Below are 259,224 nucleotides of genomic sequence, written 5' to 3' on the forward strand. Positions count from 1 at the left end.
ATATTGCAACAATTTTCTATATAAGGTATTCTATGATCTCAACAAATGAACTTTAACATCATTTTGTTTTGTCCTTTTTTGTGAGAGCGGGTTTCTTGAAGAGTCTGGAGGGGCACAGGGGTGGGTTGTGTCTGTGGGTACTGGAGTAAAAACCTCAGCAGGTAGTTATCACTATTTACACACCTGCATAAGGAAGCTGAAGCTGTCCAACCACATTCTTTCCCACTTGCCATTAGATGTTCTATCAGACTACTTGATATTCCAAGCATGAAATATTCTCAGTTTTATGCCTTTTTGTTTGTCAAGAGTGGCTTCCTACTATAGTAGCAATCTATAGTCTTTCAAAAGAATAAACCAGCTCTCTGTATACTTCATCAATATTTTAAGTACCATCCCCAGTTTGAAACTTTTCTGGCTCCTCTGGGTAGATTTGAAATCACAAATATTTGTTTATGTATCTGCTAAATATTTTAGTCTGAAAGTGTTTCAGTGACAACCATGGTGATGTGACTTTAATTGTGGAGGATCCAGGGAAAGCATGCTGTGGTATGAAAGAATGGGGGATGCTCTGGTAGCATGAAGACAAGATGTCAACAGCTGTGGAGTAATAAACAGTTGGGACCACATTAGCAAGTTATGCTGCCCAAAATGCTCACCATATCAATTCTCATGGTACATAAAATTTTAAACAAGTGCAAAGTTGTTCAACCTTGTCGATAATAAAGACATTATTTTCATCTATAATGTTGGTAATAGTCAAAAAATTTCCCAAGACAATATATGGGTAATGTTATTGAGAGACATACATTCGCTGATAAATTTGTAGAAGGATAAATTTGTAGAAGGATAAATTTGTAGAACTATTTTGGATGGCAACTTGGAAGCAACTGAAAATTTTAAATCTACTTTTTTTTGTTTTTGTACTAGGAATTAAACCCAGGGGAACTTAACCATGGAGACAACTCTAGTCCTTTTTTTAAAATGTTTTATTAGAGACCTCACTAAGTTGCTGAGGCTGGCTTTGAACTTGCAATCCTCCTGCCTCAGCCTACAAATCTGATGGGATTACAGGTATATGCCACCATGCCTAGCCCTCCATTTGGTTTTTGGTGAAGCAGTCATACTATAAGAGCCATACTAAATAAATCATACTCATGTACATACATGTGTGTGAAAGCACATGTATGCAAGATTACTCATGGTGGCATTTTTTGAAATAGTGAAAAATTGAAAAAAAAATATACTAATCAAGAAAGGATTAAATAAATTTCAAACATCTGTGCAATGGAATAATCTGTAGTCTTTCAAAAGAATAAACCAGCTCCCTGTATACTGACGTGGAATAATCTCTAAGATGCAGCTTTAAATTAAAAAAGTGAAGTACATAATAATATTTATAATCTATTAAATTTGTGAATGAAAAGGGACATAAACTCTCTCTGTCTTTCTCTGTGTCTATGTACATGTTTATGGTTTACATAAATGTAATTATTTGTTGCCAGGGCTGCCAAAGTACTTAGAAACAAAGTATTACAGGTTGCTTACCCCAACAAAAATTTGTCTCTCACAGTTGTGGAGGATAGAAGTTCAAGATCAAAGTGTTATCAGGGTTATTCTTCTGAAGCCTCTTTCTTCGCTTGTGGATGGCTGTCTTCACATGGAGTTCCCTCAATGTGTCTGTGTCCTAATGTCCTCTTCTTATATGGACACCAGAAATATTGAATTAGGGCTCACTCTAGTTATAGCATTTAACCCTAATCACTTTTTAAAGATCCTCTTTCAAAATGTACCTTGTTCACATACTGGGGATTGGGGCTTCAATATATGAATTCAGGAGGAGAAAAGGGACCACAATAAGCTCATAACAAGAAGGTACACATTTTTTTTTTTTTTTGCGGGGGCACTGTGGTACAGTATGTGCCTCTGGGAGACTACACACCAGCTAGGATAGGGAACAGGGCGGGGGGAAGCTGTTGAGCCAATGAGGGTATGAGGGGGACACACACACTTTCTACCTGTTAGTATCTTTTGAAGTTTGTATCCTAAACATGCAACACATACTTTAAAAAAATGTAAAATTAGGTAAAAACAAACACACAAAAAAATAGAATATTTCCTTTTTGTTTAGAATTTTAAACACTTCTCTTTGTCCTTTGCTTTAGATTAACCTTGTAGGCATTAACATCAGCCTGAAAGTTCTGGATCCACATCTTGAGAGTTTTTTGTTTTATTTTGTTTTGACCTGGGAAGAATTTGTCTTCTATAACCACCGGTAACAACCTGCTGAGACTAGTCCCCTGTATAAATGCATAATCTATCCTGGAACAGATTCCTTTACACCAGCCATAGAGAACGGTGGTGGAAATTCCTCTTCGGAATTTCCCCCTTGCTGTTCAGGGTGACTGGTCTGTGTTCCTGGGCCCTGTGCTCACTTACCCAACCAGCTGGGCTTCTGGGTTTCCTGAGAAATGGCAACTCACCAGACTCTGTCTGAGGCTTGCTCTGGGGCTGGGACTGCCCTCTCCCAGATGACCAGTGGCCTTCACTCCTGTAGGATTTTGCTCCATGTTTCTTTTTCAAGGACACTCACCTTGGTGGTTGTAGTTTTGCAGCAAACCTACCCACCTCTCTCTATTCCACTTTACTCTTTCAGTCCTGATAGCATTCAATGCCCTAGTTTTTTGTATTTTTCTATAGCACTTAACTTATTTTATAACATACTATACATTCTTCTAGTCTATCTCCTTTACTAGAATGTAAGCTTCCTGCAGTCAAAAATCTTTACCTATGTTGTTCACAGAAGAATTCCAAGTACCTAAAAATGATGCCTGGCCTATAGTAGGCACTTAATAAATACCAGTTGAATGACTGATGGAAAAATGAATGCCTGGTAACATGTGTGTTTCTTTTCTGCCAAAGGAAGGATCTATAGTCTCAGACTTCTTTGCCTTTTCTTTTCTGCCATCTCCCCTTGACAGTGAAACTCAAAGCTCCATTTATTATGGTGACAATACCAATGGTGGCCATCTCACATCAAGTGTCAGGCCTCCTCCTAGACACCTGCTGCCTTGTTCATCCTCGTGACACCTCATGATCAAGGTACCAAGAATGTGCTTATTTTCCAAATGAGGGATTGTAAATGGTAAGTAACTATGTCAGGGTTATCAACAATTATGCAAGAGTCCCAAGCTCTTTTTCATACAACTTTTATACAATTTATGACATTCTGTGATAAATTGAGATCAGAAACTGTCCTTCTAGAAGTGCCTTAGCCCCATCTTCATCTCTGAGTCTCTAAATGCCTACTTGTCCTCCTTCCCAAAGCTAAAATCTGCTTTCCCATTTTTAGAGAAACGAAATGAGTGAGAACGGTGTTCATGTCAGATAAATTTCACAATAGAATCAGATTTGTACAGAAGTTTCATTCAACAAACATTGATGGAGATCTTGCCAGGCACTTGATGATGGGCGGGATTCTGGATTTTAAAGATCACCCCTAAGGATAGTCACAGATAATCATATAAATTATTCCTCAGTCCCCATTTCTACTTTAATTCAACTTTTCCTAGGCAAAGGCAGGCCTGGTCAGTGTTAGCTCCAAATCTGGGTGAACAGTGAGATGACCAAGGCTCAAGATGCCCCTATTTTCTTGAAGGTTAGCACTCTTCATTTTAGATGGTTCAGTGTTGGGGAGGGAGACAGATACAATCTAGCACAGCAGAAAAATCTCCAAAATGTCTTTTTAGCAGGGAAAGCATTATGCAATTTCTTTAGAAGTAAATTCACCTTCCTAATTATGGATGCCTGGGGCTACAATTACAGATAAATAGCATTTTCAAAGTTTAAATTTCTTCCTGCTTCCTTCTCTAAAGTCCTGATGGCAAACCTCCCAGGCTGTCCCATTCTGCCGGTGGGTGGGTGAGGTGAGGCGAGCACAGGGTGGGTGGATGTTGTGGCCTTGGAGATGCATCATCTAGATCTCCCTCCAAGGGAGGGCTTGCTGCTGCCTGCACTGACTTTAGTGTTAAGCTCTTTTAGACTCTGCCTCAACTATAGAGCGGCTTCTGGGGAGACCACACCTCTCCTGGGGCAGTCTGTACCCAGTGACTGAGTGAAATGGGATGTGCAAATCCTGGACCCCCTACCCTTGCTCTGAGACATGGATAGGCATGTCTTCCTGCCAGGCTCCATATAGGTTTTTGAGCTTTTTTCATGCCTACATCACAGCTCATCATGTTCCTGGGCTAATCTGCTTTCTTCCTCTTGCTTTCAGAAGTCTTGATCCTTAATAAACATATTGTATCTCCAAACTCCCTTTTAATATCTGATTCTGAAAAAAAAAAAAAACTACTTGTGAGCATGAATCTGGGGATGGGGAGTAGGCCCAGCTACAGGTGCAAACTGCAGAAGGCCCCTCTGCCAAGTTTAGCTCACAGTCAGCTCTGGGTCTTTGTTCTAGGGAGAGGTGTTCTAATGGATGGGGGAAACACTGCAGTGGTACAGAGGCACCAGCAGTGATATCAGTGATCTGAGCTCCTGGTCAAAAGGCAAACATACATCTTCAGTATGCAAAGATGGTTCACTTACTCCTTGCATCTGGGGCAGCACCCTCCCTCTCTCTTCTGAGACATTCAGTTGTCCCCTAACTTTTCTTGCCTCCCCAGAGTGATCCTTTTGAAACCCATATGTGATCATGTCATTTCCTTGCAAAAAACGCTCCAAAGACTTCCCGTAAAACTCAGGGTCAGGTCAACCTACTTGAGATCTGTCTTTGGTTTGCTTCCCTAAGCTCATTTCCTACAGCTCCAGTGTTACCCAGCATCTCTCTGACTTCCCCCCATGGCTACATAACAGGCCAAGGGGATTTTCCTGTTGCTCTGGACAACGAGGCCAACTGCTGAAAACAATAGACATTTGTACTCCTGACTTCTTTTACTTATTTATTTATGTTTATTTATTCTTTTTAGTTATATGACAGTAGAGGATATTTTGACATTTATATGAACATGGAGTACATCTTCACTTCTTTTACAAAGAGCTGCCTGTGGGAGGGAAAGAGAGGAGGCATGGGATTAGCAAGGATGGTGAAATGTGATGGTCATCATTATCCAAAGTACATGTATGAAGACACGAATTGGTGTCAACCTACTTTAGAGTAGGTTGACCCACGGAGGCAGTCTGATTGGCTACACACAACCTGATTGGCTACACAAACAGAGATATGAAAAATTGTGGTATATATGTGTAATAAGAATTGTAATGCAGGGCTGGGGATGTGGCTCAAGTGGTAACGTGCTCGCCTGGCATGCGCGGTGCGCTGGGTTCGATCCTCAACACCACATAAAAATAAAATAAAGATATTGTGTCCACCTAAAACTAAAAAAAATAAATATTAAAAAAAGAATTGTAATGCAAAAAACCCACAAAGTACACGTATAAAGACATGAATTGGTGTGAACATACTTTATATACAAAGACATGAAAAATTATGTTCTATATGTGTAATAAGAATTGTAATACATTCTGCTGTCGTGTATCTAAAAAAATAAAATCAATTAAAAAAATAAAAGAGCTGCCAACTTGGGTTTGTCCACCTTCCTAGGGGTTATTGAGAGGTGGCAGAATCAGCTCTGCTGCCCCCAGAAACCACCACAAATGCCCCCCCCCTCTTCCCCACTAGGTCTGGGGAGAAGGAAGTGAAGTAGAGAGATAGGGACTGTGAAGGTGAAGAGCGAAGTGTCCTGCCCATGTTGGTGAGGGTCAAGTGGCCATTCCTGTTCCACCCCAATTCCCACCATTCAGAAATAAAATTATTTGTGAGCATGACTGTAGACATTGCCAAGTTGATCTGTATGTTAGAATGATACTCAATTAAACAAAAATTATAATATAGGATTATATTCTATTGTTTGTTAGTAAGTGATAAGAAAAAACTGAAATCTTAGGGATTGCTGAATATCAGGTAAATATTTACTGACCATGAAGGATATTGGGATACAGGCCGGACCAGCAGGCTGCCTATTGACCTACAGAGGCAGTCTGATTGGCTACACGCAGCTTATTTAAGGAAATAGAAACCAAATGCCTTGGCAGCTGGCAGGAGTATACACACTTCAATTTGCTGGGTTTCTGCCCACCCAGTAGTATCACATGCTCACTGAGAAATAGGAAAAAGTGGGGGGAGAAGGATGTGGGCTGTGGAGCCAAACTGTCTGGGTTTGAATCCTGACCCTATGACTTGCTAATTTGGGGACTTTGGGTGAGATAGTTAATGGTTCTGTGTTTCATTCCTTCTGTTATAAATCGGGGCTAGTAAGAAACTCTGCTTTTCAGGGTTATTGACAGGATTGGGTAAGTTAATATATGTGAAGAAGTGAGAGCAATACATATATGATGAAATGCTTGTTATTTTTCCTAGTTGTCTGACTCCTATGCTAAAGATTAAGGGATAAAAAGATTATTAAAAATGGTTAAGAGTTAGAGTTGCAGTACTCCCCCATTCTCCATGGGAGACATGTACCAAGACCCCCAGTGGGAATCTGAAACCTATATATACTACAGGAGTCTCCTCCTTATCCATCATCTCACTCTCTGTGGTTTCATCAACTTGTGTTCAATCACTTTCCGAAAACATTACAGGGAAAATTCCAGATATAAAACATTTATCAGTTTTAAATTGTATGTAGTTCTGGGTATTGTGAAGAAATCTTGTGCTGTCTGCTCCATCCTACTCAGAATGTGAATCATCCTTTTCCAGTGTATTCATGCTGTATATACTTCCCTCCCATTAGTCATCTTCGTACCTGGTTTTCAGATCAGCTGCTATGGTATCTCAGTACTTGCGTTCAAGTAACTCTTATTTTGCTCTTATTTGCTTAATAAATGTGCTCCGGCACAAGCATAATGATGTTGGCAATTCAGATGTTCCAAAGAGCAGCTGTGAAGTGCTTCCTTCAAGTGAAAAGATGAAAGTACATAATGAGAGAGACCACATTCACATAGCATGTATTGCTGTATATAGTTAGAGTTGTTCTGTTTTATTATCAGTTATTGTGTGACTGTCTTATTATACCTAATTTACAAATTAAACTTTATCATAATCATATATCCATATATCCATATATAGGGTTTCACGTTATTTATGATTTCAGGCATCTGTCCACTGGGAGTCTTGGAGCCTGTAACTTGTAGATATTATGCCTTAAAAATGTTTTCATTTTAGACACCTGTAACAGAGATTATTATTATTATTTTTTTTAATATGCATGGACACACTATCTTTATTTCATTTATTTATTTTTATGTGGTGCTAAGGCTCGAACCTAGTGCCTCACATGTGTGAGACAGGCGCTCTGCCACTGAGCCACAACCCCAGCCCCCTGTAACAGAGATTATATTAGAAAATATAAGACCAACATTATTTCACTTCTTTCTACCTCCTTCTCCTCCCCCTATTTTTTTTGGGGGGGGGGTTGAGTAAACATTATTTCTTTGTAAATTTATAACATTTATAATCCATTCTGCTTCATAACTCCCCTGTTATTTAAATTTGGTTTTATATTTAAGTGGATTTGATGCTTCCACTAGGATTTTTGTCCTAGAATTTCTATTTTTTATTAAATTATTTATTTATTCTAATTTGTTATGCATGACGGCAGAATGCAATTCATTTCATATTACACATGTACATAATTCATTTCATGTTACAAGTCACTGATTGTATACAAAGTATCTTCACACCATTCATGTCTTCATACATGTATTAACCCATTCTACCATCATTCCTACCCCCTCGCCCCCTCCTTTCCCCTCCCTCCCTTTTGACCCATCTAAAGTTCCTCCATTCCTCCCAAGCACCTCCACCACTCATGCCATAATGAGTCAGCATCTTCATATTAAAGAAAACATTGGCCTTTGGTTTTTGGGGATTGGCTTGCTTCACTTAGCATTATATTCTCCAACTCGATCCATTTACCTGCAAATTCCATGATTTCATTCTTTTTTAATGCTGAGTAATGTTCCATTGTGTATATATACCAAAGTTTCCCTATTCATTCACCTACTAAAGGGCATTTGGTTGGTTCCACAATTTAGCTATTGTAAATTGTGCTGCTATAAACATTGATATGGCTGTGTTCCAGTAATAGGCTGTTTTTAAGTCCTTTGGGTATAAACCAAGGAGTGGGATAGCTGAGTCAAATGGTGGTTCCATTCCCAGTTTTGCAAGGAATCTCCATACTGCTTTCCATATTGGCTGCACCAATTTGCAGTCCTACCAGCAATGTATGAGTGTGCCTTTTCCCCCACATCCTTTCCAACACTCATTGTTGTTTGTACTCTTGATAGCTGCCATTCTGACTGGAGTGAGATGAAATCTTAGAGTAGTTTTGATTTGCATTTTTCTAATTGCTAGAGATGTTGAACATTTTTTCATATATTTATTGATTGATTGTATATCCTCTTCTGAGAAGTGTCTGTTCAGTTCCTGGGCCCATTTATTGATTGGCTATTTGTTTTTTTGGTGTTAAGGTTTATATATATCCTAGAGATCCTAGAGATTAGTGCTCTCTCTGATGTGCTTGTGGTAAAGATTTGCTCCCAAGCTGTAGGCTCTTTATTTACCTCATTGATTGTTTCTCTTGTTGAGAAGAAGCTTTTTAGTTTGAATCTATCCCATTTATTGATTCTTGGTTTTAATTCTTGCACTATAGGAGTATTATTAAGAAAGTTGGGGCCTAATCCGACATGATGGAGATTTGGGCCTATTTTTCTTCTATTAGTTTGCCCTAGCATTTCTGTTTCTGAGTTTTAATATTCTCATTCATCTCTTGATCAGCTAGAGTTCATGTTTCAAGGTTTTACGCCTGTGTGCTACATTCTTGAGTCCTTGCATTGTTAGATAGGAAGGAGGATTTTGCTACACAGTTTGTCTCTGTAGGGATTTTAATCACTCTTTTTTTCTTTTCTTTTTTTTGGGGGGGTGGTTGATTGCAGGAATTTTAATTTTTTGATAGAAAATCCAGTTACAATTATCCGCCATATATTAATTGATATAAGTTATATGGTCATTTTGTAGATCCTGATAGTACATATATTATGACTTAACATCTTTTCACAAAAAGTACTGAATGAAGCATACTATAATATATTCTTGTTCAATGTGGCTTCTCTCTCTTATTTCTCTACCCCAATCTGGTATCCAGTCAACTTAATGGAATTATACTAGATGCAAGTTTTTATTTTATTTTATCTTTTAAATTTTTTTTATTTCTTTATTTTTGTATTACAATACTTAATACACCATTATACCATAATTTATCATATTTCTGATTGTATATAAGGAATCGCTCCTTTTTTCATGCTGTATTTTTACCCTTTTGTTTTGGTATTCTTGTTTTATTAAAGTCATTAGTCCATATTAGAATATACATGCCTGAAGAGTGATATATTCATAATGAATATTTTGTTCCTTGAATTGAGCTATTTTCTTCCAGACTGCATTATGTTTTTCCTCTATATTAAGTGCTTTCATAGCTTCTGCCCCGTTTCTTCCTTTCTTTTTTATAATCTAACCCATGCTTAACACAAAATATTTGGTATATTATTATATTATTTTGTTTTGTAAAGGTGACCTTGTCCCAAAATTCTTATGTAAAATTTAGTACCTGTGCCCTCCCGCTAAGAGTGTAGACCTCTCCTGTGTGTTTGCCCCCATCCCAGCAAGGCTTCCTGGATACTGCTACGCCCTGGCTGTCCTTCCTTACTCTGTTACGGTCCTATTGTGATATGCTGTATTTGTGCTCCCAAGCCTTTTCTACAGTCTTTGACCTAAGCTGCCTTTCCTCCATCTCAGTCAGATTCTCTCCAGCTTGGAACAGGGAGGTGGAAACTTTCCTGAAAATTATTAAGATTTTGCCATTTCATCTCTTTCCTTCCATACCACTTCTAGGGAAGGTAATAACAGAATACAATTTCTGTGACATCCTACTAGAATTTACTGTTTCTTTGACAGTTAAGGCATTTGGTTGAACTTCTTTCCTTGTTACTGTTGGTAGATTTTTAAAAATGACAATTTGAAAAGAAATAACATTCTAAGTGGGTGTTCTCCCCACCTGTTATACCAAAGCACTTTAAACATGGGCACTATCTTCTGGTCTCTACAGTTTCTAATGAGAATTCATCAGTACTTCAAATGACTTTTCCTTGTGATACACCATTTGTTTCCTCTCTGCCTACTTTCAAAATTTTTTTTCCTTAGTTCACTTTCAAGCAGTTTGACTAAGAGATGTGTGTCTTTATTTACATTTACCCTATTGAGTATTCACTGAACTTCTTGAATCTATAGATTTATGTCTTTCAACATATTGAGGAATACTTAAACCAGTATTTCTTCAAATATTTTTCTCTCTTTCACTTCTGGAATTCAAATTACACATATGTAGACTCTATATTGTTATTAGAGTTTCCTGAGACTGTTTATCTTTTTTATTTTTAAAAAAGTTTCTGTCTTCAGATTTGACAAATTGTCAATGTATAGGTTCATTGAATTTTTTTTTAATCAAGTCTGTCCAGTAAATTTTTAATTTCAAATATCATATTTTCAGTTTCAGGGTTCTTTTTTTTTTCCCATAGAAATTCTATTTCTTCTTTGATATTCTCTTTCATATGTTTGAAGGTATAGTTTCCTTTACCTCATCAAGACAAGTTATGATAGCTGTTTAACAATTCCTTATCTACTAATTCCAACATCTAAGTCATATTGAGTTGGAGTCAGTTGATTGTGCTCTCTCCCAATCTTGTCCTAGATTTTCTTGTTCTTTGTGCATTAAATATACACGTAGGCATTATGAATTCAATACTGTGGATGTTCTGTCCTATTATATTCCTCTGTTGAGTATTGATGTTTTGTTTTAGAAAACAATTAACTCAAAACTCCAAAACTCTGTCCCTGAGGCTCCAACTCAACTCTAGTTCATTTTCCCTATTTCTAATGAAGCTGCTTTGAGTCTGTACGTGTGCATGGGTTAGGGATCTGAACAAGCCTTGGTCTGAGTTTATACACAGAATCTGCATTTCTCTCACTCCATCTCATTCCTTTCCAGTAGCTCTGTAGTCTTTCTTTTTAGCATATTCTTTCAGAGTTTTAACTGTATCACATAATGCCCATCTCAGCCTGTAGTCAGGTTAAAATCTATAAAAACAAGTAATCCATCTCTTGACATTCTGTTTTTCCAAAATTTGACTCTCCTTCAGATTCTAAGTGCTTCTATTTACTCTCCTACCTTAAGGTTGTTTTTTAAAAATAAATTAATTATTAATTATTTTATTTTGGCTAGAGTTTATAACTGTTATCTATAGAAGAACAGAGTCTGGCAGGACCTTATTTGTTCACCCAAAAGTGGAAATTGCTGATAACTTTTTTTTCCTGTTGTTTTTACTCTTGCTATTCATTATGTTAAATGTTGGGAGAGAGAAAGTCTGTAATACAGAATCAATTTACCATCTTTATCCAGAAGTTTTCTTGTGTAAATGTCTTATCCTTCCTAAGTCTCAGCTTTATAGTCTATAAAATGAGGGAAATAATCCCTTCCTTGTGGCATTGTGTTAAGTGTTAATTGAGACTGTAGGTGAAGTTTTTTAGCATAGAACTTGACAGTTAAAAGATGATTACCTGCTGAGGGCCATTGCCAAGTAGGAATGACGCATCGAAATTTCCTTGCCAGTGCACCCCATGTTAATTGTGGTAATGCTGGCATATCTTTGCTGATGGTGTCACCAGTGATGCAATTTTTCCAAAGGAGCCGTCAATTGGCTTGGTGTCGTGACATTTCTGTATCCTCCTCCCTTCTACTAGTGATGGTCTAAAATTTGGGGGCCAACAGAGGTGAGGCAAAGAACCTCACCCCCCCCCACTGGCACCAAGGCTAAATTTGGGGGCCAACAGAGGTGAGGCAAGAACCTCACCCCCCCCACTGGTGCATAGGCCTATCCACAAGCATGGCTGAATGCTGGATCGGTAGTCAGTGACGGATTGATCTGATTGCAGTGGTATCAACCTAAGACAGGAAGCTGATGCCTAAAGGTCAGTTTTCCCATGACGGGTAAGAACCATATGTTGAATTGGACAACCTACCAGGCACGGTCCTTAAGCCACATTGCTTGTTGTTTAATTAATCAGAAGTGGGGAGATGCTGAGGGCCATTGCCAAGTAGGAATGACGCATCGAAATTTCCTTGCCAGCGTACCCCATGTTAATTGGACTTGCCTTGGAATTTCGCTGTTGACATTGCATGTAAGGTGACCTTGCTCAAGGACCAGGGCGGATCCGGGTTTAGAGCTGATCAGGTTTGAGGAAGTATCCCGCTCCTTGAGTTTAAGGCGTTCCCGGTTTAAGACAATATGGGTTTTAGGGAAGTTGGAGGTTGAAGATTATTGCTGTTGGGAATAGGGTGTTCCTGCTGCTAGTTCCCGCTGAGTTCTCGTGGAATTGAGAAAGTATTTTGGGACGTGAATTGGCGGGCAGAACTTGAATTTCCCGAGAACATGTGTGGAGGCCGGTGTGAGTTTGGGAATAAAGAATTGCTATTTGAATCTACAAAGCTGTGAGTGCCTCCTGATCTTGTGCCCAGCCAAGACTGCGGCAGTTACCATTATCTGTGGTGTCAGTATCTCATCCCTAACATAGTACCTGGCATATAGTAAGAGATAAATAGTAATTGTTGAATAAATTAGTTGGATAACTGAAAATAAAGGAGGAAGAGAATGAGTACAAGAAATGGCAGAACTAACTGCCAGAAACTAAGAAGAGGTTTCTAGACTGGCATCTCCTCATCAGACCTCTGCATGCAGCAGACACACAGGCCTGTGGCCAGGTAGTTCTTCCCTCTGACCAGCTTCAGTTACACAAGGTGTTCTCTCTAATCTGTGGGGTGATTCATTATGAAAGCTGCAGCTCAAGGCCTGTCTGTGGAGCTAGATGAAGTGTACATCTTGCTTTGTACACTTTCCAGGAAGCACAAAGGAATTTCCTGAGGCTTGGGAGGATTCTGGAGCCCAAGGACTCTCCTCTGATTCATGAGTATTGGAGAAAGTGTCTGAGAATTGCATTTGTATGGAGCAGATTAGAGAAAGACTGGAAAGTTTGGGTCATGGAGAAGGCCCTCATTCTATTACAGGAGTGATGAGCTTGTAACATTCTGACCTTAGAGAGGAACCACAGGGGCCAAAGTACCAACACTCAGCAGATAAGTTATGTGCTCCAAAACCATAATCGTACTTACTAGGGTAAAGGTGTTGTGTGTGGGCACCAGCAGTGGCTGTGTCTCTGCACATGGCATCTGCCAGGGCCACACTAAGGGCAGTTGTGTAAGCAAGGTCCTCAGACTAAGCATCTTCTTCACTTGTAGAAAATGCAAGAAGACTTTAGAAAGCATTACTAATTAAACTGGACATTCAAAAATAGTTGAACTGGTAAAAAAAAAAAAATATATATATATATATATATATATATATATATATATATATCCACAATAAACAAATTATTGAAATAGTACATGCTCATTGTAAATAATTTGAAAAATTAAGAAAGACTTAAAGAAGATGCAAACTTATCTTGCTTTCTGCATTAGTGAACTCAGGTGTTAGTGACCAAAATACCTGACATAAACAACTTAAAAGAGGAGAAATTTATTTTGGTTCACTGTTTCTGGGTTTCAGTCCATGGCTGGCTCCATTGCTCTGGGCCTGGGGTGAGACAGAACAGAAGGGCGCGGTGGAGAAAAGTTGCTTATCTCATAGTGGGTAAGAAGCAGAGAGAGAAGAGAAAGAAAGAGGAAGGGGCCATTAAATGATGGACTTCAGTACATAAGCTTTTAGAGGATATTCCAGATCCAAATTGTAACATTTCCTGTCTTCCATTTTGTGTGTGAATAGATTTTTTTTTTATTTAATTGAGATTATACTGTCTATATTTTTTTTGGGTAACTTATCATTATACTCTGAGCATTTTTGTCATCATGTATTATTTGAAAACATTTTAATGAATGCAAAGTAATTTGTTTTATGGATTCACAAATTATATTTAATTATCTCAGTGGCTATTTAGGAAATTTTCATTTTTTTCTGATAAAATGACATTTCAATAAACATCTTTAAACATAAGTCTTCTCTGAAGAGATGTTCTGAAACTGGAAATGTTTTACTTCTCTTTTTCCATCCTGCTCAGATTCTACACTTCCTTAAATACCTGCCTCAGGCCTGGCCTCTGGCCTTAGGAAAATTTCCCTGAGCACTTTGACTTGCAAGCATCCCTTCTTTCTGTGACTCCAATTACATTCATTTGTTTAACAAATATTAAATCAGTGACATATCAAGTATGCTTATGTAAATGTACATGTTTATCAAATGTCAATTCCTGTTCCAATGTGATCACTTAGTATACCACCTATGACTAAGTCTAATCAGTACTTACTTTGTGTTGTCATTTTTTAAAGCACTTTACATGGATTAATACATTTTATCTCTATTGTACTGTCTGTGACTTACCTATGAAAAACTTGAAGCATAGTACTAGCCACCGTGGCTCTGAGTTCATTAGCTCCATTGACAATTATACCCATTGCCTGAGCCAGATTGTCCTAGTAGACAAAGCAAATATAGTCATGTACTGCAAAATGGCATTTTGGTCAATAAGGGACTTCATATACTATGGTGGTCCCATTAAATTATAAGGTAGGTGAAAAACTCCTATCTCCTAGCAAAGTTATAGCCAGTATAGCATTTTAGCTTAACACAGTTAAATTAAAGTACAACAGATGCAATTAAGTTCAGTATATAATATTTGATAATAAAAAATGACTTACTGGTTTATATTTATTATACTATACTTTTATTGTTATTTTAGAGTGTACTACTACATATTTCTTAAAGTAGGTGGCCATAGTTATAGTGTTCTACCTTGAATGGGATTAAAAGACAAAAAGAAGGAAGGGGAGGAAGAGGCAGCCTGTGGAAAGCCATTTGTGTCACATCAACAGCAGCCTCATATAGCTCAGGTTTACCTAGTCTCTTGATTATATCAAGAGGCCACTTCCAGTGACTGATCTATACTACCCAGGTTTGTGTATGTATATACTACGATGTTTGCACAATGATAAAATTACCTAATGATGCATTTCTCAGACTGTAACTCCCCAATTAAGCACCACATGACTGAATGCTCTGCCCCATGGAACTTACTTACATCCTGGATTGCCTTCTTTAGCTCTGGATCATAAGGGATCTTGAACTAGTCCATCAGGCTGTCTGTAGGTAACTCTTACTTTTCCATTCTGTGTCCTCCTGTAGGGCTGGTGCCTTGTATTTTGCCTTATACCACCAAGAAGTGCACAGCTAGTGCATAGGTGTTACTCAATAATGTCTGGGAGGTGGCAGAAAGAGATGTGAAATACTAGAGACCAAGTGCATTCTGGTCAGTGTGAAATACCACTCTGGGGTGTTTCCTCATGAGGGAAATGAAATCATCTTTGACATCTGAGAGTGTGGTCAGATCTCTCAGGACTACCTTAGTTTTTTTCTCACATGGTGATGAACAGCCACTAGTGTATACCCTCCTGTAATCCTCTGATCTGGGCCAAAAGACATGATTTCAGCATTTAGCATCTGAAAGCTATACCCACGATACTTGTTTTCCAATTTGCCCAGTTGTGAACAATGGTCTTTTACAGGATAAAACTCAATATAAATTTTTTTCATTGACACATGTTTGTTTCATAAAGTAGGTGGCCATAGTTATAGTGTTCTACCTTGAATGGGATTAAAAGAGAAAAAGAAGGAAGGGGAGGAGGAGGCAGTCTGTGGAAAGCCACAAGCATTTGCTTTTTTTTTTTTTTTTTAATCTGACTTGGTCCAAGGGTAGAAAAAGTTGTTCACTTCATTTTGATTAGGTTCACATGCAATAATTATAATAGTAATTTTGAGCATCTATTTGATACCTAGAACTCTACATAATAACATTATTGCTGATTCTTACTACGATGTTTCAAAAAATATCCATTTTACAGGTCAAGAGAGGTTAAGGGCCTTTCTCAAAGTTACCTGGCAAGAATGAAGGTAGGAATCAAACTGCATTCTGCTTGCCCCGAAGTCTGTTAAAGGGCCACTACAACACAGAGTTAGCAGCTGTGCCACCAGCCTGGTGCAGCGACATGGCCTTTTAGAATTTTATTAAAGCTGTTGGAGTGTATTGGAGAGGAAAACGTTAATTAAGAGGAAAAAGTCTGCTAACCAGCCATGTATAGAGCTATGGATAGAGTCTGCTCACTATCCACTCCTATATCTTTGTGATCCTGGGCCAAATTTTGGGGAATGGTTAAATGCAGAGAGAAGGTTCTGATCTGTACCAATTCACATCTCTAAATCTAATAAAATTTTATCCTGATTTGAATACTTATTAATGTAAAATAAAATGTGTTTCTATGAGACATCCAATGTGTACTTATTTGGAAGGGTAGAAAAACCAAATTCTATATAGTCATACATTGAATTAAGGATGAAAAAAGATACTTTTCAGGAAGTGCTCCGTGAGTCTATGACTTTAAAATAAAGGAAGAGATCATTGTGGACTCCAGGTTTCCTGGGGTAGGTTAGGGTTGATCTAGACCTAAGGCACAGGTTGTATTCATGAGAGCCGAGAGAGACAAAGGAGGCATTTTGGAGGGCTAAAAGAGTTTAAGCAAGTCCTAGTGGCAGTGACAATGGGTGGATAACCCCATCATTCTTCTGTCACTTCTCCTCCAATGGATGATCATGGTGTTTAAAGAGTGGCTTTGAAGTCCAACACATCTTAGTTGGGGCTGTAGCTCAGTGGTAGAGCACTCGCCTTGCAAGTATGAGACCCTGGGTTTGATCCCCAGCACCATATAAAAATAAACAAAGATATTGAGTTTTCTCTCAAGCTCTGGGAATTACCAGCCTTTAGCCAATTATTCAAACTCCTTAAACCCTAGTTATTTTATTTCTAAATGCAGTTAATGACACACATCTCACAGGATCTTTACAAGGATTAAATCTCACATAGCTCAGTTCCTGGTTTAGTAACTTGAGGAAATCATTATTAGCTCTCAGACCATTCTGGGATATCCAGATCCTAAGTATTCCCATGTTCTCTTTCTCTTCAGTAACCCATGACTGAAAATGATGATTTCTTCTGGCTCATGAGATCTGTGAACCAGTAAAACTACCTCACCCTCTAAGTCAAAAACAATGGGGTAAGGGAAATGAAACAGATTGGCGCAGCTTCACAAAAATCTGTCTTAGATGAGTGACTTTCTGCTTCTCTCCAGCAATGACAATTATGTGCCCCCAGGCTCCTGATCATTCTTCAGAATCTCCATTTATCACTTTATATGTTTTTTTCAGCACTTTGAAGAAACAGGCTGAAAATCTAGCTCAATGATCCCTGAGAACTGTGAAAGTCAGAAAATAAGTAGGTTTCTGTTTGTCTCAGGGTTTCATTATGAAAGTTATACAGCAGTTTCTCTCTCTCTCTCTCTCTCTCTCTCTCTCTCTCTCTCTGTTTTGTTTTCTGGGCTGTTCTCTGGCCCTGTATTAGGACTTATGACAGAGTCAGAAGTTGTGGGCTCTGTCTAATGTCTGCCACCTAGTACTGGGCAATCTTTGACAGGACATTGTAGTTTCTAGTCCACAACTGACTTATCACCCAAATAGGGATCAATTGGCAGATGTATAGGAAAGTGCCCTGGAAGCCCTCTGAATGCATAATGCATATTAAAATGGTAGATGACAAGCTGGTGCCCTGTATCTCTTTCTCCTTAATCCACCATGGGATGAATCTCAGTTTCCATAATCAAATATCTCTTCAATACCTCAATCTGAATGTGTGATGATGACCTTTGCATCTATTCTGGACAAGGAAATGAGTTTCTTTAGTATCTAGCCTTCGTGTCAGTTTGAAAAAGGCCTCAAAGAGGAACTGGCCAAAGGAATGTGATAGATGGTATCCCTTGCTCTTGCAATGATAGCACACTCGGTATCTCAAGCAGATTTTATTTTTTAGTGTAAATGTGCATTTTTTTTTTAATACAAGTGCCTGAATTTCCATTCCCTAAACTCTCACAAACGCACACACAAATCTTCCTCCTCAATGGGCCTAACATGGAGTTCTCTTCCCCCTGGACAGAGTCATTCTGAGTCTGAGGCCTTTGGGTCAGAGCCTGTGATGCTCTGAGCCTGTGAGGTTGGAGAACTGCAGGCAATTATCATTTTAGACTGCCTTCTTGGTAATTGAACTGGACAGTTGAGTGCTTCATGACATCACCATGTAAGTCTGTAATGCACAGATCTGTGCTGTACAGGGGCCATTTCTTGTACTGACCCTTTCTAGTGTTCCCCAAGTGCCTATCTGATTATATACACATTTGGACCTTAATAGAGCTGGTTATAGGTTAGTTCAAATCCCTCTGTCAGCTCCTGTCACGGGGATACTATGCTTAATTTTTGAAACTGACAAAGGTTTTACATTGTGTCCTATACAAAGAGGAGCTGGAAAACTGATAACCGTTTTCTAGGTAACACTTAAGCCTTAGGAAAAGACCCCAGTGATGTAAAATGAGGCTTTTTAAAAAAATTCATTGCTCAGATATTTGTGTCAATTAACTATTGGTGATGTTACCAATGAGATTGTGACTAAAGTTGCAGCCATGCCTCCTCTGTCCAAAACTCCTAGTCTTGTGGCAAAGCATCCCTCTCTCAAGGAAGTACCAGGAGACAGGACTCCCAGTGTCATGGAGGACTGCTGTGCTCAGGCATTTTTTAGTGGCTTTTTACTGTGTGGACAAACATGGGAGAAATTAGAAAGAGCCTGTGAGTTAACCTACTTGACCTGTTTGCAAACTCTGCAGATCAACACTGTGTGTTGATTGTTAACAATCGATAGATACCCAGAGTCTGTCCCCAGACCACTGCATCTTGCTCGGAAGAGAAATGAGAACAAAATTTTCTTTGGCAGTCAGGTTTGGAAACAACTTATTCACTCCAGCTGCCCTCATTTCATAAAGCAGCACAGTGAAAACTAAAAGGGGAAGTGACTTGGCTGAAGTCTTCAGGCTGGGCCAGGAAAGTTGGCTGTAGAATGCAGGCTGCTTTCTCCTAGGTGGCATGCTGTTTTCTTTTAATTTTTTTTTTTAGACTGGGGATTGAACCAAGGGGTGCTTAACCACTAAGCCACATCTCCAGCCCTATTTTGTATTTTATTTAGAGACAGGGACTCACTGATTTGTTTAGCATCTCGCTTTTGCTGAGGCTGGCTTTGAACTAGCGATCCTCCTGTCTCAGCCTCCCGAGCTACTGGGATTACAGGTAGGCACCACTGTGCCTGCTTGAAGTAAGCATTATTAATCAAACCTTACTGATGTTGGGATGAGGAAGGATCGATTGGATTTATATCTTTTTTTTTTTTGTATTGGTTGGTTGTAATCAGGTATTTTATAATCTCTGTCCACAAGGTGAAATGTAGAAATATGTCATGCTGGAAATATCCTCCCAGGCAACTTACTGAGATCCTAAGCAATTTAATGAGATCCCATCTCATTTTTGTAAATTTAACGAAAGCTCCTGAGGAGGAGAGCTAGCCTAGACACTCTCTTTGTCTAATGAGGTCAATAAATGTTTGTCAATTGGAATTAAAGACTACCTTGTCAAGAAACGGGGATTCTCTCCTGGTACACTTACTCTAAAATGTCTCAATTCTGAATGTCTTGACATTCTAGTTCTTTCAGAAGATTTCAATCTTTCTTTCTTTCCTGCATGCATGTAGTAAATGATTTATTGCAAGATTATTTGTAATAGCTAAAAAATTGAAAACATCCTCGATGTCCAGCAGTAGGGGAATGGCTGAATAATTTATGATTCACTCATACATTGCTAATAAGTATCACTTACTCTGTGTTTACCGTGGCAGGCATTTCTCTAAGCACTGCTCTTGTAATTAACTCATTTACTCTTCAGAACCACTTTATGAGGTAGATACTGGTATCCTCATTTTACAGGTAAAGACACAGAATCAGAGAGGTGAAGTAATTTCTCCAATGTTACACGGCTTAGAGAAAGCAAAATCAGGATTCAAATCCAGGCAGCCTCACTGGAGATTTAGTACATGCAGCCACTAAACTGAAATGTCTTTCCTACAGCCTAAGATCAGTACAATAAACCACTAATGATTTGCCCAAGATCATTTGTCCCACATCCAGTGAGGCTAATATGAATGAATAAATCCATTGTTAAATACAAACAGGAAATGCTTATGACATACTCTAAGTGGGGGGAAAAGCCAGATATCATTGTCTTTACACTGTCATCTAAACTATATAGAAAGTTGAGGAAAAAATGCCCAGGAAATAACTGGAAGAAAATAGGCCAAAAGGTTACTTGGCTTGTGACTGATGAACTGAAAAATTTTCCCCTTTATTTTTAATTTTTATTCTTTTGTAGTTGTAGATAGACAAAATGCCTTTATTTTTTATTCGATGCTGGGGATTGAACCCAGTGCCTTACACAAACTAGGCAAGCTCTCTGCCACTAAGCTATTGCCCCAGCCCTCCCCTTTATTTTTATACTTGTCTAACCTTTCCAAATTTTCTAAAGCAAATGTTATCTGGAAAATCAGGAGGAAGTGGAGCACGGTAGCTCACACCTGTAATCCTGGCACCTTGGGAGGCTGAGGCGGGAGAATCACAAGTTTGAGGCCAGTCTTAACAAGTTAGTGAGATCCTAAGGAATTTAGTGAAACTCCATCTCAAAATAAAATATAAAAAAAGCTGGGGATGTGACTCAGTGGTTAAGTGCCCCTGGGTTCAATCCCCTGTACCAAAAAAAAAAAAAAAAAAAGTCAAGGAGAAAAAAAATATTAAAATTGATTTTTTAAAACATGAGACTAATCATGGCAGTGAATAGCTGAGGCCCAGGTTTGCTTCCCTTTAACCATCTCCAGACATGACCCTAGAGCCCACAGAGGCTCTGTCATCTTCAGATCAAGGAGGACTGAGCCTGCAATTCTAGCAGGGCTAAAACTGGCAGGGCCATGCAATTGAAGGGTGCCACCTCATCTTGTCACCTCCCCTTGGGTCCTCATGTGAACAAGCTCAGAGCAGCTTCCTGGAGGGCTCAGAGGCATGGTGGTGGGCTGCAGGAGGCAACATCAGGTGTAAAGGGGAACCCTGCATGGAAACTCTGAATCCCCTATGTCTTCTTCAACATCTTACCAGGGAACCAACTGAGCCAACCAGCCTGGGTGTTGGAGAGCTCACAGGCCAGACTCTTGGGTCTTCCAGAACCACACTGTCACAACCTCTGGTGTTAGGAAAAAAGAGAAGATTTCTGTTCACTGCACAATCTTTGAGGCCTGGGCAGAAGAAATCCTGGGGAAAGTTCTACAGGTGCAGAGTATGAGTTAAAAAATAAAGCAAAACAAAAACAAACAAACAAACAAAAAATCCCCAAACTTCTCGATACAGGAAACTCTGATTTGGGAATATAGGAGCTTATTGATTTGGGGATCAAATATGATGCAGCCTGGACTTCCTGCTGGGCAGGCCAGGTTTCAGCATCACAGACAAGAGGCCCGGGACAGGCTGCCCTGGGGTCAAACACAGAGGAGGCCAGGCACTGATTTTGAAGAATATAATGGGATCACCCTTCCTGGCAAATAAATTTCTGTTTTTATCCAAAAGACCAATAAAAATTTTTAGTGAAAGATAAAGAAAAACAATAAAGTAAACAAAAATAAAAACATGAGACCTTACAGAAGCAAATTTGAGACAAATCTCTAACAGGTATTAAATACTGACACCCCCACCAACATTTGTTAAATTGCAAAGAAATTTCATCCAGCCACCCATTCTCTTTCACAAAGCCATGACCATTACTTCAGGTTATTTTGATGGTCAACCTCAGACCATAAATACACAGGAGATTGTTTTCATTTTGATGCTGACTGAAGTCCCCTGAGGGAAGCAAATTTCCTGAATCTTTTTGAGAGAATTTATTACAAGCATTTCTGTTTCCTTGGAGTCCTGGGAGCACCTGTATTTCCTGAAAATTTCAGGTACATTTGGTCTCCTGGGAACAGCTGACTAGTACTGCCCCAGGTAGGAGTTTTGGTGGCTGTAGCCTTGTCCAGCCTTTGACAGCCCAGAGGCCAGGTGAAGCATGGAGGACAAGGACCTCAGTGTCAAGACCCAGCTGAATACTTAATTAATAGACTCAAAGCAACTGATTTTCTCTTTGAGCCTATTTCTCATCTGTCAGTGAGGATGATAAAGAACTATAGCCACCCTACTGGTGACTGAGTTGGGTTCAAGGGGGATGATATACACTCGAGCCCCTTGTAAATGCTTATGATAAATACTTACGTAAATCCTCTTCCATTTTTTTTCTTTTGGTAGCTTTCTTATACTCTTTAGAGATATGATAAAGGCATTTTTTTCTACAATAGTAAAATTAAAAGAGATATCTAGACAGAAGAATCTGTGAGAGGGGGAGGATGAAGGATGCTCAGGAGGGAGGGGTGGGAGTATGGGAGGCTGCTGGTACAGGATGCCTAAGGAGAATTTAAGGAAAGGGATGTTATCAACATATATCTAGAAGTCTTGCCTCATAATGTTTAATGTGACACTGTTTTGCTTCCTTAAGAAAACTTCAGCAAAGATCTCTCTTAGATTTTAATATTTTTAAAGTCAGATTTGTAGTCATCTCCCTGAACCCCTCTACCCATGCATGAACCTTAGGTTGGCCATAGGGCAAAAACAGGACCTGTTGCTCAGGACAACTGAGGCACACTAAGGTTCTAAGATGTAGACCCCTACTCCAAGGGAGGAATGAGAGCATCCATGTGAACCGACTTGCACACAGATGTTCAGTAGATGGCAGTTATTATGAACCAAGAGATTTGGGCTGAAATGTCTTATAGTGGAGCCTGGTTTTCCTCCTATCCCTTTGGACCTAGGATGGAGCTAGACCCTGAAGGTGACTGGGTGAAGTGCAGCTCATGTGCCCACAGGACATGCCTAGTCTCTGACCCATGGTCACACCATGCCTAAACTTTGCTCTGAGGTTCTGGAGTCAGGAGGCGACTGCTTGCTGTGGTAGGAGCTGTGCAGTCAGCCATTTCCCTGTCTTGTGGGTGGGTTCCTCCCAAGAGACCTGTTTCTGTTCCAGCTTCCTTTTCTGATGTTCTTCTCCCCAATATCCACTCTGGGATCCACTGGTCCATCTGGCTCCAAGAGGAGTCAACTCTAGGTGTTTAAATTAGAGACATGGTTATTCCATTCTTATTTCTCACTTGGTCTCTAAAGACTGTGTTGTGGGTATGTAGCTCATAAGGCTGGCAGCACTGAGGGCCAAGATCAGGGGTGTAGGGAGACTACATTTCATCTCTTTAGGCCCCTGAGCCTAACCTCATACTGAACAAGGTGTTCAGAGAAGGAGAACTGTGAGGTCTGTTTAAAGGCCTTTAGGAGTATTTGCCATGAGGTTGGGAACAAGAATTTGGGAGGATATTTTCAACTGCTTGCTGCCTTCCTTCTCTCCCACAAGACTTTAATACTACCTCCCATTCAAGAGGGCAATGAAAACATTATTTTACCAGTGAATCATTGTAACTGAACATTAGAAGGTAGGGCCTCATTTGTATTAGTCAGTAAACTGCCTGAAGTGATGACCTAGAACATGCGTGGGCCAAGGTGGGAGGGGTTGGGGTGGGGGTGGGAGGATGCCTTCATCTCTCCTGGCTCCTACAATAAAAATACCATAAATTGGGTGGCTTAGAAGCAAAACAAATTTATTGCTTACGGTTCTAGAGTCTGGTAAGCCCAAGACCAAGGTCATTACAGATTTGATATTTGGTAAAGGCTTGTTTTCTGGTTCCTAGCTGGTAAATCCTAGTGGCATACTTGTGTGGTGGAAGGGCTAGTTAGCTCTCTGGAGTCTCTTTTACAAGGGCACTGTTCCATTTATGAAGGTTTTGACCTCATAATCTACTCCTCCAGAGTCCCTACCTCCTTATACTACTAACCTGGGGGGGTTAGGATTTCAACATATGAAATTTTGGGGGGACACACTCGGATGGTGGGGATGGAGGCTGAAGAATTGTGTCTGGAGAGAAACTACTTTTTTTGGGGGGGATACTGGGGATTGAATTCAGGGGTATTTTACCACTGAGCTACATCTCTAACACTTTTTTAAAAATTTTGAGACAGGTTCTCTCTAAGTTGCTTAGGGCCTTGCTAAATTGCTGAGGCTGGCTTTGAACTTGTGATCCTCCTGCCCCACTCAGTCTCCTAGTAGCTGGGATTACAAGATATATGTGTATTTTTAAGAAAACAACCAATCAAGGTAGGGACCTTGGTTCTGCCAATCAATCAAGGCAGAGTGAACAGTCAGGGAAGCGTCACAAAGAGGCTAGGGAGAGTAAACAGGTCCCCAACTTATGGTCCAGCCTCCTTGTCTCTAATTTGTAGGTCAGAAGTCCTTGACTGAGGTGAGAGTAACCTTGGCAGAAGCTGTTTCATGGGATTGCACCCCGGAATTTTGCCAGGAGAACCCCTTCTTGCCTGCTAATCTGCTCTCTGCCCCAGAACTTCTTAGGTTTATCATAGCATCTGTTATCTAAGTTTCACAAGCCAAGAATCTAGAGCAAGCCCTTTTCTTTGTTTTCTCTATAATTTGGTTGAATTTTTAGAAAACAGAACTGAGAACTGGGGAATGTGCAATATTTTACAAGAGCTTTCTCTTCTGTATTTGTTTGTAAGTAGAGTTGACACAAAAAGGATGTTGAAGGAAAGAAAATGATGAGGAGAGACAATACAATAAACAAAGTGCCTTTTCTCCCAAGTGGCAGCTATTACTTAACTGTCCTGTCTTTATTCTCTCTGCCATTGTCCTGGCTCACTCTTATCATATCTCCACTGATGGCAGAATCCAAGCCCATCTTCTGACTTGCTCCTGCCAGCCATTTTCCAGTGTGATTCCAGAGGAATTGATGCAAAACAAATAGATGCATTGTATGGCACTGAACAAAATCTTTAAGAGCGTCTTCTTTTTTTAAAAAAATTAAGTCTCAATCTTCAATGTAGCATCCTCTCAGAAACAGATGTCAGTGTTGCCTGATTCTGCACATTCTCTCACATCCACATTTTACTGTTAAGAGCACCATCTAAGTGAAGCGCTTCTACACAGATCACCATTTCACATAAACCTGAAAACAATACTATTGTTAATATCTCTATTTTATACAAGAGCAAAAGGCGTCCTGAACATACTCAAGAATGTATCACTTGTTGATCATCGTTTTAAATTCACTGTCTGGTGCTCTCTTTAATTGGACCACTTTGTACAGAGCAATACTGCTTTTAGAGCAGCAGGGGAAGGGTTAGGAGCAGAAACTGCCTAGATCAAGAGAGGGAGGAAGCAGTGTTTGGAGGAAGGGTGTTGGGGATGAGGATGCAATCTTCCCTTTTCCAGGTTAGTGGTGGGGAGTGGCCTCCTTGACTTGGGGAGAAAACTTTGTAGGCCCAGACTTCAAGCACTCTAAGTTCCACGTTGCCTCTCCTCCCCTCTTCTTCTCTATAGTGGGCACTCAGTTAGACATTTGGGATATGGTTTTTGCCTCTGCTACTCCCATTTCTTTTCTGGGCTGTAGGGAACTGGAGTGTGGCCTAATGGGGGTACCTCTTATAGGGCTGTTTTCTGTATTGGGGAAGTGGCCTTGGGGCAGTCAGGGATAGTCAGGATGCCTTGTTCAACAATGATTTCTTGTCTTTCTTCCCCAGCAGCACCATCCTAGTCCGAGTGAGTGGAAGGAACCTGGCTCCTTTCATCACCCTACCAGAAGCCTTCTCTGCCAGCCCACCTGCAGACAGCCAAGGTGGATTTTTCTGTGTGTAGGGGTTCCACCACGCCCCTTCTCTTATTTTGTTTGTTATTTGAGCGCACCTATACATGCTATGCATGATATTAACAGATTCTTATCAATCCTTTTGAAATACATTTCGTTCTTTCCTATCCTCCGGAATGCTAGTTTACAAGAGGTTTAAGTGACTTGCTCAGGGGGTCAGTTGGTAGCAGATGGACAGTGGCTGCTTGTTAGGACAAAAAACTGGACAATACCGAATTCAACTCTCCAGGGCAGGGGTAGGTGGGTATACAGGCAGCATTTGGGGGTTCTTGCTTGCCGCACTGGCTCTCTCCTTCAGTTCCCCCTCCCTGGGGGAAGGCAGTGTCCCTGTTTACGCGGAGTCCTAACAAGGCACCCTTAACCCTTAGCCCGCTCGATAGCGACCTCCGGAGGGCCAGGATGGTTTGGGGCGCCGTGTGGCCCGGGGCCTTGCCTGGTCTCCGTGACTCTATTTGCATAACGGAGACGGCTTGCTTCCTCTCCGCCCCTTCGCTGCGCTCGTCTTCCCTCCTTTCCTCGATCCCACCACCACACACCGCCCGTCCCTCGTTCCTCCTCGTCAAACCCCACCTCCTGGGACTCCCTCTAAAGCTCCAGTCACGAGCTCCGCTATCCCAGCCGAGAGCTGAGTCCGGAGGCACCTGGGGGAGGGGAGTCCTGGGCAGGGCTGGCTGGGGAAGACGCCTGGGGCACTGCCCAGCGCTAACAAAGGGAACGGGCTACCGACCAGCGTCAGCGCAGAGCGGGCGGAGCAGCCGCAGCCTTCTCTACTAAGAACGCAGAGAGTGAGTAAGGGGTGCGATGGGTGGCGGCGTCCTCAGGGCCCCCGGGAGGAGTGATGCAAAGGGGTACAAGAGCAAAGCACAGCCGTGGGGCCCGCGGCGCGCCTAGGGCGCAGGGGATCTGTCTCCAGCGCCTTCTCAACTGCCTTTGCGAAACCAGCCGCCTTTTGGCTGGGCGGGGGAGAGGGGGTTGGTGTATTTGTCCGTGCTGTGGGGCCGCCCTGGCTGCTCCCCGGCTCCACGAACCTACGGACCCACAACAAACCCACGTGCGCGCGGCCCTCCGGAGCCCCGCTTTCTCCACCGCGCCATCTGTATTGTGTGAAGCGGACGTCTTGCAGAGTTCGGGTTCCTGCAGATCCTGCCTAGTGGGTTTGCAGATAGGGAAACAGAGGCCCGCGGTTGGAGAGGGAGCACGGACACCACAACAAACGCACGTGCACCCTGCCCCGGGAACCGGGCGCACCGCAAACCTGGTGAGCCGCCCGGTGTAGCCGGCTATTGTCTCTGCGGCGCGGGAGGGAGCGGCGCTGCAGGCGCCACTTGGTGGAGGCAAGCGAGAGACATTTAAAAGGTACCGCTTGTGCATCAGACTAAACTGCTAGATTTTAAAGGAAAAACGAAACGAGAAAGCAGCTACAAAAAAATTACCCCAGCCCAAGAGTCTGTCCCAGCCGTGGAGCATTCCTTCGGGTGAAGTGGATAGGCTCTCACAGAGGTGTGCTAGGCATATAGTTCTAAACAAGGGTCTATGGGTGTCTTTCCAAAAAGGACCATGACCGGCGCAGCATTGTCCACGCGCTCTAGTGACCGCCTCCTGGGAAATCTGCGAGCGCCTCTCCAGCCTGTAGAAAGAACAGTCCAATTTAAACACTGGCCAGTAAGGGCTTAGGTTTCCCTGCGCTTTGCTTCAGAGGTCGTGAGTTTAGACACCCCAGGTGTCACTGGCTCCTTTTCGGTTTATTAAATGTTTTCACAGGAACGCCGTTCTGTGAAACGTACTGTTTCACTTATGGGATTATTTGAAAGAAATTCCAAGGTCCGGAAAGAGAGGCCTCTTGTTTGTTTTGTTTTTCGTTGCTCACATGCTCAACTCAACATTGCAGGTTTTACTTAATCAGTTCTGGACTGGCAGCAGGAGGATGGTTTGGGGAATAAATTGGTCTCTTAGGCAATGGTGTCAATGAGGAAGTAAGACCATATGGTTGGGGAGTAAGAGGTGTGCGCCGCAGGAAGGGAAGGAGCACTGCCCCACTGTGTGCTTGGTGAGTATTGGGGGTGCAGCTTTACCTTGTCTAGTACGGTTGGAGATTAACCTTTCTCAGGAGAGCTGGAGAAATCTCTAGCCCCATGTCACTGTTATTGAAAAGGTCAAGAGAACATCCAGCGAACCTTATTATACTTTCCAGGAGGGAAACTGAGGTCTGAGAGTTCAGCCGCTTATCCAAGTTTAAGCTGGGTGAAACTGGGGCCCGGATTTGAGTGTGGGTCTCCCAGCTCCCACACTGCACAGCCCTGCTGGCAACTCAAGGCAGAACCAGGCTTCTGCGGTTGGCTTAAAAGACAGTGGCCTTAGGCAGAGTAGACTTAAACAAAGAAAGTAATTCAGATTGAAAGCTGCACCCTCCTATTATCCCTTTCAAGAGTTCTTTATTCTTTTGAGAAAAGATACATTTAATAATTCCTTACTCTTCTAGCCTTTCATAAGCCTAGTTATGATTAGGCTGATTGCCCCTTCCCCTCAAATTGGACTATGGCCAATTATAGAGACTTAGATGTTTTGCCTCTCATCCAGGTGCCAGGAGGCCTTTGTTTGGGTGAAAGCATGGGCTGTTGACATCAGGGAGGAAAGTGTCTCTTAGAGGGCTGCTCCTGATCCCCTCATGGGAGAACAAAGCATTGTTTTCATTGGTTTTATTTTATTTATTTTTTTATAGAGTCCCACGGAAGTAACTGCTTATTTTTGTATTTGGCAGAGGAGAAGTTGGAAAACCCAAAAACAGCCAGGCCGGTTTCGATAGTTAGGGGTAGTTTGTGGTTTTCCCCTGTCCCTGTAATCTCCTAGCTACACTTGTTTTTCCTTGGAGTTTGTTTCAGGTTCACAGTAATTGCACTTGAGAAGGGAGTTTGTTTTTCTCATTAGGATGCTAACCCTGTAAGGTACTTGAGAAATCTTCAGGCTGCATCCTGGACCTTCTTATTTCCAAAGAGAAATTACTTGCCCAAGGGTACATGGAAATGCACATTCTACTTTTAGAGCTTCTCAAAAGGGAAATGGTTGCATCAAACAAGTTGTTGTGGGTACCCTAGAGGAGAGTCAAAGTTATGTGGTTGCTATAACAATACCCTTGAAGTCAGAGAATGAATTCCTTAAGGATTTAAATGTGTTTGGTTATTAAACAAAGGCATGGATCCCAATGGTGGATATGGTAAAGTGTTACAGTTGTTGGGAATCAGTTCTCTTTAGTGCTTACTTTGCTTTTACACAGGGTTCCTTTATTGCTTTCTGCCTTATGCAGTCAGAAGCCTGTTTAGCATATAATTATAAAGCAGAGGGCAGTGAGAAGTCAGAAGACTTCAGTTAGCTGTTCACACTACCTCAACTCTTGGGCTCCAGTTTTCTTTGTTCAGTGAGATCCCTACCTGCCCAGTCTCTGTACCTGCTGCTCTAGTAGAGTGAAAGATGCTCAGGCCTTCCAGATAGAGAAGCAGAAGGGCCAGTGTATGATGTGAGGGGAATCATGTGTATAAATCTCCTGGAGTTTCTGGCAATATTAGTCATATGACACAGGCATATGTTCAGATCTCTTGGCAGGCTCCTGTGCTCACCAGATTTTAAGGTGATAAATGGGGAAACCTGTGTGCTTGGGTAAGGGGTCCCCACTGGTCATAAAGAGGTGTGAATGCCTGCTAAACTATAAAGGGAGGTTTGGATAGTTATGAAGTCTGTGACTCTAAGACAAAGTAAAAAACAGATGAAAAACTAGAACTTTCATAACTTTGGTTGTGCAATCTTAAGTCATTTCACTTATTCATTCTCCTTATTGACAAATAGATAGTGGAAGCAGAGAAGGTCTTGTGCTCAGCCTGGGGTTACCAAGAAAGAATGAGTAGATCCATTCTTTGCCCTAAGGGATTTACAATTTTTCTGGAAGCCCCAGTCCAGCCCTACCAACCTTGCTGGGAATACATTTGGATCTTCCATCTTCTTGGAAGTTGTCCTTAACAGCCGAACAAAATCTAATTCACCTCAATTTTGACCTCTGGAGGGCCCCTCTTTTTATTGGTAAAAGTAAGAACTGGTAGTAAATGAGAATTGGTAGTAAAGTGGAAGATGTATGGCTTCAAAGAAAATGTAGTGCTCCATAAGGGTGAGGATGTGGTTACATTAAAAAATGCCAGTAATAATTCATTAATGAAAACACAGTGATTGTCTAGCATGTTAGAGTCCTGTAAATCTGGAAAGGGAGTTTGTTGCTCAGACCTGGTATCAGTGATTTGTTTGATAATAGCTGAATTAAGGAAATTTTTCTTGTTTGCATATATTCTTAAACTACATCATTGCAACCTGACTCCTAGGGATATACTTTTTATAGGCTTTTCTATGATAGTAACATTAAGCAATGAAGTTTCATCATATTAAAATGCTGGGGTGGGCTGGGGATGTGGCTCAAGCGGTATCGCGCTCGCCTAGCATGCGTGCGACCCGGGTTCGACCCTCAGCACCACATACCAACAAAGATGTTGTGTCCGCCGAGAACTAAAAAATAAATATTAAAAATTCTCTCTCTCTCTCTCTCTCTCTCTCTCTCTCTCTCTCTCCCTCTCTCTCCCTCTCTCCTCTCTCACTCTCTCTTTAAAAAAAAATGCTGAGGTAATTTTCTAAGTCATTACTAGTCAGGTTAGTCTTCAGAATCAATGTGGTAATTGAAGTTTTAATCATTGTTCCGATTATAAAAACAAACATGTCCACTGAAGACAAATTGGAAATTACAAGAAAGTATTGAGAAACAGAAAAGTGTTCCACTATTCTCAGACAACCACTGTTAGCACTTGATAATTTTCCTTCTGCTATTTTCTTTTTGTGGATTGTTTTCCCTATATGGTTGATAACATACTGTCTTTGCAGTGATGTCTCTTATCTTTTTGTGCTTAATCTTCTCATATATGCATTTTGTAGTCCCCATCTGCGTTAAAGTGGTGCCCTTGGATTTGTCATCCGTATCAGCTGCTCAGCATTTTGAAGGTCAGGTGGTTTAGGATCACTTTAGTGAGGGCCTGTCTAGGACTCTCTCCCTGCCTTTGCTCAAGGCTTCAAACATCAACCATAGGGGGCTGTAGCTGTAGCTCAGTGGCAAAGCGCTTGTCTAGCATGTGGATTCGATCCTCAGCATCACATAAAAATTATCAAATCAAATAAAAGGTATTCTGTCCATCTACAACAACAACAAAAAATTTAAAAAAATCAGCCATAGGTTTTTTTTTTTTTTTTAAGTTTTAAGAGTGCTGGGAGTACAGTGGAAGAGAAGAGCTCTGTGCGTGGCGGCCTTGAGTTCTAGTCCTGCCCTTTTGATCTCTAAAAGGTTTTTTATTGCCCTAGTTTTCAGGTTTCGTGTTAGATAAGCAACTCCAGGCTCCTTTATTAATTCATCCATCAGTACTCAAGCCCCAAGTCTAAACCAAAGACAAATAAGAAGAGATCAGCTTTTAAGAAACTCAGAGTCCAAAGGAGGAATCAGAGGGGACAAGAGACTTATGCAGAATGCTGTGCAGTCACAGAGGAGAGTCAGCCTCCCAAGACCACAGCCGAGCAGCCAGGACAGCTTTCCAGACAAGGGCCACTATTGGGTAGTCAAGCTATTCTTCATCCCCCGCTCCTCCCCCCCCATTGATCCTGTGATTAATATTGTCTGCCAATAAATCTCTGCTCATTTTCCAGATAATTTCCATAGGAGAGGGTCTTAAAGTTGGAATTTTGGGTCATATATTTATTTAGTTATACATAAAGCCTTAAAGTAGAGAAATATTGTGTGTTGTGGGAACTGTAGAAATTAAGGGCATAAGCGATTCAGGGTTTAGATTCTTGTTTACCATTTACCACCTGGTGTACATGGGGATAAACTAAAGGTACTAAACTTCAAAATCTTCCTCTGTAAAATGGGAATAAATGATCTTATCCCACGTGGCAATTGTAAGGATTATTTTGTATCACAGGTAAAAGGTCCAGTACAGTGCCAGGTATACAGGGGACACTCAGAAAGTGATGGATATCCTTGTTGTAATTTGTTTTTTGGTCCTAGTACTTTTTCCTGCCATGACAACAGGCCCTTATATGGCTTAGTGCTGAGGGAAGTGGAATGTTAATTAGCACAGAACCTCCTCTCCGGTGATAAATTGAGACAGAAATGATCATTTGCATCATGCACTTAAAAAAAGTCCTTCTATTATAGAAAAATCCAAACATCCAAAAGTAGAAAGGAGGGTGCAATGAACTCCATATCATATTATCTAGCTTCAACTGTTGTCAAAACTCATGGCCAATATATAACCCCAACCTCAATCCCATGTTACTTTGAATCCTGTCCCAGACAGCTTATCTGCCTCTTCATAAATACTTTACTGAGTCCCATGACACATAGTTGAGACATTGAGTTGTTCTGGCTTGGTGGTGGTGGTGGTAGGGTTGCAGTTATAGGGCTGTGTGTGTGAGTGTGTGTGTGTGTGTGTGTGTGTGTGTGTGTGTGTATGTGTAGCAGGGCTGAGGAGGGGGGGGGACCATCCTGGGAATGCCTTAAGCTTTATTGCTCAAGTAGGGAGGCCCTGCAGTGTCCCAAAGAGATACAGTAGAAGGAAGACTCAATTTAGAGTTAGGAAACTTAATTTCAAATAAAGGCCCCAACCCTTAGCAGCGGTATGCTTTTGGCAAGTGACTTTTGGATCTCTTTGAGCAGGTTTATAAAAATTTGGTGACTACTGAATGATGTAATCCATGTGGCAGCCTAAGTGCCTCACTGTTAGTTGCACCTAAATCAGACTTGACCCCACCTTCCTTTGTGACAGGCAGTTTCCATGAGGAATGAAGGTCCCAGACTAAGGCCTGGTCTCACCAGAATGCACTCTGGAGCATTACTGCCAGCCTCTCACACCTGACACACGGTCATTTCTCAGGGTGACACCTGACACACAGAGCACCTATCCTTGCAATTCTGCTTTCTATTCCTTCTCTCTCTTAGCCCTTCCCTCTGTTTCATTGATGAGGGCAAGGAGCCCCAGAGAAGGCCCTGGTCCTGCCAGCCATACTTTGAATAACAGGCCCCTCTGGGGTCCTTTTCTTCTATGGGAAGGGATGGACTCCCCTTTCCACTTCTGAAATGAAGTCCTTGCTGAGTCTTCATCTCTTCCAAGTCACAGTTACACCCAAGTAGGATTGTTTGCCTCAAATAAAGGAGGAGAAGATCTGATTTCATAGTCAAAACAAAGCCTCTTCTTCATCCACTGGAACTCTCATTATTTCAGGATCTGGACTGTGATTTGTGGTCTCTGGCTGTTCTTAGCTATCTGTGTGGCCTTGGGAGGGACACACGCTACCTGGGCAGCCAGACTCAACTCCCCATCCTCTCCAGTTCCTTCCAGCTCTAGTATCATCAAATGAAAGATTTGTGTTAGTTTTGGAGGCTTCTTCACACAGATGATACATGAGATCATTTTAGAATATTCAGAGAGAGTGAAAAGTTACCCCCTTCACCACGTATGCCCTTCTTGCCCCATTCCACCTGTCTCTGAAGTGACTCCTGTTTACAGCTTAAGCGGGGCCCTAATAGCCCCTTTCTTCTGCATTTATGTATGTATTCATGATTATATGCAAATGTATTTTACAAAGTCAGTAAATGGATTACATTATACCTGCCACTTGACAAATTGGTCTTTTGCACTTTATTATGGGTTTTGGTGTACCATTCATTATCAGTGAATGCTTATTTTTTTTTTCATACTACATTGTTTTCTGTAGTTTGAATGTGTTTACTTAACCAATCTTCTATTGGTGGACATTTGACTGTATTCATAGAAATATATTTCTAAGTGTATTTAGACCTTGGATGCATGGAAAATTGTTGGAAAGTGTCAGTGAACTAAGTGAACCTGTCTATCAAGCTCTGGAAAAGGTGGCAAGGGAGAGAGACCAGGGACGTTGAGACCAGACCCTGTTATACTGGAGGGTTCCCGGGAAGCCACCAAGAGACTGACTGTTTGGATGAAGGGTTATTTTTGGAGAAGCCTGCCTGGTTGTGTGCCCTCAGCCTTGCGTGCAAAAATTGAGCCGCATCATCATCTCCTGTTCCCTGGGCCTCCTAAGTTTGCTTCTTTTCTGAGGGTCAGGATTGGTGACCCTGTGGCTGAATTGGCACTTAAGGGATAGGGAGGAGAGAAAAGGAAAAAAAAAATCAAAATTGCATTTGCTCTCAGGCTCTGGAGGAGGAAATGTTCCACTCTGTGTAGTTGTTCAGACCCATCTGGAGTGCGAAATGATCCTGGATCCCACCCAGACAGGGACAGAATGAAGCCCATCCAGAAATGGGCTACATGAAAGACAGGGGGTTAGGATGGCCTGTGGAAGGTGTTAGAATGCATGTGGAAACTGGGGCTTTCTGTATTGCAGAAGATCCAAATAAGAGGCATCTTCTTCATGAAGAAGAATGATTAGAGCCATGCTGAATGGCTACTGAGGAAAGGACAACCACTTTGGAGACAGGGTGGGGTGGAGACACTTGCAGAAGGCAGATAAAGAACTTAACAGACCAGGCCATGCTACCAGGCAGCGGACCCTTGTGGTGGAGAAGTTCAAACAAAGGCTGAAAGTGAACTTGTTCACCATCAGAGGACTCCTGCTTCACAAGGGAGCTTCCTTAACTGCCCACAAAGGCCCTTTCCAACTTCGAGAGTCCGAGACTATGGGTGAAGAACCAGAAAGATGCAAAGTAGAATCTGAGGGGAGTGAAACAAATTATGGACAATGTAACCTGAGCAGTTTCTACCTGCTTTGAAAACATGGCATAAAATGGAAACCTTCAAAAGAGGCTTAAATATTGTTTCCCTTGGATCTTGGCAATCCTCCCCTGTTCTGTCCTTGGCTTCAGCTCTGCTTGACCTTATATTCATAAATTATTTCCACAGGAATAAATATATCCACATACACTTTAGATGACCAGGAAATCTGGCAACTGGAAAAGAACTACATGTCCCAGGAGGAGGGTTGTAAATTTTTTTTCATTACAAGTCTTTCTAAATTGGTATCCTACTCCTGATTGGTGGAGTTCTCTCTCACACAGTGCCAAGACGTCATCCAGCTTTAAATTTTGGAACACTGTCCCCTTTGTAACCTCTTGGAGGTCCTCTGAGTTAGACTTGAGAGGACCCGCCATGTCCCTTTCTGTGTTACTCAGCTTTTTGTCATTGTGATCAAAATAAACAACTTAAAAGAGGGAAAGTTTAGTTTGGCTCATGGTATTAGAGTTTTCAGTCCACAGATCCATTGCTCCAGGCCTGAGATGAAGCAGAACAATAGGGCAGAAGGGCATGTGCTGGAGGAAAGCTCATGGCACAGTAGAGAGGGAAGGAGCTGGTGGTGTGGGGCTGGGGAGGACAAGATAAGTCACCCTTCTAGGGCATGGTTCCAGTGACCTACATCTTCAGTCATTAGGTCCCGCCTCCAAGTAGTCCATTCAACCATCAATGGATTAATCCACTGATGAGGTTAGAGTCCTCATGACCCAATTATTTCCTAAAATCTCACCTTTAAATACCAGATCCAAACCCTAACACTTTCCTTAAGTCTTAGGCTAGTTTGATGAGGGAAATGTGGCCAATATTATCTTCTGGGCTTTTGCTTGTGCCTGGCCCTGATTAAGCACTATTGGTGTTGCGATTTTCATAGCAGGGCTGGTGTTTTGGCATCATATTGCAGATGAGAAAACTGAACTCCAGAAAGGGATAGAACTCATCCACAGCTCCTCTGCTGCTGAGGGGTGAAGCTGGGAGTAGAGGGAGTATTGTCAGTCTTTCCCTACATCATACTATAGGTCTGCCCACTGCTAATAACTCCCAGTTCTTTAGGCTTAAGAAATGTTTAGTTCTATTGTTTATTGGGGACTTAGTTGAACAATTTCTCCTTACTGGAGCTCAGGAATTTTTTTTTTGTGTGTGTGTGTGTGTGGATGGGTGGGTGGGTGGTGGTGGTGGTGGTGGTATTGGGGATTGAATCCAGGGTGCTTTTACCCCTGAGCTACATCCCCAGGTCTTTTAGTTTTTCATTTTGAGAAAGAGTCTCACTAGTTGCTGAGGCTGGCCTTGAACTTGCAATCCTCCTTCCTCAGTTTCCTGATTCTCTGGGATTACACATATGGGTGGTGCCAGCTCCAGGAAGCTTTTTTTTTTTTTTTTTTTTTTTTAATCATTCCTCTAAAATATCTGAAAGAACTAATGGAACAGTTAGTTACGTGTGTATAATGTGGCTTTTCGTCCCTCCCTTCTCCCCTTCCCTTCTCTTCCCTTCCCTCTCTCCCTTCCTTTCTCCCTCTCTTCCTTTCTCCCTTTAAAGCTGTGGTATCCACTTGTGCTTATTATTTAGTTATGACTGGGATTAAACACACTGTTAGTAAGCATGACCACAGATTGGTGGTTACCACTGCTCTGCTACCTTAAATGCCTTTAAACTTGCAAATGGAACTCAATAGCATCATTGTTAAGGGCTTATCTTGCAGTGTGCCTCTAGGCTGTTAAACAATTTCTTCTCTTATTGAGTATATTCAACATTAGTTTGCTCATCAAATATTTATTGAATGCCTATTATATTCTAGGCATTGGGAATACCTACAGAAAGAACTCACATTGTAAGCATGTATGTGTGAGTGTACACAAACTCACATTTTCAGTGAAACTATCAGGGTCTTGGAAGTTAGTGGCAAATAAACTCCCCCTACTATGCCCTTCCTCTCTTCTTAGAGTCTTTGCTTTCTTCATTCATTCAACAATCCTTGAGTGCCAGCTGCAGGTCATACACATGCTTACTTATAGAATATAGACACGGATAAGGAAGTTTTCTTTTTTCCAGAGCTTAGTTGTATGCAGACATTCACCAATTTATTACAATCTAGTGTGATACCTATTATGATTTGGGTGTGCACAGAAATGAGAAGAAGGAACAGTGTTTGGGAAAGCTTTCTGGGAGAGGTGATACCTAATCTGGGTCTTAGGAGATAGAAGCTGTTAGCCTCTGGGGAAAAGGTAATTTTGGGGAGAAAGGACTGAAGGACCAGAGATTTCAGTGTGAGGAGTGGCTCGCTGCATATGTTGGGGAAAACTAGCAGGTTGGTATGGGAGAGGAACATGAGAGGCAGGAAGTGGGGGGGAGAAGAAGTTGGAACTATTACATGTATTATGTAATGTAATTTTTATAACTTCCCTATGAAGCATGTACTATTATTATTTCAATTTAATAGATGAGAAAAGAAAGGCTGAAGGAGGTTTGGTGACTGGTTCAAAGGCAGACCACTAAGTGAGCTGAGGTGCTCAGACTTGAATGCAGGCTGCCGGCCTTTGGAACCTGTCCTCCCGGCCTCCACTTCAGGGCCTACAAAGCTTGGTTTTCTGGCCAACATGTTTTTTCTTTCTTAATATTTAAAAGGTAACACCCCGGGGCTGGGGATGTGGCTCAAGCGGTAGTGCGCTCGCCTGGCATGCGTGCGGCCCGGGTTCGATCCTCAGCACCACATACCAACAAAAGATGTTGTGTCCGCCGAGAACTAAAAAATAAATATTAAAAATTCTCTCTCTCTCTCTCTCCTCTCTCACTCTCTCTTTAAAAAAAAAAATAAAATAAAAGGCAACACCCCTTGCTGGATTCTCTTCCTTCTACCTGCTTCATGATGTGACCCATGTTTTGCTATGTTGGGACCAGAGGGTCTGATTTTTATGGCCTCTTCTGAGTCTGGTTTCTAGTTTTTCCCCCCCTCCTTTTTACAGATCAGAAATCTTGAAAGAAAACCTTTATGGGCCCAATCATGTATGATAGGGGAGAAGAAAAAGATTTATCTCCTTTCTAAAAAGTTCCAGGTTCATTTGGGAGCCCACATATTACCTGTGAAGACTCTAGTTCAGAGAGGCCCTTTAGGGACTGGAATGGGAACAAGCCGCCTGGGCTGGAGGAATCGGATAAGTGGGCCACGACTTGTCCTTTAAGGATGAGGAGGATCGGGGAAGGTGGAGGGCATCCCATATGATGAAAATTATCCTGACTCATCTAATGATGAATGGGACATCTTTTGCCTTTGTCCTTGTCTGAGGCCATATAAGGTATTCACTGAAAATAAGTTTAAGAGCTCAAAGATAGATGATGAAGCTATAGAATTAAATAAAACAGTCTATGTCTATGATGGCTTGGATATGAGGTAACCCCCAAAGGCTTCTGCAGGAATATTCAGAGGTGAAATGATTAAGTTATTAAAACTGTAACCTGATTAGTCCATCCTAGTTTGAATGAACTGACTAGGTGGCTGGAGGAGGTGGGTCATTGGGGGCGCATCCTGGAAGGGTTCATCTCCTCTGCAGCCCCTTCCCGTTCTCTGCTTCCTGGCTGCCAAGAATGGAGCAGCTTTCCTCCACCAGCTCGGGCCCAGAGCAATGGAGTTCAGTCCACCACGGACTAAACCTCTGAAACTGTGGGCCCAGATAAACTTCTCTCTCTCTTTTTTTTTTTTATTGGTTATTCAAAACATTACAAAGATTGCAGAATCACATCGGGTACACATCCACATTTTTCATAATGCCCTAACAGTAACTGTTGTATTCTGCTACCTTTCCTATCCTCTACTATCCCCCCTCCCTTCCCCTCCCCTCCCATCTTCTCTCTCTACCCCATCTAGGTTGCTCTCGTTGGGTGTGTTGGTCACAGCGATGAACAGTTGATTAACACATTTGATTAACACATTGATTACTGAGGTAAGGGAAACAATTGAGGACACAAACAGTATCCTGACAGAGAAAGTTAATAAAGGGGTTTGGGGAATACCGTGGTGAAACACTAGCATGTGCGAGGTTCTGTCCTCAGCAACACACACACACACACACACATACACACACACACACACACACACAAACCAGTTAATAAAGGAACAGACTAAAATCCATTGAAAACTAAGTTACTCACAGAGAAGGGAAGCTTGAGGAAAATCAGTCTATGATGAGAAGAAAAGATAAATCAGAGATCTAAAGTTGCTCAAAGGTGACTCTCTAGGATGGCAGTTGGAGAATCCTTAGAGCACATACCACTTTTGCTTGGTCACATGAACACACCTGGCTTCAAGGTAGTGGAGAAAAAATTCTTCATCTAGGTGTTGGACGATTCTTAAATCTCAGGATTTTCCTTTTCTATCTCTGAAAGGTAAATCTTGATATTGGGTACAATTAGTTGCTGCCATGGAGAAAAGTCATGTTGGCCCGAACCCTAACCCTAACCCTTAACCTGCAGCAGAAGAAAGACACTTAGTGGAGATGTTCACAGAATTCTGGGGGAGAGGCAGTGGGACCCGAGACTTCCACACTCTGTTAATTCCTCAGCAGATGTAAGGTGGGGAGATGTTCTCATACTCACAAGAACCTGGGAGATATTAATTAACAAACATACTTAAGGAAAGGGTTTAAAGGTGATTTGATAAGTCCTTGCTCCATTCAACTAGAGAAGCAAAGCTAAGCCGAGGTGGGCAGTTAAGGCTCAGAGAGAGGATGTGATGAAGTAAAAAGAATTACCAGAAGCAGAAATTGGGGGAGAAGTGGAGGAGGTGTAAGTGGCAACTTTCCCTCTCACACTATTTAAATGAGGTGTTAAAGTGACAGCTTTAAAATACAGCTATTTCATAAAGCAATCAGTATCCAACCTTTCACACATCCTTCCTCTCGTTCTCCACATTTCTATACATATATAAATAAAGAGATGTGATAAATGATATCAATCTGTTTATTTTTTCTGGACAGAGGAATCTTGGGTGATTTTTAGCTGTATTTTCATGTGTTGATTGACATTTGAAAAATCATGAGCAGGTCCTATTTAAGTAAAACCCCTAAGGCTATTCTAAAGGGCATTTTTGAATACATAGGAAGTGGAGAGTGGGCTGGGAGATACAAACAGATGTATTGTCCTTTCATGGGAGTTTGGGAGTCAATTATGTAAGTCCCTAACTCCAAGCAGAACAAAACATGTTGTAAATCAGATGAACAGTTTGGTCATGGGGCCAGAAGATGACAGAGAAGGCTTCACAGAGGTTATAGTTTGGCCTGGATGTTGAAGGAGGAGATTTCTGATAGGTGGATGAGAGAAAGGACATTCCTGGCCTAGGGGGACAGCAGGAATACCAGTGAGGAGGAGTGAAGGTATGTGGCTTGTCTGGGAAACTTGGTGATTTGTTGTGGTTGGCGAGCAGAGGGCAGATGAGAGAATAGCCTGCTTGGTCCCTACCCACAGTTTACCAGGTGCCACACACAGACAAACCCAGCTGCCTGGTGATCCCACAGAATGGGCAAGTTATCCCTGAGGTGCAGAGGAGGATGCTGAAGCCCAGTAAGAAGTTAATTTTCCCCCAAATAATACAGGGAGGAAACTTTGAAGCCCTTGGGCTGCCTGCACTCCAAAGCTCAGGGTTTCTCTACTGTTCTATGGTTCGTAGTGTAGAGACCCAAATTAGCTATCTCTTTGAAAGGAAATGTCTAAAAAAGTAAATAAATATAAAAATGTACCAAGTGTGGTAGTGCACATCTGTAATCCCAGCCGCTAGGGAGGCTGAAGCAGGGGGATCGCAAGTTCAAAGCCAGCATCAGCAACTTAGCCAGGTCCTAAGCAACTAAGGAAGACCCTGTCTCAAAATATAAAAAGGGGTTGGCTCAGTGGTTAAGCATTCCTGGGTTCAATCCCCAATATCAAAAAAACATATGTGTGTGTGTGTGTATGTATGTGTGTATATATATATATATATATGTGTGTGTGTGTGTGTGTGTGTGTGATTTCTTTGTAAATATTTTATCAATAAATATATCTATCTTATATTTTACACATAGATATATTTATATAAACATATAAAGTATTTATGTAAACATGAAAATATTTGCTTATAAAATATACTTTTTAAGCATTTTTTACTTTTTTATTAAATATTTTTAGCTGTAGATGGACACAACACCTTTATTTTATTTATTTATTTTTATGTGGTGCCAAGGATTGAAGCCAGTGTCTCACATGTTCCAGGCAAGCCAGAGCCCCAGCCCTAAAATACATTTTAGATATGAATTTTATAGGTAAAATTTTAGATGATTGTAAGAATTTAAAACATGATCCAGACTTGGCATCTAGCAGTTGTATGGCCTCATGCCTTAATCATAGCCTGAATTTTCTTATCCATAAAAAAAGGATAAGGACTGTGCCACTGTCTAGCCTCAGATGAGTTTTTATATTCTAATTAGACTACAGATGTGACATGTTGAGAAAGGATAGGCTATAAAGAAGGCTTGTTATTGCTGACACACCCTTTGGTCTTCCAAGAGCAGTGCATCTGTTAAAGCATGCACAGATGTCCGTAAAAGCTCTCACTGTCTGGGACAGTGGTCCCTACAGTGTTGAAAACAAACAACTTGGTCAACAGGCAAGAACCTGTGCTCTCCTTGATGTGAATAATCCACTGGGGGCTGTAGCGGGATGCAGCGGAGGAGGCCAGCTCTGCCTCTGCCAGGATGAGTGAATGCTGCTCCTACCTTCCTGGTTGCTGGGGAATGTCTGGGTTAGGGAGTTAGCCAGGATGGCTGTCAACAGCTTGGCGAGGGTGGAGGAGGGTGTCCAGACGTGCCAGGCTATGGGAAGGAATGCCAGAGCTGCCCGGCAAGCAGGCCCCTGCCATGTCTGGGAGAGGCTGGAGGTCTGGAAAGGGACAAGAGAGACATGTTTGCGGAGGAGTCTGGTCACCATCCTTATTTTGCAGAAGTACCAAGGAGAGCAAAGGTGGTCTAGATAGAGTGGGCTGCTGACTGCACATCACGTGGGCGGGCAGCCAGGCCTCAGCATTGAGCTAATGGGACCTGGGACACTTGGGACACCTTGTATTAGTTCCAGAAAGATAGGGATATAGGGTCTGGGATGGGGCCTGATATGCTCTAAAGGTCCAAAGGAAGGGAGAGAGAGAGAGAGAGAGAGAGAGAGACAGAGAGAGAGAGAATGTGTGTGTGTGTGTGTGTGTGTGTGTGTGTGTGTGTGTGTGTGTGTGTGTGGTGGGGGAGGGTATAGGGGCAGTAGTGCTACTGCAGAAAGACTCAAGCTATTCCACTCTGCTGAAGAGGTCTGTGCTTCCTTCCACCATTACTGACTCTTCTGTGAATCTAGTGGTGTTAGACCATAATCTCCTGGAAGGTGGGGACAATGCCTGGACTCTGCATGGCTGCAGGCCAGCATACTTCTCAGGCTGGAAGGCTTTAGCAGTGAGCTCAGCCTTCCTGATGCCCCTGTTTGCCCTCTGAGATCAGGCGGCACCCAACCAGTGACATGAATGACTCCTCTGTAGGTAAGGCCAAGGTGTGGGAGCCGGTGGTGGGAGATGTAGCAGCCCATGGTAGATATCACCTTGGGCTGCTGTGGGCCTTCTGCCGCACTAAACAGTCTCTCGCTCTCTCTCTCTCTTTCCCCCCCCTACTGACCAATTCTGGCCTTCTGTGGCTGGGGGAGTCAAGGGGCAAGTTGAACCAGGGAACATTATCTGGGATGGCCCTTGGATCTGAGCCCTAGGATGGGGCCTGACGTGCTCTGAAGGTTGCGACCTTGTTCTTTTTGTCTTATCCTTCAGGGAATCAGGGTGGTCATAGCAGTTTGTTCCAGGTGCGAGCAGGAGGAAGGCAGCCAGGGATCTCTGACAAAAGCAGCCAGGCTGAGTCATCGTTTATCTGCTGCGAGACGGCAAGGATTACCTTTGTCAATTGTACGGTGCCAGCGCTGGGAAGATGCTGGCCCAGGGCCCGAGCTGGAGGTGGTTAATGACAGTGTTAGGACTAAATCCCTGAAGATGCTTCCTGCCAGAGGGCTTGTGGCGGCTCCTTTTTTGCTGTACACAATGAACATCTTATTCTGAGTTGTAAATTTGGAGGAGGAGAAAGAACAGGCAAAGAGGAGATGACACCAGATGGACCAAGGGAAATGCTTCTGCATTGAAGAGTCCTGTCCTTGTCCCCAGAGCCATTCCTGTGACTCAGTGGGAGATGGGAGTAAACTTGTGGACTTCACCATTACCATGTGCAAAGTCACCTTTCTCAGAAAGTCCTTATCATTTGAAAGAAATCACAGACTTTTCAGCCAGACAGACGGGTTTAAATTCCAGATGTGCCCTCTCAACTGAGCAAACTTGGAAACAGCTTTGATGCTCCGCATTTCTCATCTTAATCTACATTAATTGTTCCTACCTGATGGCATTGGTGTGAGTACTATATGCAGGGCTTAGTCTAGTGCTGGGCACAGGACTGCCATCAACAAATGATGGTTATTTAAAATCACAGCATTTACTGATGGTTAGTCTCGATTGTTGGTCATTGAATGGACCAGACACACTGCAAGACACTGAAAATATGAAGGCAGATGAGCTCCATCCTCTTCCTGTCTGTCTAGGAGGAGTCACTGGCATGAGTGTAATGTGTGTAAAGGGATTTGCACAAGTTGCTAAGGGAGTAAGAAGCAGGGGGCAGGGTGGGATCCACTCTAACTGTAGAGCAGGGTTAGAGAAGAACAGAGGAGACCTTCAAAGGGCTCTGAAGCAGGAGTTTTGATGAAGACGAGTTTTCCAGGCATTAGGGTGAGGGAATTGCAGGACCAGACAGAAGGAAGGTTAAAACTGGGATTAGGCTGTAGATTCACTCATAAGGGAAAGCAGGAGCTTGGTTGTATAGGGACTCCCCTGACAAGGAGCCCATGGGGTTTCTACCCCTGCTGGCATTTGGGCCCACTTAATTTGGGTCAGGATAGAATCTGCCATCTTTCTAGCAAGTGGATGGAAATGGGTGGGGATCCAATCTGGCTTGAGTGGGGCAGAGAGTGTTAAGGTGGTACTTGTCATCGAGGAGATCTCTCTAGGGTTAGGATCAGTATCAGACAAGAATTGCAAATGCAGAGCCCATTAAGAACAGGCTCCAGGTAGTGTGGACTGGAGGGGCTCCACACAAGGGGGGCATAGAATGTTGTCAACTTGCGACAGAGGGTAGGTGGGAAGGGTGAATTTTGCAGTTGTTGGGAAGTCCAGGGACCTCATGTATAGTATCCCATGTTAAATAAAAAGAACCAGAGGAGATCTCCTTGGAATTCAAGGGCGTATACGTGTGATTTTTAGTTATCCACAAATAACATCAAACCCCATGATACACAAAAACTGGGCAGATTATTTTAATGAGCTAAAAACAGAATCATATTTGCTACAACAGTGGTGTGCCACTTAGCTGAACATAAAAATAAACACAGGAGCTTTCATTTACTGAAGTCTTACCATGTTATAAACTTTATAAGTAATCCTGCTTAATCCTGATTAAATCCAGCTTTCTCTACAGCATACCTGCTCCAGAAATCTGAAAATGTGACTGTAGGAAAAGTATGCCAGCGTCTGGACTGCTCCCACTTTTAATGCATGCCCATGACTCGGGGGTGGGTGTTGGTGTTGTCAGGCCATCTGGTGCCATTTACTTGGTTCAGTTGGTCTCAACTTCAGCTACTGTTAGTGTACTGCTGCCCGAATTCTGCTCCAAACTAATGAAATCAAAGTCTTTATGGGGTGAACCTGGGTATCAGCATCTTCTTTTAAAACTCTACAGTTGGCTGGGCATGGTAGTGCCTGCCCGTAATCCCAGCAGCAGGAATTGCAAGTTCAAGGTCAGCCTCGGCAATATAGCGAGACACTTCAGCAACTTAGTGAGATCCTATCTGGAAATAAAAAATAAAAAGGGCTCAGTGTAGCTCAGTGGTAAAGTGCCCCTGGGTTCAATCCTCAGTACAAAATAAATAAAAAAGCAAACAAACAGAGAAACAAAAATCAAACCTCCTCAGTTGATTCCAGTGGGCAGAGATGGTTGTGAACCATCCGTCTTTCTCTCTAATCTAAAAGTGTGACAGTTTTACACTTTTTTTCTCTCTTCAAGTCTCTAACACCTCTTTCCTCATTCTTTCTTTCAGATGATAACTTGTTCCATACTCACTTGAGAAAATAATGGCAATCAGAAGAGAATTTTCACCCCTTTTGGCTTAGTCCATTCAGGCTACTGTTACACAGTACCATAAACAGAGTGATGTAAAAATAACAGAAATTTGCTGCTCATAGTTTTAGAGGTTGAGAAGTCTAAGATAAGTCAAGGTGCTGGCAGATTTGGTGTTCGAAGACACTTTTTAGTTCACGATGATGCCTTCTTACTGTGTCCTCATGTAAGAGAGGACTAGCTCACTTTCTGGGGTCTCTTTTCACAAGGACATTGTTCCTGTTAAAGATGGCAGAGACTTCAAGACTTCCCAATGAGCTCATGTTGAGGGTTAGGGTTTCAACATATGAATTTGGGGAGTGGGGGAGAAACAAACGTTCAGCCCATAGCACCTTTCCACTACCAAGTCTGCCCATGTTTTACCTTCTGCCTGTTCCTGTGGATAGTTATTTGCTTCTGTGCCTATTTGAGACCAACTTCTCCACTTGTGTATGCGTGTTATTTCCAGTTAATGAGGATATGACTTCAGCAATTCTCCCTTTTATTTACAGTATTCTTTCTCTACTGGATCATTCTGTCTGTCTGTCTGTCTGCCATCTATCCCTTATGTTTCTCACTTCCGCCCACCCTCATACATATCTTCACATGATACACATCTTCTGCTTTCACCTACCCCTCTAGTTATTGCCTCCTTTTTCAGCTCCTGAGAAGTGTGGCCTACACTTGCTCCCTGTAGTTCCTCCTTTCATTCTCACTTAAACCTGGTCTAGTTAGTCTTTTGCTCTTGTCACTGCATCAAAACTCGAGCTGTTAAGCTCCCTAAGAACCTACTATCGTCAAATCCAATGGCCAAATCTCAGTCCTTTTTTTTTTTTAAATTTATTTGCTCTTTTTTGTTACACATGACAGTAGAATGTATTTTGACATATTCCACATACATGGAGTATAACTTCTCATTTTTTTTATAACTTTGTTTATTTATTTTCATGTAGTGCTGAGGATCAAACCCAGGGCCCTGCACATGCTAGGCAAGCTCTCTACTGCTAAACCACAACCTCAGACAACTTCCCATTTTTGAGGTTGTGCATGATGTGGAGTTTCATTGCTTATGTGGTCATATATCCACATAGGAAAGTTATGTCTGATTCATTCTACTGTCTTTTCTATTCCCATCCCCACCCCTTCCCTTCATTCTTCTTTGTCTAATCCACTGAAATTCTATTCTTCCACCCTCCTTCTTATTGTGAATTTGCATCTGTATATCAAGAGAGAGCATTCAGCTCTTGTTTTTTTGGGATTGGTTTATTTCACTTAGCATGATAGTCTTTAATTCCATCCAGTTACTGGCAGATGCCATAATTTCATTCTTTATGGAAAAGTAATATTCTCTTGTGTATATGTACCACATTTTCTTTATCCATTTATCTGTTGAAGGATAAAGCTGACTGCTTATTTGACTCACCAAATGCATGCTGATTGGAGACAGGTCAATCTCTATTTTAATTTGAAAGATCATTCTCTATCTGAGCCTCCTGCTCATATTCTTGTTTCTATGGTCTATTTTCAAAACAGGAAACCAGAGTGATCATTTAAAAATATGCATTTAAAAAGAACCAATATAGGTTGGTTCTATAGCTGAGCTATTGGGAATTGAGCTGGTATAAACAATGATGTGACTTCGTCACTGTAGCAAGATGATTAAGTCCTTTGGATATATATAGAGAAGTGGGATAACTGGGTCATGGTTGTACCAATTTTCAGTCCTACCAGCAATGTATGAGTGTTTCTTCTCAGTCCTCACCTTTTTTTTTTTTTTTTTTTTTTGATTGATCAGTCTCTTTTGTTAGCTCATCTTTACTAATTCACTCTGGAGTTCCCCAAAGAGTGACCCTTGGACTTGACCTCTTATTTATCTTCTCACTCCCTAGTAATCTCAGTCCATCCCCACCTGAAGGCCCTTAGTTTATCTCCACCCCAGATCTTTCCCCTGTACTCACATATTCAGCCATCTACTGCATGTTTCCTTAGATGTCTAGTAGACATCTCAAATATGACAAGACTGAAACTGAACTGCTGCTTTTCTTTTCAAAACAGCTGCCCTGTGCCTTCAGTAGATGGCAACTTCATTTTTCCAGTTTTAGGACTTAGAACTATAGAATCCTTCAAAATTCCCCTTTTCCTGTGCTATGTTCAGTCTGTCAGCAGATCCTGTCAGCTGTGCTTTCAAAATAAATTAAGAAGCTGACTGTTTATTTGACTCACCAAATTCATGCTGATCCGTGACAGGTCAATCTCTATTTTTAATTTGAAAGATTGTTCTCTCTCTGGGCCTCCTGCTCATATTCTTGCTTCTATGGTCTATTTTCAAAACAGAAACTAGGGTGATCATTTAAAAAGATGCAATGTCATGTAATTTTTCTGTTCAAAAGCCAACAAAGGATACCTGTTTCACTCAGAGCTAAAGTTCTTAGAAGGACCTGTGAGGCTGTGCATGACCTGAGCTTCGGACCCTCCCAAGCTTCACCTCCAACTCTTTCCGCCTCTTCATGTTGCTTATCTCACTGATCTTACATCTCAAACATAAAGCACTTTTCCCTTCCAGAGTCTCTGCTCTCACTTTTCCCTTTATTTGGAATACCCTTCCTTCATCCATGGTTTGCATCATCCCTTCCTTCTGGTTTAAATGTCACCTTAACAGAGAGGTCATGTGACCACCTTAAATAAGACAATGATCTTGTACCTGTCTCCTTCCACTATCAAACCTTGCTCCATCTTTCTGTTTTATCTGTCTTGTTGTTCTTCAGGAGGTTAGAAAGACATCTAACTTATTTACTCTGTGTCTGTTTTCATTAGGGAGTCATTTCCAAGAGGGCAGGGACTTTACCTCTTTTGTTTGAAGCTATTTCTTTAGGACCCAGAGCATCGCGACTCAGGCACAGTACATACCTGTTGATTGGGTTTATCTACATCTTTTCAACATTTCAGAATTAACTGGCATGTCACAGTTTATAGATGAGGAAACCGAGGCTCAAAGAAGTTAAGTAACTTTCTCAGAGTAACACAGCTTGCTAGCATAGAGCTGGAACGCAAACCTTCCAGGTGTCCATATACCATCTCCCTGTTCAGTCTGGTTTCCCCAAGCACCCATATTTCAAGCTGCCTCCCCCGACCCCCACATCTAGTTGCAAATAAGCAGCTCCAAGAGTGATAAAATCCCTGTGAAAATGTCCCCAATGTGACTGAAGGTGTAAGAAATGCCTACCGAGTGCCTATCAGCAATTTCCAAGTTCAAAAACCTGCGAATATCTAATTTTATTCTTAACCCATTTGGTGATGAAACCTGATTTGGACTGATGCCTGTAAAATGTTTTCCTTTGTCTTGGTAAATAGTACTTCTTTTAAAGGTCTTTCCACAAACACTAAAAATTTAAGAGCTCAGATCAGGCACAGCAGAAGCCAAGAAGAGGGTGTGTGCTGTATGATCTTACACTAGGGGAAGTAAGACCTCCCTCCACCCCGAACCCTCTTCTATGCTTTGTTCACACAATACTGGCAAGCCAGGATTGTGCCCATTTCCTCTAGGCACAGGATTAGAGGCATCTCTGCATAAACTTACAAGCCCAAGAGAAAAAGCCTATAGATACTGATGTTTAGAGTTCTCTAAATAAAGGTACAGATTAGTCAACCACAGAGAGCATCCTGTCAACTTATCAGTGTTTCACCTTTAAATTGAAAAAGATAGCTAAGAAGCACCAGATGTTTGAGAGAGAGGTGAAAAACAAAAGACAGAAACCCAAAGGGACAGACAACAGCAATATAAAAAGAAATGCACAAGAAATAGAGGTAATATAGGGACTAGAAGAAAACTTCACACAAACTCTGATTATTAATCCCAGAGAAACAAGAGAGTATTGCATCAATAGAGAAATGAGGGACCAAAAGGAGCTCTCAGAGAGTATGAATGAACTCTTGCGAATTAAAGTACAAGAGCATAAGCAAATAAACCAGTACAGTATTGGAGTAAAGTTGAAGAAATCATGCAGCAAGTCAAACAAACAAACAAACAAATAAAGGCAATGAAATAAAAAACAAGAAAAGGTTATTGTAAGAAATCCAACATCAGAATAATAAGACTTCTAGCTAGAAAAAGAGAATACAGACAACGAAGGGGAAAATTTCATAAAAATAATACAAAAAAAATTTGAGACCTGAAGGACTTATCCTTATAGATTGAAAAGCCCAGTGGGTACCTAGGGCTATAAATGAAAAAAGGACACATCAGATGCAAAAGTTCTAGACAGAAAAATAAATAAATAAAAACAAAACCTCCAAAGGGAGCGTAGGGTAAAAATAGAAGTCTGATTGACATGAGCTATCTCTACAGCAACATGAGTACTGGAAGACAATGAAGATATACCTTTAAAATTGTGAGAGGATATTATTTTACACTGAGAAATTTTATACAAATTATTAGTCAAGTGTGTGGGTGAATACTGGCATTCTTAAATATGAAAAATTTCAATTATTTTACCTCCTGTTACAGCCTTTCTGAAGAAGCGACTATGCATGTATTCCTCCAAAACTAAGAGTAAACAAGATAGAATAAATGGGATCTCAAATCCAGAAAGCAGCCAGTTTGAGTTGGATAAGAGGAAAGAAGTTTCCAGATAGGAAAGTTTTTAAGAAATTAAAAACAAATAACAAAATAATGATATGAGACTGTTCTGTGATGAGTTTTATAGTTTTTTTTTTGTTAGAAAATTGAGGGCTGAATTAGTGATAGGTACATAGAAAATTAAACACACAAACAAGAAGCAAGCATGGATCCTAGAAATGACCACAAAGGAATGCACATGAAAGGAATTATCGTAATACCCAGTGAGGCTCAGCTGTGAATAGCAATTTAGTTGATCCTGATAATAAAGTTCTGGTGTTGGCTAAATAAAAAAATGGTAAAACTGAATTGGGAGGAAATGGAAAGAAAGAGTGTCTGGGATGGTGGAATAGGAAGCCAATGAATAATATCTAACATGGAAAAAAAAGCCATATGAATATGCTGTTTGTATATATGGAGCTAGCTCTAGAAGTAGATAAAAGAGTTGAAATTGTTGAGTTTTTGCAGTAGAAATCAAGGACAAGGAGGTCCTGGGGGCAGGGTCTGCTGTTTCTGCCTTTAAGCCTGGCAGCCCCCCAGGTTTTAACAAACATGGATGTGTGTGGCTCTCATTTAGAGGCGCTCAGTGGTTCACATGTATCCAGATTGGACCTAAAATAGGCATAACCACAACTGAGCAGGTGCTGTACAGAAGTCATTAACAAAGCAGTCAAATAAGTGGCAGGGACATTCTCCTTTGGATATTTTACATATGGCATTGTCAGACAAGCTTCCCTTTCCAAGTTCCCTGAAAATAAATTCATACCCTGTTCCTCATTGTATCAGAAACCACTCCCGTATCCCATATTCAACTCAAGTTTAATTTCAGCTCTTGACTGAGATCTCCTGACCTGGCTTTATCCTAACACTGGAGGGTACAGAGGCGTCTGTGCTGCGATGGGCAAAAGGTGTGACTTACGCAGTTGAGGGGGAGAAACAAAGAATGTCCACGCGCTTCTGCCTTTGTCAATGCTTTATTCACTTAAATGACTCCATACAATTTCACTCTATAGGTTCTTAATCAAGAAAACTGCAACAGACATAATCAATTCATAGCAAATAATAATTCTAGATTAATTCACAGCAAACAATTCTAGGTTAATTCTAAGCACTGCAAACACGCTTAATCATGACAGGTTCATGACAGACATTCCCTCTGCATGCTAAGTTCAAGTTGTCAGATCAAAAGTCTCAAGCCTTAGGCTTTAAGTCCAGCAGATGCAGACTGAAGTGATAAGGTCAGGAACCAAAGCAGGCTTCTCCTCCGGTGGAGTTGACAGCCGGTTGAGAAGGGGGTGGTAGGGAGAAGTTGCGGCTCTCATCAGGGTTAAGATGTGGCTGTAGAGTCTGAGAGCGTGAGGAAAATGTAGAGGATCAGCAAACGGTGAAAAGTGTTGGGATGTCAGTCCAGGTCCTCATCAGGCTCTCAACGTGAGGGCATGAGTGTCAGCTGGCTGAATGTCTGTTCATTTGCTCCATTATTTATACCAAATTTGGGGGCTTTTGACCCCCCATTCAATCTTTATTAGCTGCCCCCTGGTCTCTCAGTGACATCATTTACCCTGGGGTTAAAACTTCTGGTCTGGTGGTCCCCACCCTGATCTTTTTGTCTTTCTCTCTTATCCCGCGAGCATAGCCTGCCAGAGACTTCACTCTGAGTTTATCAGGGTGAGGAGAAGTGATTTGTTGGTTTCTGAGGTCCACACTATAGTGCTTCCTTAGGCATGTCTGGTGAGACCTCAGGTTTCAACCTGGAGTTTATAAAATGGAGTTGCTTAGGCTCAGGCCTAAGGTCATCCTCACGCTCTGGGAGCCAGGTTGTGTGAGCAGTTCTGGTTCAGTGACTCACCAACTTTGTACCTGGGTTACTTCTGAAAGCTTTTGTCACCTCTGAATTTGTCTGAAATGGAGAAAACACTCTTTGTTAATAGGATCGGGTAAGGAATAAGTAAATAATTTTTAAAAAGTGCCTGGCACACACTAATTTCTAAAACAAATAAAAATAAAACGACTTAAGGGAAAACATAGTTAACACTTGTTCTAAGATAAGAGCCTTGTAATGTTGCCCCTGGGCCCCACAGATGAACCTTCAAGAAGGAACATGAGCCCTTGGAGGAGAAAGGAGGGTGAATATAAACTGGGAAGTCTCCAGATTTTAGCAGAAGTTCTTGTGTATTTTGGGTGCTTTTGATTTGACTGTAGTGCTCAGCAAATTTGTCATGACCCAGGTCCTGGAATGTTTTACAAGGATCTATAAAAGCTCTTAGCTAATTTACTTCCATATTGAAACACAATTAGAACAATTGCTCAGGTCCCAAATAATGTGGGATAATGGATCCAGGGTTAACAGGGTTATTCTTTACCCTAAGGCCCCTGTGTGCCTGGTGGCAATTGCTCATTGAAGCCAGAGACTTGGGCCAGTGACTCAATCCTGTGACATTCTGAACTACTCTCTGACTCAAAACAGAGCCTGTTAGCTAGTCCAGCTCTAAGGGCTGGGACCATGAAGTTCTCAGGGTGTAAGTTCTTGGCTCAGTTTATGGATCTTCTTTGGTCCCACCCTCCTTCTTTTTCTTTTGGTACCAGAGTTTGAACCCAGGGGTACTTAGCCACTGAGCTACATTCCTAGCCCTTTTATATATTTTATCTAGAGACAAGGTCTTGCTGAGTTGCTAGGGCCATGCTAAATTGCCGAGGCAGGCTTTGAATTTGCAATCCTCCTGCTTCAGCTTCCTGAGCTGCTAGGATTACAAGCAGGAGTGGATTATTTCACTGCACTGGGCAAGTTCTTTGGTTCTTGATGTGCTCTGTAACTCCTGGCTCTGGGTTTGTGTTTAGTGTCTCACACGCTGGGCACCTGAAGGAGAAACACTCACTGGAGGTAGAAGGGAGTTAAAGAGGACCTGGGAGTCTCATTTAGCTGCTTTCTTTCGTAGAGTCATCTTCTGGATGCTTCTGGGTCTGAGGGTGGTGGTGACCAAGTCACTGCCAGAGCTGTAAGTGCAGTTAGGTGAGGAGGGTGTCAAGCAGGGAGCAGCCCTGGGCACACAGAAAGAGGTGAAGATCACCCCTGCTGGCTGGGCCTGGGCTTCAGGATGAAGACAGGAAACCTAATCAAGATGTGGAGCCCAGTGTGGGATCCGGAGGGAGGTCAGGAAAGAGTTGGCAGTGGAGTCAGATTGCCGTGGGGTGGAGATTCAATGGGAGCTATGTGAAAACTTTAAGGAAACCCAAGAGGATATATTGGTGGCTTGGAGGGACCTGGGTGATCTACTGAACATGCAACATGAAGCAGCATGATTCGAACAGTTTGTATAATCTACTTAATAGAAAAATCTTTTGAATTTAGAATGAAAAATCACCCAGCTACACTTTAGCAATGGTGGATGGTCCTAACTGGTAGCCTTATCTATCAGAAACCCAGTCACAGACTTGAAAAGGAAGTTTGTTTTTTTTAATTTTTTTTTAATTTTTTTTATTTTAAAGCTTTTGGGTAGCCTCAGTGCTGGGCCTGAACCTTATCTGAAAGCCGTGCATAAGAGCCCTCCAGTCCCACTGTGCCCTTGTGCTTCAGTAGACAAAGCTCTGTGAGCTGAGCCCTGGGTTAGCTCTTTTCTTAGCAGGCCCACACAGTCTGTGGCTCCTGCTCTCCACACCGGGCCTCTTAGTGGTGGCCTCTGGCTGCATTTGCTGTATTTGACAGAGCTGAAAGGAAGTCCTGCTCCTACTTATCTGATTTTCCAGCTCAGGTTTGCTGCAGTCTCTGGGCCTGGGAAAGATTATTTTAGGCAGGAAAATTGGTAGCAAGGTAACAGAGACTCACACAAAAATAAGGTTTTACTTGAAGGGATTCAGGGAATGCAAAGAGGAATAAAAAGTTAAGAGCAGATGAACTTCACAGCAAAGCCACTAGGCTGAGCCATGTCTGGGGCTGCATAGTTTCCGGTCTACCTCTGCTCGGCCTCTGCCCAGGCCTCTTTCTAGGTCAGTATTCTTCCTTCCACAAGTCCCCTGCAATCCCATCGCCTGATCCTATGCATGACATTTCTTGTCATGGTGCTACCAGCTTCTTTCTCTTGACAAACAGGATTCACGTCTAGTCTTCTTTTCATAGCTGCAGTTTTGGATGAGTATTGGCTCAGTTCCTTATTTATGGATGAATTGACCTAAAATCGACCTCTAATTTCCACTCTTCATTCCTCAGGAGAGGCCCAGGTATGTACAGAGTGGGTGAGATGGGTGGATAGACCGACAAGTCTATTTCAGTAATATTGGATGGAGGTCTGCCATTTTCCTAAGAGCTTGGAAATACTAAGGGAGCCCCACATTCCCTTGTGAATCTGTCAATTTTTGTAACCAGAGGTCACAGGGCCTAGGGATGGCAGGGCAAGAGGGCTACTTAACTAGAAACGGGCATGAGATTTGAATCTGTAAGGTCTTTGCCTGGGCCACAGGACCACAGAAACCCAGTCACCTGCTGCATTATCCATCTCTCACTGAAGATTGGACCTGGGGTGAAAGGAGGGGTACAAGGGGCTGGCTAGAGTGGTGGAATGTGGGGTCCTCCTCCCGGGAAGGAGGAAATGAATCAGTAGCCAGGAGCATGGCCCCTCTTATTCTGGGAACTGTCCTCATTGGCAGGCTCTCTGCTGGCCACTAGCTCACTGTCTATGCATACAGAGCTGTCCTCCCTTACTGCTCTTTTGTCCCCATAATGACTCTGGCTCCTGGTACTTTGCTGGCATTAATCACAGGCAGCAGCAAAGTGCCCAAGGCCTCAAGTAACTGTTTCCTTTTCCATCTCACCTGATGCCTTCGCTCTGTTCTGCCCTGGGTTTTCATGAGGCCTTGATATTTCTACCCCCTCAAATGGCTCAGTTGGCTTCAGCAGGACCTCAGTTCCCATCAGCTATGTCATCTCCCAGGGTGCCTTTTAATTCTTTTTGTCTCTAAGGCTCTCTTTCACCTGAATACCCTGTTTGTGTGTCCCCCACTCTTTCTTTGCCCCTTGGTGGGTTCCTCCTTGCTAATTCTTGCTCATGCACCTGCTCCCCAAGCCTTGGTGAAGGGCATCCACTTGAGATCCTAGATCTTACCTTAGACTGGGACTAAGGTAAGCGCGTACAGGGAGTGTGAAAAAGGACGCTGAACTCTGGGTCCTCCACACTCATTTCCCCAAGGAGCGTCACATTTGGTGTGTCAGGATGTGGGTGTGGGAGAGAGTGGGGGAGGAGAGAAACATTGGAGGGAGTTGTACATCTCCCCATTGCTGGGGACTTTCTATGGTGCCATGGCCTTGGAGGTAGCATGTCAAGATTGTTCAAAAATCTGAGCAGTGCAAACTTTTTGACCCAGTAATTTGATTTCTAAGTCTGTATCTTAAGGAAATATTGATGAGTTTCCCCCAAAGATAAAGTTTCAAACACTATTTGTAATTAGCACAACAAGAGTTGGAGATGACTTAAGTGTCCAGGTTTTGGTTGGGTAGCATTTAGCTATGTAGGGGGCCACAGATCACAGGGGATCCAGGGGTACATTCATGTCATGTAGCCATTAATATGACGCTAAGAAGACTTTGTAATGACATGCACTAAACCATGGCTAGCTTTTCCACAATATTTAAAAAAAAAAAATCTAGATAACAAAAAACAAGCAAAAAACAAAGAAACAAAAAACCCCCCAACAAATCAGGAAAGGTATGTTATCTGTAACTATCTTTTTTTTTCTTTTTTAGTATTTTAAAGACTACTTATTTTAATTTTCTTATTTGTTCTAATTAGTTATACATAGCAGTAGAATGCATTTTGAAACATCATACAGAAATGGAGTATATATTCTCGTTCTTCTGGTTGCACATGATGTAGAATCACACCAATCGTGTAGTCATATATGCACATAAGGTACCGATGTTTGATTCATTCTACTTTCTTTCCTACCCACCTTCCTCCTCTCCTCCCTTCACTCCTCTCTGCCTAGTTCAAAGTGCCTCTGTTCTTCCCTAGCCCCTCTTTCCTTATTGTGAATTAGCATCCACATATCAGAGAAAACATTCAGCCTTTGTTTTTCTGGGGGGAATGGCTTATTTTGCTTAGCGTGATATTCTCCAGCTCCATCCATTTAGCGGCAAATGACATAATTTCATTCTTCTTTAAGGCTGAATAAAACATTTTCTTTATACATTCATCTGTTGAAGGGCACCTAGGCAGATTCCATAGTTAGCTATTGTGAGTTTAGCTGCTATAAACATTGATGTGGCTAATTTAAGAGCCTGCTGATTTTAAGTCCTTTGGGTATAAACCAAGGAGTGGGCTAGCTGGGTCAAATTATGGTTCCATTTTAAGTTTTCTGAAGAATCTCCACACTGCTTTCCATAATGGTTGTACCAATTTGTAGTTCCACCAACAATGTATGACTATACCATTTGTTGAATAGGCTATCTTTTTTCCCCCATATCCTCACTAACAATTTATTGTTGCTTGTATTCTTTTTTTTTTCTTTTTCTTTTTGGGTACTTGGGACTGAACTCAGGAGCACTCGATCACTGAGCCACAGCCTCAGCCCTATTTTGTATTTTATTTAGAGACAGGGTCTCACTGAGTTGCTTAGTGCCTCACCATTGCTGAGACTGGCTTTGAACTTGTGATCCTCCTGCCTCAGTCACTGGGATTACAGGCATATGGCACCAGGCTGGCTTTTTGCTTGTATCTTGATACCTGCCATTCTGACTGGAGTGAGATGAAATCCTAGAGTAGTTTTGATTTGTATTTCTCTAATTGCTAGAGATGTTGAACATTTTTTCATATATTTGTTGATTGATTATATTTTTTTTTCAGTGAAGTGTCTGTTCAGTTCCTTAGCTCATTTATTGATTGGGTTTTTTATTTTTTTGGTGTTAAATGTTTGAGTTCTTTATATATCTTGGATATTAATGCTGTATCTGAATTACATGTGATAAAGATTTTCTCCCATTCTGTAGGCTCTCTCTTCACATTACTGATTGCTTCCTTTGCCAGGAAGAAGCTTTTTAGTTTGAATCCACTGCATTTATTGATTCTTGATTTTACTTCTTGTGCTTTAGGAGTCTTGTTGAGGAAGTCAGATCCTAAGCCAACATGGGCCTACTTTTTCTTCTAATAGGTAGAGGGTTTCTGGTCTGGTGCCTATATCTTTGATCCACTTTGAGTTGAATTTTATGCAGGGTGAGAGATAGGGGTCTAATTCCATTTTGTTACATGCAGATTTCCAGTTTTCCCAGCACCGTTTGTTGAGTAGGCTGTCTTTTCTCCAGTGAATATTTTTGGCATCATTGTCTGGTATGAGATAACCATATTTACATGGGTTTGTCTCTGTGTCTTTTATTCTGTACCATTGATCTATGTGTCTGTTTTGGTGCCAATACTATGCTGTTTTTGTTACCATGGCTCTGTAGTATACTTTAAGGTCTGTTATTGTGATGTCTCTTGCTTCTCTATTCTTGCTAAGGATTGCTTTGACTATTCTGCATTTCTTATTTTTCTGAATGAATTTCATGATTGCTTTTTCTAGTTCTGTGAAGAATGTCTTTGGTATTTCAATAGGAATTGCATTAAATCTATATAACGCTTTTGGCAGTATAACCATTCTGACAATATTAGTTCTGCCTATCCAGGAGCATGGGAGATCTTCCCATCTTTTAAGATCTTCTTCAGTTTCTTTCTTTAGTGTTCTGTAGGTTTTCATTGTAGAGGTCTTTCACTTCTTTTGTTAGATTGATTCCCAAGAACTTTTTTTTTTTTTTGAGGTTATTGTGAATGGGGTCATTTTTCTAATTTCTCTTTCAGGGGATTCATCATTGATGTATAAGAATGTGTTTGATTTATGGGTGTTGATTTTATATTCTGCTACTTTGCTGCATTCATTTATTTCAGAAGATTTTTTGGTGGAATTTTTTATATCTTCTAAATATAACATTATGTCATTGGCAAATAGTGATAGTTTGAATTCTTTCTTTTCTATTTGTATCTCTTTAATTTCTTTCTTGTGTCTAATTGCACTGGCTACAGTTTCAACTACGTTGAATAGAAGTGGTGAAAGAGGGCATCCTTGCCTTGTTCCAGTTTTTGGAGGGAATGCTTTCAAGTTTTCTGTTTAGACTGATGTTGGCCTTAGGTTTAGTATATATAGCTTTTACAGCATTAAGGTATATTCTTACTGTCCCTAGTTTTTCGAGTGTTTTGGAACATGAAGGAAGGCTGTATTTTTGTCAAATGTTTTTTTCTGCATCTATTGAGATGATCATATGATTCTTGTCTTTAAGTCTATTGATGTGATGAATTATGTTTATTGATTTCCATGTGTTGAACCAACCTTGCATCCTTGGGAGTTAATCCCATTTGATCGTTGTATACTCTCTTTTAAATATATTTTTGTATGTGATTTGCTAGAATTTTATTGGATTTTTTTTTGTATCTATGTTCATCAGGGATATTGGTCTGAATTTTTCTTTCTGGTTTTGGTGTCAGGGTGATACTAGAATCATAGAATGAGTTTGGAAGGGTTCCTTCCTTTTCTATTTCATGGGATAATTTGAAGAATTTTGGTGTTGTCATTGAAGGTCTTGTAATATTTGGCTGAGAATCCATCTGGTCCTGGGCTTTTCTGGATTGGTAGGCTTTTGAAGGAGTCTTCTATTTCATTGCTTGAGATTGACCTGTTTAAATCGTGTATGTCCTCCTGATTCAGTTTGGGTAGATCATATGTCTCTAGAAATATCTTTGAGAATTTCTATTTTATTAGAATTTCTATTTTATTGGAGTATAAATTTTCAAAATAGTTTCTAATTGTCTTCTGTATTCAGTAGTGTCTGTCAAGATATTTCAGTTTTCATCACAAATTTTAGTAATTTAAATTTTCTCTCTCCTTTTCATCATTAATATGGCTAAGAGTTTACAATTTTAAATTTGTCAAAGAACCAACTTTTTGTTTTGTCATTTTTTTTTGAGTTTTTATTACTCAAAGGAGCTTTATTTTTTTTAAACTTAGCTTTCTGACTCTGTGCTTGTGCCTTCAACACTTTCACAATGATTTTCTGTTCCTCAATAAGGAAAGCACACTTGATCCTGTCATGGACACATTTAGCACACATGGAACATTCATAGGCCATGCTGACATGTAAAAATATGGAACACTTCACAAATTTGTGTGTCATCTTTGTGCAGGGGCCATGCTGAGCTTCTCTGTATTGTTCCAATTTTAGTATATGTGCTGCCAAAGTGAGCACTGTCAATTTTTTAAATTGTTTCTTTTGTTTTAGTTTCATTGATTTCATTTCTGATTTAATTATTTCCTGTCTTCTACTGCTTTCAGTGTTGATTTGTTCCTCTTTTTTCTAGAGCTTTGAGAAGTAATGTTAGGTCATTCATTGGCTTGCTATTCTTTCAATCAGTGAACTCAATGCAATGAACTTTCCTCTTAGCACTGCCTTCATAATGTCCCTGAGATTTTGATATGCTATATTGGTGTTCTCATTTACCTCTAAGTATTTTTAAATTTCATCCCTGATTTCTTCTACTATCCATTTGTCACTCAATAGCATATTATTTAGTCTTCAGGTGTTAAAGTAGCTCCTATTTTTTATTTTATCATTGATTTCTAATTTCATTCCATTATGATCTGATAGAATACAGGGTATTATCTCTACTTTTTTTGCTAAGATTTTCTTTGTGGCATAAGATATGGCCTATTTTAGAGAAGGATCCGTGTGCTGCTGAGAAGAAAGTGTATTCACTTGTTGATGGATTAAATATTCTATATATGTCTGGTAAGTCTAAATTATTGATTATATTATTTAGTTCTATGGTTTCTTTGTTTAGTTTTTGTTTGGAAGATCTTACTACTGGATAGATAGGTGTGTTAAAGTCAACCAGTATTATTGTGTTAGGGTCTATTAGATTGAGAAGGGTTTGTTTGACTCGGATAGATGCTTCATTGTTTGGGGTATAAATACTTAACGATTGTTATGTCTTGCTGACATATAATTCCTTTAAACAGTATGAAATGTCCTTCTTTGTCTCTTATGATTAACTTTGGCTTGAAGTCTACTTTATCTGCTATGAGGGTGGAAACCCCTGCTTGTTTACATGATACATATGAGTGATGTGTTTTTCCCATCCTTTCACCTCCAGTCTGTGGGCGTCTTTGCCGATAGGCAAGTCTCTTGGAGAAAGCATGTTGTTGGGTCTTGTTTTTTAATCCAATCTGCCAGTCTATGTCTTTTGATTGATGAGTCTGGGCCATTAACATTTAAGGTTATTATTGAGAAATGATTTGTATTCCCAATCACTTTGGTTTATTTCTGTTTTTTAAATTTGACTTAGTTTCTCCTTTGATTGAATATTCCTTTAGTGTAGTTCCTCTCTTTGCTGTTTTTCACTGTTTTCCCCCATTTCATCCTCATGGAATATTTTGTTGAGAATGTTCTGTAGTGCAGGCTTTCTAATTATGAATGCTTTTAACTTTTATTTATCGTGGAAGGTTTTTATTTCATCTTCAAATCTGAAGCTTAATTTTGCTGGATATAAAATTCTTGGTTTGCATCCATTTTCTTTCAGAGCTTGAAATATATTATTCAAGGACCTCCTAACTTTGAGGGTCTGGGTTGAGAAATCAGCTGAGATCTGAATAGGTTTCCCTTATATGTAATTTGATTTTTTTTCTCTCTCAGCCTTTACAATTCTATCCTTTTTCTGTATGATAGTTATTTTCATTAGAATATATCTTAGTGTGGGTCTGCTGTAATTTTGTACATTTGGGGTCCTGTAAGACTAAGACTCTTGTATTTGAATTTTCATTTCATTCTTTAGGTTTGGGAAAATTTCTGATATTATGTCATTGAAAATATTATGCATTTCTTTTGATTTGTATCTCTGCACCTTCATCAAGCCCAATAAATCTTAAATTTGGTCTTTTCATGTTATCCCATAATTATTGGAAGTTCTGTTTATGGTTTCTTACAATTTTCTCTGCATGGTAAACTTTATTTTCAAGATGATATATTTTATCTTCATTGCCTGAGGTTCTGTCTTCCAAGTGGTCTAGTCTGTGGGTGATACTTTCCATTGAATTTTTAATTTGATTTATTGATTCCTTCAATTTGTGTATTTCTGCTTGATTTCTTTTAGGAATCTCTATCTCTTTATTGAAGTGATCTTTTACCTCCTGAAGTTTACCTCTGATTTCACTCCTTACATTGTCCTTTTTTTTTTTTTTTTTTTTTTTGATTTTTTTTTTTTTTTTTTACTTTTTTTTTTTTATTGTTGGTCGTTCAAAACATTACACAGTTCTTAATACATCATCTTTCACAGTTTGATTCAAGTGGGTTATGAACTCCCAACTTTACCCCGTATACAGATTGCTGTTTCTTACATTGTCCTTTACTTCAGGTTTAACTTTGTAAATTCTGAGCTCCTTCTCTCACATTTTTTTTCTACTGTGTTGTCAGTAGATTCTATTGTTGGAGCATCTAGATTTATTTGGGGTGCTTTGTTCCCTTGTTTTTTTCATGTTGTTTGTGTGTCTTCCCATCTAGAGGTATGGATCTGAGGCAGTACAGTTTCTACCCTGTGGACTTAATAGTGTCCCTGAAGGTTTCCAGAACCTCACCTTTAAGGGGGAGAGCAATATTAACAGCACCCAATGCAAACCTATATAGCCTTAATCCAACTAGCTCCTGTAAAGACGTCTATAGTTTTGCTCATAATAAACAGACACAATGTGTTCAATTATTGTCTACAACATAAACAGTAAGTCTGCTGAAAGGCTTTACAGTTTCAAATGGTGTACAAAGAGAGAACATATGTGGTGTAGGATGTGATGTTTATGAGGGAGGAGAAGAGAAGGTAGAATTAAAAATTTATGGTAGGCGTGAAGGAGGAATCAATAGAGGTTGGCTGTTAGCAGGAGAAAAGAGAAATAATTCAGGGAAATAGATAAGTGAGAGGGAAAATATATACAAAGTAAAAAAAAAAAGGTAACAATATAAGAATACACAACAAAACTGTAATATACTATTCAAACATCCCAGTCCTCAATAAACTGATACATAAATATTTCTTGGTTTCAAAATGGTAAATACGTGAGAGAGGGGAGAAAAATATCTTGATGGAAAATTGAACAATTGTTTCTGTTGGCTTTCAAAAGTTTCACAGCTTCTCTTCTCTGTGGATAGGTGGGGTTGTCTGGAGTTTGATGACAAGGCCAGTCCAGTGGGTGCTGGACTGGCTGGTTGGATGAGCTTGTACCTTCTTCCAAACTTTCGACCTGTTGTAGCCAACCCAGTCTGTCTCTACACACTCAAGGATTCTCTGAGCTGGGGAGAACTTGGCTGTCTTCAGCCTCTCCAATGTGTGCTCCTCCAGGGTGAAATGCCCCCAGTCTCCAGCTTTCCACAGGATTGCCAGACCCTGACTGGCCCATGCAGACCCAGCCACAATATGAGGTATATGGGCTTTGGATTCCCCAGTCTCTGTTACATTGCTGTCCCAAGATTTCAATGATGATCCAACTTGCAATCAGAGAGGCCACCAGGGATGTACTCACGGAAAGAAACACATGTGAAAAAGCAGTAAGATGGCAGCCAGTAGCACACCCTGCAGAAAGACCCAGGTGCAGCCAAACCCACAGGCACCCCAACACTGGACCTCCAGATCCTGGCCAGTGTCCCCAGACAGAGGCAGCTGAGCCCCGAGTTGGCAGCAGTGACAAACCTGCAGGCACCGTGGCCTTGGACCCCCAGGCCATGGCTGGTGTCCCAAGATGGAGGCAGCTACATGCAACTAAACCTGTAGGCATCCTGACAGTGGACCTCCAGGCCCTGGTCAGGTGGCTGCATTCTAAAGACATTTTAATTGAAATCATTTAAATGTTTCTTTAAATTCTTGAAAGCAACTGACATTTAATTTTATGATGATATTTAACAAGTTTTAAAACATACTTGTCTCAGTCCATCTGTCCTACTATAACAAAATGCCATAACCTGAGGAGATATTTACCATCCTCAGCACCAAAACAAAACCCCAAAACCCCCAAATTGATTTCTCAAAGTTCTGGAGGCTGTGAGGTTCAAGATCAAAACACCAGCAGATCTGATGTCCAGGTAGAGGGACTGGTCCATTGAAGGCACCTTTTCATGTGTTGTCACATGGTGGAAGAGGTGAGGGGGTGACTGAGGACTCTTTTATGGTGACAGCAGTGCTGTTTATTAGGGCTCTATGATTATGACCTGAGGACTTCCCTGTAGTTATCTTGGGTGTTGAGAATGGGTAACTTTTCCCCTTCTTTTCACTTAATTATGTTCTCCAAAATGTATAAATGAAACTAATTTATTTGGCACAAGAAAAAACAAGTACTTTAAAAACAAATGCTATCTATTCAGGTAGCTAATAATAATCTATGGACTGAAAATTTCGACTCAGTTGAAAATGCTTCCGAAACAAATTAGAAATTGCATTCACATTTGCAATAAGATAGACAAAATACTAGAGGTGGATGGAAGTCTGTGAGCAAACTATTTGATGCATCTCTTGATTGAAACCCACAAATCTGCAATGGTTAACCTAAATATAAGACTTGGGCTGGATCTGTAGTTTTCTTCCCACTAATGGTAGCATCAGGATTCAGTGCCTGGAGTCGAGTCTGCTTTGCTTAATTTGCAACTCACAATGAAATCACAGAAGGGATGGCTGTGGGTGAAGAGATGGCTAGTTTGGGCCTTGGTAAGGAGACTGGCTCTTTCGGGTGAGGGATGTGGTTCTGTAAGGTGCTCTGAAGTGACCAGAATGCCCAGGGCTGGAAGAACTAGGGTGAGAGGAGCAAGAGTGCTCTCTGTCTTGCAAGTATTGACATATATTCTTCTGGTACTCAGCTTGCAACTTTGCTCTGTTTTTGTCCCCTGCAGGCACGGGTAGAGCCAGTTGTGCAGAGCTCTGCAGCAAGCAGCCCAGAAAGAAGCAATGGGTACCATGGAACTCAGCTGAAATGAACTGCTCCTTCGAGTCTGTCCCAAGCCTTGGTGCCAAGTTTTCATCCCAGTGCTGAGGTAAGAACCTTTGAATCCTTGCTTGGGGAAAGAGACAGCAGAATGCCTCTTTGCAGAAGGGGAGAAGGAAATGTCTTCTTCTAAGGCTCAGAAACAAGGAGCAGTTGCTTGTGGTTCAAACCATGTGCTTCCACCTGAGCTCATCTGGGAGGCAAGGTCATTTGGAGGCAGAATGACATCTTGATAAGGAGTTGTATTTTCTTGGTTGCTGATGAAATTTGAACTCCAAAGAGAATGAATTTATCTTCCAGGTAAGACTGCACCAGATTCAGGTGCATGCTTAGGTGCACCTGTACTTCCCTGCAAGGGAAGTAAGCTCTTAGGAAACTCACACACACACACACACACACACACACACACACACACACACACACACACACACACCAGCCTGAGGGAGAAAGAGTGACATAAATTATGCATTTCATTCCAGTAAACCCATAAAAAAATTAACTATTAACCTGGTTATGTTCTGAGTATAATAAAGTAAAATGTGGACATTTGGAAAAATATTAATGTGGAAGAAAATAAACATGTGAAATTCTACTGGTGTTACCAGACCTTCAGGTCATTTTCTATTAAGATTACTCTTAAGTTTACACAAGATGCTGCTTCCTTCTGCAGGGAGATAGAAAGATGCGGCAGAAAGAACACTGAATGAGGAGCCTGGGTGAGGAGCCGGACCTTGCCTCTAGTCTGGAATCTTTCCAGAGCTGATTTTTTTTTTAAGTATTCAGGAATTTTACAAGCTGGTTGTTAACTGTTAAAAAAAATGTTGGTGGTTTGAAATTGACCATGGTGGGAAAATGTATGCCACAAAAGTTAGCAAATTTTACAAACTGGTGCTTTTTTTTTTTTTTAACTATATTTTCACTTCTTTTTTAAAATTAATTTTTACATTTATATATGATGTCAGAATGCATTACAATTCTTATTACACATATAGAGCACAATTTTTCATATCCATGGTTGTATACAAAGTATATTCACACCAATTCGTGTCTTCATACATGTATTTTGGATAATAATGTCCATCACATTTCACCATCATTTCTAAACCTATGCCCCCTCCCTTCCCTCTATCTATCTAGAGTTCCTCTATTCCTCCCACATTCCCCCTCCCTACCCCACTATGAATCAGCCTCCTTATATTGGAGAAGACATTCAGCATTTGGTTTTTGAGGATTGGCTGACTTCACTTAGCATTATCTTCTCCAACACCATCCATTTACCTGCAAATGCCATGATTTTATTCTCTTTTATTGCTGAGTAATATTCCATTGTGTATATGTGCCACATTTTTTTTTTTTATCCATTCATCCACTGAAGGGCATCTAGATTGGCTCCACAGTTTAGCTATTGTGAATTGTGCTGCTATAAACATTGATGTGGCTGTGTCCCTGTAGTATGCTGTTTTTAAGTCCTTGTGGCAAATGGGACTTTTTGTTTTGGAAATTTGGATTGCAACAGTTCCTCACTGGTTCCAGTGGCTACTCTGCCATCATGCAAGTTACTCCATCTGTGTGTCCTCCTCCCCCCGACTTTTTTTTCTCATTTGTGCACAGCAGGTGCTCAATAAACATTAGCTGCATGGATCAATGGGAGTGATATTTCTGTCCTTGTTATCTCCTAAGATACCTTGTTATCTCCATAAGAAAATGAAAATGAATGTCTTGCATGCATGCCGTGAGGCTCTCTGCCCATGTGGGGAGGGGCAGAGTGGATTGGGAAACCTTAGGTTTATTGATGGAGAGAAGTTGGCTGTGTTTCCTCCTGTGACTCTCACTCCTGGGGGGGTCTGTGAATTATTGACATCCTTTCATAAAGGCAGATAAAACCTCCATTTATTAACTAACATCTGGGGCACATTTCCTTCCTAAAAAAAGTCAAGAAGCCAGTCAGAGAAGTGTGAATAGGAAGCCTCAGGATACAGAATGTGAGAGCCAGGAAGAAAATCAGCTTTTGACTCAAAATCTCTACTGGGGGAGGGTGTGATGGGGACTTCCTGCCAAATGTGAAATTTCAACAAAAGCCTCTTTCTTCAAGGCCCTGCTGTGGCAGCTGATTAGAGTTTATTAAATTGGCATAATAGAGTCTCAGCCTCTTTCCTCCCTCCTGCATGTATCCTGAAGGAGGGGACAGGGGAAAGGGTGAGACATCAATTAAGCACCAGTTTGTCTTCCTGAATTGTAGGTTCAGAATGTTTAAAAAGTCAAAAGCACTGTAGCTGCGGCCATGTGGCCCCACACCTTCATTTTCAGAAACCATGTCACAGAAACCGGTGGTCCCGGCCTGAGCTCAGGCTCGGGGTGGGACACTGCTCTGAGGCTACTGACCACACCACTGAGCCTTTGCTTGTACCTGGCAAGGGCTGGGTCTCCAGGTGCCAACCCTGCCTCTACCCTTTCCAGGCCTTCTCTTGTATCTGCTGCCACAGCCCCAGTGCACTTGAGGTACTCTCTGGTAGGATTAAGTCCCCTTCCTCACAGGGGCTTGATTTTTCCAAGCTAGTGGAACCCGTTAAAAAGATCTTACATTTATGAGGAAGAGAAGGGAAAGGTATCTCTTGAACTCATGGTAGTTCCAGGCACTGTGTCCTGTGCTGTCTCTACATTACCTCTTTAAATTTCGCAACAGTACTTATCCCCAGCCTTTATCCTCTCTCCTGCATGTGTCCTAAATAGGAGGGGATATGTCTCAGATGTAGGAATCAAGTCCCAGGGTGGTAGGTAAAGAGACTTGCCCAAGATATCACAGTCCATAAGCAACAGAGATATAAAATTAAGCCTGTTTCTGACCTCCTCAGCTTCTCAAAACTAGTGAGTGCTCTTCACAGCAAGTAGTGGCCCACACAGGATTTCTAAATTCTAAACCCAGTTCCAAAAGACAGAGTCTCTCCCCTCAAGGAGCATTGGTCCATCTCTCTACAGCCAGGTGAACAGCTGCAGTCCAAAGTGCTTGAAGCTTTGAAAAATGCTGCACTGTTCCTGATAATCCCAAGGGCTCAAGATAACACCAGAACTGAGAGCATCCACAGAGCCCTACGGCCCAGTCCACTTGTTCTTCTGATGCCCTAGGAGGGGCATGATGCCCATGATCCCCCAGCTCTCCCAGCCAGTTAGCGACAGGGGCTTCTCAGACTCAGGACTCTCAGAACACTTTCCAGGAAACACACCGAGATGAGCATGTTTGGCTTTTCCTCCACGGCTGGGGAAGAGAGTACTCCTTTGGCAAGATGGATTTATTTCAGTTCCATAGATATTTACTGAGTGCCCGCTGTGTGTCCAGCTGAATATTTCAGCCTATTTGGGCAAGAAATTCTGGCCCACATTTGGGCAACTGATCTGACAAGGAGAAGAGTTTCCCTGTATCAAGACTGCACAGGACATGGCTTCTCCTTCCCCTTCCTCCTGCAACCACACACCTCCCACTTGTCTTTCAATAACTCTAAAGGGGCAAATTCTGTCTTACGTTGTTGTGAATTACCAACACCTTTTCATAAAGGTGGATAAAAGCCCTTCATTTACTGACCAATATCTGGGTCACATTTCTTTCCTGGAAGATTCCAAGAAGTTGGTCAGAGATGTGTGACAAGGAAGCCTCAGTGATATTGGACTTTTAGTGCTCAACCTGTGAACTGGAAAATAGTAGAACATGGGCGAGGGTTTTGGAAGATCCTCACGGAGGGCAGGACTGAGGGGAGGAGCCATCTGGGAAGCTCTTCTCAGTGCAGGTGCATGTTCTGCCCTGGAGTGGGGCCTAATGGGGTTGCTGTGTGCAGGCTCATGGATAATCGAGAATCCTTTTCATCAGAGGCATCTGATCAACTTCAGAAAATGGAGAAGCTCAATTCTGCAGAGGTTGGAGTTAGGGCTGAGAGAGTTCCTTGGAAGGCTGGCTGGTTAGCCTTCCCCTCCTTTCTGTGAGAAGTGGAGATCCAGAAAGCGGAAGGGCTTTGTTTATCACACAAGTGGAACTGGATGGAGTCTGGTCCCTTGAGTGGTCAGGATCCGGCCTCACACCAAACCACTCTGGCTTCTAGGAAGGGCTGCCCTGGGAGCAAGCCCAGTCCACATCCTGCCTTAGTCTGCCTGTTCCAGAAGACTTGGCTGTGGGGGGCATTTGTGGCAATGACAACCTGGGTGGGGAAAGTGTCATCTCAGTGACGCAGAGATGGGCAGCCTCAACCCCTCACCTTCCTTCTTTCACATCCTCCTTAGGCCAGAGAACTATGGCTTGTGACTACAAGCTGGGGATTTGGCACTGTAGAGAGGCTATTCGAATATAGGGTAAAGTGCCCAGTTTTAAAGATGTTTAACCCAGATTTGAGCCTGACCAGGACCACCCAGGCTTTCTGACCTGATTCCTCATCTGTAAAATGGGCTGAATTCATAATAATTTCTATAAAGTTTTTCCCCACAAAGCAGATGCCTATTAAATGGTACCCATAATTATTTTTCATGCACCTTTACTGAAGTTTAATGACAAAACTTGCACATTTAAATTGCACAAGTTTATACACACACACACACACACACACACACACTCAGATTATTCCCATAATCATGTTAATGAACATAACCACTACCCCACCCCCAGTGTCCATCCTCAGGTATCCCTCTCTTCTGCCCCTTTCTATTACCTTCCTCCTTCCCCTAATAGCCACTAATCTGCTTTCTATTACTATAGATTAGTTTACATTTTCTAGAACTTTATGGAAGTGGAATTTTACAGCATGCACCCCTCTTTCACTCAGCATAATTATTTGATATCCATTTATGTTGTTGGATGTATCATTAGTTTGTTTCTTTGTTGCTAAATAGTATCTGATGGTAAGGAGGTACTGCAATCTAGCCATTCATCTGTTGATAAGTATTTGGGTTGTTTTCAGTTTGGGACTCTTAAAATCAAGCCACCAAGCATGTGTAAAAAAAAAAAAATTGTGGACACATGCATTCATTTTTCGTGAATGAAACACCTGGAAGTAGAGAATGGCTGGATATTCTCTTAGCCTTTTGAGAAGCTGCCAGATGGTTTTCTGGAGGGGCTATGCCATTTTACATTGCCACCTGTGGTGCATTAGAGTTCCAAGTGCTTTGCTTCCTTGCCAACATTTGGTATGATGGGTCTTTAATTTTAGTGACTCTAAAAGGTATGTGGGGATTTCTCACCGTGGTGGTATTTGCGTTTCCCTGGAGACTGATGATGTTGAACACCTTTTCATGTGCTTATTGCTATCTACATATCTCATTATGTGAAGTGTTCGGTCAGATCTTTTGTCTTTTTTTTTTCTTTAAATTGGGTTGATTGCCTTTTTATGATTGAATTGTAAGAGCTCCTTATGTATCCTACAGACAAGGCCTTTGTTGGATATTTTTTGCAAGTATTTTCTGAAAATCCATGCCTTGGGCATAGCAGGAGATGGAAGTAAAGATACTCATAATTATAATCTAGTTGAATAAGTACTGTGCACAGAAATGATAGAAGGAGAGTACTCATTTTAAAGTGAGAAGTGTACTGGGGGAGAAGATATGGATCTTAAAATTAAAAGTTAGTGGGGGTGGGGTGGGGTGGAAGGGCAACTTAGGTAAAAATTTGTAGGTGCAAAAATGCACAGACATAAGAAATGTCATGGTACCTGCAAAACTAAGAATAAGCGATCTGGTTGGAGCATTGGGATTTTGGAGCAGAAGGATATAATCCCAGCTCCCCCACTTCCTGAATGTGCACCTCTTTCTCTCTTTTTTTTTTTTTTTGATTAAGAGGTTTTTATTCTGAAACAATTTACGATTCCCAGAAAATTACAAAGGTAGCAGAGAGAGAGGTAACATAGCCTTCATTTAGTTTCTTCCAGTGATTTCATCTTACATAATTACAGTGCGATATGAAAACCAGGAATCTGAAATGAGTTCAACGTGTGGACACAGTTTTGTGTCATTTTCTCTGAGTAGATAAATGTAGCTACCAGTGTCATCAAGATACAGAGCTGTTGTGTTACCACAAAGGTCTCGCCTGTGCTTCTCTTTTATCATCACAGTGGCTCCTCCCTTTGTTTTAGTCTGGAGAATGTTGTCTCTTGGAGACTGTTCTGTAAACAGGATTATATAATATGATATATATGAGTTGCTTGTTTGGCTCCCATCGTAATGCCCTGCATGTCCACCAAGGTTATTGAGGGTGTTAGCAGGTTTTTTTTTTTTTGTTTGTTTGTTTGTTTTGGTGTTAGCTCTTTTTTATGGTTGAATACAGCTCCCTGGCAGGGACATACCCATTTAACTGTTCATCCATTGAAGGATATTTTGGCTGTTTCCTGATTTTGGCTATTACAAATAAAGCTGATATGAACAACTCTGTACAGGTTTTTGTGCAGGCATAAATCTCTTACTCTGGGATAAATGCTCAAGAGAGCAATTGCTGAGTTTTCCAGAAAACTGCCCCAATATTCTGTAGTGTGGCTATACCATTTGCCATTCCCATGGGCAATGAGATCCACTTCCTCCCTGTCCTTGCCAGCATTTGGTGGTTATCATTTTTGTTTTTTAACTTCAGCTGTTCAAAGAGTTGTGTAGTGATTGCTTATTGTGGTCCTAATTCATGTTTCCCTTGGGGCTGGCTGTGTGGCTGTCTTTCTGTCCCCCAGGTCTGGCTGCCTGAATCAAAACTCCCAACTGTATTTCTTGGGTGTTTGAAGCAAAGGATCTGTGCTGATCATCCTCTTCCACCCTTTCCAGAGCTGCCCCAGAATATGACTTTCTTATTCTTTGACTCAGGGGGCCAATTATGGGAGATCCTTCTTCATTGTTCTGGGTGACCCAGAAAAGATGTTTCCCAGAGCTGTATATTTTTCCAGGGAGGATTGGTTGTTCACAGTTGAGCAAACAACCTGTAACTGCTGACATTTTACTGTGCTCTCCACCCCATCCCTCCCTGGAGCTACTGTGCCAACATCTGTACTTACTGGCAGCTGAGATGAAGAAACCACTGGAGTTGGCCCAGGAGGACCGTTTTCTCAGCATTTGGAGTTCTGACAGTGCCAAGGACAGCTGCTCTGGCCTCAGGCCCTCCCTGAATTGAGCATCTTCTACTCTTTCTGTTTGTAGATGGAGAGAAAGCTTCAAAGCACTGGAAAAAGAGTGATTACAGCTAATTATTATAGTGCACTGCTTATGTGCTGCATGCTAAGTGTTCAAACTATATTCATTCATTTAATTTCTACAACAATCCCAAGAGTTAGGCACTATTTAATCTTCATTTCATAATAGAGGAAACACAGGGACACAGAGCAGTCTGATGGCTAGGAAGCTGACATTGGAATGTAGGCAGTATGACAATCATGTCTGTTCCCATGATATGCTATCCTGCCTGAATACTGCTGGTACTGGGGAGAACTTCATGTGGCATAGACCTTGCTCTGTGAACCCAAAGGGCCTCAGGGTCTCCCCTAAGGAACATATCAGAGAACAGAATTTTCCATGAGTTTTTTTTTTTTTTTTCCTGGAGCAGGAGCAGTTTGGGATGTTGGAATAGAATACGGAGCAGGTGGGAAGTGAATGCATTTCCAGGGAGGTTGGGGAGTTCCTTGGAGTTGTGTGCTGGGCATAGGGCACCCAGGTATGAGTGGATCTTGGGTTCTGAGTTCTGACAGTGATGACTGGTCTGTTTCCTGAGCCTATTGTACACTCACACGGTCTCACGTGGGATGTAGGAAGCTGCTGGAGGAGTATGGTGCATGGGCCCTTGACCCTGGGGACCGCACATGGTTACTCTAGCTTTCAGATTCTCCACCACTGGCCTGTGCAGGGCTAACCTTGACAGTGCACTGGAGGGTCTCACCAATCCCATCCTACCAATGTGCATCAGGCATGGCTGGAAAAGAGTGTGGGCTTTCTACCCAGACGGATCTGGGGTTTAGTTTCAGAGCTTTGGTGTCTGAACATGTGAGCAGGGCAATAATAGTATGGGGCTTATCAGCTATTATGAGGGCTAAGTGGAGTGGTATAGTGAAGTGCCTTAGGGAGTGTTGGCTCACTTCTGGGGGCAGTGCTGCATTGAATGAAAACTGGATGTGCATCCCTCACCCAAGTTCAGTCAGTAAGAATGTCCATTCACTCATTCAATGATAATCAGCTTTAAATGAGCACCTGCTATGTGCTTCAGTGCTAGGCACTCTGAACACATGAGCCATGGTCTTTGGCCTCACATAATATGTGGTCTAAAGGGAGACAAATACTAATTAGTAACACAATCAAATGTAAAAGCATGAATAGGAGGGGGTGGTCACCACGCAGGAAGCTTTGTGATGCTGTGTGAATGCCCGGGAAGTGATTCTGACCTGGGGTTTGCTTCTTTGGCTTTGAACAGTTGATAAAGTCAATGTGAAACTCTCAGCTGGGGTCCCTTTACCTTAGGACACATCCTGATTATAGGCTGACCTAATGCCTGGCCACCTTGGGGCTCTCCCTTATCAACCCAAACTGCTCCACTCTTCACTCTCATCCAGCTTTTCCTAGCTGTTGCTGGACCCATGGGGACTGAGAGGGAGCCTGGCCCTGACTCTGAGCCTCCACCTTGTGGATCTGTGGGGTTTTTTTTGGGGGGGGGGCACCAGTGATTGAACTCAGGGGCACTGGACCACTGAGCCACAACCCCAGCCCTTTTTTGTATTTTACTTAGAGACAGGGTTTCACTGAGTTGCTTAGCACCACACTGTTGCTGAGGCTGGCTTTGAACTCGAGATCCTCCTGTCTCTGCCTCCCGAGCCACTGGGATTACAGGCATGTGCCACTGTGCCTGGCTCTCTGTGGGGCTTTTTGTTGTTTTTGAGTGTGCTCGTGACAGTCAATTTATCACTTAGCTGAATATAGATAGCCACCTTGATGGTTTGATCATCATATGGTCCCTTAAAACAACTTATTTAATGGCAAATATATATATTTCATGAAATTAATCCATATGAAGGGAACTTAGTGATTTTTTAAAAAGTAAATTTATATACTGAATTGTGCAACTATTACCACAGTGTTTGGAACATTGCCATTGTTAGTTGGGTAATCTTTACATGCAAACTACAAGAGAATTATTTGTGTTTTTATGGGATTAGTTCTGTGCTTCCAGCAGAAGGATCTCATTAATCAATTAATCCAATTAGTATTTTTTGAACTTCTTCTGGAGCCTATAGCTGGGTGCAAAGGGAATAAATAACTGCCTGTGGACAGTGTTGAACATAGCTTACTGCATGAATGGAGTTCATAAGCTGCAGGGCAGGTATTTATTTTCTACACTGTGACTCGTAATGGAAGATATGTCAAGGGACTTGCTTTTGCAGTAGCGGTGTGGCACTGAATTATTGGCCCAGCAGATAGAACAAAGTGCTCTCCAACCTCTGCAGACAGTGCTAGACTTTGGAAGGCCTAGATACAGGATCTTGGAAGGAAGGAGACAGGGTATGCGCTTGACTATGCCTGGGTTTGACAGGTGAAATTGAGGTGAGGAAGGAAAGAGTATGAGCTTGTCATGGCAGTTGTCCTGGTAAGTTCAAGGGATATTAGAGGTGGCCTAGAGTTCAAGGGTATGTCAAGTATGTTGGGTATTGCGGGGAGGCTGGACAGTGGGTGGGAGGACAGTTTCATATACTAGATGGAGGGATTTAGGTTTTTTGGGGTAAACCTAGAAGATGCTGTTTTAAGTCTGAGGAGGGGCTGGATTGTTTGGAGCTGGACTCCAGGAAGTTCATTTTGCATGAGGAAAGTGATAAGAAGCTGGAGATGGGTCAGGAAGCTGTTGTGAGGGTCCTAATTTTAGTGATGTGGATTGGACTTGGGTAGGAGCAGTAGAGAAAAAAGAGGAGTGGTGAGGGGAGTAAATAATCTCTCTGCCCCCAGCCTCTTCTCCCGGAGGCCCTGCCTGCCCTGTCCTTCATTGCATTTGAACCCATCCTTCCAAATCTGTCGGTCCACAGACAAACTCTGCAGCTTCCTGCAGCATGGTGTCCCTTTGGCTTGCTGGATTCCCTCTAACATCCACTTTTCCTCTCCTAGTCCTTCTCCTGTTGCCCAGGAGGAAAGGGAAGGGACAGAAGAAGCAGAACACAGTCCCTGTGAAAGACAGTGCCTGGGAGACAGTGCCCAGAGGTTTCCAGCAGGGGTGGCTGGTGGTTTCCATGCCACAGAGTTGAGCAAGGCCAGGCCTGAAGGAGTATAGCATTCATGGTGGGGACCAGTGTAAATTAAGTGGGGTACTATGCGTGGGCACCAGCTCTGTGAGTACCTCCTTGCCTTTTGTGCTCTATGCACCTCCCTTGCCTCACCCTGGTCCTAGCACAACTTAAATCCAATCTGCCATCTTACCATAGAAAATTCGGTGCCCCCCCCACCCCACCTCAAGAAATGCCTGATGGTCCAAGACCACATGGGGAGATATAACCTTCTAGGTCTTCCTGTGCTTTCCTTGGATTTACTATCTTCAGTTGTTTGACATGCCCTTTCTTTTTTTTTTTTAATTTTTTTTTTTGGTAATTGTAGATGGGCAGACTGTCTTTATTTTTATTTGTATGTGGTACTAAGGATCGAACCCAGTGCCTCGAAGATACTAGGCAAGCTCTCTGCCACTGAGCTACATCCTCAGCCCTTGACATGCCCTTTCTATTCCTGTCTCTCACTCCCCCAAGAATTGGAAAGAGAGTAGTAGCTTGACAATGTCTGATCTGTCACTGAAGATCAAAGTCTAATTCTGAGAAATCCATTTGCTGAGTGGCTACCACTACCAAGCCAAGTTGTTTCATTAAGTTTGTGAAAGAACCTTTCAAAATAAGTATCATTATCTCATTTTCCTGATGGGGAAACAGGCTTGGAGAGACCAAAGGGCTTGCTTAAAGGTACATGGTTACTAATGGTGCTGTGGGATCCAAAGCCTGTGTTCTTCCTGCAACACCAGACTTTGCTTCAGTCCAGCCATAGTTATGCCTCACGGCTGAGTTCTTAAGGGCTGTAACAGTATGAGCAAAGGAGACACAGATTTTGTCCCCTGCTTGTGAAGGGAGACACACCTATTCTTTATAAGTGTGCTGTCCCAGGTGTCTCACATCAGCTTCAGTGATGATGGGTTATTGCCCACATGAAATCCATGACTCAGTTAATCGCCAGACCAACCATCACAAAGACCTCTTCCTCTCTGCTCCTGAGTCTTTAAGCTGCCACTGGCAAACAGTTCATTCTGCAAGGAATGTGACCGTGCCTCCTTTCCCCACTGTGTCCCCCTCATTTCTTCACACTGTTACTATGACTGCCATTGCCTCCCCCAACCTCACCCCCAGCAGAACTCTGATTCACTTCTACCATTTCGCCCTGGTCAAGGCGAGCTATTTTGGCTTCCTCTGCTTTGAGTCCCAGTGAGAATTTGGACTCCGTGTTTTCACTTGTCATTTTAGACTGTTTGCCAGAGTTTACGGAAAAAGGCTTCTATTATTAATGCCCTTGCTGGGAACAGCTGCGCCCTGCCAGGTTGTCATGTGAGACCTTTGGAAGGCCAGAGCTACAAGGCCCACAGCTCTCTTGGTCCCACTGGGTCAGGTGGAAATGTGATCCCATAAACTGCAAATGGCCAAGGAGGCCGAAAGCGCCTAGGAGGGATTGAGCAGAGTCTCCGGTAGACAAAGCAGCCCTGGGAGCCTGAGCGTCACTGGAGGTCCCAGCCCACCCTGGGCCATTATTTTTTGAAGTCCTTTAGTCTGAAGTTTCCCGCCAACATAAAAATGAAGATATTGGCAATCACTTTAGGAAGAGAGAGCCCTCATTCCTTACAGTGGATGCTATCCCTGCCACTTGAAATAACTTAGATTTAACCCTCAAAGCAAGGCTTTGCCATGGGTAGGCTCCCTTGTCACTTCAGTGGGCAAGAAAACAGCCACAGAGAGGTGAAGTGAATCATCCAAGGTCATGAGTAAAGGAAGTAAAGGGTAGAGATGGAACTCAAACCCAAGTCCGACTAGTTGAAAGCTCATGCGCCTTTCAGGATGTTGTGAGGCACTAGACATGACATAGTGGTTCTTAGTCTATCCCTGTAGTTGGCCCCAGCTCCTCTCCTCTCATCCTGTCTCTCCCCATGTCTTAATATTCTGAGGAGCCTGGTATTCCCATGGGGATTTAATCAGAGTTTAGTATTAGCTGGGCCAGGGTAATGGGGTGGAGAGTGGGTACCGGTCAGGAGTGAGGGAAGATGGGGTCTGGCACCTCACTCCCTGTCAACTGAAATGGCCCCTCTTCACCTCTTCATGCCCCATCAAAGCTCCTGTTTCATTTTAGGCGTTCACCATGAAGTTTAGAGAAAGCAGTGTAATGATGTTACCTGCTTACTTAGAAAACTTCTAGAGCCCCAGTTTCTTGCAGGATAAATTGGAGCTAGACACACTCATGCCTGGAGCAGGTGAAGCCATCTCCCATTCCACTGGCCCTCATATTCTCACCCCACTTGCTGCTTCTCGCCATCCCTGAGCATAACAGGCCACTTTCACGGCTGAGTCTTTGCCTGCCGTGCGCTCAGTGGGGATTCCTTGATCTACCAGGTGAACTTTTCTCCATCTTTCAAAACCCAGGATGAACTTCACCTTTTCTGACTTCCTGTAGCCGAGTTGGAACACCTTGGCCCTTAGTTCTTAATGCTTTACAGTTTTCCACCCATTGGTTTATGATCTTTCTTTCCCCTAAACCTTCGGTCCCAGTGCATCACCTGTACTTGGGGCCTATCTATGTGAGTGGATGAATGAGGGTTAATAAAACAAACTATGTTCTAAAGTATGAGTCATGGGTGGATTACTTTACCCAAAATACTAGGCCAGAGGAATTTAGAGAAAGGAGAGGTAATAGGCTAAAAGTTAATTTCACTGGGCCGAGAGCAGGATTGCAAATGAGCCCAGAACAGAGTACTAGAGGGTCCCAGAAAGGCCAAGTAACTAGAGAGACCTTATTGGGGAGTGAAGCACAGGCACTCCTTGTTCCTCAGGCAAGACTCTCCAACTCTGTATCTGGCCTGCCTCCCAGAAGAGGAGCTTCATGGGGCAGGGCAGGGTAGGACCTCCAGAAAGAGTGGGGCTTCCGTAAGGAAGTGGGCAATGGCTGTACAGAACAGGAGTAACAGCAGAGGCTGGAGGAAGTGCAAGGCAAACTTTCTTTCCTTGCTGTGGTGCTCATGGGAATCCTGCTGGCTGGAGCTCCTGCCTAGTGGCAGCTCCCAAGGATGCAACAGGAGCTGGGTCCCAGCAGGAATTGGGACCTAAGAGCTGAATACATACGTCATTCTGTGCCACAGGTCCTCCTTCTTATGAGAAGTTGCTAGGTTTAGTTCCTTAGTGCTTAGGAGATGGCTAGTTTAAATCCTGAGCTTAGGCACTCTAATTAGAAGTTGTGTGGCACTGATAAAAATAATAGGAATGTTATAAGGTCATTAAGATCAGAGATGATGATGATTTCTGTTGAGAGCTTTTCGCATGCCAGGTATTATATAAAGTGGCTTATGACCATTATCTCCCTTATTCCCCCGAATGCCCTCCTATCAATAGATGCTGTTCTTATTCTGAAATCACAGATAGATAGCTGAGTTTCAGGGACGTTAAGTTGCTGAGGTCATGTAGTGAATAAATGATGGAATCAGGTTGTGACTTTACTACTGTGCCATTGTCCCTGATTTGTCTGACCCCATGAATCACCTAGGTCTCTTGTCAGAAGAGCAATCCCCAGGTGTGGTCTCAGATTGTGTTTGAGCCCAACTGAGGTGGGGCCTGGGTGCAGTAGATATAATAGGCACCCAGGGTGATAATCGAATCCGGCAAGTTTTGGAAACAGTTTTATGATTTCTTGCCTGTGAAGTGTGGCTCAATAAATGTTAGCTGTTACGACATAAGTGTATTGAAAGGGTAACTCATTGTAAAAGGATATTCATCTTTTTAATTCTTATCAGTCCTTGAACCAGATCTCAAAGATTGGAGTCAAGAGGAAGTAGACTCTGGATGAGTGAATTGACATTCTGAAGATCTCAACCCAGAACCACCTGCAAATAAAATGAGCTCTCTTTAAAAGTGTTTAAGCAATTGGTGCTACAGTGAGTTGGGTGTGATGGTGGAGCTGTTGGGTCTTATGGACCTGCGCTCAGTGTTTATTCTATGCATGCTTCAGGGGACATCCCTACACCCAAGGGATCTTGGGGTGTGCTAATATTCTCGAAGAGTGGAGTGGATCAGGATGCAAAGTAAGGAATGATTGCAGTTCTAGGAGAGACAGAAGGAAGGGAATGTGAAACAAAAAAAAACCTATTGGAGCAAAGAATGATTTGTGAATTGGGCAACACTGAGAAAGAGAAGTTTAGAAGATGAGCTCTCTGCAGAAGTGAGCTCTCTGCATAGTGTGCTCTCTGCACAGTGTGGGCACTGAGCTTTTATAGGCTTCGAGGCAGAAAGACAAAGAAACCATATTTGATTAGCTGGAATAGAAAGACCTTGTTTGGAGGTTAGTAGGTAGCTTCTGATTGGGAAAGCCTCATGTTTCAGTTGACTGTTTGCATTGAATTGGATGTCGGTTTGCCATAAGAGCTCCAGTCATGGAAACAAACAATGTCAGGCCAAAGACCTCCTTATTTGCCTTAACAGAGGGCTGGCAGAGGCTGAAGCCAGCAGTTATTTCTGGGCCATCATCCCCTGTACTGAGTAACCTACACCCAAGTCTCCTCTGGAGTTTCTGAGCCTCTGGAACTCACAGTCGTGCTATAGTATGTAAAGGCACATCAGTTTCCTCAGGGACTGGTGGTTGACAGATACCTTTCTGTCTCTTGTCTATTATTGAGTTCTCAAGGCCCATCTGTAGGCATAAAAATTACAGAAGATAGTCAGGGAATATTGTTCTAGCAGCTCCTAGAGAAAGGCTTGCCCTACCCTGGTCCATTGATCTTCTCTTTCCAATCTTAGCCTTGATGATAAACAGTTTTTGAATTGTTTATTTACCATCTTTTCTTCCAGCAGCTCCTTTAGCTTCCCACTAACCGAGAACCCTCAGTTTCTTATAGACTTAAGAGTGTCACTCTTAAAGCTGAAAGAGACCCACTGAAAGATCATCCTCGGATACTTCCATTCCAGAGATCAATAATTACACAGATCCACAATAGCTACCACTGTGATCACTGGCCGTGTGCTGGGTGACTTGCCTATATTTTCTCATTCAGTTCTCCCGACATCTCTGATTGTGGGCATGTGATGGCACAGATCCTAATTCCTGTTGTACAAATGAATAAATCAAGACTCAGAGAATTCAACTAAGGTCCCTATATGACAAAGTTAGAAAACAATGGAGTTGAACATCCAACTCAGGTCTGTGTGGCTCACAAGTAGAACTTATTATGCCTGTGTCACTTTGCCTTACTGGAATATTAGGAAGTCCCACTTCTTTTAGTGAGGAGGAAACTTAAGATTTGGTTACCCTGATTGGTGATAAAGAGGGCAGCTCTATGCAGATTGCATCACAGAGATGGCAGATCCCCACGTTCAAATTGGAAGTCATCCTCGATCTTTTTTTTTTTTTAAGAGAGAGGAGAGAGAGAGAGAGAGAGAGAGAGAGAGAGAGAGAGAGAGAGAGAGAATTTTTTAATACTTATTTTTTCATTTTTTCAGTTCTCAGTGGACACAACATCTTTATTGTATTTTATGTGGTGCTGAGGATTGAACCCAGTGCCCCGCATGCGCTTTACTGCTTGAGCCACTTCCCCAGCCCCATCCTCGATCTTTTAAAGTGTAGATGTTCATGACCTTCCTCAAGCCATGTCCTGGTATTTGCAGCAGAGATAGGTGACTGGTTGCTCATGATTCTCAGTGAGGCTCCATTCATGCTAATGATGGTGGCAGGTCCCCCAGGAATGTGTGCCTGCAAGCCCGTGGGGCTCTGTGACATCCAGCAATTTGATTGCTACTGAGGACGAAGACAGCTGGGTGGATAAAGTAAAAGGAAGGAGCATTTCTCAATCAAACTTTGAACTTGAGACCAAAGTGTACCTGAGTGTATTAACTTGGGTATGGACACCACCTAAGTCCCCCATCACTGTCTGCCAAGCACAAGGAGATGTTATCTTCTAGTGAATAGATCTGATGTCTTAGAAAAACAAAAACCCTGCAAGAGTGGCAAAGGAACTTGAGGGCTTTCTCCAACTCAAGCTGTGTTTTCTATAGCTGTAGTATAGAGCTTTCTCATCATCATGCTAAGATGGAAGGTCTCTTCCTAGTTCCTTTTTTGAATTGTTATTTACTGTCTTTTCTTTCAGCAGCTCCTTTGGCTTCCCACTCAACCTGAGAACCCTCATTTTCAGCTTCTCTATGTTATCCTAGTTGACCACTGACACTGGCCCAGGGCACCTGCTTATACTAAAGGAGCTTGCTCAGATCTCCTATGCTTGAGGCTTCTTTCTATATCCAGCCATTTCAAGAACAGTCCTCATCTTCATTTCTAACTCCAGCTGGGTGTTATCTTCTTCTCGAACTTCCTTGTAGAAATGTGTTCCCTAATACACAACTCACTCTTTCATGATAACAGTCCCATGGCATTTGTTTAACTGTTTTGTTTTCTGCCTCAGGTATGTTAAGTTTGTCTCTAAAGAGTTTTTGAGAATAAGGACTATAGTTTCTGTGGAGATTGGCTGTGTTTTAGCTTCACACAGTGTCTAGCAAGTCACAGGTAGCTAATAACATTGTTTTTTCATTTGTCCAGCAGATATTTATTGGACACTGATGATGGTCTGCACTAGATATAAAGATGGTGGTGCTCCAAACCTGATGGTGATTGAAGGGAAGCAAATATGTAAATTAAAATGATACTTTGATTAGAGTTATAATTGTGACTTAAGCAAGATTTATGGGGATCACAGATGAGAAACAATGAAGAAAAAAGATGAAAAAAATTTTAAAAAAAGATGGAGGCAGATTTAAAAAATATTTTCAGATCAGAATGAGTAGCAATTTGTGACCTATTAGGTGATTCAACACATTTCACAGCCTTATTTTAAGGATTGTGTGCTACTGGGAAGGACAAGTGATCCAGGAGCACTCAGGGTGAAGGATGACTTGAATGTAGGGTCAGAAAGAAGAAAGAATTGAAGATCCCAAGCTTAGAAAGATAGTAAGAAGTAGCCAGCGAAAGGAGGTTATAATTGTTAACATACATTAGGGTGCTTATAACTGTATGCAAGGTTAGTAACATAAATTGCTTCATTTTTTTCCCTCATAATAACCCTGAAAGGTAGGTATGGTCATTTTCTGTATTTTATAGATGGGGTAACAGAGTGGCTGAGTGCCTGTCCAAGACCACACAGCTGGGAAATGGTGGAGTTAGGTTTAAACCCAGGAACTCCAGAGCAAACACCTCTGCAGCTGGTGGAGAAAATCAAGCAGCTGTTCAGGGGTGTGCCAAAGCCATTATACTAATAAGTCCCAGAGTCATATCTCCTGCCATCCACCTGTCTCCTGAGCTCTAGACTTCCCCTAAGACCTCTGCCCACCTCACACTCTGTTTGATAGTCTAATCTCAAACTCACCTTATCCCACATTGAGCTTCTGACCTTCTCTGCCTGTGGACCTGCTCTCCTCTGGTCTTCCCCTTTGAAAGCAGCACCACCCTTTTGGTTCCTTGAGCCCCACACCTTGAATTCTCAACTCTTCTTTTTCTCTCACCCTCATCTAAAACATCAGTTGTGATTCTCAAAGCCTATCTGAAACAGACCCACATCTCACCACCTTCACTGCAAACACCTAGTCTAAGCCGGGAGTCTCTCTCACCAGGAGTACTATGGTGGCTTCCTGGGCATCTTCCTCTTCTGGTCACCACACAGTGAACTGAGCGATTCTGGTGACCTTCAGTCAGGTTGAGTTGTTTCTGTCCTTACACCTTGAAATAGCTCCCATTTTACTTAGTAAAAGCCAAAGTCTTCACAATGATCCACCAGGCCTCTCAATCTCCTCCCCTGGGTCTCTTCCCCTCTGACTCCTCAGCCCAGCACTTCCTACCCATCCACCTTACTCACACTCCACTCTACTCCGTTCCTCAGAGCACTTAGCATCTTTAGGATACTAAATAATTTACTTGTTTGTTATATTTATGGTTTTTTTAAAAAATGTATCCCCTTCTGCTAGAAGGTACAACTGTAAGGGTGGTGACCTTCATTTGGTTTAGCCCTGTTGTATCCTAAGCACCAAGAATTGTGCTTAGCACAAAGTAAATGCAGAATGTAAAGGTCTCCAGTTTAAGCATTTTTGAAAGAATGCAGTTCAGAGTCCAGAGGAGATGCCAAGGGGCTGGGCTAGATGGATGCAGGAATCTTTTTTCATGCAAAAGTCAGAGTGAGGGGAGTCTACCTCCAAGGTGACCCCTGGAGAAGGGGCCATTGCAGGGCTGGCAGGAAGCTGGTTACCAGAGGAGGCCCAGATGGGCAGAGAGGAGGGACGTGGGGAGGATGCTTGTGAGGCATTGGAGGGAGGGAGTTTGAAGAAGACCCAGAAGGGCCTGATAGAAGTAAGAGCTGGAGGGGCAGCCCTTAGATTTGCAATTAGAAAAGCAATTGCTGTGGGCCAACTTCAATTATTTGAGGAACAAGTGGAAATAAGGAAGTATAGGTAACTCAAAATATCCTGCCAAGAGGAAGGAGAGATTAGTTTGCTGTTTGAGGAAGTGAATTCTTTTTAGTTTTTTTTTAAGCTATTTTAAAAAAATTGGGGGGTGAGTTTGGGTGGGTGAGTGGGGGACAGGAAATGACACATTCAGTTAATGATATCCAGACTGGCTTATGAAATATGCAAATGCCAAAGAGTTGCTACTTGTTCTGATGCCCTAGCATGGTGCTTGGCACATAGTGGGTCCACAACAAATATTTGTTGAATACTATATTTAATACTGTGGAATTCAGTGAAAGGTTCTGTATGGATGAGACTAAAGTTCTGTCTAATATAGGAGGGTTGTTTTGCTGGTTAGTGAGTGATATCTTTTTCTTTTTAGTGACACATGCCTGAGTGCTTCGTGCAACTGAATGTGGTTAAATTTTGGTTTCCTCTTTTCTGCACAGTGCTGGTATTTCTAAGAGGCACATCTTCAGGTAACTCACTTGACTGGCTAGATGACAGTTTATTTAACAATTCCGTTGTTCAAGGAGAATGAGACAGTTGGCCAAACCCAGCAGGAAGTCCTTTGGACTGGAATTCGAAGTTGGTGCCAAATCAACTGTCTCACACCAAGTCGAGCTGCCTCTCTGGGGGTTGGATATAAATGAGCTAAGGTCATTTCCTTTGGATTTTATAAACAGAAAAATGCCAGGAAAGTGGCGGGTGAAAGAGCTGGGACGTGTAATAGATATCTAGATCCAAATCCCTCCCCACTTTTAAAATAAGTAATATACAAAGAATGCAGGCTTGGTTTCCTGATGGTGGTAAATGACATAATGTTTACACATATCCTGGGAGAAAGCAGAACTGTTCAATTCCTGTTTCACTCTGTCTTCTCTGAAAAGAGACAGATTAGCAGACTGTGGAGGAGAGGATAAAAGAAGGAAATACACCTGAGTGCTTAATAAGTCTCCCGTGTTCCCGAATTGTGCTGGATGTACATGCACATCACAAGCACCCCATCTGGTGAAGGGCATTGTGTCAGTGTTTCACATAATGTACCCGAGGTCACACAGCTTAACAAAGGGGAGAGAGGATAGGGCATACCATGGGGAGAGAGAAATTGAAGCCTATAACCAAAGAGTAATGAATCTAAGAAATGTAGGCATTTCTTAAAATCAGCCAGATTCCCTAGCACCCAGTACAGTATCTCATTCTTGGACTCTTGATAAATATTTATTTATCAAGGGGCATGGTTGGATGGTTGGGTGAATAAGTTAGTAGGGCCCTGAAAAAAGTTACAATTTTTTTTTCTGCAGTGCTATTGGAGGTCCTCAGGGTCTTCTGGAGAATGAGATTAATTTAGGGAGAGAGGAATATAATTTTGGTTTTCAAAAAGGATGATTATAAACCAACAACACCAGGCAATAACTGAGATGACTATATAAAATGCATAGCACATGGTAGCACTCAATGATCACTTTCATGCTTAAGGAGATTATTAATTATCATTAAATACACATAGGCCTCCTGATTTTTCTTGCCTGGGATTGGAGACATAGTTATCATGCCCAGAAACTTTTAATTTAGGGCTCACATTGAAAAGCACTATAGTTTTTCTCTAACCATAATTTCTTACTATACAGGGTAATCTCTTTCCTATTGCAGTGGATCTCAGTTTCAATTCCTCTTAGCGATGCCTATACATGAAGTTTGCATATAGTTCCATAAGCTGTATTTTAAAGACCATCCCAATAATGCCTTTAATGTTCAGACATTTTTGTAAGATATAGAAAAAGGAAACTTTTAATTCACGTTGATTATGATGATAACTAATATAGAACACTTCTATTAGACAATGAATATCTTTGTGTCCTCAGTAATGGGGGATTTATATTTTCATAGACAAGATAGACATCGTGGACTGGACAAAGGTTCAGTTGGCTTACATGTAATGCTTCAGTGTCATTGAAGGATACTAATTTTTGTTGTGCATCCTGGGATACTACTTTTCCTCATCTCTACCTCATGATTTAGATGAATGCATAGAGGACTTCCCAATCACATTTGTTGGTGATGTAAAGCCAGGAGGGTTTCTAAATATTGTATGTGCCAGAGTCAAGGTTCTCTATAAACTTAACATGCTAGAAGAAGAACTGAACGAAGAAAGAGTGCCCTAGGATAAGATAAAGACCTACCCATAGGGTCCAAATACCAATGGCAAGGCGAGGCAGAGGAGGCAGTGTGGCTAAAGAGTGGGACTTGTAAGAAAGACTAGTGGACTCTATTTTCATAGATGCTCAACTAAGCGAGGGTCGTTGGTATGAGCTAAACAGAAACTCTTAATATTTTCATTGTAGAGATGTAGTATTTCTCCCGTTCTACACTAATTGGATCACACCTGGAAACTGAGTTCAGATGTGAATGAATGGGAGTAGGCCCAGAGGAGAGTGAACAGAAAGAGTAAAGGAAAGAGTTCAGAAACCGGGGCTGGGGATGTGGCTCAAGCGGTAGCACGCTCGCCTGGCATGCGTGCGGCCCGGGTTTGATCCTCAGCACCACTTACAAACAAAGATGTTGTGTCCGCCGAAAACTAATAAATAAATAAATAAATAAAAATAAATAAAAGCAAGCCACTAAGGTGAACTAAAAATAAATAAAAAAAAAAAGAAACCATGTTATCTAAGGAATGGTCCAAAGACTCAGAATGTTTAGCTTGAAAAAGAGCAGGTTTAGGGGAGTGTCATAGTTTTAAAAATAAACAGACATTTGTTTCAATAGAGAACACAGCAGATAAAAATCTGGGGTCTTCCAAAGTTCAATCCAGTGAAAATACAAAGTTTTTCAAAATATTTGGTTCTCTATGGACTTTCTTGTAAGAAGGGACGTTCGTCATTGGAGGTGTGAAAACAGATGCTTGCTGGCCATTTTTTTTGTTGCAATTGAGTCAAGAGGTTGTTCATTGACTGTCTGCTAAGGTCTTTTCTAACCATGATGATGATTCTCAGAGAGACATGGGCCCCATGTGCCATGAACAAGGGAACCTGGGTGACATTGTTGGTAGGCTAGGGAAAGGGGCAGTGTAGAAGGCTTGAATATTGGATGCAGAACTGGCAAGGGATATCTTCCTGTATTTGATTTGCTTTCCGCATAGAGAACTTAACAGTTTTGTATTTGATAAAGTAATTAAAATTGCAAAGTGCCTACCAGGTAGCATTTGCTACTTGAAAAATAGCAGCATAACTATAAGGCATTTGAATTTGAGTGTCTTCTTCTAAGGGATTGCAGGGATCCTAAGGAACTCCTGGATGTTCCACCAACACTGTTCCAGGTAGGCTCAATCAAGACCAATCCTATTTCATTAGAGGAAGCCTTCCTTCTCCACTCTTCTTTGAAGGGAGTGTCTTTCCTCTGTGTATGATAGGTGTGGGCTTTGGAGTTGGTTGAGTTGGGGTTGAATCCTAGCTCTGTACTATTTGCATGACCTTGGGCTCTTCATATAAAGGTTCTAATCTCCATCTATAAAATGTGTAGGGTTTGTTTCATCCTTTCAGGTTCATTATGATAATTAGGGACAAATTACCTAGCGGCATAGCACCTGGCACATTCATGTTCAGTAGTTGTGCTGATGTTTGGGATGATTATTGATAGATATCAGTCTTGAAATATACTCAATCTCTTGTGGGTCACTATCTGATAAGAAGATTTCCCTAGCTGGGAACTGATGGAGTTGGAATGGAGTTTACGAGCACCAACATTTCTCTCATACCATTGCAATCCTTTTCCGCATGATTTTTCTTTTTTAGATTTCCTCTAATTACATTTCAGTAAATAATAGAGTTGCCTCTCTGTATATACATGTTCCTAAGCCATAGATTAAACCAACCATGAATGGAAAATATTTGGAAAAAATCCCCAAAGTCTGCATCTATATAGATTTTTTCCTTGTCATTATTCCCTAAACAATGTAATACAGCCACTAATGGTATTTAAATAGCATTTGTATTGTATTAAGATTTATAAGTGATCAAGAGGTGATTTAGAGAATGTGTATAGGTTATATACAAACACATCATTAAAAAAAAACAACATCATTTTATATAAGGGACTTGAGCCCCACAGATTCTGGTATCTGAGAGGGTCCTGGACCCAGTTCCCATGAACTCCTCCTAGGGATGACTGTGTAAACCAGCTCCTGGATTTGCCTTGAGAACTAAGATGTTCCTTCCATTGAGTTCTCCATCACTGCCTGTCATGGTTGTCTGCCTCCGTACCTCCTCCACCCCTGTTTCCAGGCCATCTGCGAAGAGCTGGGCAGGGTTTCACAGTATTGGTATGAATCACCTTGCCAGGCCTCTGTTCTTGTTGGTAACCAAGTAACTGAGTTTTTTTTTTTTTTTTCAAGTAGTCAAGACCTTTGCCTGGAAACTTTTAGTTTATAACATGGGGGAAGCAAGATGGGATCTGGCCAGTTACCCTTTCCTAAATGTGCGGTGGTTTGGCTTTTCAGTCAGTCCAGGTATTTATTTTCTCTTGGATGGAGCTTGATTCTCCTGTAGGTACTTCATGATTCCATTCATTCAGGGATACAAAAGTCATTTCTCAATCTAGCAGTATGTTAGATGCCTGGGCTTCAGAGGAGATTAAGGTGGTTCCTGCTTTCTGCAAATTCACACCTAATTGAGAGACAGATATAGAGACTGTATGTGTGGGTCAACCCAGCATGCAGCTGAGGACGAGTATCCTAGCTCAGTTGGTGGGCAGGGAGATGTTGGTTTCTATACTGATTTAAAAAAGAATTTTTTGGGGAGGGGGTAGATTATCTCTTCCAGCTTCAACAGATCTCACAGGTGGAGTTATGTATTCTTGTGACTCGGGTTTCATAGAAGCAAGGATTATTCACCTGATGGCCTTATCCTATACTAGGCAGGGGTGTTAGTAGCCCTGGTACCTCTGTGATGATCTCCACTCATCTCACTTCTTTTATTCCCATAACTCCACTGCTGAGTGTAGGGTTGTTGAACTCGTTTGCAGAAGTGAGTTCCACGAAGTCACAGAGCTTGACTCTGCTGACCTACCCATAAGAGAAGCCAGAGCAAGCTTCTCTTCCCCAGCCCTCTTTCCTTCTGAGGAGAGAAGATAGTGCCCATAATCTTTAGTGATATTAGTGAGTCCAGGGCTTTGAGAGGTCTTTTGGATACTGTTCTACTATCTTTCATCTCCCTCAACTTCAGCTGACCTTCCACATGGCCAAATTCATTCTGAGGATAGGAAGCTAGTTTTTCAAACTGAGTCCATTAGACTTGCTGTGACACCTGAGAGCAGTTTCAGTATCAATCCTAAGTATCTTTTAAAATTCTAAAAATAGTGCATGATCATGAACTTAATCGCCAACAACAAATATTTGATGCCTACTCTTTTGGGAATCCAAAGGCAGGATTCTTGTTGGTATCTTATGTGGTCCCCACCCATAAGGTGCTCATGGTCCACCATCTCTCCAGGTCACATGGTTCCCACTGTGGGTCTGCACTGATGAGGCAAAGCCCATCCAACATGGCCCATCCCCTGGAATTCTTCCTAGAATGACAAGATTGGTTCTGTGAAAGAAGACACCTGTTTCCCCCATCCCCAACACTCACCACCCCTTGACACCTAGAGCTACCTGTGGGCTGGGCCTGTGATTTGAGTATCCATGTCCCCCTTAGCTTCTCTTTGCAGGCACTTGATAAAAACACACATGAGGAATCCAAGTGTAGCACGTTCATAAAGGAATCTGTGCCTGGGTCAAACTCCTTGTGGCCACTGCTGGGCTGGCTCTTAGGTAGGACACATCCATTTTGGTTCCTTCTCATGAACAGCCAGTCTGACTCAGTGACTAAGGTGTCATAATATCCCAATGGGGTTTTAAAGAAAAATAGTGTCTTTTCTTTTCTTTTTCTTTTGGTCATGGGGTTTCTGTCAAGGGTACTTCTTTCATTCTAAAATAGTCATTTCCACTCCTCCTCTCTCAAGTATGTCAGCAGGTTTGAAGGGAAGATGTAATGCGGACCAGAGAGTCTGGAAGTGAATTTGGACCATCTGAGAGCTTGCAGAAGCCATTTATTCCTTGGGGTCACAGAGCAAGTCACCCTCTAATTCTCAGATAAGTCAGCATTTTGTTGTTGATTTGTGGTTTTTTTTTTTTAGAAAACAAAGAGGTCCAATTAAATGATTGCCTTTAAGACCTTCTTCCTACTCCCAGGTAGCAGTATACCAGGAAGGAAAAGAGTGGGCTTGGGGAATTAGAACTGAATCTTGGTTCTGTCCCTTTCTAGTTGTGTGGCCTTTGGAAAATCATTAATGTACTCTAGCTTCATTCAGCTTCCTTGCAAAGGAATAATGCTCCACAGAGTTTATTCAGAAGATTTAGAATGAAACACTCAGCACACTGCTCTGTGTAAGTATTGCTTACAATAATGATGGTGATAATAATAATAGTGACAGAATAACAACAACTGGATACAAAACTCTCTGCTGGCAGGAGGCAGACTTGGCTGTACTTCAGAGTAACTTTTCGTCCTGAACCACTCCGCATGTTTCTTAGCTTCTGCATGTTTCTATGTCCTAAGATGTGGTTATCTTCAGCCCTGAATATCAACTCTAACACTAAGGACCCTGCAAATCTTCACCTTGGAGAAGCCAAATATGAGCATACAAAGTACCATGTCACTTCCACTCAATGGAGCACATTTTAAAAAAGAGTTTGGAGAGTAATTAAAATGATGGCCATAGTTCTGATGGCCACCCCGTCAGCTTAACTAAAGTGCTTCACCCAAATGCAGATGGGAAGACTGGATCAGGGGCTCCCTCCGGCTCTGTAACAGATGTAGTCTCCGTGTTTAAATATTTATCTTTCTAGTGTAACATGATGCTTTGCTGAAGATAATTACTTCCTCCGGTACATAGAAGAAGACATAGAGAAGCCTTCCAGAGCTGGAAGCTAACCCAGCTGTGCTGAATTCACTGAGCCAACTTTTCTATGGGTTTTCAAGTTTGTATAAACAGACCACGTAGTCTATATTTCATGGTTATTTAAAGCAGGGAGAGTTTTTGTTTGACTTTCATTTATTGCACATGAATATCCATATAAAATAATAAAGTATGATGTTGTTTTAAATGACTTATAATTCAGCTGTCTATTTTTTTATTTTACCTGTAAACATTTTAATATATAAGTTTAAAAATTAAGGACTCTTTTTTTTAAGAGAGAGAGAGAGAGAGAGAGAGAGAGAGAGAGAGAGAGAGAGAATTATTTAATATTTATTTTTTAGTTTTTGGTGGACACAACATCTTTATGTTATTTTTATGTGGTGCTGAGGAACGAACCCAGCACCCCGTGCATGACAAGTGAGCGCACTACCACTTGCTCCACATCCCCAGCCCTAAGGACTCTTTAAAAAAAAATAACTTCCAACAATATACTGTTATCACATTTCAACTATAAACTATTCTTTAATATCATCAAATGTGGAGTCAATAATCATATCTCCCCAAATGTCATGTGTGCATGTTTGTGTGTGTGTGTGTGTGTGTGTGTGTGTGTGTGTGTGTGTGTGTATATATATATATATATATATATATATATATATATATATATGGTCTGTGTGTGTATAAAACTTGTAATACATTTTGTTTATTCAAGTCAGGATCCTGATAAGGTCATCCCTGTATTGCAACAAATTTATAAGCGTTAACATCTTAAAATGCCTTTAATAAAAAGTTTTTCCAAGGGAGGGAGATTTTCCACCCAGAACACTGATTTTGGAATCAGGCCTTGGTAAATTGTAGGACTTCACTCTCTGTATGTGCAGAGGTGGACACACTCCTACCGTTCAGACTGTCTCTTTCTGACACACCACTTCCTGATTACTGACTTTTTAATTCTTAAATAAATAAAAACACGATCTTTTGAGATTCTTTACCTCTATCAATATGTGATACCAATCTGAAGGACAAGTCAGCTGAAGAAATCACAACTTCAGATCTTCCTCCAAGAATGCAAAGGAGATAGAACATTGTGTTTTTTTTTTAAATAGTAAGAGGATGCAGTTTAGTTTAATTTAGAAATAGTCTAGGTCTTATTTTGAAATCAGGAAGAACACATGTCATGATGAAGAAAAGCCCGACACACATACCATGTCACGACTTTGTGTTTTTCATGCTTCTTGCCTGTGGGGAGAGTAGATGGAGTTCTGGAGCTGAGGAGGTATTTCCTGACCAAAAATAAGAACAGGATATTTTGAGATAGGGGTTTCTGCTCTCACAGGCCTCTCTGTGCATTTGCCTAAAGTGTATGCTTTTGCTACACGTGGTTCTTAAGTTCCTAAGAACTTACTTCACATAGCCCTGAGTGGGCTATGGGTTGAGCTGGAAGAGCCTGAAGAATCAAAGTCACAAAAACAATGGCATTCCCACTGTAGGAAGGACCTGCCAACCAGGGACGTCTCACAGTGTACTTCATACATCATGATGTATATACTTCATACATCAGAGTGTAACCACACTCTGGTCTTTGCTTTGCATCAAATGCTATAGATTCCATGCTCATACCTCTGCACTGACTTGTTTTTCTAAGGTCTGCACTCTGGAGTCCTTCCTGTGCCCATTTCACCTACGTTCCCCACTTTTCAACCCTCTCTGCTTTATCCCTGGTCCACTTGATTCCTGCCTCACAAGCACTATCCACTTAGAATTGTCAGTTTGTTTGCAAGTCTGTCTTACTTTAAGCTCCTTCCACCTGCACGAGCATGCTGGGTCTGTTTGCAGTTCTGGGAGTAGGAAGGAGGAAGTGTATTCTTGGGGAAACTTATTTTAAAGAGACATGTGACATCGAAAATAGTCCAAAATGGAAGACAGAATATCAATGGAGACACACAAAACTGCCCAACCTCTTCACTGTGAAAACACTGTTTCTTTCTTTTTTTAAAAAATTTTATTTGTTGTAATTAGTTACACATGACAGTAAAATGACCTTGATGTATCATACATTTGAATCAGATGGGATATAATTTCTCATTTTTCTGAGTATACACCACTTCTTAATCTATTTTCTATAGTCCTTTGCAGTTTGTCAAGCACTAGTGGGTGTACTCTCATACAGTCAGCAGGGTATCATTACTCCCTGTTTTGTAAATGACAAAACTATGCCTCAGAGCAAACTTGAAATGATGTGCTAAAAGTCACCACATTAGTCATGGCAGAACGGGGTTGGAATCCTGTCTTCTGAGTCTAGGATCTAGTTTTCTTCCTACTCTTTATCACCTGTCTCTGGATGGTGACCTGCAACTTGGGAAGGCCAAACATTCACCCCACATCGCAGAGGTGACTAAGAACTTCACACAGTGCTATCGATGCTGAGCAATCTATGTAGCTAGTGAACAGGGAGAAAGAGAGAAAGAACTTATGTTCTACAGTGGCTAAGCCTGTGCTGTTGGATGAGAATAGAAAGCAAGCCATAAATGTGGGCCACATATATGATTTTCAGTTTTGTAAGAGCCATATAAAAAAGAAACAAAATTAATTTCAATAATGTTTTATTGAACACAGTGTATCCAAGATGTTACTTTATTACATAATGGATATAAAAATTATTAATCAGACTTTTTACATTCTTTTTTCACATGTGAAACTTTGAATTCTGGTGAGTATTTTTACACTGACAGTGTATCTCAATTCAGACAAGCCACAGGTGGCCAGTGGCTTTGCAGAGTACAGTTCCATACATTTTATAAATATTATTTCACATACATCAGTAATCATGTGGAGAAATAAGTATAGTATCACCAAATAGCTAAGGAAATGAAGTCCAGTGAGGATAGGTCACTGGCCTGGGGTCATCAAGTGAAACTGGAAATTTACAGAGCTGTAGTCTGACCCTGGCCTATGTTCTTCTTCCCACTCTTGCAACTATAAACCTTTGAGGAAGGAGCAGTGTTTGATCTGCACCTGGAACAATGGGAAGAATTGAGTAGGTGGAAATGAGCAGTGGCCTTGATGTGGTGATATTACCCATGAGGGCTTGAGCTGCTGCTGGTGCATTGCTGTTGCGTGCAGTAGGCAGGGCCTCCAGCATCAAAGCGGGGTTAGCTGATTTCCCAAATCATCATTAAACATACCCTTGAGGAAGTTGGTAGCTGTCAGATCACAGGGAAGTAAGGAGAACGATTGTCTTCAAATGTACATGTTCAAATTTAGGAAATTCTTTCATTAGGCAGTGGGCTTCTCTCAAGGGACCTGGGGCTGTTAACATCACTTTCCTTTGAGAAATTATGTGACATTCAAGGTTATAACACCTAGAGACAGCCCAGTCCTGCCAGGCCAGGCTCTTGGTGTTACTGAATAAATGCCAGCTCTCCCCTCTGTTGACAGGAAATCCCACGGTGTAGGCTCTATATTTTCCTTCCAGACTACTAGATCCAAATGGAGCCGTGGATTAGGAGGGCCATGTGCCTGCTCTGTGGGCAATCAACTCAGTTCTCAGTTTGTCTTTCTATTTTATTCATAAATGTTACAACAGCATATTGTAAAGCAAATGTTGGCATCCTGATGTATTGCCATTCACTTTATATGGTTCCTCTCCATTTGTTGTCCATTTGCAAAAGAAAAAGAAGTGTATAAAACAATTATAATTTTTGCATTGAGGTAAAAGTTCATTTTGTTTCTCCCCTTATCATACACATTTTCCATCTTTTTAGTGCATGTAGTATGTTAATAGCTTTTTAGGAGATCATAGGATTCTGTATCATAATTTGCTAGATATTCTAGACATTTAGATAGTTTTGAATTTTCTTGGACATTATGCAAGAATGCAAGCACATGCTTACATTTTTTAGATTTTACTACTTTTGACCTGTATTTTTTATAATAAATACCCAAGCCTTTGCATTTCTCAATTAGGAAACTATAAGCAGTTTGAAGTGTGTTGATTGTTCTGAGGTATGCATGGCTTCTGTTTTGCAGCCATACGTGATATATGAGAAATTTACCCACAATTTACCACATTTACTCAGGGTTTTGCTAAATTAACTGAGATAGAAATATGTTAAACATTTGCATATTCTTCCCCATATGTCTCTTAGAATGTCATTTCTGTAACTAACCAGAGTGACAGGTGCCACAAGTCAGCAGAGGGGTGCCTTTTTGGAAGAAAGCCGGTTAAATAGTTTTTCTTGGTAGACTGAACATGAGGGTCAAATCCAAAGATCCACAGTGTTCAGGCTGGCCATGATACTTCCTTAGGCCCGGTCTCAACCTCCCGCAGCTGCACAGAAGCTGCACAGACTCCATTCTTGATGGGAGGCAGCCTGAAGAAAGGGTGACCTTTCTGTCTGTTTTTATACCTCCAGCTGCAATGGACTCTTACAGGCTTTGGAGACAAAGAGATGTGACTTTTGGCAGGATATTTAGTCTGTCTTTGTTTCAATTATTCATCTAAACTGGGATAACAGCAGCATCTCCCAATCATATTTCTGTGAGGATTAAACCTGTTAACACTTGAAAAGTGCTAACACAGTGCCTGGTACATGATTAGTGCTCCATGAAGGTTGTAAATTTGGCTTGCATTTCACTTCCAACACTTTCTAGAGGCCTGCTCTGGACATAAATATGACCTTTCTGAATGTCAGTATCCTAATCTATAAAATGGGATGGTAGTACTGCCTCATAGAAATGTGAGGGGGTTTGAGATAATATTGAGAGAACATTTATAGCGTCCTGTGCACACCAAAAGAAAAGCATTATTATTACATTTTTTTAAGTTTTATTTTCTTTCTTTATTTTGTTTCCTTATATGGGCTAAGTAGCAATTCTGTTATAATTAGCTCTTAGATTTCTTACCATATTTGTTTTTTACAGTCTTTTTTTTTTTTTTTTTTAAGTCCACAGTATGGGCTTGGGGCCATTATGAAACTAATGGGAAGCAAATAAAAATTTTCTTGTGTCTGAAGCCTTTAATAATTTCTTGTATTTGAAGTTAGTGAGTGCGTCATTTCACAGAAAGAGGTTGATATTGCATGTACTTATATAGTTCAGTGAGTTCCCCCTCAGTTGATATCAAAGAACAGACAGTTAGGTTTAAGGAAAATATCTAAAAGAAAAGGCAAAAAGCAGATTCTTGACAATATGCAAAGAAATGACTAGAGGCCTTGAACAGAGCTCATCCATTCCCTCCTCTTATCTGTTCAGCTCCTCTTCATTTGCTCATCTGAGTTGAGCTGTGTCTCCCCAGGTAGCCTCCTGAATCATCCAGACTGGGTTCTGGATTCTATGAGCAGACCACTGAACACCCTGCAGCTGCCTTTTCTGCTTCCCTGCCTGTCCCTCTGGAAGCAGAGCCACCTGTGGAGTACAGTGATGCTCAGGCCTGGTGCTATGTAATCAATGTTTGTTGTCTGGGTGGATGAACTTGCAAATATCTGCTAATGATGCTAGAAGATGTGTGATGATGATGGGTTGATCTGCAAAGTGGGGCAAGTGGAAGGTAAGCGTCATTGCCTGCCCAGGCTGAGGAAATGCAAATGCAGTGATTATGTTGTGAAAAATGCCAGGGACTTTCACTAGCTTACGTGGCCTTGCCCCATGTGGGACACTGGTTGTTCCATTATTTCAGCTCTCTTTCAACATCTATCTCACCAACCTCTATCTGTGCCAATTACCCTTTCCTATGATTTTGGGTGAGGAACTTTCTGGGGTATGTTTGTATTTGTGCTCAGGGTAAAAATTTGGATTTGGGGTAATATTCCATTGTGTATACATGCCACATTTTTTTTTTTTTATCCATTCATCCATCGAAGGGCATCTAGGTTGGCTCCACAGTCTAGGTATTGTAAATTGTGCTGGAAATGGATGGCATTAGAACAGATTATGCTAACTGAAGTTAGCCAATCCCCCCAAAACAAATGCCAAATGTCTTCTCTGGTATAAGGGGGGTGACTCAAAATGGGGAAGAGAGAGGAAGAGCATGGGAAGAAGATTACCTCTACATAGGGAAGAGGGGTGGGAGGGAAAGGGAGGGAGAAAGGGAATTGCATGGAAGGTGGAAAGAGACCCTCATTGTTATACAAAATACATGTATGAAGATGTGAGAAAAAAAAGAATAGCATTACCTTAGATTAGGTAGAGAGAAGTGATGGGAGGGGAGGGGAGGGGTTGGGGAGATAGGAAGGATAGTAGAATAAAACAGACATTATTATTACTGTGTGTATATATGTGATTGCATGACCAATGTGATTCTGCAACCTGTATACTCAGAAAAATGAGATATTATATCCCATCTGATTCAAATGTATGATATGTCAAGGTCATTGTACTGTCATGAGTAACTAATTAAAACAAATAAAAAAATTGGATTCTGGGCATTTCAGGAGAAGGAATGAATCTTTAATCTTTATGCTCTGTGGGTCAGAGAAGGGCCACAGGGCCTCTGTGGCTTCCCTTGGATGAGCACCTGTAGAATGGGGCACTGAACAGGTGAAAGAATAATCTTGCTCTTCAAATCTGGGCTTGGAACCTTCTGACGCTCACTGCTCATCCGAGCAGCTCAATTTAAACTAATAATAGTGTTCATTCCTGAGCACCTGTGGATGTTGGATGCTGCATGGAGTTTCACATACAGTTGTCTCAAGCACTCGAACTTTCAAGACCAATGTGAGCCCCAACATTTGCCAAGAAGCATAGCCAAATACTAAAGCCAGAAGCACGACTCAGTGATAGAAGGAGAATTTTGAGAGGGAGCCCATAAATCTGGAGTGCACTTTGACTCTGTCACAAAGCAGGGATGTAGCCTTGTGAATGCAGTGAGGCTGTCTTCTCACCTGTGAAAGTGAAATGAAGTGAGCTGGATCTGATGCTCTGAGTATTCCCTTCTCCTTCATGCTCTCAATGTGTCTACCTTAGCCTGGCCTGTCCTCTCCCCTGCTTAAGTTCCCGTTGGATTGCAGATCAAATGACATAGTTTAGAAGCACTGTGTGTTCAGAGTGAGTCTTGTCTCTTGGTAATAGTCTGATCTCCCAGTAACAAACACCTTAGTTGTTCTCTTAAATGTTTCCTAACCATATCCTACTATGTTGATGAGATATGAGTCTGCTGTCTTGTGTGTGAGGTCCTGAACCATCTCGAGGGTTTTTATTTGTTTGAACCATCTTGAGGGTATTTATGTTGTTTCCCGGCCTGAATCTTCAGTGCATCCCACATTAAAGGTCAAAATTGGTTTTCAGAGTGACTTCAAATAACTTACACTTTAAATATGATGAAATTCTACTTATCCACTTCCTTGTTTTATTGTTAGTGCCTTTTGTATCCAACAACTTTTGCATATGAAAAGTTCATGAAAATATTCTCCTCTTTTTCCTTCCAGAAGCTTTACAGTTTGAATCTACACGTGTAGGCTCCTTCTCATATTAATTTTATGAATAGAGTGAGATTGGGTTCATTTTTTTTCCTGGATAGTTGTTCAGACACTCCAGAACCATTTATTAGATAGATTTTCTTTTCCTCGTCAAATTGCACTGGCAAGACATTAAGTAAATCCACATGTTAGCCTCTTTCTGGATTCTGGTTGTTTCTTTACTTTTCTTTTCTTTCTTTTTTTTTTTTTTTTTTTGGTGCTGGGGATTGAACCCAGGGCCTTGTCCTTGCAAGGCAAGCACTCTACCAACTGAGCTGGATCTCCAGCCCTGGATTCTGGTTCTTTCATGGATCTATTTCTCTGTCCTTTCACCAATAACACATTGTCTTGGTTACTGTGGGTTTATAAGAAGCTGGGGAAATTGAGTCCTTTAACTCTGTTCTTTTGTTTTAATGTTGCCTTTGCTATTTTAGATCATTTAAATTTCTTTATATATTTTAGAATCAGCTTGTTGGTTTCTATAACTGCTGGGATTTTGATTTAGAGTACATTGAAGCTATAGATCAAATTACTAGTCAGGGTTCTCCAGAGAAATAGACCAGGAGTGTGGTTCAGATACACACACACACACACACACACACACACACACACACACACACACTCATACATTCATGAATCGGTTCAAGCTATTGAGGAATCTGACAAGTCCCAAGATTTGCGCTTGGCAAGTTGGAGACCCAGGACAGCTGAAAGTGCAGTTCTAACCTGAGTCTAAAAGTCTGGTAACCAGGAGAATTGCTGGTAAAGTTTCAATCCAAATGTTGGGGACTCAGGAAGAGCTGGTGTTTCATTTGGAGTCTGAAGGCTGGAAAAACCCTCTGTCTCCCAGCTCAAACAGACAGGAGGAGTTCCCTTCTCCTGGTGGGAGGCTCGGCCTTTCTACTCCCTCCTAAGGGAGAACAATGTGATCTGCTCAGTCCATTGATTCTCATGTTAATCTCATCCAAACACCCTCACATACACCTAGAATAATGTTTGATCAGATATCTGGACACACTGTAGAGTATTCAAACTGACATATAAAAGTAGATGTCACAATCATTTTGGGGGCAAATTAACATTTGTAACAAAATCAAACCTTTCAATTCATGAACCTGTTATTTATCCCCATTTATTTAGGTGTTCTATAATTAAGTAGTGTTTTATAGTTTTCAGTAACAAATCATGCCTGCCTTTAAATTGTTTGTTCGTATTTGATTTTTAAAAATTGACATGTAATAGCTTTATATGTCATTTGATCTTTTCCTAATGTAAATGGAATATAAAATATATTTCCAGAATATTTGTGAATTCGTACTTTTAAAGAATTATAATGCAGTATTTTTAGGAGAAGGATAGTTACAGATCTCTCAACAGCACTGAAGTTTAGGAACTATCATTCTGGACAAAATCATAAATCATTACCAAACTGTCCTTTACATCTGTATGCTACTTTATCATTGCCAAAACATTTCCTTCCTTTGGTCCTCAAGACAAAAGAGCTTTGACTATTACTACTTTCATATAAGAAAATTTGGCCTCAAGGATATTATCTTAAAAGTCTTATGACTAGCAAGACAGAGCCAGCCCCTGAACCCAGAATATTTCCCAAGAGAGAAATCTGGCTTGTGATACCAAAGTGATTGTCTTAAGAATGACTTATTATGACCATTCCTGAATATATCTTGAAGGGGCCCAGCTTCATGGAGAAACTTCTGCCTGTAGCCTCTTTCCATGGATTAATGTGGGAGGAAGGGAAGAAGACAACAGAGGGAGGAAAGAAGACCAATATAATTATTTAAAAGATGTTTAAACGGGGAAGATCTCTGTTAGCACACGTAGCACTTTGGTTTGCATTTGGAGAATGTGCCCTTTCCACTAGGGCCAAATGCCTTTAGGTAGTGAATGACTTGTGCAATCACATACAACATCCCTGAAGGAAAAGAACAAATATATAAATCTTCATTGTTCAGAAATTAATGAAGGATGAGGAGTCTCAACTAGTAGGTATTTTGTTCTTTTCCTTCTGAGAAGTACTTTCAAGATGATTCAAAGGTGAAAAGAAGAAACCATCTTTTTTCCTCTCTTCTTTACAACCTTTCTACCTTCTATCTTTTTTCTCCCTTCCTCAGCTTCCTTCCATTACTCAGTACATACTGAGTGCCAGGCCCTGAGAACACAGAGATAAATGAGGGGACATCTGTCCTTAAGAGCCTGTAGGTCTTACATGCTTTTTTTTTTTTTGACTGTCACCAATTATAAGTAATAGATTTTATGGCATTGTGGTTACTTTTTAAAAAGTCTTTATTTTTAAAGATTTACATATTAGAGTATTATGAATGAAATGACATGTTGTTTGAGATTTTTGAAATACTCTAGAAGATTCACGATTGGGTAGGAATCTAAACAAAGTAAGATTGGCCAGGAGTTGATAATTACCAAATCTGAGTCATGGGCCCATGGGGATTATCTGCTATCTGTCTGTATACTTTGAAATTATCTTTTTGAGACAGAAGTTTCAGGAAATATTACTTGCCCTTATTTTAGGAATTGAATGCTGATGTTTAACAATGTAACATACTTTATTTTAATAAAGCTAATCATGATGCTTAAATTGATTTTGAGATTGATAAAATAATAATGTTTTGAAAAATACTTGTACAGTGAGGAAGCTAGGAATCCATAAAATAAGTAATTACCATCGACTATAAAGTGCTACCAGGGTATGTAGAGGGCCCTGAGAGTTCAAAGGTGTGGAGGGGCCACCAATAGGGTCCTAGAGAGCCTGGGAAAGCCTCTGAAAAGTCCTTGTCTGGAAGAGAGGCATATGCATATCTGACCCGATGACAGAGGGAAGTATCTGAGTTTAAGTATGAATGAGAAGTGGTACAAGAGGGAAATGGCAAGGTGGGATGGGTCAGCCTTTGTTAGCCAGTATGGCTGGAACATGAAGGCTATCAGAGTGTCCGGAGATGAGGGTACAGATAGCAGCAGTGAAAGTCATTCCAGGTCTTATGGAAGATCTTAAAGATCTTGTTTTTTTTTATTCTGTGTTTTTGGAAGCTATTGGAGAGAAATTGAAAACTGAGCCGGTTCCGCTTGCCTTTTGCAGAGGGCACGCTGTCAGCTTTGTGTAAGTGGACTATTCTAACTATACCGTCATGATATAGAACAGAAGAGCGGATCCAAAGGAGAGTCAGTGTAGAAGCCAGATCGCCTGACCCATCTCATGTAGTTATTGTCTCCCGGTGCCACACGCTTCTCAGAAGATCCACACCAATACACAAGTATTTACAAAAACAAAAACAAAAAATTTACAGTTACTTTCAGGACATTGGAAGAGGTGAGAATAGTCAAGTCCTTGTTGTGTTTTCCTCTTTTCCCTCCATGTCATTTCCTCACCTGCAGGATAAAGCCATGGTAGTCCACGAGAGACTGAGAACAGTCACTTAAAATGTGGTATTTTCCTGGGTGCTTTACAACTACTAACTCAGTTATTATTCCTAACAATTCCATATGGTATTATTATTGTCTTTATTTCACAGATGAGGAAAATAAAGTACATAGATGTAAATAACTTGTCTAAGGTCACACATCCAGCAATTAACAGCTGGGATTTAGGTAACCCATCTTCAAAGTCCGCTCTTTTAACCACGGTTGTACTTCTTGATTAGGTTTAGTTTCACTCTGGCTGTATTCTTGAACTCAGGATATCTGAACTAAAATAGTCACAGAAAGATTTGTCTTGCAGAGTGGTTCTCAATACTGCCAAAGAAGAATTTTTCCAAATTCAGAGGAGGAAGAAAGTTTTCTGAGAGATAAAGGCCAGCTTCTTGGAAGGAAGAGATATTTTAATGGAGAGATGGGTGAACTTTTGAGAAGTAAAAATTGCTGAGAAGCAAAGGGTTGGTAGTACCAGCCAGGAAGTAGTAGTCCAACTATAATCTCTCTACTAGTGTTTACAATTAAAAACTGGTCAGGATGTGCAATATGATGATATATATCATATATGACAAATGTATATGTATGTTTTGATTTTCATCTGTGATTTCTGGCTTATAACTTCCATAGGCTTTGTTGTTTCCTAAGTGACTAGAATAATTTTGAAGTGCTTTAGGTCTCAGGAAGCAAAGTCAGTCTCTCTCTCTCTCTCTCTCTCTCTCTCTCTCTCTCTCTCTCTCTCTCCTTCTGCCTTCCTTTCAGCTACTCTCTTTTCTTCCTGTGGCAGGCCATAGGAACTAGAATTTCTCTTTCCCAAGGTGGACCCTAGACATTCTAATCTTCTCATGTCTTTCTATCTTGAAGTTGGTCATGAAGAAATCTCTATTACACAGGGAAATTCCCTCACCAAGGGAAGGGCCCTACAGGAACTGTCGCCTCAGCACTTTTCATTCTTCATAAAGTCACTATTCTGCAGTCTTTTATTCACTGGTGGACATGAAGGTAGCTCTCACAAGCCAGGAAATCCATCTTGGACAACTGGATGGTCTTGAGGGAACAAATTTAGATGCTAATAGTGCTTATATGATTCAAGGAATATAAATCTTACATATCATAAGATCATAAGGCCAGCATTTCAGAAGAGTTTCTGCCCCATCCTGGAGGAAGAAATGTTGCATAGAGAGGCCAAGAAGAATCTGAGCAGACAGGCTCTGTTGAGTTTCCAACCCAGGTTATTAGCATTAGATCATTCCCTTTTCTGTCCAATCACATTTTTACATGGTTGATGTCCATGCTTCAATCATGTCTGTGCAATGAAGTCTCCATAAAACCCCAAAGGAAAGGTTCACTGAGTTTCAGGGTAGCTGGATATGTGGATGTTCCTGAAAGGTGGTGGGCCCAGAGAGGGCATTGGAAATTCTGCCACATGCCTTGTCCTATGTACCCTTTCACCTGTGTCCTTTGCAATATCCTTTATAATAAGTTAGTAAATGTGTTCTTTTCAGTTGTATGACCTACTTTAGCAAATTCATTAAACCCTGATTTATACCCAGTTGGTCAGAAGCACAGGTGAACATGCTGGGGCTTGCAATTGGCATCTGAAGTTGAGGGGCAGTCTTGGGGACTGAGCCCTCAACTTGTGAGAATTGATGTTATCTTTGGGCAGATAGTGTCAGATTGAATTGAATTAGAGGACACCCAGCTGGTGTTTGCTGCAGAACTGTCTGCGTGCTTGCTGCACAGGAAAATCCCCACACTTATCTGGGGTCAGAAGTGATCTGCATTGTGAGAGTATAACAGAAGAAACTGAGCTAGAAGGTCCTCCCCCATCCCACATCCTCAGAGAATGCAAAAAGCGTATGTGTGAGAACTCTAAAAAATAATAGCAGGTAGAAAGGGGACTGGAGTCAAAACCTGAACAATGACTCATAATGGCCCTTGTCCCGCAGAGTTGCATAATAGTGTGGGAGGCTAAAGCTCTGAGATAACACCATCTTTTAAGCCATAAAAACTTGGAAAAGGAGCCATTGGAAGACAGAGAATGTGAGGAAATTCCTCAGGAGTGGGCTGGAAGAAGGGATTTACTAATTCTCTGTATGGACTGACTTAGGTCCTGGCCATACTGCAAGGTACACCTGCCTAGAAAAGACCCAAAGAAACAGAGCAGAAGCTTTGAAAACTCATCTATGATATTAACCACTACCCAAGCCCCAGACAGTCTCTTGAGTATCACGTGATAGGCCCAAATGGCATAGCCAAGGCTTTGAAGACTGAACTGATGTCAGAGCTCACACCATAGTGAGAGAACTTTCAGTCTGAACCTCCATGGCTTAATTGCTTGCTAAAACAAATAAACAAAAGAACTGACCTTTTTCAAAGGAGCTGGAGTCTCATAATATAATATCCAAAATCTGGGACACAATTCAGACTTACTCAACATGAAAAGAAACAGGAAAATCCAAATAGTACCTAAGGGAAAAGATAACCAACAGGTGCAAAACCCAAGATAACTCAGATGGTGGAATTATCACACAGAGACATAAAGAAGCTATTATATCCATTTCCCAACCTTGAAGTTAAGGGAACGATTTAAATTCTTGGCAGAGAAATAGAAACTGGTGCAAAATAACCACATAGAGATTTTTTTTTTTAAAGAGAGAGTGAGAGAGGAGAGAGAGAGAGAGAGAGAGAGAGAGAGAGAGAGAGAGAGAGAGAGAGAGAGTTTTTAATATTTATTTTTTTTAGTTCTCGGCAGACACAACATCTTTGTTGGTATGTGGTGCTGAGGATCGAATCCAGGCCGCATGCATGCCAGGCAGGCGCACTACCACTTGAGCCACATCCCCAGCCCACCACATAGAGATTTTAAAGCTGAAAGATGATATCTGAAGTAATGAATCCACTAAATGGTCTTAGTTGCAGAATGGAGATGACAGAGGAGAGCCAGTGGACTTGAAGGTAGATCAATAGAAATTGTGCAATATGAAAAACAGGGAAAATATTGGAAACACTGAACAGTGGCATGGTGCTATGGAATCCCAAAAGGCAGAAAATTCATGTTACTGAGGTCCCATCCCAGAAGATGAAAAGAAAGATATTGGTACAGAAAAAAAATATATTTGTAGAAGGAGGAAATGACTGAAAGTGTTTCATATTTAGAGAAAAAATGTACATTTACAAATTGAAGAATCTCAATAATCTCAATCAAGATAAACTCAATGACAATTACTCAGCCATTTCATAATTAAAGTTCTGAAAACTAAAATTAAAAAATATTGAAAGCATCCAGAGAAATATGATGCACTACACCTACAGGAAATCTATTCAAATGACTGCAGATTTCTCATCCAAAACTGTGGAGGTCAAAGATAATGGAATAACATCTTTAAAACCACTGAAAGAAAAAACTGTCAGCCCAGAATTTTATGCCCAGAAAAAATATCTTTCAAGAGTGAAGGGAAACTAAAGTATTTTCAGATGAAAGAAACCTAAGAGATTTCATTTTTAGCAGATCTGCTCTTAAAGAAATGCTAAGTGATGTGTTTTAGCCCAAAAGGAAAACATACCAGAGAGCAGAAGTGGTAACTACTGTATCTAATATATTTCCCTGAGTAAAAATATACACACACAATTTTATAAAAGTAAACAAAGTCACCCCTCATCCTATGACGTGGGGTAACTATGGACTGCAATATTTTGGATATATTTCAAGTATTTTTTCTCTGTGAATAGGCTTCTTTCTTTCTTTCTTTCTTTCTTTTTTGTACCCACTTACCTCTCCTTCTCTCTATTATTCCTTCTTTCTCTCCTTTCCTTCCTCTTGATCTTCCTTTTGTTTTTCTTTCAATGAAGATTATACAGTATAAAGTATTATGAGATTCTTTATTAATTTATATTATATTGTAGACATTTTTCTATTTTGTTACCAAGTCTTAATAAATTTTAAAAATCTAGGTTTAAAATAGTATTGTGCTTATATTTTTTAAAAAGAAACATGTCGATGTATTTTATGGATGCAGTGATGTTATGCTTGGGATGTGTGTAAATACTCAGAGGCAGGTGGGTGTTGATGAATGAGATTGGCCACGAATTGATGCTGGGTAATGGGAACCTGTGGTTCACTCTATTAATTACTTTAGTTTTCTGTATGTGTGCAATTTCTCATCAAAGAATCTTCATAAATGTCATTTTTAGTTGTTTAATCATTACCTACTCTATGGATATCCTATAACATCCTTAGCTATTCTTCTTTGGTTGAACTGAGGTTATGCAAGGACTGAGATAAAACTGCAGTCTTTAAGAGTTTCTCTCATTATTTCCTTTTGGGGGTGGAATTACTGGTTTAAAAGAGAATGGAGCTGGACACGGTGGTGCTCACCTGTAATCTCTGGTTCTGGAGGCTGAGGCAGGAGGATTATAGGTTCAAAGGCAGCCTCAGCAACTTGACAAGGCTATGAGTAACATAGTGAGACTTTGTCTCAAGAAAAAAAAACATTAAAAAAATAAAAAATGAAAACAGGGCTGGGAATGTGGCTAGGTGGTTAAGTGCCTCTGGGTTCAATCTCTGCCAGAAATGAAAATAAAAAATAAAAGAGAATGGAAATTTTACTTATTTATTATTTCTTACATACATGAAAATAGTGGAATGCATTCCATTCATAATTATCCATTCACAGCACAATTTTTCATAACTTTGTATATTATGTTCATGCCAAATTATGCCATTATACATGAATTCTCTTATTTTTTGCATTACAGTTCTTAATACATCTTTATACCACAATTTATCATATCTCTGTTTGTATATAAGGTATGTTTTTAAATAATGTGATACCTTTTGTGAAATTGCCCTTCAGAAGAGATATTTCATGTTATTTTTCCACAAGAGGTGTATGAAAGTGTCCTTGTCAACTCTATTATAATTTTTTTGAGTGGTGGGGGGAAAGTGTGACCTATTTGAATGTGTGTTTCTTTAATTTCCAGTGATATTGAACCCACAGCTTGTCTCTGAGTTGGTTCCCACCTTTTTAGGGGGAAAGCATGAGGAAAGAGTGGAAGAAAATGAATTTATTGCTGCTCTCTTGGCATTCTCAACATTGAAGATGAGAGGCAAACCCATTTTCAGGCAGCTGAATTCAAATCCTGGCTCTGTCACTAGCAAAGAATTTTGTGTGTCCTTGGTCTCTTTAATCCTCAGATATTTTTTCATTGAAGAAACAGGGCAGGCACACTGACCCTCATGAGCTGTGAGGTAATAGACATTCTTAGGGGAAAAGCAGGGTGTTCAGTTGCCCCTCTGGAAATGGTAGCTTTTGTCGTCCTTGGAAATCTGAGTCTCAGGATGTAGAATGACCTCCTGTTTTCCTGCACAGGGGCAGCAAGGGGCTCTGAGCTGGATTCCTTCACACAGAGAAGGTCCCTACAGGCGCAATAGCTGGGTCACTGCCTCGACACCTTTCATTCTTCATGAGGTCCCTACTCTGCAGTCTTTTATTCACTGGGGGACATGAAGGCCGCCCTTGCAGGCCAGGAAACCCATCTTGGACAACTGGATGATTTTGAGGGAACAAATTCAGATGCTAATAGTAGTTATGTGATTCAGGGAATATAAATCTTAAAGTATTTGCCTTGGGCCACTGGGTTCAATTTCAGATGGATTTATTATATGGTGTCTCACCTTCCTTCCCAGAGCAGGCTGGAACCTGATCTTTCCAGGGCAGCCCAGCCAGGCTGGGGCTCTGCCACAGTTGATTGGCCTTTACCAGCCCCCTCATCTTCCTCCCACCTCCTGCCTTTCTCCTTTGTGCCTAGGCTCAAAGGCCCTAAATTGGCCATGCTGTATACCCATACACTCCACATCTGGCTGAGAACAAAGGACTTGTCTACTTATATACTAAGAGAGAACCAAAAGTGTTTCCCCCCCCTCTATTTACTACATTTTTGGGGGTTAGGTACCAAGGATGAAATCCAGGGACACTCGACCACTGATCCACATCCCCAGCCCTATTTTGTATCTTATTTAGAGACAGGGTCTCACTGAGCTGCTTAGTGCCTCCTCATTGCTGAGGCTGGCTTTGAACTCACAATCCTCCTGTCTCAGCCCCCTGAGCTGTTGAGATTCACTGCAGTTTTGATTGGTGGGGGACAAGTGGGCACCCTTGAACTTATCTGAACACCTAGTGAGTGGTCCACCTGGGCCCAGGCGCACAACATGGCCAGGAGACCCCTCTAGAGTGCTTTCAGCTGTGAGCTGGGAGGAGTCAGGAGGAGTCTTCTGAAAGCAAGACTGGTAGCCAGACTCAGGGAAGCCAGCATACCCTTGGCTTCTCTCTGTGACCAGTCCACTGACCTCTGTTCTCTTCAATGAGCACACTGCAGGGGAGGGGGTCGAAGCATGGCGGAGGGAGGTGGGTGAGTCCGGCCTATTGTGTAAATTGAGGGAAAATCCAGGGAAGAGTTGGCAGGCAGGTCTCCTTGTGAGGAGTTTGTCCCCTCTCTGCAGCCACTGGGTAGCCGTCCCTGCTGGGCACTGTGGAGGGCTCCCAGTGGTGTGCATTTGGGGAGCAGATTAACAGTGTGAGCTTTATTCTCCATGATCACAGTTATAATTCACCTCAGCGTCTGACTGCACAACCCCATAATGGGGGAAACCTTCAGTGCCCCAAGTGTTTCTCAAACACTGGATTGTCTCTTTGTCCTTTTTAAAATGGGACAGTGTTTTATCTGTAAAATGTTCCCCTAAGGTTTTATGAAGTGATGCAGTAGGACCACTGTCTTGGAGAAATTGAAAACAACACACATTTCATCTGTGTAGTTCAAAGCTCCTCCTCATCTCTCATTTCCCTTGTGCTTCACCATAGTTCTTTGAAATGGGGATTATTATTTTAAGAGATGGGTATCTTGCTATATTGCACAGGCTGGCCTCCAACTCCTGGGCTCTAACTATCTTCCCTCCTCAGCCTCCTAAGAGGGTGGGTGACTTTTATAAGGACATACAGTGGGGACCTCACATCTTCGCTCTAGTTTTAGGCTCTTTTCTGTTAGTTCGGTTTTATTTTTAGTAAACACCCCCCGCCCCCCTTGTCTTACTTCCTCCAGAGTGCCACGTTTCTATTTTCTTTGCTGTGGATCACTGTCTGAAATAGTTAATGCCAAAAAATGGCAAATATTGGTTTTGTTGAAGTAAACATTAAGGCCCTGGGTTAAGCCAAAAGCAAATATTGATTTGAGACATTCATCCTTTCAGAAATGAAGACTTCTCCACCTCACAGCAGTTGAATCAGGCTGAAGCCTCCTGTCCTCTTCCCCTCCTTCCTGTTGGCCCAGGTTCACAAACTACCATTTATTAGGCACTTATGACAAGTGTCCCAGCCAGTGCACCATTCCTACAGCTTCTCAAAGCCACCCGTGAGGCGGATGGATTTGCACACACATTACAGAAAACTGAACATTTGTGTTATTTGCCTAAAACCCTCCGTGATTGAGTAATAAAGCTGAGAACCAAATTTAGATTCTTCTGGCTCCAGAGCGTGGTTCAAATGAGATTTAGCACCAGCCTTCCCAACCCAGCTGTGTCTGAGGTGTCTCCCCATCTCAGTCTGGGTTCTTGCCTCTTTATCACAGGGGGCTTGCATCTAGCTCTTCATGTCCTGTGAACCTGGAGTCAAAGCTGATTGAGATCTTAGCTTGGTGGGGATCTTCAGTGGGGATGATGGTGGGCACATCCCATGATCCAAGTCTCCTTTTCTTCACATATCAAATAGGTTCCATGATGACCTCCTTTAGGGGGCTGTTTTGCAGATGAAAAAGGTGCCTGGCACAGTGCCTGACACATAGTAGGCATCTAACTAGCAGTGGCTGTTATGTGTATGGTGGTCACTTTGGGGAGTGAGAAGGGGTGCTGTGAGGGCTGCAGGCTGCACCCTTTCTCCACTGGCTCTCCCTCTTCCTCCCCCATCAGAGGCCCTTTATCTGCTCTCCACTACCTGCATACCTGATCATGCCAGACCCTTCTACCTGATGCTCACAGTGCTGCAAAGTAAGACTGAGTCTCCCCCTTTGGCTTTCTCTCTGCCGCTCAGCTCTGCACACCTGCTTGGCTCTCTGCAGCTTTTCACTGGCACCCTGCACTTGCCAACTCCCATGTCATCATTCTCCCCTTGCCCAGGCCTTTCCTGGAGGGGCTGAGAGCTCACCATCCATTAAGCTTCTCTGATCACTAGCTGGCTTTGGGCCCCTCATCCTGTGCTGAGATTCTTGAGCACCTGTTTTATAAGAAGAAGATCATCATTTTGTTTGGCCAATGAATCTAAGCCATAGGCTTACCTTCGGTCCTGGGAACACAGAGATAACTACTTGGTTCAGGTACTCTCTGGCTATGGGGGCAAACAGACAATAGGAATAGTAAGTGAGGTATTTGGGCCCTCATCTGGATTCCCAGGGAATTTAAGACTGTGAGAGTCTTGAAGGCAGCAGTGACAGTTTCATCTGGGCCCACTGTTCTCAGTTCACAGTTAATTTGTGTTTTGGTTGTATTAGCCGATCTGAATGGATATGGTCAGAATGGGTTAGGTCTTGGCTCTGCCATCCCCAGGACAGCATTGGCGGTGAGAGTAGGGTAGGTTGGGGATGAGGGTGGGCAACCCATGGACAGCTTGTTTTTTCCTCCTCTGCCATCCTCTTAAGTTACATTCTGTAACTGGGGTCACGGAGTTGCGATATTTTAGTGACGTGTTGTTGGGTCATGGGGAGGGAAGCACACGACTTCATAGCCAAAGATTCCTGGGTAAGCCATTCAGCCTCCTCCAGCTTCAGCTTCTTCCTGCATACAGTGTTGACACTGGAGGCGCTTACTGTGTGTTTGACTTGGGGTGTTTGGACCAAAATAACAAAATCACAGACGCGTTGCAAAGCACATGGTTGCCCCATGATACACAGAATTGACAATTTAAATGATTTCCATCCCTTATTGATTTTGTAAACACAGAGCTATAGGGATTTCCGAATCTATTAAAGGAAACTAATCACTGAGTATAAACTTTCCTTAATGTGGACCTACAGTTTGTTTTATTTGGGACCCATAGTTCACAAGCAAGCAGTTTTTTCAGTCAGTTCCTGATACATGGGAGTGGACAGAATCTCTTGCACACTAGATCCTGGCCTGAGTGTGAGCAGCACTTTCATGCACTAAGGGGCTGGCTCCTGTCAGCTTTCTATTCATCATCACTCCTGAGTGAAATCAGGCTGCTTCATGCCCAGGATCTTTAAGGTTGATCTCAAATAGTTAAGATCTCAAATGTTGATTCTGTAAATGCCAAAGGTCAACTGTACTGTAAGCAATGAGCCAGAGCTTCCAGGGATTTAATGAGGTATGTCAAGTTATTTGCACACTAAATGTGCTGCGGGTTTGAGACCTTTGTCATTAATTGGACCTTTTGATTCTGTAGTTGAATGGGCATGGCTGTGGCTGGAAGAGTCACAGGTTAAATGAGATGGCTATTTTAGAATAGGCATTAAGAATTCTGTCTTTGGGGGCTGGAGCTGAAACTCAGTCTCAGAGTGCTTGCCTAGCATATGTGAAACACTGGGTTCAGTCCTCAGCACTACATAAAAATAAACAAATCAAAAGAATGCTGTCTTCGGATTCAGACAGCACTGGGTTCAGGTCTTGGCTCTGCCATCTACTAGATCTAGTGTCTTTAAGATTCAGTTTTGTACGTGTGGAATGGATTGGATATTGGTGCCAAACTCACAGAACCACGGTGAGAACTGAATGGACTACTTTATGTATAGATTTAGCACAGTGCTGGGCAGATTTAGCACCGTGCTGGGCTCAAGGAAAGCCTCTAGAGAGCAGTTACCACCCTCTGTCTTTGCCTGGATGTGGTATCATATTCCCAGTAGAGGCTTCACATTTGGTTCATGTCTGAAACCATTTTATTATCTACAAATCAACCACCTCCTTCTACCTCCAAACATCACAAGCACTGACAGTAAATGCCAGACAGACATTTCCTTTACCAACAACGGTCTGTAAATCTGTGCTAGGTGGTGCTGAGAAGCAGACTGAGGAGGGCTGATAATCTGTACCCCTGCAGGGCCAAGTCTGATTGAAAAACCAAGACACTCATGCATAGCACCTTGAGGGACCTTCAAGAGAGTGTTCACTCAGGTTGAGAGTCTGAGTAGAAGTCTACACAGGAGGAGGACTTCATAGGGGAGCATCTGGAAGCCTTCTCCTGCATCTGGGGCCTGGGCGGCTGCTGGATCTGCTCTTGGGTTCCTGAAGGGAAGAAGGGAGTGGTGAGTGGGAAGGTTTGAGGCTGACATTAACTATTGAATGCTGATGTCTGTGGATCTGGCCTCTTGAAAAAAAAGGCCAAACTTCCTTTGGTCAGCGTGCTCCACTAAGCACCAGTCAAGTGCAGATTATAATGTTGTATGTGTGTGGTGGTGGTGGTGGTGGGGGAAGCTAATGTGGAAGCTCTTAGAAAATCAGCACCTTCTTTCAGGGGAGAATGACTTGGGCCAAGAACTGAAGTCCAGCCTGAGCTCTTGTCTGGGGCTCTTCAGAGTGCAACAACTCCTTTACCCGAGAAATGGATCATTAGCCATGTTGCTGCCTCTGTCATCTGGTGACCAAAGTCAAGACCACAGTCTGGGAAACAGAGAGGTGAAAGGTCCACCTTGATGCAAGGACATTGTTCTTCCTCTGGTAGTCCTGACTCCCCTGGCCTATTGACAGACATGAATTATTCAGAAGAGGTGGTCCCCTCTGACCCAAGGAGCCCAGAGTCGATGACACTGGGAAAGCCAAGATTCTTTTAAAAATATTGATGTATTTTATCTGACTTTATGATACTGCTGAAGCAGTGGTTGGACACTTCCTTAAGAACCGGCTGATTATTCAGCAGGAAGTTGTTGAGGAGGAGTCTGTGGTAAGTAGGGGCTTAAGATGCTTGAGCTACACATTGACTCATCAGCCATGTGCACCCTGGGCTGAGCTCACATTGTCCCTGTCCCTCCCAGGGAAGGCTGGGGCTCCCTCCCATTCTGCCCAAGGCCACTCTTGTGATCTTTCACACCATTTGAGGCCTTTATTGCTGTTTATAGGCTCAGACCAATGAAATAAAAATCTACTGAAGATAATATTGGGCAATTATATTTTTACAATACTTCCTAAGTGATGTTAATGCCCAGTTAAGAGAGCAAGGCAATGTTTCCAAGTCCTTTTCACCCACACTCAACCTTGGCTATGAGACTAGAGGTGGGTGGGACAAGAGGGGTACACAGAATGCTTTACACTTCTGAGGACAAACTTAAAGAAACCTGCTTTCCTCTGCATTTAATTCCCCTTTACTCTTTGCATGATGGCCTGTTTGGCCTTGACCTGGTGGTGGGAGAGACATTTATTTGCTAAGATGGGAGAGGTAAACGGTTGTTACCTTGTGACTTTGAGGAGACGTGGTTGTGCAGGAATGATTTCTTGAGTTGAAGAAATGTCATGGAACACCGACTCTGACTCCTTCTGCCCAACTGAGACTATGGTGGAAGGAAACAACAGCCTCTGGCAGGACATCAGCCCTGGAGCTCCTGGAGAATATGAGGATTAAGACATTAACAGGCACTATGGTTCCTGTCTAAAGACATGGTTAAACTGAGGTTCCAAGAGAGATACTTAGGCCAGTAAACTAAGTAGTTTACTGAAAATAAACTTAGCAGGACTTAAGAGAAAATTCAGAGGAGATCTTTCTCTCTTATTTTGTTGCCACATGGTCTTCCTTTGCAATTCAACGTGTGAGAATTTGGGGCAGCCTAATTATGGCTGCCAGGCTGTAACAGCTCTGCTATCTGTCTTGAGGGGAGGTATCTTTCTGATGTAGCTACTGCTCTGCATTTACCTGCTGAGCACTGATCTGGGGAGGGAGGCTTGTATCTGATTTGGCCATCAGTAAAATTCTGGTTTTACATTGTTGTTCTCATGATTTCTAAGAACTCAAAGCCAGATTCTCTGGGTAAACTTAGAATGAGTTGATTCTGCCTACTTGGGGGGAGTTGTGGGTAGTTTTTCTAAGCACCCCTCTGTATCCACCCAACAAGTAGAACCTGTTTTTTTAGGAGGTATGGTGAGCAAGAATTTTGTCAAGTTATGTAAAACAGAATTCCTTGCTCAGGGTCTCCAGAGACCCACTAGACACTTTCAGTATTTCAAAAAGCCAGATGGGAAAAACACATTTGCTACAATAAATCTTCACAGCCAAAGAAATCAAGTTTCAGTATATTATATGTTTTTCATCTGACCTCATTCTGATTAGACCTCTTATTGTCAGTAATATCTTTGTTCATTTGATAACACAAAAGGACCAAAATTCTTCAAGTTAGTTGTAGAGCTTCACCATCTTTCAGAATCTGGGGATCATGTCAGGGAAGCAAAATACAAGAGGTACTTGGTATGGAAGAATTTAGGAACCATTGGCTTTGACTAAATTAAGGGAACTTGTGCTATTTTGGGGGTGCTAGTGAAATGTTAGGGTGAAGAGAGATGACAAATCTATAGCTAAAAACTCTGATGAAGTTCTTAGATAAAAAGAAATAAATATTCAGGGAATCTCCTCTAGGTAGGTCTGTTAGGGTAGTGCTAGCTGCTATAACAAATAAAGGTAATGCTGATTGCTACAACAAACCCACTTCTTATCTTTGTTTAATTACCTTGGCTCAGAAATGACAAATATTAGTTTTGTTCACATTTTATTGCTGATGACTAGTGAAATGACCTTATCTAGATGCAAAGTGTGTGTGTGTATGTATGTATGTGTGTGTGTGTTTTCACATGTACACATGTGAAAATGTGCACTTCCTGGAAAATGTCACCCCTGTCTGGGAAGTCACCTATAGCAGAAGAAAGTTTTTGGCAAATGCTTGACATGAGGAAACCAAAAGAGGAGTCATTACAGGATCAAAGTGGCAGCTGAAGAGTTCAGGATCTTAGAGGAAGGAGAGTCCATTATGGCAGAGATTCTGGAGGCCAGGACACACAGACTGCTTCTTGGAGGCATTATGGCTAGTGGAGATAGCCTTTTGAGTTAAGGTCTGTAGGAGCAGATATTCTGGTTTCAAGGTCAACAAGAAGATGAGATTCACACAAAGATCAGGGCATAGTCTACAGAAGGCGAAGATGGTGAGCAACAACTGCAGTTGACTTGTAACCCCCTGAAGAGCCTGAGTAGAGGGACATGCTAGAGCGCACAACCAGCTCGCAAAGATGGGATAATCTGGCTCACATCCCAGTTTTGCCATTTGCCATGACATCTTGAGCAAATGACTTAAATTCTCTGAGCTTCAGTTTGTTCGTTTAAAGAAGAGGCTTGTTAATGTCCCACCTCCCAGGGTGATGGTCAGGATTAAATTTGGTAACATATAAAATGTGAGCACCCAGGAAGAGCTCAGTAAATGGGAACATGGATCTTTTGAACCTGGATTTTTTTACAACAGCTTCTTGAAAGCACTTTCTTTTGTACTTCCACCAATCTTCCCCCTACCACAGTGAATTCTCCATGTAGCAGTCAGAACAGTCCCTTTCAAATATAAGTCAGCCAATTCTTAGAGGGAAAGCCAAGAGTCTTTTAAAAATATTGATGTATTTTATCTTACTTTATGATACTGCTGAAAGTGTCTAGTTCCACAGTCTCATGAAAATGGAAGAGAGAGAGAGAGAGAGAGAGAGAGAGAGAGAGAGAGAGAGAGAGAGAGAGAGAGAGAGAAACTGTTTCCACCTCAACAAATTGGGAAATTTGGGGCAATGTGTGGTTGCTTGCTACGATTGTACCAGAATTCTTGGAAAATACTGGCAGTAAAACTTACACTGTGAGGTAGTGACCTGAGAAAGGATTCCTCAGTAAAATATTCTGAAAATTTAATAGCAAATAGGTAATAAATTTTAGATTCTCTGTCACCTAAAAGTAGTCTTGATTAAAGCTTTAAATGAGCATGAAACAACAAGGCAAATGCCTGGGTAAGATTTCCTAATCTGTGGGCCAAGTCAAGGAAGAAAATACCAGAAGATGTATTTGTTTTTGAGGAGAAGAAAAAGAGATCAGCTATATTAAAATGATTTTAGTTAGGGAATTTATATGGATCATAAGACAAATACAAAGTCAAAATTCTTGCACCAGTCTAGGGCCCTACACGCCTCTTCCGGTGCCCACCCCATGCCCATCCTCTTGCCCACTCTGCCCCAGGCCTTGATGCTGTTCTTGAAGCATGCCGACATGTCCCTGCCTAGGCGTTTTATTGCCCTCCACCTGCTACCCTTTTCCCCAGGAAGCTGCATGACCTCCTCCCTTCCTCACCATCTTTGCTTTAATGACTCCTCAGTGAGACTTCCTCTGATGGTTTTTTTTTAAATCTCCACCACCACCCCCCACCTCACCTCAGGTGGTCTCCATCCCTCTGCCCTGCTTTTCTGCAGAGTGGTTATCTCCTTCCAAAGCACCACATACCTGTGTATTTTGATTCTTTATTTACCCCTCACTAGGTGGCAAATGCTGGGGGACTGAGGATTTCTGGCTTTGGTGCTGCTGTGTCCCCAGTCGGGCTCACAGTGGACCTATGAGCATTTTCTGGAGGAACAAACCTGTTCTGAGTATTGGTGTGTATTTTCTTCCAGGCTTTGGGACCACTGCAAAGTAGAAAATCACAGGCATTGCTTGTTCATCTCCCAAATCCTCAATGCCTTTAGATTGTAGGACTTAGATCCTTTCAAACATTAAAAAAAGAAAAAAAGAGAATATCCATACACAGAAAACAAACAAACAAACAAACAAACAAACAAAACTAACCTAGGAGGACCTTGAACTTGAAATCATCATATCTCAACCAGTATTAAAACATAACAGTTTGCAGGACATAGAACTGAGGAGTACCTTAAACACACTGCAAGGAAATCATCAGCTAGATGAGGAGTGTGGATTGTTCCAGAGGACAAATGAACATGTGTCCTCAGTGGAAGAGAATAAAATAGTGTCATGTGGGGAGGTGGGACACTGTTATAGATTAAAATCAAGTTGAAAACAGCCTATTATCCAAACAAACTGTGCTGACCTTTTGTAGATCCTCATTTGAGCAATTTAGTGTGAGGCACATACTCAAGAGAGTTGGTAAAAATTTGTGAGTAGCTTGGATTTTAGGGGATAGTGGCAATATGTTCACAGCTAATTATCATAAATAGATTTATATGTTCTGTGGAGAACCTGGTATGGTAATCTAGAGAACTGAATTCAATAGAAAAGTTTATGAGGCCCATATTCTCAGTAGTTCCAAGGATGATACATAACTAATACCATTTTGTTTGCCAGTCAGTAAGTTGATATCTACAAAGAATGTCATATTAAGGCTGAATTTTCTTTGGAGCCCAATTGAGAAGAGCAGGTAGGAACCAGGGAGGTGAAATCTGACATTTGCTTTAAAGTGCTGGGGTGTGGGGAGGTGGAGAGGTGGGGAGGTGGAGGAAGTGAAACAGTTCCTCTTTCAGAGTTGGAGGCGGGCTTGTATTCTCTTTTTTCTGTAGAACAGGGGTGTGGTGTAGTATAGGGGAGTGGAGGAAAGAGAGGCATGTGGTGCTGTATTTATTCAGCCCTTTTTATAGGCCCTTTTTACTCCTTCCTCCTCTGCTTAACTTTGATTTGTGGAGCGGAATGCAGATTGGTCATTAGTGAGGTAAGATCGGGGAAGATGCCTACTGGGACTGGGGCTTTCACTACCTATACTGGGGAATGGGTATTTATGTAGAAGGAAAGCTAATGGGAAGTGAAGGGCCTATTTTTGATCAGCCATCTGTCAAATAGACGATAACTTCTACAAGCGTACCTTTTTCTGTCTGTGGGACACCAGGTTCAAGACAATAGCAAGTGGCCAAAAATTTCTTGTTGCTTTATGTATTCAGAGTGATTGACTCTGGTCAGGGACCACTGCCATGTGGATGGGGAGGACTCAACACCCCCCCCCCCCACCACCACCAAGTTCTGTTCTCCAGGCCCATTAGAAAACCTCTGTGCAAAGATCTGCAGGAATTTCTGAAGATTTCCTTATCTTCTCCATCAGTACCTTCTCTGGCTGGAAGAAGATCTAATCTCCGGTAAGCAGCCCTTTGCCATCTGAGTCTGGAACAGTTAGGTCAGGCAGGAATAAAAGCCCCTTTATCTTCAGAGCTTTTTTTTGCACAGGATCTCCCTGTCCCCACCCTTACCCCTGCAGTTAAGCTTACCCTCCATTAGATGTTTGCAAACTCAGCTTCCCAGACTGTAAATCTCTCATGGCTTCCTAAATACGCTTCTCAGATTCACTAGCTACAAATTGGTTTCCTGTTGCCTATAACACTTCTGACCTTTGCTGCTTTTTTCAGCAAAATAGTTACACGTCAGAAATGTTTTGACAAAACTGTTGGTGTCTTGACCCGTGCTGGCTCCCACTCAATAGGCTGAAAGTGTCTAGGAGCTGGGATGTGGGATCCCTGCCGGCTGGGACTAGCTCCTTGGAGACTAGGAAACTGGTGCTAACAATTTTACTGTAAGCTTTATTATTAGGAAATAAATGGACTAGGAAATAAGTGGACTCTGCCATAATAAAGAGACTTTAGTACATGGTAAATGCTTCATAATTATTAGCTTAAACAAAGTGATAAGATCTACCATTAATTTTTCTCTGTGTACTACAGAGGTGTATTTAATATTTTAAGTATTATTATCTATGTGTTACAGAAGAAGGCACAATGCACATAGAAATGATCAGGTGACTGACAGAAAAGCCAGGATTTGAATCTGGGTTTTTGAGATGACAGCCTCAGTCATTTCCAAAGCGAGGGCCATTTAAACTATTGATGGCGAAGAACTAGGTTCTTTGCCCAGGTTCTCATATGTCAGTAGTTTTGCAATATATAATAAAATGATTTATAGAATGATAAAATGAAATAAGAGGTCATTCAAAAGGCAAGCCCCATTTAAAAAATATTCGTTATATCTGACAGGAATAAAACTGCCCTTTTAAATTACTATAAAAGTTGTTTACACTCAGTTTCTGTATTTTTCTCCTCTTGGACCTTGAAAAATTTTTTCAGACAAGCACTTGTCAGTAGATCTCACTTTGAGTAGCACGTCCTAAGGTGCCTGTTTCTTGGCACGTGGTGAGTAGAACTCACTGACAGCATCTGCCTTCTGCACTATCTTTAGTAGACTTTATCGAATGTGTATAGAATGTAAAATGCAGGCTGGGCAGAGGGGGACCTGATCATAGGATGTTCATAGCTAGTCATTAGTCAGTGCAGAGAAGTCGGGGAGGTGAGGAATCAGCCATGGAGACTCCTGAGAAGCAGTGACCAGTAACATAGAAAAACCAGAACTGGAGGATTTGGAGGCCAGGTGAAGAATATGTATCAAGTAGGAAGAATCAAACAACTACTTACAGTCCTGCTGTTGGGAGAAGAGATGAAGTCTGAGCATTGATCACCTGCTTAACAACGTGGAGGTCACAGAGGTCTTTGGTGATGCTATCAAGAACAGTTTTGTGGATATGGGGAGGCTTGAAATGAGAATGGGAAGATGGGAATTGGAAATAGTGATATGATCGAAGAGTTTTGGTATAAAGGAAAGAGAAATAGGGCCAGAGCTGGAAGTTGAAATGAGGTCAAGAGATTTAGAGAAAGGGGCAGAGAAATGGAATTTGTTTAGAATTTGTTCATTAGCCAAATCTGTGAACTTTGGCTAGGCCAATTTTTTTTAAGTCAATTCCTTCAGTAAAACAAACAATTATCTGTTGTAAACAAATATTATTGAGTGCCTACATATGCCCTGCACTCACTCCCTGTCATTCAGTGTATCCAGAAGACTAAATTGCCGAACAATCTTATTAGTCAAGAAGAAAAGAATTTGTAAACCATCCTTGTTCCTTACATAGCTCAATCTAAATACATCTGAAAAATGACATTGCATCTTTTTCGTATTTGCTTTATCTTATTTTGTTTTTGGCTAAAGTATTTACAGTAAATTTCATCTCTTACTACTTCACATGCAGACGGCCTTGTAAAAAAATAACTGCAATATAATTAATACACCTAACAAGATTAACAATGATTTCTTAATATCATATAATAGTTAATGTATATTCAAATAATCCACTTGTCTTCAAAGATGTTTTGTAAATTAAGGTGTAAGCAGGGTCTCTATTTGATAGTATTGTCATACCTTTTAAGCTATTTGGTTTTTTATGCTCAGTGACTTGTTGATGAAACCATTTCAATAGTTCTGTCTTATGTTCTGAATTTGTCTGATAACATTCCTATGGTGTTGTTTAATTTTCTCTTCCTTCTGAATTTACTAAAAACTGGAGTTGCATAAAAAGACTTGATAATAAGCAGATTAAACATGTAGGATAAGAATGTTTCATAGGCAGCTACTGTCTAGGTGTCTCACTATTAGTGATGTAAAGCTAATCAGAATCAGGAGGAGGCCCTCTGAATCATGAGAGGGTTTTCCTTTTTGTTTTTTTTGATTTTAAAGGTTTTTTTTTTTTTTTTTTTTTTTTTTTTAGATATGAGAATATCAGCTGGGGATGTGGCTGGGGATGTGGCTCAAGTGGTAACACACTTGCCTGGCATGCGTGGGGCTCTGGGTTCGTTCCTCTGCACCACATAAAATAAAGATGTCGTGTCCACCGAAAACCTGAAAAATGAATATTAAAAAAAAATTCTCTCTCTCTTCTCTCTCTCTCTTTCTTAAAAAAAAAAGATATGAGAATATCAGCATGTCTATGTGCTAATGAGAATGACCTTTGAGAAAGAGGTACTTGTTGATGCAGAGGGAAAAAGGGGGAAATTTTATATAATAATTTCCCTAAGTAGACAAGAGTGTACAGAATCCAGTGGATGAATGCTGGTCATTGCAAGTGTTAGATGCAGCCAGTTCATCTAACAGAGAAAGAGACCTATGAAGAGACATGGACATAACTGTAGGCGATGTGGGCTGTGGTAGGGGCCTTGAGCAACTTCTTTTCTGGTACTTTATGTTTTCTCCATAGACAAGTAGCAAGTTCGTCAGGGGAGAGTGAGAATGAGAGGAGAAAGTAAAAAAGAATTCTAGGAGGGTGGTGGGTGAATGTACTGGAAGTGTAGCATGTGACTGCTGGGAAGACTAAGGACCTTCTGGCAGTTAGTGATCAGTAACATGGAGTGAAAACAATATACATTGTTGTGTGGTTGTTATCTAGCCAAGTTCAATTGCATGGCTGCAGGTATGGGGTCAGACAGAATTGGATTTAGCCAGCATTTGGTTTTGGCCAACCATGTGATAAGAGAGGATAGGGTAGTTCTTTTAATGTTTAACTAAGGAATTTAAGCTGGTAGGAAGGGGAGTAAGGACATGTGGGAGGTGAGGGAGACCAAGGAGTTGGTAGGATGAGCCACAGGAGATTGCTGGAGTTGGGAAGAGTTGGAAGAAGCTGGAAAGACAGGAGTGGTGACTGGAGAAGGAAGTCTGAAATTGGGATGATGGAGGGGGTATATTTTTTTGGAAATAAAAAGATCAGAACTCTAACCTGAGAGTGAGTGATTGAGATCACAAATATGGGGGTAGAGGAGATTCAAGAGCTGTGAGGCCAGAGAACTAGACTATCTCGTAGGTGGATATGATATTCACATATCACTAAGCGTCACAGGAGAGATAGTGTTGGGGGAAATTACAGGGAGTCTGGAGCTAAAATATTCAAAGAATGAAGAGATGTGTGTGAATGAATGGGTGTGGGCGTAGAAGACTGCAGGGATAGTGGGTGGTGTGGTCTGCACAGCACAGCAGTAAGAATAATTTGTGGATGCATGAAACATTCTTAATACTGAGCCTGCATGTTGGTTGGCCTGAAGAAATGTTAGTGACTTTCATTCTGAGTCTATGTGAACAGAGAGCAGAGCTTAAATCACTGGATCCATTTTTACAGGGAAATTGATTTTCTTTCATTTTGAGGTCAAAGAGGCACAGCAGCTTGGACAGCCATGTGCCACCTAGGGAGGTGTTGATTTCCCTGTCATTCAGTGTATCCAGCAGACTAAATGAACATCTACACACCAGTGCTGTAGAGGGGATTCTGGCAATCAGGTTGTGGGGAGGTGGGAGGAATGGTGTCAGAACTAGCTTCATTCTTTCATTCAAGAGAAATTAGGAAAATCCCATTCCCAATAGCCTCAAAAACAAAACAAAACAAAACTTGGCAATCAATCTAACAAAAGAGGTGAAAGACCTCTACAATGGAGACTACAGAACACCAAAGAAAGAAAGAAGACCCTAGAAGATGGAAAGATCTCCCATATTGTTGGAAGGCAGAATTAATATTCTCAAAATGGCCATACTCTCAAAAGTATTATACAGATTTAATTCAATTCCTATAAAATCCCAATGACATTCTTCATAGAACTAGAAAAAGCAATCATGAAAATTCATTTGGAAAAATAAGAGACCCAGAATAGCCAAAGCAATCCTTAGCAAGAAGATTGAAGCAGGAGACATCACAATACCAGTCATTAAATTATACTACAGAGCCATAGTAACAAAAATAGCATGGTATTGGCACCAAAACAGACACATAGACCAATGGTACATAATAGTAGGCACAGAGACAAACCCACATAAATAAGTTAACTCATACTAGACAAAGGTGCCCAAAATATTTATTAGAGAAAAGACACAGCTTCCTCAACAAATGGTGCTGGGAAAACTGGAAATCCATATGTAGCAAAAATGAAATTAAATCTCTCTCTCTCACCCCGCACAAAACTCGACATTCTTTCATTGAAACATGACTCAACATTTCATAGTCATGATCCAGAGCCTGGCTACTAGATGCAGGGAACCAGAGATGTCTCAAAGAAAGGAACTCTCAATATGGCTGGGACACATCTGCTCTCAAATGTCACATAGGTTTATGAGGGACAGACGGACATAGTGGAGTCACAGTGATCTCTGTGGGATCATGGAAGGCTTCAAAGTCAAGGGGTTCTTTAATTGGTGTCGGAATGGGCATAGTGTGAACAAGGCAGGAAAGGACATTCCATACAGATGGAACTTTATAAGTATTGCTTGAAAGAGAGAAATTCAAGTAGCAGTCCAAATGCCCCTTATCTTCCCTGTCTCATTTTCCCTGTTTGTAACTTGGGAATAACAATGGTGTCCACATGAGTGGGGCATGGTGAGGAATAAATGACATGGTGTCGATAGTACTTGTCACAGGCAATGTTACAATCCCTTTGGATATATGACCTTACTTGATTTTGGATATCACCCTATGAGATAGGATCTGTTATTCTTTCCATTTGATAGTCGAATTCACTGAATTTTAGAGGGGTGAGTAGCCCAAGGTCATGTAACTGGTGAGACTTAACATCAGTCTGACTTCAGAGCTTGTACTATTAACCCCTAAGCTATTGTGAGTGCCGAGCATATAGCTGGTTCTAAGTAAATGGCAGCCATCACTGTCATGATCACTAATTTATCCTCCAGAGCAGAGGGTTCCGTTATCACTTCTGCAGCTGGTTGAAGACAGTGCTGCTGTCTAACTGGCAGCACTGTCACTATTTTTGGAAGGTCTTTGTCATCACCTGCAATACATCTAGATAGTCAGTTGCACCACATTGCTTTAAATGGTTTGTTTTTTGAAATCAAGAGTGATTTTTATCTTCTTAAGGGCAAGTCTTTCAAGCTGATGCAGTTGACGTCACAGAAGGAAAGCTGGGTTTGGTGCACTCTACTGGTGTCTGTGGTGGAACTCAAACCAAAGCCTCATGTCCCAGCAGCGCATGCGTTAGGGAAGCGCAGCAAACCAGACTCCACACACAGTAGATATCACCTAAAGGCTAGGTGCCTGATGGGGCTAAGAAAGCCTCTTCCATCACTGATGACTGAAATATGCAGAATTCTCAAAAGGGCTGCTTCACTCAACAAATATTATTGAGTGCCTACCATATGCCCTGCATTCACTTAGTGTTTGGAGATGACAGCATTAGTGGTGAAGAGGACTGACAAGGTTCCTACTTATAGAGCTTCATTATAATATTATTATTATTATTATTTATTTTTTAAAGTTCTGATTGGACACAATACCTTTATTTTATTTATTTATTTTTATGTGGTGCTAAGGATCGAACCCAGCGCCTCGCACATGCTAGGTGAGTGCTGTACCGCTGAGCCACAACCCCAGCCCCTAGAGCTTCACATTTTTATTAGAAGGAGAAAAACAGCAATCAACTCAAATATGAATGTGCACATAATGATAAGTGCTGATGTGAGAAAGGAAACCCATGCCTTAAGAAGAGGGATTCTTATCAAAGTCATTTCCTGATTCTCCCAGGAAGCTACTCCCAAACCAGATCTTTTCTGAATTGATAAGGCATGCCAAATTTTTTAGCCAGGGATATGATTATGCCTCTCACTTTCGCCCTGTCAGTCATGCCTAGGGTCTCTCTATTTGCTTGAAAAACTGAGGTTCTCCCAACCTGAAAGCCCCCTCACCACCTTCAAAGGAGGATTTTCTCCTGATTGTAGAGGATGATGCCTGTTATATGGTGTTCTCTTAGTTTTCATATTACTACATCCCCCATCCCCCCAGGACAAGCTTCCAGGTCAGCCCAAAATTGTGCATCAAGTTGATACATAGGGTGAAGTTAATTTTTCATTTTGCTCCAAACAGTTTTACCATAAGTACTCAACTAGCATAGGAAGAGTAATAAAAGAAGTCAAACTGATAAAATGAGAATTATTCTTTTATTTTGTGTTTGCTCACTAGTCTTGGGATCTCAACCATGTGTGTTTTTTAAGACACTTGGATATGTATATAACTTTTTGTCACAATAATGTATGTAGGGCTGCGGTTGTGGCTCAGTGGTAGAGTGCTTGCCTAGCATGTGTGAGACATTGGGTTTGATCCTCAGCACCACATAAAAAGGTGAGTTAAGTTATAAAAAAATAATGTATGCACATTTCTGTTTTGCTTTTTTATTACAATATTATTTTTTCCTTTTGCTATGTAAATTCACACACACAATTGTGTATATTCTCCCACCAGAAATTCTCCCATAGTATAGCTATTGCTGGAAATTGATTTAATTTTTTACCATAAATTTGAAATTAAAAGCTTTATAAAACTCACATTCTTTTTAAAATTCCATATTCATTTTTTATTGGTTCCTTTTAGTTGTACTTGACAGTAGAATTCATTTTGATATAATTATATAAACATGGGATATCTTATTCTAGTTAGGACCCCATGCTTGTGGGTGTATCTAATGGTGGGATTCACTATGGAATATTCATATAAGTACATAGGAAAATTATTTCAGATTCATCCCATTGTCTTTTCTTTTCCTGTCTCCCCTCCCTTCCCTTCATTCCTCTTTGTCTGAATAAATATTTACTGAATATTAATTCTTCCTCTTCTCTTTTATTGTGGGTTAGCCTCTATCTATCAGCACAAACTTTTGATCTTTGTAGAAAACTCACATTTTTATTTCCTTAATCCTCTTTCAGTCTTCACCACAACTGTATAAGGTAGGGAATTATTTTACATGTGAGGAAACTAAAATTTGTAATCTTCTTTCTCTTTTGAATTGTTTATTCAGTCTTATTTCCTGGAAGTATGGCAACTTGGTCAAAAATCATGAGCTTTTATTTCTATGGTTTGAATACTATCTAGAAGAGTTGAATTAATTTATAATGCTCTTTCAAATGTAATTTTATTATAATCTGCCCAGCGTTATCATTTTGAAGGCTGTTGACCAAACATCAAGGCTGTTGAGTCTATTTGCCATTTATCCCTAAGCAGAGGTTAACTAAGCCTTTCCCAGGTTAGTTGATGGGGCCTACTTTATACTTTCAGCATACATCTATTTGGCATAGTCAGTTTTCTAGGCTTTCCTGCTGTTCAGGGATCTAGAATATTGTACCTGTAAGAAGAGGTTTTTCACTCTTTTCTGAAATCCCAAGGCTTCCTGGGTTTCACCAGAGTTTAGGCCTTTAAAAGTACCTATCGATCTTGTTAATATTTAACCCAGTTCTACTAGAAAACTGTTCTCCCCTCCTATTTTTTTTTTTAAAAATTGTTTTCCCTTTTGCAGATGTTTTTTGATCATCCTGAGAAAAATGAGCCCTGGCCTCCAGACCTAATAAAGCAGACCTTGTTCCCATGGAGAACAGTGCTTGCTCCTGAGGATCTGGAGGGCCTGCAGCCCCGGGAAGATTAGCCAGAAGCAGGTAAGAAACACCTAGAGGCATGAACTACCAGAGGGTACATTCCAGAGTGAAAAAATGTGTGGCAGAATACACTGACAAGGAATCTCAGGGTCCCAATGCCTGACTACAGTGTTGATAGTTTTTCTTTTCTTTTCTAGTCCTCTAACACTGATTCAGTGTGGGGCAGGGTGGAGGTGGGTGTGTAGGTGGCTGGCCTGTTTTTCTATAAGCTATAAACATAAGATTTGAGTTACTCTATAATTCACTCATCCTTTTTGAGTACCTATGTGACAAGCACCACATTTGATGTTGAGTATGTGCTGATAAGTAGTTCATGGCAGAATTCCTTACTCTAAGGTTTTCTTTCTGCTGCTTCATTGCCAGCTTGGGCTCTGTAGATAATAATGCGAGTTGTTATCGTATTCTTTTTCCCAGAAGTCTCATGGTGGTTGTAAGGATCCATTGATATAGTCACAACATGAGTATAATAATCCTTTTTTTTTTTTTAAACTGTGGATTGAACTCAAGGGTGCTCTACCACTAAGCCTACATTCCCAGCCTTTTTACCTGATTGTGAGATGGGGTCTTGCTAAGTTATTTGAAATTGTGATCTTCCTGCCTTAGTCTCCTGACTCACCAGGATTACAGGTATGCCCCACCATACCCAGCTCAATAATCCCTGTGGGGGACATTGTGTTGAGTATGGTGGTTCAGAAATGCCAGGAGGAGACATGAAAAGCAGCATTACAAAGCAGTATTGCAAGCAGCGGACAGGCATCGTACCCAGTAGACGTGAGCTCTACTGAAGGTCAAGGGCAGAGATTGTAAAAGTGTAAATGCCTGGAAGCTTAAGAAGTCAGTTGGTGGGATAGGAAAATTCAAAACTTGGAGTGTTTTTCCAAAGAATTTGTGGAGAAAGTTTGCTACTCTTTCCCTTTTGTTGGGCTGTTTAGATGAAGCTTCTTCAGTCTGCCTTGTTAAAATGCTTGAGAGGTGAAAGAGGATCCTGCAGTTCTAAATCCCTATGACCAGATGCTCCAGGCTGCTGGTGGACTCGAAGGACTTGATATCTAATTCAGATGTGTGCTCTGGAGCCATGACCTGCACAGGCCATGAAGGCTGGGGCCATCTGAGGGTTGCAGGACTGTCCTTGGGCCACGTGGTTTGTGGGAACTCTTCCCCCACAGTCCCCTCCCTGACATTACCTTTAACTCAAACATGTAAAAGTCAAGTTCCAAGTCCATTCTTTCCAAATCACTCTTGGAACTTTAAAAACTACTTGTATTCCCCAAACCTCATGTTCTTCAGCTATAAATGAAGCTCTCATAAAATCGGTTTTGCTTATCTCACAGAGCTATACTGTGTCTTACAAAGTCATGTGTAAGGGCCCCTGAGTGGTAAAATGATGTTCACCAGTGCTGGCAGGTGCACTGCTTATGGTGAAGTGACTTTTCTGGTGATTGACATATCAAGTTGTCACTCTGGGTACCCTGATTTCTGAGTCCTGATGGCCAACACTGACTTTTCACTGTTCCCGATCACAGATCCCTGTTCTTTTGTGAAAGGACAATGATGGGCCTTTAGAATCAGATAGGCCTGGGTTTCAATCCTGGTTCTAGCACTGATGAGCTAGAAAAACCCTTAGAGAAGCCCTGTAACTCTGTTAAGGCTCAGTTTCTTCATTTCCTATTAGAGTTGTGAATATCTATCCTATCACCATAGGTGATAATGGTAAAGTGTCTACCATGTTTGAGTTCAAACATGTAGTTGGGTCTCCTTAAATACTATTTCTCTATTTTTTAAAATATTTTGTAGTGTTGACAGGCCTTTATTTTATTCATTTATTTATATGTGGTGCTGAGAATTGAACCCAGTGCTTCACACATGTGAGGCAAGCACTCTACCACTGAGCCACAACCCCAGCCCCTCTAGTTTTTTTTTTTTTGAGTTGTCATATGGTTATGTGATTTATTCATGTTGTGTGGCTGAGGAAATGTAATTCCTTAGTTTCCTAATGATGTGACAAGCCTTCCACCTCTCACCTTTTGATCTTATGTTTGAATATTTCTTCTGGGACATTTACAAAATCTCAACCACCCATGCTAGGAAACCATCATCCTCAGAGCCACTGGTTCCTAAGATCTAGAATAGTAGGAAATACTGCTTTGGTTGGTACTTACAGCAGATTCCAACAGTGAGCTGGATGTCAGTTAATTAGAGTCTTGGATGAAGAACCTGCCTCTTAGGCTGATGAGACCTGGCCGGTGTTCCACCCTGTCATTGCTCGCTGGGCCTGTATCACCCCTACATGGCTCTCTTGCCAAGGAACTGCTCTTCCATCTCTATTCAGAATACCTCGCCTGCCTTTCTTACCTACTTCCAAGTTCATTAACATTTCCTTTTGTTTGGTCCTCCCAAATTTTTATGAATGAGGTGGGCAAAAATACATATCCTATAAAAACTTAGGAGCAGAGATATTCATTTGCCCTACATCAACAAGAATGGAAAAAAGAAGCCAGGTACCCAATCCAGTTTTCCCAATCCAGTTTTCCTACTGGTTAATCCCTAATGTCCTTAGGAGCAGTCTTCATGAGAAGGGACTCCAGACTCCTTGTGGATTAGCAAAACCTTGGGGGCAATTGCTTTGACTTATTATGGTAAATAAATCCAGTAATTGAGGAGAGAATTTAATGTTTTCCAAAAGATACACACAGTGTTTGAGTTCAAAGTGCTTCTATCTTCCATTCAGTTGCACAATAAATTCTGAGAAAATGAATTGGCTCTGTTTGCTTAGTGAGGCCCACTTTCTAGAACTTTCAACACTTCTGTGCAAGATATAGTAGAAGGAGCTTGGCTTATGGAATCAAATGCACTTCAATTTGAACCTTTCCTTAGCCTTGTGATCCTGGGCACTTCCCTTAACCTTTCAGAGCCTCAGATTGCTGCTAATCTATAAAAATAGAGATTATAACACCTTCCTGGATGATGGGTCAGAGCCCATCTGCATGGCTCAGAAGAAGCCCTTTGTATTAGATTCTGATATGTATGGTGCTCTCTTCAGTTATATATCACAGTGATTCTGGTCAGAGTGAAATTCAATAATATCTATTGTGCTTAATGAAATTTTGTTTCAATTTCTTTAATTTGCCACACGTCTGCTACCTTATCAAGATTTCTTCTCTATTATGAAGTGAGTTAATTGACTTCGTGTCTTAAGAGTGCTGTTCTTGCAGTGTACCGCACAAAACTGAGTGTTATGTTGTGAAACCAACCCTTGTTTTTATTTTTATATGGGAGTTCAACATCACAGTCCTTAGAGAGATACACCACAAATCTGTAGCATCATCCATGGCAAGAGGTCTTTCTCTAGCTATTTTAAAATAACGCCAGAGCACCGAGGATTTTAGACTCCAGGTTCTGTGATATAGACCAGTCATCTTGCTCTTCTTTTTATTCTCTTTTTTTTTTTTTTTAAGTGTGCATGCCTTCATCTAATAGATAGTATAAGGTTCTAGGAACCAAGTGCACAAGATGTGGTTCCCGAACTTAAGAAACTAAGCATGAAGCTTCTCGAAGGACGTAGATAAGGCAACTGGAGACAAAGACTCAGGGTGTAGAAATAAAAGGTAGGGGGCTGGGATTGTGCTCAGCGGTTGAATGCTTGCCTAACACGTGCAAGGCCCTGGGTTCTATCCTCAGCACCACATAAAAATGAATAGATGAAACAAAGATATCGTTGTCCAGTTACAACTAAAAAATAAATGTTAAAAAATTTTTAAAGAAAGAAATAAAAGGTGGGAAGGTATAGAAAGCATTTAGGGTTCACAGAGGAAGGAGGGAGTGTCCAAGGGAGTGCTGTGTACATTTAAAGCCCAAATGAAAGCTGAATTTTTCATAGAGTTGTTTAAAGCTGCATAGTTGGTGGGAGGTAGAGCAGGACTAGAATTCACATATTCTAAATGCTTGGCCCATCATCCTCTGTGTGCCTTATTTTATTTATTTATTTTATTTTTTTGGTACTAGGGATTGAATCCAGGGGCACTTAACCACTGAGCCACATCCCCATCCCTTTTTATTTTGAGACAGGGTCTTGCTAAATTGCTTAGGGCCTTGATAAGTTGCTGAGGCTGGCTTTGAACTGCAATCTCCTGCCTCAGCCTCCTGAGTCGCTGGGATTGCAATGTGTGCCACTGTCCCTGGCTGTGTGACACTTATGAATGTTCTTTACATCGTTTTTTTTTTTTTTTTCCTTGTCCCACTCTTTTTAGATTTGTTCTCCTGCTCAAAACAGAGGGGCTTCCCTGAACACAACTTTCATTATGATTCACACCAACATGAAGAAAAAATTCAGCTGCTGTATTGTGGCCTTTCTCCTGTTTGCAGTCATCTGTGTGTGGAAGGAAAGAAAGAAAGGAAGTTACTATGATTCTCTTAAATTGCAAACCAAGGAATTCCAGGTGTTGAAGACTCTGGGGAAACTAACCATGGGGTCTCATTCCCAGTCTGTGTCCTCAGACAACACTCAGGACCCACAGAAGAACAGCCAGGCCCTCAGCGGTCCCAAGGGCTCCACCAAGTCCAATCCACAACCCTCCTTCCAAGTGTGGAACAAGGAAAGCTCATCAAAAAATCTTATCCCCAGGTTGCAAAAGATCTTGAAGAATTATCTGAATATGAACAAGTACAAAGTGTCCTACAAGGGCCCAGGGCCAGGTGTCAAGTACAGTGCAGATGCCCTGCGCTGCTACCTTCGGGACCGTGTGAACGTATCCATGGTGGAGGCCACAGACTTTCCCTTCAACACCTCTGACTGGGAGGGCTACCTGCCCAAGGAGAACATCAGGACCAAGGCTGGGCCATGGCACAAATGTGCTGTTGTCTCATCAGCAGGATCTCTGAAGTCCTCCCAACTGGGTCAAGAAATAGGTATGTCAAGATTGTTCTCTGAACAGCCCATGCTCCCAGGCAGTGCCTGGGCATATTAACAGTCCTGGAGACAAGGGCCCAAGGGTGGCTTGATGGACCATTGGAGCCAGCCCAGAGTGATGTTTTCAAGTGTCTTTCTCGGAGTTGGAAGTGCCAGAGGGATATTTGAAAAGATGGGAATCCAAGTCCCCTAGCATCTTTATCACCAAGAGTAGCTTTATTTTTAACTCTTTCAAATATTGGTGTTCTGCAGAGTATTTCATTTGTAAAGTGTTCGATTGCTATCTATAAGCAACAATTTGAAAACCTTTGAAGCAAGGACCTGCATTCGTAGGTTCTCAAATTCTATTATTTTATGCAATTCATGAGGACTGTTTCGGCCTCAACTACCTGGGTAATTTTCAACTTTTCTCTTTGGGGAAAAAAGTAATAAGAGCAGGAATTGGGGGCTGGGGCAACCTTCAGGGGGTTCATAAATCCCTAAATTCCATGCAAAAAAATATTCATGGAGTATACAATGTGTGTGTATGTGCCAAGTCTCTGTGCATTTCTCCAGGGAGAGGTTTATAGGTTACATTTATTTTCAGAGGGCTCTGTGACCCAAAAAATGGTTTAAGAGTTAAACTGGTCAAAAGTACTGGTCAAAATATATCAGTTTACTTTTCTTGAAACCTGTTACAGCGAATAAAGGAAGTCCACCCATATTGGTGAACTTACACAACAGAGAGTTACTGATTCACTTAAAGTCCCTTATTTCTCTTATTTTGAGATAAAATATTTTCCATTATTGTGAAATGAATCAGGCTATAAAGAGAGCAAAACCCAGGTAGGCTTGCTCTTCAGTTAGCCTGGAGGTACTGGAGCAGGTGAGGTCATATGTCTCCTTTTCCTTTTTTTTTAAAAAAAATTTTTTAATTTTTTAAAAATAAATGACAGTGGAATGCATTACAATTCTTATTGCACATATACAGCAAAATTTTTCATATCTCTGGTTGTATATCAAGTATGTTCACACCAATTTGTGTCTTCATACATCTACTTTGGTCATGATGTCTATCACATTCCACCATCCTTGCTAACCCCCTGCCCTTCCCTTCCCCTCCCACCCCTCTGCCCTATCTAGAGTTTGTCCATTCCTCCCATGCTCCCCCTCCATACCCCACTATGAATTAGCCTCCTTATTTCAAACAAATATATAAAAAAATATTCATCATCTCTAGCAATTAGAGAAATGCAAATCCTTTTTTATTTCCTCCCTCTGACTGCCAGGAAAAACGGTTTGAATTAGAGCATGGTCTCTCACAGAAGAAGTAGAGATGCCAATTGGATTCTCTAGAGCAGAAAAAAGTGGTGAGATCACATTTTCTACCTCCCCAAATAGGCAGTGCTTATTTAATGAAGGCTGCCAAGATGACCAGCCCCACCCCAACTTGGACCTTAGCCTTTTTGGTTTCTTTTGGACTTTGTTTTCTCAAAATTAAATGTTTTTGCTCATGTTCATCCATGCTAGCACCAAATTTCTTTCTGTATTTCTCATTTTTAATGCAAAGTGATAATTTTCAGAGTTGCCCAGATCTTAGGTGGTCCTTCTTCCTGTGACGTTATCATTGTCTACCTGGTTAAGATTGGGTTGAAGTTTAAGGTAGAGCCTGGTCTCTCTGTGAATTGTAACCATATTCTTTATTTTTATGAACTCCTTAAAAGTCTGAAAAAACTTACAATAAATGTTAATTGAAATAATCTTGTATACACTATACTGACAACTTCAAATAAGTTCCATGGAAAAATTTTGATCCTGAGATATAACATTGTACGTTGGACTTCAAATATTCTGACTTTCATAGTGTATATCCTATGGGCATTTAATTTAACAAATATTTTAAGGCATTCATTCATTTACTTTTTTTAATTCATGAATTCATCAATCATACCAAATAGGAGCTTAGAATACAGAGGAGCAGGGAAAGGGAAGACCCTTTGGTGAAGCCCATGAATCCCAGGTACTATGGACTTCCCACTGCTGCTGGAGTTTTTTAAGCCTGTTCCCAACTGTTGACTATATCATTTAGTTTCCAATTGTTTAATCTTACAAGTAATACTGCTAACAAGTTTTTTTGTGCAGAAAAATCAAAGGAACTACTACTGTCCTCCAGTGGGAAAATAACCTCAGGAATGGGGTTAAAAGACCCAAATAAGATAAGTTTTGTGGCTATTTTTATTTTAACTTTTTTTTGTCCATTTCACGATTGTTTACTAGAGAGACTGTGTAAGGTATTATCTCCAGCAGTCCTACAAACCAGGCAATGATGGGCTTGATAATTTTAATTATTTTTGATAGCTTACTTACACATGTATAGTATATTTAGATTTGTTGGAAATTTCACTTCAAACAATAACATATTTTTAAAATGCTATTGCCAGTAGGAGAGACACTCACTGTGCACCTGCTCAACACTGTGCTCAACATGCCTTTTTAAAAATTTTTTAAATACTGAGGATCGAACCCAGGGCCTTGTACATTGAAAAGCAAGCACTCTACCAACTGAGCTATATCCCCAGTCCAACATGGCTGCTTTTTTAATCTTCCCAGCAGTCCTGAGAGGCATGTTAGGTTATTGTTCCCATTTTGCTGATGAGCCAACTATGGAGGCTCAGGAGATTTATACTACTGGTTGACAGCAGACTGGGGTTTGATGGTGGTCATTTGACTCAAAGACATCCATGCTTAGCCCCTCTGCTCCTGTGCCTCACAATGATTCTAGCTTCATGAGAAATGTGGAAGCATTCATCCCCTGTTGCTCTCCTAGGGGGAAGGAGAAGAGCATGCTGAGTTGAGGCACAAGTGAAAAGCAAAGGGAAAGAGGCAGAGTGTGTTTGGGCATCACAGATGATCCCTTCTGGATGGCATGTGAAGGAAATATTTAGTTTCTCCTGCCACAATTAGAATGTAGTCTTCTATAAGTGGTTATATATTTATTTTTATTTTCATTTACCCAGTGGGTAAAGAGGAATGAGGAACAAGGCCAGAAAGATAGCCAGGGATCAGCTCTTAGAGCATGGTAATAGTCACCATAAGGACTTCTGGTTTCATTCTTTAAGCCATAGAGAGCTCTGGAAGGTTTTTGAGTAAGGGGGGAATGGAATGGTGTGTGCTTTGGAGTGATCTCTCATTTCTCTATGAATCCCCCCTCCTCCATGGAGACTGTTAATTAATCTCTCCATCATTAGGGACTATTGTCATACTCAGATAAGAAATGCCAGGCCTGTCTGGCAGTGGAAGTGGTTGTGGAGAGAAAGGGCCTGATTTGAGAGGCACCATGAGGCGGAAGAGCCAGAATTTAGTTTCTAAACTAAAAATGACTTTGAAGAAGAGGCAGGAACCAGAGTTTCCAGCCTAGGACAGGGTAATCATATCACAGAGGAGTGTGATTCTGGAGGAAGACAGATTCCATTTGGGAATCCTGAGTCTTAATGGATTTTTCTGTGTAGATTTCTATGCAGTTGGATATTTGGTTTTGAAGAAGGAGTCCAGTTTGGAGATTGGATTTAGGAGTCATTTGTATGAGGTGATGTGATAATTATAATCTAGGGAAGAGGACTGATTAGAAAACCTAGACAAGGGTTTACATTTTAAGAACAGGGAAAAAACAAAGGACAAGTAGAAAAATTCAGAAAGGCCAGAGAGAGACTTATGGAGACTCATTTGGGTACCATGATAGAAGGCAAAGGGGAATAGCAATTGCATCAGAGTCTGTAGAGGTGGGGAGTATTCTTTGGCAGAGTGAGAACTGAGAAGAACTGAGAAGAACCTTGTGTTAAGTTGCTCAAAGGATATGATTGGTTATATCTGAATTCACCAAACTGTGCTTGTAAGGGGCCAGATAGTATTGAGTTTTTTGCTTGGAGGATCATAGAATGTCTGTACAAGTACTTCACTCTACTGTTGTAGTGCAGTAGCAACCATGGGCAACAGTAATAAATGAAAGGGCCTGGCTATGTTCCAATAAAACTTTATTTATAAAAATGAGGGGTGGGCCAGATTTGGTTGCAGGCCATGGTTTCCTAACCCTGATCTATAGTATATTTAGTTTCTCCTGCCACAGTTAGAATGTAGTCTTCCATAAGTGGTTATATATTTTTTAAAATTTTTATTTGTTCTAATTAATTATGCATGAGAGTAGAGTGCATTTATGCACTTTGATATATCATACATATATGATATATGTATGATATATCAAATTTTTCTGATTGTACATGTTGTAAAATCAAATCAGTCATGCAGGCATATATGTACATAAGGTAATAATGTGTGCTTCATTCTACTATTCTTCCTGTCCCCATACCCCTCCCCATCCCTTTACGCCCTTCTGCCTAATCTAAAGTACTCTATTCTTCCATAGTGCCCCCGCCCCACTCCACCCCTCCCCCACCCCATATTGTGTATTACCATCCGCATATCAGAGAAAACATTCTGCCTTTGGTTTTTGGGATTGGCTTGTTTCGCTTTGCATGTATTCTCTCACTCTATCCATTTACCAGGAAATGCCATAATTTCATTCTTCTTTAAAAGCTGAGTAATATTTCATCATTTATATATACATATATATCATATTTTCTTTATTCATTCATCTGTTGGATGAATAAACAGATTCAACATCTGTTTCCATAGTAAACTATTGTGAGTTGAGCTGCTTTAAACATTGATGTGGCTGTGACACTATAATATGCTGATTTTAAGTCTTTTCGATATTAACCAAGGAGTGGGATAGCTGGGTCAAATGGTGGTTCCATTCCAAGTTTTCTAAGGAATCTCCATTCTGTTTTCCAGAGTGTCTGTACCAGTTTGCAGTCCCACCAGCAGTGTATGAGATGAGTGTGCTTTTTTCCCACATCCTTGCCAACATTTATTGTTGCTTGTATTCTTGATATTTGCCATTATGACTGGAATGAGTTGAAATTTCATAGGCTTTTTTTTCCTTTTTTTTTTTCCTTTTTTCTTTCTTTCTTTTCTTTCTTTCTTTCTTTCTTTCTTTCTTTTTTTTTTTCTTTTTTTTTTTTTTTTGGTGGCACTGGGGATTGAACCCAGGGCTTTGTGCATATGCATATGAGGCAAGTACTCTACCAATTGAACTGTATCCTCAGCCATCAGTGTAGTTTTGATTGCATTTCTCTAATTGCTAGAGATGTTGAACATTTTTTTCTTATATTTATTGATTAATTGTATTTCTTCTTCTGTGAAGTGTCGTCCTTAGCCCATTTATTTGATTGGGTTAGATGGAAGGACCTTCCATGCTCCTGGATAGGCAGAATTAAGATTGTTTAAATGGCCATACTACCAAAAACCCTATACAGAATTAATTTTAATTCCTATTAAAATCCCAATGATATTCTCCATAGAACTAGAAAAAAACAATCATGAAATTCGTTTGAAAAAATAAGAGAACCATAATAGCCAAAGCAATCCTTAGCAAGAAGACTGAAGCAGGAGGCACCACAATACTGGAACTTAAACTATACTACAGAGCCATAGTAATAAAAATGGTATGATATTGATACCAAACAGACATATATGCCAATAGAATACAGAATAGAGGACACAGAGACAAACCCACAAAATTACAATTATCTTATACCAGACAAAGGCACCATAAATATACATTGGAGAAAAGATAGCTTATTCAACAAATGGTGCTGGGAAAAATGGAAAGCCACTTGTAACAAATGAAATTAAACCTCTATCTCTCACCCTGCACAAAACTCAACTCAAAGTAGATTTTCAAAGAGTATCTATAGTATATTTAGGCACTAGAACAGAGACCCTGCACCTAATAGAAGAAAAAGTAGGCTCAAATCTTCACCATGTTGGTTTAGGATTTGACTTCCTTAACAAGATCCCTTCCTTACTTGAGAAGTAAGATAAAGAATCAATAAATGGGATAGAGTCAAACTAAAAAGCTTCTTCTCAGCAAAAGAAACAATCAGTAATGTGAAGAGAGAGCCTACAAATTGGGAGAAAATCCTTACCACATGCACCCCAGATAAAGTATTATTTTCTAGGTTATATGATTTTGAAAGCTAATTTGAAAATACAAAAAAAATGTTTAGTGATAAATTGTGATAGAATTTCTTTTATCATATTTTTTTACTTAATTAGTTACTACACTTGGAGGTAGTGAATTTTGATCTATTTATGAATTTACTAGCTTGAGCTGTTTGGGTTGAATTTTGTAGACAGGTAATTATATCATATGCATATAGTGATGCATTTATATATACTTTCTTTTTCTTCTTTATGGTCTCTTCTAAGTTAGGGAGAACTGGTAGCTTCTGTTTTCTGCTTGTCTGACTTATTTGCTGGGATCCTGTTAGCTGTAGATTTTTCTTGGTGATTTCCTGGAGGGCTGTGTGAGTTTGAAAGTTCTGCAGCCTTCAATAGCAAAGGATGATTTGGCAAACAAGGATCCCACCCCTTTTCTTTAAGATACCAAGTCACTGGCCTTTTTCATGATTTTTTTTTATTATTGTTGTGTTTTGAAAAATTGAATCCAACCTTCTCACCAGGCCTTCCCAGCCCTGCACTGTCAGATTCCTGCTGACCTCTTTAACTGCATCCTTGCTATTTCTTCCTTTCACTCACTCATCTCCAGCCAAATCCTTGCACAGGACTTGACTTTCACAATTGTGGCATCCTCTAGTTGGGATGGACTTCCCTGGGCCCTTTCCATGCCTGGCCAACCTTTGGGTCTCAGCTCTGAGGTATTCCCTGAATCATCACTCTAACAAAAAGGGTTTCCCTCAGTGCTCAACTCACTTCACACAACTCACAGAACTCACTTTATGTGTCACACAACTCACTTTATGTGTGTCGGTTATTCGTCACACTTATATTACACGTAGGTTGTTCTATTTATTAATTATCTCTCCATGCAGTAGAATGTAAGGTCTTTCTTTCTCACAACCATTGTCTCCAGTGCCCAGAACTGTGCCTGGCATAGAGTAGGCATGAACGAAAGATTCTCCTTGCTTATGGTCAACCTCAAGGACCTATCCTCAGCCTTCTGTGCTGGGTATTCTCTATTTACCCTTTCACCCTCATCTTCATTCTTTCCCATCTGCATCTATTTCCTGGAAGTTGAAATTGGGTCAGTGGCTGTTCCTCTCCCACTAGCTTTGATTTGGAACTGGCCAGGAGAAGCTCCAGCTTGAAGCTGCGAAGGAGAGTGTCTCCAGGTGTGCCCTGCAGAGTTACCTCTACCCTTGACTGAAGATCGCAGCCCCTTTCAGGCAGCTCTGTCAGTCTCCAGCTTCTCCTGTTCCCTTTCAAGCCAACTAGAGCCAAAGGAAAGAGGAAAGAGAGGTGACTGCTTTCCTGAGGTTTTAGTATACACACTGGCGTCAACCTCAGCCTCCTTCTTGCGGGCTGAGGTTGTTAGCAGAGGCTGTGTTCCTTTCCTGAAGACCATAGCTCTTGACAGTGGCCCTCCTTAGCCCATGTCTCTGCTCCTAGTATTATATTACACATAGGGGATAGTAATGGCAGCCATCCCTGGGGTAGTACAGCAGTCAACTCTGGGGATCAGTCTATTCCATGCCGATTTTCTTAAACTCTACCCACGACTTTGTAAATAGTCCTTTTATGAAACTCTCAGTTACTTAACTGGATTCTCACTGATAATTTATTCATCTGTGGAATGACAAAGTTGACTAAGTGCAGTTTCTGATGGATCTGCATCTCTTGTGACTACTAGTGACTGCTTTTGAAACCAGTGACTGATTCCAACAAATCTTGTTGCAATTGAGTTGTATAAAGATATACCTCCTGCCCTATTTGCTGTCCAGTGTGCCTCCCCTTTGGTTGATGAAATTTGGACTGTGCTTATCTCAAACCACTTGGATGACATTTTATCCTGGGATTGGGGATAGGGCTAAGTTGTTTCCCTGAAGGAGGTGACTGCATTCCTGAGGTTTAGTATACACAGTGGTATTAAAACAAAGAGGAAAGTTCCCCCCAACACTAACTTTGTGGTCATCCCCTTTCCAGAACATTTTATGTGGAACCAAATGTCTTTTGTTTCCCAGTCCCATCTGAGTGGATAAAGAGCAACCCCATAAAAGCACACATGGAAGAAAATGAGACTATAGATAATTGGGCTGAACCCCAAATCTGGTGCAGATTTTGATGGTGAACCCCAAACTTGCTTGATCAAGTAAGGTTAGGATGAGCTCTTGTAAGATGTCAGAGACTCAGGGCTAGGAAGATTCTTAAAGGTCAACACCCTCCCCCATCAGATTGGTCAACTTCTCCAAGTCTTTCAAACTCTGCTTAAATAGCTTCAAAGAGGTAGGGCCCAGGAATTAATCAGGTGTTTTAGAGATGGTTTGTTTGATCTTGATTGGATTTAATATTGTATATTCTTTCTGACAAAGTGTTTATTAAAACAAAACGTGGAGTTTAGCATTCTGACTTCCTGTCCCATTTCTGCTGGACCAGGTTTTTGACCCTTGTATGGGCCTCAGGTTCCCAAGTGGGACACTTAGGGGTGTTTTGGATGCCATAGTGAATCCCTTCCATTTGCTGGGCATTGCCCATTTTTCCGAGTGCATTGGCTGCTTTGTACTTGTACACAGACTGCATATATGGTAGTGTCTTTATTTTCCTGATAGGGATAGAAATATGATCCACTGGTAATACCTAGAGAACATTTGGTTTGTTCCTTTGATACCTGGAGTAGTGATTACACTATAAAGAGCACACTGACCCTGTTCACTTTCCTGCCATGTCCCAGCACACTACTGCCATTGGATGGGTTTCATGAATGAATAGTATGGACCCCTCTAGATTTTGCAGCGATGGCAGATAAGTAGTCATCTCCATCTACGGCCTTGACCTGAGAACCACACAAATATTCCTTTTCCCCCTGTGTAACACGAGGTTGATAAAGATCAGGAGGCAGTATTGTCTCACTCCCTCCCCTTCCTCCTGCCTTTCTCCCTCCTGTCCTTCTCTCTTCCTGCATCTTGCTATACTCATCACATCTTTTCTATTTCCTTGTGGTTTACAGATGGTCATGATGCAGTCTTGAGGTTTAATGGGGCACCCACGGCCAACTTCCAACAAGATGTGGGCACGAAAACTACCATTCGCCTGATGAACTCTCAGGTAAAATTACTGCTGTGCAGATATGGAGTGCGAGGGAGACCACACAGGGCTCCAAAGCAGAATGTATCTACAAGGCGCTCATCAAAGTGCCAGATTAGTTAAGTCTGTCAACTTCCTGAGTCCCAGGTTCTTCACTTGAGGAGGAGTCAGTGATTCCATGACCCAACCTTGGGATGTGTTCATAAGAATACCCCATGGTATTAGTCTGCAGTGACGGAGCTGTCTTAGACCCAGGAAAGACAGTTCTGCTGAGGGCATACCTGGGGTGTTATGTGAGCAGAGAACATCTAGGGGAGACTGAGGACATCTAGGGGAGACTTAGGACTTCGGTGAAAAGTGAATGAAAAAATATGTGAGATTGCTTTATAAGCAGGGAAATGTTATGCAAGTATAATAAGACATCCTCACCGTAGGACTGTGTGTGATATGTCCTAGACATCATTACTTCATGAATTTCCACAGGTATTTAGCTTCCTGAGCTGTTTCCAGGTAGCACATGTTGATTTCTCAATATCAACAGAAAGTGGAGAAATATTCTTGCCACAAAGTTCTGTTAAGAGATTTAATGAGTGGGAGAAACTAGATTATACACATCAAAAACTGCAGGATAGCTAGGTGTGGTGACTCACATCTGTAGTCTCAGCTACTCAGGAGGCTGAGGCAGGAGGATCACTTGGGATATGCGGTCACCCTGGGCAACATAGTCAGATCTGTCTCATTGTTTTGGTTTGTTTGGTTTTTCTTTGTAAAACCAATCAAACCAAAACAATGCATGACAGGGCTGCAGATTCATTCAAAACCACTGATGTTTACCTTTTTTTTTTTCTGAGAAAGCATATGAGCACTGGGTGTTTTGATATAAATGTTTAATCTCTATTTACCTGCCCTTGACTTGAGGGATGGGGTGAATCATGGAACTGATCAGAAACACCATATCAGCACTTTCCTGGTGGAATGTGCATTTCTGCTTTCCTGTGGAGGGCTCCACTGCTTTATGTCCTTCTCTATATTTCCTGACTTGTGGCAGTTCACCAGCTGAGCTGAAGCTGCTTCCTGCATAGCATATTTCTATTGGAGGCCCATAACCCTAAGAATCCTTTTATGATGGGACAGGGGTTGAAGAACTTAACCATCTTGTGTTTTGTTCTTCCTCTAAAACCATTTTTTTAAAAAAAAAGATTCATTTTCAGCTGGGCACGGTGGTGCATGCCTATAATCCCAGCAGCTCAGGAGACTAGGGCAAGAGGCTTGTGAGTTCAAAAGCCAGTCTCAGTGAAAGCGAGGTGCTAAGCAATTCAGTGAGAGTCTATCTCTAAATAAAATACAAAAAATAGGCTGGGGATATGGCTCGGTGGTCGAGTGCCCCTGAGTTCAATCCCTGGTATTCCCAAAAATAAAAATATAAGAAAAATAATGCTATCACGGTAGCATCCTCCAGTAGCCTCTAGATACTTCCAATGCCTGTGTGCTATTCCACCTTATATTTTGGGTTTTTATATTACCTTTATTAGTAGTAGAATGGGGAGGTTTGAAAGAAATGGTTTGATTAGCAAGAGATTCTCTGTGGCCTCTAAGCTTGACTTTGAAAAATGGTCAGTATTTGGAGAAATAGCAATAGGGAGGCACTATGGAAGATGTAATTGGCAGGACAGAGAGGCACAGGAAGTAAGGGAGGAGGCATTCACAGCCCTGACTGGGCTGGAGGTGAAGATGTGGCAGGATTCCCATTGCTCTCTTCAGGGAGATGAGGCTGGACCTTCAGGGCTGCTCAGACTCTGGCTCGTCTGGAAATTCGGAGAAGTTAGGACTAACTTTTCCCCTTTCCCTACTCATGCCCCAGTCACAGAAATTCTGTAGCCAGAAAGCACTGTAGGGAGCACAAACACCTAGCTTCTATGTCTGTGTGAGATGCACATAAATATCTGGGAGGGAATTTTTATTTACCTTCCATTCACACATTCAGAAAATATGCATAGTATTGCCTCCAGTGTAGCAGTTGGTATGTGGCCTGTGCAGTTAGTCTATCTGGGAATGAAACCCAGCTGTGTCTCTCACTACCTAAATGATTATGCCCAAATTATCTATGTCTTCATTTACTCATTTCTAAAGAGGAGGGGTAATAATGGTATTTTCCTTGCAGGGTTGTTGGAGTATATAAATGAGAACAATCTATGCAAAGCAGTTAGAACAGTACCTGGCACATATGTCAATATATCTTAGCTGCTCTGACACTTTATATATTCAGGTATAAGCTGAGAGTGGGGGATACAGTAACAAACAAAACAGACTTAGCCTCTGTTCCTATGTTGCTTACAGATTCAACCCAATAATTATACAAATAAGCCTCAAGTTGCAATTGATAACTTCAGAAGAGAGGGTCAAGGTGTTAGGAGAGCCCATAACAGGGACATTTGAGCTAACCACTGGAAGTGAGGATGACTTCCTAGAGGTGACAATTAGCCATTTAAGGGGAATAAGAGTAGATGATGAGAAGGTTGGAACATGTGCTTTTCAGTAAGATGAACAGCATAGGCAAGGTCTTGTATGGAAGGAGCAGAAGATAGGAAGGAGTAGGGGTAGAAAGAGGTGGGTAGATGTGGGGTGCATGGTGAGAGATGAAGCTAAAGGTAAGAAGTCAAGTCACAATGCTGAGCCAAATTTTCTTTGCTATGTCATGATAAGATTTGCATTTTGTGAACAGCACTATCCTCCATCTGATCAGAGAGGCTGCAGTAGATAGATACAGGAGCTTTTCTTAGTAGTCTGTACTACAAATGCTGGCAGGTTGCAACAGAGTTGGAAGTGAAGGTGAATGTGAGAAAAAAAAATGCACCTAAGAACTACTGTGCATGTGCAGTCAACAGGCTTTAGTGTTGGCGTGGGTGTGAGAGGTGAAAGAAGTAAAGGTGCAGCTCAGTTTCTGGCCTGTGTAACCAACGTAACTGAAGAGCCCCAAATTACTGCCTTTGCAGGTACTTGAAAGTGTGTTGGCTGGTGAGGGTTAGAGTCAAGGAAGAAGACAGAGATAAAAAGTGTGCTTCTAGATGTGTTTGGTCTGAATTATCTCTTAGCTGTAAAGACAGGTCATAAGTAGGCAATTGTCCAAATAGGGCTGAGGTTTAGTGGACAGGTCTGGGCTGGAGAAGAGAATAATGAACTGTGTGTATGTACGTGGTAACAAAGCAACAGGATTGAAGGAGAGCCCTAGAGAGAGTATAGGGAGGAAAGAGGTCCTACCCAGGAGCTTTGGGTGAGAAGAGCAGAGAAAAGAGGAGGTAGTGGGGAATGGTGCCAGATGCTGCTGAGGAGCCAATTTAGGTGAAGACTGAAAAGCAGCTGCTCTCTTTAGGTGACTAGAGGCCTCTGGTGACATTAGCAAAAACCTTCTGGGGAAAGTGATGAAACCAGAATCCAACTGGGGTATACTGATGGATTGGGAGGGCAAACGTGGATGTTTTTTTTTTCTAAAGTCTGACTCTGAAGCAGAGGAGAGAGAAAGCAACAGGTGGAGAAAGTCAATAATTCCAGGGCCTGTTTTTATTCTTTCCATCTTTTAGGTCAGAAAGAACCAAATAAAGAAAGTAATGTCAACCCCAAATTAAAGTTCCAGTTTCCTTTTGAGAATGACATTGTGGGAAATATCATGGATGAGATCAATCGTGGCAGAGACAAAATGACTGGGCTTTTAGATGGACATTTTCCAGCCTCCCTTGCAATTAAATATATTGGGTGACTGAATTCTAATCAAATGAGGTGATTATATATGCCACTTCTAGAACTGCTCCATAAACTTTTTCCTATGCACTTATTCTTTCTCTGGTTGAATGTAAGTAAACACAACAACATTCAAAGTCATGTGTTAAAGATGGAAGAACCACAAGGTGGGCTGGGTCCATCTTAAAGGAGAGCCAGTTGCCCTTAGGAACACTCATTGTGAACTTCATGTGTGCAAGAAATAAATTTTCTGTTGTATTTAAAAAAAATAAAAGCCAGGGGCAGTGGTAGAGGGAGGATTCTGGAAACACGGTAGAGGAGGAAGCATACTGTCTTCCCACCTAGACAACCACTGCCCTGCAGAATCTGTAGATGTCTCACTGTTGTGGAACTTCAGCGTCCAAAGTAAGCTTGAAACCTCCAGGGAAAGATTTGGATGATAAATCATGGTTAATTTCAATCAATCTCTGCTGTTAGCATGTAGCAGCCATCCATCCCGTCCCTTTGCCCCAGGATAAGCAACTGTGCACATGTTCCTACAGCATACTAGACCCAGCCTATAGGAGACAGAGTGGGAAATAAGAACCTACCCTCAAATCCCGGGGATAGTGGGGGTCTGTTCTCTGATTACTAATAGCTGCTTCTTAACACAGGGGTACAAAGATTAGGTAGCCACCAATCACTATTAAACCCCCTCCCCATTGTCAGGAACACCTTCTCCTCTGGCTGAAGTAAATTTCAGGGGATTTAAAGGCCTGGTGGCTCCTCCTGCCCCGGGCCCACTTCATTTTTCTCCCTTAGGCTTTTTGGGAGCCAAACATTGAAAACTAGGTCACTTAAAACAACTGCAGATATGGAATGTGTTAGTTGGCTTTAAGTAAGTAAGATAATCAACTTAGAATAAAAGGTTTATTTTGGCTCACACTTTTGAAGGTTTCAGTCCATGAACAGGTGATTTCATTGCTTTTGGCCCTTGTCCACAAGCAAAAAGGGTCCCAGTGTGCTCTCAGGGCCATGTCCTTAAAGACTTGAAAATATCCCACTAGGGCCACCTCTTAAAGGTTCTACAACTTCCTATTAGGGCCATTCTGAGGAAAAAAAGCCTTTAACTTATGGTCTTTTGGGGGTCATTCTAGTTCCAAACTATAGCATGGGAAAAATTAGAAAGTCATTGTGCAAGTTCAGAAGGGTTGGGCTCAGAGAAGACCTAAGGAATAGTTTGTATAACTCAGGCTGATTTTCAGCAAACATAATCTCTAATAATTAAACAAACAAACAAACAAAAACAACCACAAACCTTAGGAAAGGTTGTGAATCTGACTTCCAGAATTATCACATTATTAGATTCAAATGTCCTATTTTGAAAAGAAAATCACAAGGTTCACAAAGAAATAGCAAAGTATGGCCAATTCAGAGATAAAAATAAACCAATAGAAACATCTCTGGAAAAGAGCTGAGGGAAGGTTTATTAGATAAAGACTAAAGCAATTGTCTTAAAGATACTAAAAAAAAAAATAATAAGCAAACAAACCAACCAAAGGAAGACATGGATAAAATCAAGGGAATGATATATGAACAAAATAGAAATATCAATAAAGAGGAGGAAAAAACCTAAAGAGAAACTAAATAGAAATTTTAGAGCTGTAATGTGTAATAATTAAAATGAAAAGCTCACTTGATAGATCCAAAAGCAGATTTTAACAGACAGAAGAGAAAAATCAATGACTAGAAGATAGAAATATGGGAATCATAGAGTCTGAGGAACAGGAAGAAAAAGGATTGAAGAAAAGTGAACAGAGGCTAAGAGACCTCTGGGATACCATTAAGTGGATCAATGTATGCATTGTGGAAGTCTCAGGAAAAGGAGAGAGGGACAGAAAGGATATCTGAAGAAATAATGGCCAGGAACTTCCCAAATTTAATGAAAGACATGAGCATATACATCAAAGAACTTCAACACATTACAAGTAATATGAACCCAAAGAAACATTGAGACATATTGTAATCAAACTGTTGAAAGCAAAAGAAAGATCTTAAAGGAGCAATTAAAAAGATAGTTTAAATGATGATATCTATATTCTTAAACCTTTTGAGACTTAATTTGTGACTTAACGTAGAGTCTATCTTAAACTATCCTCAATAAGATTAGGATTAGTAGCATATTTGCTACTAAATTTCAGAAATTCTGGATGCCAGAAATTTGAAATGTTAAAAGGAAAACCAAAAACTGCTTACCAAGAATCCTATATCCAGCAAAACTGTCCATCAAAAACCAATCAAGACATTCCCAGATAAATTAAATGGAGAGAGTCCATTAACACAGACTTGTCTCATAAGAAATGCTAAAAAATATCCCAGCAGGTTGAAATGAGAGGATAATAGACTGTAACTAAAAGTCATACTTACTAGACTAAACTCAAAGCCATATAAAAAAATAAATATCTCAGCAAAGGTAAATATGTGGCCAGTTATAAAAGCTAGTACTACCACAGCAATGGTGTATGACTCCATTTCTTGCCTTCTACATGATTTAAGAGAATAACACATTTTAAAAAAAACTATTTGTCTAAAAGTTGGTGTATTGTAACTTATTTGTAATTCAACATTTCATTTTTGTCCATAATTTAAGAGCATCTAACAATTGTTAGATTAAAATGATTTTTTTGGACATACAGTTATAGAAATGTAATTTTATGACATCAGCAATGGAAAGATGGAGATATTAAAGGAGCAAACTTTTTATATGTTATTGAAATTAAGCTGGTGTAAACTGGAATCAGAGTGTTGTAACTTTAAGATATTAAATGTAATATCCATGGTTACTAGTTTCCGGGGTTTTTTTTATATGATAGCAGAATGCATTACAATTCTTATTACACATATGGAGCACAATTTTTCATATCTCTGGTTGTATACAAAGTATATTCACACAAATTTGTGTCTTCATACATGTGCTTTGGATAATAATGATCATCACATTCCACCATCATTATCAGTTTCCATTTTGTTATTGATTTCTAGCTTTGACCTATTTTGGTCAGAGAAGATATTTTAAATGATGATATCTATATTCTTAAACCTTTTGAGACTTAATTTGTGACTTAACATAGAGTCTATCTTAAAAAAATGTCCCAAGTGCACTTGAGTTTTGGGGGATGAATGGCCAGCATCTCATTGGGGATTCTTCTTTCTGCCTAGAAGGGTAAGCCACCCTAAAACTTAAAATCTCAAATAATTAGTGAATAACAAAACACAAATACTCAGAAATATATTTACAAAAGGCAGAGTCCCCGGTAGATCTAGTCTGCATGGGTTCTGGAACTAGACAAAAACAAAATGGCTCCGGTGGTTTATTTAAGGGAATACATGAAAGGCAGGGATAAAGTTTCAAAGGCAGAGTCTTGCTTCATGATATTTTGCACTCAGCAGGTTGATTGACATCTTGGCAGGTCACACCTATCTCAGGTGCTGTGTGGGCCAAGGCAGAGCGGAATAGAGATTCACATTGTTCTTGGGCAATTGACCAGAGGAAATGTCTATGGTCTTTGCCAGATACCAGATGTCTTTATCCACGAGGCTTCCATACACAGTGACACACGAGCAGCCTGTGGACGGCTCCTGACATTTGAGAAGAATGTGTATTCTATTGTAGTTGGGCAGTGTTCCTGTATGTCTGTTAGATCTAGTTGGTTTATTGTGTTATTCTTCTGTTTCCTTCTCTTTTGTCTGGTTGTTATCCAGAGTGTGGTGTCAAAATCTTCAATTATTTTTGTAGAACTACATACACATATTCTAACAATCAATGGAGAAAAGAAGAAATCACAGTGGAAATTAGAAAACATTTAGAGATGAATGAAATGAAAAATACAATATGTAAAATTTATGGGATACAGTGAAAGCAGTGCTAGAGGGAAAAATGCATAACTCTGAAGTTTGGGGCATTGATATGATGTCACATGGAAAGTTCTGCTCCTGACCTCATGTGGTGGGTCACAAGCCAAAATGCAAGTGGATCAAAAAATGTCATAAAGGTATCTTCAGTCTATGTGTGTAAAATGTATATGAAGCCAAAATAAATTTTGTGTTTAGACTTTAGTTCCATACCTAAGATATCTCATTAGTATATGCAAAATTTTGTAAACCTGAAAAAAATCTGAAATCAAAACATTTTCAATCCTAAGCACTATGGATAGAAGATAACCTAAATCTTTAAGATGAAATACTGCTCAAAACAAGTGGATTAAATACAATTCGTTTGAAAATCCCAGTGATGTTATTTGCAAACCTAGAAAAACCCATCCTAAACAAAACAAACAAATAAAAACAGCATACTACAAGGACACAGCCACATCAATGTTTATAGCAGCACAATTCACAATAGCTAAACTGTGCAACCAACCTACATGCCCTTCAATAGATGAATGGATAAAAAATAATGTGGCATATATACATAATGGAATATTACTCAGCAATAAAAGAGAATAAACTCATGGCATTTGCAGGTAAATGGATGGAGTTAGAGAAGATAATGCTAAGTGAAGTTAGCCAATCCCAAATAACCAAATGATGAAAGTTTTCTCTGATATAAGGAGGCTGATTCATAGTGGGATAGGGAGAGGGAGCATGGAAGGAATAGACAAACTCTAGATAGGGCAGAGGAGTGGGAGGGGAAGGGAGGGAGCGTGGGGTTAGAAATGATGGTGGAATGTGATGGACATTATTATTCAAAGTCCATGTATGAAGACACAAATTGGTATGAATATACTTTGTATACAACCAGAGATATGAAAAATTGTGTTCTATATGTGAAATAAGAATTGTAATGCATTCTGTTCTCATATATATAAAAAAATCATATGGAATCACAAGGAACCCATTAAGTACTTAGAATAATCCTGAAAAAGAATAAAAAAGCTAGCAGACTCAACACTTCTTGATTTCAAAACTTATTTCAGCGCTTCAGTAATCAAAACAATATGATGCTGGTTTAAAATCAGATATATAAAATTACAGAATTTAACAGAAAATTCAGGAATAAACCCTTGCATATGTGGTCCATTGAATTTTACCCAGTGTGTTAAGATTGTTGAATGGGGGAAATGTCTTTGAAGAAATGGTGCTGGGAAAACTGGTTATCCACATGGAAACCCATTGATGTTGGACCCCTAGATAATATCATATACAAATAATAACTCAAAATAAACCTATGGTCTAAATATAAGACCTAAAACTATAAAACTCTTAGAACACAACATAGGGCAAAGGCTTCATGACATCAGATTTGAAAACGATTTTATAGTCATGACACCAAAAGCACTAGCAACAGGAGAAAAACATACAAATTGGACTTAATGAAAATATTTTGAATCGTGCATCAAAAGGCATTCTCAACAGAGTGAAAAGAAGACAGAATGGGAGGGAACATTTGCAAATCATATATCTGATGAAAGATTAATGAGTTGAATGTATAAAGAACTCCTAAAACAACAAGAAAAAACACAATTCAAAAATGAGCAGAGGACTTAAATACATTCCTAGGAGGTATACAAATGTCCTGTAAGAACATGGGAAGATATTCAACATCATTAAGCATTAGGGAAATATAAATCAAAACTACCATGCAGTACTACTACCTCACTTTCATTAGGACGACTTCTATTAGGAGAAATTGAAACCCGTGCATTGGTGGAAATGTAAAATGGTTAGCAACTGTGGAAAATAGTATGGTGGCTCCTCAGAAAATTTTAAATAGAACTATCATATGATCCATCAATTCCACTTCTTGGTACAGAGTTAAAAGAATTGGAAGCAACATTTAGAACAGGTACACCCATGTTCAGAGCACAATTATTTAGAATATCTAAATGGTGGAAGTAACCCAAGTGACTATTGATGGGCGAATGAATAAGCAAAATTTGGTATATACATATAGTGAAGTGATACTCAATCTTAAAAATGAAGAAATTCTGACAAGTGCTGCAACATGGATCAACCTTGAGGTCATAATGTTGAATGAAATAGACCAGATGCAAGAAGAAAAATGTTTAATTCTCTTTATATGAAGCACTCAGAATAATGTAAATCATAGAAATGAAAGTAGAATGGTTAATTGTCAGGACCTAGGAGGGAGGGGGAATGTGAAGTTATTGTTTAATGGGAACAGAGTTTTGATTTTATAAGACTGAATTCTGGAGATGGATGACAGTGATAGCTGCTTAACAATGTAAATGTATAATGTCACCGAACTTTTAAGTCCACTTAAAAGTGGGTAAGATAACCAATTTTAGTTTATATGTATTTTACCACAGTGAAAAATAAGTCAGCGGAGGAGACAGTCACAAAAGGACAAATACTGTAGGATCACAGTTACCAAGACCTAGTGGGAGGAAGGAATGGGAAGTTGATTAATAGGCCCTGTGTTTCAGTTTGCAAAGACCAAAAAGTTCTGGAGGTGGATGGTTTTAATGGTTTCATAACATTGTAAATGTACTTAATGTGACTGAGCTATATAAACAATGGCTCAAGTGATAAATTGCATTATATGATAGTTTATCACAATAAGTTATTTTTTGGACCAACAGGGAGAAACCAGTTGATAAAGGGAAAAAATGAATATAATTAAAAGAAGAGACAGTTAAGTAGTTCCTGAGATGGTGAGGGTGATTGAGCATGCCCAGTGGAGAATTAACCCAGTTGGAAGGAATCAGGAGTGAAGAAGAATAAGAGGGGTACAGCTGAAGGTAGTTTAGGATGCAAGGTCAGAGGCCCGGCCAGGCTGGAGGGAGAATAGGGGGAAAGAGGTTTTAATAGAAAAGGTTCCTGCAAAGTTTGAAATGGTCATTGAAGAAGAGTGAGTGAATAAGTAAATCTGAGAAATGTAGTCAGATTTCCAGGCTATGCTGGGCCACTTTGAGGTTCAAGAACATGAATTTAGAGAGGAAACCTATCACCATGTGATACCTGGGTGGTATGATCTGGAGGTTGGTAGGCAGCAGCAACTGAAAAGAGGTATGTATGAAGTAGCCTGTCCTTGGGTACCTCTTTGTGGTGTTTTGGTTATCTTCACTTGAAGAACTAAATTTGAATCCTGCAAAGATTCTGGAATTTTATTTAAAGGTGAGGCAAGATTACCTGGAAATTAAAAGTACTGGAGTCAAACATTACTGGTTAAATTCCTCCTGCAGCTCTTCATACATGAGTGACTTGAGCAGGTTGTTTTATTGTTTTGAGCCTCACTTCCTTCATTTGTAAAACAGAAAGAACAGTTACTATGTGAGATCTTTGTAGGAGCAAATGAAACACTAAGCAAAGAGATGGGTAGGCAGCAAGTGCTTTGTAAATGGTGATGGTCATTACTGAAGCATGAAGGCCTGCCCCTGCTTGTTTGGGAATGACTATGCCTTCTGCAATCTCCCAGAGATGGGCCTTTTATCTCCTGGAAGGGGCGGTGAACCAATGTTTTAAATGTAGTACAATGCAAGTAATCTAAATTGGCTATCTTAGCCACTTTTTAGCATCTCTGCAGAAGGGGCCCAGCAGAAGGCAGGAAAAACTTGTGTTAAAGCATCATTTTTTTAAAAAAGGAAGATCATGACTCTTGTACAAATAAAAAAATAATTTTTTTAAAAGAGAGAGAGAGAGAGAGAGAGATAATCTTTTTAATATTTATTTCTTACTTTTTGGCGGACACAGCATCTTTTTTTGTATGTGGTCCTGAGGATCAAACCCGGGCCACACGCATGCCAGGCAAACGCGCTACTGCTTGAACCACATCCCCAGCCCAATTTTTGATAAAGCTTTTATTTTACTCATATAAGGGAACCAGGCAGATGTTACAAGTGGTTCAGAGAAAAAATTAAAACAGCACAAATTTGGAGTAAAATTAATGAAACTGTTTTTGTTTTGTTTTGTTTTTCCCCCCCCATGATGTAGGGCAGGGGGAGGAGGAAAGTCACTTAAAACTCTTACTGGGCTACACTTGAGTGAGCAGGTTTTTCAATTGCCTATTTCTAAAGTGCACCCATAGAATAAGAATGGGACAGAGAGGGAGGGTGTGGTGTAGGCAATGCAGAATTCTCTGCTGAAGGATCGTATTTTTTCTTACACTTCTAGATCCCTGTGCTCCCCATACTGGGGCTGAGAGGTGAGTGGCCCACTTTGCAGGGCATACAATCTTTCCTTTCCTACTCACCTCAGACACACAGACCTTCATTTACTCCTCCCATAAGCACCACCAAATGTCTGGGCTGTTGCTTGAATACTCTAGTTGTGGGCAGCTACATAACAGTACTTCTTAAAGTACTGAATTGTGACCAATACTTTTTTATCATTGCTCATCTTGATATCCCAGGAAGCTGGTGGTCCATTCTATCTTTTGTTTGGTCAGTTGTTCTAACTACTGTATGTCTGTCTCTTTGTGTGGATGTCAGTCTGCATGCTCACCATTGCACAATAAGAGCACTTAGGGTTCTGCCTCTGAGTTGCTCATTCTCTTCTCAAATAGGACCTCCTGCCAGTAGCTCTCTTCTGACCCGGGCTGGTGTTTGTTCAGCTCCCTCCTCGCATGGCATAGGGTAGCACTGTGCACATCTGGGTCATGACAATGTCATGGAAAACAAAATGATGTTTGTTTTTTTTTTTAACTTAGAAGGTGGCTTTTTATAGAAAATTGTCATCCCATGAAGTTTCAGCTCAGCAGACCCATCCATACCCATACCAGATGGTGTTATGAGATTCAACAGGAAACCAATACAGTTAAAAGTGGGCCTTTAAATAAATCTAGTTTTGACTATAAACTTAAGAAGGTTTCTGTGAGACTCAGCTGAGCACCTGCTGTGCTTATTGAGCCTGAAAGAGGAGACAATGGGACAAGAAGACACAGTGGCTTCCTCAGAAGCTTTTCTGCTAATTGGGGAGAGAAAACCTACCTCCCATGCGTAGGGATAGGGCGTGCTGATGAGTTCAACCAGAACATTCACAGATGACTTAATGGGGCTTATCCTGGAATAATAGCTGGTACCATTTATTAAATACTTACACTGTCAGAGGGCCTTCCATGTCTTATCTCCATGTCTGGATAGGCGTTGGCGGGGGCAGTGTGTATGTGGAGGAGGTTGGATTTCCATCAACAGTGGATCTAAAAACAGCTAGGGTGAGCTGGGTGACGTTGATGGAACCTCTTTAGTGTAGTATTTTGGCATCACGACTTAGGAGCTGAAATCTAAACATGATGGATGCATGAGTTTTAGGACTTTTTGATTTTGCCAGCAGCACATTCTGTCACTGATCTTTTTCGGAATCAGAAAAGGGCTATTACTTTTCATTGGATTGGGCTTGCCTTCTTATTCCAAGGCTCCTCGTTACAAGTGTTCAACATGTCAGAGCTGCAGTCAGTCTTCTTTTCCTTGTGAGGTTTGCCCATCTGCTGGATAGCCAGCTGTCCATATTCCATTTAGTCAAGCAAATAAGCTTCCACAAAATCCCTGATCAATATGAAAAAGAGCAAAGTGATGCAATTTCTTCCCCTTAAGGACTTTAGTTGAGGAGAAAAGTCTCAGCCTCCGTCAAACACACAAAGTACAATGTAAACCAGGGTACACGCCAGTGTTGGACAGGTGCCCCTGACTTTTAAGGTTAGACAAGGACATTGATGCCCACTTTTTTCAAATCTGTCTGCATTCTAGTTCTTAATGATGACTTTTAGGGCATTTTTTCTTTTTTAGTACTAAATCCAATTCAGAGTCAGGTATTATACTTATTCACTATGTCTCTTTAGAATATTTCCATAGCTTCCTTTTATCTTTAAAGATACTGACGTTTTATATGTAAATTCACAATGGTTATACATAATAGTGGGGTTCATTTTGACATATTCATAAACATATAATATAGTTTGCTCATTTCAATCCCCAGTACTTCTTATTTCATTTTTCTCCTCCCTCCTCTGATTCCCTTCCTCTACTCTTTTGGTCTTCCTTCTGTTTATTTATTCATTTATTTTTTTAGTGGTGCATTATAGTTACATGTAAGATTGGAATGTACTGTAATATATTCATACATACATCAACATAATTTGGTCAACTTCATTCCCCAGATTCCCCCCTTTCCCTTTTCTCCTCTGTCCCCCTTTGGTTCCTTGCTTCTGCTCTCCTGATCTCCCTTCTGTTTTTGTGAGATCCCCTTTTTAAATTTCTTTTTCTCTCTCTAGCTTCTGGATACAAGACAAAATGTCCTGAGTCTAGCTATTTCACTGAGTATGATATTCTCCAGTTCCATCTATTTACCAACAAATGACATAGTTTTAGTCTTCTACTGAATTGAACTCTATTGTATATATACACATATCACATTTTCTTTATCCATCCATGTATTAACAGGTACCTATGTTGGTTTCATAACTTAGCTATTGTGGATTGTGCTGCTATAAACTTTGGCATGCATTTATCACTATATTATGTTGATTTCAGCTTTTTAAGAAAAATACTAAGGTGGGATAGCTGGGTCATATGATAGTTCGATTCCTGATTGCCTGAGGAATCTTGAAACTGCTTTCAAAAGTGGTTGTGCTAATTTGCAGTCTCACCAACAATGTATAAATATATTTTTTCTCCATATCCTTGCCAGCAATTATCATTACTTGTACTTTTGATGATTGCCATTCTAAATGGGGTGAGATGAAATCTCAGTGTAGTTTTGATTTGCATCTCCCTAATTGCTAAGGATGTTGAGCATTTTAAAAATATATTTGTTGGTCATTTGTATTTCTTCTTTTGAGAGATGTCTCCTTAGATCTTTTGCCTACTGAGTAGGTCATTATGTTTTCTTTTTTTTCTTCTCCCTCTTCCTTCTTTTCTCTTTTTCTCTTTATTTCCTTCTTTCTTATTCTTCTTCCTCTCCTTTTCCTCCTCCTCCTCCTTCTGCAGTTTTTTGAATTTCTGTGTATTGTGGGCATTAACCTCTGTTGAGGAGTAGCTGGCAAAGATTTTCTCCCATTCTGTAGGGTTTCTTGTCAAGCTCTTGTTTCCTTTGCTATGCAGAAGCTTTTTAAGTTAATGCCATCCCCCCTATGAATTCTTGGCTTTATTTCATGAGATATAGGAGTAGTATTTAGGAAGTGTATGCATGCACCAATGTGTTGAAATATTGCCTCTGTTTTCTTCTATCAGGATCACTGTTTCTGATATAATTCCTAGGTATTTGATCCACTTTGAGTTGATTTTGTGCAGGGTGAGAGGCAGGGATCTAGTTTCATTCTTGTACATGTGAATATCCAGTTTTCTCAGCATCATTTATTAGAAAGATTGTATTTTCTCCAACACCTTTGTTGAGTATAATATGACTGTATTTATGTAGATTAGTCTCTGTGTCTTCTAGTCTGTTCCCTGGTCTGCAAATTTGTTTTGATGGTAATACCCTGCTGTTTTTGTTACTATGGCTCTGTAATATAATTTGAGATCAGATATTGTGATGTCTCCAGCTTCACTCTTGCTACTCGGGATTGCTTTGACTATTCTGGGTCTTTTATTCTTCCATATAAATTTCAGGAGTCTTTTTTTCTAGTTCTGTGAAAAATGTTGTTGGTATTTTGTTGGGGAGTGCATTGAATCAGTAGGTTCCTTTTGGTAATTATGGCCATTTTAACAATTGATTATACCTGTCCATGAACAGCATAGGTCTTTCCATCTTCTAAGAGCTTTCAATTTTTTCCTTCATTGTTTTATAATTTTCAATGGAGAGGTCTTTCACCTTTTGGTTAGGTCTATTCCTAGGTATTTTTTTGAGTTATTGCAAATGGAGTAGTTTTATTCATTTTTTTCCTTAGCAGATTTATTATTGGTGTATGAGAAAACTACTGATTTTTTTTGTATGTTGATTTTGTATTCTGCTACTTTGATGAATTTGTTCATCCACTCTAGAAGTCTATTATAGAGTTTTTTGTGTGCTCTAGAATCATATCATCAGAAAACAGAGATAGGTTTACTTTTTCTTTTCTTATTTGTATTACTTTAAATGCCTGATTGCTCTGGATAGAGTTTCAGGAACTATATTGAATAGGAATGGTGACAATGGTTATCTTGTTCCTGATTTTAGAGAAAATGTTTTTAGCTTATCTTTATTCAGTATGATGTTGGCTTTGAGTTTGTCATTTATAACCTTTATGATGTTGAGGTAAGTTCCTTTTATCCCTAGTTTCCTTAATGTTTAACAGGAATGAGTGCTAAATTTTGTCAAAGGCTTTTTCTGCATCTGTTGAGAAGATTATGTGATTTTTGTCCTTGTTTCTCTTTATGATGAATTTTATTTATTGATTTGTGTACGTTGAACTAATTTTGCACCCCTGGGATGAATCCAACTTGATCATGGTACATTATCTTCTTCATGTGTTTTTGAATGTGATTTGCTAATGTTTTATTAACAACTTTTCCAGCTATTCTCATCAGGGATATTGGTATAAAAGTTTTCATCCCTTGGTGTGACTTTATGTGGTTTTGGTGTCAGGGTGATACTGTCTTCATAGAATGAGTTTTGAATTGTTCCCTCCCTTTCTGTTTCATGGAATAATTTGAGGATGATTGGTTTTACTTATTTTTTAAAGATCTGGGAGAACTCAGCTGAGAATTCATCTGGTCCTGAGATTTTCTTTGTTGGAAGGCTTTTTATTACTGCTCCAATCTCATTTCTTGATATTGATTTGTTTAGGTTTTCCCTGTCTTCTTTGTTCAATTCCAGTATATCATATATGTCTAGAAATTTGTCAAAAGATATTGACATTTTTGAAGAATCCAGTTCTTTAAAAAACAACATAAAATGTTTCTTTGCTGGGTTTGTCAAATGTATTTTTGATATAAGATTAATTTTATGCATTCCTGGATGGAAAATTATGTGAGTGATGTTATGTCTCCCTGAGAGCAGATGATGTTCATATTCCCTTCGTAGCTGATTTTAATTTGGATCACCTGAATAAGGCATTGTTTCATTTCTCCACTGTATGATCAACACTTTTCTCTTCCAGTAAGTGGCCACTTGAATGCTCTGTCAATATGCTGCTCCTCATCAAAATCCCTTCCCTGTATTTAGCATTCATTGATCACTTTTGCCTGAACCAATCTTGACTACAACTCCAGTTGTATTTAGTGTTCTGCAATACATTCACTTCTGCAAGACATCCCTTCTCCTCTTCTCTGTCCCTCTGACCTCCCTCCCTCTTCTCCTTCCTCCCTCCCTCTTCTCCCTCCCTCCCCTCCCTCCCTCTTCTCCTTCCTCCCTCTTCTCCTTCCTCCCTCCCTCTTCTCCCTCCCTCCCCTCCCTCCCTCCCTCCCTCCCTCCCTCTTCTCCTTCCTCCCTCTTCTCCTTCCTCCCTCCCTCTTCTCCCTCCCTCCCTCCTTCTTTCCTTCCTTCCTTCCTTTCTTCCTCTCTCTCTCTCTCTCTCTCTCTCTCTCTCTCTCTCTCTCTCTTTCTTTCTTTCTCTGTTTATTATTGGTAGGGTTCATGGAATTTTTTCAGTGATTTATTATTTGTTACTGTTCTGAATGACTTTGGTGTTCAAGTTGTTCCAGATTTAGCTAGTGGGAGTTCCTTCAAGCTAGCTCTTATTTCCTTGTGACCTGTATGCCCTCATTATTTTTCAGTAATTTCTGGCATAATAAGATAGTCTAGCTCATTTTGTACTTCTCTGTTGGGCTTTGAATTTCCTCTTTATTAATTTTATTCTGAATATGCACATGAGATGTTCTGGATCAGAGACAAATTTCTTATTAAATACCTTACAGTAAATAATAAATGAGAGTGAGCCAAGGTAGTGCATGCCTGTTGTCCCAGCTACCTGGGAAGCTCAGGCAGGAGGATCACTTGAGCCTGGGAGTTCAAAGGAGAACCTAAGCAACATAGTGAGACTCTGTCTTAGAATAAATAAATGAAATAATAAATAAATAAATGAATTGGTTGCTCTTTGCCCAAGTCCTCACTCTCATCATGATGCAATGAGAGCCTGGTTAGTTATCCTACATAAGTTTGCCAAATACTCCTTAGGCAAGAGACCTGAAAAAGTAGGGGGGAGGGTCGCTTATAAAAGCTAGGAGATAGTTGTCTTCTCTCCTCCTAAAGGACTTTTTGATTTGGAAGTAAACTCACCTAAAGACAACTCGAAGTTCCCAGCCCTCATTCTTCCTTGAAATTTGAAGACCTAGGTATTTACCACTTCAGTCTTCCTAGCCCCTGGGGTTAATCCTAGACATGTGCTCTGGGCTGAACTGTTTTCCCTATTGTGAACATAAGAGAAATTTTATTGTCTTTTAGATCAGAGCACTTAATTCAACCAGTAGCTACAGATTTAAGTCACATGGTATATGAATAGTCTTAGGAGTCAAGAGCTTCTTGTTTTTTGCTTTATTTTGAACCAAGGGTACTTTACCACTAAGCCATATGACCAAACCTTTCTTGTTTGTTTGTTTACTTTTTTACTTGCTAAGTGGCCTGGGCTGGCTTCAAATTTGTGGTCCTCTTGCCTCAGCCTCCATGGTCACTGGGATTACAGGCATGTGTCACTGTGCCTAATGGCAAGGGTTTTTTTTTATAGATGCATTGAGAAATTCAGGTAAGTTTTATTTTACCATCTTATTCTGGCCTTGCTATCAAATTGGCCATTTTTTCTCCAAAGATCCCTGGTTCTTTTAAGTAAAAATTGGTACTAGAAACCAATACTTGGCCACTAGGTGTGCATATTCCTGACAGGGTAGCTTTGATTCTTGGCCCTTTGAGCAGGTAGAGCCCTAGTGCATGCATGTATATATACACATACACAATATATAGCTTCATATGTGCTCACATTCATATAGATGTGTATGCACTCATATATATGTCTTTGATTTTAAAAACTTCAAGCACTTGGATTCCTTCTTGGGGTATTTGTCATTAATTTGCATTGTTGTATTAGTTTAATAAAACCATTAAGTCTAGTCTCTATAGATATAGTAATATCTGTATCTACATCAACACACACACACACACACACACACACACACACACACACTGTATTAAGCATCATCTCGGCTGCCATAATAATGTACTACAAACTGGATAACATAGACAACAAAAATTTATTTTCTCAGAGTTCAGAGGCCAAAACCTAAGCTCAAGTTACCATCTGGGTTGGTTTCTGGTTCAGGCTGACTCCTCGGCTTATAGATGGCTGTCTTTATACTGTGTCCTCATGTAGTCTTTCTTCTATGTTTGCAAGGAGCAACTCTGGTGTCTTTTCTTCTTTTTGTAATGATACCACCTTTATCAGGTTAGGGCTCTACCCCTATGACCTTAACTACCCCCCTAAAGGTCCCTTCTCTAATTATAGTCGCAATGGGGATTAGGACTTCAACATTTGAATTTGGGAGTGTGGGGCAATATAGTCTGTATTAGAAAGATAAAGAGCTTAGAAGAACAAAGTCCCAGATATTCAGAGGTATTACCTGAAGAACAACGCTATTATGTCTAGTCTTGGTGTGGGTTTATTTAAATGTCGGTGGTGGTGTGAGTGTAGCCCTGCTAGAACAGAAGGAACACTCTGGTATAAGCCCACCTCTGAGTTCTGGCCCTGTCTCTGCTTCAAACTCTTCTTATGGCCTCACACAATTCTCTCTTCTCTCTGGGCCTCACTTTACCCATCTGGAAAATGATGGGTTTGGTCAGTCCATCTGAAATCTTCCAGCTATGACATGCTACAACTCCACAAGAAGCAAAATTTTCATGATACTCTGAAACTCCTCTGTGGGGAGCTATCTGTGAAATGTCTGAGGACCGTCTTCAGCATTGTAGCCAGTGAGGGGGTCGATCTGGCACTGGGACCTTCCCATGGCAGTCCCACTGGGATAGATTGCCCAAATGCAAGCAAACTCTCCCTCCATTCTGCCAAAATTTCCACACTAGACCAGAGGTGGGCGTGACTCGCTAGGAACCGAGCAGCCTACTTGCAACCACCTCTATCCTGTTTTCGTGAAGAACTTCCTATAGCATCTTTTTGATGTCTTCCGATATAAATAAAGCAAAGGTCAGCTCCTTTCTTTGTTAGAAGCTGGACTTGTCTGGTCAGTTTTGCCTTCTTTGTGTGAGGCAATGTAACATGTAGTCAGAAGTGTGACCTCCGGAGCCAGCTGTAAGGCTTGAGGCCAGACTCCCCTGTGTATCTACGGGCTACAACACCGAAACACATTTACTTGACATCAATTTTCACTTTTATAAAAGAAGTATATCAGTACTTACCTCCTAAGACTACTATGAATATGAACTGAGATAACATACGAAATTGCCTCTTGTGTAATAAGCACCACTAAATGGCATATGTTATAATTTTTGTCACCATTTATTGTAAAGGAGAAAGCTTTGTGGAACTTTGGCGGACAATGAAAGCACAGATCCTGGAAAGGTCTCGGGAGCCAGAGAACGCAGCCACTGGCCTCCTGCCTTGCATCATAAAACAATTACAGACTATGGCTGTGTACAGGAGGAGCCAATTTTAAAAATCCCAGCTATCGCTAATCTTCCTGATGATGTACAAATTGCCTGCAAAAGTACTCTGCCCGGACAGAAGTAGCTCGAGAAAAGACATACTGCTCTCCATGGACCTACTGTTCTGGTGTGGTAGGGTGGGCTGAGAATTGGAATTTCAGTTATGGAATTCTGTCTTGGATGATAGAGATACAAATAGTATGGGCGGGGCCCTCTGCCTCTGGTGTCTTATCACCATGTCACGGTTTCCTACAGTTGGTTTTGCACAATCTTATCTACCAGGAAGATAACACTGAAGGACCTATTAAAGAAACACAAAGCTTTCTGGTATGACTCTTGCCTAAGTGTCTTGAACCCCTTTCAGCTCATTTTCGGTGTCCTGGTCAGACTGAACAACTTAAAATTCCCAGTCGGGCTGCTTACTCTTCTAGTCAGAATTAGGTTTCACTTCAAGTGATAGGAGCACTCTACCCATCCTCCAGACTAGCTTAACAAGACCAAAATATAGTTCTCTCTCCTATTAAAGCAGACATTCCTCAGCTTTTATGGTGTTCCACGGTGTCAAAATGCCAGTTTCCTTCTACTTTGTGGGTTTGTCGTTCTCAGCGTGTGAGTTTCACTTCTTAATTTATGAGGACTGCTCAGGTTCCAGCCATCACATCTAAATTTCTATCAAAAGAAAGGGGGAAGGGACAAGGAAGGTCATGTCCTTACCTGTAAGACACTTCCTAGATGTCATACTTGCTTACATAGCATTGGTCAGAATTAGTCACATGGCTTAGCTGCAGGTAGCCTATTTTAGATGGCTATATCTAAAACCCAGAGACATTTATTGCCAAGGAAGAAAGGGAGAATGGATACTGGGAGGCAGTTGGCAGTCTCTGGTACATTCTCTCATATCCACGATTGGTTCTTGTTTCTCCCCAACTCTAGGATATCCTTTCTCTACCCCCTACCTTTCTGGCTTGGCATGTTCTCATCTGGCCCTCAATATTTACCCTCTCTAACAGCCATTCTCAAACTGTTCCTACTGTCACAGCATTGCCCTGTTCTCCATCAGTGTGTGACTACCTGGAACGTAGGGACTAGGCTAACCTGTAGTTCCCAGGACAGCTGTACAATCCCTGGCTCAGGTGGGCCCCCACCGTTGATATTTCTTATCTTAAAGATCCTCTGAATGAATGGAATTATATTGTCACACTGTAGGTATAGTGTTTTAATCCTCTTTTTCACTGTTCTGACTAAAGGACCCAAGCATGACAATTGTAGAGGAGGAAGAGTTTATTTGGGGGCTCATAGTTTCAGGGGTCTTAGTCCATAGAAGGCCAGTTCCATTCCTTGGGGCTCTAGGCGAGGAAGAATAATATCATGGTGGAAGAGTGTGGAAAAGGGAAGCAGATTGCATGGTGATCAGGAAGCAGAGAGAGAGACTGCACTGGCTAGATAGAAATATATTCCCCAAGCTACATCCCAATTTCCACCTCCCAGCAGCCACACCCTACTTCAGTTACCACTCAATTAATCCCTATCAGGGGATTAATGCAAGGATTGGGTTAAGACTCTTACAACCCAATCATTTCTCCTCTGAGCCTTCTTGCATTGTCTCACACGTGAGCTTTTGGGGGACACTACGTCTGAACCGTAACAGATAGCCCCTACCTGCAGGAGAGGATGGGATAGTTCAGTGCTCTGAGAGACTCATGGCCACTGTTGTTCTTTGGGCTACACACAGATCATCTTTCTTCCTACAGGTGTCTTTGAACACCATGGTGATATTGTTCAGGCCTTGGCCTTGGCAGTGGTGGTTGAGGAGGGGAGGGATTATGGTTGTGACTCTTTTGTTTTCAATCAGTTTTGATTTGATTTCTTTTATCTGATCCTCTCACTTTGCACCTGAGCAATGTCGTGTCCCACCTGCTGCTAACTTTTGTAGTTTTGATCAATAGTTTAAGTAACATTTCCTGTATATTTTCCCCTGGGTTTGGATTATTTCTTAGGATAGGTTACCAAATGTGGAATTCCTGAATCTAAATATTTTACTTTTTTTAAAAAAGGAAATATTTTGCTTTTTTTTAAAAAAATGAATTTAATACACTTTTGCAAAATTGTCCCATCAGAGTTGTCATATTCATATTTAAACCAGATAGGTTCAATTACTCATGTGCAGCCCAGCTCAGGAGCCAGGGTGCAGGGGAGAAGTGCTGTGGCTGGTTCTTCCAGCAGGTTGCACATGAGCATCTCCCCAGCCTGGTGAGAGTCTTATGTTTAAATTTTCATATTTTTGTATACACTGTGTGGTTCCTCCACACAGAAGCAGTGGTCTGTTCCAGACCAGCTGCAGTAGACCTTGAGAGAGATGTGTCTCCATCATAACGTGTACACATTGTGAGTTTATGTGATTGACAGGATCTCTAGAGATCATTTTTATTATGAGATTTTAACTTAAAACCCAACTCCTCTGACACCCCACCCCATCACTAAGTTGTGACTTCAAAGGACTAGGACACTAAGACATTTTCACTGTGCTTTCTCGCCCCCATAGTCTCAAAGTCTGGGTGGAATCCTTTTTGCTTTATGGCTATTAGAGCATGATAAGTGTCCTTAGTGGTCAACACAGTTTGGGCTGGTATCATTACCTTCTCACTGAAGTTAAGTGCTACACCAACTTAGAGCCCCACAGAACTCTGGGTTTCAGGCAGTACCTGGTGATGTGTCAGTTATTACCATGAGCCAAGTGTTTTCAGATAAATCTCCAAGTGACGGTTCATATCTCTCTTTCTACAGTTGGTGACCACAGAAAAGCGCTTCCTCAAAGACGGTCTGTACAATGAAGGAATCCTAATTGTGTGGGACCCATCTATATATCATTCAGATATCCCAAAGGTAAGTGGGTGTCCATGAGAAGCTGGGTCTCTTGTTTGCCTACAGATTTTTCTGAGTTCTTAGGTTTATAAAGGCATGACTAAGAGGAGCAATTCCTGAATATTTGACTTTTAGAGCACCTCACTTCTTCTGGACTAGCAGATTCAGAAGTGTTCTTGACCTATACCACCAGTTCTCTATGCCCTACATTACCGTGGATTTTTCTCCCAATTATGGTATACATTGGAAGTAATAGTGGCTGGATTTTTTTTTTTTATCATCTGGAGGAGACTGTCTTCATTAATGTAATTAATGCATTAATTCCTATGAGTATCAATTGGAATAGTCAATAATTGTAGTTATTCCTACCCATAATGTAAGCACACTTCTGTCTCGTACTTTCAATTTCTAAAATCCTTCTGAGGGACTGGGGATGTGGCTTAAGCAGTAGCGCGATCGCCCTGGCATGCGTGTGGCCCGGGTTCGATCCTTAGCACCACATACAAACAAAGATGTTGTGTCTGCCGAAAACTAAAAAACAAATATTTTAAAAATTCTCTCTCTCTCTCTCTCTCTCTCTCTCTCTCTCTCTCTCTCTCTCTCTCTCTATCTCTCTAAAAAAAATAAATAAATAAAATAAAATCCTTCTCATTTCCCTCATAACACTGTAAGGAAGTAGGTGGAAGCATGGTTGTTCCCATTTTACAGATGAGGTAACCAGAATGTGGATGGGGCAGTCATTTGTCCCAGGGCTTGATTTCCTAAGCAGATTCAGATCTGTCTTTCAGGGAAGGAGACATGAGTCACAGGCCTGCTGGATTCTTGAACTTTCTGAAATAATCCTCTCACTGTTTTGTTATGCATGTCAGTTGGCCTCTCCCTACTGTGGGCTGTGGTGGCCTCAGGACAATAGTTTCGAGGGGTGAAGGTCAGACAGCATTCCTCTTAGGACACTTAGTTCTTATGTTGAATCCACCAATAACTGGGAGGCACTAGTGATCCCTGTCACCCTCACTACCTCCCTTTCTACAGTTTTGCACTGATCTCACTTAGAACTTAAACTTGCCTAGGAAAGAAGGAAGACTTTTACACATCGATGTGGTGACCTATGCCCCAGTGTGCTCCCCTTTAAAGATGAGAGTAGCCACACCCAGTGGTGTGCAGTTGTAATCCCAGCTACTCAGGAAACTCAGACAGGAGGATCACTTGAGTCCAGGAATTCAAGGCCAGGCTGGGCAACATATTGAGACCTTTCTTTAAAAAAAAAAAAAAAAAAAAAAAAAAATATATATATATATATATATATATATATATATATATAGAAGAAAAGAAAAGAAAACTGGAATATGGGATTAGATGGTCCTTTAACTCTAATAACCATTCCTAGATTCCATGATCCTAACATCTGAAGCTGTGCCAAGGTCACAAAGACCAGTAGTCCCTAAGCACAAACTATGTGCTCCACTGTGCTACCCAGTGATGGCTATGAGGTGATGCAGAAGTCTGGGATCTACTCCAGGGAAGAGCAGTGCCTCAGGATTCTGCCATGGCCTGTCCCTTCCTGAGTCCTCTGGCTAGAGTGGCTGCTTTACACGGAGCAACAGCATAAGTGCCTTTCATGCTTGAGACCATTTCCTTCTTTTTCAGTGGTACAAGAATCCTGACTACAATTTCTTTAATAACTACAAGAGTTATCGTAAGATGCATCCCGGTCAGCCTTTTTACATCCTTAGACCCCAGATGCCTTGGGAGCTGTGGGATGTCCTTCAAGAAATCTCCCCAGAAGAGATTCAGCCAAACCCCCCATCTTCTGGGATGCTTGGTAAGTCCATGTCTGGGAAACCCTGTGTGTGTGTGTGTGTGTGTGTGTGTGTGTGTTTTCCTAGAAGAGATTAGCTTTCTTCTGGGGTTCAGTTCATTCATTCATTCATTCACTGGCTTGTTTACTCACAAAAACCATTGCTAGAATTATGCTTGGCTTGGCTTGTACACTATGCCAAGCTTTATCTAAATAAGATACAATTCTCTTTTGTATCTTATTTAGATAAAGCAAGAAGAAGAGAGTTCAATCAGGTGTCTGAGGCAACATTCAGTTTGTGCCAGGGAGGAAAGGCCACATCAGTGTCACAGGAGAGAAGAGTCCTTCCAGCTGAACAGTCAGAGATAGCTTCATGGAGAACGTAGCCCAGGGTAAAGCCTGGGAGGTGGGAAGGACAGGAGGAGGGGGAGTAGAGTGAAGCAGGCAAGCAGAAGGAGCGGCTTGCTGGGCTTGGTTTGACCCAGAGAACTCAGATTGTGAGTCACAGGAATGAACAGAAACTCCAAGTGGATCTTTCCAAGGTTTGCCGTGAGTTACTGCACCCACTGAGCAGGGCTTCAGGGCACTGGGGTGGGTTGTTGGGCACAGCTCACCTGTGCTCCCCTTTCCAGGTATCCTCATCATGTTGACGCTGTGTGACCAGGTGGATATTTATGAGTTCCTCCCATCCAAGCGAAAGACTGATGTGTGCTACTACTACCAGAAGTTCTTCGATAGTGCCTGCACAATGGGTGCCTACCACCCACTCCTCTTTGAGAAGAATATGGTAAAGCACCTCAATGAGGGCCCAGATGAGGACATTTACCTGCTTGGAAAAGCCACACTGCCTGGCTTCCGGAACATTCACTGCTAAGCATGGCCCCTAGGCCATTCTTCTCCGTCAGGCATTTTAGAGTTGGTCCCTTGGCCACCTGAGCCTGGGAAGACCATTTTCCTGAACAGTCTCAGGCTGCTTTTTGTCCTATGTCAGCAAGAGCTCTGGGGGTTCCAGAACCTGAGGGTCAGAAACCAGCCCCAAAGTGTCACATGAACCAGCCCTGCTGTCACATGAACACATATACCTAACATTCTCTCTGGACAGCACCCTCCTCTCTTTCCACATAGGTAATGCAAGATCCATCATTCCTATCAGTGCTGCCAAAGCTGGGCTTTGTTTTTTTTTTTCCCCAACTAAATGATGGTCTCACAAACCAGCATTCTATGTTGCTTGAGATCTCTACCTAGGTATTGATTTCATGTTTTAAAGAAACTCTCTCAAAATATGATTGTGCTGGGAGCAGGATGGCTCTGTTGGGGCAAATAATTGGCATAGCACATTGGAAGCATGCTCAATTCCTCTTCTAGGGCAGAGCCTCTCCCAAGGCCCTGCCCTGGGGACATGGCCCTGTCATCACTGTAGCTGCCTGGGCTGGCTCTCAACCTGGGTACTTAGGAGCAAAGGGTCTCCATTAGCCCACTTTTTCTTTTCCATGTGGAATCAGCCAGGTTGTGTGTTATATTTCAACTCTTCCTTTTTTGTGTCTGTCCCCAAACTCCTCATAACTCCTATCTTTTTTCCTCCCTCTAGTCTTCCTCTCCCAAATTACTTTTAAACATTTTCTGCTTTCAAAGCATCCTGACCCCAATTTCTTTGACCTCATGGACCTTCTGCAGAAGGTCTCTCAGGGAGTGGGGTGTGGTTTTTGAGGACTTGTGGATCCCAGAGGTTATAACCTATTGATGATCACTGACCTTCACAAGGACTGAGATGTGTGCTGTCAGAACATCATGGCCTCCACCCACTCCCTGCAAGGGAGTGGCATTTGAGTGTCTGGGCGGAGGCCACCGACTTGTGGTTTGCAAACTTGCTCTTGGCTCCATTTCGGGTCTGATTTGGCACATTCATTGTAACTTTGAATCATGACCATGGAGTGCTGAGGAAGGTGGCATTCTGTGGACCTGAGATACACATTGTATGGGAGATTGAGACAACACTGGGTAGAATATAGTTTTTAATTGTTATTATTAATATAAGGGATTAAGTTAATTTAATTATGATTCTTAAATTCATAGAACTTTGAGTTCTGTGCTCTTGATGAAATGCAAATGAGATTTGGGGATTACTGCTGGTCTGATGAGATGTTTAATATTTGTGACAGATAATTTAAAAACTATGACTGAATGCTGCAGGAAAGCCTCTGTGTATACAGGGTGCTGTCTTCAGTAGCCATCTGTTTGTCCTGTGTCATGATGTCCTCCTTAATCTTCCCGCCAATCAAGTAAGCTATTGCTATTGGTTTCAAGTTGAAACATTAGTTTCAGAAACTTATGCAACATACCTAAGCTAATTCTGAATTATCCAAAGATTATGTAAAATTTTAAAATAAAGGTCTTTTCTAAAAAAAAGCTGCTTCTTTCTTTTTTCCTGCCAAGGGAATGACTGCTGATAGTTGACTCTGTCCAAAGACAACATGACTGGGATTTGAATCTCCCAAACCTCCCTGTTTTAGTCAGCTTTTTCAGTGCTGTGACTAAATATCTGACCAGAACAATTTTAAAGGTGGAGAAGTTTATTTGGGGGCTCACAGTTTCAGAGGTATCAGTCCCTGGACAGCAGGCTTCATTTGTTGGAGCTCAAGGTGAAGCAGGACATTATGGTACAAGAGCATGGTGGAGGGAAGCAGCTCAAATGGTGATCAAAGACTAGAGAGAGAGACTCCACTTGTCAGATACAAATATATCCACCAAGTCCAGGCCCCAACTTCCACCTCCTCCAGCCAAACCCTACCACTTCAGTTACCACTCAGTTAATTCCAATCAGGATTAATTCATGGATTGGGTTTAAGACTCTTACAACCCAATCATTTCTCCTCTGAACCTTCTTGCATTGTCTCACATGTGAGCTTTCGGGGCACACCACATCTAAACCATAACACTCCCTGATTAGCTCTCTGGTCTTAGACTTCCTCCTCAACACTTCAGGAAAAAGAAGGCTTGCTTACTTGAAAGGACAGCATTTTGGAAATACTGACCTATTTATTGGTTTTTCTTCCTTCTTCTCTTACCCAGAATCAAATAATTATGCTGTTCTTCATCCCACACCAAGGCAAGGGATGCAACAGAACAAAAAGCAGAATGAAAGGAAGGTCCCTCCCTATTTTATTTTGTAAAAATTTTAAAGAAAATAATGTCCAAAGAAGAGCCAAAACATTAGAATTTTTCAAAGAACAGGATTCAGGGGAGAAGATTTCTTTTCCTCCTGAATGGCATACTTCTCAGATATGGGTTGAGTGTGTTCTATAAAATTCGTGTGTTGAAGTTCTAACCTTCAGTATCGCAGAATGTGACTTCAATTGGAAATGGAGTCATCACAGTTGTAAACAGTTAAGATGAGGTCATATTGGATTAGGGTGGGTCCCTAATCCAATATGCCTGGTGTCCTCATAAAAGGGGAAATTTGGAGACAGGCACACACAAGGGGAGAATGCCATGGGATGATGAAGGCTGAGATCAGGGTGATGTACAAGCCAAGGAACGGCAGAGATTGCCAGAAAAATCACCAGAAGCCAGGAGAAAGGCATAGAATGGTTTTTCCCTCAGAGCCCTCAGAAAGAACTAGATAATATCTTGATTTCTGAACTTCCATCACTATGGGAGAATAAATTTCTGTTGCAGATAAATTTCTTCACAGATCGCAGCCCTAGTGCACTAATTTCAAGCCCTCTCCCCAACACTCCACTCACCCTCGCCTTAAAAACTCTGCACTTGGGATTCCCCTGCTGGGGCTGTAAAGATCAGGGAAGGGAGCTGCCTTCCAGGGGCGGGGACAGAGGTTCTGCTGCCCTGTACACCAGCCAGAGCTCTATAGAGGATGCTGGGGCTTTGTGGGGCCAAGCAGACAGGACCTTAAGCAGCACCTTCCTGATGAGAGTGTGAATGGAGGGCACTTGAATCACTGAATGCCCAGAGAACACTGCCCCTGCCCCTGGTCCCTTAGCATTGTAGCTCCCTGAGACTCATGCATCTCCTTGTTGACACTGAGACTGAGTTTCTCTCTGGATCGCAGTAGAACTGAGCTAAAAATAGAAGTTAGAGAAAAACAGATTTTGGTTACTTTGGGACCTGAGATTCGTGCTTGCAAGTTTACAGCAGCCCTAAGTCTCTCTCAGGTCCTTCCCTGCTCGCAAGCTTTGTGGGCTGGGCCCCTCTCTCCAGGTCTGGACGTTGGGGTGTGTGTGTGTGTGTGTGTGTGTGTAATGGTGAAGTGAAAAAATGGGGCCCTGCCTACTCCATCTCTTGGGAGAAGAAAGAAGCAAGCCCCAGAAGGAAAACATCATCTGTGATCTCCATGTCCACTCCCACCAACAGGGCTCTTCCCATTGACATAGGCCTTATGTCAGTGTCTTAGAAACCATTCTAGAGGATGCCTCACACCCTGGTAGTCGGGGAACCCATACCAGTGCTAGGCCTCTAGAGCCATCGGCAGGATTAGCAAGGAGAGAAGAAGCACACCAGAACATGGGGACTGCCACCTTCACCCCAGTCCCATATACTTGTCCTCTGAATCCTCAGTTTCCACTCCTCCTGTGGCCCTCAGGGCAGCCTTCCAGGGTGTGTTGTGATGTGATTGGGAGAGTGTTATGGCTTCAGGGCTACTTTCTATTCTCACGGGGAACAGGGATATTCTAATCCAGAAAATTCATCCCAGAGGCCTGAGCTAATGGCTTTGGTTCAGGAGACAGGAAAAGGCCTACTGTTACCCCAGAAGCCTCTCTCCAGTCCTTCTCAGGATTCCTTAGAAAACATCTTTTCCATGGGAGGAGAAATTCTCTTCAATGCAACAACTACACATTGAAGCCCAGCTCTGTGCACTGGGATCTATGACACTGGGACATGCCAATGAAGACCTGCAGCATCTGCCCTCCCAGAAATGGAAGGCTGGCAGAATGGGCCCGCCCTGCCTGTGTGTAGGCATTTTCTGGAAAGTGAACTTGGATTATATTGCCATCGTTTTTAGGCACACATTCAAAACTGTCTAGAAGAAAACTACTAGGCCAATGTCAAAAGAAGAAAAATGACAATACAAGGTAAATTATAATAACAAAATCATAGAGGAAAGAAACTGATTAACTTGGGGAGTCCATTGTAGCAGTCTTGAGAGGGATTTCCCCTTTTTTTACATTAAGTAAATGGTTTTTTTCCCCTAAATATGAAAGTAATTCATAGGCATTGTAAAAAAAATTATAAAGAGGGCAAAAATCCATATGAAATCCACATATCACCCAAAGACAACTCCTACTAGCAGTTTTCAATTCTATTTTTCATGTGAGTACATTTTACATTTATTTATTTCCTTATTTATCATAATTGACAATTTGTTATTGCATATATTTAATGGGTTGAAAAGTGATGTTGTGGCTTACGACAAAATGGGGAATAATTAAATCAAACTAGTTACCATATTCATCACCTCAAATAACATTTTTGTGGTAAGGTCATTTGAAATTTATTTTCTCTCTCACTCTTTCTCTCTCTCTCTCTCTCTCTCTCTCTCTCTCTCTCTCTCTCTCTCTCTTTTTTGCCATGCTGGGGGGTTGAACCTAGAACTCATGCATTCTATACAAGCACTTTACCACTGAGCTACATCCCCACATGAAATCTATTCTCTTTTATGTTGTGCAATAGATTTTTCCTCCTGTCTAACTGAAGACCAGGTACCCTATGATATTCATCTCCTTATGGCTCCCACTAACTCCAGGCTCTGTGATCACCTTTTTACCCTCTGCTTCTATGAGTTCTATTGATTCCACATTTAAGAGAGGACATGAAATATTTGTGCTGGTTTATTTCACTTGACATAATGATCCCCTATTCTTTTCACGTTGTAGTAAATGACAGAATCCCCTTCTTTTTAAAGGCTGAATAGTATTTCATTATAAATGTATACTAAATTTGCTCATTTGTCTGATGATAAGACACTTTGAGTCCATAAGTTTGGCTCTTGTGAAGCGTTGCAATGAACCTGAGGGTGCAGACTCTCTTTGGTGAACTGATTTGAAAGCTTTTGTATAAATACCCTGAGGTGGGATTGCTGGATCATCTGGTAATTTTATTCTTAGTTTTATGGGGGAACCTCCATGAAGTTTTCCATAATGGCTACACTAATATATATTCCCCAAAACAGTGTGCAGAGATTCTCTTTTCTTCACGTCTTGCCAATGCTTGTTATCTTGCATCTTTTTGATAAAATCCATTCTGACAAATGTGAGATATTGTGGTTTGGGTCTGCATTTGCCTAGTGATTAGAAATGTTGAATATTTTTTCATATATCTTTTAATCACTTTTATATATGTCTTTTGAGAAATGTCTATTCAAGTCCCTTTGCCCATTTTAATTTTTTTTTTGCTATTGAGTGTTTCAGCTGTTTAAATATTTTGTGTATTGACCCCTTAATGGATGTACAGCTTAATTTTTCCTTATTTATAGATTGTCTCTACACAGTGTTAATTTGTATTTAATTGTGCAGAAGTTTTTTAGTTTCATGTAATCTTGTTTGTCTGTTTTTGCTTTTGTTGCCTGTGCTTTTGAGGTCAAATTAAAAAAAAAAAATCATTGCCCAGACTAATATTATGTAGTTTCTCCCCTTTATTTTCTTCTAGTAATTTCACAGTTTGTAACCTTAGATTTGTGTTTTTGATCCATTCTGAGTTGATTTTTGTATAAAGTGTGACACAAGGGTCTCATTTCATTATTCTTCATGTGGATATTCAGATTTTCCAGTATCATTTATTGAATAGACTATCCCTTCCTTCATTATGAGTTCTTGGCATCTTCATCAAAAATCAATCAATTATTCATATGATTTCATTTCTGGTTCCATTGATTGATATGTCTTTTTTTCTCCTGCCAGTACCATGCTATTTTAGCTGCTATAGCTTTGTAGCATAGTTTGAAAACAGGTATTGTAATGCTGCAGCTTGATTATTATTGCTTATGATTAGTTTGGCTTTTCAGGGTTTTGTTGTTTTTGTGTTTGTTTGTTTTGGTTCTGTATGAATCTTTGGATTGATTTTTACATTTATATGGAAAATGACATTGGGATTTTGAGAGAGGTACTTTGTTTTGGGTAGTATGTATATTTTTGCAACATTTATTCTCCTAATCTGTAAACATGGAATATTTTTCCAATTATTTGTGTCTTCAATTTCTTTCAATTGATTTTACATTTTGAATGTATAAGTCTTTCATTTTGGGGGGCTAAATTTATTCCTAAGGGTCAAATATTTCTAAAGCTTTGTTGAATAAAAGTGATAAAAGTGGGCATTCTTGACTTTTTATAGATCTTGAGGAAAGACTTTCAAGTTTTTAATATTAAGTATGATGTAGGCTTCTTGTATATGGCCTTTATTGTGTAGAGATAGATTCTTTCTGTATCTAATTCATTGAGAGTTTTAATTTTACTTTTGTTTTTGATTGCTATTGCTACTGTAAATGAGATTTTTTTCCAATTTCTTTTTGACCCTTTGTTAATAGTGTACACAGCATCACTAATTTTTGCATGTTCATTTTGTATCCTGTAACTTTATTGTATTTGCTTATTGGTTCTAACAGTATTTTTGGTGGAGTCTGTATGGTATTGTATGCATAAGATCATGTTCAGCAAAAGTTGATAATTTCACTTGTTTCTTTCCTGTTTAAATGCATTTTTTCTTTTTCTTTTGCCTAACTGCTTTGCCTTTATTGTATTGAAGTATATTCCTTTTATGTTTAACTTGTTGAGAGTTTTTATCATAAAACAATATCAGATTTTGTGAAGTGCTTTTTCTGCAACTAAGGAGGTAATCATATGGATGCTTTTCCTTCATTCTGTTAATGTGGTTATTGATTTGTATGCTAAGCCATATTTGCATCCCGTCTGCAACCTCCATATATAAATCCTACTAGATCACAGTGAATGATTCTTTTAATGTACAGTTGAATTTTTTTCCTAGTATTTTATTGAGGACTTTTCACCTGTGCTTATCAAGTATATTGGCCTATAATTTTTTTTTTCTTGTCATGCCTTTATTTGGCTTTGGTATCAGGGTTTGCTGGCCTCATAAAAAGAGTTTGGAAGTGTTATCTTAAGAAGGATTAGTTCTTCTTTAAGTGTTTGTGTAGTGTTCAACTGTGTACAATTCAACTGCAAAGCCATTGAACCCCTGGCTTTTCTATTTTTTCAGATTCAGTCTTGGCAGGTTGTATATATCTAGTAATTTATCCATGTCTTCTAGACTATCCAATTTTTGATGTATAATTATCTATAATAGTTTCTTAGGTTTTTTAAAATTTTCCGTGGTATCAGTTGTAATGTCTCCATCTTCATTTGGGATTTTATTTGAATTTCTTATCTTTTTTTTGCTACTTTGTCTAGCTAAAGGTTTGTTGATTTTAGCTTTTAAAAAAATCAATTCATTTTTATTGATTTTTTCTGTTGTTTTCCTGGCTTCTATTATTTCTTTTCTGAGATTTATTGTAATTTCTATCTTCAACTAATTTAGGGTTTAGTTTATTCTTCTTTCCCATGTTAATTGAGGTGTGATGTTAGATTGCCTATTTGAGATTTTTTGCTTCCTTCATCCCATAAGTTTTGTATATTGTGTTTTCATTTTTATTTATCTCAAGATTTTTTTTTAAATTTTGGTTTGGTTTGTTCTGTGACTCATCGCTGTTTAGAAGCATCTGGTTTAATTTTCTCATATTTGTGAATTTTCCAAGATTTCTTCTGTTATTGATTTTTAGTGACATAGAATTGTGATTGGAAAAAGTAGTTCATATGATTTCAATCCCTTTAAATTTAATTAGATTTGTTTTGTGGCCTAACATATGATCTGTCTTGGAAAATGTCCAATGTAAACTCGAGAAGAATGTGTATTCTATTCCTGTTGCATGTAATGGTCTGTATCTGTCTGTCTGTTATGTTCATTCGGTCTAAAGTATAATTCAATTCTAGTGCTTATTAATTTTCTGCCTAGACAATGTGTCCATTGTTGAAAGTGGAGCATTGACACCCCTTTTTTCCTTTGTATTGCCTTCTATTTCCTCCATTCGGGTCATGTATTAACTACTTTGTGCATTGAGGTGCTCCAAAGTGGGGTGCTTATATAATTACTGCTATGAACTCTTGATTACATATTGTCCTTCTTTGCTTTTTTTTTTTTTACAGTTTGACTTAACATCTATTTTATCTGATGTAAATATTCTATATAGTTGCCAGTTTTGGGTTTTTATTTGTGTAGGATATCTTTTTTCACTTCTGTACTTTCAGATTATATTTGTTCTTACTAGTAAAATGAATCTGTGGTAGGTAGCATATGGGTGAATCTTATTTTTTAAAATTTTTCATTCACTTAGCTACTCTGTCTTTTTACTTGAGAATTTAATCCATTTATCTTCAAAGCAATCATTAATAAGTAAAGAATCACTGCTGTGATTTAACTGCTATTGATCGTTTGTCTTCTGTTTGCTTTTTAAATTGTTTTTTCTTCTCTTTCTGTCTTCCTTTGGAGTTTGATGGTTTTGCATGGCGATCACCTTTGAATTCTTTTCTTTTTGTGCATTAATTACAGGTGTTTGCTTTACAGTTACCATGAGGTTTATATAAAACTGTTTAAATTAAAAATAGGCCATTTTCAATTGAGATTAACTCAACTTCTACCTCAAACCAAAACTCTACATTTTTGCCTCCCCACCACATTTTATGCTTGTGATGTCAAAATTAAACTTTTTTGGGTAATTTGTATACCTAAACAGTTTATTGTAACTACAGTTGTTTTCAATAGTTTTGTCTTTTTAACTCTCATGGTAGAGATAATATTGCTTTATATAACACCCTCATAGTTTTGAAATATTCTGAATATGACTTTATATTATTAATGCACTTTTTTACATTCATATGGTTTTATGTTCTTAATCAGCATTACATTTTATATGCATTATGGGCTTTTTGTTTTCTTTTAAAATCTCTTCTCTTAATGAATCATGAAATCTCTTCTCTTCATGAATCTTTAATATGCATATGTTAGTTCTCCTGATGATCCTGCCTCATACTTCCTATAGGTCTTAATTCTTTTTTTCCTTTCACTTCTCAGACTAGATGATTTTAAATGTCCTCTCTTCAGTTTCAATGACTGATTCTGCTTGATCAAAGCAGCTGTTGAAGTTTTCTATTGCATATTTTAATTTGGTTATTGTAGTCTGTATTTTGTGATGTATTTGGTTTGATTATTATATATTTTATTTTGTAGTCCAAATGGTCTCTTTTTTTTTTTTTTGCTTGTTTGTTTCTATTTCACTGTCAATCTCATATGGCTCATGTTTTCCAAATTTTATTCAATTTTTTATCCTTGTATTCTTGTAGTTCCCTGGACTTCTTTAAGAGAGTTATTATGAATTCTTAGTTCTTTTTATAGATCTCTATTTCTTCAAAACCCACTATTAGAACTGTATTAGTTTCCTTTGGTGATTATCATATTTACCTTACTTCTAATAATTCTTGCTTCCTGGCATTGGTGCCAGTGCATTAGAGAAGACAGTCAGTCTCCCCTTTCAGCCTCCACTTGTATTCTTTGGTGCTGGTAAGATCTTCAATATTTAACCCAGCTTTTGATCCTGTTTGGGCTAATTGGGAAACTTCAGACAGACAGACCTTTCTAGTTTGGATGGACTGTTAAGTGTGGACAGGAATTGAGTTCAATTTCTGGCTGAGCCTCTCAATCCAGTGAGACCACTGGCTGGATTCTGCAGTAAGAGAGAGCTGCTGTATGTGCCCTGCTTTTGCCTGGCTCACCAGTACTGCAGTTTGGGATTTGTCATTGGGTAGGTCTCCATGCTGGGCTCCAAGGCTGAGTTAAGTGTCTGGAATCACTATTTGCCACTCAAGGTTGATAGAACCAGAGGCCTTATTCATATATATGCATGGACCTGGGCTTTCCTTCTATCCTTGGGTGGTCTTAAGTAATGGACTAAAGATTGATATATTGGTTGCTTGGCCATTGGGCCTGGGTAGGGCCATATGCTCCCTCTATGTCCTCCATGTCCCTGCTTTTTTTTGTTTTAAATCTCAAGAAGGGTTAAGGAACACACCAGGTCTTCTCTAGATTGAAGTTTGGCAACTGGGATGGAGCAAGGTCAGAGGTTCCTTTTTATGGACAATGCCGACCTGGCCTCATCTTTCAGCTTCAAAAAGTTTTGAGGTGAACGCTATGGCTAGGTGTGAAAGCTGGACAAAGATTTGGGTCGTGGAGATCCATTGACTGTGCTTCTTGCAGAGCAATGCTGTTGGCTAGCTATAGCCTCTTTGGTAGTTTCTGTTGGTCTGAATGCAAAGGAGCTACTAAGATCCCTGTGCTAGTCACTGTGAATCCCACCAATGTTCTTTGTCTCCAACTGATTTCAGATGGTCTAACTTTTCTGACACCTCAGTGTTTCCCAAGAGGCAAGATCAGAGAGTGTCTCCGGTAAAGGGTCTCAGAATAGTGGAAAAGCTAAACATTTGCCTCCAACTCTTTCCTCCCTCTGTAACAACTGTGGGTCCTGAGGTTTCCGCTGTGAGTGGCAGTATGCCAGCTTGGAAGAGAGGCAACATGGTCTAAGTGAAACTGCCCTCTTACAGTGCCCATTGACATTCTTAGTTTTGGGGTCCAAATGGGATCACAGCCTCACTCTTGAGTTCTGGGCACTATTAAAGATTTCCTTACTTCCATTCTCTTTTCTCTCCCTCATGGAACATAATTACACAAATGTTAGTTGCTTACTGCTGCCCCATCGTTCATTGATCCTTTATTCATTTACAAAACAATACATTTACTTCTAGTTCATTTTGGGTAGTTTCCCTTGTTGGGGTCATTATTCTTTTCTTCTGCCATGTTATATCAGCCATGAATATTTTTTTTTATTGTTGGTAGTTCAAAACATTACACAGTTCTTAATATATCATATTTCACAGTTTGATTCAATTGGGTTATGAACTCCCATTTTTACCCCGTATACAGATTGCTGTATCACATCAGTTACCCTTCCATTGATTTACATATTGCCATTCTAGTGTCTGATGTATTCAGCTGTCTATCCTATTCTCTACTATCCCCCCTCCCCTCCCCTCCCCTCCCCTCTTCTCTCTCTACCCTCTCTACTGTAAATCATTTCTTCCACTTGTATTATTCTTCTCTTACCCCTCCTTTCCTCTTATATGTAATTTTGTATAACCCTGAGGATCAACTTCCATTTTCATGCAATTTCCCTTCTCTCTCCCTTTCCCTCCCACCTCTCATCCCTGTTTAATGTTAATCTTCAAAAAACAAATGCCAAATGACTTCATTGATATAAGGGGAATAATTAAGGACAGGGTAGGGATGAAGAGCTAGAGAAGAAGCCATGAATATTTGACATTAATCCTGTCCAAAGTATTTTTTTTCTGAGCTATTGAATGCTGAGAGCCATTGCCAAGTAGGAATGACTCATGGCATGACCCAGGTCACTTGCAGTGACATTGCATGTAAGGTGACCTTGCTCAAGGACCAGGGCGGATCCGGGTTTAGGGCAGATCAGGGTTTAGGGCGCTCCTTGAGTTTAGGGCAGTTCCAAGTTTAAGGTGTATCCTGCTGGGAATAGGGCGTATCCTGCTGCCTCAGGCGCGCCCGCTCCTTGAGTTCCGGTTGAGTTCTCCTGGGATTCAGAGAGTATTGGGGATTCAGAGCCCGGTGGAGAGTGTGAATTTCCCCAGAACCTGTGTGTAGAGTGCTGGTGACAGTTTGAGAAGAAAGAGTTGCTGTTTGAATCTACAAGGTGTGAGTGGCTCGTGATTTTGTGCCCAGCCAGACTGCAGCAATTGAGATTTCATTTTTAGTTTAGGTTCTTAAAAAATATATAAAATACAGTTTTAACATCCTTGATCATTAATTTTATCTAATGTGGCACTTCTGGGTCAGTTTTAATTGATTTTTCTCTTTATTATGTGCCGCAGTCTGGCTGGGCACAATTCAGGAGCCACTTGTCAAAAGAAACAAACTTTATTTTTAGAAACACACACTCCAAACAAAACAGCTCCTCAGGAAAACCTTCAGAGCCCAACTGCCACCACCTGCTTCCCATAAGCCTCTCCACCTCCCCCTCTCCTCCTGCTCTTGAGGGCGATTGGTTGGGTCACGTGGGCGGAGCCAAAAAAGTCCCCCAATGAGCAGCTCCGTGGTCTGAAAGGGCAGGGAAACAGCCCAATGAGCATCACCACAGAGGAGCCAATCAGCTAGAAGTTGCTGGGGCCACTGTGAGCCAATCATCAGCTGGCAGTCTGAAAGTTTGCTGGGGCCCCTTCGGCTGGGCTCTCAACAATTATGGGAAAAACTTTCCTCCTTCTTTGCATGACTGGTGGTTTTTCTTTGGATGCCAGACATTGTAAATATTTTCTTTTTGCATGATACGTATTTTTATATTCTGATAAATATCTTGAGCTATGTGCTAGGGATGCAGTTAAGCTTCCTGGAAACCTTTTGGTCCCTGCAGATACTGCTTCTAAGCTTGTTATTTCCTGTTTCTCAGGGGTTGTTATTTACTACCTGATTTCCAATATCTTAACAGCCTTTGTTTCATATTTTTTTCTGTTTTTTTTTTTTAGTTGAACATGGACACAGTACCTTTGTTTTACTTATTTATCTATTTTATGTGGTACTGAGGATCAATCCCAGTGCTTCACATGTGCAGGGTGAGTGCTCTACCATTGTGCCACAACCTCAGCCCCTTTTTCTGGTTCTTTAGTTGTTACATGCAGGAGAGTAATTCAGTTTCTTTCACTCCAATTTAGCCAGAAATTCAAGTATCTCTTTATTAGAAGTTGAAATGAATAAAAACATTTCCAGAAGTTTAATTAAGCGAAATCTCATTTTGCTGAACCACTTGGACCTGTCTGAAAGATTGGAAATAGTAATTCTGTGGGCATCTGTTTGCCTCATTGGTAAAGATAAAGGCCTCATCCCTGGGGGAGGGGGCAGAGTTGAAGGGAATCTGCCTTGTTTAAATTCAAAGGGGGCTGGGGATGTGGCTCAAGAGGTAGCCCACTCGCCTGGCATGCGTGTAGCCCAGGTTCGATCCTCAACACCACATACAAACAAAGATGTTGTGTCCGCTGAAAACTAAAAAATAAATATTAAAAAATTCTCTCTCTCTCTCTCTTAAAAAAAAAAGTCTCAATAAAGCTTTAAAAATAAATAAATAAATAAAAATAAATTCAAGGGGTCACAATGGAGGGTAGGAATGCTGACTTTCCTATTTCCCTGTCCAGAGGACTGTAGTGAAAATAATCCTATAAAAAATCCTATAAGTTTAGATTTCCTGAAATGCCTCTGAAATATAAAATGTCAACATGAAATGAGCATTCTGTAGCTCCAATAACATTGAATATAGTGGTAAAAGAGGTAGCAAAATTGGCTGTGGCCTAGCATTAATGGTCAGAGAGGAGAACGAGAAAAGGAGAGAGACGGCTGTGTTGAAGCAAGATCATTTCAGATTCATTTTCTCAGTCCTGTTTAGGTAAATGTTCAAAGGGGGTGAATTTCCAACTAAAGGGCCAAGGTCAAAGCAAGGCTTTGGAAAGCCAACCTGGTCTCTGACAGAGAAGCCCTGCAATGGGTATGTATGTGCCTGCATGCACATAGGTCAGCCAGGACCAGGGCAGGAGGCAAGATGATAGTGGGAACCTCAAGGAAGTGTGGTGGCTTTAAATAAGTGAATTTAAAATTCTTTAGTTACAAAAGTGACCCGCTCTTTCCAGACATTAGATCTGAGCCCGTCTTTCTGTGGTCGTATGGGCCTGTTTTTGTTTCTAGGGCCACTTTTCTTCTCGGTGGAAGCCCACAGCCCACCTGAATAAACAGGGGCTTGGGCTGAAAGCTGCAGTCCTGGCGCTATCCAAAGCTCTCACTGGTGCTCCCTTGGATGTCTGTTTTAGTCTCTTGCCCAAGAAAGTCTGGAGAAACATAAAAACAGGTGGGAAAAAGTTATATAAAGTTCTTCATCAGGAAACTCTTAAAACCACTTGGCAAAAGTGTATCTGGAGGATTGGTTACAGGAATGAAAAGGACCAGTCTATAGGCACAGGCTGAAAGTCTGGAACTCAGCAGTTCAGCCTGAGACAAAGACAATGAGACTTCATGAATCCCATGTGGAAGAAGATCAAAAGAGGAAGGCCTGTGAGAACTTTATGATACTTCTTTTTCAGATATGAGACATCCTCTTCTTGGAACATGTTGTACAGGAAAGGTGTGTGGCCCTAGAAGGCATCGAACAATGAAGTGCTATTCAACTGGGAGTTCTAGGGAAAGCAAAAGTACAGAGAAACCCTGGGTAGCCAATTTTCCAGCAAATAATCCAACAGTGGTGGATTATGATGTCCCAGGAAGCCCTTGCCAAGAAAAGAGAGTTACACGCTTGGCCTGGGGGAACCGTTCTGACCTCACTGTCTGCTGCACTTGGCCAGCCATTAGTAATCTCTGTTTGTTCCCCATTGGTTCACTCGTGTGAGTTATTTTTCACCAGACCATGGCAAATTCCATCAGAAGCTACATAGCAGTATTTTGTTTGCCAACTGAAAGAACACAAACCCAGCCTACAGCTCAAGAGTTGTAACACTTTCCAAATTCATCCTTACATTGAAGATTTTATTATTGGGTCACTCAGTGACTTTCAGCTGGTAAGATTCTCCAGGTCAGACCTATACATTTTAAACTCTTTGAATCTGGTACTCCTAATCCTGCCTGCTCTCTGTTCGCTCCCTCTTCTTTTAACACTTAAAAAAAAATTATTTTTAACAGACATTAATTGTACATATGTATGGTGTTTAATGTGATATTTCAACACATGCATACCATGTACACTATTCTAATTCAAGCTTCCTTTGTTTACCACCCCTAACCTCAGTTTCTTTCATTATTTTTTTTCTTCCCTCTCGATGTATCTGGCAAACTGTAACTGTTAAGTTTTGCATATGACGTGTCTCCTAAAATCTTCTGTTAATTCAGAAATATTCAGAGGTAAAATGATTACATATGTGAGCTGTAACCTAATCAGAGTTTGAATAGACTGGGTGGTAACTGTAGGCAGGTGGAGTATGGCTGGAGGAGGTGGGTCACAGGGGACAAGCCCTGGAAGGGTTGTTCTTCCTGAAGCCTCTTCCTCTCTCTGTGTGTTTTGCCCCTCCACTGAGTTGAGAAATTGTCCTCTGCTTGGCCCTTCTGCTATGATGTTCTACTTCATTCTGGGCCCAGAGCAATGCAGTCAGCCATCTTTGAACCGAGACCTCTGAAACTATGAACTCCAAATAAACTCCCCCACTCCCAAGCTATTCCTGTCAGGTGAATGTCAGAAAAATTGATATTTTACTTTAGTATTTTTCATGTTTTCTTTTAAAAAATGTTTTTATGAATGTATTATAGTTATATAAAATGTGGGGTTCATTTTAACATAGTCATAATGGAATATAATTTGCTCCATTTCAGTCCTCAGTACTTCCTCTTTTCAACTTCCTCCCTCCCTCAGTTTTTCTTCCTCTATTCCACTGAACTTCCATTTATTTATTGTATTTTTTAATGGGTGCTTCATAGATATATAGAAAGTAAAATTCACTGTGATGTATTCATATATGTACACAGCAAAATTTTGTCAATTCCATGCTGCATTTCCTCCATTTTTCATTCCTCCACCCTTCCCCTCAATCTCATTCCTCTATTCCACTGATCTCCCCTTTATTTTTTGTGGAATCCAACTCCTGTTTTCTCTCCCTTATTTTGCTCTCTTTCCCATATGAGAGAAGGCATTCTTCCTCTGGCTTTCTGAGTGTGGCTTCTTTCACTTTGTATGATGTTCTCCAGTTTCATCCATTTACCAGAAAATGCCATAATTCCTTTTTCTTTTTGGCTAAGTAAAACTCCACTGTGTATATATACCATATATTTTTTTAATCCATTTGATGATTGACAGATTCCTGGGCTGGTTCCATGACTTGGCTATTGTGAATTACACTACTATAAATATAGATGTACCGTATCACTGTAGTATGTTGATTTTTGTTCTTTTGGATAAATACCAAGGAATGAGCTAGCTGGGTCATATGGTGGTTCCATTCCTAGTCTTTAAGAATCTCCATACTGATTTCCAAAGTGATGATACTAATTTGCTATCTGACCAACAATACATGAGTGTACCTTTCCCCCCACATCCTTGCTGGCATTTTTTTTTTTAAGAGAAAGTGAGAGAGGGGGACAGAGAGAGAGAGAGAATTTTAACATTTATTTATTTTTTTCTTAGTTCTCGGCGGACACAACATCTTTGTTGGTATGTGGTGCTGAGGATCGAACCCAGGCCGCACGCATGCTAGGCGAGCGCGCTACCGCTTGAGCCACATCCCAGCCCCTTGCTGGCATTTTTTATTATTTATGTTCTTGATTTTTGATGATTCTTGATGACTGTCATTATAATGGAGGTGAGGTGAAATCCCAATGCGGTTTTGATTTGCATATCCCTGATTGTTAAGATGTTGAACATTCTTTCATGTATTGGTTGGTCATTTGTATTTCTACTTTTCAGAAATGTTTGTTTAGTTTCTTTTGGCCATTTATTGATTGGTTTAGTTGTTTTGCAATAATACTAAGTTTTTTGAGTTGTTTATATATTTTGGATATTAATCCCCTGTTAGAGGAGTAGCTGGCAAAGATTTTCTTCCATTCCGTTCTGTAGGCTCTTTGTGCTTTTAATTATTTCCTTTGCTATGCAGAAGCTTTTTAATTTAATGCCATTTCACTTATTGCTTCTTGGTTTTATTTATTGAGCTTTAGGGGTCTTGTTAAGGAAGTCAATGCCTGCACCTATATGATGGAGTATTGACCTATGTTTTCTTCTAGCAGTTGCAATATTTCTGACCTAATTCCTAGGTCTTTGATCTACTATGAGTTGGCTTTTGCACAGGATGAGAGGTGCTTTTGCACAGGATGAGAGGTAGGGATCAAGCTTCATTCTTTTATTTATGGGTATCCAATTTTCCTTGCACCATTTGTTAAAAAACTATCTTTTCTCCAACGTATGTTTTTGTCCTCTTTATCAAGTATCAGATGACTATATCTATGTGGATTTATGTCTATGTCTTCTAATCTATTCCGTTGGTCTTCATGTCTGTTTTGATGCCAATACCAAGCTATTTTCAATGCTGTTTTATTGTACTATAAAGCTGTTTTACATTATTATAGCTCTGTAATATAATTTGAGATTAGGTATATGATACTTCCAGCATCACTCTTATTGCTCAGAATTACCTTGGCATTATGGGTTTTTTATTCTTCCAAATGAATCTTAGGACTTTTTTCTAGTTCTGTGAAAAATGTCATTGGTATTTTGATGTAGATTACATTGAATATGTAGATTCCTTTCAGTAATTATTTTGACAATATTAATTCTGACTATCCAAAAACATTGGAGGTCTTTCCATCTTTCTTTGGTGTTCTATAGTTTTCATTGTAGAGGTCTTTGATCTTCTTGTTTAGGTTAACTCCCAACTATTTTATATATTGATTCTTTTGTTGATGAACACCTAACTTGAGTTCATATCTTAGCTATTATCAATAGTGCTTCAAGAAACAAGGGTGTGCAAGTATTTATAGATCTTTTTTAATTATTAAACTCATTCATATGTCCATTTCTATTCACCTCTACTCCTGTTTTTTTTCATCAGAAATATTGGTATGCATATTTTGTGCCAAGTCCTGGTGGCACACAATAGAGTTACAAAAGCTACAGTGACTATGTTAATGAAAAACTCTTGTATATCACTTGCCTTGTTCCTAAACACTTCTATGCCCTTAAAGTATCAACTGGAATGGAAGGACTTTTTCCTGAATTTTTGTCAGGAAAGAAGTGGGTGACACAAAAGACAGCCAAGTAAACACAGATGTAACAGTTAACCCTTGAAACAACTACTGAGAAATTGTTTAGTTTCTCAGTAGAAGTTTTTGAACCATTTGGGGGAGATACTATCATTATTACCACTGTGCAGATGAGGAAACTGAGAATATATATATATGTATACCAGCATGGTCCCTGTTTTCAAAAGAGTTTACAGAGTAGTAGGAAGTCAAATTACATGTGTACCAAAGAGAGAATACTGTTAGGTCTAAGTAACAACACAAGCTTGCAAAAGTAATGGCATAGGATGTTTTTATATAGAACTAAACAGTGTATCCTAGATTGGTTCTCCTAAAAGTCAATGCTGAGTTAAGGAATTAAGTGGTAGTGATTGATTGAGGAGGTTCACTCTTGAGGAAGCAGTGAGGAACAGATAAAAGATAGAGAAGAGGAAGAAGCCAACAAATGGTCACTTTCGGGTGAGGTTTTGGCCTCGGCCTGATCCTATGGAGAATGCTAGAGTATAAATTATAGCTTAGCTAACTTGCCCCCAAACAAAGAAACAGCTTTTGAACTCCACACCAGTCAGTAATTGGATAATGAGTTTGGGGAGATGTAAAACTTCCAGACATTTTGGGCATGGAAATCAAGTGCTGAAACAAGTCAGGCAACTCCAAAGCCCTTGATCAATTCTTTTAACATCTCATATTTAAGGCCTTTGCAGCAAAGCATGCAGAAGCTGGAGGTTAGGTGCACAGAATTGACACAAGAGCTCTGAGAAGATCTGAAGGATGAGTAGCATCTGCTTTAGTTCTCCTCTTGCATCACACAGATGAGCTTGCTTCTCTCATTCCATCATTAAATTTACTTTGTCCTCTTATAGCTTCTTCAAAATTCTGGTTATGTAAGAATTCTGGGGGGAAAACTTACAAGGGGTATGTTCTTGGCATGTCCCAGTTCTCACTCCTTCAGTTGGTTCTGAGATTGCATCTAAAATATTTTTCATTTTCCTTCTCTACCATCCTTTGTAGCATTCCCTTTCCCTTGGCTCTCATTTCTGCTGGTTTATGTGGTGGGCTTGGAAAGATGATTCAGATCTTCAGCATGAGAAGTCTGAACCCCTGGTTACCATGATTTTATCAGGCCACGGTTGTCATACCTACCCATTCACACTTAATGCTGGTCATGGGAGTACCAAAAAGTATCCCAGTGAACCACTTGGGAGATAAATACTTTCCTCCTCACCTTCATTATGTAGCTCAGATCTACCTTTTCATAATGATCAGAGTCAATTTTTTTGTCATCATGGTAACTCATATCTGCACCTTTGGGTCTACTGGCAACAACAAGTTAGCAGCCATAGCTTTAAGTTTATGGGATTCCTAATGTGTCTCATGCTAGAAGCACACCGCCTTTGGGAAAAAGGACTTTAGACCTACAGAGCCTGAGTTTGGGGAAGATAAGTACAAATTCTCCAACTGGAGAATAATGCTAAGTAGGGCCACTTCTTACTCCCACCATTTGAATCTCAGAATTATATATTCTACCTAGAACACAGGAACCACCCTCACAGCACACCACCTCAACTCAGCCTTCAAGAGGCAGATTTGACCTTTAATAAGGCCCTGTCCTAACAGGGCCTTGTTAGGACAGGGCCTTCTTAAAGGCAAAGTATGCAGTTGGACTGGTGGATCCCTTAGTCTTGTCCCCTCAGACAGACATCCAAGGCATTTTTATATGGTATGTCACATCAGCAAGTCACTCTACATAGTGATGCTATTCTCTGAGGCCTGTGGTCAGAAAGAAAAATTCATTCCTATAATATATGGCAATCCCAATCAGAAGGAAATATTTTCCATTACAGAGTGGATGGAGTCCAGTGTAGCTAACTGTCCTCCAAGTGATGGGCTGTTCTGCTTGAGGGTTTGGGACTGAGTGTGATTTCTGTTTTTAATAGCTCAGACATTCAGTGATGCTAACAATCACATCTGTAGTACTTACTGCCATCTTCAGTTACCACAAACTAAGTGGCTTAAGACCATGCTTTTATTTTTCAGTTTACAAAACCTCTTAACTATATTATTGTTCATCCATCACTCCCACACACTTTCCCTGTACCCCACTTCTGATAGTGTTATGGTAGCATCTTATGTGGTTAAGTCACTGTTCAACTACATTTTTGATTATGTAAACGTTATTTATAGCTGAGTTTCACATTTAACATTTTCTTTCTTTTAAACCTTTTCTCATCCCCGCCATAGAGTTATTTATCACATTCTTTGTTTGCTTAGGGTTCTTTTGAAAATATAACCACCTTTGTCCTCAAATTCTGACAGAGCTATGAAATTTTTCTTATACATTTATTTATAAATACTAAGTATTTATATAAAAATCAGCTTTATTTTTCAAGAGGATTTATAGGGGGACTATCCTACCAAACTGGTGATCTCTAACCCTATCCTGAGAAAGTATTTCTTTCCCAGAACCTGATGTCATCAGCCCTCAGGTATTTCCTCTGCCCTCCCTCTGAATTCTGTTCCTTTCCCATCCACACTGATTCTTCTTTAGACTTTCTTGATTTTCTGGGGCATTTCTTCCTGTTTTTTTGGGGTGGGTACCAGGACTTGAATTCAGTGGCACTCGAATACTGAATACTGAGCCCTAGCCCCAGCCATAATTTGTATTTTATTTAGAGACAGGGTCTCACAGAGTTTCTTAGCACCTCCACGTTGCTGAAGCTGGCTTTGAAATTGTTATCCTCCTGCCTCAGCCTCCGGAGCTGCTGGGATTACAGTGTGCACCACCACATCCGGCTGTGGGACATTTCAGAACAGTGATTCCTAGAGAGGGAGACACATGGGGATAGAGGTGGAAAGGGTTCAGAGAAAGCCTCCCATGTAAAGAAATGTGGGGAACATGAGAGTATTGTGCGCTTTTGGAAGTGCTTCCTGGGAAGACAATGATTTTCCGTGGTACTGATGTGCAAGGTGAGGGCCTTAAGGCAGGGCTCTGTGTTCTCCAGTACATAAAAGGCTTGGGTTTCATGTAGAGGACACACAATCCCTTTCCAATCACCAATACAATCATTAAAGAAGCCGCACTTTGCCACATTAACAGAAGAGGGCACCATCAAACCAAGAATCTTGCAAATCAGCCCAACTCCACGAAAAGAATTGAAGAAAATGAAATAAATCTGTGCTGAGCTACTTTAAAAGAGAGAGAGAGAGAGAGAGAGAGAGAGAGAGAGAGAGAGAGAGAGAGCGAGCTTCAACCACTCCATGAGAGGTAACAACATCGGCAGCAACCATCCCAAGGAAGCAGAAGAAAACTGCCACACGACACCCTAGATGGAATTAAAGAAGCTCAAATGGGCACTTTGAAGTATTTTTTAAAAATATCTCTAAACAGAAATTTAAAAATAGGATTTGAAAAAAAAAACAAAAGAATAGGAAGGAATTAAGAGCTTCTTGAACCTTAGAATAAAAAAGGAAATCATCTTGAAATTTAAAACTAAATTAAATCACCTAAATTAGTTTTCTAGGGCTCTTTTAACAAATTACCACAAACTGAGTGATTTAAACCAGCAGACGTTTGTTTTCTCACAGTGTAGAGACCAGAAGTTCTGAAATCGAGGTGTCAGCAGAATTTATTTCTTCTGGAGCTCTGAGAGTCCCTTCCATCCCCCTCTTGGAGGTTTTGGTGGCTGCCAGCAATCCTTGCTTGGTGTTTTTTGCCTCGCAGATACAGCACAGGGTCCCCACTTCCATCTTCTCTTAGTGTGTCTTCTCCCCTTCTCTTCTAAGGGTGCCTGCCGTTGGAATTAGGGCTCACCTAGATAATCTAGGAGGACCTTAGCTCAAGATACTTAATGAGACCTGCAAAGACCCTTTTCCAAAGAAGGAAATATTCACCCATTTGGGGGGACTTATTTTGGTGGGGAGGGGAGCACCATTCAACTGCTGCAGTCTCCAATGAGGATGTGCTCAAAGGGAGAGTCAATAGGGGCATGGAAGAAAGAGAAGCCAACAACCAAGAAAATGAAATGGAATGCAGGAAAATATAAGGAATAAAGCTAGTGACATAGAAGACCAAGAAACAGGTGTAACTGAAATTCTTGAAGAAAACCAACATTAAAATACAAAACTATAATAGAAGAAAACTTCTTAGTAATAAAATATGATCTACAAAATACTACCTACCAGAAGCTACAGGTAACTGGGAAGATGGAATGATCAACTCTGAGTTAATAAAACCATTAGATTTTGAAGATAAAGGGGGAAAATTCTCAAGACCTCCAGACAAAAGGATCACATAATTTACAATGACAAAAGAATTACACTGGTACCTAATTATTAATGTAACTACAAAGCAAGGCAGCAATGACAAGCTTTATTTTTTTTTTTTAATGCAAGAGAAGTAAATGCGAACCTAAGATTTTATATCCGGCCAAGTTGCTCTTCAACTATTAAAGCTATAGAAACATATTTTTAAACTCCAAAGAACATGAAATTTTGTTCTTATGAAGCCTTCCTGAAGAAACTACTATAGGGTGGCTTCACTCAACCAAAAGATACCATCCAATAAAAATTCCCCTCTCGCCACCACTGATCTTGCCACCGCTGACCTGTTAGTCCCTATGATTTTGCCTTTTCCAGAATGTTATATAGATGGATGTGTAGTTTGTAACCTTTTCTTTTTTTTCTTTTACTTAATACAATGCACCTAAGAAACTCTCATGTAGTTCATTTTATTATGTTGCTAATTTCACTGTATGCCCTTCAACTAGGGAATAAAGAGAATCAAGGTATTCTCTTATCTATTCCCTAGTTGAAGGACATTTAGTTTTGGCTCTTGTAGTGATAATGAAAAGATATAAACATTAAGATACAGATTCATAATTTTACTCTCTTAGCTAAATATCCATGAGTGGAATTGTTAGGTCATATGCTAAAGATATGTTTAGCTTTTTTTTTTTTTTAAAAAGAGCAATTAAAAAAAAAAAGAGCAAATTTTCCCCCAAAATGACTGTTCTGTCCTGTATTCCTACAAAGAATGTATGATAATTTCAGTTTCTCTGAATCTGTGAAACCACTTGGGTATCTATTTTGGTTTAAATGTGTAACACCATGCAAGAAAGTTTAGAGGGAAATGATTATGAGAGACTTAACCTAATCATTGAGTTAATACACTTGAATGAATTAATTGGATAGTACCTATAGGAAGGTAGGGTATGTCTGAAGAAAGTGGGTCATGGTAGGGGGGTGGCTTTGGGGTATATATATATATTTTTTCCTGCTGAGAAGAGCGCTTTGTTTCCTGGTACTATGTCCTGAGCTGATTTCTTCCTTTACACAATTCTGCCATTTTGTTCTGCCTTACCACTGGCCCAGAGCAATGGAGTTGGCCATGTAGGGACTGAGAACTGTGAGCATCAAATAAACTTTTCCTTCTCTAAAATCGTTCAGTTCTTTTGGTCACAGTGATGATAAAGCTGACTAAAATAGGATTATTTGTGTGTCTTTTTAAATTAAAAAGAAAAATTAAAATTAGATTTTTAATTTAAATTAGCCATTCTCATGTTGGTGGGAGTATTTTATTGTACCTTTGTGTATTCTAATGATATTAATTGCATATCATTATGAACATATTCCCATGAGCCTACTTGCCATTCATATATCATATGATGGAGTATCCAAATTCTGTGCCTATTTTATAAAGTGTGTTTTTTTCCTTATTATTGATCTTTGAAAGTTTTTTTTAATTTGTGTTGCAAGTAAGAGAAATTCAATCCAGGTTAAGGAAAAAGGAATTTACATTAGCTCATGAAATCAAGATGTCCATGGAAGAGTGAGCTTCAGGGTCTCCCACAGTTAATCAAGCTTGTCATCTTCAGGAGTTTCTCTTACCGTCCTTCAGCTCTGACCACTATGCTGGCCCCATTGTGGTCAATTGTACTAGGATTTCTTTTTCTTTTTTTAAAATTAACACAAATTAATCATACATATGCATGAATACAGTGTGCATTGATCAGGTCCAATCACCCTTCTTCTACCCTTGTTACCACCATATGATCAAACCTGCTACAAGAAATTAACCATCCTAAGGTAGAAAGGCTCAGTCAATCCAGCCAGCCCAGCTCATCTCAGAGTCAGTCCTCCTAAACTCTCAAACCCAGCATTTCATGAAAAACCTGTGTCATTGCCTTGTGCTAAACAAAGCTATTAAAAAAAAATCTCAAGTTTTTTAACTCAGAGAGGAAGTGAGCTCTTCCATTTTCTAGCAATTTAAAAGCCTCAGAGATATACTGTGATTAGCCAATATCATGCAACTGTTGGGAAGGGCCAAAACTTTATGTGATTCCCAATCCTTTGTTTTTTGGCTCTTGATTTGTTGTGGCAGGATTCTTCCCAGATGCAGACCCATTTCTAAAAGCTGAGAGTCCATGATTTTGAAAATGAATCTGAAATCTTGAGATTATGAGATAAAGCATTGATCAATTAATAAGGCTGAAGATACAGAAATCAATCCCTGATTTATATATTCCTCCTTCCTCTTCCAGAGTTCCCTACTTGGAATCTCAAATTCCTTTACCCCAGTACTTTACAGTCTAGAATTTTCCTCCACTGTCTCCCACTGGGATACTTTGTCTTAAGTTTATTTTGTTGATCTACTTATCTGTAGATAAAAGACTTATTGAAAGCAATTGTCTTAAAAATAACAGTGTCCTAGATTGTCTTTGTAGTCCATTCTTTTTCTAGACACAAAAGTTACACAGTTACAAGGTAGAGCCACCCAATTTTGAGAATAGGGAATTCTTTCTTAATACTAGAAAGAGACTTACAAGATGCCTTAGCACAAAGAAATATGGACCCTTTCTCTGGGAAGATGCAGTCTTGCACAAGTGGGTGAAAGAGTTTTAGTCTACATTGACTCTCTTGCCTAGGCATCTCAACTGCACAGTCATACCAGGTAGCCCTAGTTCTGGGATCCAGGAAGAGTATTTCCTTAAGATTTTGTTTAGTGGCTGACAAGACAGGTAGACATGGTCCTCCCACAGTTCATAATTGTAAATCTACAAGATTCAACATTTGCTCTCACTTTAATGAGTCCCATGAGGATAGGGACACTATCTTTGCCATATTTTGGTGCCTACCATCGTGCCTGGCTGGAACCTAATAATAATCACCTATTTGTTCGTTACTTTTCATAACTGTAGTTTCAATACTTTGGGAAGAACAAAAAGATAACCATGTAGCTCTCAGACATGACCACAGTTAAAAAGGGTTTCTATGGCAAGCACAGAAACCCACATATGGAGAACAAGGAAGATAGGCAGCCATCAAAAGTGGAGACCACAATCTCTAATAGGCAGCCAGTCTTGCAAATTCTGGGTCATGGTCTATCACTGCTTCTGCATAATGTCTCATTTAAATAGAGTAGCCATATCAGTGACTAAATCTGTGACTAGCCTTTCACTTGTAACTGATATTCATACTTTTATCAATAGCCTCTTGCTCCTTCAAATCCTATTTACCTCTCTCTAGTCCATTTTCCATACTAAGCTGATTAATTTTTCAGTTCAGAGTCTCACTAGTTGACTGCTTAGGAGAAAGAAAAAATCCTGTGATGATTTACAAAACCCTGTGTGGTTTGGCCTCGACGACTTGACTTCTGCAAACTCACCTGGAGTTTCTTCACTCTCCATGTTGTAGCCAATATCTTTCACTTCCTTAGTCTATAAGGTTCACTGCTGCTTAGGGCTTTCCTTCTCTTTCTCTTCCTAAAATACTTATTCCATCCATGACAATCTTTTCTTTCCTGACTCCTGCCCCTCCTACAGGCCTCAGCTTAAATTGAACTCTGAATATACACTGAATGCCTAATGTAATGTGGGTCTCTCCACTTGCCCAGTAATTTGGCCTCCTAGCACAGTATTCTATACTATTCTGTTTCATTATATACCATCTGATTAGCATCTGCCTCTGTGCTATGGACTTGTAATTCCACGAAGGTCTGTTTGGCTCACTAGTGTATCCTTAGCATTACCCAGAGAGTTGGCATATAACACATTATAATATTTATTGAATAAATAAAGGTACAGTTTTTAAGGATCAGAGAGATAATATAAACATAGGATAGGGTAAGGTAACAAGAGGAAGTAAAAGCCCACAAGAAAGCATCCATAGCACCATAGCCAGGGCCTTCTTGCCATTCTGACTCCATCAAGTGGGCCCAGCAGCAGTTCATGAGCATCCGGACCACTGTGCTGGTGGCTGTGTAGCAGAAGCAGGAGTCCCTTTGTTCCCACCTCTCCTGACTTGATGCCACTCATTTCTCATGCACACTCTTTTCTCTTGTCAAATGCTTAGCAAGCCCAACTTTTCCATATTTAAAAAAATGTTTACAAAAAAAAATAATACCAGGTCATTTCAGAGAAAATGAAATAAAAATAATAGAACACTTTAAATTATCTCATATATATAGGAAAAAATATTAACAAGTTAATATACTAGACTTCCAATTAGATCTATGAACACATAGAAAATCCTGTTTCTACAGAGACAATGTATGTTGATACTACTTTTTAACCACAATTCAGGTAACTAGTATATAACTTTTTGAATTGTGTATATTGCTACAATATTTTTTTATATTTGGAGGTTTTTACATCTGTTCTAACATCCCACTATTACAAGTAGTATAAAATAAATAATGGGCTGAAAATAGATTCATATTGTACATTTTCTGGAAGTGAGCTACTTGTTTTTTATTTCTATTTAAAACCATATGTTGTCAAATTACCTCCTAGTAAATTAATATCATTACCAATGGCTGTGAATATTAATTTTTATCTAATAGTCAAAATTGACCACTCTGAATTGCTTTCAAATTGCATGCCACCACTACTCTGGAATATATTGGGCCTTATGCTATTAAGAAATATCAGGTTTTGAACTTGGGCAAAGAGGTATACATAGTTATCTTCCATGAATTTCGTTGCAACAATCCTAAGTCTCAGGTGGCAAGAATAATTAAACTGTGGCAACAAAGTCCTACATGGTAAGGAACTGTTATTACAAAGGTAATTTTTAATTCTAAAATCATGGGGTGGTGGTAGTGTCCAAAAATTTGGGGTCTGGCTGGCTGAGTTCACTTATAGATCCTATCCACCTTATTTTTTTAAGAATATATATATATATATATATATATATATATTTTCTTTCTTTTTTATTATGATAGGAGAATGCATTACAATTCTTATTACACATAAAAAGCACATTTTTAATATCTCTGGTTGTATACACAGTATATTCACACCAATTCATGTCTTTATACATGCACTTTGGATAATAATGACCATCACATTCCACCATCATTAATAACCCCAGGCCCCTTCCCTTCCCCTCCAACCCCTCTGCCCTATCTCGAGTTCATCATTTCCTACCATGCTTCCACTCCCTATCCCACTATGAATCAGCCTCCTTATGTCAAAGAAAATATGCACAAAACTCAACTCTAAATGGATCAAGGACTTAGGAATACAACCAGAGACCCTGCGTCTAATAGAAGAAAAAGTAGGCCCTAATCTCCATCATGTGGGATTAGGCCTCAACTTCCTTAATAAGATTCCTGTGGCACAAGAATTAAAATCAAGAATCAATAAATGGGATAGACTCAAACAAAAAAGTTTCTTCTCAGCAAAAGAAACAATCTGTGAGGAGAATAGAGAGTCTATGCCTTGGGAGCAAATCTTTACCCCTCACACAGACAGAGCACCAATCTCTAGGGTATATAAAAACTCAAAAAGCTAAACACCAAAAAAACCAAATAACCCAAACAATAAATGGGCCAAGGACCTGAAGAGACACTTCTCAAAAGATTATGTAGAATCAACAAATACATGAAAAAATGTTCATCATCACTAGCAATTAGAGAAATGCAAGTCAAAACCACTCTAAAATTTCATCTCACTCCGTCAGAATGGCAACTATTATGCATACAAACAACATGTGTTGGTGAGGATGTGGGGAAAAAGGTACTCTCATACACTGCTTTTTGTGGGACTGCAACTTGGTGCAGCCGATATGGAAAGCAGTATGGAGATTCCTTGGAAAACTGGGACCTTATTAACCCAGTCTTTGGATATTATATTGGCTTTTCTCTCATGGTCACCTCATGGTTGAGAGATATCTATTCTATGTCCAGCACCTCTTCTCCAATGCAGGCAAGAAGGGGAAGACAGAAAAGTAACAGGTCACATGCCCTTGAAGTCACCTTTTAAAAATTAGCTTTACTAGAAATTCCACTCAACACCTTGGGTTACCCTTCATTGAAAAGAATTGTGTTAGACTGCCATCCTTATTGGTAGGTAAGGGGTGGATGATGTTGTTTGTTCATTTTAGTTGAGCACAATCCATTCAAGCCCCACCTTGAGCAAATCAGTGTTCTTTTAACAAAGAACAGAGGATGAATGAGTATTGGAGGTAGATAAAGATAACCATTAGTGTTCCCTATTCATGATTTTGGAAAAGATTGCTTAGGAAGACTTCTAGGGATTCCATCTCATAAAATAACTAAAGAGAAAAAGTCTAAAAAAAAAGTCAAAGAGAGGGCTGGGGATGTGGCTTAAGTGGTAATATGCTCACCTGGCATGCACGGGGCACTGGGTTCGATCCTCAACACCACATAAAAAATAAAAGATATTGTGTCCACCAAAAACTGAAAAATATTTAAAAATTCTCCTCTCCTCTCTCTCTCTCTCTCTCTCTCTCTCTCTCTAAAAAAAGAGAAAGTTCTCAGTAGAAAGACCTGTTAGTCTACAAATTATAAGATTGGGTAGAAAAAGACCAAACTGATAGGCAATCTATAAGTGTCATGGTAAAGAAATACCAAGGGAATTGGGAGTGCCAACCAGACTGACTACCCTTTTACCCTAATACCTGAACTTCAGACATTTCTGGGAACAGCTCTTAATGAGGAAGCCAGTATTCCCTGATTAGTACACTTTCCCAGTGGGAACACTTGGCAACAGGACTTTATGTTTAAGAGACAGACTTACTGGATAAGTAAGCTTTGGAACAGAGAGGGGTGTAGCTAATATACAAAATGTTTCATGGAATATTAAATATTGGAAACCAAGCCACCATTATCTCCATAGGAGTCTATAACTTAATAGAGGTAATAACAGACTCAGGAATGATTAATATGAGGAAAGCACACTATTGTATGTGCCCCATATTCTCTTCTTCCCCCTCACATATCAGCAGCAGAGAACCTTTGTTGCCTCTCACAGCTCACCTGAGGTGGAACACATAGTGACTTCAGCTTACGAAGCCTCTAGCTGACTCTGTTCTGCTCTTTGCATGTAAATTCACCATTCCTCTACAGCAATTTGTCAGTGGCCATGTGCTCCAATCACTTTAGAAATAAGCTTTAAAGAGTGGAGGGAAGAAATAGGACTTGTTTGCTCCCAAAACCAATGAGTCTGACATCCTCTGCCTTGAGAATGCTGTTGTACTGGCTTAAATTCTTAAGTCATTCTCATTTGAAAGTCTTCTCAAAGAAAAGTTTATTGTAGAAGATAAAGAAGTACAGCAGGACAAAGTTTATTATATCATTCCAGGTACTAGTTCAGTGAAGCGGGTGAGGACAGTGTTTTCCTCTGGAGACTCTTTGGGCCAGGACCTTTGGACCACGCATTGCCTATAAGTTCAATGCCATGACATATAATACTTAGAACTTACTCTGCATGGAAACTCTTGTAAAGAAACTCAGACATCTACCACTGAAACTGCAGATCGTAAAGATAAATCCTGGAATAACCACTAAAACAAAGTTATAGCCAAAAGGCCTACTGTGGCTAAAAGGAAGTACATGTAAAGATGAGGGCACATAAGACTTATCAAATCTCTCTCATCTTCCAACAAAGATAGCCACAGTTGGCCATTTAACTGGAGCTGTCAGTGAGATGATCTATTCCTCAAATCCTGAGACATGTTCTTTGTCCTACTGCACTGTCCTAAGTATAATCCTCAACCCTATCTATATATGATTCTGCAGTTGGAGGTCATAAACATTAGTTCTTGTAATATCAAGGATGCTCATTAAGGCCCCATACAGTAACAGTTATATTACATTTCCAAAATTGGACTCTGGATTTTAGTAAAAAGTTGGATCCCACTCTTAATTCTTCTATTTACTGGATATGAAGCTCACATGCATTCCATGTGGCTGTCTTGAGAAATCCAGTGGGAGCAATTATCTGGGATGAACTGGAACAGTAGTGGTAACCACTGACTGACTCTAAATTCACATGAGGCTCAGGAACAGAATCCATTGTATAATTTATAAAGTTCAGATTAACAGGACAACTGCAGAGATCTGTGATACAGCTACTACAAATGACCAGTCATGCAAATGTAATGCTGAAGACATTGTAGTCATAAGAAATGTGGCCTAAAACCACAAGTCCTTAGATTATATATTCTAGTTGAGAAGTGGGGAGAGCATATTTAAAAAGTAGGTCCATAAGAAGTGACTAAACTGAGTGGACTTCATGTGGTCCAGATTCTCTACATCTTTTAGTAAAGCAAGAATAAATAATCTTGTGTGTTGAGAAGGCAATAGCCCTACTTCAAATGATGAGTTGTGTGGAAATAAATGGTGCCATCAGGTTGGCCTGGTCTAGACAAAAGTTATCAACTAAAGGGTGAAGTGTAGCTGGCCATGACTTGCTTTGTAATTGAAGAACCCCATGCCTAGAAAACCCCTGTTATATTAAAAAGATATCCTGATATGTGTTGCTCTGCTAAATTTCTGTATCCTTTGGTATATTTTAAAAGTCTTTGTTTAAAACATGAACTTCAGGTCCAGTAATGAGGTAACAGAATATAAATTTACTGGTACAGATAGCAAAGGCATCAACTTTGAATTGATTAAAAAAAAAAAAAAAACCCTGATGAGTCTCATTACCCCTCTGAGATAGTGGGACTCCTCCCTATGCTGGTAACATAAATCCACAGATCCAGGGTAACAGCTCTACTATCTTAAGGAATTCCTGCCTTAACTAGTTAGTTATAGCCTTTACCTGAGATAAAGCATCTGAGATTCTTGCTACAATAATGTTTAAATTCTGATAGGCTGACCCACAAGTTTGCAGGGAACTTTGGCTCCACCACAAGCAACCATATTATCTTTAGGTGAACCTGAAATTCAAGTAACTGTCAAGCACCTGAAAGGACTCTAGAAACAGCTATCTGAGTTTTTCTCTCCTTTCCTAACCCCAGTCTGCAATGATTGGCACAAATCCTAATTGCCATGCACCAATTGTTCAAGATAAGGCATCTCACCTCTGCTCTGGAAGCCCACCAGCTTACCTTCCAAGTGCAGCATTTACATATCCCCATCTTCATTATCCTTCATATGGTATCTGAAAATAACCATAAGGACCTATCCTTTTGCCTATAAAAGAATGTGTTCTGACTTGCCAAGAACAGGTTGGCAAGGAGAAATGTCTCTGAGAATGTTGGAATCTTATCTGTCTCAAAGAATCGACCTGATACAGAGTCAAAAGGGAAAAACAAAGAGATGGTATATCATTTGGGGACAGAGGGAGATACTTAAAATGTCACTTATCAAATGCTTAGAGTTTGACAATAATGTTTGGGGTAGTCCTTATGCTATCCTAGAAAGAAACCTTCCTAGGGATAAACGTACATGTCATCAATTCTTCCTAAACTTGACTAAAGCTGGTTAAAGCTATGTTAAGCTTAAACCTCATAAAAAGTGCCAAATATTGTGAAATGGATCCTATACTAGGCATATCTCTGCATTTTGTGAGGCTTTCTGAAGTTGTGTGAGGTACTCCTTAGAACTCACTGATTAAATATTGGAGCAATATCAAGTGGTTATAGTCATTTGCATAGAACACTATGTACTTTTTAACAAAATGAGTTTCATGAGTCCACATCTGGTTCAAGTTATAGATTAAAAGGAGAATGTTTTCCCCCAACAAGGATATAACCTAAACATCCATCACTTTTTTAAAAATGCTTTGAGAAATCACAGAATTAATTGATTCTCTGATTTCCTGTTTCTGGTAATGGTTCAGTGTATTTGAATCAGGTCTCCAGCTGAAAACAACTAAAAAGCTGGATAAAATACACTTGAAATAATATTTTTAAAAGCATCAAAGAGATTACAAAATAGTAGGAATTGTTATCCCTAAAGTCAAGACGTGGAGAATCTGGAGGAGTAAGTAAGCCCTAAATCACTTCCCCTGAAAGCACTAGCTAATCCTACAAAATTGGAATCTTTTTGATAACTTTTTTGATAACCTTTTAGGGTACAGAAGGAGTCAGAAAACAAAACTTTGGGTCCATGTAACTTGAAGTCTGACAGGACACCCTTTCCTTCAACATGCTGGGATCTAAGATATTGGAGTGAAGGTGAATAAAAACTGGACTGATATGGAGAGAATTCAATTGTGGTGAAACCCTCCTGAGTTGTCCAGGAGATATCAAACTTTGAGCAAGTGGCTTTGAACTTGCAGTGCCTGCAGGTGCCTGGCAAGAGCAAATACAAAACTCTTTGGAGCCAATTATCTTCATTGCAAGACTGACAGTTGTTCCTACAAAATGAAATTTCTAGTTCACTGAATAGCACAGGGACAATTATACTCTGTACAAAGATTAGAATCAACAACTAAGACAGCAGAAGTCGTCTGAAGTTGTAGGAGGAAGTCTTTGGAACCTACTGATCACAACAGTATGCTCCACAGTCCACAAAAGTATCAAGAATTATATGATGAACTTGAAGCCCTCATTATCTACTCTCAATAATTACCAAAGTGCCAAGGTATCAGGCCAACTTGCTCAGAATGCCAGAGGGTGACAGGGGTGGATGGACATGTCCATTGACATTCTTTTCTTTTAGATGAAAATCCAATCAGCATGACGGCTACTGCCACAAAAATCCAATCAACACGATGATAGCCATGGAGATCTAATTGGTATGATCGTGACTGCCATAACTTGGTCTAGAAAGAGATCATCAGAAACTATGTATAGGGTCTAACATCTGTTTCAGTAGATGTAGACCTTCTAGTCACTCTGGTAATGCTCAAGTTTGAGAATCACTGCTTTATATTTTATCACATAAAATGAATCCCACAAAACATATAAATGTATTAGGTCTGCGAAAAGATCCAAGAATTCCCAGATGATGCTGATATCAAACCACACTTTGAAAAAAATGAAAAGAGAGAAATTAATATCCCTATAAAGGTAGTAGTAGTCACCCGTGGGGAGAAGAGCTGTTATTTGAAAGCAATATGCAAACACTTTCTGGAATGCTGGCAGTTTTCTATTAACCTGGTAGTGATTACACAGGTATAATCATAACATTGTATATTTATATTTTAAAGAAAATCAAAGAACTGATTGTTCCTTTCCTATTCAATAAGTCTACTGTCATTGTACTGATCCTATCCATAATCCTTCTATTACCCTGTCTATAATCAATACCAAAAGTAGAAAATGAAATAAGTTTGTAATTTCTCAAGATATAATGTATTTTACTTTAGTTCCTAATGTAACTGGCTCACAAATAGCTTCAAAAGTTAAAACACGAAAGAATTAAAGTTTCTGAAAACCCCATTTTAAAAGTTGTTTAAAACGTGGAAATATACTATCTGTAGCCTTTGTTCCCAATTTAAAAATGTATGCGAAACTAAAAAACAATCTTAAACTTTTAACAAGTATTCAATGTATTTTTTTTCAAAGTTGAAAGCAAGGAGTCAGGGAGAATCCTACATTTTACTAATCTGAACTTTCTACTCCAAAAATGCTTGCTTCTCCTCTTAAATACAATCTGAAAATGAATATCCAGTGCAGGTAGTAGCCCTATCTTTTCAAATAACCCTTACCTCTGGGTGAAAGCAATATTCATGAACTGTTCTTAAGTCTGTGAGAATGTAGATAGTCTCTTTGTGGGAAGAAGGATGATAAAAATGGTTGAAAAACACTAAATTAAGATGATTAGCATAGATTGTGCTTTAAATTCTCACAAATCCTTGAAGACCAGTAATAGAATCTGGGGTATATACACCTGTTTTTTGTTTTTATACAAAATAAACATTTTCTGGGATCAGACTCTTTCACAAACTTTGCAAAACAGAAATATTTGTCATTTTGATTCAGAGTATCAACAAATCCTATTTTTCAAGTTCTGACCTTTACTTGGCGAGGAAACAATTTTAAAAGTTATAAGTTTTATTTCTGGCAGTTAATAGCTGCCTATGACTTGTGATGTACCAGACAGGTATCTGGTACATCAAATGGTCCCCATAGCAAGGTCTATTAACACACACTTGAAATATAACCTCTCTGTACCACTTTTTAAAAGTATTATTATGCGGATAATAATACTTTATGTCACAGTGTTGTGGTTTGGATCTGAAATGTCCCCCAAAACCTCATGTGTTGAAGACTTGGTCCTCATTACAGCAGTTTTCAAAAGTGAGCTTTTGGGAAATGATTGGACCATGAGGGTTCTAACCTCATTATGGATTAGTTCATTGATGGATTCAGGCCTTAGCCTGAAAACTTTAGGAGGTGGGGTCTCTTTGGAAAAAGTAGGTCACTAGGGGCAGGCCCTTGAGGGGTATATTTTGTCCTTGGCCTCTTCCTTTTTCTCTCTCTCTGCTTCCTGGACACCATGAGGAAAGAGCTACTGCCTCTGCTTCATGCTCTCTGCCATGATGTTCTGCCTTGTCACAGGCCCATAGTAATGAGGCAAAGTGACCATGGACTGAAACCTCTAAAACCAAGAGCCAAAACGAACCTTTCCTTCTTTTAAGTTAATTTTCTCAAGTATCTTGTCACAGTGATGAAAAAATAAGTCATATATAAAGTTATAAAAGTTTACATATGTGAGGATTCAATGTGTTAATGAATATTAAACTTTTAGAATAATACTTGACCCAGAGTAAACACTAGTCTTAGCTGTTACTGTTCTATCTATAGCCATATAAACCCTACAGCTATTGAAATTATAAATGCTCCTAGTCTTGCAATTTGGGTGCCATTACTTCTAGATTAATCTCTCTCTCTTGACTATTTAGTTGGAAGATGCCACACACATAGTCTATAATCTATAAAGTCTACATTTTTGTCTTGGATACCCAGAGATACTCAAAAGAGTCACTGAAACAATGAGGGCACCTTCATCACCACACCAGAGGCAGAGCATCATCTTCAGGCTCCCTACTTTATAGCCGTTAATGATGGTTGAAGGGGTCACAAATCCTCCTGGGTTACATGATATCTGAAATAAAAAAACATACCCCCATGACAATATCAATCAAATGTGCCCCCAGATAATGGATAGCAAGACTATACATGCAAGTGGGCACACACATACTCATTCACTCGAGGGTAGTCAGCATGCTTGAGATTGAATACTTACAATGACACTCAGCCTTCTTCCTTATCCTCAAAACAGATTATTTTTTTTAAGTTTCACTCAAAAATCTATAGGGAATGCTCATCTGCTGTGAGTACAGCACACCGCTGATGTTATTTGAATATTGAGTACAGTTGTAGAAAGAGTAGGAGTGGGTCCACCTCTTCAACTAAAATTCATTTTGGTAACTAGATGCATCTGCTGCTGACAGACAAAAATGAAATGATTGAACTCACTTTGCTTATCTTCTATTTTAGGGAAATTTTCACAAGAAACTCCCCTGCTTTATTTAGTAAGGAACAGATGTTTCCCCATATGGTTTTCTCACTATCTCAAGAACCACTTTTGTCCATATTCAACATGCATAAATATTTCAGTAATTTGGCGTCTGCCTAGGATATAGAAATGTAGCAGAGCATCAGTCCTACTCTAAAGACCAGGAAAAAAAGAAGAAAAAAAAACAGAATAATTTTTCATGAACCCAGCAGAGAACTGAGGTTAGGATGACCAACTGGACTTTTCCAGTGTAGTACTGAACGTCCCATTTCCTCAATTTCAGAATAGTCAATCACCCTAGCCAGAGTCAAAGGCAATCAAGAAGCCTGAAATCCAAGGGAAGATTGGCTCCACCAAAGAGAATCAGAATGAGTGCTGAAGAAAGGCCTACCTCCTCCAGCCACACCCTATTTGCCTAGAGTTACCACCCAGTTAATCCATATCAGTGGATTAATCCTCTGATGAGGTTCCAACTCTCATTATCTAATCATTCCACCTCTGAATGTTCTTGTATTATCTCACACATGAGCATTCAGGGATACTTCATATCTAAACCATTAATACCAGGAGTCCTCTGGCCCAGATTAGCAAGATAGCAAACATCAGGTAACAAGCAAGCCGAGGGAAAGAAGCATGGAGAAAGGCTCCTTTGTGGTATAGGCTTGCTGGGACGGCTGGATGCTCAGAGTGGAACAGGATCATTGAGACAATCCCTCTAGGACTCTTAGTGTTACCTAAGCAAAAGTAACACTAGAGGAAACTGAAAATGGTGTTGTATCAAAGGTGGAATAACGAAATTCAAACCAGCTTAACTGCTGAGTAGACAAGATTCAACACCTCACATGACTGGCCTAGCAGAAAAAGTGTGCTTATCTTGAAGCATAGATGATCTCTTAATCTCTACTGTTCTATACAAGATGCCTGGCATTTGATAAAAGATTATAAAGACACAAATAAAAGGAAGAAAAAGATCCATCCACTATTTAAGAGAGAAAATAATCAAGGGAAGCAGACTAAGGCAAAACCTAGGTGTTAGAAGTATGACAGAAAGTATTCAAAATAACATTCATCATCTATATTAAAGTTTCTGGAAAGAAAAATGGCAACAACACGAATGAACAGATGGGGAAATTTTAGCAAAGATAAAACCTATATGTGTCAAATAGAAATGCTAGATATAGAAAACATGGTAACAGATAATGTGGTCTAAAGCAGTGATTCTTAGCCACAGACCATGTTGCCTCTTGGGAGACATTTGGTTGTGACCATGATTGGGCTGCAGTGCTACTGGTATCCAGTCAATAGACAAACCAGGACTGCTGCCAAATTTCCTATAGTGCACAAGTGAGCCCCATACAACAAATAATTGCCCAGAGCAAAATGTCAGGAGTGCTCAGACTACCCTGTCTGACTGATAAAAAAGAAGATGCAAGTCACCTGTGTCTGGAATGAAAAAGGGGACAATACTACAGGTCTCAGGATGCTAAGAGGCTAAGTATGATGTCACAAACAACTGTGTGCCCTTCACTGTCAAAAGCCAGAAATCAGGACAATCCAAACCTAGTTCTTTTTGGTCCACATCTATATGCTTTACTTGGTGCCAAGAGGAATGTTTGAGCTTCAGCTTTTGGAAATTGCAGGAAGTCCAGAATCCAGTTAATGTCTTCCAAGGCACCAGCTGCCATCTTCTATGCTTCCAGGAGTTCCCAAGTATTTCACATCCTTTGATGTACACATCTCAATCCAGTCTTAGCATGCTGGCTTAATCATGGTTGTAAGGCACTGTTGCAACAAAGTTTGGCCTCTGAAAGTTGAACAAAAGGGGAATCTCAGAAATGTAATAGTTTGATTTGGCGGTAAAGATTCTCTCCCAGCTCAACTTGCTAAAGCTTTTCTGCTTAAACATTTCTAAATTTCTTAAGAAAGTAAGTATTTATGTGATGGTAGGTCCTTCCACACTGATGAAGCCCAGCAGAGTTTCATTTCAGGCCCCTGAAAGTATCTGAGGAGGTGAATTCAAGTTCTGGGCTTTGGTTGAACAGTATAGCTCATGAGGCCAAGCAGTCCAGGAGCACAGCTGAGACTGAGCCCCATGCTGGAATGGGTGAGCTGCACATAGGAAACTGGGTAATCTAACACACAAACAAAGCCAAATCTTTCCAGGGAAGACATAAACTAAGATTGAGTCAATCAATAAAATATGGGTGATATGAAAGCAAATTGCAGATATTATAATGAGGTCATGCCAAAGGCTAGAAGGATCACACAAATGCTCTGGTTGCTACCAAGAGCAAGTCACTGAGAATTGCTTCTGTATGGAGAACTTCACACACTGACAACCCTGGGCCTCAGTTCCCTTTAAGGACACACTTTAGTAACCAGAGAACAAGGCGACTACAAGTTCTAAGAGGGCTAGATTAGGACCAACATCCTAGTATCTACTTTGATTTAGAGCTGACATCTTCCCTCACCACATGCTTTTAAGATCCATCCAAAACACTACAGATCAAGATTTTGGAGTCCACTCCATATATTCCATAACTAAGGGACACTGCTCAAGTGAGAGATTAAATTTACAGGTAATTTTTCTGTCTCCTTATTTCAGACTAGAGCATCAGGAAATTTCTTTACCAAAGCAAATGATGAGGTGACCACCCTCCTTGATCACATCTTCCATCCTTGTCTGTAGTTTCTTTACACTTCACTTCTGCAACACTGGACAATCAGTTAACCAAAGCAGTAGTTGCTCTGCCAGTAACTGAATTAGTTCTAGTGCCAGAGCTGACAGAAGATTGAATCCTTTTCTCTCATTAAAATGATAACACTGTAGTCCTAGACCACTCATGGTTAGGACTCCAAGGCCCATAATTAAGCTAGGTTTAAAAGTTTTTGATCTGGGTGAGATATGAAAAAGCTATATTCTCTGGGAGATAAGGGGCAAAGTTTTTAGGGTGAGGCAGTTTTTCTGAACATTTTATGTAAGTAGTTTCCAATACTAAAAATATTTATAATAGTGCTTTTCAAGAGAAATAGAGAATGAGTTATATACAAGATTTATTTAAGATTTTCTAGAAGTCACATTAAAAGTAAGAAGGACCAGGTGAACTTAATTTTAACATGCTTATCCAAAATATCACTTCAACAAGTAATTCATGTAAAATTAAATATTTTTAAATGAGAATTTAAAACAGGGTGTGTATTTTACATTGCATCTTATTTCAGACTAGCCACGTTTCAAGAGCTCAGTAGCCACTTGTGATTCATGGCTGTGGTATTGGACAGTTCAGTATTACACTCTCAGATTTCTTCTCTAAACAAAGTATCTTACTTAGTTAATATTTTAGAGATAAGGTCTTTCTGTGTTGCCCAGGATGTTGTCATACTCCTGGGCTCAAGCCAATTCTCCTGCCTGAGCCTCTTGAACAGCCGAAACTATAGGAATGCACCTCTTTAAGCAGATTCTTTCTTCCTCATATCATGCCAAACAATTCAGTTCCCCACCCGCCTCACCTGCACCAGCCCTTCCTGGATTCCTGTCAAATCCCTTTCCCACAATACTCTGTTAGTATATGGTCAGCTGATTCCTTACCTGTCAAGATCCTTCAGCAAAGAATCCAATACTATTGACTTCATTGGATGTGGCACTTTCACATTCTATTCATTTCTCAAACGTCCTGAAATAGGAGGAAGGGCGAGGGGTGGACATTGGATCAACAAGTTTTTATGATTCCAACAGTTCTCAGCTTAGTTAACAGAATCACCCTCTTCTACCTCTTGATGTCTTAGCAGCTACTGCTGGGTCTAGAGAAGAATCCCTTTTAAAATATACTTTAAAATAATTGAATGTTAGAGAAGAAAGCCTTTGTGAAAAGACAAGAGTTGGTGCCAGAGCCATTGCAAAAATGAAAACATGGGGCCCCTGGTTCAAAAATTAAGACCTTATGGAGGATGGGAACAGATCATTAATACAAGCACAGGGCCCTTTTGAGCCTTGTGTCACTTGCATAGGTTGATGAAGCTGGTCCTGGCAGGGCTTATGTCTCTGGAAGAATTCCAGATCTGTAAAAGGCAAGCCAGTGATGAGGTTCTCTGGGCTATCTTAAAGACCTCCTCAGTCACATCTACTAGAATTAACTGGAGGAGAGGATGTTTTGGAGAATGGAGAAAGAGGTAGTGAGGGAATGAAGGAGGTAGGTGAGACAACCTGGCTCTGCTGATGAAAACACTGACCAGTGTCACTCACACGTGCAGAAACTTATCAGGCCCAGCTTCTGTGGACCCTTGTTGGGTCTGACATCTGAAAAGGCGATTTGTAGGCTTGAGAGCAAATCCCTCCAAGGCTGCTTCTTTTGTGACTTTTCCCCCTCTCCAAGCCAGGAACAGGTGGTGACTAGGAGTGGCCTCCAGAAGCTGCTACAGTGGGAGTTTGCTGGAGCAGTGGCATCATTTCCAGCCTCTGACTCTCAGGTTGGACTCAGGCCCAGGTTCAGGAGAGACCTTTCCAAATCAGGCCTAGCAGCAGCTCTCTGTCCAGTCAGCACTTCTGCTTTTCCCAACTAGGACCACGGAGACCTCTATCTGTTAAGAGACTTGGGACATCGGTGAGGAACTGGGGTCTGGCTTCCCCCAGGTGCAGGAACAGCAAACCTGAATTAATTCCTTGCCTCTTTATCCGACCGACCTGGCCTAGGTAGCCACATCGCCGCAGGGGCCTCAGTATCCCTGAGCCTCAGAGACCCCTTGTCTTACTGGCGGCCAAGGGCTCCAACGGCCACCTACAAGCAGTTCAACTGAAAGTGGGACTGGAAGCCTGTGGCTGCACAGGAATAGTTTCCTAGGCGACAAGCCCCGCCCCAGGCCACGTGTACAGCCACGCCTCCTGGGGAGTAGTAGCCAGATGGCAGGGGGACAGCATACGGTGATGCCACAAGCTGTCTTTTGTGTTCCCCATTCTTCCTTGGTCTTCTGTTTGCAGAAGAGCTTTACCTAACTGTTGCCGGCATACCACGTGACTTTATGCGCTTTTGGTGGATAGACAAGTAAAAGATTTGCACCTCCTGTAGGGGACTGGGGAGACTAGGGCTCTAGCTGCTCAAAGAGGCGGAAACTGTCAGGGCCTCATGGAGGTGCCCTCTCGCCCATCCATCGCTGCTCTCAAATAGCCACACCAATTGCCACCTGTCTCCACCCCAACCCAAGATAATACTCATCTATTCGCCATTGTATATAATCTTGTATTGTAAGATTGTTAACATAAAAGTAAACTAAGTATATAACGTTTTGGGATTGGAATTCTTAGCTCAATTTTCTGGGTCAGTAGTTTGTGCCTTTTAATTTCTGAGCAGTATTCCAAAGTATAGACATACTATTATTTATTTGTTTAGCCATCCACCAGTTAAAGGACGCCAGTTCTTAGCTATTATAAAGAAAGTTTCCATAAAATTTGTCTCCAGGTTTTGTATGTGAACATGAACCATCATTTCTATGAGAAAAAAGCCAGAAGTGCAATTCCTGAGTCATAAGGTAGTTGCAAGTTTGGTTTTCAGAAATCGCCAAATTGGTTTCTGAGCTGCTGTACCATTCTATATTCCTATTAGTAAGGTAGGAGTTTTCATCAAGAACAGGTGTTCAGTTTTATCCAATGGCTTTTCAGTGTCTAAGGCAATGATTATTAAAATAATATTTGTCTGTTAGTATTTAATATGGAATTTATACTAATGGATTTATTCATATTGTATTAGTCTCAATATATTGCTTTACTTGTTAACATTTTATTTAAGTAGGACTTTCTTTATCCCTAAGTAAGATCTATAGTTTTTTTTTTTTTTTGTAATGAAGTGTCTTTTCCTAAAAGATATAGTTCCAAGATGGAAATTCTTTCTTTTTCTATGGTCTACCATAATCCAAATATTATTGGGATCACCTGCTTTTTGTAAGTTTAGAAACAGTCATATTTGAAACTGTCTTAGTATTTTTGGAAGACAGGCCTTTGCCATGTTGTAAATAAGTTTGTAGTAATTGATCTATTTAGACCAATTTTGGTAAGTTACATTTTAATATAATTAATTTTATTAGATCACTATATATTTCATTTGAATTTTCAAAATTAGTTGCATAGAGTTTTACAAAATTGACTCTGACAGTTCTGTTTGCAATTATTTCCTCTATTATAGTCCAATTTATAAAACTGCATGTATCCTTTAATAAAATTACATTAACAGTAAATCAGTTTTATTACTTTCTACCTAGACCTACAAAGAACCAGCTTTTGGATATCTAAAAAATATTCCAACTTTTAAAAACATTTGAATTCATAATACACCTGCCTTTGTCTGCATGATTTTCTTCCATTTGTTTTCTATTTATTTATTTATTTAGATGAGAGTCTTGATATGTGTCCCAGGCTGGCCTTGAAGCAAGATCTCCCTGATGCAGCTTCCTGAGTAACTGGGATTACAGGCATGCACCACTGTGCTTGGCTTCTTTCTTTTGGGTTTTATTGCTCTCTTTTTTTTAATTTAAAAAGTTTCTCCTTTTGTTTATTAATGTACAAATTTAGGCTATATAATTTCCTCTAAACACTGCTATAGTTACATCCAATATATTCAGATATGTAAACTGATAATTATTTTTTGTACTATATTCTGCAATTTCAGTTTTGAATTCCCATTTAACCGAAAATTATTTAAAATTGTGAAATTAGAATTTCCAGGTAGTAGGAAATTTTTCTTTTTAAAACTTTATTATAAACTTCTGGATTTTATTATGATCAAAGAATGTTGCCTGAAGAGTATTTCTCTATTTAGACAAATTTGATTTGTGTCTTCTTGTGGTTTAATATGCCATTGATTTTTATGACTTTTCCTTTTCATGCTTTCTTGGAAAGAAAGTGGTGAGTCTTCCTCTAGGATGTGTAATTTGACATAAAGTGTTAGTATGTTGTTTAGATCGTCAACATTTTATTATACAATTTCAGTCTTTTGTGTATTTTTTTATTCATTTCTGTTCACTTGGATTTCTTGGACTGAGGGTGGTAAAATCTCTTTCCACTAATACATCATCCCTTTCTCCTCATAACTCCTTACAAATTTTGTCTACAAGTATTGATGTTATGCTGGTGAATAGATATTCATAATTTTTATTTTGCATATTTTATTATTATAAAGCACTTTTTGAGACATCTCATTTGATACAGGTTTCTTTATCTGATGTAAGAGAATGCTCCCTCTTCCCACCTTTCCCACCATTTGCCTTGTATATGTTTATCCAGTGCTTTACTTTCAAAGTTTTCAATTTTTTTTTTAAAAGAGGCTTTGGATGCAGTAATGAATTGGCTTTGCTTTATATTCTAATACAAACTTCCTTTTCAAAGCTGACTTCTGCTAATTGCTGTCCGCAGTGGTGAGCTGGAACCAGCTCCTACCAGCTCACATGCAGCAAAATCAGATTCATAGCTTGAAAGGGACCATGGAGGGGCCATGGAAATCAGCAGAGCTACAAGCAAAGGTGTTTTATTTTTTTACCCTCCTCAATCTAATTCCTGTCATTAAGCATTTACCAGCACACCACTGGCTGTCACTAAACTTGAACTAATTCTGTCATTTTATTTTATGTTATGGTTTGGTGTTGTAATATCTGTAGTGAAATGTGTTTTATAAACTTTTCAAATGTGTGTGTTTATTGTAATACTTTGGCAAATATTTTTTCTTTTTATCTTAAGAATACTGTTATAACCATAATTCAGAATAAAACCTTTAATCCTCTGTTTAGACAGAAGCTATTAACACTGGGAGTTGTCACAAATCATATATTTTCTTTTTTTCTTTCCTGCCTCCTTTCCATTTAATTTTAGTGCTTTTTTTTTAGCATTTACTTTTGTCCTACTAAATCAGTGTCATTCTTTTTACTTTATCATCTTCCAATGGTATCTTTTATCCCCTTTCTATAAAGGATGGGAACAGAACATATATTAGTATGAAATAGTTATACCAGTTCTTCTCTCAAAATTTCATTCTACTCTGTTGCTCTAATCTCTTTATTTGCTTTCATTTTTTTCCTACAGTAAAGTGGATTCAAATTCAATGATAGTCCTGTTGTTTTCATTTATTGGTTTCCTGAAGTTCATAATCTAGTATTTTCTTCGAGAAGGACTCATCATGTATTAAAAAATGTGTATGTCTTTATCTTCTTGAGAATTTTATAAGGATTTGTTTTTAGCTTTATGTTACTGTGATGAAATACTTGAGAAAATCAACTAAAAGGAGGAAAGCTTTATTTTTGACTCATGGTTTCAGGGGTTTTAGTCTATGGTTACTTTGTCCCATTGCTCTGGGCCTATGGTAAGGCAGAACATCATGGTGGGGAACATAGGGTGGAGCAAAGCTGCTCACCTCATGGTGGCCAGCAAAGAAGTCAAAGGAGAGAGGAAGAGGCAGGGACAAAATAAATATATCCTTCAAGGGCATGACCTCAGTGACCCAGCTCCTCCAACTAGGCCCTGGCTCCTAAAGTTTCTGCGGTCTCCCAATAGCCCATGTAGCAATTAGAGCCCTTGTGATCCAATCACCTAAGGCTCTACCTCTGAATATTGCTGCATTGAGGATCAGACTTTCGACACATGAGCCTTTGGGAAACATTTCAGGTCCAAGCTATAATAGCATTGCTCCACTATTTTCTGGTTTGAAGTTTACTCTGGGGAAATTTGAGGTTGTTCTTAATTTTTTTCCTTTGTAAATGACATTTTTGCATAGCTCCCCAAAGAATTCTTTGTCTTTGAAGATCTGTCGCTTTATTATGTATGTCTCTGTGTTACTCTCTCCTGGGACATTGTGTCTGTTCAAATTTTTAATCAAATTTTTTATTTTTGGAAAGCATTTCTAAATCATTTCTTTAATTTTATCCCATTAAATATAAAGACTCCAAGTATTTATTTATTTATGTAGGCTTTCCTTGTGTATTTTTGATATCTGTTATTTTCTCTATAATCCCTTTTAACTCTTTATGTCCACTTAATTTGGCTCTATTTTCTCAATGTACATTACTGATACTTTAGTTTGTATTTTTCCTCTACTATTCTCATGATCACCTTTTTTTCTATAATGCTTTGGTTCTTGTTTACTACTTTTCTAAACTGACCAGTTTTGTGTATGTGTGTGTACACCACACACATATATATGTATATGTGTATATACATATATGTATGAAGTTTACACATATATATTTATGTATATGTATGAAAAGTTTCTTGCCTTGATAAGTGTCTTTTGATTTTATTATTAGTTTTCTAGTTCTTTTTCTCATTTGTTCTTATAGGGTCTTTGCATAGATCTTTTGCACTTCTCTTTTGGTAGCCTGGGTTTTGAATGAGCTGAGGTTTTGCTATATTGAATTGTGAGAGGTTCATATGAAGATGGTCCTGTGAGCAGGAATTTTCTTTTGAGTCTGGGTTTTAAGTGTGTCTTTACTTATTCCTCTTGATGGAAAAAGGCTGCTATAAGGTTTTTACTTTGAAAGTTTATCTTTTCTTCCTACTACATACATAGCTTGTTACCTATATAATTCAACTTTATATTTTCCATTTTTCACATCAAAGCCACGGAATATGGTAAACAGGGAAACTGTTACTATATTCCTTCAGTTACCAACAAAAGATTAAAGGTTTGCATTTCAGAGTGTTCCCTGTCTTTAGAAAGTATACTTTATATATTTGATCACCTCTTTCTAAGATCTGTTATTATGGGAGTCCTCTTGCTACATTCTTCCATATTCTTCATGGACTTTCCTAGCCCTCCCTACTTGCTCTAGTTTTAGAACTAGAAGTTTCAGAAATCTCCTAGTGTTTTTTCAAGAAGGATCTACATTTCTGCTTCTTTTTCTGGTGGTTACTTTCTTCTTCCCAGAAGAAATGGGAACATTATCCTCCATCTTCAGACCAAACCTCTTCACACTAAACTCTTTTCCTGTTAAAAGATGTGTGCTTGTGTGTTTTAATGCACGTAGAAGACTGGAGTATGTAGAGAAAATTACAGTGGTGGATGTCTTGATCCATTAGGCTGCTATAACTGAATATGATGAACTGTGTGGCTTATAGACAGCAGAATTTATTTCTCACAGCTCTGGAGGCTGAGAAGTCCAAAATCAAGGCACCTCCAGATTCAATATCCAGTGAGGGCCCATTTCCTAGTTCATAGGTGGAGACTTCCTGCTGTGATCTCACATGGCAGAAAGGGCAAACGAGCTTGATTTGTGAGAACACTAATCTCATTCATTGCCCTATTTCCTAACAACATCACATTGGGGATTAGGTTTCAACATATGATTTTTGCGGGGAGGAGTTTCATCTTATTGCAGTGGATTTTTGCTTTAAGGCATAATTCCTCTTAAATATCTGATGTGCTGGCTCTTCCCTGACCTTTGTCTTAATAATCAACCTTGTGAGCCAGATCAGTGGAATTGGTTCAAAGCCTAAACAGATAATGAATATATTTTCCCAGGTCCCCTGTGAGAAATATGTTATCAAAACCTTTGTTATCTTACTACTTCCCATCTCATTGTGATCCACCTGAAAATTCCCTGCCATCAGAAATGAACTTGATGTCCTTAGCTCTTTCTTCTTCCAGAAATAAACTTAATATTTCCTTTTCCTGGAAGTGTTTCCTATCTCCTGAAGTGAAAACATGCAATGGTTCTTTGGATTGTGAAATGTTAAGCCAAACTCCTCAATCTGCCTTCCACGCAGAGATCTCTGCAAAACCTTTCCTCGACTGCTTTTTTTTTTTCAAAAAATCTTTATTTATTTGTAAGTTAAAGAATATATCTTTAAATAATCCATAGGTCATAAGCAGCAATCACAAAGGATATTATAAAATATATTTAACTAAGTATATCAAAACTTGCCATATGCAGTTTATGCACTGCTAGAGAAATTTTTAATCTTAAATTCATATATTAAAAATAAAAGGGTAAGTCTTTTTTTTTTTCCTTGACTGCTTTTTAAGGAAGGTTCCTCATAATTCAACTAAAGATCCCCTTCCTCTTTCTCTGGCAACAACAACTGTTTCCCAAGTGCTCAGATCTTTTTTCTTGATTTATTCCCTTGCTTTAGTGGAAAACCTCCTCTAGTAGCTTTTTAAGAATAAGAATATGTGAGGGAAAATATTGTGAGACATTATATCTGAAAAGGTATCTATTCTGCCTTCATTATAGTCTTTAAAGGTCTAGGTAGGAATTAATCTTATCTCTGAATATTGAACACCTTACTCCATCTGTTAGCTTCTAGGGCTGCTGTGGAATAATCCAATGCCTAACTGTTCTTGAACTTTTGTATGTTACCTTCTTTTTTCTATCTTTGAAAATTTTAGGATCTTTTATTCATTACTAGGATTTTGAAATTTCCCAAAATACTAGTAATTGATAAAAGATCCTAAAATTATATTGAATATGTGACACCTCCACTGGGTGACTTAAATCAATAAATTTGTTTTTCTTAGTTCCTGGAAGTCATTTCTTTTTACAATTTCCTCCCCTTCAATTTTTATTATTCAATTAAGAATCTCTTGGACTGGTCCTCTAATTTTCTTATCTCTTCTCTCAAATTATCTGCTCCCCATGATTTTCCTTCTGCTTTCTCAAAAATCTCAAATTTACCTTACAATTCTTCAATTTCTTTGAAGTTTAATTTCATTTAAAATTTCTAAGAACTCTTCTTTATTCTCCGAATACTCTTTTTATAGCCTTCTGATCTCGTTTCATATATTTCTTTTTAATTATTTTTATTTTTTATTCTAATTTGTTATATATGGCAACAGAATGCGTTACAATTCATATTACACATAATTACATAATTACACATTCAGAGCACAATTTTTCACATCTCTGGTTGTATACAAAGTATATTCAAACCATTCATGTCTTCATACATATACTTAGGGTGATGATGTCCATCTCATTCCACATCTTCTTTTACCCTCATACCGCCTCCCTTTCCCTCTCACCCCTTTGCTCTACCTAGAGTTTGTCTAATCCTCCCATGCTACCCCCCCAAAACCCCATTATGAATCAGCCTCTTTATATCAGAGAAAACATTTGGCATTTGGTTTGGGGGGATTGGCTAACCTCACTTAGTATTATCTTCTCCAACTCCATCCATTTACCTGCAAATGTCATGATTTTATTCTCTTTTATTGCTGAGTAATATTGTATATATAAACCACATTTTCTTTATCCATTCATCTACTGAATGGCATCTAGGTTGGTTCCATCTAGGTTGGTTCCACAGTTTATCTATTGTGAATTGTGCTGCTATAAACATTGATGTGGCTGTGTCCCTGTAGTATGCTGTTTTTAAGTCTTTGGGGTATAGACTGAGGAGAGACATAGCTGTGTCAAATGGTGATTCCATTCCCAGTTTTGCAAGGAATCTACATACTGCTTTCCATATTGTCTGCACCAATTTGCAGTCCCACCAGCAATGTATGAGTGTGCCTTTTTCCCCACATCCTTACCAACACTTATTGTTGTCTGTTTTCATAATAGCTGCCATTCTGACTGGAGAGAGATGAAATATTAGAATAGTTTTGATTTGCATTTCTCTAATTGCTAGAGATGATGAACATTTTTATGTACTTGTTGACTGATTGTATATCATCTTCTGAGAGGTGCCTGTTCAATTCCTTGGCCCATTTATTGATTGGGCTATTTATACCTAGAAGACCCAAAAAATTCCACCAGAAAACTTCTAGAACTAGTAAATTAATTCAGCAAAGTAGTAGAATACAAAATCAACATCCAAAAATCAAAGGCATTTCTGTATATCAGTGAGAAATCCTCTGAAAGGAAAACTACCCCATTTACAAGAGCCTCCAAAAACCCAACAACAACAACAACAACAACAACAAACAAAGCCTTGGGAATCCACATAACAAAAGAGGTGAAAGATCTATACTGGGCTGGGGATGTGGCTCAATCGGTAATGCGCTTGCCTGGCATGCGTGGGGTGCTGGGTTCGATCCTCAGCACCACATATAAAGATGTTGTGTCCACCGAAAACTAAAAAATAAATATTAAAAAATTTCCTCTCTCTCTCTAAACAACTCATTGTAACATAGTTATGTGGCACTCATCCTCAGAAAGTCTTATACAGATGGTCCAGTGTGGCCCCAGAGAATCTGCATTTCTAACACACTCCCAGGTGATGCGGATGCCTCAGGTGGGAAATGTATCCTTTTACCTAAGGCTTTCTGACCACTGACTATCTACTTTGTTCTTACACACATCCAACCAATTTTGTTTTCTGAAGTTTTGTTAACTTTTTCTGCCATCTTTGGACTCACTGCTCTTTCTCTGTCCCTATGGATCCATTGATATCAAAAAGGTTGGTAGTTGACAGAGAACCCAATTAAGAGAATATGGGCTGGGAGCTGTGGCGGCTGGGAGTCGTTAGAGTTAGCTCTGCATTCTTGGGTATAATTCCTGTCAGTTGTTTTCAAGGTTAGAGATAGCATGCTTTTAAGTGTAAGTAATATAAACTAGTCCAACAATTGGATTAAACAAACAGAGTTATTTTTTCATAAGTCTGAAGGAATGTCGAGGGTCAGTGATGTTAGAATAAGCCACTATCTGATTAGCTGCTAAGTTAGCTGCTGACTCCTGACCAATAGAGGGTGGTTCTCAAGGAATGAGAAATATAGCCTGCTAGGTTCAGCCGTAACTCCTGAAGAATAGATTCTCCTCCCTCTGACAGATTTGAGGACAGAATTATCATTTTAATAAGGAACTACTTCCCTAACAATCATGTCTGGGAGTTATCAGGGCAGTGGTGGTTTTCCTTTCTCTGTCCTGGCACTGTATTGTGGAGTGCCAATCACTCTATCTGCCAGCCATTGCAAATTACATGCCCTGCAGACACTCATTTTTGGTTGTGGTCATTGCATTAAATTTGGCCACTCATTTTAGCATTGCTAATATTTCAGCTGCACAGCGTCCTCTTTGCTGGGCACCATTACCATTGGCTTTATTTTGGATACCGCTGTCTTTATTTCAGGAACTACCATCTCCCACTGGGTACCATCTTGCCCCATTGGACACTGCTGTTGCTCTCTGATGTACCCCAACTCCTACTGGGATAAGTGACCATGATGCAGTGCAGCTATTATATACCAAAGCTCCAAGGAATTCCACGGAGGGTGGGGGAGGGGGCTACACTCTTCTCCTTTGTGTGCGATATTAATTACTGGGCACCCTGACCCTGAACATGGTGCTTTGTGCCTCAGTGCTTAACATGGTATTTAGTTAATAAAAGATCTTTCATTTTCATTCCACATTCACTCCGCCCTCATACCCCAGAACATGTGACAAACACCCTGTTATACTCATGCTGGGGCAACTTCAAAATGGCTGTAGTTAGGCTGCCTCATTGAGACTTCCAGAGGGTTATGATATGTCTTATGTTATACTTCTAGTGTGTAGCCAGGGCTGGGAACTGGCTGTATTATGGCTAGTCAAGACCAGAAACATTCTGATTCAGCACGTTATAAACTATAACTTGTGGGCACGCAGCCCCTTATGTAACCTGTTGGCAGTGTGCCTTCATTGTTTGAACTGTACATAAAAAGAGACTATGAAAATGGCTCAAGGGGCTGGCTAAGGACTGTGGCTACCTCTGAATAAAGGATGACCAGTATTCCCACTGTGTCTTGCATCTTTTTTTCAACTGCCAAATCCTCAAACTTTGGTTCCTAGGCCCGAGCCTTGCCTTTGCCCCAACAACCCAGACTAGTCCCTTCACATTTGATGTCACTGAGTCAAACTTCTTGCTCTTTCCCATGTTTACTGCTTCTAATGAGCTAGTTTAGCCAGACATATATCAATACAAGGAATAGATTCTGGTATCAAGTCCCCAGTTTTTAATTCATTAGAGATCTCTTGGGAAAAGATAATGTCCCTGTGTGGGGGCAGACAGGTAAGGTAACTGCTTGGTTGATTCATTCATTAATCAATTCTATTTGTAGTGTCCCTGTAGGCAAACCTTTGTTACCAGTGAGATGATTTCCAAAACCTCCCTAGCTTTGTAATTTCACCGTCTGATGAAGTTCTGAGATCTAGTGCCTCAGCAGCATGATGGGCTGGCTGCTCCAGGCTAAGCTCATCATCCAGGAATGATGTGCTGAAATTAGATGGAGCTTGAAGAAATCAGGCTGGGCTCAGGGTTTTTTGTTTTTGCTTTTGTTTTTCTTTAACCCCAGAAGGTGACAGATAGTCATGAGCTCTTCCGTCCTTAAACATTCCTGTGATCCTCCTCAGAGTTGCTTCCTGTCCCATCATTCATTGCTGCTCCAGGTCTCAGCCAGATGTGTCAGTCTGGCGGCTCTACATCCTGTGAGAGCCAAGGATTCAGGTCCACACTGTTGGGCGGAGCATCCTACCTGAGATTCCTGGTGTTGCCTCGGGGGAAGTTCTTAGCTTCTCTTTCTCTTTTCTCTACATTGTTCCTAGTCATTCATGAAAATAATAATAATAATAATAATAATAATAATAATAATAAAAATTATTTCTTTCATCTCCATTTTTCTTCTCTTGTGTTTATCTTCTTTGCTTCTAAGAGTTCTGTATCTTCCTCTCCCTTTGTTCAGTTCATTTGACATCAGAAGTAGGCTACCCAGAGGGGTGGGTGTTAGGTGGCGGGTATATAAAGGTGAGTAAAATGAGGTCCTTGTTTTCCTGAAAATTACTTCATAGTTGGCATCAGAGCTGCAATTCACAAACTTAAAAGAATCATTAAGTGACTAATGGTATTTCAGGTGCTTTATGTACATTCTGGTATGTAATGGTCATAAAAATTAATGAAGAAAGCAGTTTGTTTTACAGTTGAGAAAACTCAGGCTCAGACATGCTCTCTGACCCAGCTTGGCTTCTCTCTTTTTGGTTTTTGATATCCATTCCGCTTTCTGCTTCCTCACACACTTCCTCTTGGCTGCGCCGTTCCTTCCTCTCAATTCCTTCTCTGGGTGCTTCTGTCTCTGTCTTATTGGCCTCTTGCCTCCACATTCTGAGCTCCCTTCCCCTCCCCCCCATTTTTCACTCTCCACCCTCTTATCTCTCTTCCTTTCTTCCCCTTTAGATCTTTCTGGCATTCTGAGACCCTCTCTTCTCTTTCTCTCCTTTCTTCATTCTCTCTCTCTCTGATCTCACTCCTCCTTCCTCTTGCCTCTGTCTCTCCTTTCCTCAGGATTCTCTGCTTTCCTTAGTTTCTTTCTCCATGTTGCCTGTTCTTTGATGGTTCTTGCCCAGACTTTCTTTTTCCTTCCTTTGGTTCTTTCTCCCCTGTTTCTTCCAATTCTTGTTTCTGACTCTGTTCTTTGTTTTTCTCCCCCATCTTTATATCACCCTCTCTGCTTCATTGAGTCTCCCTCTTTTTTCTCCTCCTCTTCCTCTACTTCCATCCTTTCTTTTTGCCCTTTTGTCACTATTATGGCTCCTTCCTTCCTTTCTATTCACTTTCCTCCTCTGTCTCTTTCTTACTTTCTCCCCTCTTGTACTTCCCCTCCACTCCCTATCCCTGGTGGTCAGGAAAGCCTCATTTCACTGCTCCCTCCCTGTCTTTGGTTTATTGAAGCTGGAACTTTTTCCTGCCCTGGGGGCTTTCCTTACTGCCCCTCCTTTCTGAGCAGTGTTAAGAGGTCCTGGCTTATAGGGGCATAACCTTGGCTACTAGACTCCTCACAAGGCTGAGAAAGACCAAAATATTAAGACCCTGCCCCCAGGGAGAGGGTCATGTTGAGAAGCATCCAGAGTGGGGGCTGCACAAAGACAGAGTCCATATGGAGCTTTTCCTTGAAGCCCTGCTCTCTTCTGAACATATGCAAAGGACATCCCCCTGAGCAGTCATGATAATGTTGAATTCTGTGAGATGGCTGTTGCCATGGTCCTATAGACACCCTGGCCCTGGTATTGAGAGGGCAGCCTCTAAGAACCATTTAGCAATAATAAGAGTTGAGGCTGTCTGCATACACTCTGCAATAATCCCTGGATATCCTGACTTGCACCTCCTTCTACAGAATGGGCTGCACATGTGGCCAGTGACAGTCCTCTGTTCAGAATCCATGCATAGCTGAGCTGAGAGGCACCTGTGTTCTGGATGGATACTCATCTATGTGACCCACATCTCAGCAGAGGTGATTTTTCTGAGATATCTGATTCTTGGTTGGGGCCACATTAACAAGCCAGGGATTGCTAATGTGAGTCGATGAGGATGGTCACCATGATGAGGTCTGGGGCCCTGTGAGTAACACAGTTGGGTTTAGCCAGCATCCAGAGCTTTTCCTAAGAGATTCTGTGATTATTTCTGGCATTGTGTTGTGCTGCATGGCTACCCCTATCAATAAAGGTGGCAAGAGAAAACCATGATGTGACCCTTGGGGTCAGAAATAAGAGAGAGATTATGGCTGGGAGAATCAGGAGAGCTTCTAGGAGAAGGTGGCTTTTGAGCTATACCCTGAAGAATGGGTTTGCTTTGACAGTGGAGACTGAGGGAAGAGCAGCAAAGATCTCTTGGAGCTTACATTAAATCTGGTTGGTAGATCCTAGGCTTTGAATTCAAAATGTCTTTGTGTAGGAAAAAAATCCTGCACTATGGAATTAATAGGTGTGTAAGGTGAGGTGTGGATGAAGTACAAGGGGGTGTTCTGGACTTATGACTTAAAAGCAGGAGCCTGTAGTTGCTTGCTGCTTCTAAAAGTTTTGGCTGGTTCCCAAGTGCTCTGAGTCTTCAGTGGCTTCCAGTCCTGTCCTGGCTTCCAATCCCTTCACATGCGTGTGCACAACAGGATTAGTTTGGAGCATCCAATGACTATATGCATCCTGCACTGGAGACCTGGTGAGGGCTCTTTGTCACCTTACTTGCTTTGATCCCCTCCACCTTCTGTTTGACTGACACACATCGAGTTTCCATGGGAGGGAATGGAACTATGGGATATCAGGGATAATGCTTTCTAAGGGCACTTTCCCAACTGTTTTTGCTTTCTATCCTTGAAGGACCCAGAATGGAAAATTACTAAAGTGAGAATTGAAATAGTTGTTGTTAGGATCTGTTACCACTTTCTTGTTCACCATCAAGTGTGAACTTTAAAACAAATGAGTACAAATAAAAATATCCTTCCCGAAAGAGTCCCCAGGGCACCAGCTTCACAGATTACTCTAGCTAGAAGGGACTTTAAAGGATCTGAGCCCTAATCCAACCACACTTTCCATTTCCTGTGGGAACATTACAAGTTCATTCAACTCAGAGTCACTTAGAAACTATGCCTACACCTCTCTGTCTTTCCCATTGACTCCCTAATTTTTTTGTTGTTGTTGTTGGAATTATAGGAGAGGAAACATTTTGTCATTATGAAAAAAGCATAGATTCCAAAGTCAGACCAGCTTGGCTAACATTTTGGTCCTGTGTGGTTTTGGTTACATTCTCTTTGAGTCTTTGTTTCTTCATCCTTTAAATGGATACAGCTATGGTATTTACCATATAGGTACTATATTAGTACTTAGTGAGATAATGCATATAAGGCACTTAACATAGTGCTTGTACATAGCAGTTTTTCAATAAAGCTCATCTCGTAACATTAGGAGATATAAATTATTAAATTTTTTTGCATCATGTACCTTACATTTCAAGAATTATTTTGCAGGCTCACATCATTTTATTAGTGTGCTTACAATGATTGTTGTTTTTACCACTACTTTCTTTCTAGACCAGATACCTCCATGTCCCAAGGCATTCCCTGATTCCCAGGCCTCCAGCTCTAGTTTAGTGGCTCTGAGGTTCTGGCTAGGTCTTAATCTTATTTTTCTCTCAGGCCCTTTTCACATCTGACAGGGTGGTTAAGGCTTTTTGTAGAATCATCCTGTCTTTTCCCCAAAAAGATACCTTCACATTCCTGATTCATTCGTGACATTATTCCCTTTTATAGATGTTATTACAGATGATTTTTCAATATTTGCACTCTTTTTTGAACGTTTTTGTGAAGGTTGGGGGAAAGAAGATGAAAAACTCAGGCCAAAGCACATCTTCACTAAGATGCCTCCGCAGAGTGCCTGCCTCCAGTGCGCCTGCCTCCAGTGCGCCTGCCTCCAGTGCGCCTGCCTCCAGTGCGCCTGCCTCCAGTGCGCAGGCCCAAAGGCATGGAAGCCAGGTGTAAGCTTTTTATAGACGCCTTACTCTCCACCCAGGAAGCGTGTCCACCTCTGGCTCACCCACTGGCAAGGCTCCTAGTGGCCACAGGGAGCACACGAAGGCCCTCTCTCTGATAACATCTATTCTTACGACTCAATCTAAGGTTTGAGTTTTACCTAGAATTATTATTGGATTCCTCCAGAACAAAGGCCTCTCCAAACAAGTCATATTCATGTCTCCAGAGTTGTGCTTCCTCTGGGGAAGGCACCGTTTGACCAAGTGAAGAAGGCAAATAAAAACAGCATTTTCAAAAATATCATTTATTTATTTATTTATTTGTTTGTTTATTTATTTATTTATTTTAGGACCCAAATTCTTGGTAGCATTTGGGGTTTTTCTAAACCATAGAACTGGTTATTGGTGAGAAAGTGGGTACCAACAAGGTACTGAGAAAAACAGCTAAAGTCCCTGCTTCATGGGTCCATGCACCTGTTCACAGTAGAGTTTTGAATAAACCTCCTTCTCTGAGCAATAGATAGAGAATGAGCTAACTGGTTTCATTTTCTCCATTAGGGAGACTTCTAGTGTCTTGAGGACATTAGCACTGTGTCCAGCATATCCTGTAGGCCCAGGATTCCTGTGAAGGAAGCAGAGGTGTAGAAATGGGAAGGAGGGAGAGGAAATGATACACTAAAACTGGAAACAAACCTTGCATGAGTGTGCTGGTAGAGTTCACCTAAAAATCTCCAAACATAGTGAACAGTTGTGTAATCCTGAATTCATCCTTTTGATGCCAGCTAAGAATTGGTCATCCTCTTGTTGTGGCTCTGCCCCTGCCCCTGCCTTTCATAGCCCTGACTCTCTATTACAGATCTGCAGGTGAAGAACTCTTTGTTGACTCTGAAAGTCTCAGAAGACCTGGACATCTTACTCTAACACAGTTATTTTCTAATTGTAGCAGGACTGAGTCCCCATTCTTCCCAACTTGTCTAGCCTGGCATAATAAGTCGTCTTGGTCCTACATGTTTCTATTTGATGATGCCTCTTGGACACTGTCTATAACTGTTGCTTTCCACTCCTGCACTCCTTTTCCTCTTTCTCCCTTCACCTTTCATTTCTTCTTTTTCTTTATTTCCCTCTCCTTCCTGCTCTCTGGGCCTTTCCTGCTTCTTCCCTTCCTGCTTCTTTCTTTCTTCTCTTCTCCCCTCTTCTTTCTTTTTCTTCCTTCATCAGGATGTCTCTTCTCATCTGACTCCAAGCTTCTCTTTTCCCCTTTATGTCTGAAGCTACTTTCCTACCTATTCATCCCATTTTTCTCACTGCCTAATCTCTTTCTTTCCCATTTTTTTCATCTCTTTCTTTCCATTTCCTTTCCTTAAAACCCTGTATTGTTAAATATGTACTAAAAAGGGCACAAACCATTAATGTTCAATTTAACACATAAATATCAAACGAAGCACCTGTGTAATTTGGAGGAATAGGATATGCTGGGCCCCTTAAGCCTCATGTGTACCCTGCTGACCCCAGGCTGCTTTATCTTCACAAGGCTCACCTTGGGGCTACCATTTCCTTGTTTTTCTTTATAGTCTGACCATCTACAAACATAATCTAAACAATATACTCATTTTTCCTGTTTTGAATATTACGTTCATGGAATCATACCACGTGTCTTGCTTTTTTCACTCAACATTGCGTTTGCTTACCTTGTTTGGAGACTTTATCCATGTTGTTGTTTGTCGCCACAGTTCATTCATTTTCATTACTTCCTAATACTCAGTGTAGGGATGTACTGAAATTTGTCCCATCTATTGAATATCTAATTGTAGTTATTAAAATTCCCATTTCACCTTTAAAGTGAGACCTGATTTTGCTGCCCCCTTGTGTCTTACAGCAGTTATAAAAAAACATTGTCATGTATATAATCTTTCTCCTTCCTTACAAGCAAATAAATGTCCCCCAAACCAGCTTGAGTTTCACCATGACAGCCTGCTCAAATTCCACGGAGGCGGTTAGGAGGCCACACCACTCAGTTACAAAGAAGTCTCCTGCGGAAAGGGCTTTCATTACCAGCAGGAAACTTAGTTCTGCCTAACTCTGCTGAGGTGAGAAATCAGAACAGAAAGAAATTCAGGCTGAATAGGTTTGCTGTTATACAGTTGGGAGGTGCTCAGGGGACTAACAGATGGTTCTCAGAGAAGGTAACTTTGACAATATCATTAACTCATATACCAAGTCCTACTCTGAAAACAGGACAGGGAAGTTCATTTCCATGGATGCTTCATTCTTTTATTTATTGGATATTACTGAGTGCCGGACATTGTTACCGGTTAAAAAAATGCATAAAATTGGGCTGGGGATGTGGCTCAAGCGGTAGCGTGCTCGCCTGGCATGCGTGCGGCCCGTGTTCAATCCTCAGCACCACATACAAACAAACATGTTGTGTCCGCCGAAAACTAAAAAAAAAAAAAAAACATTAAAAATTCTCTCTCTCTCTCTCTCTTTAAAAAAATGCATAAATTGAACAAATATAATAAACACATAGGCAAATGACTGCTGCAATCTACTGCTAGTTAGTGAGAAGGCTACAAAGCAAAGAAATAAAGAAATAGAAGGTAACATGCAGATATGCAAATGAAGTAACAAGGGCAAGTCACAGGAAGGTCCAGGGAAAGTGGAGGTAAAAGGAACTGCCAGGACGAAAGTGCTGAGGTGGACGGAGCTTGCCATGTTTGAGGAACAGGAAGGTCAGCGTGGTAGAAGCACAGAGAGGAAGGCTGAGTAGAAGATGAGATAGAGAGATGGGTGGGAATTTATAGATATGGTGAGAATGTTGGATTTTATTCAGAGAGTGATGGGAATACAGTGTGTTTTGAAGCTCTCATTCTGGTAGCAGGTAGAAAGTTGAATCTAGGGTAAAATCTAGGTAAAATAGAAAACTACTGTGAAAGTCCTGCCCCCCCCCAAAAAAAAAATGAGGATAGCTTTGAACTGGTGAAATGATAGAGATTGAGAAAACTGACCATTTTGGGGTGTATTAAAAAAATTAAATTTGTTCTCCAGATTTTTTTTTCAATTGATGCCTTGTAGTTACACAAAGGAGTAGGATTTGTTATCAGGATGTATTATTGAAGACCTGTTTGGTTGTGGGGGATGAGGGAAACAGAAGTTCAAGATGACTCCAGGGATAACTTTGAGAGGTCTCTTACATGTCCAAGTGCACATATCCAGCAGACAGGTGGTATAAAAGCCTGAAGCTTGGGAGAAAGATTAGGTTGGGGGTTTATATGTAGAAGCCAGTATTAAACAATGGAGCTGAATGAGACAACATAAGGATTGGAATAAGGGGTGGTAGAAGCCTGATATTTTAACCCTGGGATGATTAACATTTATAAGCTGGAAGAAGTGGTAGGTCCAGCAAAACAAGGTAGAAGGAAAACCAAGACAGTGTATTGTCCTGAAAGCCAATTTCAAAAAGTAAAGAAGGAAAGTAAGTTGACAAGAAGCCAAGTAAGTTGACAAAAAGCCTTGGAGGATAAGGGTTCTCTTTTCCCTCTGCTTTCACATAACACTTGTATGGGACTTATCTGGTCTTTTAAAAGAAAGTCTTGGCTTCTGATAAAAAAAAATGAGCTTGGTTTTGGTAGTCTATGAAATGGCACCTGGCTACTATGTCCAGGGTAGCTGATGTAGTTGATCTATGTAAGGAAAGAAGTGTATACTGAGAAAATAGCTGGGACAGCTGGGGTGGGGATAAGTGCCCTCACCTCTTTTTAAATTAATATTTTATTATGATAATTAATCTTGTCCTAAAGCTCTTCAAAGGGCTGAAGGAACTGGGGGTGAGGATGGTCTTTCTAAGTTTCTATTCTTGAAACTAGAAAGGATCAAAATGAAGGATTGATTTTTTATTTTCTTTTCAGAAGATTAGAATTTTTGTGAGCCTCGAAATAGAAAAACTAAAAAGAAGGGATTGTATTTGTAATTTGAAGAAAGAGAATTTTCCATCAGAGATTGCCTTGTGAAGTAAGCGTCCATCACTACAAGCTATCAAGGTGGACTGCCCCTGTTTGGTATACCAGACTCCAAGATGGCACCATGATCCTTGCCTTGCTTTGGGTATTCAAGCCCTGTGCAGTCCTCCACTATAAACAGAGCTGATTTTTATGACCAAAAGGATACTGTGGAAATGACGGTGTGACTTCCATTACTAGGTCACTAAATACATTGTGGTTTCTGCTTCATTCTCTTCTACCTCACTGCTTCTGGGAGAACCAGCCATCATGTCAGGAGGATTCTCTAGCACCCTTAAGGATGGGCTCATGTGACTAAAAGCTGAGGTCTTTCACACAGCTGTGTGAAAGGAATGTGCTGGAAATAGATTCTCCGACCCTCAGAGGATTGTGGCTCTGCTCAGCATCTTGACTGCAGTCTCACAGGGGTCCCTGAGCCAGAAAGATTCAGCCAAGCCATTTGTTAATTCCTGACCCACAAAACTATGTGAGACACTAACAGGTATCTTTTTGTTTTTGTTTTTGGTTGAGTTAAACCAACACATTTAAAAATTATTCTTTATGTAGCAGTAGTTAACAAATTTAGTATTGTACAGGAAATTCACACACCAGTTGGAAGTTAAACAGATTTGGAAGCCCCTTTTAGCCTGAAGCTTACAGTTTTCTGACAGTCACTTTATTGGACTCAGCTCCTGGCTATCCTTAAGATATATGTGTCTTTTTTTCCCCTCTAGCTAATTTTAGCAGTTCTCCAGAGCATTGAGTGTCCAAATGTCTCTGGTTACTTGGAGAAGGTCCAAGGTTGACTTTGAAGAGATACTCTCATTGTAGATTTTACCATTTATGTGTTAGTGCCGAGCTCATATTAAATACTTCTCTAAACACTGAAAACAGTCCTATTGGAATAGCATCATGGATGTATACATAAACCTGTATGCTCACATGTATATTATACTTCACACACACACACATTTACATGTGTGTGTGTGTGTGTGTGTGTGTGTGTATGGAGAGAGAGAGAGAGAGAGAGAGAGAGAGAGAGAGAGAGAGAGAGAGAGAGAGAGACATACATGACATTTAAATAGTCAAATAACACATAGTCAAATAAACAAAATACAGATGCTCCTTGACTTACAGTGGGGTTAGATCACAGGAAGTTCACCATAAACTGAAGAAGTCACAAGTTGAAAATGCATTAATACATCTCACCTAACCTCATGGCTTAGCAACACTGTGCACTATGGAATATCAGTTGTCTACCTTTGTGAAGGTGTGACTGCCTGGGAGCTGCATTAGGAGAGAGAGCATCCTACTACATATTGCTGGTCTGAGGAATGATTGAAATTGAACATTGGAAATATGGTTTCTATGAATGCATATTGTTTTCACATCATGGTGAAGTTGAAAAATTGTATGTTGACCATCATAAGTTGGTTAGCTATAATCTATACAGACCCAACTCTCAGGAGTCTATATAATTTCTGAAAGTCAACACAGAGTGTCAAGAGTGAGACAAATAGTCTCAAACAACTGCCCCTGCTACTGACTTCTTGATTAATCTCTTAGTTTTACTTGGGAGGGAATAGTCATAAAAGATTCTTGAACTCTCTGAATGTCACTACCTCTGTGGGAAGCTATCCAAGTCCATATGTAACTTTTCTAATTGATGGGAACTTGGGCACATTTATTAATGCAACTCACTAAGTACAATAGAAGGATGTGCAGACCACCTCTGTGTTTCTACCTCTCCTTTCCTGTGGAATGATTCCCTGGCACGGCAAAATCCTACTTATGCTGAAGCCACTCTTCAGAAAAATATCCTAACTTGTCCTGAAAATTTGAATTGGAGCTCTTCTCTGTACTTCCACAGACTTTCTTTCTTTTGCTTATGATATGCATCATTTTTGCGTGATCATATGGTTACAGAATACCAGCATTTCCTAATAGAGATCTAAGTGCAGAGACTGGCACATATAATGAAATACAGACTTCAATCAATGTGTTTTTAGTGATGAAGAAAAGAATCTTTTGGGTCTTAGAGTTTGGGTTGTTGGAAGATGGTGTAAAGACTTTTGGTGAACATTTGGTGAATCAAATTAAAAAGAGACACATCCCTTTTATTTATTTTGCAGTACTGGGGATTGAACCCAGGGGGACTTTAACACTGAGCTACATTCCAAGCCCTTTTTACTTTTTATTTTGAGACAGGTTCTTACTAAGTTGACATGGCCAGCTCAAATTTGTGATCCTCCTGTCCCAGCCTCCTAAGTCCCTGGGATCACAGGTGTGCACCAGCACCCTTACCTGGGTTTGTTTTGTCGAAGATGTTTCTTCTAGCACCTCACTGTGGCTCTCTAATTATGACCCACAGGAGAGGTTTTTCTCAGTACTCAGCCTCTGAAAGGAGCTCTACTTGAAAAATATATATATATATATATATATTTTTTAACGTATGGACACCGAGAATTCCTTGCTATTCCTATTTTCTTTTTCCCTTTGGTGGCTGCAAACATAGAGCCAGTTTTGTGAACACTTTCCTAATACATGCATGTGAAAATATGGAATTCATTTGTGCAACAAACTCCATCCTGGAGTCATCATATTTACAGTTCCACTCTTTTTTCCCCCACCCTCTGCTTTTTTTTTCTGTTTAAAAAATTTTTAGTGCATAATTTTCAGACCATATCTAAAATTTCTTCATAATTTCTCGATCCTTCTTCATAATTCCTAATAATTTTTCAAAAAGAATGCCTCAGAAGCATCTAATTCGGTCTAAAATCAAATCCCTCATGTTATCTCAAATGTCTTTTTATAGTTGATTTTATTCAATCAGAATCAAAGGAGGTCCACATATCATGTTTGAGTATATATCTCAAATTTTAATAGTCTTCTCTCCCTCTTTTTTCCCTTTATCATTTATTTATTTGGAAAAAAATCACGTGTCTTATGGAATTTTTACATTTTGGGCTTTGCTGACAGCATGATCATGGTGGTGTTTGAGATCTTCCCTCAAACCTTGTATTTTCTCTAGCATAATCAATTCTGACTTATTTATTTTTTGACACAAATATTGCATGGCTAGTGTTGTATCTTAGACCCTGCTGTCTGCTGGTGCTTCTTTTCATAATTGATTGGTGAGGTCACATGGTGTCAGCCTGTCTCAGCCACTGTAAAGTTCCACACAATGTTTCAACTAACTTAGATGACTTAGATGACTTTTTTCCCTATCATTATTTCTTTAGGAGTTGCATAAAGGAAATATTTGGACTGTGTTATTCCTTTTTCTTTTCTTGCAGGGACAGGGGTGCTAGGGACGGAACTTAAGCCTCTTACATGCTAAGCACATATACTACCAGTTTGCTGCACCCAGATTCCTTTTTTCTTTTATTAGCTAGAATTCTTCTATAAAGAAAAATTCTCCTTCAACTGTTATTTGGTTACTATGAATGAATGTAGTTTACATAATAAAGCAAGGATAAATATTTAACATTTTTCTTTTATCTGGTTTTGAAATACTTAGCTGGTGCTTTTTAAATTTAAATTATAATTATGTATTCTCTGATTTTGTTTTATTTTGTTTGGTACCGGGGATTAAACTCATGGACACTTAAATATTGAGCCACATCCCCATCCCTTTTTAATTTAGAGACAAAGCCTCACTAAGTTGCTTAGGACCTCACTTATTCATGGATTTTTAGCATATTTGGTATATTTCAATCTCTTGCTTTTTGATGATTGAATTGTTTCAGTTTTGGCCAGTGGAAGTTCCTCTAAATTGGTTTCATTGGTCTTTTTTCTTTTGTCATAACCCCAAGAATCTTACCCTAAGTACATGTATGAAGACATAAATGGTGTGAATCTACTTTGTGTACAACCAGAAATATGAAAAATTGTGCTCTAAATACGTACTATGAATTATAATGCATTCTGCTGTCATATATAAAAAAATAGAAGAAAAATTTTAAAGAGAATGATTTTATGGAAGAATGAATGAATGAGAGGGAAAGGTGGAGAGATGGAGGTGAGAAAACTTGAGGCCATGGAGGATGGGAGGTAGACCATGTAGTAGGGAGGTGAAGGCAGCTAGTGAGACTTTTTAAAGGACAAAGAAAGCCCAAAGTAGAGTGGAAAATAAATAGATATATGGGAAAGAGTGCTAGAGCTGTGAATTTGATCCACCTCTGTTTCCTTTGGAAAAGCAAATGCATAAGATTCTTCTGTATTTTTTTGGCCCTTGTACTGTGCATTTTGAATATGATGCCATATAGAGATTGACCTATATGGGCTATGGCTTCAACAGAGCCTAGAGTTTTCATGAAGAAAACACCAAGAGTTTGCTGGTAATGGCATATTCAGATTTAAATTGACTATCAGTGTTACATAAATTATATGTGACTGTATATGTTCTAGTTATGTACTAACTGAAGCCTGTTCAAATACTTACCATGGAGTCATGCTTCTTTCTAATGATAAGCAGACCTATAAGGCAAAGCTGAGTCACACAAGACCTTCCTGTACATCCTAATGCTTGAATCCAGGTCTTCTGGAGTAAAATTACAGGAATCACTGGCAAACTTTCTGAAAAACAAGAAAAACTTAGCAACAGAAAATATAATCTGAATCAGAGCAAAGCCAATGCATTGGCCAAAGAAAATAATCCATAGCAAAGTGTTAGCAAGTGTAGTTGCCATTTAAAGGAAAACTGAAGTCAGGCTGCCCAAGAGCAAAGCCACAGGAGCAGCCACATCCTGCCTTGCAGAGGATTCTTTCATTAGAAAGGAACTTTTTGAGCCAGCTCCCTGATGAGTTAGAGGCTGACTGGAAATCTGTTCCCTAAAGAGAAGTGCTTTGTAATCCTTGATTCAGTTCAGCAGTCTGTGGAAAGCCTAGGGGCTGGATTCTGGATTCTTCTTCTTTTTTTTTAAATTTTTTAGTTGTAGTTGGACACAATACCTTTATTTTATTTATTTATATGCAGTGCTGAGGATCAAACCCAGGGCCTTGCACGTGCTAGGCGAATGTTCTTCTGCTGAGCCACAACTCCAGCCCCTGGATTCTGGATTCTTTCCTCCAGAGAAGATTTGACCTTGTATTTGCAGCAGCCCATGGAAGCTATAGACCAAGGATTCTGCATCTGCCTGTCTTTGTTAGACTTAATTCGGGAACTTGAGTTGGTTTTGTTCTTCCACTGTTCAGAATTTAGCTCTGAAATTTTTGTGCTAATATTGGCATTTACCCTGCAAGCAACTTCTTCCTTTTCTGTTCACCACTCTGATTTCTTAAGATTGTAACGTTAAATGTAAAATTTCCATATATTTGTCTTATTTATTTTTATAAGAACCTGTGAGGTAGAAATGATTGCTGCCTCCCCCAACCCCACCCTCCACATGAGCCAAATGGGGAAGGGAATGGCTTCAGAAGACAAAAACTTCTCTAAAGATGCAGTCTTGCTAAGTGGCAGAGTCAACCTTGTCTGTCTGGCTCCAAGGGCATGCTCTTAATCACTGTTTCCTGCCAAACCCTTTTCTACCCATCTGGGGTAGATGATAGCTGTGGCCTTCAGATGGCCACTCTGATGTTTCTCCTCATTTGAATCCTCCTTCAGCTTGCCAACCAACTGTCCTTGTCAAAACATGGCCGTCTAAAACAGCATCCGCCTAACTATTTGATATGCCATCTCCCCACTTCTTATCAAAATGCGCAGAAACCACACAAAGGACACAATGGCCAATTAACTGGTGGGAATTAAGAATGACAATGGACCAGTTGCCCATGTCTGGGAAATTTCTCACTAAGTGCAACACAGAGGGACTTAAAAATGACAAGCTTTTGGTGGCCAAAACTCACTTTGAACTGTGAAGCAGAGCAGAAGGCTGGTCATGATGATGCTGGCAAGAGGACTTGGCACACCTCTCCCCCACTCTCCAGGCCATGCCCAATGCTTCGTCTCTAACTCACCACATCTACTGGACACAGCAGTTCCTTGGGTGAAAGGACAATGGAGGTGGAGTTTGTGTTAATTTTGTTCCTGGCACAAAATATAAACACAGCCTAGGCAAAATTAGAGCCCAGGGGCAGTGAGTCTGGGGACTGTTTCCTTGAGATAATCCCCACTCCTTCCTTGTCCTGCTTGTCTTTGTTGTGCCAACAGAAATGAGTGATGGGAAGATGGGGAGAGTGGGAAGGGGCAGAGAGAACTCCCATTGGTCCTAGAGCCACTCTGAAAAGAACTCAAGAGATCTAGGGAGGAAGGGGAGGGTGAGTGAATATGTTTTGTTGAGGGAAGGTAATTGACAGGGATGGGTTCTGGATGGAGTTTTAGAGAAAGACCAAAATATTTTCAGAGGGATAGCTGCCTATGAGAAATGGGGACTGGAGGAGTGGGAAGAAAACTTAGACCACTTTGCTTTTGGTATAAGAGGAAATTCCCCATCTGGTACCTCTCTGAGAGAGACGTCAATAGTCATAGTCATCATTTTTCAAAGCCTTTTTAGTCTGTGCTTCTTTTTGCTGTGGCTCTGTGTAATGTATAATCATGAGGTGAGTCCAAACTTATCTTCTCTTTACAGTCATCCAAAAGGGAATTGGAAGAAGGGAAGAAGTCCTTCTTGGTCTGGCTGGGTCACTCTTGATGTGCATTTATGGGACGATCACTCCCTCCAGGGTGTGATCTGAGTGAGGGGAACCCAGGAAAGGAGGCAGAAAAGAGACGAATCTATACCTATCTGCTGGCAAGCAATGGACCTCAGAGGACCATCTTTCAAATTTAAGCAAGTAGGGAAACAAACCAAATTAAGCAAAATAAAAATAGTCCAATCCAAATGGAATCTGTGAAAGCAAAGGCAGTATAAACTTAAAATAAGAAAACACTGGCTTTCAAAGCATGCTTGTGAAGAATCTGCCTTCTTTGTCAAACTGCTTCTTTCTTCCGGTGGCTCCCTTGTCTCTCCCCTTCAATCTTCTTGTTTTCTTTCTTCCTCCTCTTTCTCCCTTCCTCATCTCCTCTCTCTTTCTCCCTCCTGTGTGTCTAATTTTCTCTATTTTTCCCTTTTAGCTTATGTAGTCAGTCTCTGCTGAGGATGACATGCTGGAAACCTTATCAAATCCTCCCCTTATTTTCCATCCCATGTCATGAAGAAAGTGACAGGGTCTGAAGCTTCAGGTCCTCTCAATCCCAGAGCCTCAGGTGGGGGCAGAAATCTCTCCCTGTGGCTCCTTTCCTTGCAGCATGTAAGTTCACATCTTACATCATTATCCCCTTGGTCCTATTTCCACTTGTTGAAGCTTGTTAAGAAAAGCAAGATGCACCAGGTGTGTGGCAGTGGCGATGTGCTATGCACTGTCAAACAGGGCCTCAACTGAGTTTCCTGGAAACAGGCTCTGGGATAGAGTTGCATGAAAGTGCTTTTGAGAATTCTGCCTCTATGAAGGTGAAGGAAGCAGGAATGGCAACAAGAAATTGGCATGCAATGTAGCTGCAACCAAGCCTGAGCCCATCCAGTGGAAAGTCCTGGAACTGAGAAAGCACTGCAGACTTGTCTCAAGTCAGACCTTTGCATTCTCATAGTATCCAGTTATTGGCCTTGGGATCCTGTATTGAAGGGTAATTGGCAGTGAGCACCAACAGCCAGTATTTCCAGTTGAGAGATGCAAGCATCTGCAGAGAGGAGGGGATCTGGGTGGGATCTGGAATGATGTCCAGGGGGTGGACACAGTGTGGGTGTTTCATCTTCACCCACCAGCATGTTCCTTCCTTCTGCAGTCACAGGAATGAATGAGACACAGGTTCATCAGCCATATATTGGGCCTGCAAAGAGAAAACAGACTAAAATATAAGGCAGTAAGAAAAAGACTACGAATGAGAAGATTCTGGGAAGGCTCCCTGAGGTACGTTTGAACTGGGCCTGAGGAAAAGGTCACAATTTGAAGGTAAGTTGAGGGGTAAGGCAGCAAAAATGTAGACAGAAGAAGGGTTTTTTTTTTGGGGGGGGGAAGTATCTGAAGTCTGTATAGGTCACCAAGCACCAGATCATTGTGAATGAAGTCCTGACATTCTACACCAAAAGCCTAATGTCCCTTAAAGTGAGGGGTCTGATGGAGTAGAAGAGAAGCTGGGGCCTTGCCCTGGAGGTGTTTTCTTGTGTCAGCACCTCACAGATGGCGGGATGAAGAGCTCTGAAGATCCTTTCTCCTCCCCCCCCCAGGGCTTTAGCATCTTCTATTGAGAGGAAGTTAAGCCACAGAACCATTTTCTGAGGCTTGTGTCTTGAGATGAAGGCTGGGGAAACTCCAAGGATGAGAAAATCTGCTGCCTTTAAATAGCTGAAGGATGCCATGAAGTTGAGGAGCAAGGTAACATTGAGTCAGTGTAGGTCAGAGAGCAAAGCTGAGGTCACTGTGTGGAAGAAACAGGAAAGCAAGTGGCTCACCTCCTCCAAAGAAGGAGTCCAAAGAAAGGCAGGGCTTGGTCAAAATCGGAATCAACGAGGATGAAATATTCAAACAGAAGCTGGAAATGCAGGCAGGGATATTCTTTCACTGGAGTGGTAGTTGACCTAGGTGGCCTTGAAAGTCTATTCCATATCAGAAACAATAATTGCTGACATTTATTTAACATTTACCATATTAGCCAAATACTATGCTATGATTAGTAAATGCTACCTTATGACTTTTGAATATATTGCCTTATTTATTCCTCATAGGTTTACCAAGTAGGCATTATTATTTTGTTCATCTTATAGGCAGGAATTTGATCAAGTCACTTAGCTGTCACATAGTCAGTAAGAAGTGAAGCCAAGAGTGTTATGCAGGCAGGATTATTCCAGAACCCACACCTTCATCTCTTGTAAGCCTGGGGTATCTGGACCTGTGGCATCATTGCACAGCAGATGTGACACTGAGATGCTTAGCCATAAGAGCCCAGGAACAACTGTAAAGGACTCTGTGTGTTAGCAAATTTCCCCTCCATTTGATAAGATACTTAGCTCAGTAATCTATCAAATGTCTACAAATATTTTTACCCAAGGAACACTTGACTGCCTACTACCTCAGAGCAAAAACATAACCATGTTCTTGACTGTCAGTCATCAAGCAGCAGATTACTAAGCAAGGTAGAATGCATTTGCAGATGTGTTTGTTTCTCTTATGAGGCTGGAGGGCCGTTGTGAATGTGTGACCTAGTTTTCCCATTGGACTGCAGGGTCCCTAAGGGCAGGAAGTGTATTTGTGTTTCTTGGGTCCAGCCCTTGCCTCCTGCAGTTCACCTTAGTTCAAATGCAAAAGCCTAAGCAGCAGACAGTGTTGCAAGGAGGTTGTGAGTTTTTAAAATAGTTGTCATCACAACTAAGGTATTCATAAAATAATACAATAAGTGGAATAGAGGCAAAATAAGGGAGTTGACCTAGAAGAGAAAGAAAGACTGGGTAGGGGGACATATTCCCATGGGAACAAGATTTTAACTCATTCACTCAATGCTGACTTTCTTTAACATTATACTTGATTTTGGGATTGCATCAGTCAGTAAGCCTTAGAGAATGTAACATTTGTTGGGAAGATACAGCTAAATCTGCCATTGCAAGACCCACTGGTTTAGAGAAAGGGTGCTGCTATTTGACTGCATGGGTTCAAATCCCTCCTCTTAGTATATGATGGTTAAGTGATACAAGGCAAGTTTTTGGACCATTTCAAGACTTTTTGAGTCACCCATGAAAGGTCGAAAAACAAAAGTCTATTTCACAGAGTTAGTGCAAGGGAAAATGTCAACTCTCGGTAGGGTACCTGCTTGGCACATACAAAGCACTCAGTCTGTGCTAGCAGTCTTTATAAATGGGATGGCATGGAATGGGTGGGCTACTCCAGAGAGAAGAGGGATTTGCCCACCTCTACCTCACCCCAGTATGGGAGAGTAGGTATGTCCGTCTGCAAAAAAGGGGGCTTTGTGCAGAGGGGAACAAGACATTTCAGGGTGAAGAAAGCACAAGAATGAAGACATAGACACAGGATTTCAGGTCCTATTTTGGGAAAGGACAAGCATAGCCAGATGGGCTGAAATGGGTCAGGTGATGGGGGCTAGGTTTGGCAAATTAGATTGAGACTAGATCATGATGGATGATGAGTATCTTGCCAAACAATTAGCCCAGTGAGGTGGCTCTAAAGTGTGAGAGCAGGTGTTGATTCCCATACTTTGGCATCATTCTTTTGTGACTCTGTTGAGTTTACAAAGAATTAGGGGAAAAAAAACCCCAAACTGGAGAACACATTGACTTAGGTAAAGAGATTACCCAAAACTGTTTCCATCAGGTGGTGGTATTTTATAACTTCAATCATTTAAAAATTTGATGAGCTTCCTAGATAACCAGCAGTCCTTATTTATTTAGAAATATATCTAGAAAAATTGTGGCCCTAACAATGTTCCCTCTTTGGGGAAAATAGAAAGCAGCTCCATAAATAGGTTTCTCTGTCTTGGGGTCTTTTGGAGAGGGGATCCGGCCCCCTCCAATGCTAACTGTGACCAACAACTTGTTGGAGTAGAGAGGAAACCATGCAGTTCTCATAGTTATACTGAGTTTAGGAACATGTGAACATAGGAGCAGACAGGCCACATCCTCTGGGTCACATAGCAAAGTGACAAAGCAGTGACAGAATGCATATCTCCTCTCTCTTTCTTGTTTTTCCCATGTCTTATTAATTCACTCTCTCTCTTCTGTGGTTTCTAATGTAGATATGTATTAATTAAGTTTCATATTTATACCTAAGATAGCCCTGGGTATACATGTAAGGGTATGTGGTGTCACTTAGTCATGCCAGATGTCTCTGCTTTCAGAAACATGGGTCAAACAATGGAAAAATACCAAAGAAAATAATAAAAGTACTGTCTCAGTGGAAAAGTCTATGGGCCAAAGCCCTTAGTTAGCCTTTAGTTAGCCCTGGACAAGCTGCTATGTAAGGAGACACCAGATTTTGTGACTCAGGAGTTGACTCTGGTACAGACTTGCCCAGTTCCTGCTAGAGTGTTTCTTTGATTGGGCTTTCTGGACATGCTCCTTGTAGGTACTCAAATAAGGGCCTACAGACCCCTTGCCCTTCTACCTGGTGTGAAAGCCACAGCACCCTTCCTGTGGTGCTTGCCAGGATTCCTTGGGCAGGGACTCTTGGAAACTGACATGGAGCTCCTGATGCTGGGGCCCAGGCAGTCTTCAACAAGACCCACTTCACACGTGCCTGCTGGCCAGTCCCTAATCCTGGATGTGACCTGCTCCAGTCTCAGCTCACTTTCCTCCTCTTCAGTGCCATGCCTGTCACAAACAAACTTGTCATTCTTAACCTTAAAGCAGGTCTGGCCTGTACCCACCTCAAGGGAAGGGCCTTTACTCCAGGAAGTGTGTAAATGAGGCCTCTCTCTTCCCAAGACTTCTTTTCCTCATTTCCAGGGAAGAAACTATCTGCTCTGGGAGAATCTGATCTCAGAGGACTCCTGGCTCCTGAGTGGCTAACAAGTGAGGACTCCTTTAGCTCTCTTTTCCTGAATCAGATCTAAAAGGAATCAACATAGGTCCTCGAAAGATGAACAGTGGCTTCTAAGAGAAAAGTGAGAGTAGTGTTTGGAGAAGTCATTGATTGGACAGCTAATGCGACCAGCAGGGAAGGCTGCACCTAGTTGTTTCACTGTATTTTGTCTGGTTTGCACTGCACACGACCCTCCAAATTCCTTCACCTGTGTCAAATGCTGCAACTCCAAAATTATGTTCAAAGCTCCAAATGAACCTCCAAACCACAGTGAATCAAAAGTTGAAGCCTTGGTATGGGGGATGGAGAGAGGATGGCTAAAATATAAGGGGTGCATTTGGATGTAAAAAATAACTTCAGATATTCTATAGTTCAGTAGGATGACATGGTTGACCACAATTTATTTTAGTTTTCAAAATAGTTATCCGAGAAGGTTTTGGATGTTTCTAACCCAAAGGAATGATAAATGACTGAGGTTACCTTGATCTGATTTTTGCACTTTGTATACTTGTATCGAAATGCTTCACTATACTCCATAAATGAGTACTATGTATCCTTAGAAAGATGAAAATGGGAGGGGAGTAAATGTTATTTATTTTTTCCACTAAGTTCAAAAGTCACCTCTGAATAATTAATTTATTTTTGAGAAGCTGGGCATTAGAATGTGATATCCAGCAATACTCTTATTCATTCATTCAAGAAACATTTCTTGAGCATCTCCTATACATCATGCAACATTCCAGATGTTGGGGAATCCCTGTGGTCTTTTATTTTTTATCAACACCATAAATTTCCCTGAAAATGAAGTTGAGAGATTAGAGTGAAGCATATTGTGTCTTTGTGCTCTCACAGTCTGTAAGTGTCTAGCATGCAGGAGTTAACCAATGGATAGATGTTGAGTAAATGGAATTTTATTTAACTCTTATAGCTCCCCAGGATTGTCAAATTCCTTTAATAGAAAATTCTTTTGCCTTGTAGAGTCCTGGATAAACCATTCTAAGCCAATCACATATGTTTTTTACACTATATATTCTAAATATATACATTTACTGGTAAGTATATGAGGCCATAAGGGGAACATATTTGAACTATTTAAAAAAATTTTTAAATTGTGGATGGACACAATATCTTTATTTTTATTCTTATGTAGTGCTGAGAAGTAAACCCAGTCCCTCACATGTGCTAGGCAAGTGCTCTACCATTGAGCCACAACCCCAGCCCCTGAACTAATTTTTATGTATAAAGTTGTCATTACAATGGAAATGAAAATACATGGAAAATTTCTGACCACAAATGATTAAACTAGTGGCCCATGGCTATAAGACACAGGAGTTCAGATGATTCTGAGACATCTCTAAGACCCCCTTGTTCTCCTTGACTCTGTTGTATACATCTTTATATTTGCTGGTCATGTGATAGAGAAGTAGCCAAAGTATTTGAATTCAAATGTGATCTGTAATTATTTTGTGTCTACCATGAAATGCACATTTGGTGTCCAGAGAGTTTTCTCTAATTTCCAAAGAAGAGAACCAAACTTTCTCATTTTATTGCTTTACTTGAAAAGATCCTAGTCAGAGGGAAGGCAGTGTATGTCAAGACAGAATTTTCTCCTTTCTCTACTTTCCTTCTTCCTTTTACCTTAGTGAGTAGAAGGCCTTTGATATAATAGGATGCAAAGACATAAACTTTGTTAGAGTAATAATGGAGATGACGGATATGCAATGGGAAGTGGTCAGTGTTAGCAAGAGGAAAGTTTGTTTGCTTGTAGATGCTCCACTGGAAAGTTGAATCAGAGCCCTGAAGACAGAACAGTAGGGAAGAAGAGATCACAAGAGGAGACAACAAAAAGGAGAACAGGATAAAGAAGGAAAAATTATGGACAAGCATCCTAGGTGGCCTCTCAGTGGACTGATGTGAGACTTGGTGGGACAATGCAGGAGAGTTTTGCTCTGTCCTCTGAATTCTGTAAGTCTGACATCAATCACAGTAAGGTTTCCTGAGAATTCACAGGGCCTTCGTTCCTCCTAGACCTCCCAAACCAAGCTGCCCAGCTGAGCAGTTGCATATGTTTCTAAAACCACCTTGGGAAGCTAATCTGATCTTGAGTAGGATACATGTCCACAGTAGTGACTGCCACCAGGAACATTGTTAAGACTCAGTCTTCCTGGCATAGGTCATAGAAGGCTCTGAATTAGACTGGTCACCTGGCTGATGGATATTCACTGGACATGGGCCATGGGACAATAATTCACCTTTACAGTGCAGGGCATGGCATATAGTAGCTGAGAATTCAGAGGTTTGTTTTGTTTTGTTGTTTTGACTGAAATAAATGAATAGAATTGTCCTTTCCCACAGTAACATTGCTGAGCCTTGCCTCTTCAAAATAACGGAAAGTAAGCTATGTCTTCTCCTGGATCAAATATTCTGAACATGGGGAAAATAGTTTTTGAGGACTTTCTAATTTTTCTCAAACATGCTCTTCTTTAACCACCTGGATCTTGATATCATTGCCATCTCCTTGACAGTAGATATCAAAACCTTGGTAGTAGATATAGAAACTTTCCTGATACATTTGTCTCAAAGACCAAGTCACATACTCAAAAATAAGCACAGAGTTTTATAAGGATAAGGGTTCATAAGTGAGAAGATTATAGGAATTTAGCTTGTGGACTGTGACAAACAGGCTATAAGGCCATAGATATAGTCTGGACAGTGTCCTGGTCCATGGCAGGCACACAGGCCTCACAAAACTGAGCAGTAGCTTTAAAAAGAAGCTCATGGCTGTAGCAAGGAGAGGAGGGAAGGAGAGAAAGGGATTCCTATACATCATCACTGTGCATGCAGGGGTTGGTGGTAGAGTGGGCCGAGAGCCTGTGGTACTTACTTTTGCTGTGTTCCATTGGGAGCCCATGCATTGTCCCTTTGTGGCTATGTTTTGGAAATGGGTTTGGGGGACTGGTTTACTCTGGCTATTTTGCCTTCTGAACCTTACTTGCTTTATTTTTTGAAAGATAGTGTCAGCCTCTACTTCCATGATAGAATTTGACATAGCTTTATGAAGGCACTAGGTTTACTGTAAGATGAGGAAACAAGTAGGCGCTGTGGAAGAGTTTCCAAAGATGGTCACCACCAGTTCCTTCCCTCCCTTTAGGCACAAGCCAATTCTTCATCAAGAGGGAGCTCATTTCCCTTTGCTTGAATAAAGCTGGCCCTGGGACTGCTTTCACCAATAGAGTATGACAGGAGAGATGTTCTGGATTTCTTACTCTATCCTTAAGACAACCAGAAACTTCCATTTTCTTCCTTTTGCAATGCGCCTTCTTGGAAACCAACCAACATACAGCAAGGGAGCTTAAGCAGCTAAGTGCAGTGGCCAGACAGAAAATCCAGAATAGTGAGAAGGGCATCATGGAAATTCACCAAGGGTGGAGGCAATGCAGAGAAAGAAAGACGGTTCATATCCAGAGTCATGGTCTATTCCATCAAAATAGATCACTGTTCTAATGGAAATGGTCTGCGTAATCATCTGGACACCTGGTAGTTGGCTGGTTATCCACAGACTCATGCCCTGATCAAGGGTCCAGTGTCCATCTCTGCTATAGGCATTTGGGCATTAGCAGTGGAGTTGGAGAATGCCTGGTTTACCCTTGTGGTGCTCCACCCAGCATTGCTTCTGACCAGGACTCATTTTAAGGATCATAGAATTCATTAATTTTGCCATATGGCCCATCCTCCTGAAGTAGCTGGCCTGGTATAATAGTGGGATAATCTTTGGAAGACTCAATTACAGATGCCACTGGGTGACAGCACCTTCCAGGGCTGGGATAATGTTCTCTTGAATGTGACAAATGTTCTGAATCAGCTGCTTTTTCCCAGTTCCAAGGATTAAGGGATAGATAGAAAAAGAAATGACAATCTCAATATTATCCCTAATGGTATACTAGTGATTCTTTTTCCCTTCCCGTCCCAATAGCTTTGAACTCTGCTGTTGTTGAGATCTTGGTTCCCAAAGAAAAAAGGTTTCCACCAGGGAAGAAAATCATGGTTCCTTTGAACTGAAAGTTGACACTACTATCTGGGCATTTTCAATCAATGGATCATGGAGAGGCTTACTGTGCTGGCTCAACATAGGTGGGACATTCTGGGAAGGAAGATTCTTTGTTGTGGGACAGTTAGGCACATTTAGATTCTTGGTTCCTGGTCACTGAGTGTCACTAGACTCTTCTCGTCATTGGCCTAGCCCCCAAACATATCCCTCCATCTCTCAAAATGCCACTTAGACACCACAAGGAACTGTCCTTGGTTGAAAATCACTTTTTATTAATGTATCATCTTTAAGTGACAGTTTTCATTTTTATAAAATAATACCATTTATAAAATATTTTCTATTGAGCCAAATAACAAAGTAGAGACAAGGTTTTCTTCTTTTCTTATAATTGCTGTATTTTCTGGTAGGGGGTTTTGATTTAAACCATTTTAGGCATTTAAACTATGATCATAAACTCTAAGAAATTGATCAGAGTGAGGCCCATAGCTTTAAAGATGGCTAGATTGGCAATCTCTAAATTGTGGATTCCGCAACATCAGAGCTCTCTTGATAAAGAGCAAGTTGCAACAGCACATGTTTTTTTTATCTTGTTAGCACTATTTTTATTAGAGAAAACACTGCTATACAGTAGGATGTATTGCACTGGCCTCTGCATCGCAAGCTCAGGTCCTAAATTAAACTTTAATTTGTGCCAATGGGGATTGCATCAGCTGGCTACACACACATGCGCACACACACACAGCTCTGGTGATTCTTACTTTCTGTCTTGTTTTTCATCACACTGTTTATTGTAGCAACCAACTGCAAAATACTTTTAGAGGATTTGCTCTGGATATGGGTAACGCTTTTTCTTGTAAGTTCCTCTCAGCTTCACATATTTTCTGGAGAGTCACCAGCCTTCTTACCTTGGCCTGTGGCTTCCTGACACCTGAGGTAGCTCCTGTTCACAACTCTGAGGCTGGTTAAGTCTGTTATCTGGGGGTTAAGTTACTTATCTGGGGGTCAACTGCCTTAATTCAGAGACAAAAAGGCCAACCCAAAGGATTAACTGTTTAAGGAAGTATCCAAAGAACTTAGAAGTTCTTCCCAGTGTTAATGTTCAGTGGTTCTAGATTTGATTTCTATCCTTCTCACTTTTTTCAGTACAAATCTAGCAGAGTGACACTTTCCTCTGTGTTCTCCAACTATGTCATAGGCCCCAAGGAGAGCCTGGCTCCAGGCACAACTTGGCCCACTGCCTTGGAAGCTATCCTCCTCCATCCTACCTCCTATTCTCCAAGGAGCCTGGTTTCTAAGTATAAATCTTTCTGCAACTATCTATGGCTACCATCAGGTGGATCTTAGATTTGTCATCTACTCTAATTCTTTGTTGAGCAGATAAATGAAGGCAGAGAAGACAGAGATTTGCCAAAGATCACAGAACCCTGGCAGAGCAGGAGTATGAATTTTTATCTCCTAACTCCTGGTTCAGTGCTTTTTCCACTCAGCAGGGAGCTTGGCCTCAGATGATGATGGTTTCACAGGGCTGGTGTGCATCTGTAGAGATGACTTTCTGTACCATATTTTTTGGACAAGATTTTAAGCTAAACTTCTCTTTTAGTTCTAAAATATCTACCTGGAGCATCAGGGTCTATGGACGCTATTGCATCATGAAATCCAGAAGTGTGCAGCATCCTCAGTGGTAGCAGGGAGCTGGGAAGGTCAAATTCTACTCTCGCCTCTTATGGGGGACTATCGCCAAGTGGCCTAGTGAACCTTTTGCTGAAACAATATAGATTCTTAGGGTCTCTAATCCTTGGAGTCCAGAATGTCCATATTCAGTAAAAATAAGGCAGGTATATATATTTAATTAGCAATTGTTATGTTCTAGATGTCATGCTGGAAAGCATAATATTTAAAGCTGAGGCTTTGGAGATAATCATATAGGTTCAAGTCCCAGTTCAACTAATTATTAACTACTGAATCTTGGGCAACCTCTCTGCTTTTGCTTACCTACCTATAAAATGGAGCTGCTGCTGCTATTTCTTACCATAGGTAAGAAATAATTTTTTGGGGGGGGCTGGGGTCATAGGTCAGTACTAGAGCACTTGCCTAGCATGTGTGAAGTACTAGGTTCAATTCTCAACACTGCATATAAATAAGTTAATCAATTCAATAAAGGTCCATTGACAAGTAAAAAAAAAAGAAAAATATTTTACCTAAATAAAGACTGTTATTAAGGAGAAATAAATTAATATGTATAAAGCGCTTAGGACAATGGCTGGTTCCCAGTAAGTACTATATAGTGATTACTGTTACTATGCAAACTAAAAAGATATCTACCTATAACATCCACACATATTTTACCAAAATGAAAAGATGCATATTAAGTGTATAAGAATGGATACTTATGAAGACATAAGGTAATTAAAAACCAAAAAAAAAACCCCAAAAATAACAACAACAAAAAAACCTCAGTAAGCTATGCGAGATCTGTACATTGCGTCCTCATTATCTTATTGCTAAGATAAATCAATGCAGGTTAAAATAATATAAATCAAGGTATCAAGGGTTCATGCAGAGGCATTGGAGCACTTGGAAGCTGGTCTTTGGTCTCTCTCCTCAGAGGGGAGATTGGATTTTTAGGCTATTCTTTTTTTTTTTTAAACCCCCAAACTTCAGGATCTGCAGGCTGTCCATAATTCACACTGTTTGGAGATCTTGCTCAGATTCTGCTAGCTACACCAAACTTTTGAAGAATGGAGTTGAGGCATGTTTTCTGATTGCATGAAGCATTATCTCTGGTGCTTGGAATCTAGGTTCATGAACTTCTTGATCAAACTATACAGATACATGGTTCACTTGTAAGGGACTGACATAAGACTTTAATGCCTCAAAATACTAGATTGGCTAAATAAATTGTGCCTATCCATACAACAGAGTGTAGGCACCCTACATGATACTGCTTTGGAATAATATTAATTACCTGGAAAAATATTCATGATATATTATTATTTAATATGTCACAATGTGCATGTAGATTTTTATATATACACGTACATACATGTGTGGAAAAATTGCATCATATTAATTATAATCATTTTGGCTGGAGTATGATGGAAGAGTCTTACCTTTGTTTAATATTAACTATTTTTATAATTTTTCTATAATAACTCCATATGAATTTTTAAGGAAAAATAATTTATTAAAAAGTAGCAGTTACCTATAATAAAGGCAGTTTTTCTGTGTGTGTAATGCCCCTCTAAAATCACCCTGGAAATCATCTTGTCTACTCCTCCCTGGCTGATGCAATGGCTTCTACCTTAGTGTACAGATGGCTGCTCTTTTCCGTAGCCCTGACAGCAGGAATCTCATCACGTTATGGTTATTGGGTACATACTCAGGAACAAGCATCTGGCATAAGAGTTGGTACATAAATATATGTGAAATAAATAAGTGAATGAATTGATATGGGGTCTACATCTTCGATTTCAATAGAAGCTCTATTTATGGGCCAGATGAGCCCCAGGCTGCTGATCTGTACAATGTTAATAGTCACTGTGGTTTAAGAGACCTCCAATTATGTTTTTTTTAAATGGCAGTGTATCAGTCACGGGATAGGTAAGTGTGCAGAGAAAAAATTTATTATTATTGCTCTACTTACTAGCAGTCTACAACGTCCCACATCTTATTTCTCCTTGACTCCCTAAGGTATCATGGTTACCATAGCAGCCAGATACTGATGATGCCTCCAGGGGCAACAAGGTAAAATTGAGCCACCTCTCAAGTCCTCATTTCTCCATGCCCTTTGCAGGCCAAGGTAAGAATGGTCTGAAGCTCAGAGCCTCTTCAGGCCCCTGTGCTGTCTTGGATCACTGAGACCTGCAAATCCTGCCTCTGCAGTCTCAGTTCGGGCCCTGAAACACCTCTTTGGAGACTCCTTCCTCTCCAAGCTCTGTCTCTTGGCGCCCTGCCTGGTTGCCTTGGAAACAGGTTCCTCTGCGGACAAAGGAGGGAGCTGGGTCCTGCTTCCTTCTGGTCCTGTCGATGAGGATTTTTAGACCGTGGAGACTGCGCTGCCCTGCCCTGCACTTGCCCTCATTCTCCACATTCTCACTAAAGTGGAGCTTGCCCTCCCTTTACACTGACGAGGATATGTGTAAAAGTGTGACCACAGGTGAGTGGAAGAAAGTCTTCTATGAGAAGATGGAGGAAGCTAAGCCAGCTGACAGCTGGGACCTCATCATTGACCCCAACCTCAAGCATAACGTGCTGGCCCCTGGCTGGAAGCAGTACCTGGAACTGCACGCCTCAGGCAGGTGAGTAGCTCAGAAAGTAGGGGCCATGTAGGCAGTCCCCAAGTCCCTAGCCCTGGGGTATCTTGCAAGGAAAGATAAGGATTTGCAGAACCCAAGTGCTTAGCTTCAATCTCACTGTCAGACTAGTGTAGACTGGGAAGCAGAGTAAGTCCCCCAAAGGGAGCTTGGATGCCTGGCTTTGATTCCAGCTCTTCTACTGATCCATCACCTGCGTAATTTTTTTTTTTCTCTCACAGTTTCCTCATCCAGAGAATCAAGAGGTAGGATAGATTATTAGTCCTAAACTCTGGCACCTTGCACATTTTCAGATTTTAATATTTAAAAACAAATAGTTGAAAACTGAAAGATGGGAGGCTTGAGGTCCATGGTGTGGTTTGTGCTTTGCTCCTGGGCCAGTTCAATTTTAATCTCTTTAACTCAGCTTGGTTTGATTTAAAATATCAAATACACGTGGTGTTCTAAAGTAGCTCTACTATAGATTCCATGGCTCTTGAGCAATTCAATATTTTTCTTGGACTTCACTTTCTTCATTTGCAAAATGAAGGGTTAGTTCTAGTTCTTTGCTTTGTGGTCCAAGGAGCATCATCTAGAACTTGCTAAAGATGCAGAATCTTGGACTCCATTCTAGACCTGAATCAGAATCTGCATTTTAATAAGATTCCCTAAGTGCTTTGTATATGCAATAATATCTGAGACAACCTTCTAGTACTCTTGTCTATGGGTCTTGTCCATAGGGTCAAGACTTACCTCTGGGACATAAGATGGGGAAGTTGAGTGGTTCAGCTTGGAATCTGAAGCAAGGTTTCCTGCTTTGCTTGGTTCAGTCAATTCAATTCAATTCAAGAAGCATTACTGGGCACTGGATGTACATGGATGGCTCTCTTAGGTTCTGCATCTCAGAGAAAAATGAAGAATTATTTGGGAGATTTCTGAGATTTTGACATTTTAAAATTCAAGTTTAGTAGTCTGTGATGAGAGAGAAAAATTTTAGTCCCAAAATGACATGAATAAATAAGAAGAAATGAACATGAAAACATCAAACTCCCAAATCAACAGATGGGAAGGATGCCACTTGCCTGAAGGACTCAGAAGCTTCTTGAAGGCATGAAAGACTTGGGGGACTGAGTAGGGAGGGTTTATGGCGTTCCCAGCACTGGCCTGTGACCTGTGATCCCCAGCTGGACCCAGTTAGCCTGGGAAATTATAGACCTCTGGGCACAGACTGCCTCTACTTCTAGGCCTTGGCATGCATTAACTCTGGCACTGACTTGAGACTGATAGGTGATAATGTGATTTTTTTCCTGATTTGGACCACAGACAGCATTGACATAGGAATGTGCAGATAGATTATGCATTTCCAATCTGATCAGGGCTGTACCTGTACTATCAGACTCCTAGGCAGTTTGGGCAGGAAGGACTCACCTAGTGCACTCATTTTACAGATGAGAAATGATGCCCAGAGAGAAAGATCTGGGAGCAAGTCCTGAAGAAACTGGGATGGAGGGGGCAGAGGCCTCTGTAAAGCACCCAGGAGACACAGCACAGTGGGATGCCACTCCCAAGGAACCTGTTCTAGCCCCAGGGGTGCTAACAATGGGGCCGGTTGGGCAGCCTCTTGGGGAGCCCAAGGGGCTGATAAACCCAAGGGGCTGTCAACACACCACCCCCACCTCCAGGCGCTGCTGACCCTCTACGTCCCTTCACCCACTTCCTGGGCCTGTTTCTTCTGCCTCCACACAGTCCGGTCTTCTTTTCCTTTCCCCTGTCTGCAGGTTCCACTGCTCCTGGTGCTGGCACACCTGGCAATCGCCCCACGTGGTTATCCTCTTCCACATGTACCTGGACCGAGCCCAGCGCGCAGGCTCGGTGCGCATGCGGGTATTCAAGCAGCTGTGCTATGAGTGTGGCACGGCGCGACTGGACGAGTCCAGCATGCTGGAGGAGAACATCGAGAGCCTGGTGGACAACCTCATCACCAGTCTGCGCGAGCAGTGCTACGGGGAGCGCGGCGGCCAGTACCGCATCCACGTGGCCAGCCGCCAGGACCACCGACGACACCGGGGAGAGTTCTGCGAGGCCTGCCAGGAGGGCATCGTGCACTGGAAGCCCAGCCAGAAGTTGCTGGAGGAGGAGGCGACCACTTATACCTTCTCCAGGGCGCCCAGTCCCACCAAGCCTCAGGCTGAGGAGGGCTCGGGCTGCAACTTCTGCTCTATTCCCTGGTGCTTGTTTTGGGCCACTGTTCTCCTGTTGATCATCTACCTACAGTTCTCCTTCCGCAGCTCTTTTTAAGCCCTCCTCGGTGGGCCAGAGGCTTGGGGTGGGGTCTGCTGGCTGGTGGGAGTGGGTGAGAAGAGACCTAGCCTGGGAATGGGATCAAGTTCTAGTTCTAATGCTGTCCTTGTCTCAGTGGGGACTCTGGACAGTTTACCCATGTTCTCCATCTGGGATAGATCAGGGTGTTTCAAAGGAAGAACAAGTATCCCAAAATTCTGTGCAGGTGCCTTAGGGACTTTTGGATTTGGAAAGTGGACTGAGTGGGTGGGTTTCCTACTCCTGGTCCAACAACCCACCTCCAATTCTTACTTTCTCCTCTTGCTTCTATCATAACAGCTGCACCTTAGGTGGAATTGTACTTTAGTTATTTGTATGAAAAAAGGTTAACTGCCTTAAAAATGTTTGAAAATTCCAGGACTAGGTGATCTCAAAAGGCCTTTCCACAACAATGAGTTTGACCTGGCTCTCTTGTTAGGTTTCCACTCCTGTTCCTCATTATCTCCACATCCTCTAGATGCAGGCTTAAATTCACCTCTGCTTACTACAAAAGCCTCACCCACAGCTCTGCCTCATGCACCCAGCAGAGGTTTCCCTCTAAAGAAGAGAGATTGAGGGCATTAGGCTGCTGCTTTGCTGTTGGGTCTACAGGGTTCCTTGACTCTTTTTCCCAGCTTCCAGCTTCTCTCCACTCAGAAGGATCCGGGAGCCTGACTGGCTGAAAGATGGTGGTGGGGTAGAGTCCCATAGAGCAAGGCTTCCCACTTGGTACAAATGAACTGGCACAGAATTTTGGGGGAGGTTTAGAAGACAGCATTTTAGAAGCAAAGCACAAAATCTCTAGGAAACATATATAATGATTCTTCATTTAATGAGAGGTTTTCAAAGTTCATATTCTTAGCAGTGCTGATAGCCAGAACACTAGAGTTGAAGCCTGGCCTCCGTTTTTTTTTTTTTTTTCTGCAACTATAGTTGAGTAGCTTCCCCACATCAGCTATACATGGGCCATCTTGTCAAAGATTGGCTGCCTACCCACACCGTGGGGATGGAGTGTCCTCAATAAGAGGAGGGGACACTAAGGATGCCAAGTGATTTGTCCATAGAGAAGTACCTAGGATCTCACATTCCTTTAAAATAGGATGTAATATTGTTTGGATAGCAGGAGAGGAGACTGGCAGTAGGGGTTGGGATGGGGGAGAGGCAGAGGGCAGGAGATGGGATACCACCCTGGATGTTGAAGAGCTCTTATTCATCCACCTCTGTTAATAACCTGACTCCCTGTCCTCCTTCCCCTACAACTTTCCTCTTTAATAACAAGTCACTATCATTTGTTGTAGGGAAGAGAAAAGGGCCATTTACATAAAGATGGGATACTTAAATAAAGACAGAATGTCTTCAGTTGGGCTTAGAGGTCATTAATGCATGTTTGAATTCTCCTTACTGTTCCTGATATACTGGGCCATTGGTTTTCTGCATCTTTCCCCAGAACCTTTCCCTCTCCCCTTTCTGGGACCCCCTGTGAGGTTGCAACTAGCTTCAACTCTGGGTCAATTCAGTCCATAGTTAAGATGGGATGCTGGAAATCAGTTTGATTCTTGCTCTGATTTTAGTAACTAGCTGTGATTTCCTTCACTTGATTCTCACAGTATTCATTTCTTTACCCAGTTCACATATTCTGAGCATCTACTCTGCAGCAAGTCCTGATTTAGGAGCTAGATACAGAGGGCACTTAGTGGGCAGGCCCTGTCTCTCAGAGGGCTCTACCTTCCACAGAGGTTCTCAGCCATGGCTTCACTTGAGAAATCTTGGGAATTTTTAAAGAAACATTATTGCTCTGCCTCTACTCTGGACCACTGGAATCAGAATTTCTAGGTAGGGGCCCTAAGCATCCAAATAATAATAGAACTCCCAGGTGATCTATCTGTGCTTCCTGGTATAATACTTTCCAATTGAGAAATATGCTTCCATTTGCATTTAGTCTCATAAAAATTATGCCTTGATATTCTTCTTGATGATCTTCCCTGAACTCTCTAGGACTAGGGCTTAGCTTCCCTACTCACTCTCCACCCTATGCGGGATTCCCCCTCTGCTCTTGCAGATGTTTTACTGCAGTGACTGAATCCTCCTGAGAGTTTCCCTTACTGAGTTCTTTCACCTTTACTGGGACACATCAAGAGTTATGGTTATTACTCATCTATGGCTGTATTCCCTTTTAGAATGTAAGCTCTAAGAAGCACAGATTTCATGCATTTTATTCACCTATATTGAGCACATAACAAGTACAAAATAAATTGTTTTGAACAACTAAATGAACAAATGAGCTAGGTCATACTCAATCAGATCCTTATCTCCCTAGCACATCTTTTTTATAACAATATTTGGAGTCTCCTTCTCTTGTCACCTCTTATTTTTCCTAGATTCTATATTCATATATCCCAAATAAACTATTTAAATCAAAGCATTTGGAAGAAGACAGTTTGTTTTGATTTTTTCCCAGAAGGTGTCATGGGCTTGTATATGGGGCTCTGAACCCTAAAAGCACAGGGAGCTATATGGGTCCTGGTTTAATTTTAGATAGATTTCCCTGGGACTTTTAGCTGATCATCATTCTCTCTGGATATCAGGTACTGTTTTAGGGTTTGGAACATCTCAAGGTCTTTCTTTGTATCATCCTGTTCCAACCCATATAAAGCATTGTTTTTACATCCTCTCTGATGACAGGTTATGCAGTCTTTTTTTGAGCACCCCCGGGGTCAGGGAGATCATTACCACCCAAGACAGCTCAGGCCACTGTTGGATAGCTCGACCTTTTAAAGAAGGCATTTTCCTTTTAGGCCTCCCTCTGAAGGATTTGTCTTTTTTCATCTGCCAGGTTGAGCTCTTACAAGTGGGATCCCTTGGGGAGTGTTCTTCCCGTTTCCTCAACACTGTCATTCTTTTATCCAAAGTCAGGTCCTGCCATTCTGCTGCTCCCTTTGCTGTTCTGCAAAAGCCAGGTCCTTCGAGGCCAGATAGGATGTGGCTCCAGCCATCTTAGTGACACTTTTCAGCATGCTTCCCCCTTCCTTCTATAGCTACCCTGGCTCCCTTGCTGTTCCCCAACACAGCAGGCATGCTCCTGCCCAGGGCCCTATTTGAACCTCTATTTAGCCCTCTTTGTCTTGAGTAGTTTTTTACTGGACCTTCTCTCTGACCTCCCTCAAGCCTTTGCTCAGGTCTCATCCTCTCAGCCAGGATCCTCTGCCACACTGTTTCATGCTGTACCCTGAATCCTCACCCACCTCCAGGCTCCAGATCCCTGTGGCCTTTGCCCTGGGCTGAGTTCCCAGGAAGCATAAGCAGAAGTAATTTCTGGAGGCCTATGAACTCAGGACCTCAGTAAGGAGGCCGAGCAGCTGAGAAAGCCAATAGAAGCAGTCTTAAGTTGGCTGCCTCAGCTGGTGACTGGCAGTTGGGTGCTGCAGTCTGGCTGGGCACAATTCAGGAGCCACTTGTCAAAAGAAATGAACTTTATTTTTAGAACCACACACCCCAAACAAAACAGCTCCTCAGGAAAAACCTTTAGAGCCCAACTGCTACCAATGGCTTCCCACAAGCCTCTCAACTTCCCCCCTCCTCCTGCTCTTGATGCCGATTGGCTGGGTCGCATGGGCGGAGCCAAAAAATTCCCCAATGTGCAGCTCTGTGGTCTGAAAGGGCAGGGAAACAGCCCAATGAGCATCACCGCAGAGGAGCCAATCAGTTGGCAGCTAGAAGTTGCTGGGGCCACTGTGAGCCAATCATCAGCTGGCAGCTGGAACTTTGCTGGCAGCTGGAAGTTTGCTGGGGCACCTTAGGCTGTGGCTCTCAACAGTTGTGTCCCACTGAACCATCTGAGACGCCAGGGAAACGTGTTTCAGGGTGGTGGGGGTGGGGTGGTTCTCTTCTCTGGGTCTTTCCTCCCTGTAGTTAAAGGTTTACCCCTGTAAGACTCATGATTGGGCCATGAGTGCCTTAACTAAGTGGATAAATTCTGAATGGGGTCTGAAAACAAGGTTTGTGTCCTTGCTCTGACTTTCTCAGGAAAAGAAAAAGCTCCCCCCTTTCAGTTCTATCCTCTTTGTATTTCTTTGTGGGGGCCCAGCACCCTGACCTCTCCCTGTGGATGGTAGTCTGGAGGGTTTTAAGGAGCTGGCTCCTCTCCCTAGCTCCCAACCAAGGACACATGGCCCAAGAGAGGCAACTGGAATTTCAATGAGGAGCAAAATGATAAAAACCCTGAGAACAGATGGAGCATATTAATTCCAGTGGTGGCCCCCTGGCTCGGCTGTAAAACACTTCCTGCTATTCACATTCCCAGCAGGGTCAAATTTTTCCTTTACTGAGTCTTATTCTCCAATATATATTAATATGTTAACACTAATTCATTCAGCGAATTGGCCCATATTTTCCTAGTACATTCCCTTTCATGCTTAGATTAGATGGTGTTTGTGTGTTTCAGCCTATCCCAATGGGTCCACCAGGCTGTTCCCCTCTGGACACAGTCCATGTGGTCAGTTCGGATGATGGACCCCAGACCTGTGCCCATCTGCCCTCTCCCTCAGTTTTCAACTTCCCTTTCCTCCCTCAACCCCACGATCTCCTCCAGATCCTGCCTTTCCTCCTTCCTTTCAAAACCCAGTATTTCAAACACTGTCCACATTCTCTGTCTCCACATTGTCACCTCCCACTGATGCTACGGGCTGATTCGCACCCCCATGACTTTGCAGAAACTGACCCCACTCAGGTTACCAGCAGGCTATGGCTACATACAATGTACTTTTCTTTCTTTCTTTCTTTCTTTCTTTCTTTCTTTCTTTCTTTCTTTCTTTCTTTCTTTCTTTCTTTCTTTCTTTCTTTCTTTCTTTCTTTCTTTCTTTCCTTCCTTCCTTCCTTCCTTCCTTCCTTCCTTCCTTCCTTCCTTTCTTTCTTTCTTTCTTTCTTTCTTTCTTTCTTTCTCTCTCTCTCTCTCTCTCTCTTCCTTCCTTTCTTTCAGTGCTGAGGATGGCTCCCAGGGCCTGTTGCATGCTGGGCAAGCACTCCCCTGCTGGGCTGCATCCCCAACCTCAATATATACTTGTAAACCTTGTTTTCTTCTTGACCTCTCAAAGGACAACAATATTGACCAACTGCAAACACTGTGTGCTTGGTTCCAGGGACACCCTGCTCCTGATATGCCTTGGTCTTCTGGCTCCCTCTCAATCTTCTTTATAGGTTTCACGGCCCAGGCCTGACTCCTGCCTGCCGCTATCTTTAGGGTCTTATCATGTGCCTTCTGTTTGCTTCTCTAGTTTGTCCATGTGATCTCGTCTAGCCTGGGGGTTTATTTATTACGTATATGCTGATGAATGACTGAAATCTCTGCCTTGAGGCCTGAACTTTCCTGGGCTTCTGGCCCTGTGGTCTTCCTTCTTACTTAATATCTCCATTTTTTGGAGACTGTTTCAGAGTCCCCATGTCCAAGTGGATTGCAAAATTTGTTTTCCTACCTGGTGGTCCATAAAATGTATCTTTTTTGAGTGTGTGTGTGGTGCTGGGGATTGAACCCAGGACCTTGTGCATGTGAGGCAAGCATTCTACCAACTGAGAATATATTCTGAGCCCCCAAATGTGTCATTTTAACCATTTTTAATTGTACAATGCAGTGGCATTAAGTATATTTATGTGATTGTGTACCTCTCTTTAGGACTTTTTATTCATCCTAAACTGAAGCTGTTCCCATCAAAACTTGCTCCTTGCTATCTTCTGGCTAAGGTTTGAGTTTGTCTCCTAAGGTTTCATGTGTTGGAATCTTGGTCCTGGATGTGTCACTGCTGGGAAGCGGTAGAACCTTTAAGAGGTGGAGCTTAGTGGTGGGAAGTCCACAAGTCATTGGGAGCACTGCCCTCAGAAGGAATGAAGGTATTTCCTTTGGAATTTTGTGTTATTTTCCAAGGGAGTTGTTATGAGAGTGAGCCTGACCCCTGAGTTGCTCTGTTTGGCTTCCTGTCTGGTGATATGATCTTTTGCTCTCACATGTGCACATGCATCTGTCATGAGGTCCTCATGGGAGTGGATACCAACACTTGAGCCTCTAGAATGGTGATATAAATAAACATCATATTTATGAAGTTATCCAGCCTCAAGTATTGTGTTATAGTCACAGAGAAAAGACTGATACATTCCCCATCCCCTCTTACCTGCTAGCAGCCATTTTTTTCCTGTCTCTATCAATTTTACCACCAATCCATTTTTCTGTCTCTATTAATTTCACTGTTTGAACTAGTTTATTTTAATGTATGCAAAGTCATTTCTTTTATTCCCCTCCAATTTATTTAAAAGCAATTATTTCATTTTTCCAATGGCATGGTAGCCACAATCTTTGTTCCTTTGTGTTTGACCTATTAAACTTAGGATGATATTTTCAAGGCTCATCATCGTTGAAAGAATTTCTTTTAAAGTTTGATTAGGATTCTATTGTATGTATATTCCACACTTTATTTATCTATTCATTTATTGAAGGATGTCAAGTTGTTTCTAACTTTTGACTAGTGTGAACAATGCTGCTATAAAAATGGTGTATGATTATCTATTTGAATCCCTGATTACTTTGTGTGTGTGTGTGTGAGTGTGTGTGTGTGTGTGTGTGTGTGTGGTGTGTGTGTAGTGTGTGTGTGTGTGTGGGGTGTGTGTGTGTGTGTGTGTGTGTGTGTGTGTGTGATTCTGTTTGTTAAAAATGGGGCATCTGGAAAAAAATAACCACATCTCCCAGTCTTTGCAGATTGGCTTTGTGCCAGAGAAGTTTTTCACTAACTAGCTGGGTATGCTGGAGGTAAAAGCCTAACTTGGTCTTTTCTGATCATGCATTTTGTCTTCTTGGGTCTTTTCTGAGCATGCATTTTTCCTGGGTCTGTGGCTTTTTTAAAATCTCCCCATTTGCAGAGTTACTTTTGAATATTCTCACTTCCCAGAGTCTCACCACTTCTCCTCTGGGTCTTACATGGTCTATTGTATTTCTCCCCCTGTAATATCTTGCCCGCTCTGTGGGTCTGTAGTCTTTCTGAAGTTTTCCAGAATTGTGTTCCTAAGAAGACCCTAGGTAAGACAGAGACTAAGCAGCCCCTGGACAGGTGAGACTAGGTAAATAAGGTTTATTCTACTACCTCTGTTCCAAGGGAGGGAATTCGGAACTGGGCTGCTGCCTCTTCCAGACCATGACTGTGCTTTACTGAGGAGGGGGAGGGTCAAGGGTGAGCAAAAGACCATGAAATTTCTGATTTCAAATGTGGGTTTTTCTTGATTGGACACCCACTTGGTCACTTTGGACCTTTGTTTTCCTGAGCTTCCATAAGGTTATTTTAGCCACTTTATGGTTGTTTTTGAACATTTCTGTGGGGGACATGGACTTGAAGCTTGTTAGCCTGCCATTTTGTTGTAGTGGATTTAACAGCTCTCCATGTTCTTGCCTCCCACAAGCCAGCCTCTACCCAGCGCCATAGCAATGCTTCTTCCTGAACGCGGTCCCATCTGTTCCTCTTTTCTCTTTGCCAGGCTAATTCCAACTGATTCTTCGGTTGCCAGCCTACACTATTTCCTCTTCATTTCATTCATGCAAGAATAGAATTGGTGCTTCTGCTAAGACCTTGTGTCCCCCCCTCTGCTTCTCCTTCCATAGCTCCCTCCCTGCTTCCCACGCTAAGGTTAAGGCTTCATGATTCTGAAAGTCTATTTAGGGGAGGCGGATATTTATAGACTTGGGATGTTAGAGTTGGAAGAATGATTAAAGACTCAATTACTTTATTTCATAGATGACAAAAATGCAACTAGAACATGGGAATGACTTATCCCAAAACACACCAAATAGTGTAGAATAAGAAGCCCACCCCTGGCTGGCTTTAGTCTATAACTCTTTCCCAGGACTCCTCCTACACTGTTGAGAAGATATTGACAATTTAAGAGAGTCCTACCTGTCTCCCTTATGGACTCTCATGCGAGGATACTTTTGTCTTGTTTGTGGGCTCAGGCCTTATTTTTTGCAGAGACTCTCCTGGGATGATTCTTTCTTCACACATATTGCCACATGCCACACGATGAACTTGTTAGATGTACCCTATGTGTTATAAATAAATTCCTTGGGGACGTTCCAGGATTCCAGCCCTCTGCCACCAGAGTGTTTCCACACTGGCCTTGAGATTCACACCAACCAAAGAACTATAGGCACCGAATTCCAGAGACTGGAATTCTTCATATAGGGTCCACAAGAAGTGCTTTCTCCATTGCTTTCCTCAAAACATTCAGAACTCTTCCTGGGATTAGGAACTCTGAGAACCGAGCAGTCTGCTAAACAAGGAAAATTTCTAATATAGTAAGTCCATAGACCATAGGCTGTAAGTCAAATTAGAGACTAAGAGCTTATCTCACAGATGAGGAATGGAAGAGATATTGAGAACTCAATCAGCACCGTGCAGCACGGGGTAGGGGAGGATCATGACATTTGGGGTAAGTGGATGCTTGAGTGCTGGTTCTGCTTCTTATCAGCCTCTTACCTTAGGCAAGTCAGCTGAGCCTCTTAAAGTCTCATTTACCTCCTCATCAATTGGAGATAATACTTCCTGCCCTGGAGAGCTATTATAAGGAATGAGCAATAGACCTAACTGTCTGGGCAATGCCTGCTGCAGAGAATATGCTTACAGTGTATTTATGTTCTTCTTTCTTCCTCTTTCCCTTTTCGTTTGCAGACTCCCCTTCGAAGCCTGACAGAGTCTTCCTCTCTGTGATTTCAGTCAAACTCTTGTTGGTAAACACTTTAGGAAAAAAAAAAAAAAAGGCAACGATAATTTCCCAGCCCAAGGTTTAAAACCAGTTTATTTTAATACATGCAGAGTCATTTCTTTTTCTTCCTGTTCAATGTATTTCAAAGCCATGACTTGGTTTTTCTAGAAGCATAGTGGCCATTCTCCATTCTTCAAAGGTAGCTATTTAAAAAATTTCCTCAAACAGAAAACATCAGTGAATTCTGGGCTCCTTCCCTATGGGCTGGAATATTCCAGAAGGAATTTAATTCTTTTCCAAGTCCCATTCTGGTTCTCAGCAAGACTCCCGGCTAAGGAATTTCCTCTGGAGTCATTTCTGGCATTGCATGGGCACTGCCACATGCAGGAAGGAAATGAAATCCGCCTGTCTTAGGACAGTTGAGTGACTGGGGTCTTGTGAGGGTGGGTGGAGGAGGGGAAGGAGTCAGGCAGTCTGTGGGTCAGTCCTGGCTGAGCTTTCATCTAGGCTGCTTGGTCTTAGGTGACTTAATCCTTCCCCTCCCCTAAGTCTCAGTTTCCCTGTCTGTGAAAATGTAAGGTAAGATAATCAGAGGGTCCCTGACAGCTTTGACTTTGCTCACAAACTGCTATTTAACCTTTCCTGACCTTGGGCATTTCTGATGGTACTCTCACACGGATCCTTCCAATGGATCATCTAATTGTTAACCCAGGATTTTAGTCTGCCTAGGTTTGTTTGGAGACTCTCCTTTTCCTTCTCCTCCTCTGTTTGTACTGGGGGTTGAACCTAGGAACATTCTGCCTCTGAGCCAAGGCCTTAGCTCTTTTCTTAAATTTTATTTTGAGACAGGCTCTCTCACTAAGTTGCCCAAGCTGGCCTCACACTTGCGATCCTCCTGCTTCAGCCTCCTTAATAGCTGGGTTTCTAGGTATACATCGCTGGGCCTGGCTGGAGTTTGTCCTTCTAATTTAAAACATTTGTAACATCTTCCTTTCCTTTGCTATCCAGAAACAAACCTTTATCCATCTTACTCTTTCATTTTTCTCTAAAGATACTTGAGTTTTTAGAAGCAGTTACCCCGAAAGATAGGGTGTTATATAAGGACTTGGGTGGTAGTGATGGAATTTCATTCTCTGTCTTATCCCCTCATTTCTAAAACAAGCCCAATAATTCTTCACCCCTATCTTAATAGGGTCAGAGTGATATTTTTGAGGAGTGATAAGACATTCCTATTTTCAAGATTCATTCAATCAACAAATGTTGACTGAGTGCACATTATATACCAGGCACTGGGATATTACAGAGAGTGAAGAGACAAAATTGCTACCTTTGTGGTTAGTAGAGGAACTAGACAATAAACCACGGAAGATGTATGGTATATTAGGTAGTGCTAAGTACAGGGAGAAGAAAAAAAAAAGACTCAAAGGGTATAGAAAGAGCAGGAGATAGAGTTACAAATTTTAGATTGGGTAGCCAGGGAGGGTTTCATAAGAAGGTGACATTTGAAAAAAGATGAAGGAACTAAGAGCAATAAGATGTGCATAGGCCCTGAGGTATTAGCAGCCTGAAATTATTAACTGTGAGGAGGCCAATGTAGCTGGAGTACAGTAGTACTAAAATTGGGGATAAGAGCATATACACCATAGGTCATAGACCAAGGTTATTGACAGGACATTCCTGAGTTAGACAGGAAGCCATTACAGGAGTTGAACGGAAGGTAGTGTTATCTAAGTTGCTGTCACTGTGTTAATAGGATGTCAAGTGGACTAGAATGAGAAGAGGGAAAGTTGGCGGGAAGTTCCCGCTGTCATTCAGGCAGGAGACAACAGTGGCCTGTTCAAGGGTGGTGGCTTTGTACCTTGATGGGAGCAACTGTGGTTGAGCCTGGCCATAATTTCCAGGTACAGAGGGAAGCATGTTCTGATAACTCAGATGTGCGACATGAGTGAAGAAAAGGAGAAAGAGGCCCTAGGAGTTTGGGCTGAGGCAACTGAAAAAATGGAGTTACCACTTTCTGAGATGAGGAAGACTGCGAGGAACAAATTCGGAGACAATATCAGGAGCTTGGTTTTGGAGTATTGGATGCTTTTCAGACATTCTGTTTGACAACGACACAAGAAACGCCAAGGTGGTGTTGAGAGAACATCAGAGGTATCGGCATGTAGGGGACGTTAGATGTCACAAGTCTAGGGTGGGAATGTCCCAGGATTGAGGGCAGATGGTCAAGAGGCTCAAGGACTGGATCTTGGGGTTCTCCATGCATAGAGGTTGAAAAGATGAGGAGAAAGCAACGGGGAGACTGGAAACTCAGGCGCAGAGAACATATTTGGTTGAGCCTTCTGAGCCTTGGAAGTGGAGTTGGGCCGGGAGCCTGGGTCTTCACCGGCAGGACTGAGAGCTCTTTGCCTTGGCCCAGGGCACCTTTCTCCTCACATTTCTTGGATTGGAATCCTGCTGATGTTCCTTGTGTGGGACGTGTTGTTTTCAACAAGTCTGAGCAGGACATGGGTTTTTGTCTTTTTTTTTTTTTTTAAGTGTTTGAAGTATTTCATAATTTCAAAATGCACTAAAATAAAAAGACATGGTGGGAGGCCCAGGCTGCCAACATGGATTTGTGAATTGGACACACAAACTCCGACCAAAGGGAGGTATTGTCAGAGTTGTTTAGAGGAAGGATTCTGTCGTCTTGGATCCCATTGGCAGGTCTTGGTTGCTGTGGGCATTGATGATCACGGATTAAATAAACCACATGGTCCCAGGAGAAAAGACAAGATGGAGTAATGTCACAGGACAGTTAGCCCGAGGGAAGATGAGAATTTTCACTTTTAAAATATGTCAGCATCTTCAGAGCTGTTGGGTCTAGATTGCATGTACACTGTACCTTAAGATCTCTAGAGTTTTCTCTGGTTGGTGCTGGCCGGTTGGCATGGGTCAGGGTTTTATAGCCTCTATAGCAGTCAGCTTCATGTTAATACAACAAAATACCTGACACAAGCTACTTAGGAAGTAAAGAGAGGTTTATGCTGGCTCACTGTTCTGGAGGTTCAAGAGCATGGTGCCTGCATTGACCCAGTTCCGGTAAGGGCAGTGGATGGCAGTAGTGAGGAACAGATACTAGATTTAGCTTTCTATCTTGAGCCAAGAAACAAAGAGATAGAGAGGATAGGGAACTTCCTGCCCTTTGAGAGAAAGCCCCAGTGATCGAAGGACCTCCTATTTGGCCCTCCTTCCTGGAGAAACGACCTCCCAATAGTGCTACTCTTGGGTCCACACCCTTAACATGTGGTCTTATAGGGGACACTACCCACATTCATACCACAGCAACATCTTACTTTGCAGAGTCCCTACAGAGGCTAGCAGATGTTGGTGGGGGAGACATTTCCTGCCCATGTTGATTGGTTCAGCATGCATGCCCTGGGCACCACCCAGGCTTGACACACCTTCCCTTTGTCTGTAACACTGCTTTGTCTTAATGCCCATGCCTCAGCAGGGACTCCCTTGAAGCCTTTGTGATCTGCCTTGATGTTGCAATTGTCCTGGCTCTTTCTCCCTGTGATCAGAAGCTCAATGCTGGGAATTGAGCCTGTGTTTTTGCATCCAAATAACATTTTCTTGATCTTTTTGGGAAAAAAAAAAAACAGGCCAATGCATACCAGATGTAGGGAAGCATTGCAGAGGCCCTATTTGTCTCCTACTCTCAGGTTCAGAGAGCCCCATCTTCCTTTCTAAAGGCAAGCGCTGATGCCAGTAGATCACAGAAAGATCGGGGATCTGGAAAACCATGATTTCTTTGGAGGTTGGTCCCTTGCCCTGTTTCCCCTCTCTTCCACAAATTCACTCTCAAGTATTAACAGAGGTGGGGAATCCATAAAAGATTCTTTAGGTCTAGTCCTAGGTTCTCAGAGCCTCCAGGGCAGACTCCTCTCCCTGCTTTGCATGGACCTGCCCTTGTTTAGGATCATTTTGTCTGTTGCCAGATCTTCTGCAGCCATCTGGAGTCTCCCTGAGTTCACTTTCCATATTAATACCTCATTTGAAAGGTAAAGTGATCACATCTCTATTGGGTTCCAGAACCTTCAGTGTCTCCCCATTCCCCAAACCAAGGTGAGCATCCAGGGCCTTTCTTGACACCACACTTACAGATCTCCCCAGAAGGCGTCACATTCTTTCCCCCAACCTGTCTTTCTCTCCAGGGTTCCATGTCACTCAGTTTCCCTCGTATATCCATGGTCCTTTCATATCCCTGTTTTCTTGTAGGCTATTCCCCAGCTCCTGGAATGCATTCTCCCTTCTTTAGTTTATTACTGAAAAGTAAAATAACAGTGTTCTTTACAGAAATGTGTTAGCAGTGGTGTTGCTACTGAGAGTCACAAAACAGTTCAGGATCATGGGCCAGAACATCAGAAAACCTAGCCCATCTCTGTCTCTTACCAGATGAGTTATGTCAGTCAAAGACCCCAAGCCTGGGAACTGGAGGCTCCCACCTTTCTTCAGAGGACACTTTCTGGTAGGATACACTGGAACAATGACTTTCAAACAAGATGCAGATCAGAATCACCCTGGGATCCTTTAAAACCCCCGAGGCTCAGGCCTTACATCAGAACCCTTACCCCTCAAGCTCTATAAGGAGAGGCCTAGTTATGGTCCTTTCTTAAACTCCCCAGGGGATTTCTGAGGGTGGCCTTGTCTGAATACTGGTGAAGGAGTTCAGGCCTTGGGCTCTGGAGTTCATCAGAAACCAGTTTTGAATTTGGTTTCCTTTGTCTCCGAGTTCAGAGATCTTGGGTGATGTGTTTTTTGAAAAGACATTTTCATATTTAGAAGAGTTTTAGATTTACAAAAAGTAGTGAGAATGCTATAGAAAATTCCATTCCCCCTGCACCAGGTTTATCTACTATTATCATCTTACATTTGAAGGGTAGATAGATCAGAAGGAACCAATTTTGATGTATCATTGCTATGTTTCTCCTCTGTAGAGTTCCTGCTTTCCCCCTGTCCATCCTGGACCCTTTGGAAGGAAGTCACTATGTGCTGCCGGCCCTTAAGGGAGGCACACTTCTGCTCCGTGTCCTCAA

The 259,224-nt window shown here is 40.8% G+C and overlaps 2 protein-coding genes, 1 long non-coding RNA gene and 1 other non-coding gene across 5 annotated transcripts; 2 read left to right on the forward strand and 2 right to left on the reverse strand.

Annotated features, from left to right (window-relative positions):
• The first annotated feature begins 26,475 nt into the window (after positions 1–26,475).
• St6gal1 (ST6 beta-galactoside alpha-2,6-sialyltransferase 1) lies at positions 26,476–165,828 on the forward strand. Of its 2 annotated transcripts, none has more exons than XM_005330992.4 (8): positions 26,476–26,754; positions 63,591–63,731; positions 124,351–124,486; positions 128,734–129,391; positions 138,454–138,551; positions 161,547–161,645; positions 163,272–163,446; positions 164,055–165,828. In XM_005330992.4, exons 4-8 carry the CDS (start codon positions 128,785–128,787, stop codon positions 164,294–164,296), a joined length of 1,221 nt encoding a protein of 406 aa, XP_005331049.1. In that variant the 5' UTR covers positions 26,476–26,754; positions 63,591–63,731; positions 124,351–124,486; positions 128,734–128,784; the 3' UTR covers positions 164,297–165,828. The 2 variants fall into 2 exon arrangements, with proteins under 2 accessions (XP_005331049.1, XP_021585996.1); XM_021730321.3 differs by lacking the exon at positions 26,476–26,754 and adding an exon at positions 27,210–27,227.
• Positions 58,810–58,916, reverse strand: LOC120884713 (U6 spliceosomal RNA). Its single transcript, XR_005727124.1, has one exon. It is a non-coding gene; the product is annotated as a U6 spliceosomal RNA (small nuclear RNA).
• Positions 165,829–195,249: 29,421 nt separating the features above from the next.
• LOC120884429 (uncharacterized) lies at positions 195,250–203,758 on the reverse strand. The gene is made up of 3 exons (XR_005726866.2): positions 203,673–203,758; positions 201,644–201,887; positions 195,250–199,669 (listed from the first exon to the last, which is right to left on the reverse strand). It is a non-coding gene; the product is annotated as an uncharacterized LOC120884429 (long non-coding RNA).
• Positions 203,759–242,751: 38,993 nt separating this feature from the next.
• Rtp1 (receptor transporter protein 1) lies at positions 242,752–250,426 on the forward strand. The gene is made up of 2 exons (XM_005330991.3): positions 242,752–243,106; positions 244,879–250,426. Exons 1-2 carry the CDS (start codon positions 242,835–242,837, stop codon positions 245,396–245,398), a joined length of 792 nt encoding a protein of 263 aa, XP_005331048.1. The 5' UTR covers positions 242,752–242,834; the 3' UTR covers positions 245,399–250,426.
• Positions 250,427–259,224: the final 8,798 nt, after the last annotated feature.

The sequence above is a fragment of the Ictidomys tridecemlineatus genome, chromosome 3, assembly GCF_052094955.1.
Source record: "Ictidomys tridecemlineatus isolate mIctTri1 chromosome 3, mIctTri1.hap1, whole genome shotgun sequence".
NCBI classification, from domain to species: Eukaryota; Metazoa; Chordata; class Mammalia; order Rodentia; family Sciuridae; genus Ictidomys; species Ictidomys tridecemlineatus.

Excerpts from the sequence above, each read along its gene's own strand:
- Rtp1 (XM_005330991.3), top strand. The coding sequence starts at position 242,835 with ATGAGGATTTTTAGACCGTGGAGACTGCGCTGCCCTGCCCTGCACTTG. Across the intron at positions 243,107-244,878 it reads GAACTGCACGCCTCAGGCAG|GTTCCACTGCTCCTGGTGCT; the intron begins GTGAGTAGCTCA and ends CCCTGTCTGCAG.
- St6gal1 (XM_005330992.4), top strand. The coding sequence starts at position 128,785 with ATGATTCACACCAACATGAAGAAAAAATTCAGCTGCTGTATTGTGGCC. Across the intron at positions 129,392-138,453 it reads CCAACTGGGTCAAGAAATAG|ATGGTCATGATGCAGTCTTG; the intron begins GTATGTCAAGAT and ends TGTGGTTTACAG. Across the intron at positions 138,552-161,546 it reads TTCGCCTGATGAACTCTCAG|TTGGTGACCACAGAAAAGCG; the intron begins GTAAAATTACTG and ends CTCTTTCTACAG.